This window comes from Budorcas taxicolor, chromosome 16 (assembly GCF_023091745.1).
Source record: "Budorcas taxicolor isolate Tak-1 chromosome 16, Takin1.1, whole genome shotgun sequence".
Taxonomy (NCBI): Eukaryota; Metazoa; Chordata; class Mammalia; order Artiodactyla; family Bovidae; genus Budorcas; species Budorcas taxicolor.
This window is the reverse complement of record NC_068925.1, coordinates 43,572,300-43,796,171: the sequence shown is the minus strand read 5'-3', so window position 1 is coordinate 43,796,171 and position 223,872 is coordinate 43,572,300. Positions and strand designations below refer to the sequence as shown.

The 223,872-nt window shown below is 54.1% G+C and overlaps 1 protein-coding gene across 3 annotated transcripts; it reads right to left on the bottom strand.

Moving 5' to 3' along the window:
- Positions 1-2,407: 2,407 nt before the first annotated feature.
- On the bottom strand, positions 2,408-154,543 carry CASZ1 (castor zinc finger 1). 3 transcript variants are annotated; one of them, XM_052653500.1, is made up of 21 exons: positions 154,405-154,543; positions 121,192-121,344; positions 68,483-68,534; positions 55,753-55,791; positions 27,221-27,709; positions 23,430-24,264; positions 21,977-22,045; positions 20,280-20,370; positions 19,360-19,524; positions 18,251-18,423; positions 17,135-17,982; positions 14,695-14,830; positions 14,394-14,457; positions 12,923-13,077; positions 12,660-12,782; positions 11,455-11,793; positions 9,727-9,925; positions 8,778-8,949; positions 6,484-6,635; positions 6,202-6,343; positions 2,408-3,528 (listed from the first exon to the last, which is right to left on the bottom strand). In XM_052653500.1, the coding sequence occupies exons 4-21, from the start codon at positions 55,766-55,768 to the stop codon at positions 2,408-2,410; spliced, it is 5,289 nt and encodes a 1,762-aa protein (XP_052509460.1). In that variant the 5' UTR covers positions 55,769-55,791; positions 68,483-68,534; positions 121,192-121,344; positions 154,405-154,543. The 3 variants fall into 3 exon arrangements, with proteins under 3 accessions (XP_052509460.1, XP_052509461.1, XP_052509459.1); XM_052653501.1 differs by lacking the exon at positions 68,483-68,534; XM_052653499.1 differs by lacking the exons at positions 68,483-68,534; positions 121,192-121,344; positions 154,405-154,543 and adding an exon at positions 56,272-56,402.
- Positions 154,544-223,872: the final 69,329 nt, after the last annotated feature.

Sequence of the window (223,872 nt, the reverse complement as noted above, 5' to 3'; positions counted from 1 at the left end):
TGAAAATGTCAAACCTTGCATCAGTCATGCAAAAAAAAAAATCAAATAAATAAAACACATATATTAAATTTCTAATAGCACTAAATTCAAGTGGAAAAATATTCAGTTCTTAATAACCAGGTGCCGAGGAGACCAGATTCAAGTAATCAGAGCACACGCTGTTCAGTTCGGTTTTCACGTTCTGCATTTTCGTCTCAAAACCTCTCTATATATCTCTATATATCTATATATGTATATACATATAGATATATACACACACATATGTGCATACATATTATTTTATATTTATATATATACACATACATAGTTATAAAACATTAAAAAGAGCATTGGTGGATCAAGCATTGTTTTCCCCACAGAAAGAAAATAAAACAAAAATTACACATTAAAATTCAAAATGAGCTAGCAATGGCTTATAGTCCTAGTGTGCAATATGAAGGTTACAAAAGGCTAGACTTCGCACTGTCGGCATCTTTTTTTTTTCTTTTTTTTTTTTTTTTTTGATTTTGCTACATTGAAAAAAATTTTTTTTTTCCTTTACAAAACTCCTTCCACAGACTCCACGGTTCTGTGGCCGGGCACAAAGTCTGGGCGAATGCTCAGCAGCAGCACATGGTGCCCACAGAATTCAGGAGGCTCTGGTAGGGGCTGTTCTAGAAAACCACTTGTTTCCTGTTGAATCAGGTACATCCGGCTCACCACTCCCTCCTGCGCTCTCTCCAGTTCAGATGGTCCTGGCTTTCTGGCTGTGGGCAGCCAGGAGGACAAAAAAAGAAAAAAAATGGGAAGAAAAGAAAAAGGAAACGACTGCCCCGTCAACCTCCAACAGCTGGGTCAGGCTTCCCCTGGAGACCCAGGGGTAGGAGGCGATGGTGACAGCCCCTCCCCCAGGCTGGACCTAGAGCTCTCCCTGTGGCCATGTCACAGGGTCCAACTAAGGTGGGGCACTCGGACTGACCTGGAGAGAAGGTGAACAGGAGAGGTGCCCTCGGTCCCTGTCACCATCAGAGCCATCGGCTGGGTGTTTGCCTGGCAGGTGGGGGCTGGCCCTGGGGTAGGTGACCTCATCGTTGAAGGAGGCGGTAATGGGGGATGGGTGTATTTTGCGAAGGGAACCAAATCTGGGTGGGTTGAACCAGCAAAGAAGTATCCCAAACAAAATAATAAAACAAACTGGGGGAAAAAAAAAAAGCCCTATAAAGCCACACGCATAACCAATAGAGAAAAACTCAAATGTTAAATTAACTACAAACTTGTATCAACAATAATCGTCCTTTTTTCTTGTCTCTACAAAATTCAAGTTAAAAGTTGGAATCACGCAGCTCCCATCAGTGCTAGTGTAAAGACAGACAGCCTCAACCTGGTTAAGGCCTCTAACTAAACGCTAAACAAAACCCCACGTGAGCAATTGCACTCGGGTCTCCAACCTCAGGGCTGGTCCGGAGGCGGTCTGTGCTCTGGGCACCCGCCTGCTTTTTTTATTTTGTTCTGTGTAGAATAATAAACCTTTACAGGAAAAATACTGTACAACTTCCTCGAATTTTTTTCCATGTTGACTATTAAAGCCCCAAACAGTCGCATCCTTCCTGTTTTTACCACCTGGGTGGCGGAGACCCCCTGAGGGCCCAGCACCCCAGCACCGGCTGGCAGGCAGCGGGTAGGCCGAGGCGCGCCCTTCCCAGGCCCCGCGCTGGGGGCCGAGTGCCCCGGAGCCCTCAGCTCGGCCAGTTCCAGGAGGTTCCCCCCGCGGTCCCTGTAGTGTCTCCCGCCGGCCGCCTCCTGCCCCGCCCTCCCCCGGGGCCAGGAGGGAGGGTCTTAGCTGCACGAATGGGAGGCCCTGCAGATGCTACAGGTGCCCACCCGCCTCCGGGGGTACGGGGCAGGGGTCACGGTGACCCCCGGCGCCCGTCCCAGCCCTGAGCAATGAGGAATCCCAGCGGCGCGGCGTGGGGTGGGGGGTGGGGGGCGGCAGGGTCAGCGCCCGCCTCCCCCTCCGGGGCCCCTGTCCCACCCCGGACAAGAGCACCTTCTGTTTCCCTGAAGAAGATCCCCGGACCGCCGCGGAGGAGGGTCCCGCCCGGGCAGCTTCAGTCCTGCCGGCCGCCGAGCTGCCGCGCGGGCGGGCGGGCGCGGGGGCGGCCCCGAAGCACCAGAGGGAGGCCCCCCGCCTCTGTCCTGAGACGGACTTGGGGTCCGGAAGCACCGGCGGGGCGCACGGGCCCACCCGGGCCGGAGCGCCTCCCGACGCCGGGACGCGGCCGACACCTAGCTCTGGACAAGGGAAGCTTTACAGATAAATACCGTTTCTTACAAAATTAATAATAATAATAATAACAGCAGGATAAAGCGGCAAGATCCCGAGGGCGCCGCGCGCGCCCGGCCCCCCGACGCGCCGCCCGCCCGGCGGCTACGGAGAGGCGGCGGCGGGCGCGGGCCCGGGGGGCGCGGGGGCGCCGAGGGCCGCCAGCTCCGGGCTCCGCGCCCCCGGCCCCGCCGCCACGGCCGGCGCCTCGAGCAGCGACTCCTCCGAGTCGGTGCGCAGGTCCTCGTCGTCCTCGTCCTCGTCCTCGTCGTCGTCCTCGTCGTCGTCCTCCTCGTCGTCGTCGTCGTCGTCGTCCGCCTCCTCGTTCAGCTCCAGCTCCTCCTCGTCGTCCTCCTGCGACGACTCGCCGGCCGCGGGGCCGGCCGCGGCGGGGCCGACGCGGGGCCCCGGGGCGTTGGGCGGGCCGGGGTCGTCGCTCGGCCCCAGCGCCGGGCCGGGCAGGAAGAGCAGGGCGGCGGCGGCGGGCTCGGCGCCGGGCGGGGGCGCGCCGTCCAGGCCGGAGGCGGCGGCGGCGGCAGGGCCGGGCGCGGGGCCCTCGGGGCCGGGGGAGGCGGCGGGCGGCTCGCCGCGCTCCTGCTTCTCGTGCTTGCGCTTGTGCGAGTCCATCTGCGACATGCCCACGACCGTGTGGCGGCAGCCGGGGTAGGTGCAGTGGAAGTGCGAGCACTTGAGCTTGTACTTGCAGTCGGGCACGGCGCAGTCGGCGCTCGAGCTGAACTGGCAGAAGCCCGCCGCGCTGATCACGTCCTGCTTGCCGTGGTGCTTGCGGTGCGCCGTGACCTTGGTGCTGTCGGTGCAGCGGAAGCGGCAGCGCAGGCAGTGGAAGTGCGTGCTGCTCCCCGAGAAGGGGCAGTCGGCGAAGTGGCAGCTGAGCGAGGCCTTGAAGCGCTTGAAGTCGTCCAGCACCAGGTTGTCCACGCGGTCGTGGTGCTGCGCGTGCTTGTACATGTGCGTGCGCCCGCAGAACTTGTAGCCGCAGTTCTCGCGCGTGCAATGGTAGTGGGTGACCTTGAGCGAGAACTGGCAGGCCGCATCCTTGCAGTCCTCGTAGAGGTCGAAGCGCCTGAAGCCCTCAAGCATCATGCCCTCATCCAGCATCTTTCGTGAGGAAGCAGTCTTGCGCCTCTTGCCGAACGGAGACATGTCCTCAATGATCCAGAAGCGCTTTTTGGCCCCCGAGGCTGTCGGCATGGAGATGGTGTTCCCTGGGGAGGGGGGCTTGGTCAGCGCGGGCACCATTCCCAGGATCACACTCACTCCACTCGTGGCCCCTGATCCTGGCTCGATGGCCTGGGGGCTGCACTCGAGGACAACCCCTTGGTTCCCCGTGGCTCCCGGGCCTCTCTGGTGACCCGCCCCTCAGGATAGCCGGGGGAGCCCCAGGCTTCCGCCTTAGTCATCCCTGTCTGCAGGCTGACCGCACAGGCGTCCACCCTCGTGGGTGGCAGAGCATGCAGCTCTGGGGGATGTGGTGGCTGCTTCCTGGCCCGTTTGGGTGGGAAGTGAGGACACGTCCTGGCGCTAATTGAAGCTGAAGGGGGAATCTAGGTCGGCAGTGTAATTACCCAAGTTGGACTAGGGCCAGACGCCATCATGCGCCTGCCTCTAATGAGGGACAGGCCGGCTCCTTCTCCCTCCCGCTAACCAGTTTCCCGGGCTGCCCGCCTGTCTGCGCCTGGGACCAGCCTGTTTGCCACAGGAATGCCGAGCGCCTTGGAACTGTTGGCAGCAGTAACTCCCTGCCTCACGTGCAACCTTCTCCTTGGTACCAGAAGGTTCTTTAATGTCTTGGGCTGAGAGAGGGCAGCTCTGCTGAGCAGCCAGGACTGGAGCACAGGCTTGGCCAGCAGATGGGCCACACTTGTGGTCTCCCACCTGGTCCCAACTGCCTTGCTGGGCTCAGGATGCCCTGTTGCCACCCACGAATACACTGTTTGGTCATGCATCCGTGACCACTTTCTGCACAGGCAGCTGGGGAAAGGGCGGCTGTCCTGGTCACTCCCTGCTCCATGCCCCAGGCCTGCCCCCCCTCCCCCACAGTGGACAGGGTGGGCACCCTCCAGGGTCCCCCAACACGTTGACCCACCCAGCCCTCCCTGAACCTGTGTAGAACGCCCACCCCAGGCACCAGGCTTCAGTACCACCCATCGTGGGAATAGACCCAATCCTCCCCCATCCCGGCCCCTCAGCAGGTGGAGAGAAACAAGGACTGGGGTAACCCAGCACAAGGCAAGGGAGGGTCTGGGGCCTGGGGATCCAGGTGGGTGAGGAGTAGCTGCTTTGGATCTGAAGTCACTGGTTATGCCAGCGACAGAACAGGGGCTGAACTCCATGAGGGGGAACCCTCTGCAGTGCTCTTTGCCAGCCCCCTGGGGAAGAACAAATGGAAGCTGGGGTGGTGCAGCAAAGGACACAGCAGGTCCTGTGTCTGCTGGGCAGTAGGTACAGGGTGAGGCCAGGAGCCACCTCTGCTATGAAGCACTGCCCAGAGCTCAGGCCTCATCCTGTGTGGCTCCAGGGATGGGGGTTCAGCTTGGTGTCAGGACCCTCCAAACCTGGGCAGGTCCCAGACATCAGAAGCTTTCCAAGAACATCTCTGTCCCTCCCTCGTCCTGGGTCCTGGGTGAATGCCCCAGAGCACGGGGGACAGGCTCTGCTTTGCTGCAGGATTGGGGGGAGTGGGGTGGGCACGGCCATCCCGGGGTTCTGGCCAGTAGCTGAGATGGGGTGAGCCCCAGGGAGCCCTGGTGGTGATCTTCTGGCCTGCTCGTTGCTGAGCAGGAGCCGAGAGAAGGTGTCCTTGGGACAGGGGCCAGGCTCTCTGGTCTCGGGTGGGGTAGGGGAGAGGTGGGGCTGGGCTGTGAGGAGAGCAGGGTGGCCCTGTCCTTGGCCTGGCAGGCCACAGACAAGGGCCAGATCCTGGACCATGGCCTTGGGGCTTGGCCAGGGTGATAAGACAGCGGTGGAGAAGGTGTGTGTGAGTTACCTGCGGCATCCTGAACTAGGGGGGCATCACTTTTTACTGGAGATGGAGTGGCAGTGACGGGCGGGAAGCTGGGCGGGCTGCTGATGGGGTGGGCCAGGCCCCGGGAGGCTCCGAGAGTAGCACTGAGCAGAGAGTATGAGAGACAGGGTGGAGAAAAGAGGCATGGGAGGGAGGGGAGGGGCGCCCGGAGCACGGCTGGAGAGAAGGATGGGGTCAGTGGGGGCTGCGGAGCCCCGCGGGCAGCCTCGTCACCGGCAGCAGCAGGAAGAGGAGGAGGAGGAGGAGGAGGAGCCGGGCAGCCTGGAGAGGGTGGAGAAAAGCAGAAAAAAAAAAAAAAGAAAACCAAAACAAAGAACAAACAAACAAAAGAACCAAAATGAGAAACCCAATGGCAGAAGCAAGTATGATATGAAAATACGTGGACAGATGAGCAGACAGATGCCACGAAGAAGAGAGGGAAGGGGGTGGCAGAGGAGAGAGACTGGGAGGGCGTGGCAGTGCAGGGGGGTGTCATGGCGGGCTGGGGAGGGCCCATGGGGAGGACCCCACTCTGGGGCCCAGGGACTGTGCCGGGGACCACGGCAGAGAGGCCAGAGGAGGGGCCAGGGCTGGGTGGGGCCCACCTGCCCCTCTGGCTATAGCTCTCAGCTCAAACCCGGATCCTCTCTTGGAAACGGAAGCCGAGGGCAGAGTGTGGGGGAGATGGCAGCGCAGCAGCAGGTGGGGACCCATGTCCCGCAGACCAGCCAGCCTGGCCACACGCTGGCCTGTCCTCCTTTGAGGCCACTTGGCCACGATGCTCCAGTCCTGAGCCAGACCCGGCGGGAGGAGGACCCGTCCCAGGCCGGGCGCCTCCCAGACCCCCACGGCCCCATCCCGGCCGCCTGCTCACCTGCCGCGGTGCTCTCGTTGCCCACAGGGGTGCTGGAGCAGCTTCGGTCCATGGTGGAGGACTCAGAGGACATGGCGCCCGGGCTGCAGCCAGTATAATCCATGTACTCGTCCGTCTCAGTGTCCATCAGGCTTGGGGGGCCCTGAAAGGAAGCAGGGGGGCCCTGAACAAGCTGGGCTGGAGGCGGTGCTGCCCACGAGGGGCATACGGTCACTTCTGGCGGCTGCCAGAGTGGGACACGGGTGATGCCCTCTGGCCCCAGGTGGGGGAGGGGCGGCTCACCTGGGAGGAGGGCGCTCGGTCGAAGTTCTTCCCCAGCATCCTCCGCATGTGCTTCCGGGCATGGGAGGTCATCTGGTGCTTGAGGAGGAAGGAGAACTGGCAGCCCTCCCGGATGCAGTGGAAGTGGCTGTTCACCTGGTTGTACTTGCAGCCTGTGGACACAGCCCCACTTGGCTGTGAGTTTCCCCTGCGGGCCAGCCGGTGCTCATGGTACCCGCTGCATGGCGGGCACTGTTCTGGGCATGGGCACATGTCCCAGGAAGATGGCATATGAGGAAAGGGCACTTGCCCATGATGGCGTTCCCGTGAGGAACCTCCCACCCCCGCACCCCCAGAAAGTCCTCAGCCACCTGGATGTCCAGAGCCTGGGTCTCCCCTCCAGTCTAGCATGGACTTGCGGGATGATGGCAGGCTGGCCCCCTCCCCTGTTCCACACACTGAGAGGTCCACAGGCTCCAGGGCAGGGGACCCTAGTGACCTGTCCACTTGATCAGCTGCCTCCCAGCATGCCATCTGTCCCCAGCTCTCCTCTGGGGACCCCAGGTGCTGCCCCCCACCCCCCGATCTTGTAGAGACAGCTGCAGGCCAGCTGGCCCTCTGCCCTGCCCCCACCCACCTGGGTTTTGCTCTGGGCTGAGGACAAACACAGCGGCCAGACTGAAATGGTATCAGCAGAGGGCAGGTGAAGGCCTGCCCGTTACCATGGCACCTGAGCTGGCCAGGTGTCTTATATCATCCCCCAGCTTTGTTTTGGCTCCAGCTACCACCCAAAACACCCCAACTGAGTCAATAATGGCAACTACAGAATCCCCAACACCTGTAAGCCGAACCCAGGACCAGCATGGGTCACCGAGTGTTGATATCTGTTGCTGTGATAGCCAGTCCTCTCTCAGGCTCTGAATTATTTTTGAATTAATACCTGAAGGAAAGGTTTGTTCCCTTTCATTTCTGGCAGTTGACTGTGAATCTCTCAGCCTTCCCCTAGGTAATGGCCAGCTGGCTGCCAGCAGTGGCACCCATCTGTATCCCCTGGGCCCTGTGGCCATAGCCCCCCGAGTCACCTGAGCCTAGGGGTCTGCACCCAGGCTGCCTGGCTCCCACCTGCCTTCCAGTGTCCAGTCTCCTCCTGGGCAGATTACTGCCCCATGTCTGCACGTGACACGTGGCTCCACCCTGAGGCAAGAGCATGGACTCTGCATGGAGCCCACTCCCCACAGCATCCTGGGGCTGGGGCCAGCGAGCTCCTCGGGAAGGCCTTGTTCTGGGGCTGGGGGCAGCTTCCTGGCCAAGAGCTCAGCTCTCAGCAGTGAAGTTCACTCTGAAGCACCTGTCCCTGAGCTCAAGGTCACTTCCTTGCCCCGTGGTCACCTCCTTCCAGGTCACCCCAGGTTACAAATGCCCTGGGCTGAACCGGCCAAGTACCTGCTTGTCCCACCAGATCCCCAGCACCAAGCCTGGTGCCAGCCACAGTAGACAAAAAAGACCTCAGCTGCCACTTCTACCCCCCACCTCCTGCACCTCCTGCAACAGCAAAGAGCCTGGCCCATGGCTGCTCTTCAATAAACCTCTGTTGAGGGACTTCCCTGATGGTCCAGTGGTTATGAATCCGCCTGCCAATGCAGGGAATGGGTTTCGACCTCTGGTCAGGGAACTAAGATCCCACGTGCCACAGAGCAAATAAGCCTGAGAGCCGCAACTACTGAGCCTGAACACCTAGAGCCTGTGTTCTGCAATAAAACAGCCACATTGCCAAGCCCGTGTGCCGAAATGAGAGTAGTCCCTTGCTCGCTGCAACTAGAGAAAGACTTCACACAGCAAGAAAACCCAGCACAGTCAAATAAACAAATAAAAAATCATCAAAATAATAAAATGTCTGCTGAGTGAGTGAATGAACAAATGAACATCACACAGCCCATTATGGATAAAAACCTAATAGTTAAAACCATGGAAAGACATCCCAGGGCAGAGAATGTCAGGAATTTTTAAAACTTACCTGCAAGGCCCTCTTGAAAAGAAAAAGAAAAGAAACCAAGTCTGGAGACCAGAGATGAGGCTCCAGGCCATTGCCCTGGGGGGTGACTGGAGTGTTCTAGGTCACCCTCACCCCTCTTTCCAGGCTTTTGGGGTTTTGACTGTTTTCCCAGTTTGACAATGCCTGGTCTGTGACATTAAAAAAAAACAAACCCATGGAGCCTGATGTGTGGCAACAAGAAGTGGCACCCGGGTCTCTGGGGCCAGAGCCACAGCCCTGCCCACTGCGGCAGTTCCCTGCCCCCAGCCCTGGCCTGCGGTACCTAGCCTGCCGCACTCCTCACGCTTGGTGAAGTACTTGAACCCATTGGCTGCCCGCCGCTCGGCTTTCTCGTGCTTCTTTATATGCCACGGCAGCTTGGTGGTGATGTTGGTCACAAAGTAGCAGCCAGTCCGGAGACAGTGGTAGTGCCCACGCATCCGGAACTCGCAGTGCTGCAGGGAGGGACAGGAAAGTCAGGACCAGGCAGGCAATGGCCGTAAGCCCCACCTGCCCCAGGCCTCTGGGCTATGGCTGGCCCTTTGCATCTGTGTGTCCTTCCACGCTTAGAATCAGCAAACACAACTGTGTAAAGATCATTCATGTTTTAAAAAGCAGTAAGTCCCTTCTGTCATTTGACTAAGGCATCCTATCCGGTGTCATACCAATCTCTCTAAACCCACACCCAGAGCAGACATCACTAATCTATCCCAGCACTCTTCTCTGTGTGCCCAGACCTAGGCAGACAACACGCATCTACCCTGGTACACTCCTTTGTCCGGATCTAGGCTCAGACTCCTCCTCAAGGCACTGTCAGGTGGCCCCTACAAATCTTGGGGGTAGGCCTTTATAATGAATCTGATCTGCCCTTCCTGTCTGGAGCACAGACAGTTCAATATCTGTCCAATGTTTTAAAATTCCAGGCCTCTAGAGAAAAGGAGCATAGCCATTCCAGGATGGGCAGAATGATGCGAAGTGCCCAGCGACTGCTCATCATAGAGTCATCACCAAGGGTTAGGATAAAATGACAGACCTCACCAAACGAGCACCAAGCTGAACTGCTGCCCAGGGGTCTCCAGGGACCTGGGGCAGACAATGTCCTTTCCAGAGTCTGGAGGAAGCCAGTTAAAAAGGGTGTGAGAAACAGAGTCTCTGCCAGGAGGAGCTGATCCAGGGCCCTGTGCCTCCCTGCTCCCGCCCCAGGCCCCACCCTGCCCATCCGCCTGGCTGACCTGGTTGGGACAGAGGCACTGCAGGGAGTAGTAAGCAAACTGGTCTCGCACGTTCAGCAGGTTGTTGTTGGGGTTGATGTGGTCCAGGCAGTGGGACTCGGCCTTGCCAGACGTTTTGCAGACGTACTTGCAGTTCCCAAAGAGACAGTGGAAGTGGAACTTGTTGGCATACTTGCAGTCCGTTGCAAGGCAAGGATCGCTGGAATGAAACCACGGCCCAGGTCATTGGCATTCCCAGTGCCCTCCCCGCCGATGTCCTGACATTGGCTCATGCTGGGGTTCTGCTCCCCAGTCTCCCGTGGTGCCCTCAAGAGGAATGGCCCAGGACTGCCCTCTTGCTCAACAGGGCTATTTGGCCAGAGGAGACTACAAATCCCAGCATGCAACCTTGCCCTCTTTTTAGAGCTCTGCTGGCGCATGAGGGATTGCGGTATGCAGGCTGCCCAGAGCACTGCATGCTGGGACACGTAGTTTCCACGGCCACACCTCAGGCTTATAGATAAGGATGGCTGCAATCATTTCTTGGATATGAAAATGAGAGATGGTGCTGCCAGCCTGGCGGGACGCCAGCGCAAGCCTGGCTGGCGTGGCACGGGCGCTGCCCTGGCTGTGGCTGACTGACAGCATGCAGATGGGTGGGCAGCCCTATCAGGACGCTTTGCTACCATGGGGCCTCAGCCAGTGGGAACCTGTGCCTGGTGTCAGGTCCTGAAGCTCAGCTGCTGGGGCTTCCAGGGTCAGCTCAGAGCTCGGGGCTGCCCACCCACGCAGAGAACACAAGCCAGCTCAGTGGTGGGGCGGGGTGCCAGGTGAGCCCTGCCCTGCCTGTCCTGAGTGGCAGCCCCCTGCCCCAGACCCCTGTTTCCCAGGCTTGGGGCAGTAGTGGAGGGTGCTGTGCTCCGGCTTCTACCCTTTATGGCCTGGCTGACAACACGGCTGCCCTCTACATCCACATTGGACCTGGATGGAAACTCTGACCAAGGCCAGGATGCTAAGAGGGCTGGGGAGGTGAACAGAGGAAGGGAAGGTGGGGAAGGGTCAGAGCGGAGCGCAGGTGCCCTTCCATGCTGTGGGCCCAGCCCCAGGTGCTCAGACAGGGAGGACAGCTGCCACTCAGGCGGTGTGTGTTCACATCCAATTTATTACTTTTATTGAGAACAGGAAGCCACACGCATCATGATACAGAGTCACCGTTCTCGCCGCAAGGAGCCACCACCATCCATTGAGGAAGGTTCCTTCCACCCGCTGAGAACTCAGGCCATTGTGTAGGCGGGCGGAGGCCCGGAGGAGGGCCTAGCCCCTTCGCCCCCACCCCTCTGTGACTTGGCTTGCCCTGCAGAGATTCAGTTGTGGGCAGGAGCCACAGAGACCAACAGGGAGGCCCGGAGGGAGACGTAGCCCTCCTTGCCGGGCAAGGCCCACCCCTCTCAGCCCACCCTGGCTGGTCCTCACAGCATCGCCACTGGTCTCTCCAGAACCGTGGCCACTACCTCCACCATCACCCCCCACCCCGGCCACTTGCTCCAGGAACAGGCAGTGAGGTCTGAGCAGCAGCAGCAGCAGCAGCTTTGGCTAGAAGGACATGACCCAGTGACTGGGTCCCAGAGAGGCTGGGGACGGCCGGGGCTCCTGCAAGGCAAGAAGCAGCGCCTCCTCAGCGGCCCTGGCTAGCACCTACTCCCGAGACACCCGGGGGACACAGGACTCCCGGCTCATTGAGGGACTCACTTCTCCTGGAACTGGAGGAATCCGGGTTTGACCTGGGGCTTGGCGTTCTCTAGAGAAGTCGTTGCCAAGGGCGAAGTGGGCAGGTGAGGCACTGATGCTGGAATCTGAGGCATCTGGGGTATGGTGGAAGCCAGCTGCTTCCAGGCGAGCAGGGTGGGGGTGGAGGGCACGGCGGCCAGGCTGGGAGTGGGCCCCTCGAGAGAGGAAACCGTGGCCGTGGTGACGGGTGGCGCTGGAGGGGACGCGGGGGCCAAGGAGGGTTTGGTCTCAGCAGCCGAGGCCGGGAAGGCAGCCTCTGGGTTTCCTTTCACTGCTCCTCCCTCCGTCCGGAAGTGGAAGCTGTGAGAGGCAGAAGAGGGGGTCTCAGGTAGGGGGTGGAGAGTGCCCTTCCCCGTGCACCTGCCTGCCTGCTGCGGGCAATCCCATCTCAAGCCTAGGGGGCCGGTGTCCCCACCTCGTCTTCAGTGCCAGGTGCCGCCAGGAGGGAAGGCTGAGAGCAAACAGCTCTGTCCTTTGATCTGCAACTTGGGCTCCTGGCTCTGTCCTAATGACACCTCCTTGTGACCTTCTAGATGCGCTGTCCCTAGCTCCTCCCTACTAGGGACACAGCAAGTCCTGGCTCAGGAAGCCCACCCTTTAAGAACCTGCTCTGAGATTTAAAGACGGATCTCAGGCCAGGAGCTGGAGCTGCCTAAGCACTGAGAAGAGCCTGACCTGCGGCTTAAAGAGCAGTGAAGATCTGTTTTAAATGTTTACAAGTTCTGGGCTCAATTACAGCAGGCAGTTGGGCTTGCTGCTTTTCAGCTCAATGAACTTTACAAATTAATTTCTTTTATTTTTAGGTCAAAGAGAATCTACAAATGCAGTATTGTGGCTTGGAAAGGCCTTCACCTGGCGTCCCTGCTGGGGTCAGAGCTGGGTCTGCAGGAGGGCTGAGGGCTACATGGGGGTGGGTCTGGGGGCAGAAGGGGCTCCTGCTCCAAGTGGGGCCTGGGTGGGCTGAGGGGGCCTAGCTGGGGGCTGAGCTAGTGGGAGGATGGGAAAGTCTGCCTTTGGCCAGGCAGCACCGCCTGAGAAGCCAGCTCAGCTTCTGAGGTCTCAGGGGTCCTGCTTGGAAGGCAGTTACAGGCTTGTGCAGCCCCCAGCCCTGAGCCAGGCTGCGATGAACGGGGCTTGGTTTACACGGGTCCCCGACCCCCACTCACTTGGCGTGCTTGATGGCCCCGTCCAGGGTGCTGAAAAGCGCGCCGCACTCCTCCACCACGCAGTGGAAGTGGGCCTTGTGGAGGAAGTCACACTGGGCGTTGCAGAAGTCCTTGGTGCCAAACCTGGCAGAGGAGCCGGCCGCTTAGAGACCCTGGGGCTCTGGGCAGGCCAGGGTGGGTGGTGGGGCTGGCCCCTGGCCCCTGGCTCCCAGGACCCATGGGCTTGGCCCTCCCCTCCTCCTTGCTCACCCAGAGCCCCTCACCTGCGAAGGTACACCTTCCAGGGCTCTGACAGCTTCTCCTGAACCATCGCCTTCACAGCCTTGCCCAGGAATGGGGGGGACTCCCCGGCGGGGCCTCCCTCTGTGTCCGTCTTGACGTTCAACAGGCTGCCGAGGTTGGGGCTGCCCTGAGACATCTGCCAGGAAGACAGGCCCGAGCTTCAGGCTGGGGACCTCAGGACACGTGGCCCAACTGCCTTGGGACCAGCGGCAGCTCTGGGCCACTTGGATCTCTCCAAACTGACCAGAGCATCACAGTGCTAGCAGCTGGGAGGAGAGGAGGCCCGACCCCACGCAGCTTTGGCTGCACAGGAACCCACAATGAATGGATGCCGCCGCAGGCAGCCTGCTGCGCCTCCTCGGCCCTGCAGAGCTGCCAGGGCTCCGCCACACAAACCCCGTGCTGCTAGGAGCCATCACTCAATCTGTGGCCGAGACTCAGGGCACACACTCCAGCCCAGCTTTCCCCAGACTCCGCGGCTCCCTGGTTATTTTCCTGCCAGGTTTTCAAAAGAAGTGCAAGAGGAGGAGGGATGGGGGGAACCCCCACGAATTCCTTGAGAACAAGAGAAGGCACACAAAGGAGGAGCTGAGAGGGAGGGAGGGCGGCTCACGGGGTGAGAGCAAGACAGGCAGACTGCCTCTGGGAGCGGAGCGGGGCGGGGAGCCCATGAAAAAGCCTGACCCGCACGGGCGGGGTGCAGGGCTCTGACAGGAAGGAACAAGGGGGTGCAGGGAGCAGTGACCCCAGGATGTAAAAGGGGGGCAAGAGAGCAACAAGGGGAGGGAAAAGGTGGAAGGCGTGGGCACCCTGGAGCCGAGGCCAACAGGAGCCCAAGGGCCCAGCGGGACCCCCACCCAGTGAGGTCCGGCCCAGACCTAGCTCCCTCCTCGGCAGTCACTTGTGTACAGTAACCAAATTAATCTTGCCGTAGTCAAATTTATCATGTGAAGGGGGGGAAATATATTTGAGATGATGTATAATTTACAAAGACCCTGCATTATTTAAAATAAATATTCTGGAGCGACCTCTGCAGAAGGCGTCCAAGACCATTACTCAACCCGAAAAGTGGAAATTGATGCTTTGCTCCCACTTTAATCTCCCCCCCCCACCTTTTTAAACAAACAAAAAATATATAAAATAAATAAAATTAATAACTAAGAGCAAAAGAAGTTAGAGGGCTCTGGAAAAGCTTTAGGAACCCTCCATCTGAAGGGAAAAAAAAAGGGTGTCAGAGGCTGGAATATATTTCTTCAGCCAGTTCATTAAATTAATTTGTAAGCAGTGGCTCTGAAATTATATCCGATGAAAAATGGCCTCAAAATTTAAATGGTACAAACTCATCTTATTAGAGGCAAAACATTAAAAAACAAACACATCCCCCCCACCCCCCAGCATAGCTTTAATTTCTCTGGGTGGGGGAATGGGAGGCGTGTGATGGATGGTTCTTACCTTATTCATAAGCGAGGATAAAAGAGATGAATTTGCCGGGACTGCGTGGCCATTTGATTCATTACTGGAACACACAAACCAAGGGGCTTTAGCTCAGACGTTCGTGGGACAGAGCCCGGAGATTCACCCCTCCCAGCCGGCCCATGGGGCACTGGGCCCGCCCAGTTACATTTCCCAGGGCAGGTGGATGACGCCTGGTCAGCAGAGGTGGGCCCCTGGCCCCGTGGGGTCTGGCTCTGAGGGTGCTGTCCCCAGAGCCTCCTGCAGGGGGCAGAGCTGGGAGGCCTGGGGCTCCCCTCACCTGGGCTCCTTCAGAGTCAGGTCTAAACTGCGGTCCTGAGAGGCCTCGTGGGGACCTGGGGCGCCAGCACTCTCACCGGGCTCCTGCTTCACCGGGGCTGGGGGAAACCTGGCAGGGGTGGCCTGCTGCCCGTTTCCTACAGGGGAGGGGAGGGAAGACGGTGTTAGAGGGACCGAGGGCTTCATAGGGGCACCAACCGGAACCCCCCGAGGGGAAGACGGCGGGCCGGGTGGGCTGAGGCCCCCCGGGAGCCTTGACTGCTGGTCAGTGGTTCTCCCCACTGACATGATCGCTTGTGACGCTTCCCCCTGTGTGGCAATTCTTCAAGTGATAATTATTGCAAAATTATGTCAAAGTTGTCCTGGCTCAGGGCCTCCTGGAGGAGAAGGGTGGGAGGCTGGGGAGGGGGCCGGGACGGGGGTGGGGGCCCTTCATTTTCTCCACCGACTGTCACAGTCAATTTGTGGGGCTGCCGCTTAGGCTTTTATTAAAGACTCTGTTAATGCTGAGGGAAAGTGGCAGATCTAGACTGGGAGCTGCGCCCCCTCCGCAGGTCCCGTCCCCACTGTTGCCGGGGCGACGGCCCTGCCTTCCACTGAGCATGCCCAGGAGGGGCATCTGCTGTGTCAGGGCTATGGAAGCTGACAGCCAATCAGAGCGGTTCAAACTATGTGACCTCGCCCGTCAAGCTGTCCAGGGCAGGGATATGAGGCCCACCCTTGCCAGGCAGGGCTGGATGGGGTGGGTGCGGGGAGCCGGCGGGGTGTGGGCATGGGTGCAAAGGCTGGAGCTGGGTGGGCAGAAGACTCAGGAGGCCAAGCAGAACAGGGCTGAAGAAGTTGCTGACAGGAACATGTCCACGGAGCCTTTCCCCACAATCCCCAGTGACTGAAATATTAATCTGCCCCAAGGCGCTGCAGCTGACAGAGAGCTGCTTCACAGACAGCAAGTGTCATTTTATTAAAAAATAAAGGAAAATGGCCCCCTCCCCTTCGCTTGACCTTTCTTTTCGGGGAAGGAGCTTTTTCTTAAGAAAAGAAAGTACTTGACAGCCTGGCCACCAAGCCCCGAGTGGCCCCAGCACCAACCAGAGGGGCATGGCCCTGGGCAGCCTGGCCTGGCCCTCCGGCACATGGAGTAGAAGGTAAGTGTAGGCTGACAGGAGTGTCCCAGTGGGGAGGTGCTAGTTTTCAGGACTCAGAGTCCACATTCCAGGAGCTTCCCAAAGCCACTAGCGCAGGGTTCCCAGGGAAACAGGGCCCTGACCTCCAGCCAGCTCAAGCTCGGGGGGGACCACAGGGACCCTCAGTCTTGGTGAGTCTCCAGACATTCTCAGGAGCCAGACTACTGAGGGCCAACTTGGCCACCTCCCAGGGGGTGTATTTGGGAACAGTATATCCCCCACTGTTCCATCAGCTCCACAAGGCAAGGACTTTGTCTGTTGTCTTCCTTGCCATGTCCCCAGCCCCCGGCCTGGCGCCTGGCTCTGCAACAAGCTGCCCTCAGTGAGCATCATTGGTTGATGAATCAATGAACAAAGTGAGCCCCATCCCAGACAAAAGCAGAACTCTTCTTAAAGATCTTACTAACGCTAATTACCTGGATGGGGGGAAACAGATAAAGAGGAGCAATGGAAACAAAAAAGCCAAAAAAAATAAAATTCAGAGGAAAAAAAGTAGAACATTCTTTTAAGGAGCAGAAAACTTGAGAGAAAAGGGAGTCACTCTCCATGATGAGCCAGAGGAAAGACAGAGATATGATCCTGGCAACTCCAACACAGCAGCCACTGACCCGATGTGGCTCAACTGAAAGAAACCCCAATCCAGGTCTCGGTCCCACTAGCCAATTTCAAGCACTCAACAGCCCTGTGACGAGGGGCTACCATATTGGACAGTGCAGAATGGAACACCTCCACTATCACAGAATGTACAGTGCTGATGGAGAGTGAGAGCCTGGGCAAGGCATCCTTGGTCTCTAGGGGCTGTCCAGGCCTGAATCCCCCGAGCATCCCTGCAGTGAGGTCACCCTGGCCCTGGGCTGAAGTTGTGTCCCCTCCTGTCACCTGGAGGAGGTCCCAGGGAAGCCTGGGGCTCAGGGACGGCCCCCACTGGGGCTGGACTTGTGACATGGCAGGGTAGGGGGAGCTTGCAGAGGCCCTGGGGATGCACGGGTACTCTGTGAGGCCGGGATCACTGCCCCTACTTCACAGATGAAAAGACAGAAACAGGAGTTGCCTGGGATGGGCAGGTCAGAGAAAGGGGTCCCAAACAGGAAATAAAGAGGATGGAGGCAGAGATCAGGAAAGAGGGGCACAGGGGCCTTGGGGCCAGGGATAGAAAGACCCCCTTGCCAAACACCCCCACTCTGCTCTGCACAGGGGCCAGCGAGCTCCTGGGGTTGGAGAGGAGCGGGCTTCCCAGGCAGGGCCCAGCCTGCTCACCTGGGTCAAAGGGGGCAGAGGGCTTGAGGGCGGCCGCGGCCAGCCTGGCCATCATGGGCGAGATGAGGCCTTTGCTGGCTGAGATCCTCTCCATGATGGAGGCAGGGGCCACGGGGACTGAGGCAGCCCCTGCCGCCGCCGAGTCACCGGCTCCCGAGGCTGCCAGGGCGGGCGTGTCAGGGGTTGCTGAGCCTGCTGTCCCGGACGACATGGCACCCATGAGGCCGGGGGCACCCACCGGCAGGGAGGTGCTGCCCCGGCCAGGAAGGATGGGGAAGTAGGGTGCGGCGCTGGCCAGGCCGGAGTTGGAGAGGGCCAGCGCCAGGGGGATGGAGCTGGGCAGGCCCTGGGCCAGCAGCCCTGAGATCTTGCTGTTGGGAGGCTTGGTGGCACTGGGCACGGCCTCGGAGGCGGCAGTAGCTGTGGCCAGGGAGGCAGAGGACTGCTGGCTGGTGGGGGAGGCGCTCAGGCTGGAGTTCTTGCTGCTCAGGGCCGAGAAGTCGACCAGGTCGTCGTTGCTGGACTCCTCGTGCTCCGTGTCCTTGGCGCCCAGCAGCGAGGGTGGCAGCCCCAGCACGCCGGAGCCTGAGGCGCGTATGTGCCTGCGCTCATGCTTGCGCTTGTGCGAGGTCATCTGGCTGGTGGAGGTGAAGGTGAAGCCGCAGCCGGCGCGGATGCAGTGGAAGTGGTTGGTGGCCTTGCTGTACACGCAGCCCTCGTACTTGCACTCCTCATACTTGTAGAACTTCTTGAAGCCGTCCTTGGCGTAGGCGTCGTCCTTGATGTGGTAGCTTTTGTGCTTCTCGATGTCACACTTGTTCTTGAAGGTGAACGTGCAGCCGGGGCGCCTGGGGGTCGGGGGGGGGGGCACACAGGGAGGCTGTCATGGGGCCTCGCGAGATCAGGAGGACTCCCTGCCCTGCTCCCACGGTGGCCCCAGGAGGGATGGGCCTCGGGGTGGAAGACCAGGCTGGACGCTCAGGCGCGGCCTCTGAGCACCCCTTGGCTCCTGCTCCTACGGCTCTGAGGAGGCAGGGCTCCGAGCCACCCAGGGACCTGGGGCCCTGCCTTCCGGCCCTCCCCAGGCCAGGAGCCTCCCCAGCCGCCTCCGCTCACCTGCAGTGGAAGTGCGTGGTCTTCTGCCCATAGAACTGGCAGTCGGCTGTGCCGCAGTCCTCGGTGGCACGGAAGCGCTGGAAGCCGTCGTTGATGAGCTGGGTGTTCTTCTTATGGAAGTTCTCGTGGGTCATCACATCCGACGTGCTTGTGTACACCTTGTTACAGCCCACCTGCAGGGGCCAGAATGGCAGTCAGGGGAGCCGAAACCAGGCACCCCAGTGAGCTCAGAGAGGCTGTTCCTCCAGGTGCAGTTGACACCAGTGGGGGAGCTTCAGCACCCATCAACATCCAACTGGTGGGACTGCAGTTAATGAAGGATGACCCCTCAGGCCCCCCAGGGCCTGGTCTGTGCTGGGTGCAGGCTGTCTTCAGAGAGCCTGGGACACCTCCCCACACAGGCGTGGGAGTACTGTGCTGCAGGAGGTAGCTTTTGGGTCCCCAATCTGTGGCTCTATCTCTGAAGCCCCCTGAGTGAGCAGGGCTGGACCCAGGGGCCTGGCGGTCACCTTTAGCCCAGGGACTTGCTTGGCGGACAGTTCCTGGCACGGGGCCCTCCCTACCCCACCCGAGCTGGGCCAAGGCAGGCAGCGTTGCCATATTGAGTAAAAACCAGTGGAATCCGAACACTCTTGAGGGCTGGGCCGTGCCAGTGTCTGCACCATCTCAGAGCCCGGAGAGCAAGCCCCCCTCTCCTCCTGGCCCAGGTTGTTTCACAGAGGCCATAACAACCCCCTGACAAATATCGGGGGAGGCGCGGCGGCTGCTATTTGGAACCCAAAGTCGCTCCCCCTGGACCTGACACCTTGAAAAAGCCCAGACTCTGCGTGGCATTAAAACAAAGAATTAAACAAAAACCTCCTCAGGAACCATTTGCAATGCTGCTCTTGGTGTTAAAGCCTGAAAAATGTCGGTCTGTATAAACAGCTAGCTGAACTGCACCCACACCAAGTATGGCCATGGGGAAGGCCCCACCCCGTCCCACCGGGCACTGCCCGAGCCTAAGCCCTGGAGACCCTCTCCTCTGACCGAAAGGAGAAAGGGAGGCGCCCCTCCCTGGGCAGGCCAGCCTCCGGGCGAGGGTGGGGTCGAGGGCGGGGGCGGGGCACCTGCATGCAGTGGTAGTGGGTGCTCTTCCCGTTGAGGTGGCAGCCGTGGTAGTAGACGCTGCAGTCGTCCAGCGGGCTGAAGCGCATGAAGCCGTGCTGCAGGGAGTTGTCCCGCTTCTTGTGCATGTTGTAGTGCCGGATCACATCCTGCTTGCTCGTGAACCTCTGCAGGGAGAGGGCCTAGTGGGTGGGAGGCCGTGCCTGGCCCCAGGGCCCTCTGGTCCTCCTTACAAAGAACTCTATTTGGGTCAAGGCAGCCCAGATTGCCTCAAGGCCAGCACCCTGGACTTGGGAGGGAATAATTTAGAAGGTTCCAGAACCACAGACCCGTCCCTGACCTTTTCCACGTCTCTCCATCATCAGGCCCAGAAGCAGAGAAGACGAATCGGGCCAAGCCTTTCAGCCAAGGCCTCTGACAGGTGACAACTCATTTTGTCTAGTGTCACCGATGGGCCCTGCCAGGCTGGGCTCCCTGGTGAGACAGGCCACCTGCATTCCCCTCTCACTTGCTTGCTCTGTACTCACCAGAGGATGAGCTTTGAACATAAAGGAAAGTCTACCTGAACCTCAACATAATCATCTGTAAGACGGGGCAGCAGTACCAGCCTCACGAGGACGCTGGAAAGAACTGACTAGGCAAGGTATGCAGGCTGTCTGAGCAGTCCTTGGTGCGTGGTGGACTCAGTGCTCTGGAGCAAGAATAATTATTACTGGGGAGGCAGAGGGCTCCAGACCCCATCAGTCGCCTGTGGGCAGCAATCTGGGGATGTGGACAGGCTGGGAGTTTTTCTGGCCTCTCTTCCTGTCCAAGTCAAGTTCGGGTGGCCCAAGCAGAACCCAGCAACCCTGTCCTGCTTCCAGGAGGCTCCTCCGCTGCTGTGCCAGCCTGCAGGAGCAGGGCCAGTGTCCACGGGACATACCTGGTAGTTGCACTCGGGGTCGAGGCAGTGGTAGTGCTCGCGGTACTGGTAGGCGCAGTGGATGTGGCCACAGTGCTGACTGCCTGAGAACCTGCAGGGAAGAGGGGGTGGGCTCAGGCCTCTCTGGATGCCAGCTCCAGGGTCCTCAGCCTCTGTGGCTGAGAAGAGTCTGTGTCTGTGCTCCAGAGGACTGCTGCTGGGGTGTGGGGGTCCTGGGGGGAGATCTGGAGTGGGAGAGGTAGCCCATGTGTCCGTGAGGCAGAGACTGAGAAGGCCAAGGAGAGTGATGGGGCCGCTGGGAATTCCAGACCCACTGAGCTGCAGACTGACCCTTATCTGTCCCAAGAGGTAATGCCGGAACCACGGAGAGGGGCACAGAGGCCTGGCGCCAACGCTGGGGGGAGGAAGCGGGGCCAAGGCAGAGGCCAGAGCAGGGTCAGGGGAAGAAGCCTAGGATGGGATGGGATGAGGTGGGGAAGGCATGAGCCCCAAGGTGGCCCAGCCACTGTTTCTGCAGGTGCTGCCCTCCCACTCCCCACCAGCACCGGGTCAGGTGCTGGGGACCCCAGTCAGGCCAGCCCATGGCTCTGTGACTGAGAAGTGTTAAAGGGCTCTCTCTGTCCTGGGTTTTCCCGACACTTGAAACAGTCCAGAGTGATGAATTTTTAAAGCCCAGCATCTGTTTGGCTTCCCATGGTAGGGAGCATGTTCTCCGGCTAACTCCCCAGCTCGGAGCCCCTACTAGCTGCCTGGCCACCACCGCCTGCGGTCCAGAGCACCCTGGGCCTTCTCCGGGGTCCAACACTGCCAGAGTGGGGGATCTCGCAGCCTGAACGGTGACCACCCGGGAGAACACCCCGTGACAACTGTGGGCAAGGTGGTGGGCTCAGCCTGCCTGCCCCACCATGGAGCGAGTGAGGGGAAGCCCTGTGTAACGGGGAGAACCACTTGCGAATAAAGGTTTAAGCTGAAGCTGCCAAAAGAGCCATCTGCTGAGGCACTAATAATAATGATAATAATAATAATAAAGAGAGCACAGCAAAGCTGAAAAGACAAGGAGGGACAGGAGGGAGACACAGAGAGGGACGGAGATTAGCAGAAAGACGGCTGCCAGGGCCTGGCCCGGCCAGGTGCTGCCCCGCCAGGTACTGCCCGCCGAGGGCCTGAGCTGGGGAATCTGATGAGGTGAAGTTTTTTCACCTGCCAAGCCCGCTGCCTTAAGGAGGTAAAGGGGCAGGCCTGGAGTCAGGTGGTGAGGGTCAAGGTCTAGCCCGGGGTAGCAGGGGGGCATTGCACACTGAGGCCACCTGCCCATACCCCTTCTCATCCCCTTACTGTTTCACAGTGGCTTGCATTGCCCTCCCTGTACTCCCCACCCCCAAGGCTCTGGATTAGCTGTGGAGGGGGGCCTGGTGCTCACCTGTGGCCGAGCCCTGCTAGCGGGCCCTTTCAGGTACCTGAGTCCTGCCTGGGGTACAAGCTGCTTAAGGGCCTGTGGTCTGGACCTCATGAAGGGGGCGGGGGCTCTGAGATGGGGCAGAGGGAAGTCCCTGGAGGGAGTCTGGAAGCAGGAGTGTGTGGGGGTGGGGAGGCAGCAGGCAGCTGATACTAGCGGTCAGATGGGCGTGAGGTCCCACGGTCCCCAGCATTCCTGCCCCGCCCACCTCTCCAGGGCCATCTCCTCCCCAGGGGCCTACCTGGCAATATATTTCTGGTAAATGTTTACATCTTCAGTGACAGCTGGTTTATCTGTGGGCAATCCGTTCCTGGTGAGAGACACACAGGGCACAGCTGATGAGTGGACAAGGCAGCCTCCTGCCCCAGGCATGTCTGGGGGCAGCTCCCTGCCCTGGGGTCCTGACCCTTGTCTCTCTTGCTCTGTAGCATCCTGGGCACTTGAGGTGGGATGGGAAAAGTCCTTTGGCAGAAAACTAGCACAGCTGGGTTCAGTTGGCCCACCTTCAGCAAGGGCTAGGCTGTCTCAAGCTGGCAGGGCTGGAGGGCTCCACCCTGAACATGGGTCTGACCTAGAGTCCAACCCTCAGGAAGCCTGGGAAGCTGGGGCCCAGTCCCTCTTGCACACAGCGGGGTCAGGACACTGCTGGCTGAAGAGGGGTACCAGGGACCACTGGGGAAGACCCCAGGGGAAAGGGCAAGAGCAGCACCAAGCAAGTGTGGCTGAGGGGTCGGAAAAGCCCCCTGACACCCCCCATGCCAAGGGCGGCTCTCTAGATCTGCTCTCAGGTTTCGGGGCCCTCCCCCAAGAGGGATGGCTGTGCGGAAAGGTATTCTCAGCCCCACACATGGATCCATCAGTCATTTTACCACTGACGAGGGCTTTGCGCTGGGTCCGCCCACCCCAGCCTCCTACTGCCTCGTGCTGTCATTCATACAGCCCAGGCTCTGAATGCAGGAGCCAAGGCCACCAGCTTGGAGCCCAGAACCCCCAACCCAGCGCAGGGTTTTCCCAGTCAACCATAGGCCTGCAGCTGACCCTCATGGTGGCAGGCAGAGAAAGCCTGCTGTGAGCAGATGGGGTTACAGTACTCTGTGCAGGTGTGTCAGCAGGTGAGCAAGTGCACAGCAGCACAGGCAGGCCTTGGAGATAATGCAGGCTCGCTGCCAGACCACCATGATCAAGTGACGGTCACAATGAAGCGAGTCACGTGAATTGTTTTGGTTTCCCAGAGTACAGAAAAGGTATGCTTGTGCCATACTGTAGTCCATTAAGTGTGCAATAGTATCATGTCTGAAAAAACCATGCATATGTCTTAACTAAAAAATGCTTCACTGCTAAAAAATGCTAACCATCAGCTGACAATGCAAGGTTGCCACAAACCTTCACTGCACAAAAACACGCAACTTCTTCGAAGCGCAAACAAGGTTTGCCTGTATGTGGTGTGTGAGGGTGTGTGCACACAGCAAGATGTGTAGTATGTGGGTCCATGAACTGGGTGTGAGTGATTATGTAGGCTGTGCGAGTGTATGTGTGTGTGTGTAAGTACATGTGTGAGACTCTGGGTGCACGTGGATGTGCATAATGTGTGGGTGCATGTGTCCACAAGTGTGAGCTTCAGAGGCAGAAAGTGGGTCTCTGGGTCACCGCAGTGCTGGACTCAGGGCTGGCAGTGAGGGTGGTGCGCGCCTTACTTGACAGTGGAGACGGTCCCCGTGGTGATGGAGTCTGTTTTGGAGAAGGCTGACTTCAGGTACTCGGGAGTGTTGAAAGGCAGGGAGGCAGATGGCTCAGGTCCTGGCCCAGGGGCGCTGGGAGCGGTGGGCACGCTGGCGAGGGGTGCGGGAGCCAGGCTGGGGGTGGGTGGAACCTTGGCGGGGCCAGGCTTCTGGATGGCCCGGACATCATACTTGGAGGGGCGCCCCACCTTGCCTGTCTTGAAGGCAATGGCCCCACCCATGTCAGGACTGCCCTCCCCGGGTTTGAAGAGGTGCAGGTACTTGACATTCTCCAGGTCGTACTTGGACGGCTTCTTGTAGGCGCTCCCGTTCTGGGGCCGCAGGTTCTCGCCCGTCTTCAGTTTCTGGATGAAGAAGTCGTACTTGGAGGCGCGGGCCACCAGGCCCTGCATGGGGACGCTGCTGTGCGAGGGCAGGGGCAGGATGGTGGCCTTGGTTTCCAGATGCGTGGTGCTACTGGAAAGCCGCAGGCCGGGCAGGGGGCCCAGCATCTCCTTGCCCGCCCGCCCCTCTGCCGTGGTGCCATGGGCCGGCCAGGACAGCTGCTCGCCGGCCTTGAGCTTGCGGATGTACTCCTCATACTTGGAGAACCGTGCCCGCTTGCTGAGGGCATCCTCGGAGGTGGGCAGTGCAGAGGAGGCGGCTGCCTCAGGGGTCGAGCCCGCATGCAGCTTCTCGAAGCTGATCTTCCTGGCCAGCTCATCCCTCGTGTTCTGGTCGTCGTAGCCAAACATGCCAAGGAACTCGGTCATGGTAGAGGCCGCGTAGTCCCGCAGCGAAGAGGCCTCTCCTATAGGAGAGGAGAGGGGCTGTCACCTCTGGGAGGGAGCAGGGTAGCCAAGGGACAGGCCACCCCCAGAGAGGGAGGGGGCTGCCCTGGGGAGGGGCGGAGCAGGACATGATCTATGGACATTTGGCTCACTTGTTAGGTTTTACGACTCTTAAATTAATTTGTTTAAAAAAAAAGTAATTAATACTGGGGTAAAATAAAACGAGTTCATCAATGCCAGGAAAATCAATTTCCTAAATGTTCTGGCCGATGGCTTTTCAGTACATTAAACAAAGTTTCATAAATGTCTCCGCTCTCTCGCCTTGGCCTAATATGAAAGAGAAGTCATTTTACTGGAAGTAAGGCCAGATCTCAACCTGCCTCTGGGGTAGGGGTGGGAATGGGGGCTGGGGACAGGTAGGGCTGTGAGCCAGCGGCTGGGCAGTCAGGAGGACCCCTGGGGACTGGTCAGGGGTGGGCCTGGCAGAGCTGGCCTGGCAGACCCTCCCTCCCCCCAGAAATGGACACACAGACCCCTGATCCCCAGGAGGAGGACGAGGGGCTTGCCCAAAGCCTCCTCAGAACCCGTCCTCTTGGCCCCTCCCAGCCCCCCCCCCCCGCCGGGTTGCTAACAGCCCCAGACAACAGGGTCAAGGCGGCAGAGAGCTGCTGATGTGAGGCTCAGACTCCCTCAAGGCCCCACCCCAGCCAAGACTTATGACACGGGGAGGCCTGCAAACCTCCCTGCCACCCTCTGGTCACTCTGTTCATGCACAAGGGTGGGCCACCCCGAGGAGAGTCAGGGCCGGAGACATAGCGGCTGACGGTCCGCATCTTTCACCCCAGTGTCCACGGCAGGGCACATGGGGAGTCCCCCGCAGCCACCTCCCCGTGGGGCCGTGCATGCACACACACTCTCACAAGCTCACGTCCTAGTGATTGTCCGAGACACACATACACATGTACCCAGACCACCTCAAACTCCACATCCAGCTTCCCAAGACGGTCCCATTTGGCCTGGGGCTCTTCCCTGGAGATGAACCCCCTTCCACACACAATGTGCCACCATTGCAAGCCTGTGGGACTCCCCTGCCCCCAGGACGTGTCTTCCTGTGCACTCACTAACACCGACCATCTGCTATACCCTGAGTCAGGGGTGGGGACACTCAGGTGGGTGAGACTCGTCGGGCTCCAGAGGACATGTGTGTTCTCTCTACTCCTGTCTGAGCCTGCACACCCAGGCACACAGAGCAGCAGGACTCTAGGCTGGGGGGGTCCTAAGAGCACGGCCAGGGAAAGGTGTGGCCAGAACCCAGCAGCAGGCTCTTCTCCCATCCCCAACCCCACCCGGAGGTGGTCTGAGAGCCGAGCTGGGTTCCAGCCAAAGAGAAAACCTAGCAGCATGTAGACAGAGCCTCCGCGCTCCTGGGAGGAGGGGAGGAGGGCAGTCCTGTGGGGTCTGGGGCCCTCCGGGTGAGGACAGAATAGTCATGGACAGCACCCAGCCCCCAAGGTGGGAAGAGTGACTCTAGGAACAAACAGATGGCTTTCCCCCTGGGCTGGCTGGCTGGTGGGCTGCCGTCCTGACCTCAAGCCACTTGGGGTGGGGGACCCAGCCTGGGAGGGGTGGGCTCTGGATGCTAGATTCAGTGGCTCAGGGACCAGGGAAAGGGGCTAAAAATAGCTGGAGGCAGCTGAGCCCTCGCTATATATGGCAGAGAATCAGAAGGCTTTGAAGGGCAGACAGCTTAGAGCAGGGAGGGGGCCAGGCAGGGGTCCCGGGGGCAGCCGAGAGGCCTGCATTCCCAAGGCCACGGTGGGCAGCTTGGGCTCTGGCTGCCCAGCTCCAGGGCCCAGGCTGAGGAGGCTGCCTGGAGTCATGCTGCCATCCTGCTGCTATCCCAAACCCGAAGGGGTGAGGCCTGGAGCCATGAGGCCACGGGCAGTTTCCAGCCCTGCCTCCTGCTATGCCAGCTCGCCAGTCCCCCAGGAGGAACTGGGGTGCTGAAGGGACAGTGGCCCCGTCCCTGTCCCTCCCCACTCCTCAGGCCCAGCACAGTCACCTTGTGTCTGGGAACGGCAAGGGCTTTTCCTATCAGAGGAAACTGAAGGTCACACTTTTCCTCATTGATCTTGCAATGTTTGTTAATTACTCTGTCACTGATGTGGCGAAGGATAATTAAACAGCTCTGTTTATATCTTATATGCATAATTATGTGGCTGCGCAGGGCTCCCCGCACAGGGAGGAGATGCGCCCCTTGCTGCAGGGGAAGAGGAGGCTCAGGATGCTAGGCGCCCGCTGCAAGGAGGCTGGGGAGCTGAGGAAAGCCCTGGACCCAAGTTCCTGCCCTGGCCATGGCCCTCCCACCCAGAACTGAGGTCCTTCCTCCTCAGAGCAGAAGGAGCTCAGGGTTGCTCTGCATCGAAGGACACGTGGACCCCAGAAGAGCCAGGCCTTAGCCATCTCATGGGAGAGAGGTCAGCCAGGGGACCGCGTCCGGGGCAGGTGGGTGCAATGGGATCTGCTGGCTGGCTGTCCCTCTCCACATATCCAGGTACTACGCCCCCTAACAGGCTCCTTCCCAAGCAGGTACTTGTGGCGAGCCATCTACTCACGTACTATCCATCCATCCATCCATCCATCCATCTGCCTGTCCACCCATTCATTTGTCTTCCCGAAGACCCACTGTGTGTTCAGCAGCTCATCACAACCCTGCTCACATGTCTGGAAAGATGCTTTCTCAGGCCCTTCCCTTCTCACCCCTGCCACACCACCGCCCGCCCCAACCCCTGCCCGATTCCTCTCCCCCATGCCAGCCGTGACCTCGGCCCCAGCCCCCACCCCCTCAGGAGTCCTCCCTGGGCCCAAAAAAGGGGTCACTACTTGGAGCAAGAGTGAGGGAAGAGGGCATGCTCTGTAGACACACCACTCCTCCTCCTCATGGGGTTCTGTCCCGTCCAGGGCTTAGACACCCACCTGAAGCCTGCTTGGTACTAGGGCCACCGTCATCCTTGGAGGCTGCCCCGTCCGAGTCCTTCTCCTCCAGGACGCTGCCGTCCTTGGGGGGCTCTTCGCCGTGGTCCTCCTCGTCGCTGCAGCCCTGGGGCTGGACCATGTAGACACCCTCGGGTGGCAGCTCCAGGCCCTCCCGGGCGATCCGCCCCAGCACAGGCGCGGGTGCTGGCTCCTCGCTGTACTCCCCGTTGACCCACTTCTCAATCACCGCCCGCCTCTTGTCTTCTTCACTGCGGGGGGCCCGGGCCACGCCAGACTCAGGGCCGCTGCGCTCTTTGTCCCGGGGCCGCAGCGGGCTGCCCTCAGCGTGGGCGCCAGCCTCCCCACCCTTCTCCACCTCCACCTGGCGGCTCAGCTTGGCGCAGATGGCGTTGAGCTTCAGGCCGCCTTTGCGCTTGGCCGCCATCGCGGGCTTTCCTGCAGGCGGGTCGGTGCACCGGGTGCCTTCAGCTGTGGGGATGGAAGAGAGGGGTCAGAGGCACCGACACCCACTTCAACAGTCCCACTTCCCCCAAGCCAGAGGTCTCCCCAGTCACGTTCCACCCCACTGCCCTGAGACCAGGGCACATCTGTCCCCTCGCTAGACTGTGGGTTCTATTCTCAGAGCCTGGCATGGACTACGTGGTTCAGAAATATCTTATAAATGAATGAATGAGTGAATGAATGACTTCACACACAGGAACAGTCTTCTTCTCAGCCCTGGCTCCTGGAAGCACTTCCTCCCTGTGTCTGGCCCTGGGAGCCAGGCCAGGTGTGCCTCAGGATGTCACTCTGCCTCGGCCAACTCCTGCAGCCCTGGGGGCCTGGCTGGCCCCAGGAAGCCCACTTTCCAGATCTGAGAAGCGGGAATAGATTGGGATTCCTCAGATCCCCAGCGGAATGCCCAGAGGCTGCCGTTCTAGTGCCTCATCCCTGAGCACGACAGCGCTATGCAAATGGCCTGGAACTGTAAGTAGGCTGCCTGGGCACTGGCCACCTCCCTCTCGGCCACTGAGCGGGTGCCCAGGGTCTCGGGGGTGGGGAATGGCAAGACCACCCCCATACAGCTGGAACCTGCCACAAATGCCAGCCAAAGCTGACACACCTACACCGGTTTATTGTATGTTGGTCCATCTGTCTGTCCACCCATTCATTCAGCAAGCTCCCACGTGGCAGCGCCAGGGGTGGGGCGGTGGCCACGGCAGACACAGTCGTGGCTCACACTCCCTTTGTGCACAGGGAGCCCCATCGAAGCCTCTAGATGGCAGGACTCCCAGGGGGTGGGCATGGCCGCGTCTCCACAGAGCTCAAAAGGCTAAGCCAGGGGAAGGATTCTGCTCCCAGGCCCCCAGTCAGATGGGACTTCACTATAATGGATCGAGAGCCTAAACACACACGCCTGGAGCCCACTGAGAGGCTGACTCGGACAGAAATGGGTGCGCTTGGGCCAGGACCTCACCTGTAGGCAGACTTGGCTTGTGCACACAGATGGTGGCCCCCTGATACAGACAATGCCCGGCAGCCCCAGGTCCTTGTCTTGAAGCCAGACGCCCAGTTCTCCCAGTCCTGCGGCCCTGGCTCTTCCAGGCCCCACCCTCACCCTAGCTGGATGCCCACTCTACCCATGTTTGCCCACATCTCCAAGTCTGCACTGCCCATACCCAAGTCTCCAAGTACCACTGTGGGCTCTTTCCCAAGGCTCATTGATGGGGTCCCTCATCATGCCATCCCACCCAACCTCCAGCCCAGCCACCAGGCTCTGTGACACCAGGCTTCCTCAAGCAGGCCCATGGGGGGCAGGCCGCACCTGGGCCCCTCTGGCCCCGGCCCTGGTAGAGAAAGAGGGTGGGAGTGGGGGAGCCTGCTCTATTTTTACCAGGAGGTGACCAGCCAAGTGTGTATGGCAGACGGCAAATGAATCTATAAATATTTATCCCAAGGAAGAGGGAAGCAGAAGCTCCCAGGGCTGCACTTGCTGCTGGTGACACCCCGTCCCTGGGCCCCCACCCATCCTGGAGCTTCCTGGCACTTGGGCCCACCCAGCCCTGCCCACCCTTTCCTGATGCCGGCCGTGTGCCTGGCTCAGTACTTTGCGGGCCCCCCACCAGCTGTGCCGCAGCTGTGTGCTGGGGGGCCCACCCCCTGCCCACAGGCCCCGTGGCTCCGCCCACGCCCCCGACACCTGCCCTCCAGCTGCTGCTCTGCCCCAGCCCACCTGCCTTCCAGATGCTGCCCTCCCTCTGACTCCCGCTGCTCCCAGGGGTGGAGGTGGGGAAGGCATGTCGGCCTGGGGTGCAGGGCAGGAGGCAAAAGCAGACCTTCCTCGGAAGTGCACACACATAAGAGTCTGGGGCTGTGAGTAGAGGGGTGTGTGTGTGTGTGTGTGTGTGTGTGTGTGTGTGTGTGTGTATGTATGAGTCGAGGTTCAAGTTGCCTGCCCACCCGCCTTCTGGCCCACCCCGTGGGGCCTTCTCCTCTACCCCTCCTTCAGGACCCTGGGACCTGCAGACTACCCCCTTCGTGGTCTGACCCCAGGCTCCTGTCCATGTAAACATTCCCCTGACTTTCTTCCCTAAAATATAAACGCCGTGGCCGGGCCTCAATGGGAGGAAGCCATCCGTCCCCGGCCCTGTCACTGCCCCTTTCATCTCCTTCCCGCCACCAGCCTGCCCGCTGCTCTATTTACACTGGAAACTTCCTCTGGGAACAATACTGCCCAGAAGGCCGGCTTGGGCTGGAGGGTGGGAAGGCTCGGGGACTCCCGTGCCGCTAACCCAAGACCGGGCTCCAGAGAGGAGGTGAGGGGCAGGGCGGCTGCAGTGTGCCCAGCTGGGCCCCGGGGAAAGGAGCAGGCCGGTCTCTGCCTGTGGGCCGCCAGCCCAGGGCGTCTCCCAACCTGCAACCTCTGGCCCCAGGGACGCTGGATGGGCCAGAGTGAGCCCTGGGAGGCAGCACTGCACCATGGTGTGGCTTGGCCTCTGGGGCAGACAGTCGTGAGTTCAGGGCCTGGCTCTGCCCCTTGCGAAGTTCTGGGTTCTGAGCGAGGTTTCCCCCATGAAAGGGTTGCAGGACTAAGGTGACAGGGTGCCTGTCTGTGCCAAGCACAGGTCCTGACAGTCAGGCATCTGGGAAAAGGCAGCTGAGCTCTGGGAGGGGACAAACAGGCAAGTGTGGTGCCACCTCTGGGCATGAGATCCCTAGACCAGGAAACCACACCTGGGCCAGAAGAGGTTGCTGGTGGGGGGACAGGAGAGGCTGGAGGGCCAGGCTGTGGGCAACAAATGGTCCCTCCCTGGCTCCCAGAGTCTGAGCCTCCCCTCCAGGGGCTCCAAACTCAACAAGCCCCCTACAGGCAGCTCTGTCTCCAAGCTGGGGGTCTTGCCCTGGGTGGAGAAAGGGAGGGGCAGAAACTGGCCTGTCCTTGCACCTGTTGGGCGCTAGTTCACGGTGTCTCACCATGACGTCAGGCAGGTACTGCCGTCGTCCCATCTGACAGAGGAGGAGGCTGACCCTGGAGCCGTGAAGACCTCCAGAGCCCGAGCGCACAAAGGCCGGGGTGCAGCAAGGTGCGGGGCTCCTGCCGTGTCCCCGTGGCGGCTCCGGAGGCTCCAGGAAGTCCCAGGCCACCCTGAGAGGGCTCCTCTCCACTCCTGCGCATCTCCTCCTCACCTCCACTCCCGGTTCCCATAACACGGAGCCCCCTAAAGTGTTAACTGTGATGGGTAAAATGGTGCAGCAGATTGCTACAATAAATAATTTACTGATATTTATAAATATGCAAATCAGCCAGCTTCCGAAATCGAATGAAGGGAGGGCCTCAGGAGAAGCGCCTGTTATGGCAGGAACCGCATCACTCCCTCCACAGGCTGGGGAAGGCCAGGGCTCCTGCCAGCTCTTGGGGAGGGAGGGGGCTCCTCTAGCTGCACCTGGGCCCCTCATCCCTGATCCCTGGGGACTAAGGGGGGGCTGGATTGGTTCCACCTCCTCGCCTGGTTAGGGCCAGGTCCTTCCTAGCCCTGGGTAGCCTGGGCTCAAGGGGACCGGAGACTCCAGGGCCTGATGCCCACGACTGGGTCTCAGAGTCACCCGTCCTGCCTGGGGGTGGGGGGCTGGGGTGGGGGCTAGTCCCCAGGGGCTAGCAGGGCTGGCAGCCCCTCCCCACCAGTGAGTAATGTGTTTTGGGGCCGGGCGGACTGTCAGCTACCAGGCTCCGGGTGCTTTATGGGCTCTGCCTGGTGGCTCTGAACTCCCTGGTAGGAAATAAAGTTCTCCCTGCGCGTCCCTTCTAAACATTTCACTCAGTGGAAACGGTGTTTAAGAAAAATGAGGACATATTTCTTTCTAAGGATGCAGTGTCCCCTCTGGGCGGCCTAATGCCTGCTGTACATCAAGAAGTGGTGAGGCAGGGGCCAGGCACCCGTCCCCTTGGGTGGGGGTGGTCCAGGGGGCCGGCCTGTCTGCTGCCAGGTGGCTCTGGCCACTCTGGTGGCTGCCCTGGCCCGCACAGCGTAGAGCAATATGGTAGCTGGCACCCTGACCACCTCCCCTGCGCTGGGGATGGCACTGGGTAACAACTCAGAGCCTCACTGACACACCCACCCCCATCCCAGCACGGCCATCATCCTGTCCATTTCCAGATGAAAAAGCAGAGCCCAGTGAGGCTGTCAGCTACCACGGTCATCCAGCATGCGTGCGAGTGCTGAACTCAGACGTCTCACCATCAGAGACCCTAAGTGTACCTCCCACAGCCTCCCAACCAGGGTGGCAGCAATTTCGGAGCTTCCCTGCCACTCATAAGGACTTGCACTTGATGGGCCACCAGCCCCAGGGCTGGGGTGCCGGGTGCTGAATTCTGAGGACAAGACAAGAGCAAGTGGACTGCCCTGGTTCCTGCCAGGATGGACAGTTCAATTTAGACTAGGAGGCAGACGCTTGCTCAAGTTGTTACAAGTGTGATCACTGTGGTGAAAAGTCTCAGTGGCACAGGAGTGGTGAGTCTAGGAAGCAAGGAAGGGTTCCCAGAGACACCTGTCGCGGCTCTGCTCCCTCACGAGCTCCCTTGGGGCCCCATCATCCCCCTGCCTCCCTCCTCCCCCAACCACACAGCCCAACTCCATCTTAACAGTTCCAGCCCTGTCTCCCCAGGCACGACCTGTGCCCTAGGAGAACAGAGGTGTCCTTCCTTCCCTCTTGGGCTCAATCCTGCACCTCACTTGGCGAAGAGGAGCAGCTACTGCTCCTCGAGGCCCTCAGCCGGGCCGCCTGGTCCCCAATAGCTCCAGGTGGGGAACTGGGAGGGGGGCAGCCACTGGGCCCTACGTGTGCCCCTTTGTTTATTTATTTATTATGATTTTTTAGTCCAGTTAAAAGGTTTACTATCCAGACGCGTCTAAGTGGCCTCACTTAGCGTAAGTAACTCTATAAATCAGGGAAACTGTTAGCATCCACCGCACAGGCTGGCCATCAATCTCCACCAGGTCACAGCCAAACAGGAAGGGGAGAAAAAAAAAAAAAAGAGTTACCACCCAGGGGAGATTTAAAACACACACACACAGCGCACACGCAGACTGTGTGTGCACACACACACTCGGACGTCTTGGTATTTGTACAATCATATTATAGTCACATGTGTACACACACAGCGGCCCGGAGACTGGCTGTGCTGCGTGCGGCATGACATGGATGCACGCACGTGGCTCCTGCAGCCCGAGGGGGACACACCTGAGGGAGGGGTGAGCCCCCAGGGCCAGGCTCTCAGTGCCTGCGGCTCAGGAGGGCGGTGGGACCAGGAGAGGCTTCAGCTGGGTGCCTTCCCCTTCTGTGGCCCCTGCCTCTGCCAAACCCCAAGGGGCAAAGCTTTTCTCTTTTGTGTGCAAGAGGCAGGGAGGTAGTGCCCAAGGATGGGGCAGGGAGGTTGTCAGCCCCAGGCCACTGACAGGCCCTTGACCCTGTACCCAAGGCTGGGCACACCCCAGATGCAGCACGTGACTCAAGGAGGGCAGCACCATCCGGACGAGTGGCCAGCTTCAATGCAGAGCCCAGGAGGATGCCCGGCGAGGCGAGTTTTCTGCAGCAGCCTCAGGAATGCCTCACCTTCTCACTTGAGAAGATGCGGCTGGATGCGCACAGAGCTTGGACATAGGCTCCCACCCCATCCCCAGAGAAGAGGCCCCAGACCTAGAAGGCCCCCACCAGGAACGGGGGTGGGGAGGCCGCTCCTGGCATTCTCTGAGGGTCCCCAAGGCCAGGCCGGGCAGTCGGAGGGCGGAAGACCCGCCCAGGCCCACCGCCTCTCCCACCTCGCCCAGAGGCCTCCCCGGCTCACCCGCCTGCCTGCCCGCCTGCCCGCTGCATCTCCCCATGAACTCTATTTCTCTTTCCTCTCTGAAAACAACTGAGCTGTAAATACTGTTTAACCTTCTCCCCCCCTCCCCCCCACCCCCTCCCCTCCGCACTATAAAAACACAAATATGCCATAACTCAGCCGGCCCGGCCGCCCAGCCTCCAACATGCCCTGCGCCCGGGCCTCTCAGGAAGGTCATTACAAACGACTTTCCGATTCACTGCTCCTGAAATAATTTTGTGTATTAAAACCTGAATCTGCACTTTCTGGGGCCGAAAGCCTCGCTTAATTATGGCGGGTGTCCTTGGGACGGACAGTGATCCTTCACTCGCCAGCCCGCGCTCCAGCCCTCCGCCCGCCAGCCCGCCCCCCTCCCGGGGCCCAATCTGTTTTCAAAGTGTGTCTGTCCTTTATTAAATTGTTTTCTTTTCCACATTATCAGTTGCCATGGAGACCTCATCTCTCGGATTATTTGAATTTCATTATATCTATTGATTTGGGAGCATTTCATCTTTTTTATTGTTTTTCTGTCAATTTTCAAAACGAATAACCATCTAATTTGCGTCAGTGCTGATTATGTTTGTCCCTCAATAGAGGTCGGCAGCTGCGCTGGGGAAACAAATCAATGAAAAACCATCATAAAACTCCCCACTCCAGTCTCCAGGATGTGTGGGTGACATTCCACGCCTGCGAGACACACACTCATCAGCTCCAAGTTCGGCTACGGTGGCGGCTGCTCCTCTCCACGTCCGCCTCCTCTGGCCTTAATATTTAATTCTGCGATTTGGGGCATTACTAGTGGTGTTTTTATTAGTGCGTGTGCATGTGAGTGTGCTGTTGCGTTAATTTGTGGGTGAGGCAGGGAAACCCCAGAGGAGGGCAGGGTGGACAGTGCTGGGGGTGCGGTGGGAAGTGGAAAAAAGGGGGGACGCCCAGAGGAGGGGACGGAGCCCGGGACCACCGGGAGGACCACGATGAGGGCTTGGGAAAGGGGGGATGCAGAAGTGGGACTGAGCCAAGGGGAGGAGAAGAGGGAATTCAAATTGCTTACTTTGTTGGTTTTTTTTAAATAATTTATGCAATTTTAAGCATTTATGTATAAATTTTTTAATAAGCCACCCTGGAGCAGGATGGCCATTAACATCCCAACGTCCTTCTGTCCAATGGGCTGGCGGAGAGGATCAATTTCTGAGAGTACTTTCCCTTTTTTATGACATGATAAAATGCTTTTAAAGCAACTTACACAAATATGGAAATTTTTTTTTTCTTTTTTTCCCTGTCCCCTCTCCCTTCCCCTAACAGCCTTCTTATCCACTGGGGATGGGGGGGGGGGGGGTGTGCTCACACGCACACTCGCGCTCATGCTCTCGCTCCTGCGGGGGGAGGGGGCAGGGGGCTGGCTGGGAGAGAGCCCCAGTTCTAACTGGAACTGGCCGCCTGTCCTTCTAACAAGGGCATAAACTTTCATTACCCATGCACGCAGTCAAAGACAATTTAGGGAAACGCGCTGCTCGGAAAAGGAAAACCTCAGCGATTCGTGGCCCACGCTGCCGCTGCCATCTGGGGGGCTGCTGCCACCTCCAGCCCCCAGTGAGAGGGCGCCAGAGCCCTGAACCTTGGGCCTTGCCCGGCAGAAGGCGGGGTGGGGGAAGCCCCCGAGGGTCACAGCCACACAGGGAGAGGAGGGACCAGACAGAGCCCCGGTGACACCCAGATTGGGCAGGGGCTGGGCCCCCTTGGTCACGCTCCTCCCACACCCCTTCACTAACCCCAGTCAGGCATGAGCCCTTGAGGGCAAGCACAGGACTCCAGGGCTGTCCCAGAGTGGACACTCAGCTCTGTGGATGAACAGACAGAGGGACCGAATGAAAATGAAGCAGGAAATTGTCCAGATCGCAGGGGTCCACGCTGGAGACTCATGGTGCCGGGGAAAGGCTCCCTCTCCAGGTGTTACCTCCTGCAGAAGTGGGTCTGGGGCAGGAATGCTTCTGTGTATGAAGGATCAGGGCTACCAGAGCGAGAAGGGGTGTCCTGGCCACTACCACCCTGACCCTGCACTTGAACCCCTAACTCCCTGAGATGGAGCCAAACCTTGTGAGGAAGAGGGTAAGTGGCTTAAGACTTGAGGGCGACCCTTATTTCCATGTCCCCATTACCTTCCAGACCCTCGTCCTGAGGGCTGGAGCAGGTGGAGGGCCTGAAGGGTGAGCCCAGTCCCAAGACTGAGGGGGATGACTCTGGTTCCCAGGGCGGATTGGGACGGTGTTCACCCTGCTGAGCTACACCTGGGCAGCTGGCCTTCAGAAGCTTCCAAATAAGATAAACTGACATTAGAAACTTGGTGTGTTATGCTACCTCACTACACACCACACTACACTACGGAGTCGTGTCTGACTCTTTGGGACCTCATGGACTGTACCCTGCCAGTTTCTCTGTCCATGGGATTCTCCAGGCAAGAACACTGGAGTGGGTTGCTGTGCCCTTCTCCAAGAGATCTTCTACACCCAGGATCAAACCCGCGTCTCTTACGTCTCCTGCATTGGGTTCTTCCCCATTAGCACCACCTGGGAAGTCCTAGAAACTTGGTCCCCCTCTTAAAAACTTGTCACTTGAAGCAAGTTACATCTCTGCCCTGGACATTCGTGTCCTCACCTGAGATGCTGGGTTGTTGAAAAAGAGGATGTAGGGAGACATGTCTGGTGCAGTGTTGTGCAGCAGGGTGCCTGCCACCATACTGGATGGTGACTGTGGACAGGGTCCCCGCCTCGGGAGCAGGAAGGGCTGTTGCAGTCAGCGCAGAGTCCAGCCCTGCACAGCCCAGCCTTTGCCCAGAGATCTGGGAGGCCTCTTCCTGCCTCCGCCTGCACCCCAAGCTCAACTTTCTCCTGGGGCACTCCCATCCTGGAGCCCCCGAGCATCTCTCCGGATGCATCCCATTCCCTGGTGAGCCTGACCATGGGCAGCCCAGGAAGGGCCCCACGACCTTCGGCGGCAGCCACATGGGAGCACCCCTATGGTAGCCTGTGGTCAGGCTACCCCAGCCCTCTCGGGACGCGAGTGGAGCAGGGCTGTGCCCACCCTCTTCCTCACTGGTGCTCAGCCCACCCCCTACCCCCCAACTGTCATTAAAATAACAAGTTTCTGTTACAATCTAAACATTCCCACATCGCATAAAGGGTTATATTACACCCGAGTCACTCCCGGGCCCGTGTTTGCACAGAAAAGCTCACGGCAGGTCCCCCCTCCTGACGAAGTGACTTATTAAAGTTTAAACAGTAATTAACAGAACAATAAAAATAAAGGGATGTTTGGGGAGTCATAGCGCACACAGGGTTTTTGGCAGTGCCAGCAGTTTTTCAGTGCCCTGCGCTGGCAGCAAAATGCGACTGTGAAGCCAGGGGGGACGGAGGGCCGGGCCAGGGTTGGGCTGGGGAGACTCTGGGCCTGAAGGGTGAGAAACTGAGGCTGCACGGGAGGGAGGGGATGAGAGGGCTGCTGGGAAGCCCTTCTGGAGTCCGTGGGGCCACCAGCCCCACCAGGATCCTGGGTGGCAGGCTGGGCATGGGGGGAGCAGGAAAGGCAGTCTGATAGCCACAGTAAGTCCACTGAGCTAGGCTGCAGAGGCTCTGTGATGCCAGGGCCCAGTTTGGCCCTGGGCCCTTGCTGGAAGTCTAGTGCCCTGGTCTCATCCAGCCAATGCCGGCATGGACCTGACAGGGGGAGGGGGTGTTGTTGGGTACCCTGGTCCTGTGGGCATCACCAGACCCTGCAGCTATTCATTCCTGAGGCTGGACCCTGGCCACTCTGGCTTCTCTCCCAGTCAGGCAGGGATCTCTCCCCATTCCTGTGCTTGGGGCACTGCAGTGCTGAGAATTGTCCCAAAGTCCCTGGCCTCTACTAAGCATGAGTAAAGACTCAGGGGGAGCCTTCCTCTCCACCCTCTGGGAGGTGGAGACCGGCTGGCCCACTATCTCTGGGTCCCGCCTGAAGGGAGGAAGCACCTGGCTAGCTAGGGAAAAGTGGGCCCCACTGGTGGGCCCTTAATTTGCAAAGGTCCTCAGGAAGCTGGCCTATGGCCAGGCCACTCATCTTTCACCTCTCCTGTCCTCCCTCCACAAATTCTACCTAGATGCTTAGACACCTGGGCTGGGGGTTGGCGGGGGGGGGGCTGGTGGCGGGCAGAGGTCCTGAGGGATGGGGGAAGGGGACAGCAGAGAACCAGGGAGGAGCCTCAGAGAGAGGCGGGCCTCCACCTGGATGAGGCCAGTAAGCTCGGTACTGTTTCCTCAACGACTTGGGAGCTGGGGAAGGAGGGACCGCAGGAACGGCGAGTGGCCACAGTGCACGTGTGTTATCCCACGCTGACCAGGCGATGGGTACCAAGGTACTACTGGGCAGGCCCTGGACACACCGACTCCCCAGGCCCTGGCTGTCACAGGCTATGTTGCCGGGTGCTCTCGCAGGCTCTCCTCTTTTAACCCAGCGCTCATGGCCTGTCTTGCTGCCCTTGCCTGCCCTCCCTCTACAAGGAGAGCCTCTCTGCAGTCACTGTTCTCACCACAGAACGTTAGTTCCCCAAAGTGTTTTTCAGTATGGCATCCCCAACTCAGGTTCTCCCCACGAAAGCAGAGCAAACGGTCCAGTGTGGGGCCACCATGAGGATCATGACAGCGGTCTCCACCCTTCTCTTGGCCTTCTCCATCTCCCTCGGGTCTCCGTGAGCCAACCTGCCCTCCCGCCTGCCTGGGGATCCCAGTTCTGCCGTAGCCTCCCTCCACCCTGGTGCCCACCAATGACAGCCTGGACCAACGTCAAGCCCAGAATGCAGCCTCTGGCCCCAGGCAAGCAGCCCCACCAGGTCCTGGCACCAGCTCCCCTGCTGGTTCCTCCACATCATAGCTGCAGGGGCTGACGGGAGCGGCTGCAAGTCGAGCATGGAGGCGAGACGCTGGGCTGAGCTGAGAGGTTCTCTCCAGCCTCATGTCTCCTGGGATCAGGTTCCCGGGCTGCTGGCGCGCATAGAGGGCAGGAACTTGCCTAGGCTGGGCCTTCATGGTGCCTGGCCATGCTGCTGCCTCCCTGCAAGGCCCCTGCAGACCCAGCTGGCCAGGGGAGGACAGGGCCCCAAGGCCCTCCGTGCTGCCCGGGGGTCTGGGCACAAACTTTGCCCCAAAGACATGGAGAAGAGCCAGCAGCGCTCCCTCTCCCTCTTTCCCAGGCACAGTTCTTTGGGGCTCCACCCCTTGCCCCAAGATGAAGGACTCTTGGTGAGGGGAGCGTGACACTTCCCAAGTGTGCAGCTGCTCTGCTCAGGAGCCAGGCTGCAAAGAATGACTGGGGCTTCAATGCCCTGGCCAGAGGAGGCCGACTGAGTTACCCAGCGTCAGGGACAGGAAGGGTGTGCTGGGGATTAGGAGGAGGACTGGCGGAAGGCAGGGCCCCAAGGACGGCAGGTGGGGACAGAGAACTTGTAACCGCTGTGCTCTAAGGTGGGCAAACTGGGGGCAGGTTGCTCATCCTAATCCACTGTTTCTAGACTCCCCAGCTTCTCCCCTGCCCGCCATGGCCCAGCAAGGACCCCTGGCTGGAAAAGGCGCTCCCAAGGGTGGCAGCTCTCGGGGCAGAGGCTGTCCTACAGGTGTACAGAACTTTAGAACCAGAAGGGCTTTGAGGGCCAAGATGGCTGAGAGACTTGTCGAAAGCCCAGGTCACTCACTTGTCAGGACCAAACAAATCCAGAAACCCAATTCCTCATCTAGGCCCTCTCATGACCAGCAGATCACACTGCTCGTTTGTGTTTAAAAGTTGAATTTCCTGCAGCCTTGGAGACAAGCCCCCCAACCCAGGGCCCATCAGCCCCGAACTACACAAGGGTTCCCTGCTGGAGAGGCTTCAAGTCCCTCACTCACTCCCCTGGGCAAGAACCCTAGATGGTTCTGAAGTAGCCCTCCTAGGGTGCAAGGCTCCAAGTCAGGCTCCTCAACTCACTCAGGGAAGCACAGGTGGTTTCTGGCTCTGTGACCTGGCTTACCACAGGAAATGGGCAGGATACCTGGATGGGTGACCACGTGTTGCAGGAAGGGACTTCCACTTTCAGGGACTGAGATGACCCCCCCACACACCCCCGCCCGCCAGAACGTGTGAGCTGTGCTATGAAAGGGAAACAGGGCAAACACCATTCTGGGAGGAGAGGAGAGACCTGGCAGAGAGAGGTGCGGGGCAGGTAAGCATAGCCTCCGGGAGCCCCCAGGAAGAAGGTGGGGGTGGTAGCAGGTGGCAGAGGGGTGCTGCGGATGACACTGCTGCCCCCACCCTCCCTATAGCCCATCTCCACAATCCCCCGGCTGAGGTCGATGACGACGACATGAGGGGACTAATTTAGGAGTATTTTTAAAACTGTGGCCCTGGTGGAGGGGTTTAGCAGTTGTCAGCCATCTGGAGTAAGGAATTACTGTCACCTTCCTGATCCTATAGTCCCTAAACCCAAAGCTGGTTACAACTCAAGGGGGAGGCAGCAGGTGGGCGGGGGCTGGGGCCCGTCCCAGGGAGATGCCCACAGGCCAGGAAGCACCTTCTCTGCCCTCGGAGGGGGCCTGGAGCCGGGGGAGGAGGCTGGAGAGCCCAGTGTCCTCTGTGCCCACTCGAGCTCCCCCGCCTGCTCACGCACGCTCACTCCCTGGGCCATGCCGGCTCGCGCAGGGGCCGTCAGGTAAATTAGATCTGAAAGCTGACAATTTCTGACCATATTTCCTTGATTATTTCAAACAAATGCACAGCAGCCGCTGTAAGGAGATTAAAGTGACATAAACGTCCCGAGTGGGAGGGGGGAGGGCAGAGGATTCAGGTCACCCCCATCCGTCCCCCGCCTGACAGACGCTATATCGCTATCCAATCCAATAAAAAATCCCCCCCTTTTGCTTTAATTAATTTTACAGCTAGCTTGCTTAATTACTTTCAATCAAAATCCTCCTGCCATCGCAAAATTAGAGATGGTTGAGCTCCATTAGCCTAAATTCTTCATTTCCATATAGAAAAGAGGCTGTCTGCATAGCCAGCCTGGGCACCCGGCAGGACAGACGCCTGTCTGCCCGCCCGCTGCCAGCCAGCCCACTCCTGGCTTCTGCTCCATGGCTATCTCTAGTCCGTATATTTCCCCTCGTTCTCCTTCGTCCTTGCTCCTTGGGCTGAAAGGAGGTGAGGTCCCGGGTAGGGTACCTTCCCCACCAGCCCCCACTCTTCCCGACTCGTGTGGGGACCGGTAGAGCTGGGCTGGACTGCCAGCGTCAGCTACCCCTGACAAAAGGAGGGCCAGTCCTGGGGTCCCTGATAAGGAGTGCCCGCTGCTCCCAAACCCATGGGAAGATCCAGGGCCCTCTGCCTCATCCATCTTCATGAAGCAGACCTCCCAGCCAGGCACGACCACTTCCAGCCTTGGACTTGGCCCCTAGTTGGTAAAAACCACCGGAACCCATGTTACCCAGGGTCACCTCTCTGCTGACACCTGGCTGGAGTCCTTGCTCACTACCAGAGCAACCCCAGGGCTAACTGTCTCCATGGTGCTAACAGGCACTGCAGCGGCTCCCATGTTCTCCAGGGGCCCCATGAAGGCCCCTGCTCACCCTCCCATATCCCCGGTTTCCAGCCTGTGACAGCTGCTTGGGCTCCTCCACCCCCAGCCTGGGGCAGGTGGGTGGCGAGTCTGGGCTCCATCCACGTCCTGTGCTTGCACCGGCTCCCTTCTCCTCCCCTCCTCCTGCCTCCTCCTCACAGCCCCCAACCTAAACTCCGGAAGCTCCACTTCAGGTTTTCCAGGCTACAGCCCTGAGTGTCACCACAGGGTCCAGCCCAACCTGGGCTCCAGCTGATTAAGGATCTGCAACAGGATGTAAGGATTACAATAAAACCTGGCTCCGGATCTACAGGGGCCGAGGGCCAAGTCCTGGCCCCAGGACTTCCCTCACCTCCCCTTTCGACACACCCCCTCCCTCTTAGCTGCCAAGGGCCAAGAAAGCCTGGGCCTCTGGGTCCTCCATGGGGTCCTGGTTGGACTGTGGATGACTGTCATGGGTAGCATGTGGGACTCAGGCCAAGTCTGGTGGGAAGGCAGGACTGGGAGGGGCTGGGGAGGGGACTGATGGCTGAAACCTGCCCTGGACCCTCCACAGGGACAGGAAGCCAATCTGGTTCTCCCCCTCAGAGAACCCACAGGAAGGTGGGGTGTCCTGGGTCTGACTTCTGGAAGCTCTTAGTGAGTCTTCTGGGAGCAGGCTTCAGGGCTGCCCTATTGCTCTGGCTCAAGGACTCGGGTTGGGCAAGGTAGTGGAACCTGGATCTTGGCAGCCAGCCTGCCCAGACACCAGGGACCCACGGTCAGTCTGCAGGCTTCTCTTGGATCTTGCACTAAGGGTTAACCCAAGTCTTCCCCTTCTTGGGTCAGCTGAGCTTCTCAAATACATTCCTAAGTACCTATGGACACGGTCCCCGGTCCCGCATTGGCCCTAGGGATCTAGGGAGAATGGTTTCAGGTATCAGGGAGCTCAGATTCTCATGGGGAAGACCCACTAGCACCAAAGCATTCCCCACACCATGGAAAGCACAGAGGGGAGGCCAGCTGCGAGTTCCAGGAAGGTGTCTAGGCCCAGATTGTGCCTGGGAGGGCAGCAGGTGCAGAAGGTGGGGGACTGGGGTGTCGCCCGCCGGGCTCCTGCCCCTCCAGCCGCTCTGCCCTCCACACAGGTCAGCATCCTGTCTCCTGGCCCCCTCCTTGGGGAGTTGTCAGCAGGGTGGGCGAGGTAGCCGTGAAGGGCACGAGCAGCCCCGGCCTTAGGGGCATCTCTGGACTTCCTGATCACTCTCCCTCCCCTTGGGGGCAGAGCTGAAGTGCAGCTAACAGAGCAGCATTCTGGCTCTGCCCCTGAGGCACCAGGCCTGGCACAGTTGGTGGAAGGGTGGTTGGAAGAGCAAGTTCTGGGCCAGATGCCCAGAGTTTGAAGGGGCTCGGCCGCAGTGGGGCGGTGAGGTCCCCACCCGTCCCACCAGCCAGCACCCTTCTCCTCCCCTCTGCCTGCCTCCTCACAGCCCCCAGTCTCAACTCTGGAAGCTTGTAGAGCAGGAGCACCTGGCTCTCACCCCACTCACTCCTTCAACTCGGGAAACACTCCTGCATCTCAGACCGGCCACCCCTCCTCCTGGGCTTCCCTGGTGGCTTAGCTGGTAAAGAATCTGCCTGCAATGCAGGAGACCAGGGTTTAATCCCTGGGTTGGGAAGATGGGTCAGGAAGATCCCCTGGAGAAGGGGATGGCAACCCATTCCAGTATTCTTGCCTGGAGAACTCCATGGACAGAGGAGACTGGTGGGCTACAGTCCATGGGGTCGCAAAAAGTCCAGCTCGACTGAGCAACCAACAGTTTCACCCCTCCTCCTACACACTCCTTAGGGGGTCTCGGCTGAAATTTTACTTCTTCCCGGAAGCCCTCCAAACTGCAGGGCTCCCCCCTCCTCTGCCCTCTCTTTGCATGCTGCTGTTAGCTAGCACTTCTATAATAACTCGGTTAATGATCCCTCTGTCTTGCTAGACTGCAAGATCTGCAGGACGGGACCACTGTTTTAGCACAGCGCCTGACCCAATAAATATTTACTGAACGGATACAGAAAACTAAGTGCTTCTTAAGTTCATCAGGGGAAGAGCTGGGATTGGGGTGTATGTGGCCTGACTTCTGTCCCAAGTCCCCGTTGGAGCTCCAGGGTCTTTCCTATCTGTGAGGCTGGGACTAGGTGGGACTGAGGCTGAAACCCCTTCTCCTTGGTCTCTGGCCCTCTGGAGCCTCAGGTTCACCTCCAAGTGCCCTTCACAGGGCTCTGCCTGGAGAACAAAGGAGGCCCCAGTTGTTCCCACATTGCTCTGGGAGAGGAGCAACTGCTGCCGGCCAGGCCCTGGCTGAATAAATCCAGCAACTGTTTGCAGGATAGTGCGATTCGTGATTCTCTCCCGCTCGCTACTCCTGTCTCTGTCCCAAAAAGGAGAAAGGGAAATTGAAAAAAAAAATAAATAAATGGGGAAAGATCCCATCCCAAGCCCCACGACCTCCATAGCCCCGGCTATCCAGTCTGTCTGAAAATGTTATTAACACGCAGAGGGCACAGGGACAGCCACCTGCCGTCGCAGACAACTGGGACAGCCGCAGCAAAGGGTGAGGCTGTGAGATCAGGACCCAAAAAAAGGAGGTGAGGGAGGGAAGGATTGGGGATGGGGGAGGGGGACACAGGGCAACAGGAAAGATCAAAGAAAACTGACTCTGGAGAACACTGAATGCCCAGCTCAGCAGTCGCAGGAAAGGGCCCTGAGGATGATCGGAGGGAAAGGGCAGAGACCCGCAGAGGCACCTGGAACCAGAGCTCCCAGGAAGGCCCTGGGACACCAGGCTGAATGGGGAGGCAGGAGGTTTATGTGGGGGCAGAGGGTACAATGGCGGGGGTTGGGAGGGAGGTGGCGAAGGAGGAAACGAGAAGTTGACTGGGGAAGAGGGAGAGAGGTCTATTAAAAACCTCTCAGTGCATAACACAAAATGTCAGGGTTTATAGCTTCATTCTTGGCATTGCCGGGACTGAGAACCCTGCACAGAAATGTCACCGCTTGTCATGTTTAATCACCTGCTGTTTGTTAACACCTTCCCTGCAAGGAGCCTGTCTCAATCTGCCCCTGGGCCCCCAAGGGACCCGGAAACAGAAAACATCCCCATCTCCTTCTTGGCCCTGCCCCCGGGGCCTCGAGGGAGGAGCTCCGTTAGCCATCCAGCTGAAGGCCTCCCTAGGAGCCCCAAAGTGACCCTTCCAAACAGGCAGGCCAGGGAAAGGGACCCACATGGTCTGAGCAAGGGGCCAGGACCTCTGGCCATGGACTATGTGTTCTGAGTGGCTGGAGCCAGGGTGCTCCCAGGCTGACTCCTTTCTCCTGCTCTCGAGGGCTGCCTGTCCATTCTGTCTGACCCACTCCTGTCCCCACCTCCTGACCCCGGGTGGAAGAGAAGAGAAATAAAAGAGGGCCCGCTCAGATCCCTGCAGCCTGGAATTCACCAATCTGTCTGCTTGAACAGCAACTGCCACATAACATCTAACATTCAAAGCCACCATCCTTCCAGTTACAGTCCCGGATCACACCATCTGTGGCTCTGGCTTGGCTCTCTCTGAGCATGCTTTGCTGGGTTGTTTAGACTAGGAATTCTCAGTCCTACTGCCCCGTAATTCCTTCCCCTGGGGTGGGAGGGTGGAGTCGGCCACTCGAGCAACACAAGTCTTCCTAAGAACACCTGGCTGCTCTCTACCCTTGAAAGCATGGTGTGGTTAACACCAGGCGAGGGGCCGGGTCCTCTCTCAGACAACACCTACACAAACAACGCAGTCCCCAGACGAGAGCCCCCACGCAGGGGCAACTGTCTGCAGAGCAGCAAGTCAATCCTGTACAGTTCCCAAGGTGGCCCCGTTACTTCCAGAAGCGATGACGGCCAGTGATGAGCTGAGCAGCAAGGGTTTCCCATTCTTCCAGCAAAATCCACGCTTACACAGAAAGACACCTGACAAACATGCAGCCACGCAACCGCCCCCAGGAGAACGCCTGTTCATTTAGACTTTCTTTCTGAAGAGCCCTTCGACCCATCCGTTCATTCCCAACAGAAACAAGTCAGAATATTTTCAACTCCCCTTCGATCCTTCCCAGCAAATGGACGGCAGCCCCCCTTTCTCAGGAGATTGGCAGTAATGAAGGCTTTTAGAGGAGGCTTCCTCCGAAAAGTTCAAAATGCATTTGCATCAACAATTGCATTTCATCTTGCAGGGCAGGCCCAGGGATGTGTCCATGGGTTACAGTGAGGATGTAGGTGGGGCCCGGAGGTGTTGGGGATGTAGGCCAGGCAGCAGAGTTACCATTCTGGCCCACATCCCCAGTGGAGGGCTGAAAGAGGACTGTACTCCATGCTGCCATTGGAACTGTCCCTACGGAAGCCCCCTTCCTCAAGGGCAGCCCTACTCTGGGTCTGTCTCCCTTTGAAAGTGTTAGTCGCTCAGTTGTGTCCAGCTCTTTATGACCCCATGGATGGAGGCTGCCAGGCTCCTCTGTCCATGGAATACTCCGGGTAAGAATACTGGAGTGGGTAGCCATTCCCTTCTCTATGGGATCTTCCCAACCCAGGGATTGAATCTGGGTCTCCTGCACTGTAGGCAGATTCTTTACCATCTGAGCCACCAGGGAAGACCCCATCTCTGTGCACTTGGAAACAAATCCCTAAGTGTCTCTGGGCCTCCTGTTGCCCCACTGGTGAAATGGGACAACTCCCTGTGTCTTTCTCCAAGAGAGCCGAGAAGAAATGGATAGTCGGTGTGGTGTGCCTGGAGTTCGTCAGAAGGAGGGTGCTGAGTAGGCTGACCGCTGCCATGATTCTGCACATTGCACCCTGTCCTCTCCAGGGAGGAGGGGGCTCACTGTTAAAAGGGGAGGGGGGGTTAGGGGCTCAGCTGTAAGACCCTTCCCATGCCCAGCAGAGGTTTTCAGATGGTGCCCTGTTGTGCCAGGGGACGTGTGTGTGCACACCCACTCGAGTCCACAGGCACGTGGCTGAACACAGCCCATGGGGCCGGAGCAGGGCAGGTTTAGGTGGAGCCAGTTGTAAATAGGAGACACAGGAGACACGGTTCAGTCCCTGGGTCTGAAAGGTCTCCTGGAGGAGGAAATGGCAATCTACTCCAGTATTCTCGTCTGGGAAATCCCAGGGACGGAGGAGCCTGATGGGCTCCAGTTGGGTCGAAAAGAGTCAGACATGACTGAGTACACTGACACACGCAGTTTAAGTAACCCAGCCTAGACGGAGACTATTCCACAGGTGCTAGGGCTCTCCAGGACCCTGAGGGAGGGGCCATGTCACTCAGCCCATCTTCCTGCTTCCAGGCCCCAGGGGCTTCACGGGACATGGGTTTTTCCAGTCCTGGGCAAACCAGGGCGGGTGGTCACCACGTCGCTGACTATGTGGAGTCAAAGCCCCACCTTCTCGGGTGTCAAGGCAAGCACCCCACCTCCTGGGTGTGCTGCTTGTGGGAGGTAGGACCTGAGCTCCTTCCACTTCAGGGATTTGAAAAGCTGGTCCTCATCGTTGAGGTGGACTCTGAACACACATGGAATGTGTCCCCCACCAATTCAATAGGTCAGAGTGGAGCCCCAGATGAGCCAGGAGCAGGGTCTGGCCTGAGGTTCGGGGGAGCCCCAGGGTCCAGAGATGTTTTGTCCAAGCCACTTGGATTTATCAGATGAGCACAGCCTCCCAGCCAGACCCCCTGGTATAATCCTTTCATTAATTTACTAGTCAATGGAAAATTACTCCTTACCGAGGAATATAAGTTTTCATCTTATTTTAAGTTCGATTCTTAAAGCAATTACCCAGGCATCTGGCAATGACTTCACCGCTGTGGCCGGGCCCTGGAGGGGAGAAGTGCGGCCCTGAAGCTGCACAGACTCCTGGCTCCCAGCCCCGGAGGGGAGTTCAAGGAGGACTGGGAGCCCCCAAACAACTGGCCTGGGTCCTGGGAGGGAAGTGGGGGGGCACACCACCGTGTCTGATATTTGCTGTGTGTGGAAACGCTCCTCTCCAGCACCACCTGCCCCAGGAACCCAGTGGTGACAGTTGTTGAAAAGCCTCAGCAGCTGATGCCGCGGGAGCATTTTCTATTTTTAATTGTTTGATCGGAATATTAACTCATCTCCGCCCGTTCCCAAGACACACTTCCCAGCCAGAGGGTTTCCCCCATTCCCCAGACCTTTTTCTCTCTCCCTCTCCAGTCGGAAATCTACTTTGAAAGTAATAACTGGAAACACAGACCTCTGTGAGTTTGCAAAGGATCAGCGCACGGGAGAGAGAAAGAAATAAGGTCCTCACCAGCCAGCATGCCCTGAGCAGACCTCAGAGCCACAGGCAGGGCAGGTGGCTCGGCACCCACAGGCACCGCTGCTCCCCCCTCCCCCTTCCTGGCCAGCCTCTCCCTCTCCCCTCCGGTCAGCCCCACTGACCCAGTCTGCTCACTCATCAACCTCAAGTGGGGCGGGGATGCTCAGGAGCCTCCCAGGGCGGAGGCCCCGGGAGGGAGGCACGTGGCCCTGGGCTCAGTGGCTGACTTTCCTTTCAGCTGCCATTTCCGAGAGGTAGGGATGGGGAGAGGGCAGCCTCTCCATGGAGCCACTGGAGAACCTGCCAGCCAGGCCTCCAGGGAGAAACACAAGGGCTCCAGGGCCAATCCCGACGGGAGGGTCACCTGGCTCAGCCACTGCCCGAGCTGCTGGGGACAAACTGGACCCCGGGGGGCCCCCTCACCCATCCTCAGAAGGCACCCCCCAACCCAGCAGCGGGGCCACTTGGCCTCCTTGCCCTACCTGCCCTTGGCCCCCCTGCTGGGCTCGTCCCTCTCAAGGTCGCAGGGCTGTCCACACCAGGAATATTTACTCACCAGACTGGCCCTGTTAGCAGCACTCACCACAAATATGCTTTCTGATAAAGTTGGCAGAAAAAAAGTTCTAGAGCTGGAAACAATGTCAGAAATCATCCCCTACCCCCACCCAGGGAGGGTGAGGTGGGGCCTGCGAGCAGGTCACACAACCAGCTCCTGGGGAAGGCTTCTGTCGCGCTCTCTCACTTTTCTCCTTCCTGTTTTACTTCCCAACATAGAGCCTGTTGCCAGGGGACCAAGGGCTGGGGATGACTCTACACGAGCACTGGGTCTTGGCCCCCGAAGGGCAGGGCCCAGAGGCAGGGGTGTGGGCAGTGGCCCTCTGTTTCCCCCGCCAGGAGCTCTCTTGGGGGCCTCTGGGGGACGAGGCCAGGCGGCCTCTCACCTCTGCTTCTCCCTGGGCCGTCTCACCTCGCTGAGCTCCTGCCCACCCGCCCGCCCTCCCTCAGTGCACATGGGCTTTAATGTTTTTATTACCTGTTTGACTCGCTGCCTTATTGCTTCTCCCCTTAATGGGGCCGTAACCGTGGAAACGAGGAATAAACGGCCACCAGAAAATGAGATGATTAAACAGGTCACCCTGGCAAAACAAACTCAGCCAAGGAACCTCTGGGGGGTGGGGAGGGTAGGCTCCTCCTCCCCCATCCATGGCTGGAAGGCTTGGACCAGACTGGGGACCAACGTCCCTGTCCCTGAACTGGGGCAGATACAGGGGGCGCCCCCTGCTGGACGGTGTGGCACCTGTCCCGTCGGTTCCTCAGGCTCCCCTATCTCCCAGGCAGCTCTCCTGGCTGGCCTTGGGCCCTGCGCTCTTGGGCTGAAGGGGTGGCAAGCAGGAAGGCATGGGCCTAGAGGTGATGAAAATCATCGCCAAGGAGGAGATGCACTGCCTGCTGACACAAAGCTCTAGAATTCTGTCCCCACTGACCTCCTGGATGCCTCTGACTTTCTCACTGGGCTGGAGTTTCCTATCTAGTGCATCTCTGGCTCTCATGCCGCATCGTTCCCCATCCCAACCTGTGGTCCCTGAGTTCTTGGAGAAAGCTCTAGAAGAAAAAGCCAACTTAGGCCAAAGTTCAACTTGGGAAGGTCTCCTCCGAGAACCCCTGGTCTTTGGAGCCAAGCCGTGTGTCTGTGCCTCCCCTGGGCCAACCTGCTCCCACAAAACCTCTGGGTGGAAGGCAACATGAGAGGGCCTTCTTGACAGTAAGGAGGACTCCTTAAGCCCTCAGCACTGGCCAGAAGAGGCCCCAGGAGGGACCCCGTGGGAAGCTAAGAACAGACCCCAGAGCCAGTGCAGGAGCAGCTGAAACCACCACGCCAGGGGCAGAAGGGCTGGGGTGGGCCTTGGTACACGCCACCCCTGCTTTCTGGCCTCACTCCAGGCACTGCATCTACCCAGGTGGAGGGGTCCTGGGCCTGGGGGGCAGGACCTAGAGAAGATGGACATGCCACGGTGAGGTTTCTGCTGGGGGAGACAGAGACAGGCAAGGGAGGAGGCAGAGGAGAGTCCCAGGCCCTCCATTGGCTACTGCCCCCGGTCCCCTCCAGGGCAGCAGATTGTGGGTGTGTGACCTCCCCACCCCAAACCACAGTCATGGCTAGGAGTTAATGGGACCCCTGTCAACCACTTGCTGCCTGTCTTCATCCTCATGCCCACTTTCCCCCTCAGGTCATCCCTCATCCCAGCCCCACTCCTTCCTGTAAACCAGGCCTAGAAAGCTCTGGAGGAGCCAAAGCTCAGGTCCCAAGGCAATCAGCCAAGTGTTTCCTGCCCGCCTCCCGCTGCCCCCAATCAGAACCTGGAGAGGCACATCAATCAACCCATTCCACCAGCACTAACGGTGGGAAGGCACGGGGCCGACCCTGGACCGCGCACTGGAGGAGACATGGTTGCCGAGCTAACTTTAATGGTTACCATTATGAGCAGCAGCAGCAGCAGAAGGCAGGGCTCCTGGCCTTGGCCTCCTGGGGGAGGGCACAGTAGTCTGAGTGCTGCTCTGACACACCAATGTCATGGGTATAGCCAGGTCCTCAGAGCAGCAGGCCCCTGGCCAAGCTCTGATCTCTTATCTCCTTCCAGGGCCAACTGGGTGTGAGGCTGCAAAGGGGGAGGGGCAAGAAGGTAGGCAGGAGGGCCTGGCTTTAGGGATCTGGGTGGCCTGGGCCAAAAAGGGCAGAAAATTATGGTTGCACAATGGGAAGCAAGAGTTCTGCTCTTCAGGTTGGGGGAGGGGCGAGGTAGAGGAGAGTGAAGAGTACGAGGCAAGAGAGGCAAGGGACTGGCGGAAGTCTGGAAGGCGTGGGTGACACAGGAAACATCGTCACCCATCTCCATCTGTCCCAATACCTCCCATCCTTTATCAAGTTCAAAGGCCACTCCTTCACAAAACTCCCTGCGCTCTCTGATCGGGCGCTCCACTGCCTGGTGGGACAGGTAAACACACCTGTCTCCCTCTACCAGGCAGATCCCAGAAAGCTGGGAAGGACCAGGTGGCCTTCACTGTTTCAGCTCCTATAGCGGATGCTCCCCAGTGCTTACTAAGAACTGCAGGCCCCACTACCTGTCTGGGGTTTCCTCCACTTCTGGGGGTCACCAGTATGTCCTCGTGGGTCGAGGTTATGAGGATGCTATGCCGTGGTCAGACAGCCAGAGGGGTGAGCACTGGACCACCAAGCTGCCCCCTGTCCCAACCCATCCCCAAGAAGTGGCCCCTTCCCCCTCTACTCCCTGGGACCACCAGCCCTCCTCCACTGCCATCTCCTCCCCCTGAACCCTGGCCCAGCTACCCTGGAACAGCTGCTGCCTGCCGTGGGGACCCACAGGCTGTAATTACTACAGAGCAACTTCCTTCCCCCTGAAGATGAGGAGGAGGAGAAGGACAAGGAGGAGCAGGAGGGGGTGTGGCAGCACCAGGTGGTCAAGGTCTGAAAACCAGTGCGGGGAGGGCAGTGTAAAGGACAGGCCTTGGGGGCTGGTGTTAGGGGTGGGGAGCAGGTGTGTGTGTGTGTGTGTGTGTGTGTGTGTGAAAAAGTGGCCTGACTATATTCTAAGAATGCTGGGCCAGGCAGAGGACGGTGCCCGAGCGGGGGTGGGTGCATCACTAACCTGCCAGGTCTAGGAAGAGGAGTCCAGGCCCAGAGCCTCTGGGGCCCCACCCCATCCCCTGCCCAGGGACTCGAGCCAGGGGCAGCAGCTTTAATGAGGAGATGCTGCTGCGTGACTCAGCCCTCCAAAGGTGCCTCCATTTATTTTATTTTTCCATCATAAAAAAACCCAAGCTGCAACTTGGCCAGATTCCCCGGCCGTGGGGGATGGGGGAAGACCGGCCCAGAGAGGACTGACTAGCTGGCCCCAGTGCCCTTCTTAGAGGGGAGACTTAATGGGTTCGTCTGGTTGATCCCAAAGAGAAAAAGGGCCTGTGATGGGGTCCCCCGAGGGCTCTTTCAGACCTGCCCTCACTGCCTCTGTCTCCTGTTGAAGGAGAATAGCTACGCCAGGCTTTTGATCCAGAGTAATGCTCTGATATCACATAACTAGTGCCGGGGTTGGTTCAAGAGGCCACTTCGCAACCCACAGCTGCCTCTCTCAAATGCTTTCTTACGAAGAGCAGGTCTACTCAACCCCTCCCCAGGGTGTCCCACTGAACTCTCTCGGCAAAATTAGGTTGGGAGTCAGAGAACCAGAGACCTTAAAGGTCACCTGATGCTTGTGTCCCTCCAAATGTCACAGCCAGCCTCTGCTTGAATGGTACCAGGAAACCCTCAACTTCCGAGGCGGCCCAGTCTGTGCTTGGCTCTGACTGCTCCTTCCTGCCAAGATGGCACCAAAGCACCTACCCCTTGCAGCAGACTGGCAAAACCGGTGCTCAACCTGACAGTTGGTAGGGACTGGGCCCAACTTAGACTGGTCAAGTGGGTGTATCTGGCCAAGTAAAGGCTCGACAAAGGAAAACCGAGAACAACTTGCTCTGCCCCAAGCCCGGCATGGAATCTCTTCCTTCAGACACACCACAAAAACCTTCCCAGTCCCCAGTGTACATCCAGGTGAAAGTGTAACCACAGCCAGCAAGGTTCCTAGACGCCTCCACTCCTGGCAAGGCCCTGGCCTTCAACCAGTGGCTCACAACAGTCCTGAGAGTCTAGCGGTGGTCTGACACTCAGACCCAGCAGGGGCCTCTCTGGGGTCAGATACTGCCTGGAAGAAGTCTGCAGCCTTTCCTCTCCTTCCTTGAGACTGAATCCTCGAAGCACATGGCCACTACACTATTCCACTCCAAGAACTAGGCTACTAAGCCAATCTGTCTCAGCCTCCCTTGACCCCATCACTCCTGGCCTCATCCCCAACAGAGCCCATGGCCAGGATACAACACGGGGGTTTGTATGCCATGAAAGGGGATCTGGGTCTAGAGTCCCAGCTGAGCTGATCCCAGGGGAAAAGAAGCAGGCCTGGTTCAGTGAGCAGCACTGATACCTCCCCTGACTCACCCTGACGACACAGCGGCAGCCGCACAGCTCAGTGTGCAGTGCTGGCCCTCGTGGTTCCCGCTGGGGTCCCTGGTCATCCCTTTGAACTTGCTCTCTTGCCCATTTTGCCCTTTACCTGGAAGAGTCCACCTTGGGTCCTCTGATGGACAGCTCCAGCCCTGGAGAGCCCCTCCCCATCTTCTCAGGATCTCCCTAGGGAGCTGGGGGGCACTTACAACTAGATTCTCAAGAATCAAGGGCACAAGTTCCTTCTTAAAGCTTAACCGCTGTTTCAAAATCATTTTCACCCTGGCCTCCAGGCTTTCTCAGGGCTTGGGAATCAGCCTAGTGGGGCCTAATCCTGGGGAGCCTCCCAAGTGCAGCCTGGATTCACCTGTGTCTGAAAGCTTCCTTCTTCCTCCCCTCCCCCTCCTGGCTCCCTCCCCCAGGGAAATCACTCTAAAAGGGCCTAATGGAACTATGTCCTCCTCTCTTCCTCTCTCTCCTCCCTCCCTCCCTTTCTTTCTCTTTCCTCTTTTTTTTTTTATTAGCATTTGTGGAATTTATTCCCAAACTCTCCTAATCTTCCGTACACAACCATTTGATTTGCATAACCCAACCCCCTCTCATAAAAACTGGCTGCTAGTTTAATTAAAAAATGTAAATTTGCTGTCATCTCGGGGCCTGGTGAATTAGGACGACATCGGCATTTTTTATTGCTAAAGACGTCCAGATTGATCCAGCCCTTGGCTGAACTATGGTGGAAGTAAAGGGGTCCACATGGTCCCCGAGGGCCTTGAAGTCCTGCTTGAGGTACCCCCCGGGTGAACCCACGGTTCTCCCACCACTGAGTTACTTATGGCTGGAGTGCTTCCTTAGACCTGTCCAAAGCTGGAGGTGATGTTAACCCACAATCCAATGTTTACTGGGCCCCTGGTGCCAGCAACCCTTTGGGGCCTGTGTCTCCAGCCTTGTACAGTGCTAGCTGCCCGAGATGGCCTCAAAGAAGAGAGCCCCTCACCACACCAGAAATGAGCCCAGGCCAGAAATGAGGTCCCTGGCCTTGGCTGTGAGCCGAAGTACATTCAAGAAGTCGATGAAAGATGAGATGGAGTGAGTCCAGAGACAGGCTCAGAGGGGATCTCAGAGTTCCCACCTGCTTCCCTTTTTTTGTGAAGAGGGGAAAAAGTGCTTTTCTTCTGAAGTCCTGAGATTAAGTGAAACTTCCAAGTTCAAAGAAAAAGCTGAGATGGTATCACCAGATGACTCCTCCAGGAAACAGTCAGAACTTTGACACCCTGGACCTCCCCTCACTGAGTGGCCAGAGCCCAGGCCTGGGTCCTGCTGAGAGTGCCCTGCTCCAGCTACAGGAGGAACCAGCTGACCTCAGGGGCCCTTCTAACTTCCAGGAAAAGTTCCCAGAGTCTGTCTCTAGAGTGCAGGGACAAGTAAGTGGGACAAGAGATTCTGCCACCCACAGGCCCAGCAGGCCCTCTCTCCAGTTGGGGATACCCTATGGAAGGGCTTTGGAGTGTGCCCCAAGAGCAGGCTGATGTAAGGGGGCAGGATGGAGGCCAGCTCCAGCTGCCATCGGGGTTGGATGGAGGAAGAGGAAGAGGACCCAACTTCCAGCTAGGTAATGCCTGGGTCACCTGTGCCCACCCACAAGCACAGGATCATGTGCCCGAGTAGGGGGCAGTGCATTGCCACCACCGGTCCACGTATAAGGTCTGCTTCTCAGCTGGGATGGGTGGGGGCCCCTGTTTCTAAAGAAAAGGGGTGGGGCCTGAGAGGGAGTTGATGAGACACTTGATTAGAGGTGGGGGCGGGCTGCTTCTCTGTGGGAGGGAAGGGCAGGGAGGGGCAGGGTGGCAGCCCTGGCCTCAGACACCTTAACCACTTTGCCCAGCAGGGGGTGTCGCACCCTTCCTGGGCACAGAGGTCGTGTGGACCTCCACATGGGATTCACCAAGATCACACCTGGCAGAACACAGTCTTAATACTCCCTCCCCCACAAACACATCTCCCTCCTTCCCAACGCCGGCTGCCTTGTCCTGTCACTGGGCCCCCCAGTGCTGCCTCCTGCCCTCTCTGCCCACTCCCTTTTGACTTCAAAAGGTCAAATGTTGTCCCAAGGGGCAATGCCATGGACTTGGGCCATTATAAACAACAACTCTGACCCATACCACCTTCCATAAGTGAAACAGAAGGGTTCAGAGATCAATCTCCAGGAATTATCAACATGTTTAGCACAGATTTTAAAACATTTAGGAAGAAGACAGTGCCTAGGATGAGGGTCCGGGTCAAAATTCTATTTCAATACAGAGGGCTAATGGGAAGTCTTGAGGAATTTAAAGCAAACCATCATTCTAGACTCAGATGGGAAAAGAAGTGTTGATACAATTAGATTAAAACCAATAAAACACCAAAATCTCAGGATAAACTCTGCTCCAGGCCAGCACTATGCTATCTGGAACCCTAAACTAGGTGCCATGCTAGGCACCCCAAAACCCAGACGTCCAAATTGAGTAGTTGGTCTGGTCTACCCTCTCCCAGGGTGGGGGCTAAGGGGGATGGGAGCAAGTCCTGGGCCCCTCACTTTGAACTGATAACAGCCGCCTCATCCCACGGGTTCTCAGGTGAAAAACACTCATTAGCCATAATAAGCAGCTTGTTCATCCGACAAGGCCTTGTCCCAAATAAATTAAATTCCTTTACCTTGAGACAGTCGCCCCGAAACCAGACTAACCACCTTTCCCAACAGGACGCTGCTTTCAAAAACTAAACCAACCCCCCCACTAAAAAAATAAAAACACACACCCCACAGCCAGACACATAGAGATCTTTCCTGGGGGAAAAAAGGTACAGAAAAAACACGCAGCCATTCAAAAAACACGGAGAACAAAAAAAAAACCCCACAAAAAACCCCTAAATCCTCTCTCTGGGTGCCCCCCAGCTCCCGCTCCTCTCTGTTCTTTCATAATGACAAACATCAAATTAGTCACAGTCACTAAGCAAGTAACAAATAATAACAATAATATCATCAAAAGCCTCGCAATCCAGAAACCAGGGCGAGAAGCGCAGCCGGCACCAGACCCTCTCCAGGCCAGCCCCCACCCCCTGCTCAGCTGCTACCTCATTGGGCTAAAAATAATAACTTCCGTAAAAGAACCGAAAGAAAAGTGAAAGAGCCACCCCCTGGTTCCCACCGGCCGGTACCTGTACCAAGATCCATTCTCCTCTCTTTGGTCCCAAACTCTTCGAGGATCGCCAAAAAAAGAAGAGGAAAGAAAAGAAATCTGTTTAGTCTCGCGCAGTGCCCCCCACTTCCCACCCCAGCCTCCCCCCTCGGCTCTCCGCACCCTCCCCCCATCGAGGAGCGGTCAAGTCCCCGGGACGAGGGGAGCGACGAGAAAGGGGACCCGGAGGCAGAGCGAAAGTTTCTCCCTCCCGCCCCGCTGGCTCTCGCGCTCCGGCATTGCACACTCAAAGCAGCTCCTCGCCGCTCTCGACTTTATTAAACTAAAAGAGAAACTATTTATAGACCCTGCCCGGCTCCGGGGTCCCGGCCGGCCCGCGAAGCCGAGGGGCGCCCCCGCCCGCGCCCGGCCCGGCTAGGCACCCGCCACCCCCGCCCCGCCCAGCCGCGCCGCGCCGCGCCGCGCCCCCAGCCCAGCGCCCGGGTCGGAGCCCCGCGGCGGCGCCCCCTGCCCTCCCCCGCCCCACTCCGGTACTCACCATAGTCGGAGAGTCGAAAGCCGAATTCACTTAAATAATCAACTTTCATAATACTTAATTAATGCCTAATTGCAACTGATTACTCCCCGAATAACAAGTTGTTTTAAAGCCCTGATGTCATTGCTCCTGACTGTAACACTCAGGGTAACAGTTTGGCAGGAGGGAGCGGGCGGGCGGGAGCGGCCGGGGGCGCTGCCAGGCGCCGAGGTGATTGGCAGGGCGGCCGCGGCGCCGCCTCCTCCAGACCGGGCCCGCGCCGCCCCGGCAGGTGAAAGAGCAGAGCTCGGCCCGCCCGCGCCCGCGCGCCCGCGCGCGCCCGCCCGCCGGGACGCCGGAGTGAATGGGCTCGCGCTCGCCCGCCCCGCGCCCGCTCCCTCACGCGCGCCTCCGTCTGGTCCCCTCTCCCGCTCGCCGCGCGCGCGCTGCTCACACGCGCGCCCCCGCCCGGCGCCCGCTCGCAAGCGCGAGCGCGCGCGACTTCAGCGCACCGGCCCGGGCGGCCAGCCTTATTGGCTCAGCGATTGCCCAAACCTTAGACTTCGGAGGGAAGAGGGAGGCGGGGACTCTGCGGCCGGGGACGGGCGGCAGCGGGGAGGCGGGCGGGGGCTCGGCGGTCCGAGAGGAGCCGGCGGCCCGCTCTCGCGCGCCCGCGCCAACTCTGGCCGGACTCCGGCGGGCGCGCGTTCGCAAGCTCCCCTCTGCGCTCCGGCCCCGCGAGTGCGACTCGATGGCGGCCGCGCGCGGACTCACTCTCCGGCGCCGGCCGGCCAAGGGCTCGTGGCGCGCGCGGCCGAGCAAACTTTTGGGCGCGGGTGGGCTCAGGTGTGAGCGCCGCGGGGTCGCGCCTACTGAGCCTTACTCCACGGCTCCCCCCTCGCGCGCCCCTCGCGTTTCGGGTGCGGGGGTACCAGGGGCTTTCTTTCCTCCCTCATCCCTGTTGTTGGTGGTGTTTTTTAGTTGTGAGGAGAAAAGACTCGGGGGCAGTGGGCATGGGTGTCCCGCGGAACACGCGCGGCGGCTCGCGGTGTTTCGCACACCGTGGCCCCCCGCAGGCTTCACGAGTGCAGGGACCCCCGGGGTTCCGCCACTTCGGTTTGGCTTTGCCTTTAAATGCACCCTGGCACCCCACCCCACCCCGATCCCTGGTCTACCCAGGTCCCCTCCACGTCTCTGCTTTCGGGACCTTCCTACTCCTTTTGTTGCCCGGAAGTTCAGCCCCCAGCTCCGCAGCCCGGGCAGCATCTCTTCTCTCACCCCGTCTTGGCTGTGAGTTCTAGGAGCGCCCCCACCACGGATCTGCGCTGTCACTTGGGTTTCCAACCCGCCCTCTTGCCTCCGCCACACCCCATGCAGGGCCCGGGCAGACAGGGCCCAGACAACCCTCCACCGAGGAGCCAGTGTCCTGCCGCCTGCCCCCTCGGACATCGCCACGTTTCCTGCCTGCCAGTTCATCGCTGGACCAGGCAACTTGTTCTCTCCTTTCCCTCTTTTCACCCTCAGAGAAAGTACTTTGATGGGTCCTTCTGTCCCCAGAAGTTCCCGCTGAAGCCAGATACGTTGAGATTCCTTCAATTTTAGTCACCTAGATTACCCACGGGGGTGGGGGTGGGGAGGTGGGCGGGTCGGGGGGCGCGGTGCCGAGGAAGGAAGCAGGCAGGTGAGCAGGAAGCTGGAGGTTTTGCAGGTGAAACACCTGGACTTCACTGTCCCCAGCTGTCCCTCGGGCCCTCCTGCACCCAGCCTGCTGCCTTCTTCCCCTATCCTGTTTCAGGGGAGGCCACACTTCAATGAGGGGCTCAGAACCCAGGCTTTCTGCTCTCTGTTCTTTGGGCAAAGTTCAGCAAAATGGCACTGGATTGTTTTTGCAATATTTCTATTTTGCAAAGGGAAAGGCCCAGGGAGGCCTCGGGGCAAAGAAGTCAGGGAGTTTAACAATCTACTGTTTCTCCCACTTTTCCCTTATTTTTGTTCTTTCTTTTTTTCTTTTTCTTAAATTGCGCTTTAGTTCCAAGTGGCCTCACAGGGAGGTTAGCGTTGCTTCCCCATCTGACCGCCTTCCTTGATGCCTTCTTGGCAACCCCCATTCCGGTGGTCACACAACCTTTACCCTTCAGGCCTGCCCCATCATTACAGAGGATGAATAGCTGGAGAGGCCCAAGAGCTCTGAGTGTACCCCAGCCCTAAAATCTTGAATAAGTGACCAGAGCTCCTTAAACAAACCAAGCCCAGTGTTTCCTAGATGTTGCTGGCATAGGGCAATCAAGCAGTGAGGCCACGAGCTTCTGCTCCCCACACAGGATCTCAGAGAGGGCACTGCGGCTTCCACGACTGCTCTGGGGTACACACATGCCTCTGGGTACTCCCACCCCTGACTCCCCAAAGCAAGGCTTACAGCTTTGGGTTGTAACAGCAGGCAGTCCAACCCAAATCCCAATCTGAGTGTCTGCTTCCTGATGTGGGCAACTGGGATGTAGACAGAAGCCTGAAGACATAGGGGTGAAAGGGGAATTTCTGGGTGCATTTGAACTATGCACCTATGGGCAGCTCCCTGCATATATACCCACATGGCCTATGGGCTGCCTATGAATGTCCTTCTGGGCTTCTGAGGATGGTGGTCAGGGTCTGGAAGGGCCTGCCTGCCAGTTACCCACCACAGGGCCCACAGGATTGGCTGCATAATAACTTTGCACCTCTGGTGGATCAAGGCTGGAGAGGAATGGCTGAAGGGTAGAACTGAGAGAGCTGGAAGGAAGGGGGGGCAGGCAAGGTGGACTAGAGGGGGCCCCCCAAGCACAGCCAGTAGTAGAGGGAGGCAGGAACGGCCCAGAGACCCTCAGCTCTGCCAAGATGATGGCTGCCATCAGCCACTGCGGGCATAAGAAGTGTTGCCCAAGAGTGAGGGGCCTTCCTTCCTGAGACACACAGAAAGTGAGGCCATCCTGGCGTGTTATGATCTGAGACCTGAGAAGGCTGAGGCTTTGAGGTCATAGACGTGAGTCACAGGCCATGCCACGGCGGGGGTCCCCCGATCTCTTTCCCTTTGTGTGAAGGGGAGAGGCCCAGGACTCTGGCACCTCAGCCTGTGGCCCATTTTGCCTTGAGAACCCTGATGTGGTAACACCCCTGTAACCCGGAGCCCAGGCCACAGTTTCTGTGCCCAGGGCCCCAGGGATGGAAAGCCCAAAGCCACAGCTCCTCCTGGTCTCAAGGCCCTCCTCCTCATGCTCCCCATCCCCGAGGGAAAACGAGGAGCCCTACACAGCCATGCCAACCATCAGGCCCCTCGCAGAGGTCTCAGGAAGCCTGTCAGCTCTTCCCAGGCAGGTTCCCTCGATGGCTCCCAGCATCTTCGCATCCCCGGTTTGCCCACTCTTTTTCTCTCCCTCCCGAGCCCGGGGCCTTCTCACTCAGCAGCCTGTTTACACACTGGGTATCTCATGCTTTATCTGCTCTCACTTTGAATTCGTAACTTTCACATAAACTTGAACAAAGCTCCTTTTGTTCCTGCACCCCACCCCAGGATCCCAATAAACTGGTTCCCTCTGAGGCGACTGGGCCAGGGCACTGGAGCCTTGGCCAGACGACTGTGTGTGCCTGTAAGCCAGCATGTTCGCACCTGCGAGGGAGCCCGTGTGCCCGCGTGTGAGTGCCCTTCCTGGGCGGACAGCGGAAGAGTGTCAGAAACAGCCCTAAGTCAGCAAAGGGTGGGTGGGAAGGATGGTGGAGACAGAGCGAAGAGCCTCGTCGCCTGGCACAGGGGACGGGGCTAGCCTGAGGCTGGGTGAGAGAGGTCCTGGGCCCTGGATGGTTTCGGTGTCTGGGCTGAGGGAAGACGGGATGAAGAGGAAACAAAGGGCAGGGAGGCCTAGCAGAGCCAGGGGCTGAGGCCGGGCTCAAGCTAAATGTAAGGCAGATACAAGGAATGCATTATGGCGGTTTAGGGGCTGGCAGAGCCGCCGCACGCTCGGCCCCGTAATCCTGTTAGCCAGCAATCTCCATTCCGAAAGAGCTTCATTTCTTTGTGAATATTTGTAAACTAGATATCTAATGGAAAATTATAGGAAAATTATAGTGAAATTCATGACGGAGAAATCCGATTATCCCTAATTCAATTATGCCATCTTAGCCCACACAGCACATTTCCCATTTTTTTCCCATAAATACCGATGCCAGGGGTCCCGGTAATCAAATAAAATTGAAAATCATCTTCCCATTAAATTCAATTAGCTGCAATTTCTAAAGCCTATCAGAGATTTTAATTACTAAATTATAAAATTCTCCAATGCTAAATTGAAACCAAAAAAATTGCTCATCCTTATATTTCAGAGAAAAAAAAGGGGGCCAGCAAAATCCCTGGAAGATGCCCTCCTCTCTGTGCCCAGCTCCAGAGCAGGTTCCCTACCTGGAGGGACCACATGCACTGATGCCTGCTTGCCCATTTGGGGACGAAGCTAGGGGGGCAGGGGAGACGTCCCTGTCAGGGAAGGGGCTGAGGCACATTAATTTAGCAGAGGGGCAAAGCACACCTCCACCCCCAAGCATCAGGGCTGGGCCAGGCCCTGGAGAGGACCCTCCTACTCACTCGCTGTCCCGGCTCCTCAGATGCCCTCAACTTTGTCCCCCACCGAGAACGAGGACTATAAGTGCCACCTTCTTGGCCCACGGACATGGCTTGGGCCCAGGTCACAGCTTGGCCTCAGGGCTCTGCACGGTTCTGGGGCAGCAGACCAGAGGCAGCCAGCTTCTGACCCAGGTGCCGGCTCTCCTGGCACCCGGCCGGGTCCCCAAATGGCCTGGGCTGGGTCAGAGGTGAGAGGAGGACGGGGCCTGATGCCCAGGGTAGCCAGACATCATGGGATGGTCCTGTGGCCCCCAGCCTTCTCCAGAGCATTCCCAGGAGCCATGGGCCCTGGCAGTGTACCAGCCTTCTGGGAGAAGAGCCGGGGATAGACGTGGCCCAAATCTGGCCTCTCCCTGCACTTCCAGCTCATTCCCTGTTCTTCCCCTCTTCTGGGAAGCCAACCGGCTTAACTGGCCAGAAGGACTACCCTTTCCTCATGGGAGAGCTCACTCTTTCACCCCCATTTCCTTTTAGGGAACTGTTGGCCATAACCCCAATAGTAGGCCCTCCTCTCTCAGCTCCCGCCATCCCAGGCCACTTACCCCACTCTCTAAGGCTGCTCCTGGAGTCAGAAGAGCCTGGGGAGGTGGCACCGGTGGTAGCATAAAGTGACCCTAGATCTCCAACCCAAGGTGGGTGGCTGGGTGGGCAGCCACTGGGCCCGGCAGTTTCAGGGCGGGCAGTAGCCGAGTTGCTGGCAGCCCAGCTCCCGGGAGCAGGGAGCAGGTTTAATTTGCCAGGCAGTCAGGAGTGCCAGCAGGGGAGGCACCCACAAACAAAACAAAAACAAAAAAGTTAATTATCTTTGGCTTTTTCTTAATAAATATCCAAACTGGCCCGGCCGGATCTTCCGCTTTGGAGGGAGAGGGAAGAAGGAGGAAAAAAAACCCCAAACCAAATCCAACAGACTCATTCTCTCCCTTCCCCTTTGTCTCTCATCCTTGTATGTATCTCTTATCAGAACAGTAACAGTTTCACATTAATTCCCTAATTTCTCAAGTGCAAAAGTATGGTCACAAAAGGTTGTTTTGTTTTGTTTTGTTTTGTTTTAGGGTGGGAAAGTGGGTGTGTGGAGAAGAAAGAGGCAGGTGGGAGGGGAAAAAGGGAAAGAGAAACTGGGTAGAAGTAAAAGAGAGTGAGAAAGAGACAGAAGGAAAGAGAGAAGAAAAGACAGAGAAAGCACGATGCAGAGAGCTGAGTTCGCTACCTCACCGCCGGGGCCACGGCCCAGCCTGTGGCCCCAACCTGGGCAGGGACCTGTTCTGGAATGTTGCGTTGGCATTTTATTGCAGTTACAATTATCAGCTACAGGAGATAATGGGTATTCTTCATTTTAAAGCTCCAAACCACCCAGGTCTCACTGGCCACTTTGGCTCCCTTGTTGCTGTCGGTCCCTGTGCCAACCCCTCCCCTCCAGGAGCTTGGCTGAGGGAGAAGGGGGTGGGGGTTGGCTGTCCTTCTGGGGGGTGTGAATTTTTCTATGTGGAATTGCAAGTGTACCTGGGGAGAGACATGCGTGTTGCCACCTGGGCTTATGTGTTTGGATAGTGCTCATACACGCCTGAGCCCATGCTGTTAGAAACATCTGGTAGGGCACCTGCATGTGTCCAGGCAGCCAGGACATCAGGCAGTCCCTCATGGAATACAGGCGCCAGAGTTCCGCTACCTGGGTTCAAATCCCAGTTCCATCTCTCACCAGCTGTGTAACCTCATTCAAATCACTGACCCTCTCTGAGCCTCCATTTTCTCAGCATCAAAGTGAATAATAATTAGTGATTGCCTAGGGCTGAGGGTCGGTCGGGGAGAATGGAGAGTGACTGCTAATGAGCACCGGCTTTTTTTTTTTCTGGGGTGATGGAAATAGTCTAAAATTAGATCCTGGTGATGGTGGCACAACCTTGTGGATATACTAAAAACCACTGAACTGTACACTTGGCATGTGAATTACACCTCAATAAAGTGGTTATAAAAAGTGGGGACAAAAAGGGGGAAAGCTAATAGCACTTACGGCATTGAGTTGTCATAAGGGCATATGCAGCACACAGCCTGGCACAGAGGACATGCTCAATAAGGACCGGTGACTAGTCAATTCGTGTGGATTGGGGGAGGATGAGTTGGCATCCTGGGCCTGGGCTGGTGTCCATAAGCGTGTACTGCTGGGGCTTGCAAATGTGGGGCCCGGGGGCCCGGCCGGCAGGTTGTCAAGCCTCTGAGCTGCCCCCCACCCACCCCTGCTCAATACTTGGTTGGGATTCCTGGGTGTCTGCTCCCTGGCAGGCATGGGAGAGTGCGCAGCCCTCCTTCTGCCTCCCCGCCCGGGTCCCTGGAGAGGAGGCTACCCACCGCGGCGGGCAGACTCTACGCTCACTCTCCGTCTCACAGAGCACTCATATTTTCCATGTGCAGCAGACCGTGAATTCACCTTCATACTAGTTACAGGGTTATTTAGCCTCTCCTGACACTGACAATCACCAAACTTTAATTCGCTGCTTGGCTTCTCCCTGCCGTGCCCTCTGCCCACCCCCCAAATCCCTGGGAGAGGATGGGAAGAACCTAGTCCAGCCTCCTGTAGCAAAGCCTGCCCTTTGGAGTGATGGAGCGATGGGAGGTTGGGGAGGGGGGATGGTGAGAAGGGGAAGATGATGGACAGAGGGCGGAGGGAGAGAGCAGTACCACCAGGGCTAAGAGGAGCTTGCATCCTACTCCTCGGGCCTGACACTAATGTATTCAACCCCACGTCCATCCTGTTATGAATGAAGACTCAGCTAACCAGGCTTCAGGTCTGAGGGCTGGCAGCCCTGGCCAGGACCAACGGGGCCAGAACTCACTGAGATCCCAGAACCAGGTGGCTGGCACGGGCTGTCCTCTGCCTGATGCTGGACAAGCAGGTGCCCATCTGAGAACCCTCCAGAGGGAGCCCATTCTTACCAACCTGAGAAGCCAGCTCTCATTTCTCCATCCTCTCCCAGTGCCAGTCTCCTGCCCAGCCAAGCCCCCCTGCCCTGCAAAGGCTTCTCCCTGGTTTGGAGCCCTGTTGCCTGTATCACGTCTGTGTTCCTTTGATGAAGGCAGGTGCACGGGTGTGTGCTGAGTTGCTCAGTCGTGTCTGACTCTTTGTGACCCCATGGACTGTACCCCACCAGGCTTCTCTGTCCATGGGATTTTCCAGGCAAGAATACTGAAGCAGGTTGCCATGCCCTCCTCCAGGGGATCTTCTAGACCCAGGGATCAAACCTGCGTTTCTTACATCTCCTGCATTGGCAGGCAGGTTCTTTACCACTAGTGCCACCTGGCAAGTGGTCCTGCTCAAAGCTGCTGACAAACATCAGATGGGAAACAGAGACTGAGACATCACCCACCAAGGATCCAGATCATACAATCCTGGGACCATGGAGAAGACAGGGCCCCAGTGTGTCCACAAGTCCACTTCTTCACCCACTGGGAGCGGCCACTGCTACCTGGAGCACCCAGGCCAGCCCCAGCACTGTCTGTCTCTCTTCCCTTGCCTTTAGCAGATCCCCTTCTTTGAGTCTCCCCTGTGCTCCCATACCTTTCCATGAGTGGACCTGGCTTCCAGAAGTTCCAAAGAGACCTCTGGTTAGCTCAGGGGCCAAGCAAGCCCAGAGACCTCAGACTCTTCCTCTTAGCTCCCTTTGATCTCCTGGAGTGGTCACCGTCACCTTCCCCAAAACCTCCCAGGCAATTGAGGTTTCCTCTGAGGACCATTTGGTGGAATCATCACATGCACGCACACTCAGTCATGTGGTCATGTCTGGCTCTTTGAAACCCCATTAACTATAGCCCTCCAGGCTCCTCTGTCCATGGATTGTCCAGGCAAGAATACTGGAGTGGGGTGCCATTTCCTCCTCGAGGGGATCTTCGCGACCCAGGAATCAAACTCATGTCTCTTGTACTGGCAGGCAGATTCTTTACCACCAAGCCACCAGGGAAGCCCAGGAACTCTCTTATTTGCCAAATCCAAGCTGGCTCCATCAGTCATTCATTAGGCAGAGAGTCTAGAAGCAGCGAGGACTCTGCAGACAAAGACCTGGACTGGGGGGCTTGGGAGAGCAAAGGTGGGGCAAGGGCAGAGCCACAAGAGGAGAGGCAGGGAAATCTATCAAAGGGTCCCAGCTCTGCCTACTGCTCCCTAGCCCAGTTCTGCTGCCCCAGCCTTGCTGGCAGGGGAAGTGGCCATGGTGGCCTGGGCAAGAGAGACGTCAACGGGAGTGATGGCAGAGATGGGAGAAGGGGCTTGTTGACTACAAACTGTCCATTATGGCTCAGATTATAAGCATATTGCGCAGGGCTCTCTGCACGCTGCCGAGGAAATCCAATACGCTGAAAGGTTAATGCAATCAATTAGGGTGACAAGGAAGTAAAGTAAAGCCTTCGGAGTAGATGAAAAGGAGAGAGAGGGAGAGAGAGCGCCATGGAGTTGGGGGTGGCAGCACGGGTGGTGGGGAGGTGAGGAGGAAGAGAAACTAATGGGATGTTGAGAGAAGGCTTGGAGGGGAACACAAGCCTACAAAAGGCTGGGATCCCTCAACGAGAGGATGGAAAGAGAGATAGCAGCAAGAGCATCAGGAAAGGGCAGTTAGTGATCTGTGCAGGGACCCGGTTCCAGCTCAGACCTCTGACAGCTGCACAGCTTCAGTTTCCTCCCCTCTCCCTCTCCCTGCCAACCTTTCCTCTAGAGCTTGGAGCCCGGATCCCAGATTAGCTCAGTAGTGATGTGCAGCCTTGGTCCCTGCCCCTGGACAGAGCAAGTACCCACATAACATCCAGGGCCTGCTCCCTAGAACTGCGGCCTGGTTCCCACTTTCCCCAGAATGAAGCCCAACTCGGCCTCCTTTGCCCTCAGCAGCCCCCAGGATCACAGCTTTCAGGCTTGCAACAAGCCTGAAGAGCAGAGAGCATGGCAGTCCCTTTCACAGATGAAAAAACTGGTGCTTGAGAGGTGATGCAACTTCCCAAGGCCCTGCAGCAGATGTGCAGGACGTGGAACTGACCTGAGAACTCAGGGATGCCCAGTCCACCCTCTGGAGAGGGGCATCTTCCATAGCACTTGCTCAAGCGAGGAGCCTCAGCTTCTCCAAGATGAGGGACTCAGAGGTCCCAGGGCAGGAGAGGGGCTCTGCATGGAACCTGCTGAGGGCTGACTGCTGCCTCCTAAATGCTCGGGGGAAGACCCCCACTCTGGCAGGTATAAAGAAACAAAGGAGGGAGGGAACAAAGGAGGTAGGTGTTGCCTACCTGTCAGACACCTTCAGTCCCATCCGCTCACATGCTTGAGATGGTTAGATAGCATACTGACTCCATGGACATGAATCTGAGCAAACTCTGGGAGATAGTGAAGGACAGGGGAGCCTGGTGGCTTATAGTCCTTGGGGTCACAAAGAGCTGGACACGACCGAGCAATTGAACCACAACAACTACTTGTCCAAACAACACTGCAAACAAGATATTCTGCTTACTTTGCAGAAGAGGAAACTGGACCTGAGAATTTCTAAGGCTACAGGATGGAGATACAAGGCTCCTGGGATGCTGGGAGCAAGAGCTCTGAGGAAACTGTCAAGGAGAGGACAAGTGGGTCTTCTTGGGAGGTGGGACTCAAGAGGATATGAGGTCCTACAGAGACGAGAGAGAAAAAGGGGGGGCCCAAAGGGACCAGGACTGCAAGCGGTCCCATAAGCTCAGGGATGGGGCTCCCTGACAACTGCCCAGGTGCCTCAGAGCAAGATATGAGCACAGAGCAGGATAGCAGTTGCACAACCCTGTGAATGTACTTAATGCTAGGGAACAGCACACTTAAAAATAGTTATAATGGTAAACTTCATGGTATGTCTATTTGACTAATCAAAAAAAGAGAGAGAAAGCAGCAGATAGGAGCCAGAAACTTGAGTGAGAGATAGTAAACCTTCCCTGTAAAGGGCCAGAGAGTAAATACTGTAAACTTTTCAAGCCAAACATGCTTTGCTATAGCTACCCAGCTCTGCCATCTTAGAGTGAAAGCAGCCATAACTAATATGCAAATGAGTGGGTGTGGCTATGTTCCAATAAAACTTTATTTACAAAAACAGGCAGGGGGCCAAAGTTAACCCTCTGGCCATATTTTGCCAAGCCTTGCTCCAGAGAATGGAAGCACCTGGGGGTGACTTTCAGGACAGAAGTAGCCAATCTGAACCTTGCCAAGAAGTAGAAAGAAGGGCTGGGCAGAGGGCAAGTCAGGGTCTCCTTACCCGAAGAGGGTGGAGGAAAAGAAGAAAACTAGGGCTGGCATGGGAAACAGATGTTCAGGAACCAGTCCTTCCCAGCTCCCAGCATCCCAAAAAGCCCTCCACTGTGCTTCAGATGGCATGAAGGGGCAGAGAGTTGCAGCTCTCAACATTCCAGGAATCCTGATGCCAAGAGAGAGGTGTTGGGCTATGGCTAAGAGAGGATGGGAGTGGGCAGCCGCAAGGTCGGCCTGGCCAGAAGGGATCCCAGGGGAGAGAAAGACGAGGAGAGAGGCCCGGGGAGCAGAGCTGTAACCAGGGTGGTGCTGGCGGCAAAGGGAGGAATCCACGGGCCCCAGCGAGAGTGCAGGGCGCGGGCCGGGCCTGCCCTACACTGGCCGCCTCTGATCACGTTTTCAGGGCCACTGCCCGCCGGCACAGACAATGCTGGGAGAGCCTTTGAAGTCCGAAAGGGATGCCGCAGTGGGAGCCGCGCGAATCTCTTCCCTCCCCCCATCCTCTTGGGGGAGGGGGCCAGCAGGACAAAACCCGGAGCCGGTCACAGCCGGGGCCCCCAAAACGCGTGAGACAAAGGGAAAACAAACAGGTTTGGAGCCAGGCGCACGGTGCCGTGTCTGTCCCCCACCCCGCCGCGCACGGATGATGGATGGCTGCAGCCAGCTAGCTCGCCCGCCGGGCAGGCCCCGCTATTTACATAACACTGGCGTTCCACCGGTCACCTCTGACATGGCACTGCCTGGGGCCGAGGCCCAGTGGCCCCCGAGGTTCCTCCAGCCACTGGAGGACTGGGACAGTCTGTGAAGGCGCAGCCAGGCCAGGGGAAGGAAGGACAGCAGCCTGCTCTGGGCTCAGAGTCCAGGGCCTCCTCCCTGCCAGCGTCCCATGGAGGGAGGAGGAGGCCAGGGGGTAGGGCGGCCGCCTCCCAGGAGAGGCAGGACTGGACTTCTAGGGCTTTCAAGTCCATGTGGTTCCCAAGCATAAGCTGCAAGCAGAGCCTCCAGGGAGCGAGGCAGCAGTCAGAGAGGCTGACAGCACTATGGAGAGCTGCGCATGGTCCTGCCAGGCAGCTGACACCTTAGCCTGATGCTGCCTTGAACAGATTCCACGCCCAGAGTCAGTGATCCACAGGTCCCCAGCCCATTTCCAGCCTAACTATCAATCTGAGACACTTCTACCAGGGTTATCTTTTCCTGCCAGGTTCAAATGGGGAGTGTGCCTCTGATTCCTTATCTCCATCTTCCAGACCCACCCTGGGTGCTTGGCAGGACTGGGCCCAGCTCAGACCATATACCAGGTGCCTGGTCTCCAGTAGGGGGAAGGATGCAAGGATCCAGAAGGGCTCAGGCCTTACCTTGTCGTGGGCCCTAGAGGCTCCTCTCTTGCGGTGGGGGTGTCACTTCATCCTGAGGAAGGACAGAGAAGAGCCTCTTAGCCTTTCAAGGCAGGACCCATACAATTCCCCAGAGTGTGCCACCACCACCCCCAGGGCCAAGGGACTGATGCTCCAGGTTGGTCAAGGGTGTCAAAAACTCAGGTACCTGGAGTGGGCACTGATTTTGGACCACTGAAGTACGTGCCAAACCAAAATTTGAAAAAATTCAGAAAGAAGTAGAGGCTGATCACAGTGGAAAACATGGTCCTCAGGCCTCCCCTAACCAAAGATAGAGAAGTCAAGCTGCACTGCACACACGTCTGTGGAAGCAGAGATGCGCATGTAAGGGCAGGGTGCTCCCCTGGAGCTCCAGTGGCTGAGCAAGCTGGGGACTGGTGACAGTAACCAGACACAGCAACACTCATCCCTTCACTCTCTTCCCCTGGCCCCTGAAAGTAAACCGACAGATGCCGAGCTGTTCCCTACAGCGGGTGGGTGACAGAGGGGCCAGGGGGGACCAGGGGCCAGGGACCAAGAAGCCTCAGCCCCCAGAGATAGGCTGCAGACAGCACCTTCCACCCTGCGGCCCCACTGATAAGTCACAACCCATGCTAGGGGCCCACGCAGGGAAAGGGAAGATGGTCCAACTAGACAGGGGGTCTTTAGCCAACACGAAACTCGCCCAGTTTGCCAGGCCCAGTCCCTCCTGCCCAGAGTGTGAATTTGGGAAGCCAGGTTCAAATGGGACAGACTCCTCCTATGGACAGAAAACCCAAGGAGCTCTCTGCCCACTGACCTGGGCCCACCTGCCCTTGCCTGAGCCAGGCCCTGCATGCCCACCCCAACTCCCACCCCCTACTCCCACCCCCAGGGCCTACAGGACTCCACCCACACTGTTTTTCTGTTTACTAGTTGTTGTTGTTTTTTTCTCCTCACTCCCTTATTTGTGGCTTATCAATGATGCAAGAGGAATAACACCAATTTCCTTAGGCTATGTAATCCCCAAATCAGATTGGGGGGATTGTGAGAGGTGAGGTGACCTTGTACCGGGCTTTCGGAATGCCACCCAGTCCCGCCGCCCGCCCTCGAGTTCCCAGGACATATTTAGATAGATAATGCTAATTGTACTTGACACGTCCTCCTAAGGAGGGCTGGGTCCTCAACCAGCTTTCGCTGCCTTTGCTGGGCTGCCTGGGCGGAGGATGTCCACTGTGGCAGAGCCCACCCTGCTGGACACAGGGCTTTCTGGTGGGCTCTGAGCGGTTGGGGCGGTGGTGGGGGGTTTTGTTCATGGACTGCGGAAGCCCTTCTGACCGAGATGGTGAGAAGCTAGGATTCTGCATAGAGCTGGGCTGACGGAGATAGGGGGCAGCAGAGAGGAAAGGGGAGCCCTGCTGAGATGGAAGACAGGGCAGAGGTCGGCAGAGTGGAAAAAAGAAGCAGTCGGAGAGAAGAGCCGGATGAAGTGGAGGCCAAGAGGGGCTGGGCCGCGGGGCAAAGGATGGAGACCTTGAGCCTCTGCTGAGAAGCGACGGGCGGGCTTGGCTGTCAGAGCTCACATCCCAGCCAGCCAGGGACCTGGCGGGGCGTCGTCGTTGTCCGGTCCATCCCACACCCGACTGCCTGAGATCTCTCAAGGCACCCCGGCCAGCCTCCCTTGAACCCCCAAAGCCCCCCAACTCCACAACTCCAGTATCTCCCTTCTACCACCTTTTTCTCCCCTCCCATCCTCCCCGGCAACTGTGCATTTATTAATTCATGAGGCACTAATTAGTTCTTTGTTTAATTTTGTGTTAAACAGACTGACCGGAATGATAACGACTTGCAGCGCAGTGTTGCCGTCCCCAACCACCCCTGTTTTCTGACAACAAGGGAGCGCGGGAGACCGGAGCGCTGAACCCAAATCCCTCAGCAGTTGCACTTCATTAAGTCAAAATGTGACAAGAAGCTTAGAGAGCAACTCACAGATCTGATCACACAGAACAATCAGGGAGGAAACTTTCCAGGAGTTGGTTGGGGGTGGTAGAGAGACGGGGAGGGGCCAAGATGCTTACCATGCGGGGACTAGGACGAGAACTGGGGTCCTGTCCCTCCCCTGCCCCTGGGGCAAAGGCCTGGCTGACTGGAGCATGGAGGCTGTCTCTGGGTGGAATCTGGGACACTCGGTGGATCCTGGAACCATGGAGGAGGGGACCTGAGAAGTTCAACTTTATCTCTCTGTCCTGCGTGGGCATCTTCTCCTGTCTCTCTCTGCCTCTCACTACTCCTGAAGTTTGGTTCTGGCTTGTGTGAGTGAGTGACTGGGCACACCCTGGGCTTGGTGGAGAATCAGAAAGCTGCTATAGTTATGGAAGGATTCTACAAGGCCGGGGGGAGGTACAGAGTAGGAAAACACAGAGTGGAAGAGGAGCCCCCACACTTAGGAAGGTTGAATAAGTGCAACCCTTCTAAGCTAAGCAAGAGAAGTAACGTGCTCAGGGATGCTGGCCACTTTCTCTGCCCGCTATTCATTCACCCATCCACCTATCCATCCACCCATCCATGCATTCATCTAATGTACTTTAAGTATTCTGGCCAGAAAACTGAGGATCAAGAGGTTGAGCTCCGTGCAGAGGTGCAGGGCAAATCAGAAACAGAAGCGGATCTCTTTGGCTTCTGGGCTGCGGTAGTTGACTGTAGACCAGCAGCTGAGCTAACAATGACAACAAGCCTTGTTACCTGCTCCCTCCTGTCCATGTGAAAGAGCAAGATCTTGGCCCAGACCCATCAAGCTTCTAACCCCATAGAGCTACAGGGAAGGATCAGAATGAAGCCCTGTCCCTGTCTAAAGATAGGGCCCCTGCCCTCCTTTTACCTGACCTTAATCTCAGAAGATGTGGACGATGCCTAACATGAATGAGAATATGGAAGGGGACATGACGAGGAGAGAGAGAACAAAAGCACACAGAGAAAGATGACAAAAGTGAGCCTGGATTGTATGCGAAGATCCTCTTGCCTTCTTCCCATTGGCCACCGCGCCAGACCAGGTGTGGCCTCACTCATCCGCTGAGAGCCCGCCTGGCCAGCCCGCAGGCCCAGGCAGAGTCTGGAGGTCAGCCTCGCCCTTGCCCTCCCCTGACCAGTTGGGAAGTGCAGTGGTCTCTCGCCTGAGCCTGGCAGACCTGAGCTGGCTTCTGTTAATTTGCTGTCAGGCTACCTAAGCAAACCAATTAAAGCTAATCATTAATTATAAAAGAGAGCAAGAAGAGTAGAAGAGAGGGGAGAGGGTAAGAGTGAGGTGGGAAGGAGGCGAGGGCAAGCGGGGCGGACAGACAAGGAGCAGAGGGCCTGCAGGAGCTCGTTGCGGGACTGTGGGCCTGGGAGCCAGAAGAGACCAGAGGCCCAGGCGGCACTGGAGTGGAGGGAGGGCGGGCAGGGAGTCAGAGATGGTGAGCAGGGGGCTGCCACAGGCCAGGGGTGGAAGGGAAGGCCGGAGAGCAGGGGGGCGGGGAGGGAAGGGTGAAGAAGCTGCAGTGACCAGCGTACCAGGACCCGAAGAGGCCTCATCCGCCTGCAGTCAGTCCCCTCTGGCTGGAGCTGCCGACCCTCCGGGACTTGGCTTCGGAGCATCTCACCCCCAGTTTCCCGGCTCCATATTTATGAGGCTCAGCTGATTACGCAGCACAGGGCCAGGCTCCCGGCCCTGCCGCCCCTACCTGCTCCCCAGCCCTCTCAGGCCACGAGGGGCGGCCCAGGGCAGCTGTCGGCCCATCTACCCGCCCCCCTCAAATCCCCATGCTGCCTCCTGCCCCCTCCCCAACCGGCACATGGCCCCCTCCCTGGCCAGGCCCTTTCACAGGGCTGAGGCCGTGTCAGCGGCAGCTTGAGGAGGGGGGCAGCGCAGACAACAAGGGGCAGTGTCATGGAAACGGGCACTTTCCCCAAGAAATATTCTGTTTGGCCTCCTTCCTGCATTGAGGAGCTGTCAGGAGCCTGAGTGAGAGCCACACCACCCCGGGACCAGGCGTGACAAAACCTATTTTCTGCCTCAAATTTGATTGATTAAAAAACTTTTTAGGAAAACCATGTTAAAAGAGTGAAAAAGAGAGAGAGGAAGAAGAAGAAAGAACGAGAGGGAGAGCGAGGAACCAGGGGGAAGGAGAGAAAGTGGATGGCAGGGCTGCTGGGCACAGGCCACAGGCAGGGCCTGAGCAAGTTGCCCGGCCATGACGCCTGGGCAGGTGTGTCAGCGGGATGGCCGCCACATAACCAGGCAAAGCGGAAAGGTCAAAGGAAGCCCCAGGCTTTTACACAGTGGTTAGCAGGACCCTGGGGGCACCGAGGGCCCGCACAGTCCAGCAGGTGCCGGACCCAGAGGAGGCGGTGGCTGGGGTAGACTGTTGATCCTGTTTAGAGAAAAGAGCCCCACACTGCAAGGCTGGCCCGAGGCAGGTGGGGGTCAGCGCCAGACCTCTGGATTGGCTCTGGAGGCGAGTGGGGTTTTGCAAATAGCCTGGGCTAGGATTTGGCCAGAATCCTGAAAACTCTGCACTGGGTCAAGAGGAAGGGTCTAGGAGTTTGGAGCCGGGAAGGGATTTCCCCACCTTGTTCTTGAGAAAATCCTGGCTCAGTAGGTACCCAGCTGACCCATCTGTCCTACAGGGACTGAAGCCTCTACAGGTTCAGCACCCCTCACTTGCCCTCTGGGTTGCATGCCTTCCCTGCTCAGGACCTTGGCTCCTTTGCTTGATGGTGCCCTCTGTGGTCCTCGCACCAGGCTCACCTTCCCTTTTCCTGTCTCAGAAGCCAAGACAGGCCCCACCACAGGCTTGGACTGTGAGGGGAGGCCGTGCCTTTCTCCCTAGGGCTGCAGGGAAAGGGCCAGCCTTCCCACTCCTCCCGAGCCCTCAGAGGCCCCGCCTGATCACTCCAGGCAGAGGTGGCTCAGATCTTCCTAGCATCCATGCTCTCCCCAAGAAGAGCGGCCCAGGTGAGTGGCTGGGTTTTTGCCCTGTCTGAGGGCCTCAAAGGTCAAGGTGAAGAATGGATCTGGCAAAGCTGTCAGCAAGAAGGCTTCTCCCAGGTGCTGGGAGGGGTGCTCAGCAGTGTCCAATGTGGTCTATGCAGCTCAGGGCTCGGTGTGGGCGAGGCGGTGCCTCCTTGGACAGACGGTGCATTCTACCAGACAGATGCACAGACAGACAACACCTGCTCTGGGCCCTGCCCAACCCGCCTCCAGGGCACTGACTTAGATCTCATCCTGTCCCTACTCCACAATGATCATCAGAGAGTCACTGAGTATGTCCTGTGCTCATGACATTGTGCTAGGCCTAAGGAAGGTAAAATACATTGCTTACATGGGCAACAGCGAGTAGGTAAGACCTGATTCTGAGTCCTGATTCTGTCACCCTCCATGGTGTCTGCTGGGGCAGGCAGACTGCTTAAGCTCTCATGGCCTCAGCTCCTTCAACTGAAAAGGCAGAGGGTATGAGCCCCCACCTTAAAGACAGTTCATTCAGTAATATTTCTTGAGCACCGACTATATGTTGAGTACTCCCCTAGACCTGGAAAACACTGGTAACCAAAGACAGTCCTCACGGAGCTCCCATTCTGCGGTTCTTGTGAAGACTCTGTGAAATCACACACTGCACCATGGTCTGGCACATCGTACATGCTCAACAAATATTGCCTGTTATTAGCTTCCAGAAGCCCTGCCTTTAAGAAGCAGGGGAAAGGTCCAGGAATTTCACTCCTAGGTATGTACTTGAAAGAATGGAAAACAGGGACTCAAACAAAAACTTGTCATAGAGGATCCATTCACAATAGCCAAAAGGTGAACACAACACAGACGTCCATCAGCAGATGAGTGGATAAGCAACATGGGGTCACCCACACCATGGAATATTATTCAGCCATGAAAAGGAATGGAGTTCTCATACCGGCCATTACAAAGAATGAACCTTGAAAACATTATGCTAAGTGAAAGAAGGCAGACACAAAATACCACACACTATTTGGTTCCTTTTACATGAAATATTCAGACTAGGCAAATCCATAGAGACAGAAAACAGATTAGTGGTTGTCAGGGGCAGGCGGAAGAGGGAAACAGGGAGGGACTTCTAACGGGTGTAGAGTTTCTGTTTGGGGTGATGAAAACCTTCTGGAACCAGATATTGGTCATGGATCCACCACACTGTAGATGACGGAATGCCACTGGATTGTACAGTTTAAAAGGGTTACAACAGTAAATTTTACACTATGTGCATTTTACCACAATACAGAGAAGTGCTGTAGCTGAAGAAGGAGGAGGAGGAAGAGATGAAGGAGGGGCTTCCCTGGCAGTCCAGTGGTTAGGACTCTGCACTTCACCGCAGGGGCGTGGGTTCTATCCTCGGTTAGGGAACTAAGGTCCCTGTGCCGTGTGGTGTGGCCAAAGGAAAAACTAAATACATTTTTAAGAAAAAGAAAAGAGGGAGCTCCATCTAGGAGAGGAGAAGGCTATTCCCACATGGTGGCTCGGCACGGATATTAGACAAGCCAAGCAAGGGGGTGGAAGGTGAAATTATCCTTCTTTCAGATAGGTCCCCTCTCCCTCTTGTCCTCAAGGACATCGTGCACTCCTGCCCCAGGTGTTCCCAGACCTCACGTGTGCGCTGATGGAATAAACAACATGAGAAGGCTAGGATGGCTCCAGAGATCGGAGGACACGTCCCTCAGGAGCCTACGGTCCAGTCTCTCTAGCACTGCCGACTGTCTGCGCACACGTGGTCTGGCTCCTTTCACAAGTGGATCTCAACGCACACAGCCCACTCCATCCATCTCTCTGCCAGGCTCCCCAGATAATACTTGCTGCTGCCCAGCATCTTAGTGCAACACGCTGCCCTCCACATGGGGAAAGAGGGTCTGAGTCAATGGCTTCCCCACCCCTCAGGACTCCAAGGCTCCCCGAGGACCAGGAGTTCCACCTTGCAGGAAAAGCCAAGGATAACCAGGGAGCCGGGCCCTCGGGACAGTCTCCCTCACCCCCACCAGCCCTCAGCCCAACCCTCCTGGCTGCTCCCGCATGCATGTGCACATAGAAACCCCTGTCTTGGCCCGGGAACTGTCAGGAGATCAACAAACAAAAGCTGCTTCTTGACAGGGAGTCATTTATATTTTAGCTTCGTTCCATTATCCTAACGAATCCTTCATCAGCAGATGCAATATTAACAGCAGAAAATCAGCTCATTACATCCGAGGGGATTTCATCAAGACAGCAATCATGTATGCAGCTCCCCAAGCCTTCAAGAGGCCAGTGTGGCTGTTATTTATTTATTTTGTTACTTATTTATTTAATTTTTGGGGTTCTTTCCACATAATTGCACCGCATCTCAGATCTTTAATAAATAATTTGTAGGTCCTGAACTGCACACAGCTTTGCTCTCTGCCACGAGAGCCTACATTAGCCAAAATATTTACCAATATTTGAAAGTCATTAGGATCAGGAGGGAAGTGGGGAGGGACCGCTCTGTTCTAGAAACGGCCTGCTCTGCGGCTGCAGGGCTAGGTCTTCACTCTGGTCCTCTACGCCCATCTGGAGTGGGGGTCTGGCTTGCCCGGCTCACTGAGTTTGAGCAGGGGATTCCCCGGAGCTCTTAGAGAGTGAGGCAGCCATCTCCAGGGGTTCCTGTCGGCTGCTTGTGGCTGAGGAGCCTGGCTGCTGGAAAGGACCCCCTTGGTGCAGAGGCAGGAGGCTGGAGCACGCTGTCGGGGTGACATTGCCAGGGTTCGCCTGACCAGTGAACAAATGCTGAATGTCAGGGTGCTCAGTGAGGGAAACCCTCCTTGTGCACCAGCAGGCCCTGGCTCTGCTGCAGCTGCGAGTGCAGAAAAGTCTGACCTGGGAATCCCCTGTGGGCCAGTGGTTGGGACCCAGTGTTTTCATTGCTGTAGGCCCACATTCAATCCCCAGTCAGGGAACTAGGATTCCACAAGCTGTGCAGGACAGTTAAAAAGAGGGAAAAAATGAAAAAAAAAAAAAGTCTGATCCATTCCTCTCAGCTTCCCAAGGTTATGCCTCCCACTTCAAAGGAAGGAAAAGTTAGTGGGCCCAGAAGGCAGACTTAGTGGGCCCATTCTACAGACAAGAAAACTGAGGTTCAACAACCAAAGCTCTCTTCCCAAGGCAACACAGCTAGGCCCAGAACCAGGATTTGGACTCAGAAGTGACCCTGCTGGGCCTCCATTCTTTCCCCTAGTCCATAGCCGTCCAATGACATGGCCTGGCCTTCCAAAACATCCTGGCTCCAACCCACAAGCCTGGAGTGGCTACTCGGGCCCCTGGGCACCCCCTGCCACCACCACTGGGCTGGCCATGCTTTCATAGGTTTTTCCCAGCAGGGGCTGGATTTCTGCCCAGCCAGGAATGTGCTCCCAGGATGTCAATTCTAATCTCCCCAGTGCTCTGACAGAATTAAGCTCCAGTTTGTCCGACAACATCCCAAAGTTTCAGAAATCCAGGGCAGACTCTCTAATCAGGCTTCAGGACAAAGGTCTGGCCTGACCCTGTCACTTCCATTTACTCCTCCTGTCTGTCTCCCAGCCACGGCCTTTCTGCAGCTTCCTCCACCCTCTGCCCTTCCCTGGCCAGATCAGCCCCCGCCCTCTCCTCCAAGCTCCCCTGTTTCTCCGCCCTGCACTTCCCCTCTCTGAGCAGCTGGGCTAATCCTGTTGCTCCACTATCAGAGGAATTCCTCTGAGACTGACCTGTCGCTCAGGGCTCGCTGGGCCTGCTGGCCTCACCTTGCCTGGGGTCCCTCTGGTTCACCGCCTCTAGGGAGCGCACAGGCTCAGCCCTCCTTGGCTCGGGAGAGGGTGCTCAGTACAAAGTTATTCTCAAACTCCGCTGAACCTTGCCTGCAGTCAGTCTGACTTTACTGCCCCTGAGGCATCCTTTGGCCTTGCCCAGCCTCTATCCACCGATTCAATGGACATGAATTCGAGCAAACTCTGGCAGACAGTGAAGGACAGGGGAGCTTGGTATGCTGTAGTCCATGGAGTCACAAAGAGTCGGACACAACGGCTGAACAACAAAGCCTCCATCCTGTCTGAGGGGGCAGCTTGTGGGCTCTGGAAAGCCTTGGCCCTTTAGCCATGCTTGGGGGGCCCTTTTAGGCAGAGACCTCTCCCCAATGAAGTCTGTAAGCCACCAAGAGGAACGCTGGGTGGCAGACAGTGAAACTGGATGGGCAGGGCCTGCAGTGAGAGCCCCCAGCGCCATCAGAAAGGGGTGAGGAGCGGAGGAGCTGGGCCTGGAGAAGCCCCCCTGTGCAGCCAGACAGAGGACAGCCCCCCAAGACGCCGGGGATGCAGAGGTGCCTCCTTCCCTGTCCCCACCACACCCAGTACCCAATTTCCCTTTTTCACAGCTCTGGTGTGGACACAGAGCTCTGATACCTGCCTCGATTTCCAGGGAAAATCACACACACAGGCTGATCCGAGGAGACAAAGCCTTATGGAGGGGCATCGGTAGGGACCACGAGCTTGAATCTAGTCTGCTCACATCAGAAGATTCCTGGGGAAGAGAGGGTACCGGGAGCAGTGTGGACAGTCAAGGGGAAGAGCAAAGGCGGCTGCACTCGAGCCTGTGTGCTAACCAGAGGATCAGGGCACAGGGCTCTCCTGGACAAAGCAGGGGCAGGAAGATACACACGGGGCGCAAGCAGAAGGCTCACGGAAATGTTGCTCTACTGGTCAAGGCAGGGGTGTTCCCCCAGAGCCACCCAACCCACAGGGAGCACAGAAAGTGCTGGGATATGGCGGGCAGGCAGGGTCACTCCAGGCTCCTCAGCTTCCCCTGTGACCCGGGTGGAGACCTCACCCCGGCGTGCAGTCCTGTCCCACACAGGCTGTCTCACGCCCTCCCCTGCCCGGCTTCCTCGGCCACAGCCACACTCTACGGAGTGGGGATCGCTAGACGAGGGGTGGCTCCTTACTCTCTGACGGTCTGTCCTGCATCCCATCCAACATCCCCATCCGGAGGCTGGTCCTGCCCTCACCAGCACAATCAGTGCATGGCCTGGCGGATTCCCCGAGAGCCTGGGGTGAGCTAGGCTGATGGAGGGACAGAAGCAAGAACTAGGCAATAGATCTCTATAACCAGCCCTTTCTCTGGAAGAACAAAAATAATTACTGTACTTTTTACTTAATAACAGAAAAATCTATCCAAACAAAGGCCACCGGAGAGAGTGGAAGAAGGCCCATCCGTCAGCTCTTTCAAGGAAGTCTCGGCAGTCCCATGGCCCCCACCCCTGACAACGTCACAGCCCCCCAAAACTCCCAACTCTGCTTTTCAGCCTTTCCTTCTGCTATGTCCTTCTTTCTTGCTGTGCTGGGTGTTGGTGAGACGGTGGGGTGTTTTTTTTTTCTTTTTTGCAATTTATCAGCAGATTGTGTGGAGCTGAGTGGTGTGAGCCTCACCCTGCTAAATAAAGCTTTGGTATTTCTGATAAAGCCATCAAATTCCTTATCACACTGACACAAAGTGCATTTAAAGAGACAGACACCCTGTCCCTCCCTTCCCACCAGCCCCTGCCCCCTCCACTCAGTTCAGATTTCCAGCTGCTCACGCTCTTGTGGATCAGACACCAAATACGGCTCCTCCGGGAGGATGTGGGGGGTGGGGGAAACCAAGGGGCGGGAGGGCTGCCCGCTCCAACTCCCACCCACCTGTGTCAGAGCGGCCAGCACTCTGACCAGGGACTCAGGTCCACAGGGAGTGGCTTGTGCTTCCTTTCCCAGCTCTGGAACCAGAGGGAGCAATCAATAGACACGCCCTGCAACGGGCTGGGGAGGGTGGGGTGAGAGGGGATGGCTTCACGACAGTGTAGTCCTGTGCTAGGACAATACCCAGCAGCTGCTAGAGGAGCCCCCAGTAAACTGCCGGGCCCACCAGGCTGCTCAGCCACTGTGCACACATCAGGTGGCCTGAACCACTGTGGTACCCAAGCGGAGTACAAGGACAGGGCCAAGAGGGGCCAGCAATACCCATGAAACACAGGCTGACCATGTTCCTGTCAGGCTTGACCATGGGTTCAGCAAAGCCCTGATTCCTCACACAGCCCTGCAAGGCGGTGGAACTATCACCCCATTTGGGTATTACTCGCTCAGTTGTGCCTGACTCTGCAATACCATGCACTGTAGCCCACCACACTCCTCTGTCCATGGAGTTCTCCTTGGCAAGAATACTGGAGTGGCTTGCCATTCCCTTCTTCAGGGAATCTTCCTGACCCAGGGATCAAACCCGGGTCTCCTGCATTACAGGAAGACTCTTTACATCTGAGCCACCAGGGAAGCTGGCAGAACTATCACTCCATTTGATAGATGAAGAAATTGAGGCGGGCCTGAGGCCTCAGAGCCAGCAGCAAGCCCAGCTGCAGCTCCAGCCGAGGCCGGCCAACAGCTCTGCCAAACGAAAGACTCTTTACTTAATCGATTTGCAGAGTTCACACCCACCTCCCCATTTACGATCCCACCAAGACAGGCCTTCCCATGTCCCAGTGCCCCCCTTCCACCTCCCTGGACCTAGCTCGTCAGCCCAGGCCCTGCACCCACACACAGGCTGTTGGTTGAGGAATCAAATTTATTATTTTTAATTATTTTGATTTATCAAAGCAGCAGCTACAATCATATTAAACCAACTTGGCTTCTTGGCACTGAACAGTTACAGCTGCCGCCGGACTCCCCCACATTCTATAAAATGCCCGGGCTGTCCGTGTACTCCCCGAGGAGGGCACCCAGGGGCCCTTCTCCAAGAACCCCGAATTTGAAGACCACCAGGGCTCCCCCGTGCTCAGCTAGAAGCACATGCAAAGATGCCGAGGGCCAGAGAATAGGAAAGGAACATGCTGGAGCTGAGATGCCAGGTGCTTTGGGAAATAGTCACCTCCATCCCCCAGCCCCAAGACCCTTCCAGAGTCTTGACCCACTGAAGAGTCACAAACCCCTCAGCTGGCATTTGTGGGGGCTATTATCACTAGTGGTAAGAATCCTGCCAATGCAGGAGATACAAGAGATGTGGGTTCGATCCCTGGATCAGAAAGATCTCCTGGAGAAGGAAATGGCAACCCACTCCAGTATTCTTGGCTGGGAAATCTCAGGGACAGAGGTGCCTGGCGACAGTCTATGGGGTTGCAAAGAGTTGGACGTGACTGAGCACTGCTATTTGAATTTTTGATTATAATTATGTCTCAGGCCTGCACTGGGGCACTCAACAGAGAGGAACCAGACTGCTCCTCAGCCCCTGCCCACAGGAAGAATGATGGCCCACTTTTTTCAAGGGAAGAAACTGATGTTCACAGAAGAGGGGTGATCTGCCCGGGGTGTAGCTCATGAATACAGCCAGGCCAGAATCCAAACTGATTCCTTTTGAATGAAACACCGTAACTCGACAAGAACTCTGCCTTCTCCTTAATCTGGGAGCAGCGCTCCTGCCCAAGTGCCATGGCCAGTGGAAGAAGGTGGCAGAAGAGAGAGAACCTGAAGTTCAAGGTGATGGCCCTGTGGGGCAGCAGAAGCATGAAACCAATTGGTTCCCACGAGATGCCCAAGCCCACACCAGGGCATGAAGAGGGGCTGGCCTACCTGAAGGGCACAGGTAGAGGGTGGTGTACAGGTGAGCAGATGCACCACTCAGCCAGGGAGCCAGGCTATACACTGGGGCATAGCCCAGCCCCTCTGCATCCAGAAGCCTGTGCTCTGCAAGGCAAGACCCACCATTACAGCCAAACTTCTTAGCCCAACTTGGCACACAAAAAGCATGAGTGATTCTGGCAGGCCTGGAACAGGCACCTCCAGGGTCCCAAGGCCCATAGAACACACAGGAGTCAGCTCTCTGCCTCTCACTGTTGTTTAGTCGCTAAGCTGTGTCTGACTCTTTTGCGACCCCATGGACTGTACCCCACCAGGCTCCTTTGTCCATGGGATTTTCCAGGCAAGAATACTGGAGTGGGTTGCCATTTCCTCCTCCAGGAGATCTTCCTGACCCAGGGATCAAACCTGCATCTCCTGCGTTGCAGGCAGATTCTTTACCAAGGGCCACCAGGGAAGCCCTCTCTACCCCTCGAAGGAAGGCGAATCCTGGGAACATGGGCAGGGCTTCCTGGTGGGGTGACAGGAGGCAGCAGTGCAGAGACAGAGTCTTCACACCAGTCCTCTGACTTCATGCCCAGGAATTACAGCTGGCTGCCACCAATCCAGGAAACAGACTCCCGCTGGTCCCCACGGCCCAGAGGACCCCGCCTCCAAGTCCAGTGTGAAGAGCTTGCCTCTGGCTGCAAGTTCTGAACCCCAGTGGGTATTGAAGGGCATGTTATCTGGCTTCTCTGAGGTTGAGTTTCCTGATTCATGAAGTGTGTGCCCCTCTCAGAGAGAATCTGCCTGCCAGTGCATGAGATGCAAGAGACTCGGGTTCAATTGCTGGGTTGGGAAGATCCTCTGGAGTAAGAAATGGCAACCTACTCCAATATTCTGGCCTGGGAAATTCCATGGAGAGAGGAGACTGGTGGGGTACAGTCCATGGGGTCACAAAGAGTCAGACATGACTGAGCACCACTCACTCGCAGTGCTGCTTTCAGAGGGCTGTGGTGGGGATTCCGGGATACGATGAGCACAGAGCTCTTACAAAGCGTCTACACATTTTCTATGTGCAAAAAGTGATGGCAATTGTCATCATCATCGTCATCACCTAAACACCTCTCTATCCGGAGTACAGCACTTGGGTTTGTGTCTTTGGAGCTGGGATGGCAGAGAGCCCGGGGGGGGGGGGGGCGGGGCAGGGCTCAGACATGTCTAGAAGAGGTCTTGCCCATCACCCTTGGCTACTGCAGCCAACAAGGACCTAGGGTTTAAGGTAGGAGGAGAAACAGGATGACCCATGGTGGTCACACTCGCCTATCAAAACCCTACATTCACACAGCTTTCCATGGGGAATCATGCCCTAATATGGGCCCAGCAGCTTTCTGGGTTATTTCGAGTGTGTGTGATAATGACTCCAGGCTTTGCGTCTGCTGCCCCCAGACAACTTTCCATCTGGGGAGAGGGATGACGGCTGGCAGAGAATGAGAAGGGCACAGGGAAGCCGAAGGTCAGAGAGGATGCAGAAAGTGGGCACAGACGGATAAGCCAAGGGGAGAGGAAGAGCAGGAGGCTGGAGGAGTGGAGGGGTCAAGGTGAGAGGGGAAGCATAGAGAGCTGGGCAAAGCCAGCCAGAACTCCAAGACACAGGTGGGCACCGGACCCCTCCCAGCAGGATGGCAGTGTGGCCTGCAGCTTGTCTCCTTGCCAAAACGCCAGTGGAGACCCCTTCTATTCAGGGGTCAAGCTGGGCTCCTGGACAACCACTTAATGCCTGGGAGGGCCCCTGACTCTTGAGTTTATTCACATATAAATGATCTGTCCAAGCTGGGCCCATCAACTTCCAGGCTGCACAGGGTTAACTCTAGAGGAGGGGCTGGCTGACTTTGCCTTCACTCTACCTCAATTTCTACTGCTCCCATCACCTACCTCCCCCACCCCCTGATCTTAGGAAAAAAACCCATCAAAATAACTATTTTATGTCTCCAAATATGCAGATCATTTTCTTTAATGAAAGATGCTTGACGTCTCCGATCCAATTAATATGCAAATGCAGGAGAGGATTTATTTGTGACATTCTGTCTGGGTGAGAGAAAACAAAAAAGGCCTGTTAACCAAAACACTAATTGCTGTGACTGATTGTCACATATCATCATTTTCATAGGATCTCCTCCATTCCCAGCTCTCAGGGAGCTTGAAACCAGGACTCATCCACGAGGCATCAAGGAGAAACAGGGCAACTGGCTACCTGTGGGCGAGGCCCCTCCCACCAGAATTGTGTCTGGGGCCAGAGGGCGGAGGCTCCGATTAGTTCTGGCCCCATGGGGGCGGTCCCGACCTTCTACAGAACTTGCTGGTTCATCTTCCTTCCTGCAGCGCACTTCGCCACTTAGATGCTGATGTCCAGACTGGAAGAGAAGAGGCCTGATCTCCACTGGATCTGATAGGCGGGGGGAGGCCTCAGCCCATATACCTTCCTGCCCTGCTCCAGGTCAACTGCTTTCTTGCCATCTGCTCCTACCCACTTGAGGGTGAGGTGGAGGCCGGCCAGTGCTCCAAGGAGAGAAAGTCTCCTAGGGTCCTGTTGGTTACCACCCTTCACTGCCTCTTCTCTTGCTCCTCCTGCTGTTTCACCTTGAGGTCCTCGCAGCATTTGTGGAGAGAAGTCACCTGGGGAAACTGACTTATGGCGTGGCATCTTCTTCTTAAGATGCCACATGGACACGTTTGAGCAAACTCCGGGAGACAGTGATAGAAGACAGGGAAGTCTGGCGTGCTGCAGCCCACGGGGTCGCAAAGAGTCAGACACGACCGAGCGACTGAACAACAAGGGACCCACTGCAACTGGGTATCATGCCACCCCTTCTCCCCTGACTGCACTGAAGGGGGTGGGTCAGCTGTCACAGCCTCATCTCCCCTGAGCAGCTCTGACCCCTCAGTAGGACTATGAGGCCTCCTTTAGGGAGACCAGGGAGGGGAATGACTGTTGATGGATATCCTTGTTTCCAAAGGCCACAGAGGGGGAGTGGAAAAGACAGGTTTTGCTTAAGTTATCGGGTAAAGGACAACAGGGTTCTGGGTGCCACACAGTCCACACTCAAGGCCAAGGGGCAGAAGAAGATTCACTTAGGCAGCTTCTTTCCCACATAGGGGCCAGCGGACAAGTAAAGACTAGAAGGCAAGACTCTGAGCTCCAATAGCGTAGAAGGCTGATCGCTGAGCACTTGAGCATAAACATTCTGGGCACTCAAAGAAGGCCTCTCTACCTTCCCGTCTCCCCTGTGGGACTCCCCAGAGATTCTGAGGACACTGAAACCTGGGGACTAGGGAGCCAGTGTGACAAGGCCAAGGAGCCATGGGGGTCCCAGAGACCCTCTGTGGGTGCTGGGCCCAGCTGAGGGTACAGTGAGGGCTCAGCATCTTTGGAGAAAAGTCACTGGAGGTCAGCGAAGCAACAGTGATCTAGTGAACACCAATGCACACCAGCCCAGGGGTCAGAGGCCGCTCCCAGCAGGGCCACGGTGGTGGCAGGAAGGTGGCCGCCTCCCACTGACCCCCAATCTCAGCTGTCCCCACCTCCTGCCCTGGCCCAGCCGCTTCCCTCTGGCAACTCCGCCAGGGCCTCCAGGGAGAGCTGGCGCCAGGGCAGCACAGGGCAGACGCTCTCCCCCCAAAAAGGCCTGCCCCCGCACCCCAGGAACAGGCTCAACAGGATGCCATGTGGGGGAGCCTGGAAGCCTTCCGGGAAGAGCACAGCCCTGGCACCAGTCCCGCGGGGAAGGAGGTGAGCCGGTCTGCCACTTGGTCTGCCGCTCACCTGACTCGCGCCCACGACAGCTGAGCACCAATGGGATGTGCGTGGGTGCAGACAGGAGGCAAGCATCATGGCGCCAGGGGCCCAGGGGGGAAGGGCGGGCAGCTGGGGAGTGGCAGCAGGTTGGCTGGTCAGCTGAACAGAGCTCAGCTGTAAGCACCAGGTGTGAAGGCCCCACCCCCAGGGAGGGACCCGAAGAAGGGTCCTCAGGGAACACTGATCCTGTCTTAGGTGGCCCGGAAGCACCTATGTTCCCCAGCCTTCCCCACCACCACTAGCCAATGAGAGCAGACAAGCCTCACTCCTGCTTAGCTTGGGTCCACTTGCGGATACGCACAAGCACATCCTGGGGCACTAGGGTTCAGGGACCATTGATATGGCCTCACTGTGCTGAGTCTGAACCCCTTTAAAACCAACCCATCTGTACAGAACCCTCTCATAAAACAAAGGGGACTGTGAGCAGTCTATTTATTAAAGATGCCCGTTCCCTACCCCATGGCCTCTCACCCTGGGAGCAGCACATGGCGACCCAGGCTATGGAAGGCGGGATGAGCAAGGTCTGGTTGGGTGAGACCAGCTTCCGAGCACTGGGCAGGGAGCCCCTGCACTTGTCGGGGCCCCTTCCTGGCTAAGAGGAGGGGTCCCCACCCTCCTGGCCACAGACCAGTGCCTCCTGGCAGATCACCGGGGGCATTAGACTAAAGTGCACAGGGCTTTCCTGGTGGCTCAGTAGTAAAGAATCCACCTGCCAATGCAGCAGGCAGGGGTTGGATCCCTGATCCAGGAAGATCACACATTCTGAGGAGCAACTAAGCTCAGGGACCACAACTACTGAACCTGTGCTCTAGAGCCCGGCAGCTGCAACTACTGAAGCCCTCATGCCCTAAAGCCCGTGCTCCACAACAAGAGTAGCCACCACAATGAGAGGCCAGCACACCACAACTAGAGGGTAGTTCCCCAGTCGCTGCAACTAGAGAAAAAGTCTGAGCAGCAAGAAGACCTAGCACAGCCAAAAATAAAGAGATTAGATTGTTTAAAAAAAGAAAAAAGAAAGTGCACAATACATGTAATCCACCCAAATCATCCCGAAACCACTCTTCGGTCCGTGGAAAAATTGTCTTCCACAAAACTGGTCCCTCGTGCCTGAAAGGCTGGGGACCCCTGGCCTAGAGAGAACGCCTGGACCCCAGGGTATCATATTCTAGGCTCCCTACCCTGCTTTGTCTACCTTGGCTCTCCTTCCCTGTGGTACGGCTCCTCCAAGAGCCAGATGCCAAGACAACACATCCCACTGATGCATTTCCACCTACTTCCCTCCTGCAACCCGGCTGGTCTCATGGTCAGCTCGACTCTGGCCATCTCAGGTGGCGCTGCTTCAGTGTTACACACCCCAACCCTAAAGACCTCCTTTCCCCGGATCCTGGGCTTCTCCCTAAGTCCAAACCACATCAGCAGGGGTCAGTCCCTAACTCATATCCAACATAGGATCTGCCCGAGTCTCTCAGTTCATTCTAGTTCTAGGTGGGGGACTCTGTTTCCCAAATCCAGGGCCTTGGAGTTCTTTCTTCATGGGGTACTTTCAGAGAGATAGAAGAATGCCCCCCACATCTTTGCAGAAAGGGGTGTAAGTCAGGCCACACCAGCTTTAAAAATACCCCAGCATACAATCCGCAGGGTTAGAGCAAAGGCCATGTGGCCAGAGCCGGACTATAAATAACCAGCAAATCGCTTCCCAGAGCCAGCCCCCTCCCCAGCACCAAGAACCTTTCTGAGGAAATCAAAGTGAACACAACTGTTACCAAGTCACTACTAAAATATTTACCAGCCTGGCGAGGTGCCGAAGGTGCTTGGCACCGAGTGTTTGCTTATTTACAAGGCTGCTTTAAAGGGTAGAAAGCAAAGTAAGGTAACCTGAGCTATTAAACCGAGGGGGCCAGGTGGCACCTACCAGCTGTCAGCTGTCCCAGGCGCATGGGGAGCTAGAACAGCCATTGATGGAGATTCCCCTCAAAATGGGTTGGAAAAATGAAACAGACAGGCCTTGGAGCTCCAGAATACCCTAACCAGCGGGGGCGGGGCGAGGGCTTGGGCAGCGGAAGTGGGGAGAGTGTTACAAGTTAGATGGGTTTTACCTGCAGCCCAGACCACGGGGCCGCACGAGACCCCAGGCTGCCCCTGGGCTTCTGCATCCTCACTCAGAGGGGACACCCGGGGCACTGTCCTGTCCAGAGGTGGGGGCCTGCAGGAGGGAGAGGAGAGGCACAGAGGAAGGCAGGCAGAGTGGGCCCCCCGCCACCGAGGATGACATCAGGGGACGCACGCGACTGAAGAGGAGAATGCACTCGAGGGTTCTTCTCGTCCTCTTCCTCCTCTTTCTTTGAAGTTCCCTTGTGGTTTGAATTTAATTTTGATTTTCTCAACTTTAGCAGATTGAAGTTGAAATAACCTACAAATTACTTAATGTGTTGTAAATCTGGGGGAATTCAGGAGGAGTAATGGGGACCACATGTTGGCAGGAGGAAGCCCAAAGAGGGCTAAGGGGAGGAGGTGGCCTTCACAAGACACGCAGGTGGCCGTCCCAGGCTGGGACACGCATGCCCTGTGCTCCCCTGGAAGGAGGCGGGGTGGGGGGGGGCTTGGGCTCCCCCTGGCCGGGGAGCACTGGATGGACACAGCGAGAATGTGTTAAGACGGTGGACGGACCAAGTTGCCGCCTGGGGCCTCCCGGTGACCGCGGACAGGGGGCAGCCAAGTAGGCCGTGTGCCAGGCGCCTGCCAGGCCCCTCGGCCGCGCCAAGGCCGCTGCGCTGGCCCTGCTCCCCTCTGGCCTCGCGCTGCATGTGTGTGGCTGTCAGCTGAGCTCCCACCTCCCTTCTCCCCCCAGCCGCCCTCCCTCTTCAGCAGATTTCTCTCAAGTACTAAGCCATATGGTTCCAGTTAAGCTCCATATTTTTCCTTGTCGATTGAAGAGACACACTTTCCTCTTTGCCAGACAGTTTGCAGATTGCTCTGTTGGCTCAATTTCTTATTGGATTTCTCAAAAAACCTGACATTTTAAATTAATTTACAGCCACAACAAAAAGAGTTCAGAATTTTAATGGTGTTGTAAGTAATTTTTAGGTAATCCACTCCAGATTTTGATATTAACCTTTGAAACTGGAGTTCATTCAGCTACTATGTTACAATACCCAGTCAGATTCCAGGCCTGGGGGAGGCCAGGCTGGGGTAAGAGGCAGAAACAGGGTTCTGGGGACCCCGTTCTGCCAGGAAACCCCCAAAGGGGTGGCGCCTGGGGAATCCTGGATGGGCGAGTGACAGTGACATTGGGACAGGGAGAGGACAGTAAGGGGCCTGTAAGACAGCAGGGTGGGTGCTGGAGAGTAAATGGGAGGGGGTAGATGGGGCTGTGGAGCATTCTAAAAGGACCTGCTGGACTCATCAGTGCGCAGCAAGCCCAGGCCCCTCAGGAGCAAGAGCAGGGCTCAGGGCATGCTTGAGGCTCCACCTCAGTGCACCAGAAAATAGTAACAATAACAATAATAATGATGACAGCTAATGTTTGCTGAGCACTCACTGCATAGCAATGCTTTATACTGACATGCTTTACACACATCATCTTACTGACACCTCCAAACTATGGGGGAGCCACTATCATCATGACCACTACCGCTAATCACATTCACTGTTAACATTTATGGAGGGCTTTCCCCAACCCAGGCATTAAGTGGTAATGGAATACTAATTCATAGCTTCACTTTACTGAGGAGGAACTGAGGCGTAGAGAGGTGAAGTCAGGTCTCACAATTTGGCTGCTACTATGATCCCATCTGCCCTGGCTCACCCCACACCTTGGTTCTCCTTTCACAAAAATGCTACAAAGTACTTTCCAGTAGTCATGTACGGATGTGAGAGTTGGACTGTAAAGAAGGCTGAGTGCCAACGAATTGATGCTTTCGAACTGTGGTGCTGGAGAAGACTCTTGTGTCCCTTGGACTGCAATGGTTTCAAACTGTGGTGCTGAAGACTCTTGAGAGTCCCTTGGACTGCAAGGAGATCAAACCATTCAATCCTAAAGGAAATCAATCCTGAATATTCATTGGAAGGACTGATGCTTAAGTTGAAGCTCCAAAACTTTGGCCCCACCTGAGGAGAAGAGCCTACTCATTGGAAAAGACCCTGATGCTGGGAAAAATGGAGAGCAAGAGGGGAAGGGGATGACAGAGGATGAAATGGTTGGATGACATCACCGACTCAATGGACATGAATCTGAGCAAACTCTCGGAGATTGTAAAGGACAGGGAAGGTTGGCGTGCTGTAGTCCATGGGGTTGCAAATTGTTGGACGTGACTTAGCGACTGAGCAACAACAAAGTATTTATTGCCATAATTGCCCCTGGTCCTTCTGGCTGGAGGTGAAGGGAATGCGGGAGGAGTTGTGGTCCTCTGGGCAGGCTGGGCCGGGGTCTGCAGAGCAGGCCACCCCCTCCCCGTGCTGCCTGGGGCTCGGCTGAAGGCTGCACGCCAATCCGGACAGAGGAAACTCTGGGCGTGGGGAGTGGAGGCCTCGCCAACGTCTTTACTAGGCTCTGGCACTCAGCGGCCCCTGCCTGGGTACAGTGCCAGCTTACTACACCAGTAGAGTGTTAGCATTCCTTTCCTGCAGGAGCTTCCCAGGGCACCCAGGAAAGGAGAAGCAGAGATGGGGCCCTGGCCAAGGCTGTCCCAGTCCCTAGAGGGTCCTCTCTCCATCAGGGATCCAGAGGCCAGAGAGCCACTGGACAGGGCTGCCCTGAAAGCAGGGGCTGTTCTTGACCTTCTTGTCTTGGGGGGAAAGTGTTCCCAGGCTGAGTCAGTCCCTGCCAGACCCACTGAGATGTCACGTAAACAGCGCTGTATGGGGCCTGGGGCCAGCTTCCCCGCCGTCGAAGCTGGGACAAAGGAGGGCCAACTGCTGGGAGAAGACTGCAGCGCCACCAGAAAGGTTTTCACTGACTTTGCTCTGGAAGTGAACAGAGCCCCTGAGCATGTGCGCAAGGACTGAGGACTCAGTGAGGGCAGAGGGGGCAGCTGGGGAGCCAATGTCAGGCCTGCAGCTGGTGAGGGAGGGCAGAGCCAGAGCGGCAGGAGCATGGGCAGAGAGAGGGTCAGGGAGGAAGGGCTGGAGCAGTGTCGAGCAGCAGCGTCAAGCCTGGCCAACCTGGGTGACCTGGGTGTAAGGCAGAGTAGCGGGAGCAAGCTGGTGACCCCAGGTCTCTCCAGCCCGGCCGGAAGCCCTCAGGACAGAAAGTAGCCCAAGGAAGGCCTGCTCTGCCTCAGTCACCTGTCTATCTATCTATCCATTTACAACAATCTGCCTATTCTGGGTTTGCTATTCTGGGTGCCAGGTTCATACGAGGCCTCGGAAGTCCAGGAAAAAAAAAAAAAATCCAGCCTCCCAGAAACCCACAGATTCAAGAATTTCATTCTCTTTATCCCCAGGACCTGGGGACACCGCACGGCCTCACAGTGCCTGGGATGGCAGGAACCCCGTGCCTGCTCTCTGAAAGGTTCTGCCCCAGGGCTCCCTTCCTTACTTCCCTCAGGCCTCCAGTCAAATTCCTAGACTCCACGAATGAGCAAAACCTCCCCAAGGTGCAGAGAACCCGAGAGGAACTCTTGGCCTCTCAACACTTCCACAGAGAAAAAGAGCCTGAGCTCTCAATTTCAGGTGTCTGGGGCTGAGAAATGAGGGTTGGGCCAAGACGCTGGCCTTCTCTTCCTTCCTGATCCAAGCTCTCAGGAGGGCCTGGCAGTGACTGCCAGGCTGCCCGCTGCCATGCCCAGACTGTGCCCGTGCCCAGACCGTGCAGACCTCGGAACCTGTGGAGCCCCTGGCTAGCAGCCAGACAGCATGTATGAGTGCTGGGGTGGGGTGGGGTGGGGGGGCTCAGGCTTACCATGCCCCCGGCACCACGCCAACACGTGGAAGGTTGAACTCACCCCTGGCGGGATGCCACGTGCCCAGAGAGTGGGCATCTGCTGGCACGGTGGCGTAGGAGGAACGAGGGGTCCCAGCGCCGCCTGTCACTCTTGGCTCCCCCTGATACGTCACGGGGGTAGGTCCACTCTTGCCCCGTGTGGCATGGTGTGTGGGGGCCCTCCAATGTCCCCTTGGCGCCATGCCCACCACATACTGTGGGCCATCCCCACTGGCACCAGGCCACGCATGGAAGGACTCAGACACTCTGCTGGACTCCAGCCAGGCTCCGAATGGCTCTCCCTGCTGGCTTGAGGCCATACACTGGGCATCTCTGGGTTTGGGCCCATGGTACCATATCTTCACTCTAACAGTCCATAGCACTGCCCTGCCTCCCAGTCTGCCCACAGACAACCATGTTCCATCGTTTTATGGACCACAGGAAAATGCCGGAAGCCTTCGCAAAATGAGTTGCAACCTGCAAACTATATGTAAAAATTACAATGAACATCCTTCCCCTCGGGTCAGTGGGACACTCCCATCCAACAGATTGAAGTTTCATTTGTGTTCCAGCTGACGGAGCAAACCCCAGAAACTTTCTGAATTGTTTCCCTCACCAGTTGTCTACTGGCCTCTCGCTCTCTTTCCAAGTCTTTCTTTCTTGGCTTTTTTTATTTATTATTATTATTATTATTTTATTTTTTATTTCCCCCTCTCGGTCAGGTTAAAGCACTCCTGAGGGGTGATTGACGGGGGTTGCCATGGAGACCCTGGCTTGAAAAAAAGCCTCGTTAGTTGCCAACTCTGTGTGTTGTTGTTTTACAACTGTGACCGACCGTCACATGAGAGGGGGGACAGCTGGGGGCCGGGCAGCACAAAGGGGAATGGCTTTTTAATGGAGTGCCTGGCCGGCGCTTGAAGACTCAATAAAGAGTTGCTGGTGAGTCCCCTCGCTGGGCCCGGCCCAGCACACGGGGGGCCGGAGGCCCTTTGTTCCTCAGGAGCTGGGATGGGAAAGTTGGAAAACCAGCCGCTGAGAGGTGAAAACAAGAGGCCTTCCCCCACCGCTCACCGGACAGCTATTTTCTCTCACTCTCAGGGTGCCGGGATCGAGGGGACAAAACCCAGTGTCTCGGACAGGCTGCCGTGCTGGGGGAGGCGGGGGACAGCTGGGGGAAGCGGAGAGGGGAAGCAGAGGGAGGCGGAGGCCCGCCTCTGGCTCTGGCCCCCCCTACGGCCCTCAGCGTGAAGGCAGGTGGCCGATGGGAAACTGGGCCGTGTGCGGCGGGGGCAGCTGGAGCCCCAGCTCAGGATAGGCCTGAGCCCAGAGTCAGAGGCTGCGGGAGGGTCTGCTGGGGGAGGACAAGGCTCTGCAGGGGAGACTCGGGCCGCGGGCCCAGAGGATGTTGGCATCCACAGACACCGGCTGCAAGGCAGTTCCTGCCCTTCTCCCAGGCTGCCTGCAAGGACCCCACAGTTGCCTCGCCCCATGGCAGCTCTAGACAGAAGCCAGAGAGCCAGGAAGTGGTGCTGGACCAGCCCAAGAACTTAGCCCTTTCTGAGGACAGAAAGCAAGTGCCAGAGTGAAATGCTTTTTGGGGGCTCTGATCAGAGAGAGAGAGAGACAGGGGTGGCGGTTCTCAAAGTGTGGTCTGCAGGCCTCTGGGGTTCCTGAGACCCTTTCGTGATACTACTAAAATGCAATTTGCCTTTTTCTTTTTCCCTGCTGTGGTGACATTGGCATTGATGGTACAAAAGCAACGGTAGGTAAAAGGGCTGATGCCTTGGCACAGACCACAGTGTGGGACTGGCAGCTACTGCGTTCTTCAGTGCCACGCACTTCAGTTACAAGAAAGAGCCATACTCACTTAAGAATGTGCTTGATAAAGCTATAAGAAGTGTTAATTTTTATGAAATCTTGAGCCCTGAGTACGTGTGTTTTTAATATTCTGAAGGATGGAGGGGGAAGTACACATGAAGCACTGTGCTGCGCCCCACGGTCTGAAGTTCACCCCGGGAAAGTGCCCAGGTGACTGGGCTGATGCCGAGCCAGCTGCTCTTTTCACGGAGCCCTCTCTGAACTTGAAGGAGCGACTGACTGACAGATAAACTCTGGTTTTTCAGATCTGAAGATTTGGCAGACATTTTCTCAAAAGTGAACAAAGTCAGACTGTCACTTTGCGGGGGAAGAAAAACTGGCAATATTTGTTGCCAATGGTAAAATCTGAGCTTTGAAGAGTTTCCTAGTCTAGGAACCAGACTTTGGGGAAAATATCTGCCATCGTGACTCTGACAGTATCCTAAAACTTAACAGCTTTTCTGATGAGACAGGTGATGATACTAATGAGCGTCATTTTCTTTCAATCGTCATGTAGTGAAATGTGTCAACACACAGCAGATCTCTGTTCCTCAGTGCACCTATATTCCCCAAATGACCCATACGTGACCAAAGTCATACTCAGGGGGATGATTCATTCACAGTGCAAGACAGACCAAAGGGTTTTCGTGTAAGAAGAGTTCATAAGGTTCACTGATGTAGTTTCAGAGTCCACACTGCGGCTAACCTTTGAGAAACCACCACTTGGCAAGTTTTAGTGTAGTATCAAAGGAGAATAGCCACCATTATCTGCAAAGGTTATTAAAACTGTCCTCTCTTCTCCAACTACATATCTGTGGGAAACTGGTTTTCTTCATAGATTAATGTAGTAGAATCCGCATGCAATGCGGGAGACCTAGGTTCGATCCCTGGGTTGCGAAGATCCCTGGAGAAGGGAATGGCAGTCCACTCCAATATTCTTGCCCAGAGAATCCCATGGACAGAGAAGCCTGGTAGGCTACAAGTCCATGGGGTCCCAAAGAGCTGGACACAACAGAGCAACTAACAGTTTCACTTCACTAAACAACACATCAGCAAGGACTGAATGCAGAAGCACATCTGAGAATCTGGCAAGTCTCGCTAAGTCGGATATTAAAGAAACGTGCAAAAATAAAAAGCAATGCCACTCTTCTCACTAAAATTTTGTTTTGGAAAATACAGATATTCTCATAAAAATATGCTCTTAATGTTAGCATATAATGGATTTATCATTATCTTTCCCCCATTAAAAAAATTCAAGTATAGTTAATTTACAATGCTGTGTTGGCTTCAGGTGTACAGCAAAGTGATTCAGCTTGTTCAGATTCTTTCCCATTATAGGTTATTACAAGACACTGAATATAATTCCCCATGCTATACAGTAGGTCCTTGGTGTTTCATGGTTATCTTGAATGAATTCATAAATATGTTTTTAAAAATTTCTGTGTTTTAATTTATAATATGGAGACTATTGATCGCTGTAACTCACATCAGTCAAAGCTCTTTGGGATCCTCAATAGTTTTTACGAGTGTTAATAGGTGCTGGAGCAGCAGTTTGACAACCCCTGGCTTGGGACAGTGGGACAGAGAGAAAAAGGAGCAAAGGATATGATGCTGCTGGGCTCTGTGGAACAGGGCTCGGCTGGGATCAGTCTCTGCCCCCGCAGCTGGCCTTGGACTGGATGAGGGCTGCATGCCCAGCACTGCCAGGGCATTTGAGAATTCCACATCCCATCCTAGGGCGAAAGATACAGCATGGGGCAGCATGGTGACTGAAGAAGAAGGTACTAGCAGGTATTGAAAAAACAACTCAGAGGTCCTGGAGGGGAAAAGGGAAAGTGAAAGGAGGCGGCCACTTTCGCCTTGGGCTGGAGCAGGGTCTAGCCCAGTGGGGCGACAGTCCAGGGATGTGGGCAAGGTGGCCTCTAATAATGTAGGGCCTGAGCCCCACTGCCCCATCGGAATATAAAGAGGAACTGTTGGAGGGGGTGCCCAAGAATTTAGAGCGGAGCAGGGATTCTTGCCACCTGTGTGCAATTCACAGGATGCTTTGGGCCCCTTCCCAGGGAAGTGTTAATTATCTTCCCCCACTGGTCCCATGGGCATCCAGGCTGGAAATGAGCAAAAGTCAGCTCCAGCTCACTTCACTCTGCTCTGCCTGGGAAAACCAGTGATCCTCAGCCCTGAGCTTGGCTCTGGTGCAGAGATGTGGAATTTTCCAGGAAAACTTCAAAATCATCACTGAGAGGAGAAAGCATTTGAAAACTACCTTGAAGAGGAGAAAGAAATGAAAGGGCAGACCAGGCTTATGCCTAGGTCCCTGGGGCTAGGGAAGCGAAAGCTGAAGCTGTGTGTTTTCATCTCACGCAGAGTCCTCAGAACAGTACTCAAAGTTGACCTGGGGCCCCAGGTCATCGCCTTCTCTTGAGACTTGAAGCTCAGGGATACCCAGGCCCTATGGCTTCTGCTGAGTGTGGCACCTAAGAGGGCATCTCTGGACATTCAACCTGCTGAATGTCTACCTTGAGTCCTTACCAATCTGACACCCTGAGTGGAGGCTCAGGGGGACGTACCTTAACAGGCACACCTGCAGGCCAACCCACCCTACAGATGGCACCAAGAGCTGGCTTTGTACAGGCACTGCACTACATGCTAGGGATCCTCAGCGACAATGGCAGAAAGCCCTCCACCCTCACAGGTCTCTGTTCTTAGAGAAGTAACAGGACAACTACAACTCAGTGGGACAGGCACACGGACTATGAAGAGGCGGGAAAACAGAAAGAAAACCCTGACTGAGTCTTGAGTAATCTGGGAAGGCTTTTGGGAGGAGGTGGCATCTGGAGGACCCAGAAGAAGAGACAGTACAGTGTGGTAGTAGGAGCCTGGGCTCCAGAGGACACACTTGGGTTTGAATCCTACTTCTTACCTCTGTGATCCCAAGTGATGGCTCCCTGCTCTATAAATCAGAGATGTTATTAGTACCTGCCTCATAGGGTTGCTGAGGGATTAAGTAAAACAATGCAGCTAAAGCGTATGACACAGGGCTTAGCACGTACTAGGAACTCAATACAAGTTGTTGTGCAGTTGCTAAGTCATGTCCAACTCTTTGCAACCCTATGAACTCTCAGCACACCAGGCTTCCCTGTCCTTCACAATCTCCCAGAGTTTGGTCAAATTCATATCCATTGAGTCGGTGATGCCATCCAACCATCTCATCCTCTGTCACCCCCTTCTCCTCCTGCCCTCCATCTTTCCCACCATCAGAGTCTTTTCCAAAGAGTCAGCTCTCCTCAGGTGGCCAAAGTATTAGAGCTTCAGCATCAGTCCTTTCAGTGAATATTCAGGGTTAACTGTTGTATTTATAACCATGCAAAGCTCTGTTCACACTCCTGACGGGCCCACCCTGGTCAGAGCCCCCAGACCAGCCCATACCAGGGGGAGCTGCCATCCCAGAGCAGAACTGATAGACCCCTGACGCTCTCAGCCTCAGCCTCTGACCCTTTCCACATATGCAGGGAAGTGGAGGAAGGACACCCCCAGAGCCTGGTCCAGCGGGTGATAGGCAGAGGTGGCACTGCCCACCTCTCCTGAGCCTGAGGGGTACTGAGCACAACTCAATGCTGATCTTCAGGACTATCTTCCAGCCCAGAAACTCCAAGTCACCGGCCTGGGAAGAAGCAGGGAAAAAAAAAAAACATCCCACGGCCATGCCCTCCCCTGGAAAAAAAAAATTCTAGGAAACAAAATACAACGACATCTTTTTATTTTGTTTTTTTCGGTAATTATACTAAAGATGAAAAACTCATAATAAACATCTCCCAGTCCCCACCTGCTAACAGTAATTATAATAGACTCAACAATAAATGGTAAAGCAGGGCAGAGCTGCATCTCGGGAATTCTCTAGGGCATGTGGATTAGCTCGGAAAGCCTGAATGATTAAAATACACTAATTAAAATTTTGTGTTCCTTGGTAACTCGTCTGCCTGGGCCCCTGGTGTTGGCAAAATGGGAATTAACGTGACAAAAGCAACACAGAGGGTTTTTGTTTTAAATAAAGAAAAAAGGAGAGAGAGAGAGAGGGAGAGGGGAAGATCTATATAAACAAGTTAGACACCAGGAGACAAGAAAGGCGAGGTGGTTCTCGCTCCTTTTCTAACTGGAGCACCAGCATGCTTGGGACAGGAAAGTGTAAGAGAGAGGGTCGGGGGCTTGGAGGGGAGTCCATTTGCCTGCCCTGGGGTCCCATGGGGGGCACGGGGAGCATGTGTCCAGGGGTCACTCTTGAAAAATAATTACTGGAGAGAAGAGGGTGGGAGAGGGAGAAGACGGGGCAGCAGGCGCCCACCCAGTCCGGCTTTCCAACGGCATTCCTCCAGGGCGGGCCACATACCCCCAACTCCCCGCCCCGCGGCCAACGGGACCCTGGGAGGATGCAAGGGAGCTTCTACCCCATTGCAGTTGCACAAAAGAAATTGAACACTTTTGAGTTGCCCTTAGCAACCTAATTGCATCAGTACATTGCACACAGGAGCCAAAGTAACTGAATTTTGATGAAAAGACGGCGGTAATTTACGGCATCACAAAATTAGTTGTCATGGCGACGGGTTAATTACATCTCAAATTAACAATGCAAGTGTGGTGAAATTAAATATAAATCATATTTTCTGCATAAATTATAGGGGTTGATTAGACCGGGGCTCTGGGAGAGGGAAAGGTTGAGCCGCCACGGGTCCCAAGCTGCATTCTGAGCTGACGAGCGAGGCGCCTGCAAGCGCGGGCGTGTATGGGGAGCTCTTGGAGGGGATGGGGGACCGGTGGAGTCAGGCGCCAGGGCTGCAGGGGGCTGCCTCCCTCTGCTCTCCCTGCCACTCGCAGGCTCAGCTGGCTCCTCGCGGTGCCAGGGCTGTCCCCAAAGTTTGCTTCTGTTTGGATCAAACTTCGGATGGGGGCGGGGGCAGCCAGGCAGGAAGCAGGGCTGGCTGGTGCCTCTCAGCTGACTGCCAGGGACAGAGGTTGTACCTTCACCCGACCCTACTGACTCCCAGTTTCTGTGCTCCGAGCCCTCAGAGAATTCACCACAGATGGCCGGCTTAACCCCGCTCTCTTCAGTTAAACGGGGTCAAATGGTTTCTGAGTCACCAGCATCTGCCTACCAAGGGACAGGCCTCGTGCCACCCGACACGCAAACGCTCATGGTCAGGGCTGCACCAGGTGGGCAGTTTGCTTTGCAGGTGCCCGGGGCAGCCAGGGGCAGCAGCTTGTGGTCTTGGGCAGCGGCAGGCACATCTGGCTGCAGAAAGTGCTTTACCGGCTGGTCAGCTCTAATTAGGCAACTATGCTCCCAACCCCATGCCACTCGTTCGTACCCCAGGGTGAGGCAGTGTGACCCTGCCTTCCTTGAACGGGGAAGAATGGCTGAGAGTCAAAGGCAGAGGACACCCCACAGAGCACCGTGTCTGGGTCCCCTGGTACCCTGACTGGCACTATCCTGCCCAAGTCGTGGGAACACTGAAGAGCCTGGGGCTGGAAAGTGGTGTGTGCATGCTAAGTCGCTTCAGTCGTGTCTGACTCTGTGCGAGCAACCCTATAGACTGTAGCCTGCCAGGCTCCTCTGTCCATGGGATTCTCCAGGCTAGAATACTAGAGTGGGTTACCATCCAAGGATCTTCCTGACTCAGGGATCGAACCTGCATCTCTTACACCTCTAGCACTGGCAGCTGGGCTCTTTACCTGGGAAGCCCTATGGAAAGTGGAAGGGGCCCAAATGCCCACGCCTGGGTCCCACCCACCTGTCGCTGATGGGCAGCACTTCTAGGCCCTGACATCAGGCACTGCTGGACCAAGTTCTGCTTGGTCAGACCAGGCAGCTTTCCCACAATACTGGGTCCACAGACACTCAAGAAGCATGCTTTTCTCCTGCGCCTGGCCTTGTTTCTTGGGTTCTGGAGAACACAGAGGAGAACTCCATTTGCTACGTGGACACAGGTATCATGAGGCAATACACCAGGAGTTACAAACTTTCATGAGCAGCGAATCACCGGAGAAGCTCATTAAACCCGTTAGGTCCTCAGGCCCCTGCTTCAGAGGTTCTGATTCTGGATTTGGAAGGACCCAGAATCCACATTCTTAACCTGCTCCACCACCACTCATTGGAAAGACTGATGCTGAAGCTCCAATGTTTTAGCCACCTGATGCCAAGAGCAAAAGACCCTGATGCTGGGAAAGACTGAAACCAAAAGGAGGAGGGGGTGACAGAGGATGACATGGTTGGATGGCATCACCAACTCAAAGGACATGAATTTGAGCAAGCTCTGGGAGATGGGGAAGGACCGGAAGCCTGGCATGCTGCAGCCCATGGGGTCGCAGAGTCAGACACAACTGAGTGGCTGAACGACAACCTGCTCCACAAGGGAATCTGAGACAGGTAGTCCCCTTAAGTCCCCCAATTAGGAAGCACCAGCAACACCGTTATTAGCCCCATTTTGCAGATGAAGAAATTGAGTCCCAGTGAGGTTAAGTCACTTTTGAAAACAGACCAGAGCTGAGATTCAAAGCTACCTCTGAGGTGTTGCCCATCCCATGCAACGCCCCCCTCAAGGCTGTGTCAGGCACCCTGCCAGGCCACGTGGGAAATAGGGACCAGTGAACCATAAACTTGTTCCCAAGGAGTACATAGCCTAGTGGGGACACAGAGGGGCAAGCAAAAAGCAAGGCCAAACATGTCCAATCCATCACTAAGGGACAGGGATGTGGGCATGGGAGCCAAGGTGGGGACAAAGGGAAGGCAGGGACAAATGTGCCCCCGTCAGCCAGCCCAGGGGAGGAGGTGCTCCCTCAGGATCCCCGAGCCGGCTGCATGCCAGGTGGGGCTGAGCCACACTTCACCTGGCCCAGGTGGGAGGAATTTCCTGAAAGGCTTCTGCAGAGAGATGGGGCAAAGGAAGGAAGAGAAGGCCCTTGGCGGTCCCCCTGACCACGGATGTGCATGTGCAACTCATGAATATTTTAGTAGCCATTTATTTATCCCTGCACCACCCAGCTGCTGGGGCCACGGACCCAAGGTGGATAAATATAGCCACGGGGCGATCAATGAGGCATCCGCTCCCCTCCTCCCCCTCCACCCCCCAGCCACATCCATTAGGCCCCTTGTTCCCACAACCTGCTGGCTGGGCACCTTGTCCTGCTCAATTGGTTTCCGATTTTCATTAGTGGTGGAGGCACAGCCCCGCTCCAAGCCTGGGCGTCCCCCTCACCCTCCTCTGCCCTCCCTCCTTGGGCTGGGCGTGGAGCCCGAGGCAGCCGTCAGTCTGGAGGGGCCTTTCAGGGAGCCCAACCCACCGGAGCGGGAGAGCAGGGAGGTGCAGGGCCCCGGGCCAGATTTCACTTCATGGGTTGGCCCCTCTGTGCAGCGTAGAGGGTGGTGGGGTTTCCTGAGGACTCCAGCAAAGGTGATGTGGTAATAGAAAGCTGAGGCTCTCTTTTGCTCATCCTGAAACTTCTGGGGTGCCTCCAATGCCTTACATCTGGGGGAAGGGTGTCTGAGAAGGAGTTCCATTGGCTGTAGAGTTGGGTTCCTGAGGCTACCACAAGGGGACCCTTGTTCCTCTGGGCTGGAAGTTACACACAGGCCACCCTGGCCTCCTGTCCTCCCGAGCCATCCTGAGCCTGGCTCCAACTTACATTCCAAAAGAATAAGAGTGGGCTGCTGTGCTCTCTTTTAGGGCCTCAGATCAGACTGGAAGGTGCCGGCTAATTCCTGGCCCCTGCTCCTTGTGCTTTGACATTTCAAGCAGGCTGGGGCTCAGCACCTGGGGGCACTGTGTCCAGCCAGCCACTGACTCCAGGGGCAGTCTCAGCCCTGACGGGGTCCTGCTGCCAACTCTCCCCACTACTCACTCATTCCACAAACAGTTCCTAAACTCCACAGTGTGCCAGACATTGTCCCAGGGTTACAGCTGTAAATGAGACAGACCCAAATCCCTGCCTTCATGAGGTTTAGCCTTGGCGGGGGTGGGGGTGAGATGGGGGTGGGAGGTGGGGACAGACAAATAATTCAATAAACAACTAATGAATTTAGAGGAGGATAAAACAAGGGACTTAATAGAGAGTGACAGAGGAGACAGGTAGGGTGAATCCAGCTACCTCTGAGGAGGTGACATTTGAACCAGAGATACAGTGAATGATAAAAGGGAACATGGCCACTGGGCCTTATGGTTAAGGAAGGTGGGAAAGTGGGTGGGAAAGGTCTCAGGCCCAGGAGTTGGTTGACACAGGGGAAGATGCCAGAAGGAGCACCCACAGACCCCTTCCTTTGGTGCCAGGTGGCCAAAGGCTTAGGCCAGTGGCTGGCAGGCTGGTAGAGCATCAGCATGGGCTGGGGAGGGATAGGAGGGGAGGAAGGACAATGGCTGGCAGAGGACCAAGGGCTCGAGGCCACCTGCCTGCTGGCTGTGAATACAGGCCCTCATCCAGAGCCACCACCAGGACAGGAGGGAGGCCGGCCAGGCCTGGATGGGTCCTGCCTGCATGGGAGCTGCAGAGTTGTGGGGTGACCAAGGGTCAGGCTGTCTTCAGCCCCTTGACTCCACCCTGAGCCAGCTCCAGAGACAAGAGCCTTGACTCTCTGGTCCCTGTCCATTCCCAGTGAGGACACAAAAGGTGGGGTGTGAGGTGAGGGGAAAAGATCAGGCATAAATCCCAGAGGGAGATGAAGAGGGAGGCAGGCCTGTGCCTTTAAAAGAATTTTCATTTAAAGGCTCTTCTCTCTTCCACCATTTCAGTGATCTATATGCAAATATGCTAATGCATGCAAATTAAGACACCACTTTTAGTCCCAATTTAATAGAAAGCATTAAAATACCATTTTTTTTTCCAAAAAACTCCATATGCATGAAGGAAGGATTTTTTTTTTTTTTTTTTTTTTTTACTTTTCGCTAAAGTCACATTCCGGGAGCAATTTTATGCTGTCAAAATGTTCTCAACAAGGGGAGATTTGACTGGCTTCTCTGAGAGACAGTCATAGGAAGCCCGGGCTCTGCTTCTCCTGAGTTTTTCTTTTCTGTTTTAATTTGGAAGGGGTGTAGGAAAGAAGGACAGAAAAAGAAAAAAAACAAGACACCCAAGAGTCTTTTGAAGGGTGCGTCTGTTTTCAGGCTGGGCACCAATCCCCCTCTGTGTAAAATGTGTTAAACCCGTAGCTGCGGGAGCTGTGCGGGCCTGCAATCTGGTTGGGTGTGTTTGTGGTCACTCCTGCTCTCTGGAGATGGTCAGATAAAGCTTGCAGTGCCATTCTGTGTGTGCCACGGGTGGGAACATCCTCCCAGGGGCCTGGACCACTTGGGAGAGCAGTGCCTTTGGTGAGGATGCAGGAGGGCAGGAGGGCATGGGGGGAGGGGGGAGAGGGAAGGGAGAGGGGAGGGAAGGGGAGGGAAGGGGAGAGGCAGGGGCAGGGGCAGGGAGGGGGCGTGGCTGGCATGGCCCAGCTCAGTAGCCCCAGCTGCACATGGAGGGCTGTCTATTTTCACTCCATTCGCTGCTCTGTAATTAAACTCACTGCTTCCACTTGGGCTACCAGACATTTCCCAGAGCACCCTTCATTCCCACTGGACCCATTCCCCCTTCTTCCAGCCTTCTGGGCCACCCTGTCCATCCAAACATCCTTCAGGAGATTTCAGATCTGGGATCTGAAGGGCCTCTGTCAGAACAAGGGCATCAGCCCCCGAACCTCGTCACAGTCTACCCTTCCCTTCCCCAGGCTCTGTTTCTGGGGTTCCAGTTCCTGATGAAAAATCAGTACTCCAGCACGTGAGTTTTGCCAACAGTTTCGCTGTTCCTTTCCTTCCTGGCTCAGGGCCTGACCTCCGGGAAACTGCAAGGTTCTCTGAGCTCAGCCAGGTTCCTCGCAAAAGGTGACAGCCTCTCACTGAGAGAAAGGAGCAAAGGTCAAGTGGGCGCCACCTTCGTGGGCCAGGCTTGGCCCCGGGTCCCAGTGAGTAGCCCTTTTACAGTCAAGGGGAACAACGCCTACTGCCAAATCCCAGGGAAGGGCCAAAGCTGGTCATGTGTTGGCTCAGTCACTCTTTTCAGTGACCGCATAGACAAGAATGACCCATTCCAGGTTACAAATGCAGAGAAGCAAGGCTCAGAGAGGTGAGGCCACCTGCTCCAGGTCTCACAGAAACTGTTGGTGAGAGGCAGAGTGAAGCTGGTGTGTCATTCTTGCTCCCAGAACCAGCTGGAAGTTCGGAGGCTGTGCCTCCTGCCCCAGTTCACACACCCCCAGCATGTGAGGAACCCCTGATGCCCCACTCGGGGCTTCAGCTCCCCATCCGTAGAATGGGAGAGGGCGGGCACAGCCATCTATGGTTCCTTTTGGCTCCATCTGTTCCCGACTGTGTAACAGATGGAAGAGAAACAAGGGCGGGGTGGGGTGGGGTGGGGGTGTCCCCCAGCAGGGCAGGGAGGCAGACTGGCTCCCCAGGGCTGCCCCACACTGTGTTAGAGGCCCTGCGGGCAGTGGCCAGGAGGTCAAGCAGAGCTCAGGAAGGTGGGAAATTGAAAACTGGGGATAGGCGGTGCTTAATGAAATCAGAAAAGTACTTAGATTGGGTCTTGAGGACTGAGAGCAGAAGCCCCATTCCAGGGGAGTGCTCAAAGGAAAAAGCAAAGACAAGAAGAGAGAAGACTGGCTGGCGTGGGTCCCGAGGCTGGGAGTGGGTGGAGGGAGAACAGGGCAGACAGGAGGGCTTGGGGTGATGGAGGGGGCTTTGTATACACGTTTCTCCAGCGAAAATGCAAAGGCAGGAGAGGGGAGCGGTGCTGGGCTGGCATGATGGGGCCCATTGAGCAGAGCCCACGGTGGAAAAAAGAGATTTAGATATTTACGGCAAATAACATTTGTTGGTGCCAAACTCCTGGTTTTATTGTCGGGGGAGAAAACAAACCCAACCACCGAAACTGGTCCTCAACCGAGAATCCACACAGAGGCAAGCGATTTCCCCATCAAACCAGTTTTATTGGATATAAATATCTAATTATTCGTAGCAGGCCCTGGAATGCCAGACATTTTGCAGCTTTTATAACATGTGTAGGAGTCTTTATAAATGACATATACACACATATATACACATACACATATATATAGTTATATATTAACAAACCTGATTTGAATTTCATCCGAATTATTTTTTGCTTAGTGGGTAGGTTTTTTTTTTTTTTTTTTTTTTTTTTACAAATCCAGAAAAGCTACAATGTTTTCAGTGCTGCTCACACTTTCTTTGTGCAGGGGGCATTTTATGAGCCCTAACGTGCCTGACCCAGAACGCTCTGGGGAAAGAGACCCCCGTACCACTTTGCCGTGACCTACATGTCCTTCCCTCTGCCCCCCACGGCCACTGGGCACTTCAGCGTGCACACTCACTTGCTCACAGCACTTTACAACCACAGGACCCATGGCTGCAAGTCAATACCTCACACATGACACAAACATGAGGTCCCACGCAGACAAACAGAAGTATTGACTTTTCTAACGTAAAGCACACATCCCATGTGTCAGCCTTCCATCCACAAGCTGTGGATGGCGACAGAGTGCTGGGCAGAGGGGGCAGGAAGGGGGGAGGGGGGAGAGGAGGGAGGGGAAGTTGTCTTATGCGGAATAATGTGGATCAGCCTGTCATCTGGAGACCCATCTTCATCTAGAATTAATGCACTAAAGTTCTTTTGTTTTTCCTCTAAATGGTTTTAAAGAGACAGTGGATTCTCGTCCCGGACATGGGGGCCTCAGTGTACAGCTGGTGCAGCCTCCGGGAAGGGAATGGGTGGCCGATTCTAGCCAAGCAGAGTGCATTATCATCCCATCCCTGCCCCGGCCCTAACCTGCTGCCGCTGTGTTTTCTCCCAATTACTCTCCATGAAAAGAAGTTTAAAAGTCTCTGGCTTTCAGGGCCCCTGACCCAAAGGTTGTTATACAGAGTGAAGAACTCCAAAGCCCTTGGCTAGGCAGAATGAAGGGCAGGAGAAGAGGAGCAGGTGTGCGAGGACTCGAAGATCTCTGAGCAAGATGTTTTGTGTGGGCTGTGGGCTGGGGTTGGCAGCAGCCCCCTAGAGGAGTGCTAACAGGGGCATGCAGTGAGCACCACAAAGGTCAGTGTTCCCCAAACAGGAGCCCCCAGGCCGCTGAAGCCGAGGACACAGGGGTGGGGGCTGGGGGAGAGGAGTTTGGAACCAGAGAATCCAGGGGGAACCCTGGCGGAGGGTGGGAATCTGGATCCAGGGAAGCTGTCCAGTGAGGTCTGAGGGTTGAAGGACTCCAGTTAGACTGATACCTGGGGAGACTCTAGCCAGGGGGTGGCTGTCCGCAGGAGAAGGAAAACCCACCACATCTCCAAACGCCCCCGACTCAGACCTACAGATTCACAGGGAGCAAGGGCTGGCGATGAAGGAGGGCTCTGGGCCTCTGCCGAGAAGCTCCTAAGAATGCCCACACATCCTCTGCTCAGAGACCCGCACTCAGGGGGATGGGCTGGGGGCCGGGGGAGCTGAGAACAAACAGCGGCAACAGGAACAGAGTTGAGCCATTTCAATTATTCATATGCCAGATGGATTCTTTTCCTGCCTTTTTTTTTTTTCCTATAAAAATAAGGAGGGAGGGAGTAGGTCTTACGACAATCTCCAAAATGAGGGGAAGCAGGGGCAGAGGGGAGAAAAATAGAAATCAGAAGCCCTCCCCCCAATTCATACCCCCCCACCCCTGCCCTGGAGATCCTTGATCTCTGGACAAGAGGGCAGGAGGGAGAGAATGCCTTCTTTTGGGCAGGGACCAGAGGTGTCATTCAGTTTCTCTATGAGCAGAGAGTGAGAAGCAAGGAAAATTGTTGAAGAAAGGGAGGGTGAAAGAGAGAGAGAATCATGGAGCCTGGTGTCGGGGGGCGGGGGGGGGGGGCGGCAGGCAGAAGAGGGTTCCGACCTTCTGTGAAGGATATAAAAAATCCAGCCGCCTCAGGGGACACCCAACTATCTAGCATATTGCTGTTAAAATGTCTGCAAAATTTAATACACTTGGCATGCCATCTAATCAGTCCTTGGAAACTCAGGCCCTCACTCCCTCCTGTGATCAGACCGCCGCACAACTTCCGCCTCTGGGATTCCCACCCCCAGCCTGTCCCCCCATCTTACAGAAAGCCGATCCCCCCTCATCAACACAGCTGCTGCGGCTTTTAGGACACATCTCATCCTGAAGTTCACCCAAGGTCCAGAATCCAGAAGGTTCCCTAAGAAGCAGGTTTCCATTCTCAGCAGGGAGAGCCAAGGGTGGGGTGTGAGCTCCAGGACTTGGGTACCCAGGCTTCTCCTTCTCAGCGGGAGAGACAAAGGGCGCCGGGCAGGCATGTACTGACAAGGTCCGTGGTCCCAAGACAGGCAGGCAAAGGCTGCTCCTTGCAGGGGAGCCAGCGAGAGCCTGACAGCTCTTTTTAAATAGCCGCCCGGCACACAGAGCTGAAACCTCACCAGGACGCAGACACACACCTGTGTACACGTGGACGCATGCCCAGCCATGTGCTCTATCCACCCACCCTTTCCTAGGAAACTTCTGTGAACCCCGCAAGATTCCGAGGCTTACTCCAAGTCCCCAGCAGCCGGCTAGAAGTTCCCAGATTAGACCACGGATGGTTGCCTGACCTGCCACCCCAAGTACAGCCATCAGGGTCTACAAGACCTGCATACTTCGGCAGTCACCACTCAGTTCACCTGGACCTTGTAGAGCTCATGAATGACACTGTATGGGACTGATCTCCCCAAAGCTGCACACTCCGCCCAAACAAAGAGAGTGCTTGTCAAGTCCTCTTTGTCCATCAAAAAAATAAAAAAAATTCTTCACCTTTGATTGACCTAAACCTCAGGTAGTCTTCAATAGGCCTGGACCCTAAGACTAAAAGACTGTTGTCTTTTAGTTGCTACGTCGTATCTGACTCTTTGCGACTTCATGGACTCTAGCCAGACAGGCTCCTGTCCATGGGATTTCCCAGGCAAGAATACTGGAGTGGGTTGCCATTTCCTCCTCCAGGGGACCTATCTGACCCAGGGATCAAACCCACATCTTCTGCACTGGCAGGTGGATTCTTTACTGCTGAGCCACCAGGGAAGCCCCCTAAGAGGCTTAGGGAACCCTAAAAAGCTCAAGGCATGCTAAGGTACTGTGAGTGCTTTCTCATAAGATGGGGGGGTTGGTGGGACAGGCCAAGACTGGGGAGGACCCGAGCCTCTGTTCACAGGGAAAAACTGCAGTGGCCAGGGACACAGCACAGGCGCCTCCTACCTAACTTCCCTGCCCCTCACCACACAGGTGGGAAAAGAGGCAAACAGGTGAAGGAGATTCAAGGGGGTGCGGTCACACAGGGCCCCATGCTCAGAAGCGCACGGGGGTTCAATGTCCTCCCTGCAGTTGCCATTATACAATCCTTCATAATTTTATTATTATTATTATTATTATTTTGGCTGTGCTGGGTCTTTGTTGCCGTGCGTGGGCTTTCTCTAGTTGCATTGAGTTGGGACTCCTTGCAGTGCTTGGGCTTCTCATTGTGGTGGCTTCCCTTGTTGTGGAGCACAAGCTCTAGGTGCATGGGCTTCGGTAGTTGCACCATGCAGGCTCGGTAATTGCGGCTTGCGGGCTCTAGAGCACAGGCTCAGCAGTTTTGGCGCACAGGTTTAGCTGCTCCGTGGCATGTGGGATTTTCCCAGACTAGGGATCAAACCTGTGTCCCCCACATTGGCAGGTGGATTCCTACCCACTGCACATCAGGGAAGTCCTCTTAACAAATTTAGAACGAGGGGTCCTGCATTTTCATTTTGATCAAGGTTCCCCCCTCCCCAATTATGAAGCTGGTCCTGGGTGTGGGCTTTAGAAGATCAGAGGACCTGGGATTCAAGCCCAAGGCTCTATTCCCCATAAGTTGAGTGACATCAGAAAAGCCACTAATTATCTCTGGCTGCAGGGAGCCTCATCTATAAAGTGGGGTGATCATACCACTCTCGGGGTGGCCAGGAGGACCAGGAGGAGTAAAGTGGGGAGAGAGCTTTGGAAACACAATCATAGGTTCCTATTCAAATGCATGGTGTGCTGACCAGCAGGGGAAGTGAGGACTGTTTGCGTTGGTGGTGGCTTCCCCCACCCAGGAATGACCTACTCCATGTGGTAAGAGGTCTCCTTCCAGAGCAGTGTGGCAGGGAGGCCTCTGGCAGGCCTGACCTGGCTGGCCCCATTTACAGGTGAAGAAACTGGGACAGCTGATCTGCCTGTTGTTACAAAGCTGCCTCAGGCAGAGAGACGCAGAGGACATACTGTTCCCACTGTCCAGGCTTGGCCTTGGCCTTGGTCACGGGACACTTGAGATGGGGACAGTAAAAAGGAAGAGTAGACAGCAGGATTTGGGAAAGAGGAAGGAAAGACCTTTTTACACTACATCACACACACACACGCGCGCGCGCGTGCGCGTACATATACACATACAGACGGCAAAATTAAAGCTGAGAACTTGGCTAAAAGGAAAAATCCTACCCTTGTTCCATCGAAACTTATTTTAGGGCAGGAGGTAATTGCCAAGGACCCAAATAAAAAGCCAACCGCAGGCTGTAAATGGCTCCAAGTCTTTAATTAGACCCCAGGAAAAAATAGTGGTGAAAAGAAAATGAAAGTAGGCGAAGGCTCCCGAGGAAGGAACAGGCATGTGGTCCCCCCATCCCAAGTCCAGTGGCTTCGCATGAAGGCTACCCTTGCCTATGGCGGGCATCAGAGTGCCTCCTGCACAGGCAGGTGCTGCCCACTGCGGAGACAGGCACGGAGCCAAGGCAGCAGTGCACACCCTGGGCAAGGGCAGCCTGGTCCTGGGGCCTTCTCCCAGGACTTCCCTACACCACAGCCCACAGAGGCTGGCCTGGGGTCGGAGTGCCATGGGTTGAGCGGAAGGTGAGCTGTTTCTACGAGCCCAGAAATCAAGGGAGCATGGAAAGGAGAAAGCTTTGGGTCTGGGGTGGCCTCTGACTCACTCAAAGATCTGCCCATCTGGCCACAAGGCCCATCTCTTTGGCCACTGACCAATATTCCTGCTGAGCATGTCCCCATCCCTGGAGCTGTCTCCAACCCCTCTCCTGGGCCCATGTGGAACTGGGAGCTCTGAGATCCTGCAAAGTAGGTTTTTCCCTTCAGGGACCCCCCCCTCACTGGGGCACACTCAGAAATCCTCTGGGTGACAAGTTTCATGTGACAGAAAACCCCCAGCCACTGTTCCATCTCACCAAGACAAGGAAAGCTCACACAGGCCCTTCAGGGATCTGAAGGCTGCTCCACGATCCTCTCCCCAGTCCCTGACCAGCCTCTGGCCTTGGGAAAACACAGGCGACCTGGGACTAACGGTGGCACTGGGAAGAAAAGGATTAGCTATGCTTGGTAAGGTGGGGGCCTACAGACGGTAGATGTTCATACTCTCATACCAACAGGACAAACCAGTGGGCCAATCAAATGCCACAGGTGGGGGGAACTTGCCAGGTGCTGAGAAGCACATGCCAGACATGATAGAGGCAGTGGCCTCCAGTGATGTTAAAACAATGATCAGGTCCTAACGACATAAGGCGGGCATTGCCCCCACAGCAGGGGGAAGGGCTCAGGGGTGGAACACGGCCCAGCCCGCGCAAAGGACGGAGTGGAAGCTGCCGTACCGGTCCCTTCTCACACTGTGCCTTCTCACGGTGGAAGGATGGTGAGGTGGGCTCACAAACAAAGCCTAGTGCACTACAAGTGGGCATGTCCCAACAGGGGAGAGGGAAGTCATGCCTGACTACAGCTGGCATCAGTGGCAGCAGGGGCAACCATGCTGAAGACCCCCATTCTGCTCCCGATAGCTGCCCAGAACCAGAGCTGTCCCACTCGACTCCCCTTCCAGAACAGATTCTCCTCTGCTCCGCTCTTGCTAAGCCGAGCACAGGAGGACATGCTCCAGCACCCTCCGGCCCCCTAGCTCGAGTGGACTGGCCTCCCAGCCAGAGTGGCAGGCCATGCCCTGCTGTCTACACAATATTCTTCACCTGTTTCCTTTCCTGTTTCTGAGACAGCACTTTAGCAACCACAGATGAAGAGCAGGTCTACTAGCCATAAGGGGGCAGATACCCCTCACACAGTGGGCTTCCCTGGTGGTTCAGTAGTAGAAGAATCTGCCTGTGATACAGGAGACACAGGTTCCATACCTAGGTTGGGAAGATCCCCTGGAGAAGGAAATGGCAACCCACTTCAGTATTCTTGGGTGAGAAATCCCATGGACAGAGGAGCCTGGCAGGCTACAGTTAATGGGGTCTCAAAAGAGTGGGACACGACTTAGAGACTAAACAACAACCCTTCATTCAGCATCTAAAGGTCCCAGGCCCTGTCACAGGCACTTGAGACATAGCATTCTTGCAAAGAAGGTAGTACTGTGCCCATTTTACAGAAGAGGAGGCTGAGGCTAAGTGTGGCGAAGTGATGGCTGCAAATGTACAGGATGGTGAGCAGGACTGCAGCTCAGGTTGGCCAGGTTCCAAAGTCTGTTTCTGTCCATCATACCTTTCTCCCAGCTAGTTCTCCCATCTGACCACAACATCTAAGCAGGACAGGCCTAGCTGACCTCTTCCTGCCTCTTCCCTCCTGTACAGGTTGCTGGTTTAATGCCTGCAAAGTGTGATGAAGGTAACAAACATGACCCCATTCCCAGCCACCCACCATGCCCTGCTGTGATGGCCAAGGCCTGGACGGCCAGAGCAAGCTGGAAGGTCTTCCCGGGAGGAGAAGCAGGTGTGAATCCGAGGCAGTCCCCAGATCACCATGTCAATTAGAAGAGGCCTCCCTGCTGGCTCCCCTCCCACTTGCTTTCCTCCATTGGGGTGGGGTGGGTGGGGTGGGGGTGGTCAGGCTTCTATCCATAAGGATGAGAAGTGGAATTCCTCTTGGATGAGGAGGCCTATGGTTACTGCTCCCCAACTTCCTCCCCAGCTTGAGAATGGGTTGAGAGCAGCAGCCCAGGCCCCTGGCAGAGGCAGCAGGAGTCTTGCTAATTAATTAGCCTTCCATCTTCCTCAAGTGCTCACCAGACACAACCAGATGGTCCCCGCGATGTGCCCTCTACTGCCACCCTCCCTTGGAAGCACATCTTCCTCTCACGCCCCTCTCCCCCCCACAGCCCCACCCCCACCCCCGCCCCGCATCTTTCCCTTGTAAACCCCGAGAGAATCCCTCCCTCTCCATCTCTTCCAGGCCTGGGCCCAAACAGCCCCCAAAGGGCAGGGAGGACAATGACAACCCTAGTTTAGGTTTGCAGGTCTGAGAGTTCTAGGTGGGGCCAAAGTTCAGGCAGGTTGCAGTTTCTCCTCCTGCCTCCAGACAGTTCAGTCAGGGAGCTGGGGTGGGCAGGGTGGGGGTGGGGGGACCCAGGGCTGAGTCTGCCATTATTCCTTGGAAGATTTAAGAGATGGCCCTACATCCAAGAAACTCCGACTTATAACCCCAAACAGGAGAATGGATACAAGTATATATATGGCTAAGTCCCTTCGCTGATCACCTGAAACTATCACAACACTGTTAACTGGCTATACTCCAATATCTCTGTCCTGGAGAATCCCATGGACAGAGGAGCCTAGAGGACTAGAGTCTATGGGGTCACAAAGAGTCAGACACAATTGAAGCAACTTAGCACGCAATGCAAAATAAAAGTTAAAAAAAAAAATACTAAAACCTCAAACAAACAAGGCCTGGCTGGTACCCCCTCCTCCTGCAGGAGGGCACCACATAGACAGAGGATGAGATGGCTGGATAGCATCATGAACTCAGTGGACATGAATCTGAGCAAACTCTGGGAGATAGTGAAGGACAGAAAAGCCTGGCATGTTGCAGTCCTTGAGGTTGCAAAGGGGTGGACATGACTGAGCAACTGAACAACTACAACAAGCAGAAGCAGAAGCCTATTAGGACCTCTTCAGTACCATGGACACCCCATTGGCTCTCTGTTGGCACCTCCAGATCCTTGGAGGGGTACGGCTTGCAAAGTGCACAGCTGTGCCTTCTAGGCAGCCAGGCTGTACAGGGTTACTGGCCCATGCAGTTGTGCTGAATAACAGAGCTGTGTGGTCCCAAAGGCAAGAAGCTGGAATCAAGCAATCATGGAGCCACAGCTGAGAAGCTCTAGAAGATCCAAGGCCTAGGAGCTGGGACGGACGGCCCCCTGCAACAGGTCCTGCTTTGGGGGAGACTGCACAATGACCAGAGCCCAGCATCACTTGGAAGCCGAAGCCCTGGTGCCAACAGCTGTGTGACATGGCCTCTAGCTGGTGACCCTGCTTCACTTTTCTGGACATCAGTTTTCCCACTTAAAAAATGAGCCTGAGCTGGATGATCCCTCGGGTGGCCAGGAGCTGGTGCATGTGGCATGACAGGGCAGAAGGCCTGCTCACAGTTGTGTTCAGGACACGTTCACTGGGATCATGACTGTTCTCATTTTCATAAGCATCACTCTTTTTGATTCCAAATATTCTAGGAACCTCCTTTCAGACAGAGTTACAAAGTCATGGGGAAGATCTGAGCTTACAGCCCAGGAAAGCCACATTTCCTGAATTTTTTATGCCCAGAATTAAAACTAAGTGTCATACTGATTTGATTGGAAGCTAGGAGGGGTTTGGTTTGGTTTCCTTGAGCCTGAGTAACCCAGGGCTGGCCCGCCCGGGATCTAAGAGGCACTGACCCCACAGCTACTGGGAGAACATAGACACGTGACAGGCTCCTCCAGGCCCATCTTAGCAGGGGATGGTCTTTGGGGTGAAAAATCTTTATCTGGGGCTGCAAGGGTTAACGCGGGGCTGGGAGAGGCCAGGCAACACGGAGCACTCCCTGTTTATTAATAAGCTATTTATCACCAGCTTTGCTTTTAATGCCATTTGGGCTTAATGTCGTTAATGAAATATAAATACCCACGCTAACGATGTCGGTCAGAGGCAGCACGGGCAGCAGACGGCTCGCGAAACAGGGCCAAACCGCTGGGCACGCTGGGGAAGAGGCTGAACGCTCGGGAAGCGGAAGAGGTTCCCCCCAGCTCGGCACCCCCAGCCCCTTTCTGCTCCCACCGCAAGACTCCCCAGCTAGTTGTGCCGGGAAAGGCTGGGAGGAGGGCTGTCCAGGGCCGGGGGAGGTTCATGATGCTGTTAACTCCTGGAGGACAAGGCAGAGTGAGGGCTCCCACCTCGGGGGCAGTGCCCTGGCATCAGGCCCCGTAGCTGCGGGAGGCTGGAATACCACCAGCTGGCAGCAGGCCCCTCTCGCCACCCTGAGTCCTCTGACCCCAGGGAAGGGAGCCCCGGTGAGAGGGGTCATGAGAGGGAGCATTAGGACTCCATCACGCTTGCCAATAAAGACCACCCCTCCCCACTCCTGGAGTGACATTCCAGATAGCCCAGCCCCCTGGATGGCACCCCCTCCGTAAGACGCTGGCCAGGGGCTACTTGGCCACCTCCAGGTAAGCTCAGAGAGATGGGTAGATGGATGGGTATTTCTGGTCAGTGCCCAGAGGCCGTGCAACTCGGAGATAGCCCTGCAGGGCAGGCTGTTGTTCCTGACCTCGGGCCTGACCTGGGCTGGCCTCCTTCCCACACAGGGGCCATCCCTCTGGCCTCTGAGCAGATGCCCTTAGCAGATGACCACCTCACCCAGCAAACCCCAGAACACCAGGTCTCGATCTCAGGTGAGGCCACAGACTGCTCCCAGAGGCAGCCTCACCTGGAAGAAGCGGCCCTGGGATTTGCTCCCCAGCCCAGGGACCCTGGTGCCTTTGGAAGAAACGTGGACTCCACTCGTCAAGGGCCACCTGGGCCCAAAGAGTGGCTGGAGACTCCGGCCAGTGGCTGCCCTTAGCTCCGTCCTCCTCTCCTGGTACCAAGGCACTGGAGGTCCTTGTGCCACAGCTCCATTCTGCTTGCCAAGCTCCCAAGCAGCCCCCAAGGGTGCTGCCTCTTCTCGAGAGAGCTCCAGGCTGTTTCCGGGAGGGAGCTCTGAAGGCTCTGGCCCCCCACGCTCAGGGTTGCCTGGGGAAATGCAGGACAATCAGCAAGATTTGAATTTCAGATAAACAGCAAATACTGTTTCAGTGTATGTCCCCAATATTGCATAGGACATACACACACTGAAGATTATTTGCTGTTTATCTGAAATTTCAATTTCACTGGGCATCCTGTATTTTTGTTTGCTAAACTGGGCAAGGCTATCATATGGTTACAAACAGTCGGGCTGAGCATGCATACGTGCTTGCACCTCACCCCTCAGCAGGTAACACCCGGCCGGTGGGGAGGGTCTCTGGTGGGTGAGCAGGACTGGAGGAGGGGGGCATCGAGGGACAGGAGATGCCTGCCATCTCAGGATAGCCGTCTCCTTTCAAGGAGCTCTGGTCATAACTGTCCCCCGCCCACCCTTTCCCCTCACTGGTTACTACTGCACTACCCAATGCCATGGCTCACTAGTAGGGGGTCCCTTCTCCCTGCACCCCCCAAAGTCACCTCCATGTCCCCAAGGAGTACAGGGCTCATTTGCTGGGGCCTGGTGGAGCTCAGCTCAGCGGCTAATCCCCTGGGTGGCTCCTGTCAGATTATTAATTAGCTAAAGCGGATTGGTCCTGGAACGACGTGCGCTTGGACTTCAGATAAAGCAGGCCAGGGAAGCCAGGCGGGGGGCGGCTTAAAGTGACAAGACCCTGTTTCTGAACTGCTCCCTGAGGTGGGGCTGGTCTGGCAGGCAGGGCCAGGGCAGGTGATTGCTGACAGCCCCTCTGCCCCCCCTCACTCCTCTGTCCACTCAGGAGAGCATCTCGGAGCAGGTGTCTGTGGACGCGCCTGTATTTGGGCGCAGATAGCCCGTGAGAGGAGGAGCCAGCCAGAGTGGGCCTTGCTTTTAAAGAGCTTGTGCCTAAGCAGATCATGTCACTCAGAACTCTTCAAAAAGTTTCTTATTCCACTCAGGGCAAGAGCCTGAGTTCTCACAACAGCTTCAAGGACTGCAGGAGCTGGGAGACCCCCGCTCAACTCCCTTGACCACACAGGGCATCTCCCCAACTCCAGCCACACCATGCCTCCCTGCTGTCCTCCAACATGCCAGGGGAGCTCTTGCCTCTGGGAGGCTCACTCACTCATCTCCTTCTGTCCTTGTTGTTGTTGTTTAGACACTAAGTCATGCCTGACTCTTTTGAGAGCCCATGGACTGTAGCCTGCCAGGCTCCTCTGTCCATGGGATTTCCCAGGCAAAAATACTGGAGGGGGTTGCCATTTCCTCCTTCAGGGGATCTTCCCAACCCAGAAATTGAACCCAGGTCTCCCACACTGCAGGCAGATTCTTTACCACTGAGCCACCAGGGAAGCTCCTTTCTGTTCTTACCCAAAAGTCAACTATCCCACTGATGCCTTCCCCAGACGCCACACCTAAAATGACAAACCATCTGCCCACCTCCTCCTGCCACACACACTCCCTATTCTATCCTGCAAACCTGCTTCACTTTTCTCTCAGACACATGTCGCCATCCAATATCTACTCTATTTCTTTATCGCATTTATCATTTGCCTCCCTCCACAAAGATGCAAATGCCACAAGCACAGGAATTCTTGCCTTGTTGGTTCACTGATGCACTTCCAGTCCAGTCTGTAGAGTCATCAAGCATCAGTAATGCTTGAGGAATGGATGAAAAAGAAACAGGAATGGCCAGAGGTTAAAGGTCAGGATCTGGACCGCCACCTCTTCTAGCTCTGAGTTCTATGTGGCTGAGTCCTGGCCAAACCTGGGGGGCTCCCCAGTCCCCCATCCCTCCTCCCCCACTCTTTTGGAGCTCGCCCTTCCCAGTTCTGCATCACACTAGGTGCTACTTGTACCACACTCCTAGCATTTCCCCGTAGATGCATTTCTAGGTTCAGGGTCTCCCAGGGATGTCCTGGGGGACCCATCTCCTTGCCACCCGACCCTCCGCTACCAGAAGGGATTGTTACTCTCTCTGCCCTAGAAACAGAACAGGGTGATGACAGCAAGGAGTGGGGGACACCAGGACTCCCAGCTGCTGCCTGGGCCCAGCTCTGATGCCAGCAAACTCTTGGGCCTGGATTGTTTTGACTTGAGTCGGTGAAGCTGAAATATTGAGTCACAGCGGCCCTAAACTTCATTACCAGCTCTCAACACAGATTACTAAGGGAAAAAAGTTGCTTTTAATTGCTTTTTCTGATTAGCATTTCTGGAGAAGAAACTAGTGATTAATTACACCTTCCCTCCCTTCAACCACCCGTGCCGCAGAGGTCCCGACACCAGGCTACCATCTGAAGACTCAGGGTCAGAAAAGCCTCATGCTTCTGAAGGGCCAAGAAACCAAACCAGACTGGGTCATGAGCTGAAAGTGGAGACCATCCTGGGGGCTGATTTAACAGAACAAGCAGCTGATGGTGTGGGGAGGCCCGGGTGGGCCCATCCAAGGGTCCTCCTACGGCTGCCCTATGCCTCAGCATGGTGTCCACTGGGCTGAAGGACTTCCACAAGGACTAGGACCATACCTGGGTGCATTCTAGAATCAGAGAGTCCCAGGAAGCTGGGAGAAGACGAAACTGGGGAGCCTGAAGATCTGCAAGAGAAGACGATGTGATTGGAGCCACTGGGACTCCCCTTGGGTGCAAAACCCACTGTTGCTTCTCCAGTGCCAGTGTGTTCTCCCGTGGAGGCTCCAAGGTGACAGGACAGAGGCAGGGTGGAAGTGTCCTCCTCTCATCCACAAGACAGCAACCCCCCAAACCATGGGCCACTCGCTGTCCCTTTCGGAGTGAGCAGATCACTCTGGGTAGGTCCCGGCAGTTAGGCCCTGCTGGCCCTGCCGGCCCTGCCTGATCCCTCTCCCTTTGGGTCAGTGCCTGGTGGAACCCAGGGGCTTCCAACCCTGCTAGGAGGGAGAACTGGAGAAGGAGGCGCAAGGTGGGGGTGTTGGCAACACCGAGCAGAATCCTAGAACAGATTAGAAGCCAGAACACTCAGTAACACTTCCTAAACCATCTCCCCATCATATCTCTGCCCAGCTCCACGGTGTTGTGACCTCGGAGTCCACTCAGCCAGGCTGCCACCTGGGGATGGGGGGGCAGGTGGAGGACATAGGCCCCCACTCCCCTCAGCCAGCACCTCCCTCTCCTGATCCCGCCCCTCCACACTCCCACCCCAGCTGCAGGCTCTGGAGCGGCCGGCCCCACATCAGATCAAAGCCCTGGAGGACGGAGTTAGAACTGTCCAGTCCAGTTATGAGTGAAGGCCGTGGATCTAGTGCAGGCCACGGAGGCAGAAAGCAGAAGAGCCTCCCACGCATGCACAGACACACACGGCTGCCCACCCAGACGCACCCGCCCCCAGGGCTCAGCCCGGTGTTTTGATGTCAGCAGACACACCCGGGAAGACTCGCTGACACCCCCTTGGAGCCCGGAGGCACCAGCTGCACGCCTGGGACATCCCCATCACCCGCTGCAAGGCTGCGTCGCCAGCCCGCCCTTCTGCTCTCTCCTGTCACTCCCCCTGGAGGTCAGGCCTCCAGAGTGTTCCTGGAGGGCCGAGCCAGCCCATATGGCTGGGAATATGTTGCCAGCTCGGGCGGGCGAGTCCTCACTGGGGCCCCCGCAGTTGGCTGTGACAGTGTCACACTTGCTCCAGCCAGGCCTCTGGCTGCTGTCTGGGCTACACAGCGACCACTTAGGGGGCTTGTAGATGGTTTGGCTATTACAGCATCACTGCAGGGACTGCCTGTCCTGTCCTGGCCCAACCAGATGATTCCAGGCCCAGGAGAGCAGGGCCTCACGTCAAGGACCCTGGAAAAGCACAATGGTCTACGTCAAGCCTAAGGAAGGATCTACGGCAATTCACACTGTGAACTGTGGAAAGACTTTCCATGTGGAAAGACAGCTAGGATCTCTATCCATGAGCTGGGGCTGGAGATTAAACTGGCCATTTCTGGAAATGAGGGAGTCTTAGACAAACCCATTTCTCAGCTCTCAAAGCTGATCAACTGAGGTTCTTTGTATCCAGGTGCAGAAATAACATTTAAAGCCACAGTGAGAGGACTTATACAAGCTTCTAGGCCCAACCTCAGACCCAGAGAAGAATCCATGGAGCAAAGGCACAAAACAAGCTTCCATGCAAAATCTTAAGGCCCCAAGGACAGTGAGCTGGGAAATCTCTGCTGAAATTGGCACCGGATATAAGCAGGCCTCAGACCTTCTCGCAACACGGTGATGACCCAGGGGTGCTAACACACTCCACCAAGCTTTCTTAGCAACCAGCCCAGTGCCCAGAGTGGTGCTTCTCCCCTTGGCACTGTCAGGTGGGGACATGAGAGAGAGGAGATGTAGGGCTACACATCAGGGGCCTGGAATGCCAGAGTCAGCCTGGGATCTTGTCTCTTCTGTGCCTGATCAATCCACCAGCAAGGCCAGTTCACTCTCCTTATAAACACACAGGGCCTCTGCCCTCTTTTCTCCATTTTCCCCTTCTGTCTCAGTCACTTGCAACTGATGTCAAATGGAGGAAAGAAATAAGAACAACAATAAAATCTGTCTGTGGGATGTTCCCAGGGAAAAGAGAAAGGTTCCACTTGGTTCCTAAAATCACCAAAAGCCCCCTCCCAGAATGTAACCTGATTGGCTGAATCAGCTTCTCACTCCAGTGGCTGCAGCAGCCTCGCCTCCTGGTTTCTGCCCTTGCCCCCTCAATCCATGCTTACCAAGGCAGCCCCAGCTTTCTGTTTTAAAACAAAATCAGATCACTTCACCTCCCTGCTTTAAACCCTCTAGCAACTCCATCACCCACACAATAAAGCCCCAACTTCCCCTGGCACAACACAACCCTATAAACCCTGGCCCAGCCCTGTCCACTCCCAGTACTGGGGCCTCTTTCTGTCCACCAAGCACCTTGAGCTTTCAGCCTCAGTTCCTCTAGACTATTTCTCTCCTGCTGAAAATATTCCACCCCTTTTAGGATGGGTTTCCACTTTCAATTCCTCCATCTCGGCTAACTGTCATCTCCTCAAAGGAAGCCCCTGGACTGACCAGTCACTTCCTACCACCTCATCCTATTTCCATTCCGCACTGAAGATTTTCTTGTCATCCTTTCGGTGTGGGTTTATCTGTTGTCCGCTTACCCAACCAGAACTCCAAGAGAACTGGACTGTCTTGTCACTTTATCCCTAATGATCAGAAGACACCAGGCCCTCCATAAGTGTTGAATAAACATAACCAGATCTTCTGTGGCACAGCCAGAAGTGGGGAGAATCTGAGTCAGACAGGATCAGGTCTGCAGACCAGACCTGAGCACAGACTTGCCAAGCCCACACTCTTGTGTGGTGAGGCAGGACATCTCTGAGACCTCAGGTCACTCAGACTACAGAGGACCCCAGGCTGTGGCCAAAGGGCCGGGTGAGTGAGGAGAGGCTCGGCCACGACATTCCTACTAGGAGCCCTCGAGTTCCCAAGTTTCATTACCAGGGCCAAGAAGGCCGATGCCAGGATATAGGAGTCCCCGAGGACTCACAGAGCCCATACCCTATGCCGGGTACAAATCCCAGCTGGCGTGGCCCCTGGGAGTCAACAGTGAGTGGAAACTCCAGAAAGGGAAAAACTAATGGGCATGTTTTGCCGAAGGAAAGATGAAAACAAAAAGCCTGCCACTGAGGACAGAACCACCAAACACTGCCCCCTGGAAAAGGGGCTCCAAAGACACTCTGGCAACTTGCTCACATGCAGGGCACAGGCGGCTGGGGAGACCATCCAGAGGCTTGAGGGTGCCTGGGCTTGTCATCCCAAGACCCATGATCATCAAGGTAGCAGAGTTGGACAAGAAAAGCCCAGGAAAGGAGCAGAGACGTATAGGAGTTGGTGCTGACCCAACTGGACAACTGCACAGCCACCAGTCTATGCAGACCCATTGCCATCAGGGAAAAACATCTGCACATCCTCAATGTGGATGGACCAGTTCCTAGACACTGGGAAGACGAGTCTCAGCCACACAGTTACTCCACCACAGCAACCAAAGGCCATGCTTACAGCTGATCTGCAAATCTCTAGCTCTTATCCATGGCTTCTGCTGGTTCCCAAGGTGGCATGACCCAAAATGACCAGGCCTGCAGCTCTGGGGACCACTCAAACCTCAAGGAGCACCAAGGCACCCATCTCTGCAAGTACCTCCTCCTTGCAAGTGCAAAGTCTAGAGTTCCAGCACTTGACCACTGGAGGGAGGGGCGGGACACACCTGCCCTTGGCGCCCGTGGTGCCTGCCATGCCTGATCCTACAACCAGAGCACAGGTGGGTGAGTCCGGGCTGCCGCCTCCAGTCTGGCACACACAGGAGGAGCAGCCCCCAGGCCTGCCTTCCCAGCCACGCTCCAGGGCCTCAGCCTCAGCCCCCACCCTAAGATGCTGTCCATCAACTTTATCAACCTAAGCCCTCTGGGCTGGTCCCTTCGGATCGTGAGAGAATACTGGCTAATGATCAGTAGGTAGTAAGTTACCTGCTTTGTATCAACCCTCCCCTCTATGGGCATTCCAGGTGGTGTAGTGGTAAAGAATCCGCCCGCCAATGCAGAAGATGCAAGAGACACAGGTTCAATTCCTGGGTCAGGAAGAGCCCCTGGAGTAGGAAATGGCAGCCCATTCCAGTATTATTGCCTGGAAAATTCCATGGACAGAGGAGCCTGGCGGTCCATGGGGTTGCAAAGAGTCGGACATGACTGAGCACACGCACATACATCCACCTTATGATCTGCCACATTTGACACCTGCAGGCAAATATCTGACAGTACCAGCCCCATAGGCTACCCATCCCAGGTGTAGGTACCTGTCTTAAGCAAGGGGCTAACTTCCAAGCTGGGTTCAAAAGATACCTGTGTCCTCTTCTCTAAGGTGGGTCCTGCCTGGGCTGGAGGGCCACCAGGAGAGCCCCAACAAGTCACACCTGAGCTCAGAGCAGAGCCAGAGCTGCTGGATACACAGATGGGTTGGACCTACCGTTCCCAGAGATGATGTTCAGAAATGACCCGTCAGGGGGCTCCAGGAGCCATGTTTGCCACAGGCCTCACCTGGAGTACCTGCACGCTGCCAGCACCACCCAATGTCATACAGTGGTAATGCTGGGAGGATTCTTCAAGGTCAGTGAGTCCCACCTCTTTATTTTACTCATGGGGAAACAGAGGTCCAGAGGGGAAAAAGCAGTGAGATGAAGTAGAGCCAGGGCCAAAATGCAGATTCCTAGGCCCTGGCTCTTTTCTCAGACCTGCATATTCTCAGTTTTGCTCAGGGGAGCTAAGCTACCACTGCTGAGAAAGGCTGAAAGAGTCTCTCCCCTAAGAAGGAAACCATGGCCTGGCCAATGACAGTCCCACCCACATTTCTCAGTGACATCTTGGGAATCTTAGGAGTGGTTACCTTTGCATCTCAAGAACCTGGGGTCTGAAGTCCATTCCCACACACACCACGGGAGCAGCAGGACCCCCTTCTATAGGAAGGGCCAACGCCGAGGCAGCAGGAAAGGCAGGTAAGATGGATGGTCTTCACCTTCACTCAGCGAGGTCTGTTTGCCTACCAAAAGGAGAAAGGAAAACAGATTTATTTGGCTATTGTTGAGGCCTACAGAGCTACTCAGAGAGAAGGACAATAGAGGGTAAGGTTCAGACACCTTGCCCGGCAACTGGCCAACAAGGTAAGAGATTCTCAGGCCTTACCTAGCAATCGGCAGCTGGCATCACCATGGTGCACGCCATGCCTGACCCTATAACCAATGTACCCTTTGCACGATTATTAGCCAGCTGCTACAAGGTTGTCCCACCTAATGAAAGAATCAAATGGGTAGAAACGAAAATAGGCCACTCAGGTGCCACCCCAGGTAACAACAGAGTGACCACACCCGAGACTTGGCACTGGGGGTGAAAGGTCAGCCTGACAATGAATCAAGCTGACACTGGAAACCAGATCAGACCCACACAACCAAACCAACCCTTGGCCTCTCCAGCCTCCTGCGCCCTCCAGACTTCCCCTTGACCAGCTCCCAGCTGCTCCCCTGACCCCCACAGTGGCCTTATGGGAGTCTCTAAAAATGGAAAAAGCAGGTGTCTCTACAGCTACTACGATGGTGAGTTTGGCTTCTTCTCTTTCTTTCCCCCTCCCCACGCTAGCTCTGTGCTCTTACATCTCACAAAAAAAAGAAAAGAGCGTACACACACATGCCCCCCCAAAGCAGGGCATATCATTTGTGATATAGGTGTTGGGCCAGAAAAAAGTGGCCAAAGAAACTTGGGAGGTTTGCCCTGCTACCGGCAACCTTTGTGTCAATTTAAGCAAATATTGTGGTGTTTCCATGGAGATTCCTGTTTTGAATATCCACTACACTCACTTTTTAAAGGGCTTTTCCTGTTTGCGTTTCAACTCCAAACCTGTAAATATTTTCAGCCTTTTTAGAAAAATTAGCCTATGTGCGTGCAAACACAGACACACCACCACTGACACCGATGCACAACTTCCCGGGCCTGGAGTTCCAGGCTCACAGATGTGAAAGTGGGGTGCAGGAACCCTCAGGGGGCTGTCTCTCTACTCTCACACCCACCTGACACACACAGGGCTGGCATCAGGGAGGGTGGAGCCTAAAAGGCTGGTCCTTCCCTTCCCACTCTGGCAGGTCACTGCAGCACCCGCGGCGCCTGGCCTGTGTGTTCCCAAAGCCTGTGAGTGGGCTCAGCCCTGACTCCACAGTGTGGCATGGTGTGGGCAGCTGCCTGGCAGGTTCTCCCACTTGGCCCAGCCCCTGGATCCCCTGGGGCCTCCCTGGAGTGCACAAACCCCTCCTCTCTTGCCTCCCAAGGTTGGGCCATGAGTGGAAGGGGGTAGTCAGTGCTCTGAAGGCCAGAGCTTCCAGCACCAGCTCCACCCCACCTCTGCTCTGGGCAATGCCACTGACCCCAGCTCCCCAGAGAAGCTTCGGGATGGCCCTGAAACAGTGGTCCTGGGCTTGGAGCAGCCCAGCTCCCACCCCACCCTTCAGCAGGGTTAACAGAGGGTTTCCTGGTTTCCATGGATTCCCGCCAGGCCCCTAATGTGAGTTTCGTGTGATTTGGGGGAAGTGAATTTCCTTTGTTTTCCAGTTTGGGAATATTTTTTTCTTTAAAAAAGAGGAAAAAACACTTTAATGGGAACTTCAGGGCCACTGAGAAACTCACTCCTCCAGGCTCTGACACGCCCCTCACTGTTGGTTCAGAACCCCCCAAAGCCTGGGGCAGCTCACCCACTGACTAAGCATCTCTAAGCTGGAAGATGGGGTGCCAGCCATCACCTACCACTCCCCACCCCCAGATCATGCATCTTCTGGGGGGGGTCTACTCAGATATCCCATCAGAAGGACTGCTGTCCCACCTGAAAGCCAGCTGCTTACACAGCTGGAGGACACTCCCCCGCTTCCAGGCACACACGTTTCCCCAGAGAAAAGGTCAAGAGACACGAAGGGTAGGGTTCCTCCCTGGCTCCTGGCAGAGAGCTAGAAAAACCTGAGTCTGACCACACACAAAAGGTGAACATGAATAAAACCAGGGTCTTACATCCTAGTTCAGAAGGGGTTTTCCAGTTACAGGGGAAGGGGGTCTTCCAGTCCCTGGTGGGGACTTTGGCCTCTGCCAGCTGAGGGAGGGGCCGGTCCTGGGTAGAGGGACCTTCTCAGCTTTGGCAGTAAGAACAACTGAATAAAGGGTATGGCCAGGCCTTCTCCTCCTCCTCCCCATTCCTGCATCCTCCAGCCCTGCCAGGGTGCAGCCATGCCCCAGGACCATTCCCAACCAAGTGGCCTGACCCATTTACCAAACCAGGGCACAGGCCCCAGGGCCTGCCATGGTCGGGCCCTCCCACAGCACAGGCCCTAGGGTTATGGCAGCAGCAGGAATCTTAGTCAGTAGGTTCAGAGCCCAAAGGACTAAGCTCTCTGGCCAACTAGTGAAGGGGTGAGAGGTCAAGTGCAGGCACAGAAATAACACTGGGCTGAGACTCAGAAGACAGGGGTCTGAGTTCCAGTTCTGCCGTTTAACTCACTGTGGGCCCTTGGACAAGCGATGTACTCTCCCCAGGGCCAGAAACCTTACTGGTCCAACAATGGTAACACCTTCTTCCCACCTACCTAGCAGATGCGGAGGATCAACAAGAGATGTGAAAGGCGTTCAAAGTGTTCTAGAAATGCTCTTGACTCCCAGCACCCTCTTCTTGAAAGTCTCTTCAAGGTAACTTTTCAGAATCTACCTCAAGCAGGCCCATATGCCCCTCTACTCCCTTCCTCATGAAACCTTCCTTGTAGCATTTAAATCCGGACTAAAGTCGTTTGTGCACAACTCTGTCTCCACCGTTGATTTTTAACTCCTCAAGGGCAGAGACCAGGTCTTAATTATTGTTGCGTCCCCAGCATTTAGCACAACAGCTGGCCCGCTGTGGGCAGCACAAGTGTTTGTGAGATTGAACTAGTCCCTGATTTCATGTCAGAATCAGATGGGCCTGGCACAGCTTCATCCCCCTCCTCCGACAGGAAATTTTATCACCTACTTTCATGCTTGCTTCTGTTTCGTTCCTCTAAGCCCCAACCTGTGTCCTGGTCTCTCCCAACTCCTCCATCAACACCATGAATTCATAACTTTCAGGTTCAACAAGATGGCTTGGTTACATGACCCTCCTCCAGCTGATTCTGGTAAGAGGTGATTGAGCACCTACTATGTGCCAGGGAACATGGTGGGAATGGAGGGCACACCCTCTGCCAAGAGGCCTATGTGAGAAGAAATGATATTAATTTTCCAGACGTCTTCTATTCACCAAGCAGCATGCTGAGTGCTTGTGTATGTATGACCTCATTGAATCTTTACAACATGAAGTAGGAAGGATTATGATCCCCATGGCTAGACTGGGGAAGGCAGGCACAGAGATACATACCAAGTGACTTTCCAAAGATCATATAGCGCACAAATGCTGGAGCAAGGCCTGGACTCAGGCTGACAGGCTCCAAGGCCCAACTCACTTGAAAGTTTCCCTTCGTCCCTACCCATGACTTCAGTCCCCACCCACACCTAATGTATTGTCCCCTCCTGAATCTCAGTTCTCCTGCCCTCCAAACAGGTCTCCATCAAATCCTGAGTCACCTGAAAACATTCAGAGATCACAGCCCAGGGGGAAGGCAAAGTCCAGGCTTAGGTTGGAGGGAGGTGAGGCCTATGGTGATGCACCTGGAGAGCAGGAGGAACCCCCGGATCCACCTGGTCAACAGGGTCCCAGCTGTGGGTATGACCTCCTGGAGAAGAAAGGGGTTAAGCCACCCGACGCTGTCACTTGATGGGATAAGGACGAGGCAGCAACCCAGCAAAGGGCCACTTGAGTCAGGAGGCCCTCTGGGCATGGGACAATCTCTATGTCTTCTCTCCAGACCCAGAGTAAGCCAAAAGGCTTTATCCTGGGGTGGGTGGGTGGGTACACAGAGATTTCGGCTGCCTCCCCCACATCAATACCTCCTGATGCAATGAACACCTGCTTCAGAGATGCAGGGCTGAAAAGCAGGGCCACAAGATTCCCTGACCTTCACCAGGTGAATGTGCAGTTGAGGCGGGGGTCACCTAGCATCTCCCCAGTGGTGAGAAGTCACTGGGAGGTGTGGCAGGGAAAGATCTAAATCCAAGAGGATAAAGAGGTGGAAGATCAGGCCAGGTGGGGAGAGGACAGAGCCCTAATGAGCAGATTTCATAAACCACCTGGAGTGAAAACAAAAACACAGACGTGCACATTGCCCAACTTCAGGGCTGTATGGAAAAGGGGAAAAAAAAACAATAAAAAAATCCACATCTTAATACAAAAATCCTACACGATGTGTTGTGGCACGAAAATGTTTTTCACTGCATTTTTCATCTGTGATCTCACACAGCCTACGACGGGTACGCCCAACGCAGGAGGTATTTGATGGTACACAAACAGGGCAAACACATACATAATGAACCAAAACAAAGGCAGCAAAGATTCAGATTGGTCCGGGCTGGCATCTCATGGCTTCAGGTGGCCTCTGGAGATGGCTACACTGGCTCCAAGCATGGGCCCCCTTTAGATTCCTGAGGGAGGAATAAACGGGGCAAGAACAAGCTCAAATGGAAAGAAACATGTGAAGTTCTGAGCACTCAGAACCAGCGGAACTCCGGGCCAGCTGGTTGTGTGGCTTTCTCCACTGACGGTGCTGTCTCGCCATCGACAGAGGCCAGAGAGGGAACGCACACCCCGAAGGCCCCTCCTGTGTGTCACTTACCCCACAGTTACTATCTGTCTCCTGTTTGCTCTACCCCTCCCCCCTTTTAATTGTTGGATGAGTTTACAGAGCTGTGTGCCAAAAACAATCAACTCTAGGGAACAAAGTTATACAAAAAAGGGCGTGTCGCCAGAGGGAGACGGATATCCATGGAAACCGCCACCTTTTCTCAGTAGCCTAGGTAAAGCCGGGGCGGGGGGTGGGGGTGGGGCTCCACCCAGAACAGGGCCCCAGAAAATGCTGGGGTCGCTGATGACCTGAGGGAGCCACGTCTCCTGGGGAGGGTCAGGAAGTGGGGTCAGCCAGAGACCACCACCAGGGCAGGGCTGTTGTAACTCGAGTGCACACACACATGCTTGTGTGCACACACACACCACCTCACCAGATCACTGGGACAGGAGGCCACAGTAGTTTCGTGTACAAGCTTTGGAGCCAAACTGCCAGGTTTGAGCTGCCATTTACAAGCTGTGTGACCCTGGGCAGACAAACTCCTTTGCCTTCTCTGTGCCTCAGTCTCTCCATCAATCAAATGAAGATAAGAATGCCCTTCCTGCATATGGTTATGAGGATTAAACACTGTATCATGTGTAACATGCTGAGAAAAGTAGCTGGCACATAGTAGGTGCCAAAAGTACTTGAGAAATTAATCAATCAAAAGGGTTAAATGAAAAGAACGGAGGAATGGTTTCTAGCCTCTGCCCTAGTTGAGGAGGAAAAGAATAATAGTTTACGTTTATTAAGGACCTTAATACATTAATACAAATAACCATCATAAGAAGCCAATGAGGCAGGTTATTATCCTAACTGGATAGCTGAGGAACGAAGACTCAGAAAAGGATGTGACCCACCCAAGGTCACATACCAGGAAGAGATTTGAACCCAGGCCTGTCTGACACCTACACAACATGCTGCTTGGCAAGGAGAAGGAGAGGGAAGCGGGTGGGGAGAAAGCAAGAGAGGGATGGATGAGCTTCCAGGAGGTTCTCTCTCCAGACGGGACTTAGATGCACAGCAGTGCGATCCAGATGTGTTTTTTTTTTCCGAGCTTACAAAGGAAAACGGAAATCCACTGAACCAGTGACCACCGATGGAAGGAATAAGTAGAGGAAAGCTGAGATGGCCAACAGGTTCAGGTATCCACACTCCTCAGGAGGGCCTGTTCTAATCCCGATCCCAGGAGACAAAAGATGCTCTCCAGAATCCAGAAGTCCCTGGAGGGGAGGCAGCAGAGTTAGTGGGGTTCACCTCCCATCCATGAGGCCCCAACGCCTGGGAAAGATCCTGGGAAAAACCCAAGTGTCTGCCTTCTAAGAACCCAGGCAGATTCCTGGAGGGGAAAGGGAACAGACAAGGGAAACATAGGCCTCCCGTGTTGCCAGGTCAGGCTCAGCGACGCGCAAGAGGTCTGGGAGGCTGAGAGCTGGAGTCGGAGGCTGCCCACCCTGAACGATCTGGTTCTTACCCTGCTCGGAGACAGAGGCCACACAGGCTTGGTGGCTCAGCCCTTTCTGCCATCGACCACCCAAACTCATTCAGATATTTCCTTTCTCACTTGCTTTTTAAAAAAACTTTAATGTTCTCTATAATTCATCCGTCCCAGAAGATAATCGATAGAGCCCGTAATGAAAATCTGAGCCATATTTTATGATCCGCTGCGAGCAGAAAGGGCCACATCAGCAGGTCCAGTTTCGGTGCTCCCTATCTGTCTTACCCACTGCCCCAGGGATTACTTACCCAGCCAGCCCTGCCCACAGCCCCCCACCCAGAGCTCTGCCCCGGCCACCCAGGAAGGCGTGGACTGCCCAGCTGGTAAAGAGACTCAGGCCACCACCCTGGCATCGCCCTGACACTCACTCCACCAACCCGTCACAGGATGGTCACCCACCATAGTGTCTTTCTGAGTCTTTCTGAAGCTGTTCCCTCCCCAGCCCTGGCAGGACCCTGGCACCACCACCCCCACCCTGGAATCTTACAACCCTCTTCAGTCAGGGCCCTTCCAGAAGCCAGAAGACCCTCACTAAGGCCTGGAGGCCTGGGCAGGCCTCAAGGAGCCAGGCCAGCCCCCACCATGGCTTTTGCTCCCCACCAAGAAAGGCCATCCGCTCTCTGGGGGCTCCCGGGGTGGGGGCGGTTCCTGAGGAACACCTAGGACCCTCTGGTCAGTAGAGGGAAATAATTATTGCTCACTATTACCACCTCGAGCACATTCCTCCTCTTCTTGGTCTCTGCCCTGTGAGGTGAAGGGTGTGGATGAGCCAGTCTGAGGGGACTCACGGTGGGCTGAGGGGTGCACCCCCTTCTGCTCCAACAAGACTCGCTGAAGGAAAAGCAGAGTCCCACCCCTTGCCCTGGCGCCACTAGTGGGAGCCAAACAACAGGTGAGGCCAGGCTCCTCCCAGAACTCTTTGTTGCTTGGCACCAATCAGAGAGTGCCACTTCACCAGTGCTGGGATGGGTGACCCAGGGGGCCCAATCAGAGCCCAGAGAATGCTCCAACATTGTAGGAGCAAGGACTGAAACCAATAAGAAGTGTGATCCAGCCATAGTGTGGACCACTACAGTCATCAACAGACATTTACAGAAAGCAGGGAATTGTTAAAGGACAAAATTCATACAATTCTACCATTTAGAAGGCTGTCCAGTAGAACTCTCAGTACTGTTCAGTATGGCCGCCACTGGCCAGGTGCGGCTACTGAGCACTGGAAACGTGGCAAGTGTGACTGTGGAGCTGAATTTTTTATTTTATTTAATTTTAGTTTAAATGACCACACATGCCTAGAGGCTACTGTATTGGACAGCACAGGTTAAAAGAAAGAATTTCTTAAATATAAAAAACATTCTTAATAAAAGATTTAAAAGCCTGTTATCTCAAGGCAGTAGAATAATCATTATTAACCATAACAACAGAAAATGTTAATGTTTACGTTATGTGTCAGGCTCAGTGGTCAATAGTTCAAACAGATCATCACACTGAATTGTCACCGTCCTCCAAGATACATACGAGCGTTATCCCCACTTTATAGATGAGGAAACTGAGGTTCAGCAATAAGAAGTAACTTACCCAAAGTAACAGCGCTGGGTGGCAAAGATGGGTCTCAAACCCAGGTCTCTCTGTTCACCTGATCTGTACTTTTAACTACAATATGTATTTTTAAACTATTCTCTTCACAGGTTTTCTTTTTTAAAATTTTCCAATGAGCCATGAACATGACTTGTAATCAGGAGGAACATGTCTTTTTTAAAAAGACCAAAAAGAGGCAAATTATTTATCCCCAGGAGGGAAGTTTGTGGAGAGATTACTGGGGCCCCTGGCCAACTGGGCCTCCAGTTTTTGAATGGAGAAAGAGAAGGCAGTGTGGTTGTAGGTCCCCTCTGTCCCTGCTGCTTCTGCTGCCCAGATGCCTGGTGCTCAGGGGGCCTCAGGACGGACGATGCTGGGCTGAGGATCCTCCAGCAGCCAGGCTGCCAGTAGGATCCAGTTTCCTCCCAGCCCCACCCTGGAGTCAGTTCCTAACAGGTTTCTCAGCAGTTTTGCAATCATCACCCAGGTCTGCATCTTAAGCAGGCCATGGGGCTGTCTGCAAAAGGCAACACACACCATTCTTATCATGGACCACCCTGTGCCACTACCTTCTAGTTGTTATTGCTGTTGTTTAGTCGCTCAGTCGTGTCTGACTCTTTTGCAACCCCATGGACTGTAGCCTGGCAGGCTCCTCTGTCTGTGGGATTTCCTAGGCAAGAATACTGAAGGGGGTTGCCATTTTCTTCTCCAGGGGATCTTCCTGACCCAGGGATCAAACTGGTGTCTCCTGCATTGGCAGGCAGATTCTTTACCACTGAGCCACCAGGGAAGCTCCATGTTACTACCTTCTAGAAGAGCCAGGAGCTCTGGGCCAGCAGCCCAAGCCTGGGATATGCTATCTGCCTTCTGTGGGCATGGAGAGGGTTGTTCTCCCAGCGGAGGACTGTCATTGGCCCCGTTCACCCACTCTTGGGACTGCAATTAGCTTCAGAACAGGGGGATGAAGAAATTCCCTTTGAAAAATCTGTGATGAAGGAAAAAGGCCCAGCAAGTACTGAACCCGGCTAGAAATGGAATCAGGAAGGATTGGATTTTGAGTTGTTTTTGCTTTTTTTCCATAGGACCAACGTGAAGGGTGGGAGACAGGGAGCAATTACCCCCACTTGATCTGGTTTCCATTTCAACGTTTTTTTTTTTTTACCCCCTGAGATGCACAGATTGTTCAGGTTTCAGGGTAGGCAGGATAAATGTCCTTACTTAGAAGGTTTTTATTATTATTATTATTATGGATTTTTGGTTCCGTGCTGTCTGCAGTTCTCTGTCATTTCCAATCTACCTTATGTTCCCCTTGGATTTATACATTTATTTTCGGGGGTTGGTTTCAGGTGCTTCTAGTTTATCAAACAATCAGCCCTGTGAGGTACGCTGGGTGTTTCCAGAAATTACATCACAAAAAATCATGCAATTAAAGTGTAAGAGGAAAAAAAAACATAGCTGTTGCTTAATTTTGTATTTTAATTAGCGACTTATTGTAAATGTAGACTTTTAAAATGGAGGCGCCTAAGCAAAGCCAGTCAACAAGTTTTTCTAATGAATTAATTTCACCTCTTCCCTCCTCCTCCTCATGGCAAATGTGATCTTCCAGATTTTCTTTGCCCTCTTTTTTTTGTCCTTTTCACTTTTTACTTCTTGCCCAACACATATTAGAAAAAGGATGTGTGTTAGTTGCTCAGTCGTGTCTGACTCTTTGTGACCCCATGGACTGCCTGCCAGGCTACTCTATCCATGGAATTCTCCAGGCAAGAATATTGGAGTGGATTGCCATTCCCTTCTCCAGGGGATCTTCCTGACTCAGGGATTGACTCCGGGTCTCTTGCACTATAGGCAGATTCTCTACCATCTGATCCACCAGGGAAGCCCCTGAAATAAAAAAATCAGGAACCCTGGCACCGAGGACTCTTACGGGAGCCCTTCCTTATATATATGACCACGGAAGAAACCTTGATGGTGAGGGTTCTGGCTGAAGACCCAGTGCGAAGTTTGTCGCTGTGCCCATTGCTCTGTCCCCAGCCCTGTTTCACTGAGGCCAAACCCCTCTGTGCTCAGTCCCAGAAATATCCCTCTGCTTCTGGAGAGAAAAGAAAGCCCAGTGCAGTGCAGAGTGCCAAGGCAACAGGAAGAGGGTGGAGTCTCAGGCCACCTGGAGCCTAAACAGATACAAGGTGAAGAGATGGGAAGCTCTGAATGTTGTGAAACCCAAGAGACCTCTGGTTGCCTGGAGGAAGGAAGAGAGAGGGCGCAAGAGGGAAGAGGGAGAGGGAACACAAGAGCCAGAGAAAAGAAGCCGAAATCAGCCAGGTCTGTCCAGGTCGTATGGCCGCACAGAGAAAGCACACATCCGTGAGTCCCAGGCACCTCCAGAGGGTAGATCCAGACTGCCATCATGGGTGTAGAGGCCTGCTCTTCTGCTTGTAGAGAGCCCACAGCTCTGAACTTCCCTGGTGGTCCAGTGGTTAAGATACCACACTTCCAAGGCAGAGGGTGTGGATTTAATCCCAGGTCTGGGAACTAAGAGAGTTCACAGCTCGGGAGGTAGGGGACAGGAAAGTCAACTAATCTGCCCCTTTTAGCCTAGTTTCTGGGACAGAAGGCTGAGGGTGGGGAAAGAGTCCCCTAGTTCTCTGTTCAATCCTGCCATCCCAGGAAGGGTAGACAAGACTCAGGTGTCCCAGCCAAGGGAGGACCCCTGGAAGCTGCTTATGGCCTCCATGTCCCTGTTCACAGGGACCCATCTGAGCCCTCCTGTCACCCCAGAGGCTAGGCCAGCTTAATAAGCGTAGGTGTCCACCTGAACACCAGACAGATGCATGCCTCCTACTCAGTGCTCCAAAAACAGTGCAGAGACACCGTGGACACACATTCTTCTGGGGCAAGCCAGGGTATTCAATACCATGAGCAAAACTCCACCATGGCCATTTTTATTCTGAACAGGAAGAACTGCAATGCTGGGCTCAGGAAAGGTTATCATTTACCTGCCCCTGCCTCACGACCACACTGGTGGGGGAGGTGGGCACTCAAGAAGGCTCTGGAACACCTGGAGGCAGAATCCTGGCCCCTGCTCCCTGAGATTCCCAAAGAAAGGAAGGAAGAGAGGAAGGAAGAACCTCCTTCCTCCAGGGAGGAAGGGGCTGGACCTCCATGTCATCACGCACCGGTGGGAACCCAGACCCAACCTCACGACAGATCCTGCTCGGTTCAGCTTCAATCGGAAAGGAAGGCACTCATCAAACAGGGGCCGGGCAGGGATGTGGGCACCGAGATTAGGAATTTGGAAAACCATCTGAGGAACCTGGCCCTGGGAAGACAGCAACAGGATTTAATACCTTATCCCGGCTGTCTGGTAAACACCCTGAACCAGCCCCACACTCCGTTAGGCAGCCTTGGAGCCTCAGGTGTGCTGGCGACGGGCAGGTAGAGACAGACGTGGGCAGAGACAGGAAGGGGGGGGAAGTATAGGCCTGGGGGGAGGGGGGAGGGAGAAGCTGGCCTGGAAGGATAGGATGGGTGGCAGCCAAGCCAGACAGTCAATGAAACAGCTGACAGGTGCAAGGAAGGGGGGCAGGGAGTAGAGAAAGGTGAGCTGGGGGTTCAGAATACTTGGGGATGTCACCGTCACACCCCAGAGGAGCTGAGTGGGATGAGAGGAAGAGTCAGAGGCTTGAGGGCCGAAGACCTGAGAGTCCTGGCTGCCCTTTCTCCTAATTAAAGGAGAAATCCAGGGCCTTGCGCTCCTCCAAACCAACCAGGACCAAGAAGCTGGTGGGGGCTGGCTTCCAGAGCTTACTGGCCACCTGTGAGCACAATCTGCTGGTATCCTTTAGGGTCACCCTCTCAGAAACACACATACACAGATTGGCTTGGATTGCTGAGTTGCTCAGTTGTGTCTGACTCTTTTTCAACACCATGGCCTTGTAGCTCACCAGGCTCCTCTGTCCGTGGAATATTCAGGCAAGAATACTGGAGTGGGTTGTTATTTCCTTCTCCAAGGGATCGTTCCGACCCAAAGATTGAACGCACATCTGCTGCATTAGCAGAAGGATTCTTTACTACTGAGCCACCGGGGAAGCCCACATACACATATACCCCAAGCCAAAAAGATTGTCAAATCAATCACAATGGAGCTTTCTTCTACTCTAGGCTAGAGCTGACAGAAGAAGCCAGGAGGGTAGGGGGCAACCCTGAGTGACTCAGAGGGGACTCGGCCCTCCAGAGATGGCTTGGGGTGAGTGAAGAGTAGACGAGAAGAAAAGAGGGGCCCAGGCTGGTCCTTGGGGTGTTCCTGGACAAACCACCTTTGCTACGATCCAAGCACAGAGGTCAGACCTGCCACCTCCACCACCAGGCCCAAGCAGGCCACATGACTAATTCTCTTTTCCCATTTCCGTCTGCTCCTAGATGTAATTACAGTTTTGGATTGCAATCCACCCAAAGTGTAACCCTGATGCACTCTCCCTGCTCTCAGAGAATCGGAAACCATTTCCAAAGCTAAAAGGCGCACCCCTTTTAAATGTTTTCATCAGCTGGCTTCTTCCAGCCACACTCTCAAAGCTGCCCTGGCTACCTCCGTCAGCACTGGTCCTCTCTCTCTGCCCCCTCAGAACCACAGGATCTCCTGTGTTCCCAGCAAGGGGAAGAAAGAGGTTTCCTGGACTGCTGTGGGTCTGGGCTTGGGGTCCCCTGCCTTCTGCACATTCTCTAAGCCTCAGGATCCCAAGAAATTCCATTCACAGCCACTTGATCCAAGAGCCCCAGATGGAAAACCTTCCTCCTCCAACCATAACCACATGGAACGCAGATCCCTCCGCTCCAAACATGATTCTGTGGGCCCGAGAGGAGCCACCAGGGGAGGCTGGGAGCCTGTGCCCACCCTTCCCTGCCCCAGTGCCAAGTTCTCTGCAGCCCCAGAGCAGAATGCTAAGACCTAGAGCTCACAGGTCTGCAGTCAAGGGCAGTCTCAAGTGTCTTCCACCACCGTTTCTGCTCCAGGTTTTCAACTCTGGCCTTGCCCATATCAACAGTTTGAATCGTTGCATTAAACACACACACACACACAGACAGATGCACCCCTCCCCAACAGGGAGTGAAAACACACACAGAAAAACCCCACAAGACCTAGGGCTGGGGCTGGAAGCCAGTGTCAGCGGCTCACCGTTTCCCCCACAGAAGGCAGGCAGCCAGAGAACCCAGGGCAATACAAGCTGTGGACCTCGCCAGACACTGGAACACTTGTTCGGGTCCCTACACTTTGGAAGCTGGTCCCCCAGTGCAGCGCTTCGGGCCACTGCTGCTGATAATTTTTCAGAGATAAACAAACCGGTTTGGATAAAACAAGAACCAACCTGAATTCTTTACCCAAAACTCAAAATGAAACTCTCCCATCACCCTTTTCCTTCCCTTCTCTACCTTCCTGTGCCATTATCCAGTTTCCTAAAATTCAAACAACTCAATTTTTTTTAAAAATTCAGTCTTCTGGCCTTTTTTGTTCATGGACACCACCATTTGGTCCAACTCAAAGAAATATTGGCTTATTGAAAACATTTTTTGTCCAGTTTCTCAAATATGCCCGAGTCAGAAGGAAAAATGGAGAAGGGGACTGTGTCAGGGAGCCTCTTGCCAGGCTGGCCTGCGTCTTTCCCCCCTGCCCTTTTTATAGGCTCAGGGTCTTTCTTCCATGCTCCTATGAGCCCCCTAAATCTGCAGCCCCTTTATAAGGGGTGGTGTGTGTGGACTGGACATCTGGTCTACCCCCCTTTTTTGAGTAACAGAAGAAAGAAGTTGCTCAGTTCCCCTTGGGGGTTCAGCAGGTTAATTGAGGCTCAATGTCAAGACAGGAAGGAGGCCAAAGGGTAGAGAAGAAAGACACAGCCCTGAGGATTGAGGCCACGTGTGTCTCCCTGCAGGCTTGGTGTATGACGTGCCTGCCTATAACCAGAGTCATTCGTGATTGACACACCCTCACCCACCACCCTGTCCTACCCAATCAGGCCCCCGTGTCCCCCCATCTTCTCTGCCTTATGAACTAAGCTAGTTTGGAACCTCTGCCAGGGTTCCTGCCTCCCAAGTCCCCGTTGGTGGGGTCTGCTCCATCCCTGTAGCCAATTTACACCCGTCGGGGTTTAAAATAGCAGAGGCATAAATGAAAAGTCCAATTTCTTCAAATTTGCATTGTAAAACCATCCTTCAACTTCCTTGAAATAAATTTTACTATTTTATTAGTGCAAACAAAATGGTAATAAAACACTAATACAGCGCCTTGTATCCAGGGGAAGAGCTAAAATTAACATAGAGCGAGCAGTGTTTGCTATTACATTCAATTACCTTTTTACTTGAGATTTACATTCTCATCCCCTTAATCTCCATAGTAGTGGCTTCAAAATCATTCCTCCCAGGCTCTGCCCTTCCGGAGCCCCCACAGCTGGAAGCCAGGCCTCCTGCCCAGATGGCGCTCACCCCGGGCACAGCGCCTGCCCCTTTCACCACAGCTGCCTCTCGTCACAGGGTACCACTTCTCACCCCTGCTCTTAATTTTCTCACATCTCAGCCTCCGAGCACTCAAAGCAAAGGGCTCTGACATGAGGCACATTCAGACATGCAGTTATCAATAAGCAGGTGCATGGGGCATAGGGTTGGGGGCATCGCTTCATGAGCCTCTGAAGGCTGCCCCTGGCACAAGAAAGGGGCAGGCAGCGAGCTCCTGGGAGCCCTGGGAAAACTGGCATCTCTGGTTTGACAGGTTGTGGGGGACGGTTTGCTGCATGGCACAGCTGGGGCCTCTGGATTGTGGCAGGAAGCTTAGCCGTCCAGAAGCAGAAAGGGACAAGGAAGCCACAGGGTCCAGGTTCTTATTTGATCCACAGACAGCAGAGCTGAGGGCTTAGGAAGTGGCTGCTTGTGGGTGCCAGAGGTGAGCCTAGAACACCCTCATCCTGTCTTACCATCCAGCACTTTCCCTAACAGATAGTCACCCCAAACACAGCCACAAAGTGTCTGAATCACTGGGAGGGCCCCTTTGTTTCCTGTAAGCGGAAAAAAGCAGGACTCCTTGTCCTTGGGGACTGGTCAGCCCTGCTCTGAGCCATCGACAGAGATGACCATGTTTCCAAGTGGCACAAAGTCCTGGTTCCAAATCTGTCACTGACTAGCTGTGTGACCTTAGACAAGGTACCTCCCTTCTCTGGGCCTCAGTTTTTTCATCTGAAGAACAAGCGCAACCATCCCTGGGCTGCCTTCTTGTGAATGGTCTCCGTGACTGAAAGATCAGGAAGTCCCATTCAAGCCCACGGAGCCTCAGAAGTTCGACAGCAAATCTGTTTCTGAGATGGTCTCTGCGAGGGCTGGTGGGAATCCCAAAATGAGGCCGACAGGGCTGGGATGCTCATCAGGGTCTCAGACCTCGTTATCTTGAGCTCCAGGCCAGGCCACCTCAGACCTCCATGACTTCTTTTTTTGGCAGGGGGGCAGTGCTTCAAGGCATGTGGGATTTTAGTTCCCTGACCAGGGATTGAACACATGCCCTCTAAAGTGGAAGCGCAGAATGTTAACCACTGGACCACCAGGGAAGCCCTGTAACTTTGTTTTTAACCCACAAGCCTCCTTCTCTTACTGCTACCAAAGGCCCCAGATTATTCCTACAAAATCCTCTGAACTAATTTTGAAGAAGGAATTGCCAATCAGCCCAGGGTCCAGGCCATCTAACAGGTTCATTAGGAGAGATGGTTTGGGGTAGAGGGAAAAGGTAATAAGGGAAAAAAATTGTTGTAAGCCCCCACAAATTTTACTTGGCCTAGCTATTAGAACCAGGGGGAAAAGTAATTAAGACTAAAGGGGACACTTGTATATACAGTCACAATTATGCACAATCATATCACAACCACACATATAATCAGTTATACAACCATTCAATATCTCTCACACACAATCAATCTCTCATATACAGCTACACACAATCATTCATACAACCACATACAATCACACATAGAATCATTCACACATACACAATCACTCACACACTCTCACACACACAACTACACACCTCCCTACTGTTCCCAGCCCTCCCATCCCAAGGTCTTTCTCTCCTAAATCTTATTCCTAAAATGTCTTCCAATAAACACTGGGAGGAACATTCTAGTCCAAACTGGTACAAGGCAAATTTGCCTTCACCCCTGATTCACATGAAATTCTGAGTCCCACTACCACACAGTCGCTTCTGGGACATCAGGAGGTGGGAACCTTCTTTAAACCCAACCGGAAGTGAGGACAAAGGCTGCTGGCAGTACTGGCCAGAACAGTCAATGAAATGTTCACCAGAGGCCAAGCTGGCTGTCCTTGCTCCAGCCCTTTCTGCCTGGATCCCACCACTCCCACTCCAGAGGTGAGCGTCATGAAGTAGCTTTCATGTTCCACAAACAAAAGGCAAACCCCCCTGCAAGAGGCAACCCCACTCCCCAAAACGTGAGTTCAAACTGGTCCTCCGCATATTTTCCTCCTTATTTTTTTTCTCCCCACTGGGAAAACAAAAGAAAGTTTGTTGTTGAGGCTCAAACGTTTCTTGGGCCTTGTCCGAGTTCTACCTTGTTTTTCTTTTCCTTTCTGTCTGCCCCTCACCCCCACCCCGCCTTCCTTGCCTCCCCACCTTGGATAAATAAAGCACCCGAAGCTGGCACAGGCTGGTAAGGAAAGTACAAACTATCTCATAATTTTATAATTTTTTTAAACACACTGGCCTAGGGTTTTGGGCAAAGGACAAAAGCTATTGTTGAACAGCATAACACGAAGGTCTGAGTCACCGATACGCCTCGGCTTCTGGAGATCTCATAGGTTTCTGTGGCTGGCACAGCCATGAGCTCAGCACCCTGCGGGGGCCGTGGGTGCAGGCGCCCTCTCGCCTGGCGCTGCCCCGCCCCCACCCCCTCCCCAGGGCTCCCTACTGGGCTGACACGTTGGCTTCGTCGGTTTTTAATCATAGGGGGGCATTTAAAGAAAATGTTGTGAAATAAAAAACAAATCGCCGTCATCCCATCACCCTCACGCTCTCGTCTTCATTTTAGAGGATCACCTTTGCCCATACGCATCTGTGATTTTTAGATGGTTTCTACCCTGGCGTTTGCCACCCTCGGCCCTTGGCATGCTGTTTTGTTTTTTCGCTCACATAATAAACATTTTTTCCATGTTTCGAAATCATCTGGAGGATTATTATGTGCCTAGGTGACAGTATTTCTTCCGCATGTTATTCTCGGGCTGATGCTACCAGGCGAGAAGGGGAGAAGGGCGCTGGGGGAGACCTCTCCTTGAATTGAATCATTTATCCACCTGATTCTAACCAAGGTGGGGGCTTTGCCTGAGTGATCCGGATCACCTTGAGCATGGAGGTTTGGACTTGGAGTGTGTACCTAGTTGAGGAGGAGGGCTCTACTGAAACCTTGCCCATCCTGTGCGAGGCCACGGGCACTTCTGCCCTGGTGCCGGGAGAGACGCTGCTTCCAGCAATGGCCTTCATCCCCACCCTGACCTTCACCCCCACAAACTGCACTTCCTCTTTATAAAGCGCCCTGGCAGCAAAAAGGCCCATGACAACACTCAGCTCTCCATTTTTATATCTGAATATCTCAAAGCACTTAGCAAGGACTTTCATTTTCTCATTACCCCAAGGAGAGGAGGTCATTCGGGAAAATGGTACAAATATTCCCATTTGTCAAAAGCAAGAAGGAAGTGAGTTAAAAGGAAAATTCTACCACTTAACTGAGTAAAAACCAACCCAGGAGGGAAGGCAAGGGTCTTTTCTGCCGCCCCGTTCACCCATTCTGCTCTCACCAACACAACTTCAGGAACCTCATTACCGAAAAGATGGCTCTGGGCCAAAACCAGGTTTCCATTTTGTCGAGAATCAATCACTACCCAGTGGTCCCAGCTCAGGAGACCCTACCACTTCACCCTGGGTCTCAACCCAAACCATATTCTCCTATGATTATAATTATGTAAAATGTATATTACACATATATATAGTCAGCAAAGAGAAAAAAAAAAACACAAAGGAAATACACTAAATACTAAACAAGGTGGTGTTAATGATAGTTCAGTTACGGGTGGATTTTTCTCCTTTTATGTATTTTCAAAAACCATTTAAAATATGGTTATATTTCCCCAGTGTATGGAGAAGAATCTCTGTGTCAGAGTCCCATCAACCTGCATTCAAACTCTGACTCTCCTTTTACCAGCTGGGTGAACTCAGGTAAATTACCGAACCTCTCTGGGCCTTATTTCCTGATTGGTGCCATGGGAATCAGACCACTACCTGTCTGTGTCCTTCAGTCCCACAAAAGTCACAGCATCTGACATGTAGTTGGCACTCGGTAAATGCCTATTTCCTTCCTCTTTTAATGAAATGAAAATGTAAGACCAACTTGGCAAAAAAAATAAATAGAAAATAAAATTAAAAAAATAAAAAGACGAACTCAGCTTGCTTGGTTCCCCTGGGAGATAAAAGCAGGATGCTTTTCCTGCCCTTTCCTCAATTTTCTCCAGGTTCATCATCCTCTAAGCCATCTCCCCTCGCCCCCCACGAGCAAGGCTCCAGCACACAAACCTCAGGATGCTAGTCCTGGCTCTCCCATGACTCACCTGGCGGGTGAGAGTGGGGTGGGTGGGGCTCTGGGAGGAGAGGACGAGCCCCTCTCTGAGGCCCTCCACCAGGATGGGCCCAGGCGAGCCCCTCCGGGAGCAAATAGGCCTTGTGCAAGGACCCAGAAGACACACAGGGCGATCCCCGGGTTTGCACCTTGCTGGCAGCCACCCTCTGGGGACGGGTGCCAGGCTGCAAAGGCCACCTGCTCCTGGGGGAGGGCAAGGGCCACACTCCCAACTCAGAGGAGAGGCCAAGAGAGAAGCAAGATGGCGCCGGGATCTGGGAGGTGGCTCCTCCCCAGGCCAGGCAGGCCAGGCCAGGCCAGCCCAGGGGCTGCCACCTTGGGGGGCTTTGAGAGTCCAGCCCTGGCCATGGCAAGTCTCCTCCCTGCCCCCTCCAGGGCTCCATACTGGGCCAGCGTGTTTGCTCTGCTGGTTTGGCGCATATGCTTCAGCAAAACTCCAGTGGCCACGGCCTCTGAGCCGGGGCTCCAGCCCGACCCTGGGTGTCCTGGAGCCCGGACACAGGGACAGGCCTGAGCCCTCTACCTTCCTGCCTTCCTAATGATACAGGGGAAGGATGGATAGTAAGAGTAATAGGAGCAATAATAGCTCCCTTTTGTCACCACATGCCAGGCCTCAGGGCAAGCCCCTTACCAGCCTTCCATTTAATCCTTACAGCAGCCCCATACTATAGGTGGTGGCATTATTCCCATCTTACAAATGGGGAAACTGAGGCTCACAGGCTTAGGGAGGAGCCTAAAGTCACAGTACTGATACACGAGGGAGCAGAGATCTGAACCTGTATCTCCGCATGGGGCCCACTCTCCCAACTCGGCTGCTAAAGCAGCCACACTCCACCAGGCCTCTTCCAGAAAGGGGCCCCTGGGAGGCTTCCCCAGCCACCGGGAGACACATACCTCCAAAGAGCTGGCTGGAATTCTGCCAGAATGAGTGCCTTCTCGCCCCCTCAGGAAGAGAAGAGACACCACAGCCCCACCGAGAGAGGACAGCCAGGAAGCCATTTTACAAACATGGGGTGACTGGAGGAGCGTCTGCAAGGTGGCGGTATTTCCTTCCCTGCCTCTCCAGGGACCTGGGACCATGGGCAAGAGCCAGGCTCAAGCAAATATCCGCTGGCTGATTTACTGGTGTGGACATGGTGGAGAGGAAAAACATGGGACAGGGGGCCTGCGGCACATACAGACCCTCAAAATTGCACACCTCCCTTGTAAAACCAGGGATGGCACCAGCTTCAAATGGTGGCAGCACCCTTTCTCTCAAATGAAAACACGTCCTGATGGGAGGCTGGCCTTGGGGAAGGCACCAGACCAGGTCCCTGAAGCACAGGCCACCAGCACTCCAGCTGCCAGTACGCAGGTCCCATGGAAGGCGGTGGAGCCCTGCAGGGTGGGGGCCGGGTGGGCCACCCGGGGCAGACAGTCTCCAATCGTGCTGAGCACAGCACATCGCTTCATTCAGGAACCCAGAGTCAAATGTACATCTGGGTCTAGAGTTGATTCAGCCCTTAACTCGTTCGGGATCACTGGCAGAGCCACGGAGGCTACGGGGAGTGGGGTGAGGGGTGGGGTTACAACACCCTGGAGGAGGGTGTTAGTCCGTTCCGGGGGATGGGGCAGGAGGCTGGGCAGAACCCCTACTGATAATGTTGGTACACACGGAAAGGAACCACGATTCTTTTCAAACCCCCTCTCAAAACCAGACAAGCAATGGGAGTTGAGGGAGGGCTGAGAGTGAGTGTGTGTTAGGTGGGGGGTAGGGGTCAGGGAGCTTGTTTTCTACCCACTGCCAAATTCTCATTTACTGTCAGCTCCAATCCATTCGGAACTCACTGACTCAATTGCCTTTTCACGGGGAAAGGAGCCTGCACAATGCAGGGGACTTTTCAGCTCCACATTAGCACACAGGGCACTGGGCAATGTCCAGGAATAAACACACACGTCCCTCCCAGAGGCCACCGACCCCACCTCCAGCCCCAAACAACACAGCAGCCCTGCCAGGGCCACATCTGCTCCTCCAACTTTGCCCCCCAAACTTTTTTTAAAATGTAGTTTGACCCATGGAGAAGAGTGTGTGTGTGTGTGTGTGTGTGTGTGTACATATATAAGCATACTTATATGTGTGTTGGATGTGGTGGGGGCATCTAACTCAAAATATAAAGGCCTGCAAAGAATTAATTCTGGGGCAGTTCCAATTCTTCCTTTTGCCTGAAAAAAGGAGGGACGAGGAGAGAGGGAAAAAAGGAATTCATATTAGGGTCCCAGAAGAAAGAAGTCTGGGAGGATTCTGTTAAAGTGTTGATTAAAAAGAAATCAGCATTTAGTCGGGGAGTGTCCCTAAGAATTTAGCAGCACAAAAGCTCTTCAATAATCATTATGAAACTAATATCAACATTTATAATTATAGTGATTATAATAACAGTGGTCCCCATTTCTCAAGTGCTTGCTCGCTATGTGCCCAGCACTAGACTATAAGTATGGCTACTCATCAGCTCAGTTAACTGTCACAAAGATCTAGGCAGGCATGCACTGTCCACTGTCAGCCCAATTCCACAGACTCAGAGAGTTAAGACCCCTGCCCAGGTCACACAGACAGTACGTGGGAGAAGGAGTTTAACCCTGCTCTGCTGAATGCTAGCCCCACCTGCCCGGGGAGAGAGAGAGGAAACATGCGTGGGATCTATAGAGAAGGCAACCCCAGCACCATGGAGGCCTTGGCTCCAGACAGGGAGGCCCCTTTGACTTGTGGGAACATCCGTGCCACCCATCCCCTACCTCCATCACTGTCCCTTGAAGGTTGAAGGTTCATCCCTTTAGCCCAGGCTCTGAGGGGAGTATCCCTCTTCCTCAGATGTAAGCACTTGCATGTAAGGGTATGTAAGGGTACTTTAAGTACCTTCCTAAAGTCCAACAGAATTTTATGTGATCAAAGTGTTCCTTCTCTGTGCTGCCTAACAAAGTAGCCGCTGCTTGCTACAGAGTACTTGAAAATGTGGCAAGTTCATTGATGAACTTAATCTAAGTTGCCACATGGGCTGGTGGCTACCGAGTGGAACAGAATCCCTCCAGCTACCCCTTTCTCTCCCAACCCAAGAGCTATGTTAGAAATACACAAAAAGAAACATGGCCCACTAGGAAGGCACCCTCCGCACCCCCTCCTCCTGCCCCCCCCCCCCCCACCCGGGCCCCAACCACCAGCATCTCCTCCACTCTGTCACGGCCTTTCAGAAATCACTGGTCTGCTTCCAGCTTATCTGCCTCCCTTCCTCTTTTTCTTCCTTCTTTTTTTTTAATCTTTCTTTTCTTCCTTCTTGCCCTTCTCCCCTCCCTCTCATTCTTTCTTTCAGTTCCTCTATTTCTTTTTCCTCCCTCTTTCCTTCTCTCCCTCTGTCCCTATCTTTTTCTCCCTCTCTCCCTCCCCTCCTTTCTTTCTTTCTTAGAAAAAAGCATCAATTTAATTAGATAAATCCTCAGAGCACGTGGCCTGGAGTTCGTCATGGAAATTAACCTGCTCCCAGATCTCAGATAGTGAAACAAGAACCGGGGTGTTTTGGCATAGCACAGTGAAATGGGAGAGGCCGATGGAGTTTCATACACTTCATCTTCCATAAGTGCCCCTCGACCCTCCAGTGCTCCCCACGTCACAGCCCCCATGCCCTTGCCTCCTTAGGTCACTGCTGCGGGGCCTCCTCTGTTTCTGGTCTGGGGCATGGGGAGTACTCCCCCCAACCCCGGCTCCAGGCAGGATCATTGAAGGGGCCCGGGCGGAGGGGTGGGGGAGGGAACCTTGGCTCCATCCACATCATGCCCCTGCCCTAGCTCCCCTGGCTAGGCCCTCTTGCACCCCAGCCAGCTTCAGGTCATCCAGGGGCCCACCTTAGGCTTGGCCAGGGGCTGGCCTGTCAATCACCTGATCCTGAGCCCACGGTCCCTACTGTACGCTGCTAGCTGGGCGAAGCCCGGTCCATGAAAGGGCACTGGACGTCAATCCTTAGCGCGCAGTAGCTACGATCTCCTCTCACCTAATTCTCACAAGGTAGGAATTCCAACTCCCATTTTACAGACGTGGAAACAAAGAATTAGAGGAATTCATCCGCCCAGCTGACAAAAACACAGTTCACACGGGGCTCAGCCCAACTCCAACAGCAAGCTTTTGACCCTCTGCCAGCCACACGTCTCCACCACAGCAGAGGCTCTGCGCACGCGCAGACCCCCAGGGCCCCTCCGGCACTCAGCATTTGGCTCCTGGGCCGCTAGAACACAGACAGAGGCCACTGGCACCCGAGTGAGTTCCCAGGGTCTGCCGCCCATCCAACCGCCTTGCCTCCCATGTCCAACGGCTACTGTGATGGACCTCCCCCCATCCCACCCCCTCAGCTCCAGGAACGGTCAGTCTGACAACAACAGAAAAGAGAGACCAATGACCCCTCCCCGACTAGGGGCATCTAACTCTGAAAGTGGGCACAGTCTTATTTCTCATGCCCTTCTGATTCATCACCAAAAAATATAAGGAGGACTCCAGGGCAGTCCATAGATAAAACACAAAATTCAGAATTTCCAACTGATCCCATAGTAACCCACTCCTAGCAGGGCCCCTGCCCCCAGATACATAGACAGCTACCTCCCCTTACCCTCACATCTACTCCCTGGTGCGCAGCAAATACGTGCATACTCACCCTGACGTGGGTCTAGAATATGCAGGCCTGTTCTAAACACTTCATGCATTTTAGCTTATCTAACCCTCACATCAACCCCACAAAGTAGGGATTGTTACCCCAATTTTACATATGAGAAACCTGAGGCACAGGCTAATTCAGTAAGCAATATAAGGGCACGATTTTGGGCCCCGCTAGCGTGCTCCAGAATGCATCCTTTACAGTACACACAGCTCCTCAGTGAATCCGTGTATCCACACAGTTAAGCACACCACACATCCGGAATGGGCTCCCCTATACTGCCTGAAAAGCAACACCACCCCCCAATTCAGCCCCAAGCTCACAGTGATTTCGATGACTTGTTTTGGGGGGCTTAATATTGTTTTTGAGATTCATCCAGATTGATACATTTAACTGTTCAGTTTCTCTTTCTTTTTTTATTAGTTGTTTATTTTATAAAAACTGAATTACACAACTTATCTACCCTCCCCCTCAAAAAAAGAACCATATCACAACCTGATACAGAAATGAAAGCCCAGCACCACACAATATCCAGGCTCGAGGCTTTCTGGAATGGCATTCACATGGGTCCCCTTTGAGACTAATATCATGTTATATAAAACTGGCTCCCCTGACATTATGGGCACCCTGCACTTGACAACACAACCATGATAAATTCTTCATTATGCTTAATTATTTCAAAGGACTTTCACAGCTACAAGTCCAGCTGACAATCAGGGGAACCCTGTAAGGGCAAGAGTGTCAGAGGGCGTTTGATAAGAGAGGAAACTGAGGCTCAGAGAGGTCAAATGACTTGCCCAAGGCCACACAGTGATTTACTACAGAATCAAAACTGGAATGGGGTCTCCTGATGCCTGCAACTAGACCTCAGCAGAGCTCTGGACCACCCAAGACTTACCTTGTCCCCTCATCCCAGATCAGGGGTGCTGGGGCTTGGCCCATGGTCCAGCCCCACCCCCCCGCCCCCCAACCAAGGATCAGATTTCCCTGAAATTCCCAAAGGAGCCTCCGGGACTAGTGGGCCCGGAAATGGCCCTCACATAGCGAGCTGCACAGCTGAGCTCCCCGGGGGTGAGGGGGGCGGGTGGAGCTGCAGACGCTGGCACAGCCCCCGTGGGTACTCTGCCAGCAATTAGTGCTGGGGAAGGGTGCCAGCCTGGCAGAGCTAATTCCCCCACCCCGTCTTCTCATTTACACACACACACACACACACACACGCTTACCCACCCCGAGACCAGCAGCAGAGAGGCAGTGCAGCTTCCGTTCGGTAAATCTCGTCAGCAAGGCACACGCAGGGCATGCAATTTGGTCATTACTGCTTTTAAACCACAGAAAAGCAGAATCCACCCGCCATTAACCCATCCTGCTCCCCCTCCGGGCTTCACACCAGCTCAGTCATCAGCCTTCATCTCTAACTCCCACGCACCCCCTTTTGCATGCTCCCCAGAAGTTGCTTTCCAAAAGAAACAGTTTTAAACACACACACACACACACAAAACCTGACTATAGTAAGTCAAACCTGAATTGTGTCTTCCTGCCCACCTCTGTCCCCAGAGAACACAATCCATGGTTCTGATGTCACCTTGGCTAAGACCCTTCCTCAAACACCCTAGGAATCCTGGACAATGCCAGTTGGATGAGGGGTAGGCAGCCTTTGGCCTGGAGGAGGAAAACTACCTAAGCAGGTGTGGCTCTTCAGATGGGAGCCTGAGTATTGGCCCCCATCCACCTGCGGGGGCCTGGTGTCACAGCTTGATATGGCTCTGCTCTCCAGGTACTGAGGCCAGCAGGGGTGGGAGTGGCCATGAGAACTGCCCTCCTCACTGCCCGCTTCCGCCCTACAGTCCTGGTGCATTAGAAAGAAGCCCACCAGAGCCAGGGACCCTAGAGGGTCCTTAGTTGGCTTTACAAGATCTGTGAAATCCTTCAAAGTATAAGCAGTATTTGTGCTGATGAAATTTTTTTATTAAGAATATTCTCAAACGGGTGCACATGAACTCAAAAGAGGAAGAAGCCAAGACACGGCCCACCACCAGCCTCACCCCCAGCATGGACTCGGCAGTGCCTCAGGCCCAAGTGGCAGGGAACACAGGGCTGGGCTCCAACTGGCCCTCCTGTAAGTGACCTGACCGGCGGCCTTCCTCCCATGGGAGCTGCCCCTGGCCTCCTCCTCGCCTCGCCTGGAAGCTGCTCACTGGGATCGCCGGCCCTGGGAGCTGTGCCATGCCCCCTGGGCCTGTGCCCACTGGCCCTCCCGCCTGTCAGCCAGGGCTGCCCGCAGACCCAGCAGAGGACAGGCACAGCGGAGCCCACCATCCGGGAGAAGAGAGGAAGCCAGCGGCGGCTCGTCTTGGAAAACCTTGCAGATGCTCTAAGCCACCTAGTGTCCGGAGCTGAGCTCTGGCAGTGGCTCTCTCTCCCGCCTCCCAGAGCGGACAATGCACGGGAGCTAGAGCAGAAGCCCCGGGCCTTCTCCAGGAATCTGAGGCCCGGGAGTGGCAGGGGCCTCGCTGCCTGGGGAGATAGTGCCCAGGAAGCTGAAAAGGCCCTAAGCCCACAGCAGGGCTGACCCCGGGAAGATGTTCCCAACACCCCTGCTCCTTGTCCCAGCCAGTCACCGTCTCCTGGAGATCCCCAGGGTCGTCTTGGACAACTGTCTCCTCTGGGTTCCTCCAGGTATCCCCCACCCCAGCCTCCAGGCCTCTGCAGAGTCCCCCAGACTCTGGGCCTGCCACTCCCCCAGGACTGCTCGGGCCCCTCCCACCCCCTCCTCTGCTCTCTCTTTTCTCTGTGTCCTCAAGACTCCTCTCACCTTGAGAAGTGTTAGGATTACCCAGCATTTACACTCAATGCTCTCCTTTATTCCTTAAGACTTATTAAGAATGATAATGAGTTTCGAAGGAGCCACACGTCTCCCTCTCTCTCTCTCTTCTCTATCCTTCCCTCTCTCTCTCTCTCTCTCTCTCTCTCTCTCGCCCTCCCCCCCATCCCCCTCTGCTCTCTTTCTCTACGTGTCTTTTCCACCAAAGACACACAGGACAAATCCAGACCAAAAGGGAAAAAAAAAATTCCAACAATATGGAACAAGGGCACTTGAGGATTTATATTCAACAAATCCCTCTCTCTTCTTCCCTCTCTCTAGTTGTTCTCAATTATTCAGATTAAAAACACACACACACACAATTCCCCCTTCCCTTCGTACCGTCCAGGCCACCCCTCACTGTGCTGGACTTTGAACAGGGGGAGCAGGAGAAGGGCCTAGCTTGCCTGCACACCCTTCTTAACATGCAGCTTTTAAACGGTTGATTAATTTTTGCAGAATTTATGACGGGCTTTAGCATCTCCCCCCACCCCAACACCATGGCCTCCGAACCACAGCAACTTAACTTGGTGAACTTGAGGGGAGCAGAGACAAGGGTGCCCCCCTTTCCAGTGGTCTCCCATGGCTGGAACCATGGGCTGCCTGGCGACAGGAGGAAGATGCATCGTTGATGCCAAAGGCCAAGCAGGAGACAGACCCGATCACAGAGCGGCGTGGCACCCACAGGGGAGATCACCAGACAGCCAGAAGCCAGCCACAGCTAACTTTTGGCCATGTGGGACTTTTAAATTCCAAAATAAGGAGGCCAGCAGAAAGTGGGCAGAGGGGAAACAAAGCTCCCTCAAAACTGACAAGGATGCCCACGTTCCTGCCCACCCGGCCACACCACGCATCCCGGCAGAGGGACCGGCCTTATCGGTCTGCCGGGCTGCCCTTCAGACAAGGGAAAGAACAGATCCTAATGAAATTACGGTTTTTAAAATGTCTATAAATTAAATCTCTCTCTCTCTCTCTCTCTGTGAATCTCCCCCTGCACTCCCTCCTCTACAAGGCTTGTTTGCCTCTCCTCCGTTTCCTCTGCTCGTGTCTGTTTTTCTGATATAGACATCAAGAGGTTACGGGCTCAATTACAACTCCGCTGGAGTCTCAGCATCAGACTTGCCTGGCCTTCTCTTCTCCTCTTCAGAAACCAGATCCCAAATAAATCTCTCTTCTGCTTTTTATTTTTATTGTGAATGCCAAAAGCCTCAAGATTCATTCAGTTGACTCACAGCCTTTTTAAACTTACTTCAGATGGGGGAACTATCCTTTTTAATTGTGTCCAAGTAGAAGTATAACATAAATGCTTTTCTCTTTATCTCATTCCCTTTTCTTAAGGACACACACGAACCCTTGGCTATATGTGAAATTTCAAAAAGAGGGGCAACAGCATATAAATGTGCCTAATTAGTGTCTGTCTATTTCGGGGGCTGCTGGAGAATATCAGCTGGACACTTAGTATATTTCTAAAGTTATGGGGTGACACCACAAAGCTTCTTATTAGCAAAAGGTCCATTTGAAAAAGGTGGAACATAAATGGTGATTTCCTTTTTTTTTTTTTTTTAAAGAAAACGTTGCTTCTACCCTCCCCGATACTGTTACTAGCTATGGAAAGGAGATGTGCTGTTTCTATCATTTTACATCCTCAAAAGCTGCCCCCTCAAAAAAGGAAAAAAAAGTTTTAAAATCCAAGTCATAGTCAATCACCATAGCTGTCGATTCCTGAGATGCAGAAACCAGCTTCAAGTTGTAAGTAGGTCTAGAGGATAAAAAACAAAAATAACCCCCCACTATTATTCTGGAAATACTAACCAGAGGGGATTCCAAAAGGTACTTTTCCAGGAAAAAGCAGTGGAGACAAAGACTGGAGAAAGCTGAAGTTCAAGGTGAATCAAAAAGAAAAACTTCGTCTTTCCAATTAACCAGACTAGGAAAAGGGGGTGGGGGTGAGGGGGGCCTACACATTACTACCAACTCATTAATTCTTTCCTGTAAACAATGTAATTAAATTCTGCTAAATACAGGAGAAATACTCATTTTGAAGTGCCTCCCCCCAGCTCAAAAGCAAATTCCTTTAGGTTACTCCCCCCATGCCAAGACTTCCCCTGCTGTACAACCTTCAGATGAATTTCCAACCCAGGCGTGGACTGCACTGCTCTCGGCTGCAAGAATGACAGCCTCATATGTCTGAAAGCTGACACTTTAGCTTTTAAAAGAAATGGAGGAAAATAAGCTGTTGACTTCTTGGTTAAAGTATCTTCTTGTTCTAACTCATGTTCTTATGTCACTGGGCTAAAAAAGAGAGCGAGAGAAAGAGAGAGAGAGAAGAGAGATATGACTTTCCTTGAATGATCTGTTTAACCTAAGCCAGAGGAAAAAAAAGAAAGTCATTAATTACTTATGTGAGCTATTGCTTCAGAAAGACAATAAACCTGCCCGGTCGCCATGGATATGACATATTTGCTCTGAAAACAACACAATAATTAGCAAAGGGGAAAGATACAAGGAGAATATGCAAACTCGTGAGTTTAAAGCCACAGTGCTCTTTTCTACCCGTAAGCCTGTTCTGTTTGCAATCCAAATCAAACAAATTTTTAAAATATAGCAAAGAGGGAAATAACAGGAATGACTCCTCTCTCCTCTGAGCTAAGAAGTAACAACCACTCCACCCTCTTCCAAAATAAAATAATATAAAAGAGAACCAGGATGGTAGGAGGAGGAAAAAAAAAAAAAGTATTGCCTCTGTTTTATTTCCTATAGCAGGGGTGGAGTCTGAGGTTTGTTTTTTCTTCTTTTTTTTAAAAGTGTGCTCTTATTTAGCATTGGACCTTCTGGCCAGATATAAATTTATTTATAAAGCCAAATGCCCTGTGTGCGGCTCAACTCTCCCCAAAGTAAGTGGAGATATCAAGGAGTGGAGGTGGGGGGCTCGAGTTGAAAAAGCAAAACAGTATACTCTGAAAGCATCAGCTCCAGAGAGGGACATTCACTCCCCTCACCTTTAAGAAGATGGAACCCAGGCCTACTTTAATATTAAAAATGCATTAAATGGTTTTACCTACAACTTAGTCCCAGAGGATCATTAGGAAATGCAATCGCTTTGTATCATATCTGTCAGCATGATAAATATCTGAGTTCAGAGTGGTTTGCAATTCTTCAGAGTGTCACAAACCAAGATAATTTTCTGCCTTACTTTCTTAATTCACTGCACCCACTCCCTTCAAAGTCACAAGTCCACAGAAAAATACCTGAGGAGAGGAGAAGAGGAAAAGGGGGGAAAAGTTGATATGCTTTCACACACCAGACAGAGGTTACTGATATTCTCCTAAAAAGTAGAAAAATGAAGACTTTAAAATATTTGGGTATTTTTTTTTAAAGTACTCCATTAAGTTTGACTAAAAACTCCTTCCCCCCTCTTCCCAGAGGCTAGTTTTCCAAAAACAGATGGTCAGGATCTAAATGAGAAGCAAATATACCTCAACCCCCACAGGCAGAGAAATCTAACTTTGAACTTCTTTTTAAATTAAAAAAAAGTGTGTGGGGGGGGCAAGATAAACTATTAATAAGTATTAAAAAATTAGCTGAGCTACAAGTTTTGTTTTTCTTATTAAAAAATTCTTTAAACACAAGGAGAGCAGATATATAGGAGAGGTTCACATTTGACTGACTTCCTTTTTTTTTAACAATAGTGTTGTGTTGTTTTTTTTTTTAAGATTGGATTCTTTGATCTTGAAAGAATTTTGCTCTTATATTATGGGGGAGAAGAGGGTGGTGGTGAAATGATCTGTTTTAAATGATGATGCAACTTAGGGATCAAAGCCTTGGCTTTCTTCTAGCCATAATAAGCAGTACTTGCCACAAAGCGTGAGTCTCCGGGCTCCTCTCCTTCGTAAGAAGGAAATAAAATGCACTGAGACTCAGAGAAAGACGCGAAGTGTCTGCAAGGTGCAAAGTCTAAAAAACAAAACAAAAAAGGCAGGGGGGCGGAAAAGGAGGGAGGCACTGCCCCTTTAAACGTTTTAGTGCATATGGAGTTTGATTTCTGAAAGAGATCAGTTTAACATCTCCATAGAAACCAGCAACAGATTATCATCAACAGAATAAATAACTAGTCTAATAAATTAAACAGGAGGCATAAGATCGCTGGAAACCTGATTACTGAAGTTCAACAATATTCCCCATAAACTCTCGTTAACCGCCTCTAAGGTGGCTAACAAGATGGGGGTGGTGGTGGCAATCTCTCCAATTCGCCGGATTCCGGGGAGAGAGACGGTGGCCGCTGCTGGGAAGGGAAAAGTTTCCCACCTTGCCCTGGAGAGAGTCTCAGAGCTCCAGTGAGGTGAAAGCCAGAATGCCGAAGTTTGGGAAGTGGGAAAGCGGCTGGGCGTCAGCGGAGGCAGTGCGAATCGCCGGAGATGGCGCGGGACGCGACGCCGGCCCGGGACGCACAGCCTCGCCGCCACCAGGGCGCAAACCCGGAGCTTTGCGCTCGGGCGCCGAATGGCCCAGCGCCCCCTCTGGGCACGTGGAGCGCAGCCCGGGCGCAGCCCCCGGGGACCAACTACCCCCCTCACCACGCCCGGCGCAGCTGCTCCTGCTCAGCCCGGACAGCTCCCTTTAGGACGGCGACGTGTGTGTGCGTGTGTGTGTGCGCGTGTGCTGTGTGTGTGTGTGTGTGTGTGTGTGCGCGCGCGCGCGCTCGCGCCGTGGGGTGGGTGGGGGGGTGGCGCACCAATTTGCCCGGCGATCCGTTTTCCAGTCCCCTCGCGCGCTTTCATCGCGCGTCTGTACCAGCTTAGGGGCGCCCTAAATTTACCAACTTTACCCTACGACTATCCTGGCCTTTTTTTCCCCTCGCCGTCCCCATCTCTAAGTGTACGGGATGTTGGCGGGACAACCACACACTATAAGGGTCGTGGCCTCAGACTCTGCCGGGGCAGCGACGCATAACCCAGAGTCACCCCTTGGTCCAGCCGGGTTTGGGGGAGCTCCAGGCTCGTTGGAGGGGTGTTGTTGCTGCTTCGCTGGTGGACAAGTCATACACACCGTACATACGCTGGCACCCTCCCCAGCGTGACTGGAAGGAGGTCCTCGCCGCACCCAGGGCCCACTTCCCAAGCTGAGGCTGGTCAGGAGGAACTTGTGTGGAAGGGTGAAGCGGCCCCCTTACTCCCTCGGCACTCCTTTCCTCCCCCAACTCCGGACCCGGGTCGAGGATGGCTTGGATGAAGAATCTGCGCCCACCCCCTGGAGAAAAATCTATTATTATTATCTTAATCTACGCCCCCAAAGTGTCCCTCCCGCCGTGATTGACGGCGCATACACCTGTTCCCCTCGCCGAGGAGCTTCCAACGCTGGGGACAGACATTCACCCCAAAGCTCTGCAGCGGCCCAGAACCTGCCCGCCGCCCTCGCCCAGCCAGCCCCCGCCCGCCGCAACCGTGCACCCCTGCCTCGTACCTTGCCACCCCATCGGCTGCCCCCTCCCCTCCCAGGCCCGGCTCCCCAGCCCGCCCGCTCCCAGCCGCGCTGGCTTCGGAAAGAGAGAAAGAACAGAAAGCAAAACTTCCTGGCGGCCGACGGCCATCAGCTGCACATTCTGCAAATGCCACCGAGTAAAAATAAACCGGCCGCCGCTCCGCCCGGCCGGCTCACCCTGAGCGCACGACTCAGCCCCCTGCCCCGGGACTGTTGGTCCGGCCGGATCCCCCATTCCGGTGCGCCCCCTGGAGCCCCGCTCCCCGACACTCCTCCGCCAGCCATCGCGCGCTCCTTTGCCCTGAAACTCGACCCCAAGTGGCCAGGCGGCCCGGCCCTCTCCCCTTGGGTGCCCCCCTGTATTCCCACAAGCTACCATTCTCGGTCTTCCTCCTGGTGCCTATTTCAGCCGTGCGCCCCTGGATTCAGGGCTCCCCTTCCCCAACTGTTGAGCCCCGAGGTCACTCTCAGCCCACTTTTGGGGGTGCAGACCCCACCAGACCCTCGCCCACCTCGGCCGAGCTCCCTACGAGTGCACGGCTCCACTCGCCCACCGGCCCGCCAGCCCAGCGTCCCAAGTCCCCGGACGCAACTTCTCTCCCAGCGCACACGACAACCGCGGCAACTCCCCCGAACTTTTCCCGGGACCCAGGCGGGCTCCGGCCGACAGTCACACGGCCCTAAGCCGGGGCCCCGGCTCCCTGTGCCCAGCCATGCCAGACCTGCACCCGGGGAGGCTGGGGTGGGGGTGGGGTGAGTGAGGAGCGCCACTTGCCTCGCCCGGAGCAGCGCACTTGAGACAAACTTCCCAGGCACAAATGAAAACGGGGGCGCCGTTCCCCCCAGCCAAGCAACCTCTCGGCTTCGTTTTCCAACCAGGAGGCACCCCTTGGCACCCCACAGTGAACACTGCCTACCTCTGCCGGTAGCATTTACACCCCAGTATTGGGGCACAAGAGTCGGTTGGAGGGGCTCCCCACCCACCCCTTCCCTTGAACAAAGTCTTGCAAAGTCACCCCAGGCGCCCCTCACCCCTGCCTTCTTCTCTGCCCCGGAGAGCGCACGAACCCCTGCAACTCGGGGGGCTGGGGGGAGCGTAGGGGGAAGGAGTGATTACCGGGTATTCGCGAGCACCTGCCCCCCCCCCCCGAGCCCGCACCGCGGGGGGCGCCCCCACCCTATTTGCAAAGTCCTGCACTCGCGCCTGGCGCCTCCCCCTCTTCTCCGCTACCCCGCCGCCCCCTCAGTTGGAGTAAGTGACCCCATGAGCAGCAGCCCTCTCCTTCCCCGGAATCGCGCGCTGGGCATTCCCTGGCCGCGGCGGGCGACGCGCCGCCCTGCGCCCGGGTGCCAGCCCTCCGTGTCCCCTGCCTCCCACACGGCCGGAGTTGGGTGGCAGCCGCCGCGCGCAGGCTGGCTGGCTGGCTGGCTGGCTGGCTCTCTCGATCGCTCGCTCGCTCGCCCGCTCCCGGCTGCAAGCGGCAGCCCCGGGGGTGGGGGACTGCACCCTGACAGGGGGCGAGGCGGAGAAGCACCCCGGGAGGGCCGCGGAGCTGAGGGGGTCGAGGGGGGCGCGGCGGAGGGAGCGCCGAGTCTCTTACCTGCACTTGGGGCGGCTTTGGGTGACTTTCCAAGTCCGGGGGAAAAATGTGTGTGTGTTTGGGATGGAGCGCCGCGGGCGCGCATGCGCTGCCCAAAGTTGCCGGATCCCGGATTTTTCGCTCCCAGTCTCCGCTCTCGCCCGCTGTGATTATGGAATTCTCCGCGGCCGAGCGGGCGAGTGGGTAGCATGCAAAACCCGGGCCGGATCGCGGGGCCGGGCTCCGCTCCACCCTCACACCCCCAGACCTTCCCCTCCCGGTTTCTTCCCACCCACCGCCCCGGCTGAGCTCTGCTGGCGCGCGCGGTTAGACCCGGCCTGCGGAGCAGCATGTGAGCGCAAGTCTCCCTTTTGCGGCTGGAGAAGCCTTTTCCATCCCAGACTGAGTGGAGTAGAGGCCGGGGACAAGAGAGGAGGGACGGGAGTAGGTTACTTTCCACCTGTTCTGAACCTTGCGAGCCACTGTGCTTCCCACTTTTCCACTGAAGAACTAGCTCTTTTCTGCTAGTCAGGATGTTAGAATTGCTGAACCCAAAAGGATGTGATGTTCTCACTGCTTGATACCTGCTTTGCACTTATTCTTTGCCAGGGAGTTTTTCATTCAGTCCATTGTCCAAGAAATAAATCCCTAAGTGAACAAGATAGGTCGTGAAAAATGAACCTGGGGCCCGGGGCGAAGGGCGGGAGAGAGTTGCAGATAATGTACATTAAAACAAATGAATAATATTATTTCAGAGAGTGAAAGAATCTTGAGGAAAATAAAACAAAGCAGTAAGATAAAGAGTATCTTGGGAGGCTAATTATCCCTGCCCAGGCAATAAAGAAGGCCTGTTTGAGAGGAAACCTTCATACTCCATTGGAGATCAACCCCCTCTTTTGTCCCTTTTGTCCCTTTGCCCAGCTTGCCCACCTCCCAAGTGGTTTGAGGTGGCCGCACCAGGCTGAGTCTCGAAGGAGGAAGTGCTACCTGCTGGTCAACACCTTTGTGGCTGGGTAGACTTCGAGGCATCATCTGCAAGGGGAGGCAGGTATTCCAACTTTTGATTTGGGCTCATTCTACTCCTAGGACAGTGTAAATACGTGGTAGGCAGCTTGGACTTTGGGGTCAGACCTCAGTCACTCACCACCCAGGCGACCTTGAGTAAGATATTTGACCCCTCTGTGCCTCAGTTTCCTCAACAGTAAAATGGGGATAATAATAGTACTATTGCCACGGCAGGTTGAGAGGCTAAAATGAGTTAATGCAGGAAAAGTGACTCGGCCAAGGCAGTGATCGATCAATGCCAGTAATTGTCATTGCTCCCTGGACATCCAGTGTTCCCTCTCCTTCTTATTTCTTCCTGTCCTTTCTCCCTCTCTTCTCCTCGTCTGTCCTTTCTTCTCCCACAACAGTCCTGCGCTCAGTCATTTATTCAGCAGGCATTTGCCGAGCCCCAGTGAAGAGTGCATCCTTCCCAAGGCCAGGGAGATAAAAATGAACTAAGAGGCTTTGCCTCTGAGGAACTGACTGAGGAGTTTGCTTGTCTCTCCTCTCCCTCTTTTCCCACTATAAGGCTCAACTGCTCCCCTCCACATACTCCCCAACAGCTACAGTCACCACCAAACTTTTATTAAAACATTTGTTCTTCCCTCCATTTTTTCCTCGGATGCTTCACAACACTCCCATCCCCCAAGATGTCTTTCTATCTCCTCTGAAGGAACCTCATCTGGGGTGGTGGAAGCTGGAAACAGAGGCAAGCCTGGGAGGAGGGAGGGGGACATTGGGGTGAGGTGAAAAGGGAGGGCTCCCTCTTCCTCTCCCACCAACCCAACTGAAAAAAAAAAAACAAACGAACCGAGGGACCAGGAAAAAGCATTCCACCCAAAAAGTAGCCCGCATTTTGAAAGCCTCTAGTACCTTCTTCTCCCCACCTCCCGCCCCGTTCCTTTCACAGGGGCTGAAATCAGATGCTCTTTTCCTCATTTGTTTCATCTTAGCATTTCCTGAGCTTTCCCTAAAATAAAATACAAACTCCCATGGTTGGCAAGATCTGGCCACTGCCTGCTCTTGGACCTCACCTCCTTCCACCCTCCCCTTGGTCACATTGTCCCAACACACTAGCCTCTTGCTGCCCTGGAAATCACCAAGCTTGTTGCTACCTCAGGGCCTTTGCACTTGTCCCCTCTGCCCAAAATGCCCTTCTTTCGGCTGCTTCCTTGCATCATTCTGCTGACATGTCACCTCCTCAGGGAGGCTTTATCCCTAAAGCAGCTCCCAGCCTTTCTCTCTCGTTTTACTCTGTTTGAGTGTCTTCAGAGCTTTTGCTTATTCATTAAGCTCCTTGGAGGCAGGGACTTTGTTTTGTGTCTCCTCATGTCTTCAACACCTCAGCCTGGCACCTAGTAGGTCCTTACTCTTTGGAGTGAATGGAGATAAGCCACTATGGTCCCCTGCCCTTGAGGGACATATCTGCAAGAGAACGACTAGAAAGCACCCAGGACAAAGTTTGGGGGAGGGAGGAAGAACTGGTACAACCTGAGGGTCGCCAGTAGTTGCCAAGTTGAATCTGTGGCTTTGCCAAGTTTTACACTCTCTGGCTTTTGGCCAGGGGTCAATAGTGGGGAAGCAGATGACTCTGGTGACCCGAGCCTCAACAGAAGAGGCTGCACAGGCAGGAGGGGAAGTGGGGTCAACTAAGGACCCTATGGAAGCCATCCTTCTAGCCCCTTACTTCTGGGTAGGTCGCCCATGATCAAGAGCCTCTCCCGTTTCTAAATCTCCCCACTAGACTGTGAGTTTCCCCGTGGTAGGGTCTGTGCTTTTGTCACAGAAGCTGAGGGGCCAAGCATGGTGCCATCCAGGAGGCTCTCAATGATTGATTGTTGAACAAATAACTTTAAGTCTGTCTCTGTTTGTGTAATTGGCACAGCCTTGAAAGTAATCACAGCTCAGCTTCCTGGTCACAGTTTTTTGGTTTCTGGTCCTCTGCGGTGATGGAAAGCGAGACCTAATAGTGCGTCAATAGCTGTTATTTACCGAGCGGTTGTAGTGTGCCAGCAGCACACTGAGCACTTGTGTGTGTTGTCCTCACAACAGCTGTACCAGGTGGTTACTGTTATGAATATGCCCATTATACGGATGAGGAAACCAAGGCACAGGGAATGCCTTTCCCAAGGCTGAGGCTGTGCTACCTGACTCCAGAGCTGACACCTCTTACCTCCAAGACCAGCTGCAGGGATGGGGAGGTGACCAAAGGCTCACTCCATGACTTACCCCAGTGCAACAAGCGTTTACACCTTTACTCTTCATAGAAAGATGAAATGTGAGTGCATTAAGAGAAGAGGAGGAGGAGATGTTGAGCAAGGCTGTTCTTTAACCATAAAATCTTATTTCAATCCAGTAAAAGACAAAAAGAATCAAAGAAATCAGAGGACCAAACACCAGATTTTATACGCGTGAAGCACTCAGTAAGTATTGGCAAAGAATCACTATTTTTAAATGTAAAAATTACGGACTATGTGCTTGTTTCCCTTTTTCCCAAGCTGCCTTAAGTTTGAGGTTCCTCTTGGGTGAGGTCTGTGTCTTTTGGGTTCACTGGGTCTCGTATGGTTCTGGCATCACAGTGGGCGCTCAATAGACACTTAGTGACTGAATAATTAAACAAACGCCCGAGATAAGTGACTATGGTGATTACTGGGCAAGTTGTAATTAAAAATAAAAAAAGCTGAGTGCATTTTTTTTAAATTTACAAATGTCTCTCTTGGGAGTCCAGGAGCGGGAGGAGGGGAGAGAGGGGCTTCTTCCCAAATGCTAAGCTTGGTTCTCAGATCTCATCCAAGTTGACCAACTTGCCAAGTCTTTCCACCCCCAAATTCCCTCATTCCTTTTCGTAAAGTACGTGTTATTTGTTTCTGACTATATACATATATATATATATATAATGTATTTATTGTAGAAAATTCAGAAAGTACAGATAAACAGCAAGAAAAAGTTAATCGTCCGTAATCCCACCACCCATGAATAATTCACTGCTGATGTTTCAATGTATTTCCTGCCAGTCTAGGGTTTTTGTGTGTTTTTTTGTTTTTGCTTTGTTTTGTTTTATACAATCAGCACACTGAACAGTCCAGGTTTTGTTTAAGCCTGCTATGTGTATATAGGGTTTCCCAGGTGGCTCAGTGGTAAAGAACTCGCCTGCCAACGCAGGAGATGCAAGAAACTCTGGTTTGATTCCTGAGTCAGGAAGACTCCCTGGAGAAGGAAATGGCAACCTGCTCCAGTATTCTTGCTAGGGTAACCTCATGGACAGAGGAGCCTGGAGAGCTCCAGTACATGGGGTCGCAAAGAGTCAGACATGACTGAGCACATACCAACGCATGTGTATGTGGCATGAACATTTTCTACCATCATTAAATGCTCTTCCACAACACGACGTTATGTAGACCCACAGCAGAGCTTGATCGTGATTCACTTAACCAGTCCCCCACTATTGGAAAGTTTGAACATCAAATTCGTTCCCAATTCATTTCTTTATTATAAATAATGCTAATGAATACCCTTGTCCATAAATGACAGTGCACATCCCTTCAAGTGGAATCGTTGAGTCAGAGTGTGCACTCATTTCAGAGCTCTGAGTCTCAGTCGCCGGTGCCCCCTCCCCGTTAGGCTGTATGAACTTGCCCTCCAACCAGCAGCCTGTGAGCAAGTCCCGTCTCTCCAAATGCTCTCCAGCTTTTGGTATTCTCGCTCTTTTTTTTTTTAACCCCTGTTAATTTAATGGGTGAAAGAGTCTGTGATTCTAGCAATGAATCCTTGTTAGAACCGTGCTGGCCACAAGCAGGGGCTGTTTCAAGGTTTGTGCGGCCTTGTTCAGACCCACTTCGGGCAGAGATGAGAAAAACAAATGCTTAGGAGTGGGTAGTTGGAGGGGAGAGCAGAGATCTCTTACAGGTTCTGGGGGAGCTTCTAGACTGTCTACCTGAGCCCAGGCTTCTTGGGCATGTGCTCAACTCTTGGGGGCAGAGGGGTGGGGTCTGTCAGTCTCAACAGAAATGAGCTCCTGCTTCCTCCTACCTCTCCGCCCACACCTTGCAGACACCTCTCTCGACAGAGAAGCCTTAGGGATTTCTATGCCATAAATACTACCTGTTTTTCAAGCTCAGCATCCACACTTTGAACCTGCTTTCATTTCCCCGCCTGAGCTATCACTCAGCCCCAGTCAAGGGACAGACTGTTTTGCTCTCTGATTCAACTTTTTCCTTTTTCTAGTTGGTTCTAACTAATTTACTTTTTTGGTATTTATGTTTGCCCCTACCTGGTAACAAGAAGAATTGAAGGTGACTAATTTTTTCCTTTTAGGAAATGTACCCTAATCTCTCTGATCCTTTTCAGCTTTAATATCCTCCTTTTTTTTTTTTTCTAATAGCTTTAAATTTCTGGGGTAAAAAGATTAACTCACATTCAATAATAACAGTTCAGAAAAATACAAATATAAACAGAATGCAGAAAATATCAAAACACCCACAGTCTGAGAGCCCTGTATTTGGGTAAGAACTGGACTTTAAAAATTGAAAGAATGAATTTAAGTGAAATCCACCAGTTATATCTTTCTGAGGCCACCCCAGCAGACTTTTGGGATGTGTGTGTGGATAGGAGTGTCTTTCATGCCAAGTGATGAGGTATGTGTCTGATTTTATCTGTATGGGCGTGTGGGTGTGTGCGCGCGCGTGCGCACATGCACGTACATTTGTGGGACATGTATCCCTTTAAAGGAGGGCTTGGGTCTACGCAGGTAGACCTTGCTCTATTTGCACACTGAAAGACTGTGTTCATGCTGTCAGCAGACACCTGAATACAGAAAAGTACAGCCAGGTGAGGGGCAGGGCTGACTTGTGACATCATCTCTTAAAAAAAAAATCCATGGATGACACCTACTCCCCTCCCATGCCTGCCAGGGAGGGGCACGCCTGCCACCAGAACCCTACTGACCAAGGGAAAGCAAGTGATGGATAAGTTGAAGGGGCCGCCTGTCCTTAGAGCACCAGCCACACTCCCGGGGCCTGGGGGTTCCTGCCATGGACCACGTGGACCCATCTCTCAGCCCCAGCCCCTTGCTTCTTTCTCCCACCTCTCTCAGATCTGAAATCAGCACAGATCTCCGAGGGCAGGAGCCAAATGGACTAGTCATGGCTGTGCTGCTCAGTCCCAGGAGGCAACCTGCCTGACGTTGGTGTGGCCAGACCACGGGCAAGAGGAAGCCGCCGTGAGTTTCCGGAAGTGGCCATGCTGGCTCCCGACTGGCACCTGTACAGGTGCTGGCTGCCGCCCATGGCACTGTGTCTCACGGAAGGCGGGGCTGGCTGGGGAGGCAGGAAAGAGCTGTTTTGCTGATGAGGTGCCCTCGTGTCACATGGACAGGAGTGCCAGGTAGCTGACTGTGGGTGGAGGAGGGCTCCCCACTGTGCCAGCCTGGCCCGGATGTGAGCCCTGCCTGCCTCTCCAGCCTTACCTCTCAACACTCTGCCCCACCTTTGCACACCCTCTGCCCCAGCCACACAGAGCTGCTCAGGGCTCCAAACATACCTGCTTGGGTCTCCCCTCCAGGCCTTCGTCCAGGCTGTTTCCAGAAGGCCTCACCTCCCCTTCTTTATTTCTATGTTGTTGTTTAGCCACTCAGTCGTGTCCGATTCTTTTGCAACCCCATGGACTATAGCCTACCAGGCTCCTCTGTCCATGGGATTCTCTAGGCAAGAATACTGGAGTGGGTTGCCATTTCCTTCTCTGGGGGAATCTTCCCGACCCAGGGATCAAACTTGTGTCTCCTGCATTAGCAGGCAGATTCTTTACCACTGAGCCACCTGGGAAGCCTAAGCAAGTATCACCTCCTCTGGGGAGCCTTCCCTGAAGTCTTTCTGCTCCAAACTGGGTTAGATGCCTCCATGTGGGCTCCCACAGCCCTCTTGAGCCCTCTGTTGCACCACTAATCACACTGGATTATAATTATCTCAGTAGACTGTGTGTGTGTGGGGGGGGGGTGGGTGCATGTTAAATCTATGTTTAATCAACTGGTCTGTTGGAGTCTGGGTTTCTAATTGGGTCACATGGGTTCAAGTCCCAGTTCTGGTACTCACTAGCAGTACGACCTTGGGCAAGTTCCTGACCTTCCTCAGCCTCAGTGTCTCCCTCTCTAAAATGGCAACAAAATACATATCTACCTCACAGGGAAAAATTAACTGAGATCATTTACACAAAGCTCTTAGCCTGGACTCACACATAATGGTCATTGCTATTATTATTCCCAGCATCTGGCAGAATGCTTAGAAAATGTCAGGTGAAGGAGCTGCATCTCTGTGTGTGATGGGCACGTGTGTGTGGATGTGTGGTATATACCAGGGTGGTGGTATGAGGGGAGAACCAGCCTGTACAGGGAGGCGGGTCCTGTAGATGTGTGTGTCCACTCCGAAGGGTAATGGGCTGGTTATTTATGGTCATGCCTTAAGAACAAAAAAAAAAAGACAAATCAGTGTTCAGTAATGACAAAGTAATTACCTTTTTATTATTTTTTCAATAGGATTCAGAGGAAGTATGGGCCTTGGCCATGGCTGGAATATTCAGCCAGGCTTTGAGAATACCCCGATGCTTTGAGCTATCCCATTCCAACTGCCCCACTGGGGAAAAGGCTGGAGAGGGCTGAGCAGTGATCCTAAACATGGAAGGGCTTAGAGATTGAGGAAGAGGGCTGCCCAGCCTATAAAACAGGTGCTCCAGAGGTAGTTCTTCCATGTTCTGGCTGAGTTGTCCACATAGACGGGGCCGGATTCAGAGCCCAGAACATTTAACAGAGGCCATTTCAGAGTGGGAAACTGCGGCCCAGAGAGAAGAAGTCGCTTACTCACCCATGATCACACAGCAAGTTAGTGGTAGAGTGGGAGCAGAGCCTAGGTCCCTTGACCCCAGGAGAATGCTCTTTACCACCACATGTCTCACTTAAAAATGCAGGTCTGCCTGGCCCTAGAGCTTTGCTTCAAATTTCTACCTGAAAGGGCTCTGAGTTGCTAGAAGGTAATTTTTTTCCCCAGGGTCTTTCAGAGGATGCTTGGAGACATAATTTCAAGGCATAAGGAACCTGGATATTAACTAGACTATATTATGATACCTGGGTTCCATCCCTGGGTCAGGAAAATCCCCTGGAGAAGGGCATGGCAACCTACTCCAAGTATTCTTGATTGGAGAATTCCATGGACAGAGGAGCCTGACAGGTTACAGTCCATGGGGCTGCAAAAGGATCAGACTCAACTTAGTGACTAACACAGTATGAGCATTATCTATCTACTGAGAGCTAATGGCCAGTGAAGGGACCAAATCAGCTCTAGCCTCTTATTTGTTCATCTATCAATCCACTCATCCGTCCAGTCATTCATCCCTCCAAACTTCTGTCAGTCTATCCAACCTTCCATCCACCCATCCAACTTTCCATCCATCCATCCATCCATCCAACTTTCCATGCATCAACTGATCCATCCATCTATCCATCCATTGATCCATCCATCCATCTATCCATCCATCAACTCATCCATCCATCTATCCATCCATTGATCCATCCATCCATCTGTTGATCCATCCATTCATTCACTCATCCATCCTTCCATCCATCCATATGGCCACTCATCCATCCACCTACCCAACCATCCACTCATCCATCCATACATCTAACAAACCTCTGAATGAGTGCCCGCATGTACCAGGCACCTTGCTATAACCTGAGTGTCTGGAGATGCTGAGATGAATAAAACAAAATATTGAGAACAGCCTATGAAGAAAATTTTCATGGCAAAGGAGACTTCTCAAAGACACCTAAAGATAAGTGCACATAGATGAGGTGACCAAACAGGGAGTCAAACCCCTAGAGTTCCAGGTCTAGCCCTGTCACTAGCTTGCTGCAAGGTCTTGGATATGTCCCTTCTCTCTTTGCTATGGTTTCTTTGTTTAACAATTGAGAGAGTCAGTCTAGCTCAGAGGGCTGGTGGACACTGTGTAGGTAAGATTTCCTAAATGCATAGCTTTTCAGTAGGAGGTTGTAAAGCTCCAAGGGGCCAGGGGACAGGAGCTCCCTTGGTTTACAGTGACAGGATGAGAACAGAAGATGCTGGAAGAATAAGAATGAGGAGATGAAGGTTGGGGAGTCCGCCCCAGCTCCTCTCTATTGTGTAGATCTTCAAAGCATTGATCTGCTTTTCTTAACCTGCTGTGGGTCACCTAGACCTGGATCTCTGATTCTAGGTAACTGACAAGGCCCTGTCCCTTTGTCCTCCCTTCCCCACCTCTGAGCTCCTGTCTCCCGCAGCTGTGATAACCCACACGTAGCACTCTGCCCTCTGGAATTTATTTTAAGGTCTTAGCTTGTTTATTTATTTTATTTAGAGATTTCTCGGTGCTTTGTGGGGAGGAAAACTCGAATGGGGTGATTATGAAATACTATTTCACCTCGCTGTTCATTCACAACAAACAAAGAGAAATGATTGGTGATTAAAAATGCATTCTCTCTGCTTGTTTTCTTTTGTTTTACCATTATGGAAATATTATAAATACTGAATACTAATCTGGACCTGCAGGGACCTCACAGACCTTCCAGAAACCAAGGCGCCTGCTCTTCCCTGGGGCAACCTCACACTCTCTCATCAGGCCCAAAACTATGGCTCAAACCCTCCTGAGAGGGTCCTAGGCCAGAAGACCCCATCACCGAGTCCTCACTGGACAGAGATAGAAGTTTCCCCACTTCCTTGACCTGTTCCTACTTCAGCAGATCAAGTCAAGGAGAACAAAGCTGAGTACGGAGTGCGTGTGTGTTCAGTTGCTCAGGAGTGTCTGACTCTTTGCAGCCCCATGGACTGTAGCCCATCAGGCTCCTCTGTCCATGGGATTCTTCAGGCAAGAATACTGGAATGGGTTGCCATGCCCTCCTCCAGGGAATATTCCCCACCCAGCAATCAAACCCATGTCTCCTGCATTGGCAGGCGGATTCTTTACCACTGAGCCACGTGGGAGGCCTGTGAATATGGAGCACACTTGATTAATCCAAAAGTCATGATCACAGAGCTTAACTCCCAGGATGGGGCTGCCTGCGCCTCCCTGCTCTGCTGTTTCTTGGCTCTGTGACCTTGAGCACATAGCTTTGCTTCTCTGAGCTTCTGTTTTTTCCTCTGTAAGATGGGGATGAAAATGGTACCCACCTCATAGGGTCTCTTTGAGGATTAAATGGAATCATAATGGCTCAGGTGGTAAAGAGTCTACCTGCAATTCAGGAAACCCGAGTTCGATCCCTGAGTCAGTAATATCCCCTGGAGGAGGAAATGGCAACCCACTCCAGTATTCTTTCCTGGGAAATTCCATGGGCAGAGGAGCCTGGTGGGCTACAATCCATGGAGTTGTAAGAGTTGGACATGACTTAGCCACTAAACCACCAGCCACTACCACCATAATATCTTATCAGGGCCTGGCAAACAGAAGTGCTCCATAAATGTTCGCTCCTATACCGATTAATATACCAAACTCTGGGAGATGGTGAAGGACAGGGAAGCCTGGCGTGCTGCAGTCCATAGGGTCGCCAAGAGTCAGACATGACTTAGTGACTGAACAACAACACCGACTAATACTCTCTCTTCTTTCATGTCTCCGTTTCTCCCTCTGGAAGATGAGAGAGGTACACTAGCCGTCCTCTAAGCTCCCTCCAGCTTTGATGGGCGAGGCTTCTGTGTGCAGGACAGGGCACCATGGGGACAATCCTCACCCACCTTGACTCTCTCAAAGACCTTGGCTCTTTCCCAGAATGCTATAGCTGCCTGGAGCCTTCTATCAGAGTCTGCTTTCCATGGGCTCTTTTTGAACCGTAAGCCTGGCACTTCCCCATTTATTTCAATCACTAACAAATAAATAGGAGTCAGAGGGCCCGCTCCAATTCCAAAGTGTTACTCCAAGTCCAGATAAACAGCGAGGTCCGTGGCGTCTGCGTTCCTTTTATCTTTCACTTTATTTAACCAAATTAACTGCTCTCCATGTCCCCTGCGTGTGAGTGTCTCTCTCTGTCATATAAAATACAATCACGCTTGCTTGCTACATGTTTCAGATACTTTATCATTAACATCAATTCCAGCCAAATTAGGAGTTTCTCCCAACATAATTGCCCTTCCCATTATCCAGCACTTTATTTTTTCAAAGCACTTTCCGACCATTAATTAGTTAACCCTTAGGACGCCCCAGAGCCAGCGCTCAATGTCACCCTCCCTGTCTCCCAGCTGGGAAGGGGGAGTTGGGGAGGGGTCAGGTGGTTTGTTAGAAGTCACCCTGGATATGGGAGCTGAAGGCTACAGTAGGACCTTGGTATCTTCCTTCCAGCCTCAGACCCTCTGTCTGGGCCGGATCCAGGCCCAGGCTGATGGGGCTGGGGGCAGGGGTGGTCCCCAACACTTTTAAATCCACTCATTCCCAATCTTCTCTTTAGCTCACCAAAGGAAAGAGGAAGCGGAATAAAAGATTGACTGGGTGATGGCACCTTCTTTCCTGTGGGGAAACAGGGCAGAGGGAAAGGAACAAAACACCCACGGGACAAGGGACAAGCAGGTGCTGTGGCTATGACCCAAACCATTGACTTGTTCCTGGCACCAACAAGCAGCACTGAATGTCTGAAAGTGAAAGTTGTGTCCAACTCTTTGCAACCCCATGGACCGTAGCCTGCCAGGCTCCTCTGACCATGGAATTCTCCAGGCCAGAATACTGGAGTGGGTAGCCATTCCCTTCTCCAGGGCATCTTCCCAGTCCAGGAATCGAAACCAGGTCTCCTGCATTGCAGGTGGATTCTTTACCAACTGAGCCAGCAGTACTAGCAGGTGCCAAAATAACAGCCTTACCACCAGAATGTCTGTAAGTAAATGAAGTGCTTTTGGTATATAGTTATAACTACTGACAGCCAAAGTAAGGGCTGACATGGGGGTTGATCGCTTGGGCTCTCTCTCATCCCGCCTACCTAGTGGGGCAGTTCCTTCCGTAACCCTGCCAATACTCCATCCTTTTCTGGTGAGGTGCGGTCATAGTCTTGGTCAGTCCCAAACTAGGTGAACAGACATCCTAGATGGATTGAGGTGGAAGCCATCTGGGGGAAAACAGAGTGATTTATTTCTTGGACACGGTTCTGGCTTGTCAAGATGAACTCTGCTTGAAGCTGCTAAGGATATACTGTCGAACCACCAATATTTTACATTTACAGCCTCTTCATAGTCCTAAGTTCCTTAATGATTTTTTTTTTCTTAAAATACATGAGCTGGCTCCCACAGGGACATTGCCAGGAACCTTCAGAGAGGTTTTCCAAGCTGTCGTTAACTCAGAGCACAGTGAATTTCACAAGCTCTTCTATTTCAGCCCCTCTTCTTCCCTCCAGTTGCCTTGAGGTTGGGGCCACATGTGCTAAAGCAGCTTTGCTTGTTGGAGACCAGCTACCAGTCTGGGAATTTCCCCTGCCCTCTCCCTACTCATCCCAGCCCACCACGCTCTATAAAGTCAGACTGCAGGGAGCTTTTGCCACCCGAAGAATAGGCTCATCCAGGGAGCAAAGCTCACGCTGACAATTCACTGTCTGCAGTCATACATCCTGGAGTCTGAATCCCAACTCTGCCACTTGCTAGCAAGTGTGACCTTGGGCAAGGTGACCTCTCTAAGTCTCAGCATTTCAATTATGGCGTGTTATTGCAAGGATCGAGTGAGATAACACAGGTGAAGGTCTTAGCACAATTCCCAGCTCACGGTGGGTGCTCATTGGACATGAGCTCTCATTTTGGCCAAGGAGCAGATTGTAGGCTTTAGTATGACTTTCATTCTTCCAACCTCCTGCCACTTATTGTCTCCATCTAATTTCTTTCAGGCTCTGGGTCTGAATATGTAAGTGAGGCGATGTGATTAGACAACACCCTAGTTCTCAAGCTCTTCCTTTTGTGGAAGAGAATAGGCATAGAAAGAGACTGAGAGCTGGTTGGTCCCAAGCCTCCCATCTGCCATCCCCAAAGTGTTACCTTCCACACGGCCCTTGTGTTTCAAGTCTGGCTCCATTGCCAGTTGTAAGCGCCACAAGGGCAGGGCGATGTCTAGTCCATCCAGGGCTGCATCATGGATTCTATCCAAGCATCTGGCATGTGGCTGCCACACCACAGAGACCAGTGAACACCTGAATTGTCCATTCTTCCTTCTGGACTAGGATTTCATTTTCCGTCTCTTTTAAACTTCTGGGGCTCTATGCAATAGTAGGTAGCTCAAGACAGACAAAAGCCTTGGAGCCCTCTTTCCTTGCTGCCCCTGCTTTTCTAGCTTCCCTAAAAAAGAAGATCCTACTCACTGTCCCCTAAGCAACTATTTTCCTGTAATCACACATGCATTTGTTCACATATTCACTCAGCAAGTGTTTGCTGACGGTCAAATGCAGCTAACCTGGGTTGGAATCTTGACTAGCTGGGAGAACTTAGAAAAATGACTTAACCCAGTTGATCCTCAGATACCTCATCTGTAAGAGGGGCTAAGAGTGCTCAGTTCGTGGGCCTGTTGTGAAGAGTTGATAAGACTTAAGGAATGCCCTGCACTTAGCATGGTTCCTGGCACTTAGTAGGCCCTGCAGAAATGGTGTCTATTTTTATTGCAGGCAGAACTCAGTGTTAGAACCCTAGAATATGCAGCTGAATTTGAGTCTCTGTCTATAAAACTTTCTATAGTAGAAAAAGTCTTCAGTAGAATCATTAGTCCATTTTGGTGCCTAAATAACGCAATCCCCGAAGTTTTATGACACATTGTCAATTCACAGAGTGCTCAGCTGGAGATGCTGTCTCTTGCAGGATTGGTACCCTCATTTCACGTGAGAAAATTAAAACTCGGAGAGCTTGTGTGGCTTTCTTCAGGTCACAGAGCAGAGGCATGTGGCTAATCCAAGAACCTCAGACTCAATTTCCAGCACTTTCCTCTACCATTCCCCTCTCTGTCTCACCCCCCTCCATTCCTTCCTCCCCACCTCTTGATGATTACTTTTACTTACAACTGATGTGGCCTTCTCCAGCACCCTTGACTGGTCACCTGGCACTCTATGGGGCTGAGATGCCCCATGCAGTTTCACTGTTAGAGAGAGGCTTACACTAGAGACCCCACAGTGCCACTTCTGTGACAGCAACAGTGGAAACCACCCATTTCTGTGACCAAGTTTTTCCAGGTGATGCTGACAGAGTGTGAACTGGTCAAACATGTTAGAAAAAGAAGGATCAGATTTGGTCTTTAAGAACCCGCCTGCCAAAGCAGGCGATATAAGAGAAGTGGGTTCGATCTCTGGGTTGCGACTATCCCCTGGAGGAGGGCACGGCAACCCACTCCAGCATTCTCACCTGGAGAATCCCGTGGACAGAGGAGCCTGGCAGGCTACAGTACATGGGGTCACAATGAGTCAGACATGATTGAAGCAACTTAGCAGGTACCCACCCTGTGGCTCTCCTTTCAAGGACCCATTCAGACCTTCACCCATTGTCCCTGAGTCCAGGCACTGAATAGGCAGCCCCTCATTCAGGTACAACCCGGGCAGCCAAGGGATGGAACCATCTTTCTAGGTGGGTCCTCCGAGGGATACTGGGCCAAGAGCCAGGGAGAGAGGGCCATCCTCTCTGCCCTGCAGCCCCTAGTTCAGTTCTGCTGAAACTGCTGCTCTTCCTCCCCCTACTAATAGCCAGAGGTCAGTGGGGCTCAGCCTTTGACTTTCAGCATCTCATTGAACCTCATAGACAGAGGCTGTCGTCATTCCCATGTCATGGATGGTCAGACTAAGACTTAAAGTGGTGGAAATTCTTAGCTCTGTGCTCCCAGCACCTGGGCTTGTGCCCAGCAGGTACATAGTAGACGCTTGATAAATGCTTGTGAGATAAATAGAAACATGACCTAGAGAGTGAATAAAGGAAAGAAAGCAGCTCCTATTAATCGGTGGAAGGAGCAGGGGGAGGTACTGAGTGCCAGCCGTGTTCTCTAAAATTTCAGTAGCTGCTTACTCTCTGCAGCAATCCTATGGGTAGACACCATCTTCATCACCTTTATACAGGCAAACCAAGATTCAAGGAGATTAAGTCACTCCCTCATGGGCACACACATAGCAGGCGGGGGCAGCTAGGAAATGAACGCAGCTAGTGGGGCTGCAGGACCTGTGTGTATTACCCCTCTATGCCACGGAGGATAAGCAAATGGTGATGGGGGTGGGGAGGAGGGGATGAGGGGCGTCCAGGAGCTCTGCCCCCGTTGGCGTCCTTCTGCCTTTGCACCAGCACTGTTTCCAGCAGCATCCAAGCGGGGGGAAGCATTTTCTCTAAGCCCTGACTGCCCTCCCCGGCACATTCCCACCGTTACCTACACAGGGAATTAAGACTCAAATCCTCGTTTGACACGATGCAGGAGGATGCTAAGTACTTAAGCGCTAATTAATTAGTGAGCTGTACCCGCCGCCACCAGCCGCCGGAGGAAACCTCAAACAGACCCCCAGAGCGTCAGTGCCCTCCCTGTCACAGAGGCCAGAGGCCGAAGCACCAGCAGCCAAGCAAAGGTGGGGCAGCAGAGAGGAGGGGGCTGCCCGGGAAGCTCCAGGCCCAGCCTCTGGTAAGAACAGAGTCCAGACCAGCTCTGACCCCTGCCTTCCAGGACTCAGAAACCAGTGGGGGCTGGAGTTCTGGGACTCTGCCTTGCCCGGGGCCCTGGAAGAGACTGTTCAGTCTGTTTGTCCAATGAGGCCACAGACTGTCAAGACAAGGCTGGATTCCAGAGGCTGCACTAACCTCCCATAGTTTCTGGACAGTTTCTGGAGCCCTTTGTTGGGGGCAACACACTGACTGAAACCGCCCTCCCTGGCCGGGCACCATAGTAACTATTTGCATGAGTTATTTTATGACAGGATGTCTTAGTAAGGAACACAGAACCAATAAGCCACCACCAACTGGGAGAGTTTGTGAAAGATCAGAAGGAGATGCCACGTGTCCAACCACCTCCCAAAATCCTCCTCTCTGGCATCCATCTGGCTGAGCAATGCATGTGCCACCAAAAAGGATCCTGAGTCAGAATGATTGGCCAAAACCCCCCAGAAAATTATCCATCATCATAAAACCCAAGACTTTGAGCCACACGGCAGAGCAGTCCTCCTGATTTCCCGGTTGGGAGCTTCCCAATACAGTCCCTTGCTTTGTCACCTGCACGTCTCTTTGGACAATTCATTTCCGAGTGTTAGACAAGAGCCCCCTTTCAGGCCCTGGAAGAGTCCCCCTTCCTGCAACACCTTAAGACCAGACGGAAGCATCTTATTACCCCCAGTCAACTGGGATGTGTTTTTCAGAGGCTAGACCAAGGAGCAATGGGGCCTCCCAATACTGATGGGCAGGGGTGTCCTAAAGCCGTCTTCACTGAGGGAGCACCAGCTTGGAGTTGAGCTCTTCCCACTGTCTTGACCTTGGTCTTACCACTGACCTTGCTGGCCAAGTCAATCTCCCTCACAGGGCAGAGGGTAACTGGAATCTAGGTCTTTGGAATCAGGCTGAGTTTGACTCTCTTTTCTCCTATTTCCCAGCGACGTGCACGACCTCAGTGCAAGTCAGTTTCTGAGCCTCCGTTTTCTTAGCCGTGTAATGGGACTCACAGGTCTGTTCGCAGGGATATGTGAGGTGATACATGTCAGGTCCCTTGTGTGGGGTGCCAGGCACATAGGAATCACTCAGTAAATGGTGGGAGTCATAACAGTAGAAGTGACTTAGCAGCAGCAGCAGCAGCAGCAGCAAGGAATCACTGCACTCGACTCTCAATTCGTTGACCCTATAGGGTGACAACTATCCTGGTTCACTCAAGTGTGCCACGCATTGTGTGTGTGCTAAGTTGTTCAGTCGTGTCCGACTCTTTGCAACACCATGGACTGTAGGCTGCCAGGCTCCTCTGTCCATGGGCATTCTCCAGGCAAGAATACTGGAGTGGGTTGCCATGCCCTCCTCCAAGGGATCTTCCCAACCCAGGGATCAAACCCGGGTCTCCATCACTGCAGCCGGGTTCTTTACCATCTGAGTCACCAGGGAAGCCAGTTCATCGAGACTATCCCAATTTTAGCACTGAAAGTTCCCTGTCACAAGAAACCCTACAGTCCAGAGCAAACAGGGATAGTCAGCCAAACCCCCTGTGGCCTAAAGAGGATGGAGGGGGAGGGGAGACCCAGGCGTGCTGGACAGAAGTGTTCTCTACAATGCCTTCTCTCTAGTCAGGACTCCCTGGGACCCCAGAACCTGAAGCTCCCTCCTCCAAGGTGGCTAGACTCAGGAAGGGCCACAAGTGGCCCCTAGAGTCTGGGACAGAATCTGCGGGTGGCAGGGCCCTGGGGCTGTAGCTCTGATGATATTCCAGCCTTCGTCAGCTCTGGGGCCCAAATCCTGCAATATTTGCTTAACAATCAGCCCAGAAACGGCATTGTTCAGGACAAAAATGAAAAACATTGGGCTGGGACTTGTTTTTTCTCTGGCGTCCAAATTCCTCTGGGCCCTTGGGAGGGGAGATGGTATCTCGGCACCGCCACCTCGAGGCCAGGCAGAACCCAGAGTTGAGACATTGGACACCTGACTTCTGTTCCCACTTCTACCCCCTGGGACTTGGGGTGTAATTCCTGTTTCTCCAGGTGCCCAAGAGGGGCAACTTTGCACTGGGAGTTGAAGGAGGCAGGAGAATATTTGGTTAGGCTAAAATAGCTATCACCTTAAGTGTTTTATTGAAGCCCCCTCCAGCTCTCCAGAAAAGTCTCATCCCCATTTTACAGATAAGGAAGTTGAGGCTCAGAGCACTCACCTGAACCAACATCAAAACCAAAGTCAATCAGAGGAGGTGAGAGAGGACATTTTGACTTGGCATCTCAGGCGAGCCAGATTCTTCCCAGAAATGGGCCTTTTCTTCAAACGTGTGTTTGCTCGTTAAACACCTTTATCAAGGTCGGAGGAAGTGAGCTGGAGAAATGAGGGCAGGGGGGCTTTGCCCCTTTCTCCAGAACTCTTGAGCCCTCAGAGAGTCTGGCCGCCCTTGTACAAGTACCCGCTTTCCCCCAGTCTCACCCAGGACGACCCCAGCCTGAAGAGGACCCTCTGCCCAGCCCCAGCCAGGGTAGCCCCACCAGAGGGGGGGGCCCGATCATGCACAGGAAGGGGAGGGCAGGAGGCAGGCCTGGCTCACCTGCCAAGGCTGGCAGCTTGGCATGCAGATGGGCGTGGGGTGGAGACTGAATGTGCCCCGGGAGAGGTGTCGGCAGCCATCAGAGGTCTGGCAGGGCCAGAGCCAGTGTTCCTCGAGCCTCTTCTGTGTTCCAGGCACTTTAAAAGCACCACCTCCTGTGTTCTCACAGCAGCTCCTTGAAGTCTACTCGTCCACATTCTCAGATTCTAGGAAGAGAAGGAAGGAAACTGAGGCTCAGAAATTCACTGGCTCATGGTCGCCTAAACGCAGATTTAACCCTGCCCTGACTCTCAACTTGGCATAAGCAGGGTTGCCCTCCGACGCTAAGAGATGGTTCTGGGGCCAGGTCTCTAGATTCAAATCTTTTTACTCTCTCACTCACAGCTGCCATATAAATGACACCACTGGTCTGTGCCTCTGTTTCTTCATCTGTGCGATGGGGCAATAACACAACCTCCTCCTGGGTTATCACAAGGGCCCAGTGAAATAATGCCGGGCACCTAGGAGGTGCTTGACAGAGGGTGGCCATTGCTGTCACCGCCTGTAGTTAGAGTAATAATCGTATTACTTTGTGACTTAGGCAGCCCCTTTGAAAGTAGCAAGGCTGGCAGGGGTCCCCCCAGGACTGGGGGCTCTGTGGGTTCAGGATCCTGTATCAAACTTAAGCCTGGTCCTCCAGCTGCTCCCCAACCCCTGCTGCTCAGAAGGACTCTTTTCAGCCTCAACCCCCAGTAGTGGACCATTCTAAATGCCCTGGTCTTGCCAGGACCACTCAAGACTGTCTGCCTGTGACCTGAACGAGTGGCTCCCCGTGGACCCCTGCCCACCAAGGTGCTCCACCTTTGCCTGCTCCATGGTGGGGAGGGGCCTTCTTGGCCTGAGACCTCCTCGGCCCTGGATTCTCACCCCAACTTGCTCTCAAACTCAGGTAAGATTCCTCCCAGCTCTGGGCCTCAGTGCTCCCATCTTGCATCTGAAAGCAAGACTGAATGAGCCCCAAAGGTCCTCAGAGGCTAAAATCTGGGATCCCCAGACTATCCGAGCTGAGGAAGGAGGAACAGTAAATCCAGACACCTTCAGGCTCTCCTGAAATTCTGCAACTGCCTCATGAAAGGACAGGGGCCCCAGCCTGGCCCTGCCCACCTGCTGTCACGCAGCAGTGGATTTGAGGCCATCAAAGGTCCCGATTCCTTCCTGTGACTCCCAAGGTCCCGCTTGGTATGACCCTGCCACCCTCTCCTCCCTCCTCTTTGGCTCCCCCTGCCTGGACACATGGCTTTCTGCTTTCCCGCCAAAGCACCCTGTGGTCTGGACCCTGGCCTTTGCCCGTGGCACGGCATTTTCACGGGACCAGGCTTTTCTTGACCGGCCCCTGCCCCTACTGCTTTCTTGTCAGGTCTCCTGGCCACCTGCCCTAGTCTTGGTCACATGACCCTCCTCCAAGCTCTCAGAAACCCTTGTTTTTCCTGAGTGTAAGACCACCTGGTCCCTGCCCTCACGCAGCACAGCCTCCAGGGGAGGAAATGAGGGAAACCCACAATTCATTCATTCATTCAATTCATTCTTCATCCAACCAGTATTTACTGGGCATCTCTATGGGCCGCTACCCAGAGAGGGCTAGCCCCAGGGCTGAGCATGAGGTGCCTGCACCCCTGGGGACTAGAGACCTGGGGTCCTGGGGGGCACAGGTGGTGGGGGGGCCATATTATTTAGAAAAGTGCTACAGGAATGTGTGATGTGATCTATACCCCCACAGGCTTGAGTGCACTCCCAGGGCCAGGCCCGTGTGTTAATAGTTTTTTCTCTTCCTCCACTCCGTCAAGTTCAGCACAGGGCTTGGCACACCGTAGAGGCTCCGTCAGCGCAGGCTGAAGAGAACTGTTGGGTGCTGTATGTTCTACATTAGGGTTTTGTGATTTCCAGGTGGGAAAGGGAGATTACTGTGAGCTGCAGCAGTCAGAGAGAACTTCTTGGAGGGGGTGTCAGGAGCAGGGCCTTGAGGACTGTAGAGTCTCAAAAGTTGGCAGGGAGGAGGACAGATATTTTCCAGGCATGGTAGAAGCTAGGATAGAGATGGGAGGAACAGGGCTGTGGAGTTGAAAGCAAGGTAGGGGCAGATGGGGCATCTGCATAAACACAGATGGTCCTGTCTGTGAATTTCATTTGGGGAAGATCCAGACTGCCCATCTGACCATCACCATGCTTGAGACGCCCTAAGTCTTGCTCTGGCTGGGGGTGACTGGGAGCCCCAGTTCTTGTGCACCGGGCAACCGATGCCTGTTTGTCAAAGACATGGGTGCCCTGCCCCCAGCCCCAGAACATGGGGAGTGCCCTGGGCAGGGCTTGCCCAGGCCTGGCGTTCAGACTGCACCCTCCGCCCTGGGACATCCTGTACCAAGGAGGGCCTATTAAAGGGACAAAGGTCTTCATGGGGTGCAAGCACCCCAGCTCAGCCCTGGCAGCTGGCCCAGGCTTGGGCTGCTATAGGAACCCCAACTCTCAGCCCTGCCAGCTCAGACCTCAGGGAAGAGATGGAATAAGCAAGGTCCTGGGTCTCCCTTCCTTGGGACAGGACCCCCTGTTATGTGAGGACAGGACACAAAAACAGCAGGTGCTTCCCACTTGGCAGGGCACAGGCAGGATTTGGGAGACAAGGCACTCGATAGCATGGAGCCTGGAGTCCAGCAGTCTTAAATTCAAAACATTTTTAATATCATTTCATTATATAGGTATTCCTTAAAATCATGTTGGGCTTCCCTGGTGGCTCAGTGTTAAAGAATCAGCCTGCCAGTGCAAGAGAAATGAGTGATGTTGATTTGATCTCTGGGTGGAAAAGATCCCCTCGAGAAGGAAATAGCAGCCCACTTTAGTATTCTTGCCTGGGAAATCCCATGGACAGAGCCTGGCGGGCTACAGTCCATGGGGTCTCAAAAGAGTGGGACATGACTTAGTGACTAAACAATAACAACAAAAGCATATTATTTTTCTTTTAATTTAATTTTTTTGGCCATACCGAGTAACATGTGAGAATTTAGTTCCCCAACCAGGGATTGAACTCAAACCGCTCCAGTGGAAGTGCAGGGTCTTAACCACTGGACCACCAGCTGCTGCTGCTGCTGGTAAGTGGCTTCAGTCGTGTCCGACTCTGTGCGACCCCATAGATGGCAGCCCACCAGGCTCCCCCGTCCCTGGGATTCTCCAGGCAAGAATACTGGAGTGGGTTGCCATTTCCTTGAATCTTAACTCAGCCCTTACCCAATACGTGAGCTTGGGCAAGCGAGTTGACCTCTCTGAGCTTCAGTTTGCTCATAGCTGAGTAAAACAGAGTTAAGGGCAACATATATTATTCATGATTCCTTAAGAAAATGCCTGAAAACACTACCAAAGAACCTATTAATGGCACAAAGTTGGTGCCCAAAGAGGTAACTGTTGTTGCGTGTTGTGCTGTGGAGAGAAGGATGGACAGTTGGATAGCGCAGGTTGGTCATGGGCCCTTCCTGCAGTTCCTGGCAAAAAGGAAGCAGCTTTGAGATTCTTGGAGAGACGAGAGGTTGTAACCTCTCTCCAGAGGTTCCCCAGGGAGTCTGCCAGGGGTGGGAGTGATCCAGGGGCCCTGGGGACGCCCCATGGGGTGGGGGCTGCACGGAGCGCTCCTCAGGTCAGCACGAGACCCAGGCTCCCTATCGCTGCATCAGGGCGTGGGGGCAATCAGCTGTTAGAAAGTGGACCTGGGTTTTATTATTGCTGAATGTTATCATCCTTGATAAGAACTAGATTAAAAGGAGGGAGGGGGAGGCACAGGTGGGGGTAAAGGGGTTGGGGAGAAGCAAAGGGCAGTGCCGGTCATGTTGAGCAAGCCCTCAGCTGCTCTTGGGGCCCTGGCTAGAGTCTGGCCAGGACCCCACAAGCCAGGCCTCTTCCTGGGGGTGGGGGTGAGGGGCCTGGGAGAGACGGAGATGCAGAGATGGGAGAGGAGCTGCAGGCACCTGCCTGGTGGAGCGACGGGTGGGAACTCTGTGAGTTTGGGCTCCCACAAGGGTACATGGTCCCCCAGCTGGTCTTCTTGGTGGTCAGCTGTCACCAGGGGCTGCTTGCTGAAGTGACAAAAGTGAGGGGCACATCTGAGTGCGAGTCCAGCTCCGCCACTTACAAGGCAGGTGACCCTGGGCCAATGACCAGCTCTCCAGCCTTGCTTTTCCGGTCTGATGCTGATCACTCTGCCTCCTCCAAGGTTCAGGATTCCAGGAGGTGAAGGAGGCAGAGGGCCTGCCACACTGAATCACTCTTCCCTCCCTCTGCCAGGTTCTTTGAAACCTCACTGTTGTGCCTGCCTTATCCCTGGTCCCTCTCCCTCCTGCTGTCACAGGGACCTGGCCCTGGGACCTGCTGACCCTCTGCCTAGTTCTCCCCAAAGCTTCCAGGCCCTTCACCTCCATGGGAGGCACCCAAGGCATGTAATCCCATTTTACAGATGGGAAAGTAAAGTCTAGAGTGGGATAGTGGCCTGCCCAAGACTGGATTTGGAATCAGGGAGTCCTGGCTTTCTGTTCAGGGCACTTCCACCTTCTTGGCCAGCATCCTTGTTCCTGTGATACCTAGCAGGGGTGGCAGCTTGGCCTAGAAGGGTTGCAGAGTGCTGGGGTGTCAGGTTAGTGTGGCTGGAGGGCCCCCAATCCCCTAGGTATCTCTGCCCAGAGCCAGGACTCCCCACAAGGGGCCCCACAGGCATTCCTTGCCATCAGGGAAGGCTATAAAAAGCAACACTTTTCAGCCCCAGAGTGTGACCTGTGCGACTTCACAGAATCCAGAGAAAAACAAGAGATAACCTTGGGAAGGCCTGACCTTCAGGCGGGGCACAAGAGGGAAGGGGGCACCTCCAGGCTGTAGCTTGGCTTGAGTTTGAGATGGGGCATGGAGCATGGTGCAAAATGAAAAACAGAGCTTCTAGATAGTAATTGGAATTATTATTTAGTAATGATTATTAATCATTAATTTATTTTTAAGTCTTTTTATTTTTCTAGTTTTTCTAGTTTTTATTCATCTTGTTTCTTTTATTCTTTATCATCAAAGGAAAATTTTTTTTGGCTGTCTCAAGTGGCATGTGGGATCTTAGTTGCCTGACCAGGGATTGAAGCTGGGTCCCCTACAGTGGAAGCACAAAGCTGGACAACCAGGGAAGTCCCTTAACTATTAATTTAATTGTGCACGCATGTGTGCGTGCTGTTGTGTCCGACTTTTTGGGACCCCATGGACTGTAGCCCTCCACACTCCTCTGGTCATGGGATTTCCCAGGCAAGAATACAGGAGTGGGTTGCCGTTTCCTTCTCCAGGGAATCTTCCCAACCCAGGGATTGAATCTGAGTCTCCTGTGTCTCCTGCATTGGCAGGTGGATTCTTTACCACTGAGCCACCTAGGAAGCCCAATTTAATTTTAAGCTAATATTATTAGAGCCACTGAATATTCAGCCATGGCCATAGGCTGGCTCTGTGCATTGACCCCCTCGTCCTCCCAAGTCCCGATGAGGTAGCTCTTTTTTTTTAATCCTATTTGACAGACCAGGGAACTGAGACTCAGAGAGGACCAATAGCTTGTGCAAGGTCACAGCCAGAAAGGAGAGGAACTGGGCTGAACAGCCGCCACCTCATGCCATCCCACGCAGCACACTCCAGCTCCAGGTGCATCATCTCTGCTCTTCAAACACTCTGGGCTCTCTGCTGCAGACCTTCACACCTGCTGTGCCCTCTGACCCAGGGGCTTGTCTCTTCTCTTTCCACCTCCTCGCCCCTCAGATTTCAGCTGGAATGTCACTTCCTCCGGCAGGCCTCCCCAGACAACCTTGCTTATTCATTCAGTCGACACATATTTATTGAGCAGTTACTATGTGCCAAACACTGTTCTGGGTGCTGGTGACACAGCAGTGAAAAGAAGTGACAAAATCATCTGTCCTCGAGGGGCTGGTAGATCAGTGAACCCTGAGCTCTTCTAGCTGGGGGAGACATTGCCCTGTGTTGGAGGTGGGGGGAGATGAAGCCACAAGATAAACCTAGCATGTCATCTCAGTATGTCAATTTCTTACTCAAATTTGGCGGGAGGGGCTGGGAGGAAAATTATCTAAGCAACACAGATCCATGATAGCAGTAGTCTCTAGCCTTTTTGGCACCAGGGACTGGTTTCATGAAAGACAGTTTTTCCCTGGACCAGTGAGGGAGGGGGGTAGTGGTTTGGGGATGATTCAGGTGCATTTACATTTAGTGTGCACTTTATTTCTATTATTGTTGCATCAGCTCCACCTCAGATCGTCAGGCATTAGACCCCAGAGGCTGGGGACACCTGCATTATAGGATAGCACCAGGCCATGCTGGTAAGGAGCTGCCCTTAGTGGCACTTTGCGGGAGAAGGTTTGAAACTTTGTGCCCTGACAATGGGGCTGACCCAACCTGAGAAAGCCAGGTGTCCAAAGGACTGGGGCTAATCTCCTCTGGCCAAGTTCAGAGCCAGGGAGGCCAGAAGGGGATAGAAGCCAAGAGCCCAAGTTCGAGGCAGGCTTTCATCCTGTTGGCTCTGCCCACCTCCTCACCAATCTGGGCCGTCGTTTCCTTGTTGGTAAAATGATGGGCTTGTTCTAGAGCCTCTCTAGGGTCCCAGCAGGCCCGCCTGTGAGACTCTAAGGCCAGATGTTGTCAACCTGCTTCCTCTGGTCCCATCCCATCTTCCTATGGGCTTGCCTCTCCCCGCTACCCACCCCTAGTCTCAGCATGCATCCAAGTGGTACTCCTGCCTGAGACCCAGCTGAAGGCGAAGACCCTGCCCCACCCCACACCCAGGCTCAGAGGGAAGAAAAAGGAGAGGCAGGAGGAAGGTCACATTTTTTACTTGGCCCACTGCCTGGTTTTCATTAGGCCTGCTGCCTAATTTTCCTGGGCAGCACTTGCTGTCTTGGCAAGTCTTTCCTCTTTCTTAACCATTTTGGAGGAAAGAGCCGTCACACCCCGTCCCCCTCACTGCTGGTATCGTGGCCTGCAGTTCTTCCTGCTGTGTCACCTCGATGCCTCTTGCTGCCATGTCAGCCCGCGTCCCCTTTTCCTGGAGTCCCCAGGCACAGAGAGTGGCAGCTCAGACTTGATTAATAATCACTAATTATGACCATTAGCATTTACTGAGAACTTACGAAGTGCCAGGCCCTGTGAACTCAGTAACTTCCCCCCGCAGCCTTCTTGAGGTGTGGGCTATTATCACTCCCATTTTGGAGGAATCGTGGCTCAGAGATAGCAGGTGGTGAAACCGGGACCCCAAAATCAATGGTTCTAAACACTTTTCCATATGAACTCAAAGAGCCTATGAATGCCCTTTGTTATTTGTTGTTCAGTTGCTAAGTCATGTCCGACTCTTTGCGACCCCGCTGCAGCACGCCAGGTTTCCCTCTCCTTTTCTGTCTCTCAGAGTTTGCTCAAATTCATGTCCGTTGAGTCAGTGATGCAATATAACCATCTCATCCCCTGCCGCCTCCTTCTCCTTTTGCCTTCAATCTTGCCCAGCATCAGGGTCTTTTCCAATGAGTCGACTCTTTGCATCAGGTGGCCAAAATATTAAAGCTTCTCCTGGCTAAATGCACACCTACCACCCCCCCGCCCCCCGCCACACCGCCAACACACCTTTGTCTTCTAGAACTTTCCCTGTCAGTTCCAGAATAGCATTTTTTTCCTCAAGGTTAAGGAGCCAAAGCCCCAAACACAATGCCCTTGGGGTAGTGAACTGGGAAAGATTGAACTCATTTTAAAGATGAGGGAAGTGGGGCTGCCCAGGCAGGACATCTGGGCCCCAAAGCTGATATCTGGAGACCTCAAGGGCTGGGCCTCTTTCAGGGATCAAGAATGATGAGACCAAGGGGAAATTGAGCCATCTGGAAAAGGGTGAGGACAGTCAGGGTCCAGGTGGGGAAACCCCCAGCCCCCGAATCCCAGACAAGCAGAGTCATAGAGCTGATGCTGAAAGTGATTTAGTGATTAGTGATTAGTGGACTGAATCCTCCCTTGGACAGAAACACATGGCAAAAAGCAGAGGAAAGACTACTTGGAAGTCTAGCTGATGCCCTAGCTAGTTGGGGGAGGCATGGGTCCTTTCTAGTCTGAATGGGGAGGGGGCATGCTGCTACCACCAGCCATGCCACTCTACCTACTTCAGGAAGAAATAACCAACTTTCCCCTGGACCCAGAGCTCAGCTGATCCCAGTGGGCTGCCCAGCATCTCGGGGGGCCAGGCCTGCAATAAAAATCCCGCAGTGATGCCTGCAATGGTCAGAGTCAAAGAGAAAGAAGGAGAGAGAGAGAAAGAGAGAGAGGAGGGGGGAAAGAAAGCCCTCTAGTGCCTGACATTCTTTTTAGGATGCCCATAAAAGATAATGTGACCTGTAAAATCTGCAAGCTGCTTCCCAACCAGTGGCGCCCGGGCCCCACGCCCCATTCCCACCTCCACTCTCCTGCCTTCGGGCCTAGTCTGCTACCCTGGTGGTCCCACGGGGCTCAGGCCATCAGACCACTGGGGACCCTAGGGCTGAGGGAGGTGTCCGGCCCCAAGATCCCACGGTGTGCTGAAGTGGGTGGTGATGGTGAGGGCCCCTTCCTCCCGCTCCTCCTCTGCACCCCCTTTTCCCTGGCCCTCGGGTCAGCAGGGTTGCTGCTGCCAGGCCAGGGGGCGGAAATGTGCTGGGGCAGATCCTGGCCTCCTCTCCCAGGTGAGTCACCCCCGTGGGAGTGTGTTGATGAGTCTGAGTCCCGGCTCTTTGTTTTCAGCTCCTGGGAATTCACTCAATGGGGCAGACACCCTGTGCCCTAGAAGCCTGGGTTCTAGTTCCAGTGTCACCACTGACCGGCTGCTTGAAACCGTGTAAGTTCTGAGCTGCTTTGGGCCTCAGTTTCTCTACCTTTAAAATGGAAGTGAAAAATCTTGCCGTTTGTCATTTTGCAAGAAGGTAATAGTAATAAAGGGCTGCCCTGATGGCTCAGCAGCCAAGAATCTGCTTGCCAATGCAGGAGACCCAGGTTCGATCCCTGGATTGGGAAGATCCCCTGGAGAAGGAAATGGCAACCCACTCTAGTATTCTTGCCTGGGAAATCCCACAGACAGAGGAGCCTGGCGGACTACAGTTCCTGGGTTTCAAAGAGACAGATACGACTTAGGAATTAAACAACAACAAACAACAAAGCGAAAGAGTGTGTCATAGCATGGGATGATGACAGCAGTCATCAGACTGAGCACCTACTATGTGCCAGAGGCCAGACTAAGAGGCTTATAACCTTCCAGTCATCTTATGAAGCCTTAGACCCGCCCAGACCCTGCCTTTATTTAAGGAGGAAACTGAGACTCAGAGAGGTTAAGTAACTCGCCAGAGGCCCCAAGACTTACATGACCAACCACCAGGCTCCCTGGCCTCCCACAGTGGGAGCTAAGGACATCCTGTGAATGCCAGGCACAGCGATCACTGTGCTGGCTGAACCCTCCTTTTTCTTCCAGGTGGGGGCCAGTCCTGAGCATTAAACTAGGTGTTCCCCTCTGCAGCTTGATCTCCAAGGGGCCCGCCCCTGCCGTGGGTTGGACAGGATTGAACTCGGTCTCCCAAAGCTCACAGGTACACACGTCATAGCTGGGAAGACTTTCAGATTTGTAGTTCTGCCTGGGGAATGCCCCGCCAGCCAGGTTTCCCAATTTCCTAGACTCCATGTCTTCACCCCGAGTTCCAGGGACTTTCCTGGCAGTCCAGTGGTTAAGATTGAAGGGGGCACAAGTTCGATCCCTGGTTGGGGAATCTGAGAGCCTTCATGCCCATGGGGTGACCAAAAAAATAAAACATCTTGAAAACATTTTTTTTTTAGTTCCAAGTAACCTCCTCTCTGCCCCTTTCCTGGGGTTCATCTGATATTTCTAAATGTGTCAGCTGTCCAGTGAGGCCAGGCTGGAAAAATACTCCCTCCCAGGCTGAAGCCTTTGGCCCTGTGCTTCTGTTCCCCTCTTCACGTTTCTCCAAATCCTCTTATTCACATTTCCCGACTCCTTATGCACCTTAGGAAAGCCACTGCCCCCCTCTGTGTCCTTATAATTACGAAACAACCGTGGTAGTGGACGCTGTGTGTCAAGCATGTGCTGTATGTTAGGTTCTCTCCGTACAGTCACTCATCTCCACCCCCCCCCCCCGTTTTTATAGATGAAGGAATTGAGACTAAGACAGGTCCAGTGACCTGCCCAAGGTCACAGAGCTCATCAGCGGTAGAGCCAGGATTCAAAACCCACATCTCCTGGACACAAAGGCCCTGGCTTTTAACCAAAAACGTTCCTTCCAGCTGCTCCAGCTTACGAGGCTCTTACTGATTCAGTCTGAGCTTAGAGCAGGTGTCCCATGAGTGCTTCCAAAGTAGATGAACGTTCCCAGGGATGTTCGAATGTGTGAAAGCACAAGTGAGTGAATGAATGATCTCCACCCTCCCTATAACTGTAAAAGATGGACAGCATTTTCCTTGTGTGTCATATGAAAAAAGTGAGGCTCAGAGAGGGAACACAACAGGCTTGAGGTCACCTAGTGAGCTGAGGGCAGAGATAAAAACACAAGCCCCTTGACCCCCATCCCAGGACTCTTCCCCCCGAGATCCCAGCCAGCCACAGGCCCTTCCTACTTCCCTCCTCCTCTCATTGTCCCAGCAACACCCTGGGACCAGCTCTGCCTTGCATCACTGTGGGAGGCTGCGGGCACATCATCGTCTTTAAGCTGCCCTTTGAGGGACGAACTGAGGAGGGGGCGGGGGGGCGTGTCTCCACCCAACATGCAGGGCGAGAAGCCCAAGCCCGTCCATCTGAGATGGGGTCAGTGCAGGGGGTCTTTCTCTGCAAGCACTTACGGCACAATTGATGGGAGAAGCGCTCATCAAACGAGGGACAAATCATAAAGTTCGGGAGATGGAAATTAGGCACGGACAAACGATCCAGGTGCAGGGGAGATTTATGGGGGAGGCTGTATTCTAGCTAATGATTTCTGCTAATGATTCTCCGAAGTGTACAGTGGCACGGAGCCCGCGCTCCATGGGGTGACATGAACCCTGCGGGCCGGATGAAGGACGTTCCTGGGGAGACAGCGATGGCAAGGGGATGGTGAAGGATGACCGAAGGGACCCCAGATCCCCAGCCCTCTGGGGATGGCTGGAGGAGACGGGGTTCGCACTGTGTGAGTAGGTTCTGCCTAGATTTATCGCTCGACCCGGCTATTTGGCCCTTTCTCCACTCGCCCTGAAAGTGCCTCCCTGCCTGGCAGCTCTAAGTGTTGGCGGGGTCTGCCCACTGCTGACACACACATTTTCAGAGCCCACCACCATCTTTCATTCCACCAGCCCCCCTCACAGACACAGGTTTCTGGCTGCAAACGGTCCCTCCCTGCCCCCTTCCTTTTCTCCTCCCCCATCCTCCCCTCTGTAAGAGTCTGTCCTCCAAAATGCTCCTGGTCCTTCTTCCTCTCTCAAGGTTCAGCACCCCCAAGGATGCCACTTCCAAGGATCCAAGGCAGGGACCCCCGCAGCATCTGGCCCCGCAGCACACAGTCCTTGTCTCTTCTCCGCCACCGGGCTCAGGGACGCCGACCCTCTCAGCTGGGACAGTGCCTCCCGAATTGGCCCTAAATTCCACCTGCTGTGAACCAAGTCCAGCTTCCTGGTTCTGTAGTAGAAGACCCTTGGGGAACGGAAGGGTGCTGCCTTTCAAATCCATAACCAGAAAATGTTCTCAGGAGTTAATTCACAGGGCTCAAACAGCAAGGGAGTTACATTTGCTTCTTAGAATCTCTATGCGTTGTCTGCTTTCTCCACAATGAGCAGTGTGTGTGATTTTTTAAAAGTGAAGGCTAAAAATGAGGCAACTGGTAGATAAGAGGGTGAAGGAGTGAGGGCCTCAGGGTCCCTCCACACCTTGGCTCAGGCCACCTCTGCATCACCTGCACAAACCCCCTCTTCTCTGCTGAGCCCCCAGCACTTGCCTCAGCCCAGGACTGAGCACACCACACTCATAAGCTCAGGCATTCCTCTCATCACCTCTGCCATGTGAGTTTATTACTTTCTCCATTTTTCGGATTGGAAGATTGAGGTTCATAGAAATAAAGAGCTTATTCCTGTCCTCGTGGTTCAGATAAAGCAGAGTGATGTTTGAACTCAGGTCCCTTGAATTCACAGTCATGTTCCTTTCACTAAATCAAACCCTGCCCATTGCCTAGGTCAGCCCAGGGAGGGCCTAACATCAGAAACAATTTCAACATCCAGCGTGAAGGGATTGGTTAAATAGAGCACAGATTAGGAACCTTATGGAATCAGTGATCGTAGCTTTCGATATATCCTGACATGGAGAAATGTTCAAAAGACGTCGGAAGTGGAAAAGGCAGTTTCCAAAACAGTTTGATGCACAGCATCCTGCTTTCCGTAGTGGAGAAAGATCTTTGTGTGGACGCATGCACTGAAAGCTGGATTTTTCCCTCAGTGTCTGTGTTGAGGAGGGACCATTTGGGGTCTTCTCTTCCATATAGTCTGAGCCTCCTAGAGCAAACATAAGTGACTTTAATTATCAGAGGGGAGAAAACTAGCAAAGCTATTATCATCTGGAAAACAAAAAATGAGCAGCTCCCAAGAGTGGGCCAGAGGCGATGCCCAGGTTGGGAGCTCACAGTTGGAGCACTTCAGGTCGCCCTTGTTATTTATTCTCAGAGCATCACTTCTGATGGCAGATACTGGTACATGCCCAGGGAGGGGGTGTTGCCCTGGACTCCACTCTCCCCCTCACCCTTCAAGGCCCCTACCCCCACCCCTCCCTGGCCCACTTGCCACCCACTCTGGGTATGATCAAAGGCCAAAGTGAAAATGAGATCTGAAACTTCAGCCTGGAAAAGCAGCAATGCACTGATGCCTGGATAAGAAGGATCACCGCTCACCACCTGGGTGCCCCCCTGCCCCCGATGCTGGCACCGCCCCTTCCCTCTCATCACCTCCAACCTGCATCCCAGACCTGCATCCCTGTCTGGGGACAAGGCCCCAGGTGTTCTCCACCCCAGCCACTGCTGGAGCAGATTGAAGGGGCCTGCTGGAGTTGCCCCTGCACTGGCTTCATGACTTCGGGCTCAGGCAGCATCTCTAGAGGTCTCCTCTGATAGAGTTAGCAAGTTCCTGGGGGAGGTGTCCCATGAAACTGGCTGGATGGAGTGACTGGATCAGCTGCTGGGAAGACAGAGCCCTAATGGGCTCGGATTGGGACGAGCTGGTTTCAAGGGAATCAGTTGGGGGCTCCTAGGACTCCGAGAGGAGGGAGGACCACTAGAGAGTTAGAAGAGATGCAATAAAGACAAATTGCACGAAGCGTCATAGAAGGATCATGAACTCTGACATCAGAGCCACCCACTTAAAGCCCCAGCCTGGCCATTTCTAGCTCTGTGGCCGTAGGCCAGCCATTCAACTTCTCTGAGCCTCCTTTTCATCATCTGTAAAACGGGGATAATAGTAATAAGTTCACCAAATAGAGGGATTAGATTTAATGTATCCAAAATGCTATATAATTGCTACATACTCATCTATTACTATTGTCCCTGAACTTAGATAAGAGGCAGTAGGCCTAGGAGGAGCACAGATCTTGTCCAGTGTTGGAAAGATTTGGGGCTAAGTCACAGACTCAGTCTGACCACCCAATGACTGGACAAAAGGGTGGGAACAGGAAGAGAAAGGGGAAGGGGAGATAGCAGAGATAAAGATATGTCATGATCTTGCTCCATCTGGGTCACCAGCTGCACCCCAGGAGTGATGATTCAACTGGTGAGATGTCCCCACCCAGAGACTGGTCCCACAGGCTGCAGCCCAGGCCCATGGGCACAGCAAACACACGCTGGGAAGTCCCGCGGAGCAATGCTCAGTCACTCATCAGCTCAATGGCTCAGGCACCCCCTGGCCTCTTTACAACTCAGCCCAGGCTGAGGACTCAGTACCAGCTAACTGACTCCTCCGAGGCAGGGCAGACCCAACAAGATCGAGGAATTTGCTCGAGCCACACAGCAAGTCTGGTTCATTTCAAGTCTTGTGCGTTTCATCTCATCCAAACCCAGAGAGGTCAGGTCACTTGCCCAAGGTTGCACAGCTCAGACATGATAGAGATGGAAGTCTAAAGCTGGCCCATGACAGCTGAGTCTGGCTGGAGATGGCCCAGCTGTGAGGCTCAAGGCTTTTCCTAAAGCTCCAAAACGCTGGAATACTCACAAGGAGGGGTTCTGAGGGCCTGGGTGCTCAGGGGGGGCTTCCCCAAGGCTCCCAAGGACCAGATTTGTGGGAGATTTTCACAGTAGGCCTCGCCCCCAGGCATGAGAGATAGACAATCCCACTTGTTCACTTGCCTGCAGGGACTCATTCCTGAGCCTCCCCGAACACCTCTCCTTCCACTGGGAATACTTCATCTGCACCGCTACTTAAAGCTCTCCAGCCTCCTCCAGCACACTCCAGCCCCCTATGCCATCTGGCCCTCCACCCCAGTGCCCTGGCATCAGCATGCCTGACTCTGGGCAGCTGGGTAACTTCTCCAGTGTGCTCTGTCTTTCTCTTCAGAGTGTGTGTATACGTGTGTATCCCTTCGTTTTTTACTTCATGACGTTTATCACACGTGTGCATGTCCCTCAGCAAGGCGCCAAGCTCCCCAAGGTGGTAACTACATCACCACTGCCCTCTAGCCCCACCTCCCCCCGCCCCTTTCCACAGTGGAGGGTCAGAGGCTTCCAGTCCAGGTCAAGTCTCGCTGTAAACAAAAGTAACTTTTGTTAATATTTATTTCTGCTTATTTATTTGTTTAGCTGCACTGGATCCTAGTTGAGGCATAGTCTTTGGTTGTTTGGTTGCAACATGTGAACTCTTAGCTGCGGCGTGTGAGATCTAGTTCCCTGACTGAGGATCGAACCCTGGCCCCCTACATTGGGTACGTGGGGTCTTAGTCACTGGACTCTAACTAATCTGATGCCCAAGGGATCATTTACTTTACAGAAAGCCTTTTCTTAGGAAAAGATTTTCAGCAGGATCCCTCAAACATCCAGCTTTCCTGGTCCTAAAAAATAAATTTGCCCATAAAGATCCACCCCTGGAGGAGGGTATGGCAACCCACTCCAGTATTCTTGCCTGGAGAATCCGCATGGACAGAGGAGCTTGGCAGACTTCAGTCCATGGGCTGCAAAGAGTCGGACACGACTGAGCAACTAAGTACATAGAGATCCAACTTGCCTGCACTGCTGTGAGCGTTGTAGGCTGGGTCCACTGGCAGTGTGAAAAGCCCACATACCTATCTGCGCTGTCCACCTCTTTGGCATGGCATTCAAGGCCTTTCCCAATCTAGCTCTGACCTGCCTTTCATAATAGAAATAAAAGCTATGGTTAAAAAACAGACACAAAGAAACAAAGCCAGTGGTGACGATGGTGATTGCCATTTTCCTGCACCTACTGCCTGAGGACACCTGAGATAATTGTCACTTCATTCATTCCTCAGATGACTCTGAGATGGCATGTCAAAGGTCATCCTCAGGGTAAAGAGGACAATGGGGAAAATCTGAAATGTCCCAGAAAGAAGGAGGGACTTGAGTCCAGGTTAACTGGCACCCCAGGGCACAGCCCTAACCAGTGAGCTGCACTGGCCCGTTAATGGCGCTCTCTCCTGCGAGGAAAGCTAGCCAGCCCTGCCATTGCAGACCACCAGCCTCTACATACAAAGTTCTCCTGCCCCAAATTTCTCCCTCTCTTTGTCCTTGGGTCCGAGTTCCATGTACCTTTTCAGACCCAGCTTTAATGTCACCCCCTCAATGACCCACAGGGAATTAGTTCTGGTGGTCCTGCATTCGGATCTCTGTATGACACCAATGTCATGGCCATTGAAACTGTCAATACCTGTCACGCTTGCTGAATCGGAAGCTCAGCCACTCAGTTGGGATGTATTAGAATCATTGACCAAGTCAACTGATACTTGATGAATACCTACTATGTGCACTCAAATGGTGAAGAATTTGCCGGCAATGTAGGAGACCTGGGTTCGATTCTGAATCTTCCTTCAGGAAGATTCCCCTGGAGAAGGGAATGGCTTCCCACTCCAGTATTCTTGCCTAGAGAATTCCATGGACAGAGGAGCCGGGTGGGCTATGGTCCATGGGGTCGCAAAGAGTTGGACATGACTGAGTGACTAACACTCACTTTACTATGTGCCAGGACTCACAGTATATGAGACAGATGAGGTCCTGAGCTTATGGAGGACACATCCGAGACGAGGGGAGAAACAATAGATGTGTTGACAGACATGTGAACAAGATAATTTCCAGATGGTGACAATCGTAGGAAGAAGCCAGCAAGGTAATATTCTAGAGAGAGCATGAGAAGCTGTGTTGCTGGGCTTCACCAACGTGAGTTCTTCTCTTTGCTTAATCTGGCTGTATCTAATGATATCTATCCATGGCTCACTTGTTCATTCATTCATTTAATCCCTCATTCGCTGAGCACAGACTATGCTGGCTTCTGTCCCCCAAAGCCCTGGGGTCCCTGGGGAAGGTGAAACCAGGGAGACTGAGGCTAGGGCAGGGAGGGAGCAAGGTGGGGGCTACACGGTATAGAACATTTCCACTCCCTCTGATCAGTCATGCTTCCTAATTCAATAAGGTGAGAAGGAGCATAATTTGATCATATTTGTTTTGCATCACTGCAAAAACAGAAAATGAAGGGCTGCAGAACCACACCAATTTACTTCATCCGACCTTGATTAAAAGAAAATTAATTGTCGCATCTCTCAGGATATCACAGGCAACAGCCAGTGCCTCACCAGGATACCACAAAGAGAGGGAAAGAGAGCGAGAGAGCGGCATGCCCTTTCGTCTAACCACTTCCAGCCTGGCTGGCAGCAGACGCAGCGAGCTGGGGAAGCCTCTCGCTGCACAGGAGGCTGTTGGCAGATGTGGGGTGGGGGGGCGTGCCCTGAGCCCTTCCTCTTCTCTCCCACCCATCTTAATGTCATCTTTCCTCAACCTCCACTGCCCAGAGACAGTTCAGTGGACTGGAGCCCCCATCCCAGAGCCCTCCATGGACTCCCAAAGACCCTCAGGGGCTCCCCTCCAATCCCCGGAGCTGGCAGATGCCTTGTGGAGGAGCTCCGGGGAAGATGTCCCCCCCACCAAAGAGCCAGGCCCCACCCCCACCCCAGGCTGCCCAGCTCAGAGGGAAGGACAGAAGGAGGGGACTTGGCGCTGCCCGGGTGAGCCAGGGCAGGGGGGTGGGGTGTCAGTGGGGAGAGCATCTCATGAAAAGTTAATGCCCCCTTGCAGGTTGTTGATTTTTGTTTGTTTTTCTCTTTTTGCCAGAAGAGAAGGCTCTTTCATTAGCCCAGACTGTCATTACCCAGCATTAAATTTTCATAGAGCGGGCGGGAGGCCGGGCAAGGGGAGGCAGGCAGGGGGGTGGGGCGGGCTGGGGGCTCCCTGGGCTGGGCCTGCTGGGGGCTGAGACCAGCTCCTCTGGTTCCCCATCTGCACACTGCTAGATCTTAGTAACAGTAATTGCCTTTCTCTGTCACCCTCAATGAGTTCAGCACGGCCCATGGACTACAGTCTATGATCTTCCTAATGCTCCTATGTGATGGGTTCCGATTATCCCCATTCTACAGATGAGAGAAACTGATGCTCAGAGAACTTGTGTCTCTTGCCCATTACAGACAGTAAGCGGTGTCATCGCTGACCCCCAGGACGTGCTTCCCCGTGGCTAAGAGGCGAAGAGGGCAGTGGAGAGGTGGAGGAGTTTGGAGACAGACGCGAGTAGGGTAAGGACTCAGCGTGTCGTGGGTTCTCTACACTGAGGGGTGCAGTAGGAGCCTGGCCCCCAGCCCCATCCTGGGAGGCGGGTGGGTGGCTCCTCTCAGCTGGGTGAGGGCCCATGGGGCAGGGCCTGCGCCCCGTCAGCAGGTGTCAGGGCCTTCACAATGGCACACCTGGCGTGGGCACCAGCCCTGCCCATTCAGCCCCAAACAATCACTGCTCCACAGCCGCCGGCCCAGCAGCCTCCAGGGGCAGGAGGACAGCAGGGCAGCAGATGGGCCTCGGGTGTCAGATTTCTAGCCTGGGGTGGCGGGTGCAGACAGCCCTGGATGGGGAAGGGGAGGGATCAGGCGCCTTCTCAACCCCTCATGACCCCTCCCAGCCTCTGGTCCCTGAAGAAAGGTGGGAGGGACAGGGTGGAGGATGGAGGAGACTGCCCACCACCACTGCCACCTAGAGCAGCATGGAGAGGAAACAGTTACCAGGCCAGGACTGGGGTGGTGGGTGTCTCATGGGGCTGGGGACCCCTGAGAAGACTGCACTCAAATCTTACCACCTATTGGAGCAGCTCACAGAACCTCTCTGGGCCTCAGTTTCCTCATCTGTAAAATGGGTGTCTACTTGCTAAATATTTACTGAGCCATTGCTATGTGCTGAGCACTGCTCTGGGTGCCAGAAAAGCAGGAGTGAACAAAAGAGATGCAAACCCCTGCACCATGAAGTTCACATCTTAGCGTAAGAGACAGACAACAATCAAGAGAATTAAGGCTTTCCTGGTGGTCCAATGGTTAAGAATCCGCCATGCAATGTAAGGGACACCTGTTTGATCCCTGGTCCAGAGAAGATCCCACACGCCAAGGAGCAGCTAAGCCCATGTGCCATAACTACTGAACACACAAGCTGTAACTACTGAAGCCCTAGAGCCTAGAACTCGTGCTCTGTAAGAAGAGAATCCACTGCAATGAGAAGCCCTCGCAGTGCAATGAAGAATAGACCCCACTTGCCATAACTAGAGAAAGCCTGTGGGCAGCAATGAAGACCCGCCACAGCAAAATAATTAAAAATAGTAATAATAAATTATGGCTGTTGTTCAGTTGCTAAGTCATGTCTGACTGTTTGCGACCCCATGGACTGCAGAATGCCAGGCTTCCCTGTCCTTCACTATCTCCCAGAATTTGTTCAAACTCACATCCACTGAGTCGGTGATCCCATCCAACCATCTCATCCTCTGCCGTCCCCTTCTCCTCCTGCCCTCAATCTTTCCCAGCATCAGGGTCTTTTCCAATGAGTCAACTCTTGGCATTAGATGGCCGAAGTATTGGAGCTTCAGCTTCAGCATCAGTCTTACCAATGAATATTCAGAGCTGATTTCTTTTAGGACGGGCTTCCTTTGTGGTTCAGCTGGTCAAGAATTCGGCTGCAATGCAGGAGACCTGGGTTTGATCCCTGGGTTGGGAAGATTCCCTGGAAAAGGGAAAGGCTACTCACTCCAGTGTTCTGGCCTGGAGAATTTCATGAACTGTATAGTCCATGGGGTTGCAAAGAGTCAAACATGACTGAATGACTTTTACTTTCACTTCCTTTAGGATTGACTGGTTTGATCTCCTTGCTATTTAAGGGACTCTCAACTCTCTTTTTAAAAAGATAAGAGAATTAAATACTTAGACGGATAAGGAGGGAAGTAGAGGAAGTGGGCAAGGGGGTTACAACACGAGATGAGAGGTCAATCACCAGAAGAGGGGAGTTTCCCTGGTGGTCCAGTGGTTATGAATCTGCCTTGCAACTCAGGGGACTCTGGTTTGATCCTTAGTTAAAGAATTAACATCCCACATGTGGTGGGGCAACTTAGCCCACGTGCCATGCCACCACTACTGAACCTGCATGCTAACACTTGATGCAGCCAAATAAATAAATAAATAAATATTTTTAAAATCTCCAAAAGAGGTTATCGGCTAGGCAGAGGTCAGGGAAAAGCATTCCAGGCAGAAGGAACAGCAGGTGGATGCTCAGAGTACCTGCCCTGAAGAATTTTTATGGGGCTGGAGGAGGGGCAGGTGGAAGGCTCAGAATAGGAACAGGCCCATGGTCTGGACTCACAAAGGATGCACCAAGAGCAGTGCTGACAGTGGCCCTCAGCAAGCTTCTGTGCTGGTTCGTCTACCCTGTGAGCTCCTGAAAGGGAGCATCACTATCCCCATTTTACCCACAAGACCACTGAGGCTTGAGAAGAGGCAGGAAATAAGTCACGTCTCGTGTGCTGGATGCTAAGCTCTCCTATCCCAAGTCAGAGGTGACACATGGTACAGTCAGGACACCATCAGGCTGGGACTTCTGCCCCAGTGCTCTGCCTTTTTGACACCAGACAGGTGGAGGATAGGATGGTGAAGTCAGAGAAGGAGCAAATAAATGCCCCACAGTCAGTACGTGCTCAGCCCATCTTCACAGGGTGTGGGTGGGGGTGGGTTTAACATCTCTGTGCTTTGGGAAACCTTCCTTGTCACTCTGAATTTGGCTTTGAGTCACCTGATGCCCATGTGGGTGAAGACAGGAGGCTCTGAGAAGTCCAAACCCCTCACGTTACAGAAGCAGAAAGCAAGGCCCAGAGACTGCCTTTGGAAAAGCTTTATGCATCCCCAACCTCAGTGACTGCATCTGTACAATGGGACTGGGGCTATAATGGATATAAAAGGCCAATTGCCCCAGGGGTGGGAGGTGTTCCATCCAAGACCAGGAAGGGGCAGCCTGAGAGATCAAGCGGGAAGACTCTCCCAAAGGGACTGGCTACGGACGCTGGCACACACAGAAGGGCCCTTAGAGCAAGGAGACACTGGCAAGTGTCTGAGGGTGTGTGCAGCAGGCATGGAGGCAAACGGCAATGCACCTGGCAGGGATGCAGATGGGGATGGAGGAGAGGCTGGAAAAGGTGGCCCGCCCACTCTTAAATTCCACTGTGATTGCCTCGTTTCCTTGGATGATGCTCTGTAAGCAAAGGCTCCCTGGCCTGGTGTCAAGAAGCCTGTGGGGCCCTTCCCGGGACCAAGAAGGGAGCTGCAGGCAGACCAGGGGTGACAGCCTGGGACTTCCCTGACAGTCCCGCGCTTAAAACTTTTCACTTCTACTGTATGGGGCGTGGCTTCGATCCTTGGTCAGGGAATTAAGATCCCATGTGCCATGTAGTGTGACCAACAAATAAATAAATAAAATTTTTAAAAAGGAGGAGGTGACAGCCTGCTGGAGGAGGAACTCATGGGCCCTGGAGTCACAGATGCCTGGGCTCAAGCCTAGGCTCTGCCACTTAACTAGTGTGCAACCCCAGACATTCGCAGGGCCTCCCCATGCCTCAGTTTCCTCATCTGAAGAATGGCTGCTAGTTTCGTGGGGTTTAGAGGAGGACTCAGTGAGACTGCATGCAAGGCCCTCCTCACAGTCTGAGCACAGGGTCAGTGCTGGGTGTGGGCTTCCTAGTGAGCTGGAAGGGAGCACCGTACCTGCAGCGCTGGCCCTTAGAGCAAGGAAGTGGGAAGCAGCCAAGGCCTGAAGAGTGTAGGAACTCACCCAGGTCACACAGCTCAGGGACTTCCAGTGGTCCAGTGGTTAAGAATCTGCCTTCCAACGCAGGGGGCGCAGGTTTGATACCTGATTGGGGGCCTAGGATTCCAAATGTCATGGGGCAACTAAGCCTGAGTGCCACAACTAAGTCCCAATGCAGCCAAATTAAATGTTTTAAAAAATAAAATCTGTTTAAAAGATCACACAGCTAGTAAGTTATAGTCAGGATTTGAACTCAGGTCCACCTCATTTCTGAGCTGTCCCTGGTGCACAGTGGTGGAGGGGAAGGCCCAGGGGAGTCAGGAATGGGGGACTTAGCTTAGGTGCAGTGAGTTGGTTCCCGGGCCCCTTCAGGGCCCAGCTGGTTCTCTTAAGACACCCCCACTGTGTTCGGGGCTTACCAGTGCTGCCTTACTCCTCGTAGAGGTGCCTACCAGGCAGCCAATGAGGTATAAGGGCGCCCTGCTCCCCATTCCAGCCACCCCCGACCTTGGCTGGGTTCCTTCCCTCCCATCCCCCACTCACTCATTCTAGGAACAAAGGCAGAGCGGGCGCAGCCCCACTTCCTGGTGGTGCTGATTATCTAATTCTCTACCCCGCAATTACCGCTTCCCGCGGGAGGCATTATCCCGGGAAAGCCTGCCCTCCTCCCTGTCCCAGGGACTCTGGGATGTTTATGGTAGGGGTCCCCATCCATTCAGCAGAGCCTCCAAGGGGCCAGGCTGGGCCTGACCTTGCCTTCAGGAAGTGGGCCCTCCAGTGGGGACACTCTGCCCGCCCCACGGCCCCACCCACTGCCTCTCCCCAGATTCTGGACTCTTGACTTGGATGGGACCCAGGTCCATGGGCTCTCATGAAGGTCAAGGACGGGTGTGTGCAGGCATATGCAAGGGTGTATGTTAACACATGTAAGTGGTGTGCACACGTGTGAGCAGCGTGCTGAGGTCTAAGTGCATAAGAATGTACAAATACAAAGATACGAATGCGTATGTCCTATATGACAGTGTGAGTGAGAATGTGCAAAGGTGTGTATGATGAGTCTGTGAGCACATATGTGAGTCAGTAACACAAGTGGTCACATACATGAGTGTCTAGGTGTGTACAGATATACACAAATGAGTATTTGTGCACGGCTAAGTTTGTCTTGGACTAAAAACAAGTATAGTGTGAGAGGACATGACTGAGTGTGGACAGGATCACCAGAAGCTGGGGCAGGAGAAGGGGGGACCCCCACTCCCAAGCTGGGGAGCCAGCTGGGCCTGGCAGTGGTGAGGAGGTTGGGGGAGAAGGATGGCCCCCTGGCCAGCAGGCCAGGACAGCAGACCTCTAGCTGGAGGCCTGCTTCCTGCTGCGACTAGACGCCCATCCTTCCTGTCAAAGGGAAGGAAGTACTCACCTAGGGCAGGTGGAGCTGGTTGCAGATGCAAAAAGTCTCTGAGCTGATTTGCATCTTTTATTTGCATACATTTCCATAGGACCCACTGATTGGTTATTTGAAAGCTCCCCCAACCCCTGTCAGCTTGCAATAGCCTCACCTGGAGAAAAATTGAGGATGGGCTCGGCTTCACCCAGGACGGAAGCTAAGTACCCCACAGGCCTGGCCTGGGTGGGACTGGGTGCCCACTGAGATCCTGGCCCTTAAGCATTGCTCACTAGCACAAAGCAAATAACATTCCTCAAGTCTCACTTCTCACTTTGTGAAGGTACTTATGGGCTGTTGCATCAATGAATAAGCAAAGTTGTAGATGGGCGTAAAGCAGGTGCTAGCTACCTGGGTTTCCCAAATCTTCAAGTGAGTTCTTAGCCATGGGGTCCCCAGAACTCCTGAGGTGGGGCCTGGTCCCCTGGGCCAGGGGGGCCAGCCCTGAGGGTGGATGTCAGGTTATCTGAAAGCTGCTAGTCAGAGTCCTATCTCCAGCTTTGCCTCACCCCCGCACCACCCCTCTGCCCCCACAACTAAGATGGGATCCAGAGGCATGACCCACTTTGTCCACAACAGGTCCAGATGTCTGGTCAAGTGTTTTTGGCAGTGCTCCTGTTTCCCCAGGTCTCTGAGTCTCCCAGCAGCTCAAGGGCAGGGAGCAAGAGGCGGGTGAGTTCTCAGACACAAGACAAGACATGAGATACCCAGCCAAGGAGAGTGTCTGTGTGTGCGTGTGTGTGTGTGCCATTCACCACTGTGAGTGTGCATAGTATAGTCTCCAGAATGGACGTGGGCCTGCAAGTCCGTGTACACAGGTGTGTGTCTGTGTGTTGTGTGCTCAGTGATGTGTCAAGAAAATAGAAGTTTTCAGTGCGAAAGGTCCGTACGCCTCCTTCCCTTTGTCTTTCCATTGAACGTACCTCACTTCCCCTCAGTGAGCAGGATGGCTTGACAATGATACAGCCTTCGAACTCTCCTTTCAGCAGAAACCCTTCACACACATGTATGTGTGGACACATGTGTACGTGCATTCTAAATAGCTTCAGGGGACTCTTTGCAACCCTGGGGACCATGGCCTGCCAAGTTCTTCTGTCCATGAGATTCTCCAGGCAAGAGTACTGGAGTGGGTTGCCATGCCCTCCTCCAGGGGATCTTCCTGACCCAGGGATCGAACCCATGTCTCTTCTGTCTCCTGAACTGGCAGGTGGGTTCTTTGCCACGTGGGACGCCTGTAGATACTTATATGTGTGTGACTATATTATTAGAAAGGTGTGAACACATGTTATACATGCATGTGTACATGAACATCCATGCACATCGACTGTAAACCTGCTGCTGTTAACACCCACAGCTCCTGCATCCGTGTCTGACCCATGCTCGTCCATATGTCCTGTTTGCCCGTGTGCTTATATGTGGCTCCTGCATGTGCAGGCATAATGTATGAACTCAGCACCACACTGGCAGACCCCTTGACATGGGTGTGCTGAGGGCCCCAAGGGGACATGTGTGCCCAGGGCTGTGCCCACACACATGTGAAAGCACATGGGGTCTGCATGACCGTGTGCAGGAGGCGGGTGCACAGGACAGCATGTGTTTGCACACGGGGAGTTGGGGATGTTTAGTAATTAAATCCCTTTTCATCCTTCTGCACCTGTCTCCTTCTGAAAGCTGAGAGAACAGACGTCAAACGGGACGAGGGCTGGATTGAATACAGCCAATTCTGAAATATTTATTAGCTTGCGACTCTGCTCAATGGAGGAGAAGGAATGCCAGCTAATCCACCCAGCAGTGCTCACAGCAGGGACATTTTTCAACAGGGACTTCTCATATTTCAACAACGGCCCACTCTGTCCAAAAATGGGGGAGTTTTCATCTGGACCCACACAAAGTTCTCCAGAACTCTGGTTAAGGAGACCAGGCCTGAGTCTTGGTCTCACCCTTTCCTGGGGCCCCTGCTCAGGCAAAGTACAAATGAATGAGCAGAAAATCATACTGGTCTATGCCAGCCACCTCTTAGGGAGCCCGTACGCTGTTCCAGGCACTGTGTATAGGGATTTTTTAATACATTCTCTCAATGAACCGTCACAAAAATTGAATGAGATCAGTGCCAAATATTACCCACTTAATTATACTCACCCTAGGAAATTCAGAAATATCTGACAAATAAGGAAACCCAAGGCTCAGAGTAGTGAAGCAACTTGCCCAAAGTCATCAGCTATTCAGTGGTGGATCCAGGCTTTGAATCAGGCTTAAACTCTTAATGACTACACCTGATACCTCCTAAGTGAACTCCTAAGGGCCTACTTCATGCACTGTGCTGAGAAGATCTGTGAAAAAGAGTCAGGTGATCCATCAGTGATGTTTGCCACTGTGGAGGGCTGTCTGTGTGCTGTCCCTGATCCTCATCCTACCCTAAGCCTGCTCATCACCAAGTCTTCCCTTCTTATAAATGGCAACACATTCCTCTAAGTCACCCAGGTCAAACACTTTACCGTCTTCCTTCACTTCCCTTTCTCTCTATCCCGCATCCAACCCCTTGGCAAATCCTGATGTCTCTACTTGCAAAAGGGATCCAGACTCTGACCACTTCTCACCATGTGCAGAGATGCTTCCCAGTCTGAATCACTATCATTTTCCTTTGGGTTTTTGCTGGGAAAGATTGAGAGCAAGAGGAGAACTGGGAAGCAGAGGATGCGATGGTTGGATAGCGTCACCAGCTCAATGGACATGAGTTTGAGCAAAGTCTGGGAAATGGTGAAGGACAGAGAAGTCTGGTGTGCTGCAGTTCATGGGTCGCAAAGAGTCGGACACAACTGAGAGACTGAACAGCAGCAACAATTATGCTTCATAGCCTTTATTTGACATTCTTTGTATTTGTTATTTTCATTCATTTCAATAATGACAAGTATCTATGGAATATCTGTGTATTCCACTCTGTTCTCTTCTATTCTACTCTGTTCTACTATCACTGGTTCTCGCGAAGTGGAGTGTGATATTCCTAGGAGTGGTTTTCTTCAAGTTTCTTCTAGCTTCATGAAGTTTCTGGATTTGTGGGTTTACAGTTTTCATCAAATTTGGGGGAAATGTAGACACTGTTTCTTTAAATACCTTTTCCATCCTCACATTTCCTGGAGCTCAGCTTTACGTAGACCTCTTGATGTTGTCCCACAGGTCACTGGGGTTCTGTTAGGTTTCCTCCACCTGCTCTTTCTTTCCCTCTATATTTCACTTTGCATTATTTCTACTGCTATGATTTTAAGGTCACTGATATTTTCTTCAGCCACGTCTACACTGCTGTTAAGCCCATCCAGTATATTTTTTACTTCAGATGTTGCAGTTTTCATCAGTAGAAATTTGATCACTTTTTATATTTTTTTAATTTCTCTCATTGGGTATATGTTTTCCTCTACCTTCTTAAACATGAGAAGTATATTAATATTCATTGGTCTAAAGCCCCTTTCAGCCAGTTGTATCATCGGGGTCTATCTCTATTGACTGATTTTTCTTCTGGTTATGAATCATAATTTTCTCCTTCTTTGTTGCCTCTTAATTTTTATGAGATGGACATTTTAAAAATAAACTTTAAATTCTGGAATAATTTTAGATTTATCAAAAATGTTTCAAAGATGGTACAAAGAGTTCCCATACACCCCATACTCAGTTTCCACCATTGTCAGCATCTTTCATTACCATGGTATATTTATAAAACCTAAGAAACTGATATTGGCATATTACTATTAACTAAATTTCAGACTGCATTTCAGGTTCACCAGTTTTTTTCATTAATGTCCTCTTTCTCTTCCAGGATCTGATCTGGAATATCACATTGAATTTAATTATCATCTTCCTTACCATGGGCTTCCCTGTTAGCTCAGTTGGTAAAGAATCCGCTTGCAATGCAACAGATCCTGGTTCGATTCCTGGGTTGGGAAGATCCCCTGGAGAAGGGAAAGGCTACCCTCTCCAGTATTCTGGCCTGGAGAATTCCGTGGACAATATAGTTCATGGGGTCACAAAGAGTTGGACACGAGTGAGCAACTTTCACTTTCCTTACCATATTGATAATGGTATTAAAAACCAAGATCTGGCTGGGTATGGTTGTTGCTATTAACATACCATTATTTTCAGGTCCTCACAGCAGACATAGCCATGCATACACACATGTCTGTAATTGGTTCTGCATCTATCCATCTGTATCTACATTACTTGATAGGGATGTCTCTAACTCTAATCCACAGAGTTCATTCTAACTTCCCATTCTTGCTTACCTATAACCTCCTTCTCCAATCACAAGAAAAGTGGCTCCCACCATCTACCATCTATGCATTTATTTGTTCAACCAATATTTAAAACTGTACACTGTTGTGGACTGGATTTGGTTGTATTCCTTTAAATATTACTAGCTTAATTCCAACAGCCAGATAGGTTACATGCGATTGGCTTGATATCATCAAGGAATGCTTGGTTTTTAACTTTGTTAGCCTTAGTTAATGGCTTTCCTGATAGCTCAGTTTGTAAAGAATCTACCTGCAATGCGGGAGACCTTGGTTCAATTCCTGGGTCGGGAAGATCCACTGGAGAAGGGATAGGCTACCCACTCCAGTATTCTTGGGCTTCCCTTGTGGTTCAGCTGGTAAAGAATCTGCCTGCAATGAGGGAGACCTGGGTTCGACCCCTAGGTTGGGAAGATCTCCTGGAGAAGGGAAAGGCTACCCACTCCAGTATTCTAGCCTGGAGACTCCATGAACAATATAGTCCATGGGGTCACAAAGAGTGGTACAAAACTGAGTGACTTTTACTTTCAGCCTTAGTTAAGAGCAGCCTTAGTCTGGGGCTCACTTGGTCCCTCTGCTAAGGCAATGCCTTTTCAAGGACTCTGCCTAATGGGAAGTCTTTCCAGCTCTGTCTGGTGTGAGAGGGGCCCCCTTCTCACGTCTCTGCATGTACTTTCTGTGCAATAACTTCCTATTCAGTATTTTGCTCCACAGATTCTGGCCACTTGGCCTCCCTGAACTTCAACTGTTTCTCCTCAATTCAGTGAGACCATCAGGCTCCATTTGGCTTCCTCTTTGCCTTCCCTATGCTCTGGCCTGGTACTTCTCTCTCTAAATGACAAGCTGGGACAATAGCAGGACTCCCCTTATGCTTTTTTTCTCTTAGAGATCACTGTCCTGTTGCCCAACATAGAAAACCATCATTTCACAGCTTTTTTTCAGTTTTCTAGTCCTTTACAGTGAGGACTGGTCTTGTTGCTCCATCATGTCTAGGAACAGAAGTCCAAGCACTGTTGTAGCTGCAGGGGGCGGGACTTCCCTGGTGGTCCAGTGGCTCAAACTCCACGCTCCCAATATAGCAAACCTGGGTTCCATCCCAGATCAGGAAACTGGATCCCACAAGCTTCAACTAAGGCTTCACATGTCACAACTGAAGATTCATGTGTTACAACTAAGACCAGTGCAGCCAAATAAATAAACAAATATTTTTAAAAATCGATGCCAGGGACACTGTAGGGAGTAAGTAGACCAAAAGCCCCTATCCTTGAAGCTTGCATTTTAATGCACAGGTCAGTAAATGTCTGTCAAAGGCTAGGTAGTAAATATTTAGGTTTTGTGGACCAAGAGGCAAAGTCAAGTTGTAACCACATCACCACCACTGCAGTAAAGTGGGCAGAAAGAGTGGGCTGCAATAACAGCATACAGTCTCTGTGTCCACGGCTCAACTCTGCCCTTACAGCGTGAAAGCAGCATGGACACATGTAAATGAATGAGCATGGCTGTGTTCCAATAAAACTTTATTTTGACATAGAAATTTGGATTTCATATCATTCTCACGTCATGGGTCTGGTGTGTGTGTGTTAGTCACTCAGTTATGTGCAACTCTTTGTGACCCCATGAACTGCGGCCTGCCAGGCTCCTCTGTCCATGGAATTCTCCAGGTAAGAACACTGGAGTGGGTTGCCATTCCCTTCTCCAGGATATCTTCTCAACTCAGGAGCTGAACCTTGGTCTCCCACATTGCAGGCAGATTCTTTACCATCTGAGCCACTACAGAAGCCCTCAGTTCAGTTCAGTTCAGTTCAGTCACTCAGTCGTGTCCGACTCTTTGTGACTCTATGAATTGCAGCACGCCAGGCCTCCCTGTCCATCACCAACTCCCGGAGTTCACCCAAACTCATGTCCATCGAGTCTGTGATGCCATCCAGCCATCTCATCCTCTGTCGTCCCCTTCTCCTCCTGCCCCCAATCCCTCCCAGCATCAGGGTCTTTTCCAACGAGTCAACTCTTCGCATGAGGTGGCCAAAGTATTGGAGTTTCAGCCTCAGCATCAGTCCTTCTAATGAACACCCAGGACTGATCTCCTTTAGGATGGACTGGTTGGATCTCCTTGCAGTCCAAGGGATTCTCAAGAGTCTTCTCCAGCACCACAGCTCAAAAGCATCAATTCTTCGGCGCTCAGCTTTCTTCACTGTCCAACTCTCACATCCATACATGACCACTGGAAAAACCATACCCTTGACTAGATGGACCTCTGTTGACAAAGTAATATCTCTGCTTTTCCATATGCTGTCTAGGTTGGTCATAACTTTCCTTCCAAGGAGTAAGCATCTTTTAATTTCATGGCTGCAATCACTATCTGCAGTGGTTTTGGAGCCCCCAAAATAAAGTCTGACACTGTTTCCACTGTTTCCCCATCTATTTCCCATGAAGTGATGGGATAAGATGACATGATCTTAGTTTTCTGAATGTTGAGCTTTAAGCCAACTTTTTCACTCTCCTCTTTCACTTTCATCAAGAGGCTTTTTAGTTCCTCTTCACTTTCTGCCATAAGGGTGGTGTCATCTGCATATCTGAGGTGATTGATATTTCTCCTGGCAATCTTGATTCCAGCTTGTGCTTCTTCCAGCCCAGCGTTTCTCATGATGTATTCTGCATACAGGTTAAATCAGCAGGGTGACAATATACAGCCTTGACGTACTCCTTTTCCTCTTTGGAACCAGTCTGTTGTTCCATGTCCAGTTCTAACTGTTGCCTCCTGACCTGCATATAGGTTTCTCAAGAGGCAGGTCAGGTGCTCTGGTATTCCCATCTCTTTCAGAATTGTCCACAGTTTATTGTGATCCACACAGTCAAAGGCTTTGGCATAGTCAATAAAGCAGAAATAGATGTATTTCTGGCACTCTCTGGCTTTTTCCATGATCCAGCAGATGTTGGCCATTTGATCTCTGGTTCCTCTGCCTTTGCTAAAACCAGCTTGAACATCTGGAACCTCACGGTTCACGTATTGCTGAAGCCTGGCTTGGAGAATTTTGAGCATTACTTGACTAGCGTGTGAGATGAGTGCAATTGTGCAGTGGTTTGAGCATTCTTTGGCATTGCCTTTCTTTGGGATTGGAATGAAAACTGACCTTTTCCAGTCCTGTGGCCACTGCTGAGGTTTCCAAATTTGCTGGCATATTGAGTGCAGCACTTTCACAGCATCATCTTTCAGGATCTGAAACAGCTCAACTGGAATTCCATCACCTCCACTAACTTTGTTCATAGTGATACTTTCTAAGGCCCACTTGACTTCACATTCCAGGATGTCTAGCTCTAGACATCGTGATTATCTGGGTAGTGAAGATCTTTTTTGTACAGTTCTTCTATTTATTCTTGCCACCTCTTCTTAGTATCTTCTGCTTCTGTTAAGTCCATACCATTTCTGTCGTTTATCGAGCCCATCTCTGCATGAAATGTTCCCTTGGTATCTCTAATTTTCTTGAAGAGATCTCTAGTCTTTCCCATTCTGTTGTTTTCCTCTATTTCTTTGCATTGAAGGCTGAGGAAGGCTTTCTTATCTCTCCTTGCTATTCTTTGGAACTCTGCATTCAGATGCTTATATCTTTCCTTTTCTCCTTTGCTTTTCACTTCTCTTCTTTTCACAGCTATTTGGAAGGCCTCCTCAGACAGCCATTTTGCTTTTTTGCATTTCTTTTCCATGGGGATGGTCTTGATCCCTGTCTCCTGTACAATGTCACAAACCTCCGTCCATAGTTCATCAGGCACTCTACCTATCAGATCTAGTCCCTTAAATCTATTTCTCACTTCCACTGTATAATCACAAGGGATTTGATTTAGGTCATACCTGAATGGTCTAGTGGTTTTCCCTACTTTCTTCAATTTAAGTCTGAATTTGGCAATAAGGAGTTCATGATCTGAGCCACAGTCAGCCCGGTCTTATTTTTGCTGACTGTATAGAGCTTCTCCATCTTTGGTTGCAAAGAATATAATCAATCTGATTTCAGTGTTGACCATCTGGTGATGTCCATGTGTAGTCTTCTCTTGTGATGTTTGCTATGACCAGTGTGTTCTCTTGGCAAAACTCTTATTAGCCTTTGCCCTGCTTCATTCTGTACTCCAAGGCCAAATTTGCCTGTTACTCCAGGTGTTTCTTGACTTCCTACTTTTGCATTCCAGTCCCCTATAATGAAAAGGACATCTTTTTTAGGTGTTAGTTCTAAAAGGTCTTGTAGGTCTTCATAGAACCGTTCAACTTCAGCTTCTTCAGTGTTACTGATTGGGGCATGGGCTTGGATTACTGTGATATTGAATGGTTTGCCTTGGAAACAAACAGAGATCATTCTGTCATTTTTGAGATTGCATCCAAGTACTGCATTTTGGACTCTTTTGTTGACCATGATGGCTACTCCATTTCTTCTAAGGGATTCCTGCCCACAGTAGTAGATATAATGGTCATCTGAGTTAAATTCACCCATTCCAGTCCATTTTAGTTCGCTGATTCCTAGAATGTTGACATTCACTCTTACCATCTCCTGTTTGACCACTTCCAATTTGCCTTGATTCGTGGACCTGACATTCCAGGTTCCTATGCAATATTGCTCTTTACAGCATTGGACTTTGCTTCTATCACTAGTCACATCCGCAACTGGGTATTGTTTTTGCTTTGGCTCCATCCCTTCATTCTTTCTGGAGTTATTTCTTCACTGATCTCCAGTAGCATATTGGGCACCTACTGACCTGGGGAGTTCCTCTTTCAGTATCCTATCATTTTACCTTTTCATACTGTTCATGGGGTTCTCAAGGCAAGAATACTGAAGTGGTTTGCCATTCCCTTCTCCAGTGGACCACAATCTGTCAGACCTCTCCACCATGATCCGTCCGTCTTGGGTGGCCCCACACAGCATGGCTTAGTTTCATTGAGTTAGACAAGGCTGTGGTCCTTGTGATCAGATTGGCTAGTTTTCTGTGATTATGGTTTCAGTGTGTCTGCCCTCTGATGCCCTCTAGCAACACCTACTGTCTCACTTGGGTTTCTCTTACCTTGGATGTGGGGTATCTCTTCACAGCTGCTCCAGCAAAGCACAGCCACTGCTCCTTACCTTGGAGGAGGTTGCCCCTCCTGACCTTGAACGTGGAGTAGCTCCTCTCAGCCCTCCTGCACCTGTGCAGCCGCCAACCTCCTTGGACGGGAAGCCCTCACATATCATGAAATACATAAAAAATTTTTTTAAATCATTTAAGCATGTAAAAACCATTCTTAGTTCACCAGCCAGTCATAAACAGGTGGTGGGCCAGATTTGATGGGCCATAGTTTGCCAACCTCTGATTCAGTGCAAGAGATGGAAAGCAATCAAGATAAATTAAGAATATGGTATTTTAGACAAGTGCCAAGGAGAAAAACAACAACAAAGAAGAAAGGAGGAGGCAGATGAAGCCTTAGATAAGATGTCTGTCCAGGTGAGTCTCATTGAGAAGGTGACTTTTGTGTCAAAATCTAAAGAAAGTGTGAGAATGAGCTGCCTGGTGTTTACAGTAAGTGAGAGAGATTTATTTGCTATTAGTCTAGCATCTGCCACCTGACCAGACTGAACTCCTTGAGAGCCAAGACTGTGTCCCTGCCTGGTGCTGAGCCATGCTTAGTCAAATACGTTTGTGTGTATGTGTGTGTGAGAGAGATAGAGAGATGAGCAGAACTGGGTTTGAATTCCAGCTCAGAATTCCAGCTCAGCCACCCTCTCACAGTGGAAGCTGGGGAAAGCTCCTTCACCTCTGAGTCTTAGGCTCCACATCTGTGAAGTGGGAGGCATTTCATCAGAAGGTGTAGGATTGATGAGATGGCATATGGAGTGTGCCTGACTTGTCCTGATGCTGAGTTACAGGCTGTCATTTTATTGGAAAGAGACAGAAGCTCTGCCATGGAGTAGCCCTTGGGTTGGCTCTGTGAAGTCAGGGACCTGGCCTCCCCATCCCATGTCTATCACCTCTGCCCCAAGAGGCCTTGGACTCTCTACAGCTGAGCCCAGAGCAAAGGGACCCCACCACTCCTATTTGCCATAGGGACATGGACAGAGGAAGGAGCACCATGCCAGCAATCTAGAGCCCCGAGTTCCAGTTCTGCCTATATCACTGCCTCCCTGGAAACCCTGAACAGGTCACACCCTTTGACTGGACAGTGATCCCAAAGAGAAGACAAATAAGCTGGGCCCTACAACTGCCCCAGCTGACTGCCTGGAGAGTTTCCAGGCTGCAGCACAAGGAAGGAAAAAACTCATAAGCAGGGGAGCCAGGATTCAAAACCAAACCTCAGTCTTAACCAGCATGCTGATCCGCTTCCCCCAGGGCCCAGCCAGCTTTGGCCCAGTGGCTCCCTGGAAAACAATGGGAGTCCCAAGACACAGGTTCAAGTCTCACCATTGTCACTTCCTGGCCACGTGATCTCAGATGGTCAGAGTGGGAGGCTGAAGCTGCCTGTAGGCAGGACTCTTTTGTTCTTGTCATTCAGGCTAATGTCACCTCTCAGAAAGCCCTGGCCACACCCCCACGGAAGCCCCACTGACTGTCACTGTCCCTCGTCCTGTTGGCCTTTCAGGGCCATGACTACCAGGGCTGATGACTACCTGGTTTGCTTTTCCTCATGTTCTCATGTCTTCCCTCCAGACTGTAACTTCAATGAAGGCAGCACTCATGTGGGTCTCATCCACCACTGGGTCTCCAGCACCTAGGACAGTGCCCGGCAGGCTCTGGGTGCTCAGAAGACACTGTAAACTGGATGAAGCCAAAGAACCCTCAATGATCATTCAGTTAAGTGCCCCACCTTCCCCTCATTAAACAGATGCGGTGGGGGAGGGGGACAGGTGGCTGAGGACCACAGAGGGGAGGAACTTGCCAAAGAGTTTAAGGCAGAGCAGGGCGTGAACCCCAGACTTGTTTCCCAGACTCAGTTTCCACATCAGGCCAGTGGATTTTGTTCTGCTGGCCTGAATGCAGGAGAGAGCAACCAGCTCCAGTTAGCTGAGGCTGGGAGATGGTGGGGCTGACCTCTTCAGAGCCCCTGAGCAGGAGACCTGCAAGAGGAAAGTGTCTGAGCCTCAGAAGACTCCAAGTGTCAGGATAAGGCCTGCCAGGGCTGCAGCCAGGGGAGGGATTACTATTACTATTATTGTTTCCCCACCTACTCTCAGGGTCTTGCTAAGGTGCAAATGTGGCAACATGTGGGAAAGGGTTTTGATCTTTGTGAATCTACAGTACAGTGCCAAAGGTGAGGGACGCTGTTTTACTATTACCAACAATAATGATATTATGAACATGTATTTTCATGGACTTCCTTCCAAAGGATATAAATACGTTCAGACGCTCATTCGTGTCCGACTCTGTGTCTAACTCTTTGAGACCCCATGGGCTGTAGCCCACCAGGCTCCTCTGTCCATGGGAGTCTTCCAGCAAGAATACTGAAGCAGGTTGCCATTTCCCTTTTCAGGGGATCTTCCCAACCCAGGGATTAAACACGTGTCTCTTGTGTCTCCTGCATTGGCAGGCAGATTCTTTACCACTAGTGCCACCAGACAGGATGATTTAAATGTACCCACCATGGGAATTACTCTGGTGGTTAAGACTGTGTGCTCCCAATGCAAGGGGCCAGGGTTCAATCCTTGGTTGAGGAACTAAGATCCTACATGCTGCAATGAAGATTCAGCGCAGTCAATAAATCAATAAAAGTAAATCCATATTTTAAAAATCCATCCACAGTGACAAGCAACCCCAAGAGAGAGGAAAGCAGGGAGGAGCCTCTTTGATCTTCCAGGACCTGGAGAGGTGAGGCCATTCGTCTGTCCTAAGGTTCACAGCCAGGGCCCCGCTAGACACACCCAGCCACCCACAGGGCCCAAGGAGCCTTTTCTCCTCTGGTCTACTGGCCAGAATCCAGCCCAAGCACCTCGGAGCTTGACTCATTCTTGTAAGGCAGGCCCTGGTGGGGCCCCCAGTCTCTTGGGGAAGGGACAAGTCAAGTGCAGTCATGGCTGGTTTGAGTCTGACACAGTTGAATTCATGGTGCCTGGTCAGCCATTAGCCAGCCCCTCAGGACAGACAGAGCATTAAAAGAGACTCAGCCCACAGGAGCCACCCGGCTGTCGCATTCCCAGCCCCAAATCCTCCGTCCCCAGGCCCTAAACTGGCAGCTGAACCAGGCCCACCCACGTTCTCTACTCCCTCCTGAGGCCCAGCAGGTGCCTGTGTGAGAGTTGAGTGAGAGTTGAATGGGGGTGCCAACTCTGGGGACCCCCGGGGGCAGCAGAGGGGCCTTGAGTCAGCTGGTGACCAAGGTCGATCAAGCCTGCCTTCCCCAAGCACACTCTGAGACAGGCCCTATGCTGGGTGCCCGAGGTTGGAGGTAAAACGCAAGTCGCTGCCCTCAATGAGCCAATAATCAGTCTAATTGTGAAGGGAGACAGAAGACCAGACCACTGCAACGTGGTGTGGTCATCGCAGAGGAGATGGCCCCAGTTAAGGCTGGTCAGGGAAGCTCCCGGAGGATGTGCCCACTGTGCTGGCCAGAAGGACAAGTGGAGTAACTCAGGGTAAGAGGAAGAGAAAGACGCTCCCAGGGAGAGGAGACCCTGGTCTATAAAATGGTAACAACATGAATCTCAAAGCGGATCGTGTTTCAAGAAGGAAGGGGAAACTTCTTTTAAACTGGGACTCACAGGACACATTCGAGGAATTATTCCTTAGTCATATAGACAGGGGTCTGAGGTCCCCAGGTTTCTGTCCCTGGGTACGCCCAGGACCCACATCGCCATGGTTCTTGATATTATTCACCCCTAGAGTCCAGGCCCTGCAGGAGTTCCTAGGTCACCAGGCCCACCCTAGACCATGCCAGGTGCTAGGCAAAAGACAATGCCCACCAAGCCGCTCGTTGACATACTTGTATCTGGGCCCTAGTGGCCTCTAGTTCCAGCCTAGTCCAGCAGTCAGTCCTCCTGGTTCCAGGCATCTTGCTTCTTGCTATGTTTCCATCCCTACCTTGATCATCACTCTTGACACATAGAACTAATTGTGACCTTGATGGCCCCTCATGGGTATGGTTTGGCTCTTCCACCTTCCTGACTTGGTCCACACTGAGGGAAATACTCCCTGTGGTTTGATTCCAACATCACCATGACAACCATCCACAGGGCCACCACCTTTGACCACCGTGATTACCACAATTGCCATCCTCACTCCAGGCTTGTTCACCTCTGTGCCCTTGCTCTGCCAGTTTCCTTTGCATGGAATGCTTTTCCCCTTGACGCCTCCATGGTAATGACTTAAGAATCAACCCCCTCCCCAGGAAGGATTTCACCCTCAAGTTTGGGTTGGGATCCCCTTCTCTGCTCCCTAAGATCAGGAGCCTTGGCATGCCCTGATCCCCTGGTCTCACTGTTCTTCTCTCTGCCCCTTGATGGTGTGCTTCTTGGGGGCAGGGCCATGTCTTCTGCAGCTTTATATTCCTGGCACTGAGCCTGGCTCCGAGTGGGTGCTCAGGAAATATTTGTTGAATAGATGAATGCTTGTTAAATAAACGTATGAAATGTTGCAAATCATGAATCAGAGAGCTTTTGGCAGGAAAGAAGAGGGGGAGATGTGCTATGCTCCTCCAAGGAAGGGAGTAAAAGGGGGATCAGACTGGGGAGGAGATTTGAGGGGGTTTGGTAAAACTTGCCAGGTAGGGGGAGACCTGACTCAGATATACTCTGTCAGCTGAGAAGCCCTCTCAGACCATAGCCTCCAGTTGGGTGTTTGGGGAAGTGGGGGTCAGGGGTTCAACTGCCCACCAGCCTGTCCCTCTCCTTGAGGACCCTAAGCCTGGAGGAGGCGGAGGAGGAGGAGGCAGGGCAGCCCCCCCTTGCAGCCACGCGCACCGTGGCCTCCACTCGACCCCTTTAAGACAGCCTGGGCGGCCTCCCTTTGCTTGTTGAAACTGTTCAGTTTTCGGACAGGACAGAGGAGGGGGGCGGGGGGAGGTCACACCTGTTGTGGAACTTGAGAGAAGGCTTATTTATAAATGTTCAGGGCCCGGGATTCTTGCGGAGCTGATGTCCGGAGGGGAAGGTCACCAAAATGCTTGTTTATAAAAGCAACAGCAACTGGGAACACCATAAACGGGCTAAACGATGAAATTAACAAGCTACCCGAGGCGGGGCACGGCGGGGCACGATGGGGCCTCCGCTGGCCAGGCACCGCCGCTGGCCAGAGCCCCAGGCCTGCCTACAAGCCAGGTCCCTCCCCTGCTCCAGAAGCCCTGTCCACAACCCCCCCAAGGCCTGGCCTCCCTCCATGCCACCCCCACCCCATACCCGCCCTTGCCCCATCCCCACCCAGGGATACACAACCCATGTGGCAGCAACTTTGGGGTGCAGCCCTTTGCTAAGCCACCCCAGCAACGGCCGTATCCTCATGGGCCCACCGTGAGCACTTCTGGGCCCCCACCTTCCCTGTGCCCCTCAAATGTGTCCTATGGTGCCAAATTGAGAATGGTGGGGTGTTTTTTATTTTTGGCTCTCTGAGGCTGGCTGCAGCCTTCCAGCCTGCCCCCGCCCTACCTCGGGGTGAGGCTGGGAGCCCCCTGGAAGTGGCAGGGGGCGGATATTTCTCCCATGCTCACCCCTCCCAGGACTGTCTTGTCCAATTCCCAGTTTCAGGAAAGCTGTGTTTTCTTTGCGTGACTGATGGCTGAACAGGTGGCTTCTGGGTTAGAGAGTGTCAAGTGAACAGCGGCCGGGAGAAGTGGCCCTTTTATGGCTCACTTTCGCTGCCCGCCCGGTTCTTGGCTGCTGACAGCTCCCTGGCCTCCCCCACCCCCACCCCACCCCCTGTGAGGGTGTGTGTCAGGCTGCCCACCCATCCTGACCCTGCAGCCCACCAGACGGGGTGGTCAACACACGGATTCCTCAACAAGGGGGCATAGGGGTAGCTGAGGGGGTGACACCCTGCCCTCCTGCGTACCACCACCCACTTACATGCGTGCACACATCACATGTGTGATCACAGACATTCAGGAACAGTCACAAGAGGAGGACACGTGTTCTCTTGGATGCAAAAACACCTGCCTCCCTTACCTCTCTATTTTCCATCAATTCAGCAAGGGTCAGACAAATGACTCTGTGGCTGGCAGGGTGCTCACACAGTCCTAGACCCAACATGCCCAGCCCCAGACACACTAGGCCCCACACTTGCTCCACCTCTCAGCCTGCCTTGCACACACAGGGCTCCCCTCCGGCCTCTCCCTCCAGCTCTTTGCCTCAGTTTCCCCAGGTGTGTGTCTCTCTGTCTCTGAGTGACCCCTCATCTCTCTTCTTCCTCTCTACCGTCTCTGAGTCTGTCTCTGTTCTGGTTCTCTCTTTGCTCTCTCCCTCCCTCTCCTGTTCTAGATAAATCTGCCTCTGTGTCTCTCTCTTGCCCTCTCTCCCCTCCTGTCTGTCCCCACTCTCTCCGGCTCTCTCTCTGGCACAGAATCCCCACCCTTACAGCACACCCTCCAAAGTTATCGTCAGATCTATTTTCTCCCTCAGCCTCACTACTCAAAATTTCTGTGTGTGTGTTTTTTTTTTTTTTCCTGGCCACACCATGCAGCATGTGAGATCTTAGTTCCCCAACCAGGGATCGAACTCATGCCCCCTGCAGCAGAACCACAGAGCCTTAACCACTGGACTGCCAGGCAAGTCCCACTACTCAGAATTTCTGAGGGGAGCTGCACTTCAGCCGGGCCTTGGCGTGGGCCCCTCTGGGGTCACTGGTGTCCTTGTGGCCCAGGGACGACCCACAGGCCTCTCACCCCAGGGCGGAGGGCAGGGGCAGAGACTGGCCTGGCTCAGACATCTCTTGGCTCAGGCTAGGAGTGGGCTGCTGGCCTCGCACCTCTCTTTGGTATAGGAGTTGGGGAGGCCTCGGATGTGAGATCTGGGTATCTTGTCAACCAGTGGGCCATGGCAGTGGGGCTGGGCCTGGGGGAGAGGGCACTGCCAAAGCTTCTTCACCACCATCCTTGGCTACTATAAAGAGTCCCCCAGGCATGCCCAGAACCCTGTGAAAACTGTTCAAGATCCTGGATCCTGGCTCTCCATTCAAGGGCTGCAGCCTCCCCAGGGAAGGGATGGATGTCAGACCTCTGTTAAGCCCTTGTGTGTGTTTCGCTCAGTCGTGCCCGACTCTTTGTGACCCCATGGACTATAGCCCACCAGGCTCCTCTGTCCATGGGATTCTCCAGGCCAGAATACTGGAATGGTTTGCCATTCCTTTCTACAGAGGATCTTCCAGACTCAGGAATTGAACCTGGGTCTCCCGCAGTGCAGGAAGATTCTTTACCATCGGAACCACCAGGGAAGCCCCCTGAGGAGGGAAGACTGAGCTGCCCTGAGCATGCCTCAGCCTCAGGAATCAGGGAGGTGAGGGGCCCCAGAAAACTTGCTGGTCTAAGGGAGGCAGAAGAGCCTGGGGAGGAACACTAGGGGCGTCCAGCCTTGGAAAGGCCCTCCACCCACCTTCATGCCTAGAGAGTATCCCAGCTTCCCGCCAGCCCTTCTCACCAGCTTCTGAATCCTCAGGGAAGCAGACATGGTCTATTTCAGTAACAGAAAAGGAAGGGACCCTGGCAGGGCAGGGCTTGCTCCTGCGGCCAAAGATAGAGGTAAGGTGGACCCAGGAGACCACCCCCACCATGCCTGAACCCTCCCACACCCACACACTCTTTGCCTCCCACTTTTCTGCCTGGGCTTCATTTGATTACATGTTCATTTGGCAAATATTCATTGAGCACCTACTGTGTGTCAGGCACTGTTCCAGGTACCCTGATAAGCCCACAGTCTAGAGAGAGGGACAGACAACAAACAGAAAAGCAAGTATGTAGTTACATCTGGAATAAGCTCAGCAAAGGAGGCAAGATCATGCCACTGTGGACATGAAAAGGAAAGCTCCTCAGAGGGAGGGGGCAGAGGCCTCTCTGAGGAGGTGGGCTTTGAATCTCGATACCTCCTCTCCAGGTAGGAAGCCAGGATTTCACACTCTACCTCATTACTGACAGTGGGCAGACCCATAGTGGATTAATAGTTGTAAAAGCTTCAGCTGTAAGTTAACTTGTTGAGGGCCTACACGTGCCAAGCACTCTGCCATTTACCTCTCTGTATGATCTCTTTTGGGCTTCCCTGGTGGCTCAGATGGTAAAGAATCTGCCTGTAATGCGGGAGACTCAGGTTTGATTCCTGGGTAGGGAAGATCCCCTGGAGAAGGCAATGGCTAATTTACTCCAGTACTCTTGCCTGGAGTATTCCATGGACAGAGGAGCCTGATGGGGTACAGTCTATGGGGTCGTAAACAGTTGGACACAACTGATTGATTAACACTTTCATTTTCATGATCTCTTTTAATGCACAGAACAAGCTCTAGGGAGATACTCATAAAAGACTTTGGAGATAGGCGTATACATATAGCTGATTCACATTGTTGTACAGCAGAAACTAACATGACATTGCAAAGCAATTATACTGCAATTAAAAAATAAAATAAATAGAAAAACTCAGAGTGGCGGAGACTCTTAAAGATGAGAAAACTGAGGCTCGGAGGGGTTATGTGGCTTCTTTGATGTCACACAGCTTGTGGGAAAACAGGAGCAAGATTTGTGTGACCTCTACCTCCCCCATGTCCACGCTCCTAGATTCTCCTCCTGCTTGGGAGCCATTTTGGCCCCAGAAAAGAGGGAGCAGGTGGGGCAGGAGAAACTGGGGGAAGAAGAGGGCTCTGCCTCCCTTCCCAGCCCATCTGTTCCCCATCAGGCCCTCTAGACTGGGACTCTAGTCCCTTTCTTCTCCTCTACCATGGACTGTGGGCCCCACAGTCCCCCAAATGCTCCCAGCAGGCTCCTGACTCCAGCCCCTCAAATCATCAGGGCCCCCCCACTCCGCAGGCACTCTAGGTGGAGTATGGCCCCACCCCAGTTCCCAGTTGCCATTGTCTTCTTCAGACAACCATTAGCATACGTGCAATGCAATTACCCTTCAGCTCTCCTGGTCCTGGGCTGACGTGGAGGTCCCATCCCCAGTGATTTGGGGGAAAGGGGGGTTATTACAACTCACAAAACCTTAAATTAAGAATTGAATAAGAGAAGCGTCGCATGCCACTTCTGAAAGGCTGCCAGCCGGGCTGGGGTGGGTGATGGGTGTGTTATACACCGAGAGGATGGAGGAGCTGACAGATGTGGGAATGGTAGCGAGGCAGGAGCTTGGCTGGTACCCTCCGTGACAAGGCCCGGGGCCTGCCCAGAGTCTCACCTGCTGGGTGTGAATAGTCAGACCCCCAGAAATCCCCTATGACTGTAGGATTTGCAAAAGGCACAAGTAGGGCTTGATCCAGATTGTGATGGGGAGTCAGGGGTGTATGATGAGTCTTCCTAGGGAACTTGAAGTAGAGCCTGAGCATTAAAGTGAAGTTAGTGTGGGACTCTTCTGGCTGTCCAGTGGTTAAGACTTCAAGCTTCCACTTGCATGGGTTCGATCCCTGGTTGGGGAACTAAGATCCCATATGCCAAGAGGTGTAGTCCAAAAAAGAGAGAGAGAGAAGTTATCCAGGCGAAGTAGGGAGGGCATGATCTAGGCATTGGGGCTGGTTTGTGCCAAGGTCCTGTGGGGGAGAAACCACGACACAGGCAGGTAAAGAGCTAGAAAGATGGTGGCGACCAGAAATGGAGCTGTAGACAAGCGGGTGACCCCGGGGAAGTCGGCAGGGTCCACTCCCTGACATGCCGTCTTGGCCAGCATAGGACTTGGGATTTGATGGTAGGGCTGTGGGAGGTGTGTACAGTATAACCGTGCTGCGTTAAACAAGGTCTCTGGGGCCACAGAGCAGAGAACGACTGGAGCTGGCGGGGGCTCTGGGGACCCTCCAGGAGGCCCAGGCAGTGCTCCTGGAGCGACACAGTGGCCACTTGGACTAGAGGGACAGGGGCGAGGGAGCGAAGGGGACCACCCTGGGTGGTACTGGCGGGATGGATCACAGTGTTGATGGCGGGGTTGAGCATGTTGTATGAAGCCTAGGTGGGGGCGAGGTGGAGGGGCAGGTTGGAGGGTGGAGGGAGAGAAAAGATTTAGGTTTGGGTATGGATATCACAACCCCCCTGAGCCTCAGTTTCCTCCAACTGTAAAGCTTAGTGTGATGCCTGGCTCCCACGTGAGAAGGTCGGAGCTTGCAGGGGTGGGAGCCTGGGGTGCAGGTGAGGGCATGAGGAATGCAGAAATGACCTAGAAGGTGTGAGTTGTGGCTCCACTTGTCCAGGTGGGGCTAACGGAGGGGACTCGGGGATGGGTGGAAGGCCAGCACCCAGCGCTGCAGGGCAGGAGGCTGTCACCCCATTCTGTCGCTCCCCTGCTGTGTGTCCCTGGGCTTGTCCCCGGACTACCTCGAGCTCTCATCCTCAAGGAGGAGCCCCTGGCTCTGGTGCTCTTGGAAAAGGGCAAAGCCCAGGACCCTCTCCCAAGAAAATGGGGTCTCAGCCCAGGCTCAGGGGAGCTTTGCGGAAGGTCAGCTCGGACCTGCCCTCACACCAGCTGTGCAGCCAGGAGCCAGGCTTTCTCTGTCTCCATCAGAGACTGGGGTTGAAGGTGAGAGTCCCGACGCCTCTCCCTTCTACTCTCACTCCTCTCCTTTACCCTGAGCTGGGCCCTGCACGCCCCACAGCTCTGGCATCCCCCCCTCCTTCCACACACCTCCCAGGCTTGCAACTCAGCCGGGAGCCAGGGAGAAGCAGCAGCTTCAAGGTCAGCGGGGATGAGCTCATGGGCAGGGGGAAGATGGGGCCGAGATACCCCCACCCCCCACCGCGGGGACAGTGGGCAGAGAGGACTCCCTCTGAAGCCCTGTGACCCTGGGCTTCAGGGGAGCGATGGAGAAGCAGGCAAGAGCAGCCCCTTCCCCCAGCCAGGAGCCCTGGGCCTCTGCTCGTATATCTGTCCCTGGATAATGTATATCCAGCTTATGGAAAATATTCATAATGCTCCTTACACCAAACTGGCCCCCTTCCATAGTGCGTGATCTAAAATTAAATCCATTTCAAATATACAGTAGATCGAGTCAAGCTAATATAAATGAAACATGATTAATAGGCAAAACGCTGTCTTCCTTCTCAGGGATGGGGGGAGGCAGGGCTGGGGCGACTCTCCCTCTCCCTCCCCACAGCCCCCCAGAATCCCCAAGGCCTCCACACCCCTGTCTGTCCTCATTTCAAACTCCCCTCTCCCTGAACCTCAAATGCGGACCAACCTTAGAATTTGCCCAAACGATGCCAGGCCATGAGAACAGAGCAGTTGAGAGGATGGACTTTGGCATCAGGACAGAGACAAGCCCTTGAGATGGCTTAGCCTCTCTGAGCCTCAGTTTCCTCATCTATACAATGGGATAGTAACAACCTCTTTTCTTGTAGGGTTGTTGTGAGTGATCAGTGAGATGATACCGCAGGTAACGCACAGAAGTAGCCAGTACCCCCATAAAGACTGAGTGCAGGTAGGTGGTCTCCAGAGGTCTGCTCCTTGGGCCCCATGGGAGTCGGTATCTGTAGCCCCCTCTGGCCACCCGATCAGCCAGCAGAACAAGGGCCGGCCAGAATTCCTGCCATTGCAGGATATGCTGGGTGGGCTATTTTTAGTTTGTTGGCAAGTGACTGTTACTGACCAAATGTTCCCACCACTGGGGACAAACTCTGCTAAGAGGGCACTTGTGTGCTGAGCCCAGGGTGGGGAGGGGTGTTTGCGGCCTGTCCCCGGGGGCTCCACGTGTGTCCCCGTTGCAAACACATTTGGACACAGTTTCCGCAGCCGTTGGCAGAAAGCAGAAGGCCTGGGTGGAGCCAGGCAGCATGCACGCCTGGACTTTCTCTCCTTCCCAGCTGGGCACGTGGGTGCCTCTCACTAAGGACGCTCCTCGGCATGGAACAAGAAGCAATGTCACCCTTGGAGAGGAGTGGAGCTCTCGGCTCACTGGCCAGCATGCCGCGTTCCTCCCTTCAGGAAAGACTGGGGCTTCCACGGGCTGTGTGTGTGCGCATGCGTGTCATGTGCATGTCTGGTCATCAGACATGGGTGATGTCTGAGTGGTGTCCCACTCCAGGCATGGGTGCCCTCTCCTATTCTCCTGGGCCCCCCACCCACCGTGTTCCTATGTCTCTCAGACCCACACCGTATCCCCTAACTGCGGGTGATCATCTGAACTTCCAAAGGGGAACCCCACCTCTTGCACAAACCCCGAAGTCTTGGGGTGCCTTCATTCTTTCATCTGGAAAGCATCTCCAGTCCCAGTCCTTCCTTTTTCTCCCCGAGGAGCGGGAAGGAGACGAGCCCTAGGGGGTGGGAGGGGGCGCCGTTGACTCTTTTCTTGTCATTGGCCATTTGCTGCCTGCTTCACCAGGCGTGTTTGGAGCATGTTTGCATAAAGTGGATGCAGGCTGCAATTCCGTGATGAATTCTATGAATACTAATCCGCTACTACCCTTGACCTTGGGGTCACCGAAAGATCAAAACCAAACCATTTAATATTTTCCTTTTGCAGATCAATAGAAGCATAAATTCCCCCTCAATGACAAGTATAATTTCAAACAGATCTATAGAAAGCATGCGTGCATTTCCAGCCGCAGACACTCGCTGCCTGCCTGGCCTTTTGGGGAGCAGACAGGAGTTTCTTGCCTTTTCTACCATTGAATTTCTTTTTGCCTTTTTTTATGGCTCTGAAATGCTATTTTCAGCAGCTGCTGTCATATAAATATCTCTTGTTTTTCTTCTCCTCTTTCCCTCCTGGTGAAAAGGGCAGGGGACCTATTGAAAATTCCGCTTTATCTCTTTCAGTCGGGTTCAAGTACAGGTCGAATAATCGATCCCTCCTCCTTTTCTTTTTTAAGTTTCCTGTCGTTCTTTTTGGCCAGATCAGCAGCGGAGAGAAGCCAGGAGGGTAGTTCTCTTATGCAGATCCTCTCAGAGGTCTCTATTGCTGGGTCTGTGTGTGTGTGTGATCGCTCGTCCACACGAGCGATTTGCGATTGAGCGGGGGGTCGTGTGAGTGTATAAGTGTGTGTGTGTACCTTTGTGTTCAAACTCTCACCCAGAACTTGAGGAGGGTGGAAACAGAAAATCATCAAAGAGAAAAATCTGAGGGCAGAAGTGGGCATCATTAACCCGTGCAGCTCCTCGGCAGAATCTGGGCTGGGAAGACTGGGAAGGTCTCCCAGTTGGCTTTTCACGCTTGCGTCTCACCAAAGCATCTGAGTCTTTTTAAAAATACAATTCCTCCAAGGGGGGAAAGATGCAAGTAGAAAAAGGGAGAAACAAAACTAAACAAAACAAAACTGGAGGCGGAGGGGGAAAAAAGCCAAAGAGAAAGGGAATTAAACCATTAATCTGCCCAGATTTTTCCACTTCACAGAGTAATCAGTTCGGAAGTGACTGAAATAAAGTGGAAGCCACGACTGCCACCACCTCCTCCCTTTAGTCCATGTTTCTTATTTTCAAAAAATCAGGGAGCCAGGAAGGAGGCCTCCCTGTCCCCCACAAAGGTCCCTAGTGTCTGCTCCAGAGGGGGACGAAGACCCCAGCTCTTAGCCGCAGCTTCCCAGTGCTGTGATGCCGGGGCGACGGCCACCCTGAGCTGGAGGTGCAAAGCCAAGATGATTTAATTTATAGAAAGGACAAGGATGTCGTGTAGCAGATTTAATCATCGGAGAGTTTAAAAAAAAATAAGGACCGGGCTAATGTCGTAATTTACATTTCAGGATAATAAAGAGAGAAAGACAGCAAAGGAAGGGCCCGTAGCCTGCGAGAGGCAGTGAGGAGGGGAGGCCGACCAGGGGGCCGAGAGAGCCCAATAGATTTGCCTGAAACACCAATAAATTTAAAAACAAACCCAGAAAGCTAAAGACAGCCCCTGGAAAGTGCTGGGAAAATGGACCATCGATTTTAGACTTGATCTGCATTTTGTATTTTAATAATGCTCTCTCTCTGTCTTTCCTTTTCTCTCTCTCCCTCTCTCCCTCTCTCTCTCTCTCTTTTGCAAAATATAAAAGCTGATCTGATAAATATTAATTTGAACCATCATAATGTATTTGAAAATTCCAGCTAAAATGTCACCACATGGAACATTAATGTAATATTTCAAGGCCCTGAGAGCAATACTCATATTGATTGCATTTATTTCACTCTAGGGAGGAGAGATAATTCTTCAATGTGGGACACATCTGGGAGCCAAGGAGGCAGGGGCTGAGGGGAGAAATGCGAAATTATATATGGTCATAAAAAATACAAAACAGAAAATCCTCCCCAAAACTCGCCCATCTCCCGTGGCGTCCCACACCCAAACTTGACTTCGTAATTTCTCAGCATGGCATGGGCCGTGGAAGCCCGTGTGCCTCTGGGCATACGGCAAAAGCTGGAGCGTGTGCCTCTGGGGCAGTTGTTGCAGGACTGAGCCGCCTCTCCCTGGGCCCCACTGTGTGGGCCCTGCCTCCAGGCTCCGGAAGGCTTCGGGGCCCAGCTGGGGATGGACAGACAGAGGGGCTGGCCCAGCTGGGCCCCCCACCCCGGAGCTGTGGGGTGAAAGTTTGTGAATGCACAGAGCTGTGGGGTCCTGGGAGGGGAGAGAGAAAGGAAAGGAGCGAAGGAGAAAGGAGGGGAGGGTGAGAAGCGGGGCAAGAGGGGAGACAGAGAGACAGGCATGAGTGAAAAAGGAAGGAGGGGAGGGGAGTCAAGGGAGGGCAGAAAGGAGGGGGGAGAGTGAGTGGGGAGAGGAGAGGCAAGAGGGGAAGGGGGGCGCAGGCCGTCTGGAGTCCCAGTTCCTCTCACTGTCATTAAGGATATTGATGTGCTCAGGCGTCAACGAGTCTTTGCACAAGTGAAAGGAAATCCGACGCTGGTGATGACCCCGAGCACACGCCCTCCAAGCCCCCTGCCCGCCTGGACCGGAGACCTGGGAGGCCTGGGGGAAGGGGTGTGCGGTGGTGAGACCCCGTAGAAGGCTGTGATGCTGAGGCCCTGTGATTCCCAGCTGGAGGCTGCTCCTTTCAGCACCGATGCCTACGGCTCCAGAGCTGGCTGCCCGGCCTCCTGCCTCCGCATGGGCTGGAACTTGCAGCCCAGATGCAGACTGAGCAGGAAGGCTCCCCTGGCTTAGTCTTAAGCCCGAACAGGAGCCTAACTTCCTCCTTGCTTCTTGGGAGTGCGTGGGGTGGGGCCTTACAGAACCCCTAGAAGGCCAGGGGCAGGACAAGGGGAGGGCCCAGAGGCCCAGGGACTGGCCAAGGTCAGGTGCATCTTTGCCATTCTTCAGATCTCTGCACAAATGTCACCTTCTCACAGAAGCCCTCCCTGGCCACCTAGACAGACACTGACACATACTCCCCATCACGCCTGCGTGTTTTAAGTAGAGCACTTGTCAGTAACTGGGATTATCTTAATTTGCGCGTACATGCTTTTTATCTCTCTTCCCCTCACTTGGAGATCAAGTTTTTAAGGTCAGGGACCTTGTCTAACGCATTCACCTTTATATCCCCTACACCAGGCACACAGCAGACGCTTCTAGGCGTTAGTTGACTTGATGGAAGGATGAATAAATGGATGGATGGGTGCTAAAGGTTCTGCCCTTCCGTGCACCACCCTCTCCTAGCCTTTGAGCCGCGTGACCCAGCATCGCCCCCACTCCCCGACCCCTCCCAGCCCCAGCTCCCGCTGCCGCCCGCCGCCTGCCGCCAAGGCTGCGCACCCCCGCCTCCCCTGAGCCGTCACTCGCGGAGCTGCCACAATATTGTGAAGGCTCCGCGCTCCCGCTCCTCCGCGTAGCCCGCAGCCCGCGCGGGGAAAGCGAGGGAGGCGGCGGGCGGGCTGCTCGGCGATGAATAATGCATGACCAAGGCGCCCCCTACCGGCGGCCGGGGGCTCCGCGGGGACACGGCCCCGCCGCGCCCCGGACCTCGCCGGGACCAGGTGGACAGGCCCGGTCTCATTGCCCCGCCCAGGTCCAGGGAGGAAACTTCCCGCCCCTGTCATCCCTCCTAGATCCAGCCGTCAAACCCTTGCCCTTTCCGGGCTACCCTCCCTCCTTCTGTGTGGGGAGCACTGCTTTAGGGGCGTTTGGGGCGGTGGGGGCGGCTGCACAAAGCTGGGACAAGCCTCTAGGGATTCTGATCCCGGGAGTGGGGAGTGGGATGAGGAAGCCCACCTCCCTCTCACCCCACGGCTTCTGTACCAGGATTTGAGCTGAGCGGGCAGTGTGCGGCCTCCAAAAAGGACCAGCTGGAAGGCGGGGGAGAGCAGAGAACACGGCTTAATCCACTTAAATTTTAAATTTTTATACAATTAGTACAAATTATTTGGTGACATTTTGGTCTCTATAGCTCATGGTAAATATCTAAATATATAATTATCTGATTAAGTTACTGTTACCAAAAAATTAGTGCCAACAGTATCACAAGTGTTTCCAAGTTTCTGTAGAACATTTAGAACATTGAGATGCTTTTTTTTTTTTAATTTAAAATATGGGAAAGCCCACTATATATGTGTGATCATCTGTCATTTTAGAATAAAATGTCTCCCCGGGAGCCTCCTTTCTGGGAGGAATGTACCTTCTTGGCTGCCTTCAACCAGGAAATGCCAGGTGGCAGAGGACACGGGTCAAGGTTGATAATCAGATCCCCTCAAGGCCTGGAGTGATCCCCAGTGGCTGTGATCTCGAGTTCCACTGCCAGGATTGCTTGCTCCCAGGCCCACCGCATCCTAACAGGCAGGTGATGAAAAGGGAGCCAGAGATCTCCCCTTGAGCAAGCAGCTGCTTTCCTCCCGGTCATGCAGGCCCTGGGGAGCAGGGGCTCTCCTCATTGAGAATAGACTCTACTGACTCTCCCCAGGCTCCCAGTCATTCCTCCTGTAGCCCGATCCACTGCCCAGCCTTAAGGAGGGGCCACCCTTCCAGAGGCTGGAACCTCCAACCTCTGGGAAGGGGCTCCAGCCCATCTCTCGGGCATCTGCTGAAAGACTGACACGTGTTAGGGTCTCTAGTCCCAGCAATGCCCTGGGAAGGCAGACTGTGAGCCCCATGCTACCAATGAGGAAACTGAGGCTTAGCAAGGTACAGTCATGGGCCCAAGACCACCCAGTTCAGATTTGAACTCAGACTTACACTCTGCAGAGCCTGAGGCGAAAGGCCTGGGGCAGGGAGGAGGAACTCTAGCCCTCTGCCCAGACTGTCCTCTTGTGGCCTGGACCCCACGCCCCGCTAAGAGGTCAGACTTGAATCCCGAGCTGGGTCACAGTGCTCCTGCTGGAATCTTGGGGCAACACTTGGTTTGGATGACTACAAATGGGCTGCAAACTTAAGTGTCCCGGGGACTGGTAGGCATCACCACTCATGGGAAATCTATGGTCCCCCATTAGTTTCCCAAATAGCTTTGGCTCTTTCGAAAACAACAGTTCAGGGCAATGATTGACAACCGATTAGCAACCTGCACCCTGGAATCTTGCTCCTTCAAGTGAGGCCCAGTTTCCAGCCCCTGTCTGACTTTGCTTTGCTCTGTTGCCTCATCCAACAAGTCTGACCTCTCTGAGCTTCTGTTTCTTCATCTGTAAACTGGGGCTAAAAACAGTACCCATATCACAGGGGGTTGCATGGACCAGGCGAGTGGAGGGATGTGCAGGATTTTGTAGGGCAACCCAGGGTCCTGCCAAGATAATTCTTGGTAGTAAGTTGGGGTCCTCATTGGTGGCTCTTTCAGTTTGGGTTTCCCCGAAAGCAGACCAGGGATCTGGGTATGTGCCATTTGAGAGGGATCCCACAGGAGAACAGTGAGGGGGTGGGGAGGTAGGAGGGGGAAGATGTGTCACTGAGCAGTTGCCACAGGGCTCATGAGTCCTGCAGAGACTAGAGCACAGTTCAGGACTGTCCCAAGGTGTGTGTGTTGGTGGGGGTGGGGGCGGGGCGGGGTGCAATTTATCCACCAACTCCCATCTGTCATTGGTTGATTGGTTGAACGAGAGTCACAGGAGGCAGAGCTTGCACCTAAAGACCAGAGAGATATCCTTGGGGTGCTGAAGTCAGAGTGATGGTAGCCCTCGGTAGAACCTGCAGGTGCCTTCAGGGGCAGGTGGAAGGACAAAGCATGGGCCAGTGCCCACCTCTCTTCCCTCTTCTTCAACAGCTGCTCCTGCCAATATCGGTGCCCACTCTGGGCCACACCAGGCTCTGGAGTCAGAGATAAGCCAGATTCAGCTGCAAGCTTGTTAAGGGGGTGGGAGAAAGCCCAGTTTTCCAGAGAATGAATGTTGAGAGAGTCTTCTGGCCTTTCTCAGAGCCCAGAGGCAGAGTATTCAACTTCTGGGGCTGAGAAGGCTTCTTGGAGGAGGGGACACTTTTCTAGCAGAACTTTGAGCCAGAGACTTTCTTCTCTGTCCTGGGGCCTAGAGGGACCTCACCCTCACTGTCCAAAGTTCCTTTCCGGCTGTGGTAGCTAATATTGAATTGCTGGGCGGGGCTGGTAGCTCTGCCCCTTCATTATCCTGGACGCCAGGACAGCTGTCCTCCAATCCAGACTTTGTACCACCCTTGGTGCTGCTAGGTGGGGGTGGAAGGTCTAGGCAGCAGTCAGCACTGAGAAAGAGCAGTTCTGGGCTTAGGACCTGAGGGACTCTCCGAGGTTAGCCACCAGGAAGTTCCCAAAGCTTCCTGAATGACTGGAGAGCTTGCTTCAAATTTGGATGCGGGTTTCATTCAGACCTCCAGACTCAGAGTATTCAGGCAAGAATACTTCTGCGTTTTCAAGCAAGTACCCCGGGGCCTCCCGATGCTACTACTGGACTTGGGTTGGGGACCCATCTCCTGCTCTGCAGTGAGCTCATGGTTACCTCCCCTGGCCCACCGCAGACTTCCTGTGGCCGCCATGAGCTCCTGGGAACATCCTTCTCCCATAGCTCCCTGCGTCATCTCTCCTTAATCCTCCCCCACTCCCCCACCTTGGATCTGCATTGCCAAGGAAAGGGGGCGAGGCAGAGGAGACAGTCTTCCCAGGGACGTCCTCTCTACCTCTGCAAGCTCCGCCCCACAGAGACCCGCCACCTCTGTTCCCTGGAGAGCGTGGGGAAGCATAGGGGTTCCTCTGTGACTGAATCTGTGACCTCCCATT

Coding starts and splice junctions, on each gene's coding strand:
- CASZ1 (XM_052653499.1), bottom strand. CDS start 56,320: ATGAAAGTTGATTATTTAAGTGAATTCGGCTTTCGACTCTCCGACTAT. Junction 20,371..21,976: donor TACCAGAAATATATTGCCAG/GTAGGCCCCTGG, acceptor TCTTCCCTGCAG/GTTCTCAGGCAGTCAGCACT. Junction 3,529..6,201: donor CAACGAGAGCACCGCGGCAG/GTGAGCAGGCGG, acceptor CCCCCTCCCCAG/GGAACACCATCTCCATGCCG.